The following is a 252,849-nucleotide window of genomic DNA, read 5'->3' on the forward strand; positions in this document are numbered from 1 at the left end:
TTAGTGCTTTCACATCTCTGGCCCCAACTCTGGATATACAGTTATTGCGTCTGTTATTTCAGTAGGCAATTAGAATAATTTGTTTTAAAGAAGAAGGATGGCCCAATCTCGCAAGAAAGCTCCTCCGTCATGAAGGTATTTACCGTCCAGGGAGAGGTCACGTTAGTCGACGAGCTTCTTGAAGTATGTTAAGCACCTTTACAAGTCTTCTAATCTATATGTTCTTGGCTGTGTCCATAGTCTCAGCTGACTGCTAATAAGTTATATATTTCCCCCATGGAACAAATATGTTATCTAACAGCCGCAGGATTTCGATCCGTTTGCATTGGACACCGTGACATATCTTTAAATGACAGTATGATACATGTACCGCATTAGCCGAATATCTCTTTCAAGACATTATTACTTCCGGGTATTGACAAATGGGTCAATTAGGACCTTGTGTTCTAAAACTAGCGATAGGTCATTGGGAGATTTAATGTAAGTTTACTCAGAAATGGAGTCAAATCAAAAGTATGGGGAAAGCGGAGGGAGTCTTCAGCAGCAGCGAATAAGAGAAATTGGGCTCGTTGGTAAATATCCTCCTTGGTAAATGAATCGATATCGAGGTATGGGAATTACGAGTTGTTTTGGTATTCGGCATAATTAGGGGACGTGGGGTAGCCTAGTGGATTAACGCGTAACAGGTCGAGGTCCGGGTTCGATTCCTCACAAAGAACTCCGGGTTCGGTGCCTCTTTAGTTTGATGTGGCCTCCTAGACATATCATTCAGAGGTGTGTGTGTTGTTTTTTAACCAATGCTGCAACATACACGGTACCAAAAGCTTACATCTACACATACAAGTATATTGGTGTGTTTTTTAATCTCAAGAGCTCATGCCAGCTGTCGCCGCGAATGGCTTGAAACTGATGAAGCGTAGCGCAATATTCACGCTTTCTAATCAGCCCGGCCCCTTGGTGCTTAAAGGCAAAAGATCAGTATCGTGTTTTTGCGTTTCATCAAGATCACATAAGATAAGGCGACTTGAAAGTTTCGCATGTTTTTATTCTGGAAAAGGTAGGTAGTTCGAAATTTAATTTTATTGTTAATTGTATTGTTTCCAACCATACTTTCGTAAAACGTTCCTCCAAGACTTTCCTGGTGTTGCCAACTCACTAAACGGAGTTGTTGTACTGGTTGCATGAAAACGTGCAACTAAGAATTGAACGCTACTTAACAACACTTCAGAATGAAAAACGAATAATATGAACTTCAGTGCTGGGTGAATTTTGAGTGGATGATGGGAAACCGAATGATTTTTTTATGTGACCCAGTCGTGCATGTCAGACACACAATACATCTTAGCAAGAATTCGCGATATTTCCCACGCAACTTATTTAATTTTAAGGTTAGATAAAAAGTAATTCCTGATATGTTTTTAGTTAAAATTGACCATGTTGATATATACTGATTGTACTGACGAAAGTAGTTTATCCATATTCCACAATGATGGTCGTGCTCGGGTTATCGATGCACCAGGCGGCATTCAGATCAGTAGGTGTCCCCATCCACCGCGTAACCGTCAACAGCTGGAAGCCCAGTAAGCAACGGATTCCAAATTACATAAGTGCTCGTGGTGGTCATATTCGCTATTGAGAATATCTGATATCTCTGAACCAATTCAAACTGATCATGACAATATGCTTGGATGAATTTTTAGGGTCAGTGGGTGATGATTGTTATGTTACCCAATCACCAATCGTCTGTGTTAGACACATTCTACATCGTTAAAAGAATTCACGACATTCAACGCAATTTAGTTCATTTCAATTTAAGATTATTAAAATCTATTTCTTAATATTTTTGCATTGGCCCTGTTCGACATGGATGTGGTTACAACACTAAACTTCGTGCACAAGTTCCATTGTTTTGTTGATAAAAGAAGTCGACAATGAAACGAATTCGACACCGACTGCGTCAAGTAACGCTGTTTTTCATCCTCAAATGATAGGCTATGTTTGCTTGCATCGAACTCAAATATGTTGCTATTTTTATCGGGAAGAGGTTGCGCTGATACAGCTGAGGGATAAGCAATACCCATCTTCCACTCAGATATATAATAATTATATGCATACTTTCCAGGTTTGTCGGTCAATTGGCTTAGATCCTGTCTCTTGGGTTCCACGAAGTAGGCAATTGTTCCTACAGGTGTATTGATCGACACGTCTTGTAAATGATGGGATAAAGTATTTATGCTCTACCCAAGGCGATTAATATACACTGTAATTTGATGAAGATTTTATGATGGCCATTGAACATGCTGGACATATGCTATTTGACACGTCTAACGACCCTCAAACTGACGCTTATTTAGCCTGTGACCATGGTGATGCCAGCTGCATGAACGGATTGCATCTTGTACACGAGCGTGTACGTGCAAGCGGATTGTCTTGACTTGAAGCATGGCTTTGGACAGCGCGTTACTTCTTAAGTATGTTGAAATCCTTCTATTTTACGGTATGGGAATCTGAAATTATCAAATTTATAAAACCGTATGTCCTCTGTATTATTAAACACCCATCTCTATGTAGATACACCAGAAGTGAAATGCCATCTCCACATTTCAACCCATACTCCTATTTTAGTGTGTATTTCAGTGAAAAGAACAATGCATTGATAGGGTCAAACGATCCCGAATGAATTTGACTTTTAACCACTTCATTAAATCCAATCCCTACCTTCTATTGGTCTGTTGTGCAAAAACGAAAATTGACTTGAAAATAAAGTCGTTTCTTAACAGTGTTTAATTTCGTTAATATAAAACACAAGGGCTATTTCAGGAATGTTGTAACCATGAGAAAAAGACATTTATGTTAACAAGCCAAAAGCTCTGCTTTTTTCTGGATGACGTGTATCGCATCGATGCTGCAACGTCCAGTTACTGATTTGTCTCCTGTATCTTCAGGCTGAATTACAAACGCCGACTCGCAGAGCACTCTTTTTGAATTGGTCATGTTTTTTTTCCTACTGAGGGAGTCCGGGTCAGACTAGCTTCAAAATACCCCGTGCTTTTCGTCAGAGCTGACAAAAATAAAGACTGTGTGTCATGGTACCCTGACGACCTATCGTGTTGCCAACTACTGGACTAGGCTTGATTATTGACAAGCCCCGAGAAATAGGCAAGAATATTGCTGACTGCGGAATTAAACAAGAATCCCCAATTGAGATTGGCAATGCGAAAAACTCAATCGAACTCATTTGACCGCTTTCGTTTCACGTTTCTGAAAACACATATATTGGATGTCACCACAAGAAGTTTAAAATTCTTAACGTATTCCTCTATGCTTCATCACATATAAACGTTTTAGCCACTTAACACCATCAATGCTCGAGCCTTTTTCGAAATGTGTGAGTGGCAGGTTCTTGCGGTAGGGCAGAACATGCTTACTCTTTTCGGAAACATCTTGGTGGCTTTCAGTGATCCATTCATATTATCGTCAGCGCTGTTTTACCTTGTACGTCTAATGGAATCTGTTTCGGTTGATACCCGAGATTGGTTATTGTCTGGCGTTGACGGTATATATTTGGTAATTCCCAGGGAGTTGAGAATGATAACTGGAATGCAAACGGATCCATTGGTCGAGGAACGAATAAAACCGCATTTGAGCAGACCTGTAAAATAATAATTATAATAATAATAATAATAATGGTAACTATATCTCCAGCTTTGTGTGAGTGCAAGTATACCTTGACTTGGCAATGCAGGAAATCAATTTGTTATCATTTCATGTGATTGCCCATCTAGGCGATAAAATAAAACAAAAACATTTTTTTCTTTTCCACATTCCTTATATTAAGGTTCAACGGATACCTAAACCATCTTAAGAAACTTAAACGCCTCAAGAAAATGTGGCCATTTATCCCCATATAAAATCTCATTGATCAAGTGAACCACGATCTCGGCTGTCTTTTTGGGTTCAGAAAACTTTCATTTCACGTTGCTGAAAACGGCACTATCTGATGATGTCAGCGTAAGAAGTTTGACATGGATTACACTTTGCGTGACAAACTGTTTTCGCCGGTTTCCTCCTAAACATCGTGTTGCTTGCGAGAAATGTGCAAAGTTGGCATTTTTTGCGGCGTAGCTTTCAGAGCTTCGCTAACTTGGCATGTGTGTTAATTTCTTGGATAATTTATTCCCAACTGAATGAATATGTTACACGCAACCTAATGAGAACTTGTTATATCACCCATAAAGGCAGATTTATCGTGTGCAAATATCTGTAGGATTGACATTTTATGCGTTATTTTCTTCATTTTCTGTCTTAAAATGTCAATGAGTAATATGAAGAGTAACCTATTCAAAATTTGGAATTAACACCAGTTATTCACTTACAATGAAGATCAGGTGGTTACAATGAGGATCGGGTGGTTACAATGAGGATTCGGTGGTTACAATGAGGATTCGGTGGTTACAATGAGGATTCGGTGGTTACATTGAGGATCCGGTGTTTACAATGGGGATCCGGTGGTTACAATGAGGATCAGGTGATAACATTGAGGATCAGGTGGTTACAATGAGGATCAGGTGGTTACAATGAGGATCAGGTGGTTACAATGGGGATCAGGTGTTTACAATGAGGATCAGGTGATTACATTGACGATCAGGTGGTTACAATGAGGATAAGGTGGTTACAATGACGATCAGGAGGTTACAATGACGATCAGGTGGTTACAATGACGATCAGGTGGTTACAATGACGATCAGGTGTTTACAATGAGGATCCGGTGTTTACATTGAGGACCAGGTGGTTACAATGAGGATCCGGTGTTTACAATGAGGATCATGTGTTTACAATGAGGATCCAGTGTTTACAATGAGGATCAGGTGGTTACATTGAGGATCCGGTGTTTACAATGAGGATCAGGTGGTTACATTGAGGATCAGGTGGTTACAATGAGGATCAGGTGGTTACAATGAGGATCAGGTGGTTACAATGGGGATCAGGTGTTTACAATGAGGATCAGGTGATTACATTGACGATCAGGTGGTTACAATGAGGATTCGGTGGTTACAATGAGGATCAGGTGGTTACAATGAGGATCCGGTGTTTATATTGAGGATCAGGTGTTTACAATGGGGATCCGGTGTTTACAATGAGGATCAGGTGTTTACAATGAGGATCCGGTGTTTACAATGAGGATCAGGTGTTTACAATGAGGATCCGGTGTTTACAATGAGGATCCGGTGTTTACAATGGGGATCAGGTGTTTACATTGAGGATCAGGTGGTAACAATGACGATCAGGTGTTTACAATGAGGATCAGATGATTACATTGAGGATCAGGTGTTTACAATGAGGATCAGGTGTTTACAATGAGGATCAGGTGTTAACAATGAGGAACCGGTGTTTACAATGGGGATCAGGTGTTTACATTGAGGACCCGGTGTTTACAATGAGGATCAGGTGTTTACATTGAGGATCCGGTGTTTACAATGAGGATCAGGTGGTTACAATGAGGATCCGGTGTTTACAATGACGATCAGGTGTTTACAATGAAGATCAGGTGTTTACAATGAGGATCAGGTGTTTACAATCAGGATCAGGTGTTTACAATGAGGATCAGGTGTTTACAATGGGGATCAGGTGTTTACATTGAGGATTCGGTGTTTACAATGAGGATCAGGTGTTTACAATGAGGATCAGGTGTTTACATTGGTTATCAGGTGTTTACATTGAGGATCAGGTGTTTACAATGAGGATCAGGTGTTTACAATGGGGATCCGGTGTTTACAATGAGGATCAGGTGTTTACAATGAGGATCCGGTGTTTACAATGAGGATCAGGTGTTTACAATGGGGATCAGGTGTTTACATTGAGGATCCGGTGTTTACAATGAGGATCAGGTGTTTACAATGAGGATCACGTGTTTACAATGGGGATCAGGTGTTTACATTGAGGACCAGGTGGTTACAATGACGATCAGGTGTTTACAATGAGGATCAGGTGTTTACAATGAGGATCACGTGTTTACAATGGGGATCAGGTGTTTACATTGAGGACCAGGTGGTTACAATGACGATCAGGTGTTGACAATGAGGATCAGGTGGTTACAATGACGATCAGGTGTTGACAATGAGGATCAGGTGTTTACAATGAGGATCAGGTGGTTACATTGAGGATCCGGTGTTTACAATGACGATCAGGTGTTTACAATCAGGATCCGGTGTTTACATTGAGGATCCGGTGTTTACAATGAGGATCAGGTGTTTACAATGGGGATCAAGTGTTTACAATGGGGATCAGGTGTTTACAATGGGGATCAAGTGTTTACAATGGGGATCAGGTGTTTACAATGGGGATCAGGTGTTTACAATGGGGATCAGGTGTTTACATTGAGGATCCGGTGTTTACAATGAGGATCAGGTGGTTACATTGAGGATCCGGTGTTTACAATGACGATCAGGTGTTTACAATCAGGATCCGGTGTTTACATTGAGGATCCGGTGTTTACAATGAGGATCAGGTGTTTACAATGAGGATCATGTGTTTACAATGGGGATCAAGTGTTTACAATGGGGATCGGGTGTTTACAATGGGGATCAAGTGTTTACAATGGGGATCAGGTGTTTACAATGGGGATCAGGTGTTTACAATGGGGATCATGTGCTTACAATGAGGATCAGGTGTTTACAATGGGGATCATGTGTTTACAATGAGGATCATGTGTTTACAATGGGGATCAAGTGTTTACAATGGGGATCAGGTGTTTACAATGAGGATCAGGTGTTTACAATGAGGAATCAGGTGTTTACAATGGGGATCAGGTGTTTACAATGAGGATCAGGTGTTTACAATGAGGAATCAGGTGTTTACAATGGGGATCAGGTGTTTACATTGAGGATCCGGTGTTTACAATGAGGATCAGGTGTTTACATTGAGGATCAGGTGTTTACAATGGGGACCGGGTGGTTACAATTGGGGATCCTCAGGTTACAATGGGGATCGGATGGTTACAATGGGGATCAGGTGGTTACAATGGGGATCAGGTGGTTACAATGGGGATCGGATGGTTACAATGGGGACCGGGTGGTTACAATGGGGATCAGGTGGTTACAATGGGGATCCGGTGGTTACAATGGGGACCGGGTGGTTAGAATGGGTATCAGGTGGTTACAATGGGGATCGGGTGGTTACAATGGGTATCAGGTGGTTACAATGGGGATCATGTGATTACAATGGGTATCAGGTGGTTACAATGGGGACCGGGTGGTTACAATGGGGATCGGGTGGTTACAATGGGGATCGGGTGGTTACAAAGGGGATCAGGTGGTTACAATGGGGATCGGGTGGTTACAATGGGAATAAGGTGGTTACAATGGGGAGCGGGAGGTTACAATGGGGATCAGGGTGTTACAATGGGGATCGGGTGGTTACAAAGGGGATAAGGTGGTTACAATGGGGATCGGGTGGTTACAATGGGAATAAGGTGGTTACAATGGGGATAAGATGGTTACAACGGGGACCGGGTGGTTACAATGGGGATCAGGTGGTTACAATGGGAATAAGGTGGTTACAATGGGGATAAGGTGGTTACAATGGGGACCGGGTGGTTACAATGGGGATCAGGTGGTTACAATGGGGATAAGATGGTTACAACGGGGACCGGGTGGTTACAATGGGGATCAGGTGGTTACAATGGGAATAAGATGGTTACAACGGGGATCAGGTGGTTACAATGGTGATCGGGTGGTTACAATGGGAGTCCGGTGTTTACAATGGGGACCGGGAGGTTACAATGGGGATCAGGTGGTTACAATGGGTATCAGGTGGTTACAATGGGGACCGGGTGGTTACAATGGGGATCGGGTGGTTACAATGGGGATCAGGTGTTTACAAAGGGGATCGGGAGGTTACAATGGGGATCAGGTGGTTACAATGGGGATCGGGTGGTTACAATGGGAATAAGGTGGTTACAATGGGGATAAGATGGTTACAATGGGGACCGGGTGGTTACAATGGGGATCAGGTGGTTACAATGGGAATCGGGTGGTTACAATGGGGATAAGATGGTTACAATGGGGATCGGGTGGTTACAATGGGAATAAGGTGGTTACAAAGGGGATAAGGTGGTTACAATGGGAGTCCGGTGTTTACAATGGGGACCGGGTGGTTACAATGGGGATAAGGTGGTTACAATTGGGATCGGTTGGTACAATGGGGATCGGTTGGTTACAACGAGGATCAGGTGTTTTCAATGGGGATCGGGTTATTACAATGGGGATAAGGTGGTTACAATGGGGATAAGGTGGTTACAATGGGGATCGGGTGGTTACAATTGGGATCGGTTGGTTACAACGAGGATCGGGTGGTTACAATGGGGATCAGGTGGTTACAATGGGGATCAGGTGGTTACAATGGGGACCGGGTGGTTACAATGGGGATCAGGTTGTTACAATGGGGATCGGGTGGTTACAATGGGAATAAGGTGGCTACAATGGGGATCAGGTGGTTACAATGGGTATCAGGTGGTTACAATGGGGACCGGGTGGTTACAATGGGGATCAGGTGGTTACAATGGGGATCGGGTGGTTACAATGGGGATCGGGTGGTTACAATGGGGATAGGGTGGTTACAATGGGGATAAGGTGGTTACAATGGGGACCGGGTGGTTACAATGGGGATCAGGTGGTTACAATGGGGATCCGGTGGTTACAATGGGGACCGGGTGGTTAGAATGGGTATCAGGTGGTTACAATGGGGATCGGGTGGTTACAATGGGGATCGGGTGGTTACAAAGGGGATCAGGTGGTTACAATGGGGATCGGGTGGTTACAATGGGAATAAGGTGGTTACAATGGGGACCGGGTGGTTACAATGGGGATCATGTGATTACAATGGGTATCAGGTGGTTACAATGGGGATCATGTGATTACAATGGGTATCAGGTGGTTACAATGGGGACCGGGTGGTTACAATGGGGATCGGGTGGTTACAATGGGGATCGGGTGGTTACAAAGGGGATCAGGTGGTTACAATGGGGATCGGGTGGTTACAATGGGAATAAGGTGGTTACAATGGGGAGCGGGAGGTTACAAAGGGGATCAGGGTGTTACAATGGGGATCGGGTGGTTACAATGGGGATCAGGTGGTTACAATGGGAATAAGATGGTTACAACGGGGATCAGGTGGTTACAATGGTGATCGGGTGGTTACAATGGGAGTCCGGTGTTTACAATGGGGACCGGGAGGTTACAATGGGGATCAGGTGGTTACAATGGGGATCATGTGGTTACAATGGGTATCAGGTGGTTACAATGGGGACCGGGTGGTTACAATGGGGACCGGGTGGTTACAATGGGGATCAGGTGTTTACAAAGGGGATCGGGAGGTTACAATGGGGATCAGGTGGTTACAATGGGGATCGGGTGGTTACAATGGGAATAAGGTGGTTACAATGGGGATAAGATGGTTACAATGGGGACCGGGTGGTTACAATGGGGATCAGGTGGTTACAATGGGAATCGGGTGGTTACAATGGGGATAAGATGGTTACAATGGGGATCGGGTGGTTACAATGGGAATAAGGTGGTTACAAAGGGGATAAGGTGGTTACAATGGGAGTCCGGTGTTTACAATGGGGACCGGGTGGTTACAATGGGGATAAGGTGGTTACAATTGGGATCGGTTGGTACAATGGGGATCGGTTGGTTACAACGAGGATCAGGTGTTTTCAATGGGGATCGGGTTATTACAATGGGGATAAGGTGGTTACAATGGGGATAAGGTGGTTACAATGGGGATCGGGTGGTTACAATTGGGATCGGTTGGTTACAACGAGGATCGGGTGGTTACAATGGGGATCAGGTGGTTACAATGGGGATCAGGTGGTTACAATGGGGACCGGGTGGTTACAATGGGGATCAGGTTGTTACAATGGGGACCGGGTGGTTACAATGGGAATAAGGTGGCTACAATGGGGATAAGGTGGTTACAATGGGTATCAGGTGGTTACAATGGGGACCGGGTGGTTACAATGGGGATCAGGTGGTTACAATGGGGATCGGGTGGTTACAATGGGGATCGGGTGGTTACAATGGGGATAGGGTGGTTACAATGGGGATACGGTGGTTACAATGTGGATCGGGTGGTTACAATGTGGATCGGTTGGTTACAACGAGGATCAGGTGTTTACAGTGGGTATTAGGTGGTTACAAGGATAATCGAGTGGTTCATTAGAGATCGGGTGATTTCAACGAAGGGCCGGATCGGGTGGTTACACCTTCTCAGCCATTTGCAATTTAAAACAATAAAAAAACATTCATCCATACATTACCGAAGACATTAATCATCTTTCATGACAAAGGTCATGGCATCTTTTGGCTCCTGAAAAAAAAGAAAATTTACAAACCACAATTCGTTTGATGATATAAAAGGTGTCCGCGGTACCTGTTCCAAAAACATATTTGTTCAATTTTTGTTAATTTGATTATTCTACACAAGCTCAAAAACAATCAGGGGTAATCAAAGAACCGTAAATAAAACCCCGTAATTGTGAGGCATGCCTTTGATCTGAGCGATCGTTACGGGTGAAATGCGTGCGTGTACATTACAGGTAATAAAGCACTTTTCCGCTGTGTCCTCCCATACCGGCCTTGTCGATTGCACCAATTGCACCGATCGCCGTAATGAGGCAGGAACCCCAACAACGTGCTTCACCGAATACAAGTACTTAATTCCTTGCTCGGTATAAAAGTGAAGCGTGTTTATCAGTTTATACTCTAATCTCAAGGCGTATGTCATTTCCGATAGATAAAGCGCATTTCCAAACGTACGGAATGCGAACTTATTCGTCCCGTTGACGGAAATTTGCGGGAGGGTGAAATGATTTGGAATAAATCTTGGTGTCCTGTTTCACGTGCAAACGGATGCCAATTTGTAAATGTATACGACAAGTTGCACTCAATGTCCAGTTAGCCCGTCGACCGCTTCGTTTAAAGCGCCGTATGGCAATAAATAGTTATGGGAATTGTATTTGTGCATTGGGCAGTAATTTAGGCTTACTCGTAGGAATGCCCAAATGACCGTTTGATTGGAGTAGATCCGGGCAAATATTGATCATATTATCTTTGAGTAGATATCTCTGGCCCTGTGGCATTTCCTACACAATAGGAAGGTGATACTCACTTCAACAAGCGATTGAACTGGGTAGGAGTTGCGTGCACTGATACATAACATCAAACATCAATGTTACCAGTTCGCGCATTTTATTTCTTCTATTTTCATATCAATTCTATGGTACCGATAAAATCGAGGGGAGTCTCTCATAAATTCGGCTGTAGTTTGAACCACAAACTTTCAAATCTGACACCTCAGACGAATCTAAACAAATAAAAGGGTGGGAGTCTCTTGAAACAGTTGGATACATATTCCAATATTTGAAACACAAGCGCTGTTTGCAGACATTCTATTGTCATCCAGGCACTGGGCGTGAGAAATTCATTTGCTATTATTCTTTATATTGCAAACACAGCTTTGTAATATCCAGGCTATGCTTGTTCAAATCGATTTCACTCAATCTGATACTCATAATAATATCTGTCTACAAAACTAACCAAAGCGCAAGAACATCAAAGTTTTTGGGTTTGCAAAAGTGGCTGTGTTTGCGATCGGAATAGTTCCATGGAAATTCGGAGTAATGACGAATTCCGGCATCGTGTCCTGTAATCTCGTTTATCTAAAACGACACGAGACTAGACGCGAGAAAAAAGTACAAGGCGAGAAAACAGGGGAAATGACGAGAAACGACGTATCTAATTGAAGGCTGAAAGTCTTATTGTGGTAATATTACATCCAGTGCTTCCTCGATGGCGCGTTTATGTCATCAACGATGTCTGGTTCTCTATTAGTGACAAGTTGGTATTTGATTGCGACCGGAACTCTGAAGTAGGAGGATGGTAGCTACTTTATCTGACGACTATAGTAACTTTACGTACAAATATGCATAGAGAGTGTTCCTGGTGTACATCTGCTTCATGTCATAGACACTACAATGGGTGTACGCGCCGCACTAACGCGATTTAATTATATGTCCCAGACTTCTGCAATTTGTTTTAAACATGTCGATACTTTCGTGAGTGAGAATGTGTGTTACTCTGCTGAAAGTCCGACTTATCACGGCGGTAGAGCTCAAGAATTGTTTGGGATGTTGTTAGAGACAATCATTTCTCGGTCACTTTTTCAAGACGTTTCTCTGAAAGGGAGAGACGTGTTAACTATGTTCACAACACATTCAGGGAACGATGACCTTTTTAAATAAAAATAACATTCCTCACTTGAAACCGTCAGTGTGTGATTTTGCATCCAAATGTAAATATGAAATGCAGATCATGCAATGAATTTAATGAGACTTTCCAACACATGGTCAGTGGATGCACAAACACAGTATCTTAAGTGACATGGTGGAGAGGCTTGATCCTCATAACCGTCTTTGCCATGTTTGTGGTTTTGAAACAAAGGTCCATCACTGGTACGACCCAGAATATGTACAGGGCCAAACGGCCAAACTGCCAAGCTGCAGTGTTGGGGAATCTTCACATTCTCTGAAAAAATATTATTACCTTTTCAGGAATTTGATGTACATGTTTTTGGTGAAACCTGAGCAATAACTGAGCAATAATTAAACTTCCCTAATTCTTTAGAGGCATAAACATATTTTTACAAATACCACAGCTAATTGTGGCGCCTAAGACCGCTCAACCAGTTGTGCCCCGTTGAAGCACTAAGATAGTTTTGTCGAGTTCCCGGACATCGATTTTCCTGTTTGGAATAGTGCATATCGAATTTCTAAATTCAAGAGAGCAGATCCATCGAAAATGCCTGTATTATAGGTATGAACTTCTTCTAACACAGACAGTAAAGTATTAATAGAGAAGTCTCAGTATATGGCTCTAGACGTTTACGATTAAATGGCATCTCTATGTCGGATGGAGTGATCGAAGACTTAAACGAAGACTCTGACCTGGCATTAACAACGACAACTTAAGCGTTGGTAACCTTGATTGAACTTCTAGACTCCGTCGCCACGGTCCATCACTTTTCAGTTCAAGGTGCAATAAAAGATTTAAAAATGTACGTTTATGTGAGTTCTCTGTGGGAATAGATATCCCAAACTGACATTTGTTACCTTTGCGAATACATTTGGCATGTAAAAAATGAAATCCCAACAGGGAATAAATTGTCATCAAAATCAGCCTCTACAGTTGATAAAAGTGCTGCAGCGCGGCCGAACTCTATATTCTAGCAATATTCTAGCTATGGAACCTCGGCATGTAGATAATTGAATATGGTCCAAACAAACCAGTGATTGATATTTTGAGCAACGTCAAACGCCGTCGGGTGCGATGTCACGCAGTCAACCTAATCTGACCTGATCATCTCACCCATTGAACCCCCTCTAATGCAGGACCGCCTCCATGGTCTAGTGGTAGAGCGTCCACCCGGAGAGCGGAAGGTCCGGGGTTCGATCCCCGGCCGCGTCATACAAAAAGACGTTAAAAGATGGTATTTGTTGTTACCCTGTCTGGCATTCGGCATTAAGGGGCTAAAACAAGGACTGGTCGGCTCGGAGTCAGTATACAGTGTCTGAATGGGGTATTCATGTTAAACTGCGGTATGGTATCTCAGTGAGCTAGCACTATAAATCGGCATCAATCCGGACTAGTACAAGCAGCCACACAAACCAAACACATGCACGTCGCTATATAAGTGCAATAATCTTGGACGCGACGTTAAACCCCATTTCACCTCACCTCACCCTCACCTTTTTCTAATCAGGGTTCCAACGGGGGGTATCCAGACTAGTCGTATACAGGCTAGAAGAAAGAGACGACCACAATGAATGTGTGCATGAGTGAGTTGGATTTAGTATTTAACTTATATCCTTGTGTAATGTCATCTTCCAGAGGCAAGGGACTATAAAATTCCAGTTTCCACCCTTGCCGAACTAGGCTAAAATTACGAAGATACATTTTGGCTGAACTAACGAGTCTGAATACATGACACTTTTTTTATGGATAGCAACGTCTTTTTATTCTTTGTACGACGAGGGGCAGTCGGGTAGCCTAGTGGGTAAAGCGTTCGCTCTTCACGCCGAAGACGGTTCGATTCCCGACATGGGTACAACGTGTGAAGCCCATTTCAGGTGTCCCCCGCCGTGATAATGCTGGAATATTGCTAAAGGTGGCGTAAAACCATACTCACTCATTCACTTTGTACGACGTTTCAGAGCTCCTTCTTGCTCCTTCTGCCGTGCCAAATTCGTTCGATCGCAGCATTTGCAGAGCATTTGTACCGTCAACCGGGCGTCGACACATATTTTCCAAATATTTTAATGTTTTTGGCGAGGTAAGAACCGTTTTATTACAATATGGATATCAATTATCTATCAGATCGTCTTGACTGGGCACCGCCATTTGTTTGAAGCAAATGATGGGGACCTATTCTAATCCGGGTTCCGACGGTGCGCATCCATATTATTATGCTTAAACGCGAACCCGAAACCAGATGACCTACGATGGTCTTTCGAACTATCAAGATAAAACTCTGCAAGAACGCTTCGATGACTCTAGGAGACCAATGGGCTACTCGACACACAATAACAGGATGCTGAACAGAGACATTAATTTATCAACACAATGATAGATGGTTAAAATATAACTGTTTGATTTAACAGATTTAAACTTTACAGCCAAAGTTACTCAAGCTATAAAACAGACCGTCTCTATTTTTATGTGCCTGTGAAACCAGACTAAAAGTCGACTGTTTATATGTTCCAATTTGGAAGGGTTTACGGCCTACACGCAGATTGAGAGTAATGCATATCACTTATTCACAAATGTCAATGTTGGACTGAACAAAGCAGGGACAGAAATGCTTCGAAAACAGTCGATATTTAAGGTCTTATAAATTAAGGTACAATTACACTCTAAATTTAACGCTTGCAAGTCAAATTCAAACGAACGCGCGTTGCTTAAGCAAAGAAATTGTACACGACACTATCGTTACCAATGGTGCCAACGTAATTGCCAAAAGCTATGGGTGCAAAAGACGATGGCTCGATGTTAGAAACAGAACGGTCAGCCCAGTACAAGACGTATAAATGACTCGAAAAACAATCTCAGGTCTTTGTGTAGTTAAACTTATAAAATGATTTAACCGCCTACGTGTTCGCCTCGGGGGTACATGGGTTCATTAACTAAGGCCTCTGAAAGTTTTCCTTTTTCGTTTTTCTTTCGAGAAAAATCGATGTAACGATGTAACTTTTTAAATAGGTGGTGCACTGAGTGCGTATTTAGTATCACCCGTGGCAGGAAAATCTGTAACCTTGGCATCGCTGGCTGCTGTGGTCAAATCAAGCAACGTGGTGGTAAGGGAGTGGTCAGTTATTACAGAGAGGGGAGACGGGGTGACAAATAATGAAAGTTCGAATAAAGATTTATATTTGAACATAATTTTACTTGTTCAAATGCTACACGTATTGGAGGGTCAGCAAAATATGATACAGTCTAAAGACCAATCACTCCACCCTCCCTCACTCATCCCCCATCGAACAATGAATGTCCCAACACTAACGACACTATATTTTATCGCCCGACTATCATACCGTTTTCGCAACAACTACTCCTCTTCCTAAAGATAGAAATAAATATCTTAATTACTGAGAAAAATGTTTATCCATGCTATAAACTGCAGAATATGAAACAAACACGAAAACGTTAGTATGGCTTTAACGTCTCTGCTTAATTTTAAAAGTTCTGAGACACTCTAATTTTTTTAGTTGCCAGATAAAGACACGAAGTCTACGTTCTCAGCCATTGAAAAAAAAACTGTTTGGACCTTAAAGTATCATTTATGGGAACGTAGCATTATGACCTGTGCACTCTTGTCATGGTCTAAAAGAAGCTCCTGGCAGCAATATTTCGTTTTTATTTGCCCTCGGGGGAGTTTGGGAAAGGGGCGGGAGACAGAAGTTACTTCCTGTGCGTACGGTAACAGGTGTTCCCATTTCCTGGACATGTATAAAAGTCTGCTTGTCACAACATTCCACACTTGCACAAAGATAACACAGCTTGTACGAAAAAAGAATTGATTGAAACTCGAGTTGACATCTTCAACACTTGGAGCTAGGTATTTAAACACATGGTAAATGGGGTTGTGTGCGTTGATGTAGATAGGATGATAACGTTGTAGTGATTGAGTGAGTGAGATGGGTTAAACGCCCCTTTCAACAGTATTCCAGTTATGTTACAGCGTGTCAGCTTGATGGTGGATGAAGGCCCTAAGTGATGAAGATCTTTGGCATTTACCACTGATGAATTCCACATGCATGGTTATGGTACTGACAAATCGATGAACATCGTCATTGCGAATCAGGGATTCGAACCCACGATCGGTACAGGATTCTGGCACGCCTGGGGGTCGCAACTCTGCACAAAATGTTGCGGACAGTCCTGCCGTCTTTGAATGTCATATGCAATATGAGCGTAGGCGGTTACAGTGTATTCCGTATGAGTGAGTGAGTGAGTGAGTGAGTGAGTGAGTGAGTGAGTGAGGTGAAACAGACACAATAACCGCTTTTGATTACCTCGTTCAGTGATTCCCTCAGTTATTAGAGAGTTAAAGTGAATTTGTAGCACAGAAATCTTGACGACAACTAAACAAGCCTTAACCTATACGCCTGGTTCAATTGCAAAGAGCCAATGTGGTACCATCGATTGGTACGTTTATTTTGATAGTTCATACTTTTTACAAACATTAAGGAAACTGATAGGGTAGCTAAATCTTACCAGGCATTTACCTCTATTAAAGAAACACCAATGCGTACGTAGACCTGCTGTCTTATTTCAAGGAAATTCCAGACATTCTGATTCTTATACATTTATGCAGAAGCCTTAATTTAATCAATTCCCATGATATTAAATATTTCTGGAATTTACGTGGCATCTGTGGAATGTAAAAAATGATATTGAGTCGACTGTTCCTGTTGTATAATGTAGGAATTTAGTACATGAATGTCTTTAAAAGGTGAAATCTACTTCACTTAGGAAAGGACATTTTGCAGCCTTTTTGGAAAATTTCATGTTTACCGAATCAGGGACATCAGGTCCGTCTGTCATTCTAGTTTAATAAACAAAAAGTATATTTAATAGACTCAGATGATACATATTCGATTTCAAATTAGTTTATGTAAATGATTTTAGAACTGATTCGAACGGGTGTTTTATGCAGCATTTATGACTTAATATAAGTCAACGGTAGGAATATGCTTTTATTACAATATGACTATATAGTTGTGTGGATGATGTATTAGATCATTTTCCAAAATACATTTAAATTTCGTTTCGGGTTCAACTTGCTCATAAGTTTCGACCACACACACGTTAAAATTGTCAAATATTATGTCTAGTTCGTCAAAGCCTTGAGACTGTGTGTTATACCTTGGTTTCACGCTGTAGGGCATTTGACATTTGTTTGGATGTCTTCAACAGGTATTCACTAACAAGGGACCTTTCTTTTTCTTTTCCGTGCCGCCGGCCCACCTCTGAAAACACACAAATAAGTGAGGACGCCCTCGTGCCTAGTTTGGCGCATACAAGTGCAACATGTCTTTAGATGTCGATTATCTTAATGTCCAAGCAACCCCCATTCGACCCCTCCTCACTCCCCGCAAACCTGAGTGTTAGGGCAAGCCGCCGTCAGTAAAGGGGGGTAACCAAAGCTGTTTTCCACGACACTCGTGGTCGACCTGTAAGTGAATATTTGGATACTGACCGTGGCGGAATTGTAAGTCAGTTAACATCGGTACACCTACAAACAGCAGCAGCAGCAGCACATACTCGTCATATATTTCTGTCCAGCAGGGGGACACTTTGACGTGTAACTGTCAACGTCACATTAGTTTTAGAATAAACTAGCCGATTAGGAAATAAACATACTGTATTTTCTACCATGAATTTGAAAATACTCGATTCTGATTGGTCAATCAGACGTTGTCAAATCATAATAAACCACCTCTGATTGAAACAGTCGATTTGACGGCCGCATCACCGCAGAAGCTAATATACATAGAATAGTACTTTTTTAATCATTGTCGTTAGGCATATTTGAATAATTATATCTACAATTACAGGTTACAAACTGCAAAGTTGCGGTTACTAAAATATTCAAAGGATGCATGGCAATACATTTCGTGCAGAACACGATGGAAATCTTCAAAGAGAATGTATTTTAAGTTGAAATTTAACATTTGATACCTCGAGCTGCCCGTTCGGTTCTAAATTAAATTTAGCGCTGCTAAATCTACACGTAACCTAGCCCAAGATTGAAAACACGGTATGTTTATATCGTAGATAACGCTTCCCACGAGGAACTAAACGTATTACTGTGTCATAATGTCTCTTCGGTGTTTTCTGTTTAAACAGACACGTGAAAAATATGCTAGCTTCTGCCATGTGAAAAACGCCTGTCAAATCTGTGTCAAGGTAACGCAAAGAGAATACGGCAGGCTGTGTGATGGGAGCCCCAAGGGAGGTAACTCTGGACCATTTTGATGGTTGCGAGGGGAAAAGGCTGACGCATGTGTGTCAGAAATGTCACACGGTTAAATTCTTAAAATGGTGAATGCTGTCTCTGATTATAACAATTTAACAGATAATACCCCCAACCTGCCTCTTCGTAGTCCTCCAAGTACAGTATCTACATTCTGAAAAGAAATTCATAAGTCTAGGCTTCATTCAAAATGGTAAAAAGTAGACGCATATGCCTATCTGCATATCTTGGTATTACTTCAAGGGTATGTTTAATATCACTACGTAGGTGTATTTCTTGATGTGTACATGCTATTTTAAACGGTTTGGTTGTCTTCTCAAACTGCAAATGTCAGGTTAAAGGTGCCATGAAGATCTAAGAAGTATGTGTTTGAGAGAATGCAGCTTAACGCCTCAGTCAGCAATATCTACGCTATTTCACGGCTGGTTGTGTGTACGAGTCTGGGCCAGACAAACAAGCTCTATTAATAATCTGGAAGAACTGAGTATAATTGGTTGTGAAAAACATTAAATTGATTGGCTCGTTTCGCAGAAATAAAACATCGAATGTTTTGAAGTACTGATCGATAAAATATCCTGATCCATGACATTGATTAACGATGACACACAATCAGCTAGGTCATGAATCCATATCTTAGGTTCTCGTTGACATGTTTGATAAAAATAATAATTCTGTGTTGTGACAATGGGAGTTATTGTTTTCGGTGACCATGTTCCCAAATTGTGAAAGTGTTACTGGTACGTCGATCTGCTCCATCTGACTCCAGATAAATAAAACCCAATCAACATGTCCGTAAAGAAAACAAGAACTTGAAGCAGGTTTTTTTTTATTGTTTGTTGTCAGACGCCGCATCAACAATACTCAGGCATTTGATGTCGGACCAGACAAAACAATGATTCAACAACGATCCGCGACGTTCGGGTGCGTTGACACGCTATCAACCAAGGTGCCGTACCTGAAAACCCAAACAATTTAATCGCCTCGAATGACAAGTATATTTGCTAGGGACCAATTCTAAAAACGGGGTGGAATAGGTCTTCAGCAACCCATGCTTGCCGTAAAAGTCGACTCTGCTTGTCGTAGGAGGCGACTATCGGGATCGGGTGGTCAGGCTCGCTGACTTGGTTGATGCATGTCATCGATCCCAATTGCGTGGATCGATGCTCATGATATTAATCACTGGATTGTCTGGTCCAGACTCGATTATTTACAGACCGCCGTCATATAGCTGGAATATTTCTGAGTGCGGCGTAAAACAACCAACCAACCAACCAGCCAAAAACGGGAATCCACGGTAGTGTTTTGTGTGCAACGTCTATAATACTGTGGGGGAGGGGAGGCAACTCGTGCATGTAGCATATTTTATGAATGCTTGAAATACTTCTGTCGTACCTGATCAGTTGGTTTACTCCCAGTAGTCAAATGTCCCATCAGTCAAGCCCCCGTTACACTATCAAAAACTTTGATCAATAACATGATCAAAGTCCATTTTGACCAAGTTTTTGAAAGCGTAACATGCCGTCAAAAACTTTGACAAAGTTTTTAACGGGACTTTGATGGAATAGAAACCGATTCTATTTCTCGTCAAACTTTGATCAAAGTTTGATGACGTTGATTAAATTTAGCCAATCAGACTGCAAGGAATATTTACCCCTTTTCAATCGGAAGTGGATAGTGTCAAGTCAAAATGAGTTAACTAATTTCGACAGACGAGACGAGATGTTTGAAGAATTAATCGATTTGTTTCAACAACGAGCAGCCATTCTCGGGTAAATATGCCTTTGGGGTAGACTGCAGTATTTGGGTCCCCACTTCGGAAGGAACGTTTTTACGTGTTAACGGAAGTTGTCGAATGAAAAACGTTCCACGCATGCGCAGTTCGTTATTTACGGTCGAAGCGAGAGGATTTGTTGGCCGCCATTTTTCTACCGAACGCTGTCTGCAGTTCAGTATTTTCTTACACAGGCAACACACGGGGGGTACAAAGGGGGTATTGTCCCCCCTTGTCGAAATATTAACGTAAAAGGGGGTTACACCCCTCTTTTTTTCAAATAAATCGCACGACGGTAAGTTCATTCTGTTACTTGAACAATATATTTTGTTGGGCGGACAACACAGCGGGGTTCAAGGCAGGTACAACCCCACCTTTATGACATTTTTAAAGAAAAGTACGGGGGGTAAAGAGGATCCCCCTTTTTCAAATAAATCGCAATACGCAAAATTCTCATTCAAACAAATCATTTGAAACGTTGAATTCGTTTTGACTGTCATATAGATTCTAGGACCTAAGTCTGTGGATCCATCTAGACCTAGTTCAATTTCTTTTTCTGCTTCTTTTTCATCTTTTTCTTAAACGATCATTTTGTTTCTAAGTTTAATAAATGTTAACACGGCCGGTGAACTTAGAAACTGATCAATTGAACAACTCAAATATTTCTTTTCTGATAATGTTTTGAACAAAATAATTGTCATACATTCCCGCATTCGCCCCATACCTATGCAAAGATGTCTTCACTGTACGCCAAGTCGACTCTGTTTTATTTGTACAAGCCACACTTTATGAATTTACAAGTTATGAGCGAAGTTGCTTTCGTAGTAACGAGTCCATAAAAGGAAAGTCACATGATCAGACACGTGACGTCTTACGTCATTTATGTCCCGCCCACAAACAACAAGAAGTTGACAGTACAATAATTCGGCTTCACTTTCTATCGTAAAACTCTCGACCCCCACTTTTCACGTCCAGCTCATTTTTGGGGTCCTTTTTGCTAAAAAATGCCTCCTAACGGATTTCGGGCGCGCTTATTTATAAGGGAAGCTGCCTTTGCCTACCCGGACGCCGCCTTCTCAACATGGCAATGAACAAAATACATTTGACAACAGCCAACAATTCTTCGTCAGTAGCACAAGATAAGTACCATCAAAACTTTGACGGCCTGTCAAAAGCTTTGATGGGTGTAAAAAGTCCAACTTTGACCAAGAAAAACAAGTTTTTGATCAAAGTTTTTGATAGTGTAACGGGGGCTTCAGACAATCGAGTAGCACATTAGTGTGTGCAGAATGTGTAAAAGGCTAGTTTGTAAGACTTAAAGGAGCACTGATCTAACGCAATGCCCCGGACTGGTTGTTGCCTTTGTTATTGTTTTTTCCCGTGAGTACCCGGATGATACGCAACGCAACTGAGCGTGACCAGAGACTGGGCTACCGTCTTCAAGGACAGCTAAATAAACATGTAAACTAAATAAACGCTTTAACCACTAGGCTACCCGACCGCCCCCATGAAACTTATGAAGGGGCCTTATGAAACTTATGAAAGTGCCTATAGAACGTACATTTATTAATGTAATTATTATAACCTATGGAATGTATGTTTTGTTTAATGCATTAATGACATATATTATACACCCTAAAAAAAGAAAACGCACCTGTAGGCAGATTTTAAGTAAATTTATTGTACCTAATAAAGTCGATATATTTGATTTAATATCTCAGATACAAATATGATATTTTGGAGCTCTATAGTAACATGTTGTCGTTGTACAAAGGCATTGAAAACTGTTCATTGTCATGTCACATAAGGCCACAAGGTAGCGCTGAACTCAGTATCTTGTGTGACCGCCCCTGGCAGCAATCACGGATCTGCATCTCCTTGGCACTGACTGGATACGTGTACGAATTCTGTCCTCCGGAATTCTGCGCCATTCTGCTTTTAACGCGTTGGCCAGTTGTCGGAGTGTCTGCTGCATGTTCTGATGTTGACATCCACGTCGATCAAGTTAATCCCAGATGTGTTCGATTGGGTTGAGATCTGGAGATCTCGACGGCCAGGGCAAGTCCTTGATGTTGGCATTATGAAGGTAGTCTACCGTGACACGAGCTGTGTGCGGTGAAGCGTTGTCTTGTTGATCTCGTGGTGTAGGATATGACAGTCTGGCCCAATATCCTCCTAAAACCAGGGATGCGACCTGCAGTCTCCATAGTCGAATGTAGCGATCCTGTGCAGGGGTGGTAACTCTAGTTCGGCCTGAATTGAACTGTGTCTATCGGTCTCAAAGGCGGCAAATGGTGCTGTGGTGGACGTTGAAGTGGCGTGCAACAGAAGACTGCGATTCCCCTCTTTGGATACGTCCTATGACGATGTTCCGATCGGCAGCGCCGAGTCACGGCAATTTCGAACTTGAAAAATGTTGACAATTGAATGACAAATTATTGGCTTATGCTTGCCTTTTTATAGCCACTACCACGAGTTACGAATGCCATTACTTACACGTGAAGTTTGCTTTACTGTTTTCCTCCATGACATTTTTTAACAAATGTGGACAAAATGCTGTTTAAGACATTACAAATGGACAATGGCTGCGTTTTGACGCACCGTTTGTCGAATATCAGCACACCAACATTTTCCAATAACATATATCCAATTTATATACCGGGTTTTTTGTGTAGTCATGTTCAATGAACGACATACTACCTTTACATTTCTTTTTTTTAAGAAAATGTGCATTTTCTGGAATATATTTGTCATATTATATGTACATTTTCTTAATATTTATTATATTAAATGTGCTTATATGATCCAATGATCCAAGGGAAATAACTCTGACTACAGTTGTGCTTTATCATCAGTTTATTGATGAGAACACGGTCACAAGTATGATGTAGTACGTTATAGATCTTATACAATATCAAGTTGTGATAGAGACATCAACATCACACAAACACTGACATCAAACATGTTATAAACGTATATGCATGTACTGTGGAAAATACTAGGTTTTCATGATACTTAAAAAGTCAATACTGAACTGAAATGAGTTTCATGCCGACTGAGTTGTGCACATTGAGAAGTGAGTGAGTGATAATACTATAGTGAGAAGTGAGTGAGTGATAGTACTATAGTGAGAAGTGAGTGAGTGATAGTACTATAGTGAAAAGTGAGTGAGTGATAGTACTATAGTGAGAAGTGAGTGAGTGATAGTTCTATAGCGAGAAGTGAGTGAGTGATAGTACTATAGTGAGAAGTGAGTGAGTGATAGTACTAGGGTGAGAAGTGAATGAGTGATAGTACTATAGGGAGAAGAGAGTGAGTGGTAGTACTAGAGTGAGAAGTGAGTGAGTGATAGTACTAGAGTGAGAAGTGAGTGAGTGAGTGATAGTTCTAGAGTGAGAAGTGAGTGAGTGGTAATACTGGAGTGAGAAGTGAGTGAGTGAGTGGTAGTACTATAGTGAGAAGTGAGTGAGTGGTAGTACTGGAGTGAGAAGTGAGTGAGTGAGTGATAGTACTATAGTGAGAAGTGAGTGAGTTGTAGTACTAGAGTGAGAAGTGAGTGAGTGGTAGTACTAGAGTGAGAAGTGAGTGAGTGATAGTACTAGAGTTAGAAGTGAGTGAGTGATAGTACTATAGTGAGAAGTGGGTGAGTGATAGTACTAGAATGAGAAGTGAGTGAGTGATAGTACTAGAGTGAGAAGTGAGTGAGTGGTAGTACTAGAATGAGAAGTGAGTGAGTGATAGTACTAGAGTTAGAAGTGAGTGAGTGGTAGTACTAGAGTGAGAAGTGAGTGAGTGGTAGTACTATAGTGAGAAGTGAGTGAATGATAGTACTAGAGTTAGAAGTGAGTGAGTGGTAGTACTAGAGTGAGAAGTGAGTGAGTGATAGTACTAGAGTGAGAAGTGAGTGAGTGATACTACTCAAATATAGAGTGAGTGAGTGATAGTACTATAGAGAGAAGTGAGTGAGTGAATGTTTAACACAAGTCAGCAATATTTCAGCTACATATCACAGCTATGATTGAAAATGTAGAATGTGTCTTGTGGAAACCTCCAAACAATACTGATATTGCACTGTGTTGATGTTGCACAGGTTAACTGGACTTCCAGGACCATTCAATGACAACACATGCCTAAATAAAGTGATTAAACCATATATCCTGAAACCCATAGTACCTGGAGTACATGACATGGAACAAACAAAGAGTAGGTAGGAACTGCCACTATATTTCTGTTATGAATATCAAGGCGTGTCAACAATGGGTCTTGGGTTTTACAACTCTGCAGAAACTCCAGAGCACTGGGACGATGCTGACAAACCAAGAAACATCAGGCCAACCTAGGACTCAAATCCACTGACATAGATTTCGGATTCAACAGTTATTTGACAGCATAATTTACACAGTTTCATATCAGAAAACCACTGATTGTTAGCGTGATGAGTAGATCTCTCTGGTCAGCAAACGAAGCACCAGCATCCAGTCTCCATTGTGATCATCCAATCCACATTATACACCTCACAATACAGACAAGAGGAAGGATTCCATCATGAAATTACAACTGTTTTAATAGATTTCCACATAGCTACAATGGTATGATATTCACAACAATTACAACAATCTGTGTAGGAGACCCCATGACATCCCGAGGAGACTTCCCGAGGCAAGGGAGGTAACTGACCCTTAAGTCAAAGTCCAGTTTCCACCCTTGTCAAACTGGGCTGGAATTTCTGGGCTCGCCCATTCCTTCTTATATGTTTGAATAAAAATAAAACTTCAGTCAACTTCAGTGTATACACCAGATGGTTTCATACATGTATCTAAACACATTTTACCAGAGCTACCGTCAAACTATTCCAAATCGGACAGTTTTCACCTACCTCTTGAGACCTACAGTGGGTACCCGGGTAATGTCGGGTAATAGGGGGGTGGTACTCAGGTAGTAAATTTAGACTCGTCCCAGCCCTAACTCCAGCAAATATATAACTCCACAATTCCAGTTGACGATACACAGTCTGCAAATCCTGCAATCGAACAAATTCGGCATGACAGTGAACCGGATGTCGATATGATTACAGTATTGTGTTTGGACTATGCACAGCAAATATATAACTCCACAATTCCAGCCTAGTTCAGCAAGATTTGAAACTGAACTCTTAAAGTCAGTTAATTCCCTTGCCTCAGGAAGATGCCTCTTGACTGATTAATCTGGGACAATTAGTTCCAGTTCTTCATACAAATCACGACAATCTCCAAATAAATATACAACCTTTCTGTATCAGCATCTAGTGATGGAGCACTATTTGCAATGACTAGACGCACACTTTCAGTGTCTATATACACAAAACCTTTTTGGAACATTAAATTAACATGTGCATTACAACATGTATGTATTCATGGGTTAGGACATGGTCATGATAAATATGTCGTACTGTGTACCACTGATCCTGTATTACAGAAACAGGTTTGGTAGACAAGCTGATTTGCAATCTCATTAAAATCAGGTTTTAGTTCTCGCTACTGCTGAAAAAAGATCTGAGGACATCCCATTAGGGGTCACGCCAGAACGACCTTTCATCCGACCAATCAGAGCGTCGCTTACCAGATCATGAAAGTGACAGTCGGAATGTGATTTCTAATCATGCAGCCTCGAAAACTTTAAAACGGGGAATTCCAAACGATAGTTACGGGCTTAACGACAGAATCTATACAATCTAGACCATATATTAGCCATTTGTGAATGTTCTTTTTTCAGGTTTTAAATTTTTAAGTGAGAATTTGTCAAAATATGTTTTGAAGCGTAGTCGCCAATTTGAAATTAGTGCCGTAAAGCACGAGAAAGCTGCCTTCTGATTGGCTAATGTCGATTTCTTGTCAGTAATTCCATTGGTCGGTCAGAATTCGCGAAAGGTCGGTCTGAGGTGACCCATAATGGGATGTCCTCAGATCTTTGTTGAGCGGCAGCGAGAACTAAGATCTGATTTGAATGAGATTGGCTCATTTGAAGACAAAACTTGGAATGATTTCCCGACGTGAGAATTACCTCCCTTAGATCTATTTCATCATATCAAGTGAAAAACATTCCTATTTTGTGCAACCATTACTAAGATCCCCACAACTGTTAATAACTTAAATTTTGAATAAACATAACCTTCCTTTCACACATTCACGTGCTAATTTCAAAATCACTGATATTATGATCAACCTGTCTAGTAAAAATAGAACTACTAAAACAGACAAGAATGTTATTTTCTACTCATGGTAAAAATACAACCATGTGAAAAAATTCTAAATAATGTATATTAAAATGTAATCACATACTGTATTATTTCTATGAAATATTTTCATTATTTTATCACAATACACTCAAGCTGATATATTTCATGAACATTAACTTCCATATAATTAACGTCAAACACATGTGAGAGAATCGAGGCATTTTCTATGTGAGTACCTATACTTAACAAATTTATTAAAGATTTATCATGTCTCCTGAAATCAATCAAGGTCTTTTCTATAATATCAACAGGCAAACTGTCGAGTGAAATTTTGTAGAGTTGTCTCCCTTTGATCATTTCATGAATTACAACACCCAAGCTGCAAGCTGTAAAATGTGACATAGATGCTGTGATTTAGGATGCAGAAGTGATCGACAACATCAATCTAATATTCCAATGAGGTGTCACTCATTTCTTAACAACTCCGGCCCACTCAACAAGCCAAATCAATCCAGGTATTGGTGTTGTCAGATATGCTTGGCGACTTACAAGCCGTGCACAGTGCCGAGTTTGTATGGATGAATTGTGGTACGAATGAAAAGGATGATGGCTTATTTCCCATGTCATGTAGATTGGTCTTCAGATTGTGTGCTAAATGATGGTTTCACTTACAACCACAAACATTCAGGTATTGAGATTCCACAGTTGTGTTCATCATCACTGGATGTCAATATCACGTCCATTGCATGAAATGTACAACACTGAAGTGTGACAGGTGACACATCAACACTGTCACTTCACAGGGTGGTGGTGCCAGGTGCTTGAATCCTGGTAACAGCTGATTGTCATGCTGATGTGTTGAAATGGATTACAGTCAATGACAGTGACAGACGTCCGTCACGCCCGGCAGTCGTCTATTACACATGGTATGTGACAGTGTGAGTGTCTTTCTTGCGGTGAGCGTGACACGCCATCATACAGCAGATGACCGTCAAGCCAGCGCCACAGCCCGTGAGGTAGAACGCCCACGATAACGTACAGCTACCTGGAACACAAGAAAGAACATGAGAACATCTCTTCACAAACATTTCAATACCGTTTCAATCCTATTCAAACAAACACTACATCAATCCTTTTCTTGTTTTCTAATGCTTATGACAAAATGTTTCAAAAATGATATCAATAAATTATAAACTTTTGTGCTTGATGTTAAAAGAAGCTGAACATTAATTGTTTGTGTTTAAAATGATTTTCAAGAGTTTTTGTAAGGAAATTAATTTGTATATGTATTGGAGGTGCATAATTTTGAATTTTGAATTCAGAAGCAATCTGAAACATCAATGCATGAATTGAAGTTAATAAATGGAACAAAACAAGATGCTGGTACAACATAATGTTTACTCATTCAATAAATACACAGCCATCTTGGGGCAGCGCTCCGGGGAAGCGAAGGTATTTGGCTAGTACAAAACATGACATTCATGATATACCAATATACCGATAATACTGCTCACCCTTAAAATCAATATTACAGAGACTCACCTAGATTATAGTGACCAGACATGCCATTACACGCCTGGTGAACTTCAATATTACAGAGACTCACCTAGATTATAGTGACCAGACATCCCATTACACGCCTGGTGAACTTCAATATTACAGAGACACACCTAGATTATAGTGACCAGACATGCCATTACACGCCTGGTGAACTTCAATATTACAGAGACTCACCTAGATAATAGTGACCAGACATCCCATTACACGCCTGGTGAACTTCAATATTACAGAGACTCACCTAGATTATAGTGACCAGACATCCTATTACACGCCTGGTGAACTTCAATATTACAGAGACTCACCTAGATTATAGTGACCAGACATCCTATTACACGCCAGGTGAACTTCAATATTACAGAGACTCACCTAGATTATAGTGACCAGACATCCCATTACACGCCTGGTGAACTTCAATATTACAGAGACTCACCTAGATAATAGTGACCAGACATCCCATTACACGCCAGGTGAACTTCAATATTACAGAGACTCACCTAGATTATAGTGACCAGACATCTTATTACACGCCTGGTGAACTTCAATATTACAGAGACTCACCTAGATTATAGTGACCAGACATCCTATTACACGCCAGGTGAACTTCAATATTACAGAGACTCACCTAGATTATAGTGACCAGACATCCCATTACACGCCAGGTGAACTTCAATATTACAGAGACTCACCTAGATAATAGTGACCAGACATCCCATTACACGCCAGGTGAACTTCAATATTACAGAAACTCACCTAGATTATAGTGACCAGACATGCCATTACATGCCAGGTGAACTTCAATATTACAGAGACTCACCTAGATAATAGTGACCAGACATCCCATTACACGCCTCGTGAACTTCAATATTACAGAGACTCACCTAGATTATAGTGACCAGACATGCCATTACACGCCTGGTGAACTTCAATATTATAGAGACTCACCTAGATTATAGTGACCAGACATCCCATTACACGCCAGGTGAACTTCAATATTACAGAGACTCACCTAGATTATAGTGACCAGACATCCCATTACACGCCTGGTGAACTTCAATATTACAGAGACTCACCTAGATTATAGTGACCCGACATCCCATTACACGCCAGGTGAACTTCAATATTACAGAGACTCACCTAGATTATAGTGACCAGACATCCCACTACACGCCAGGTGAACTTCAATATTACATCGACTCACCTAGATAATAGTGACCAGACATCCCATTACACGCCTGGTGAACTTCAATATTACAGAGACTCACCTAGATTATAGTGACCAGACATCCCACTACACGCCTGGTGAACTTCAATATTACAGAGACTCACCTAGATTATAGTGACCAGACATCCCATTACACGCCAGGTGAACTTCAATATTACAGAGACTCACCTAGATAATAGTGACCAGACATCCCATTACACGCCAGGTGAACTTCAATATTACAGAGACTCACCTAGATAATAGTGACCAGACATCCCATTACACGCCAGGTGAACTTCAATATCACAGAGACTCACCTAGATTATAGTGACCAGACATCCCACTACACGCCTGGTGAACTTCAATATTACAGAGATTCACCTAGATTATAGTGACCAGACATCCCATTACACGCCAGGTGAACTTCAATATTACAGAGACTCACCTAGATTATAGTGACCAGACATCCCATTACACGCCAGGTGAACTTCAATATTATAGAGACTCACCTAGATAATAGTGACCAGACATCCCATTACACGCCAGGTGAACTTCAATATTACAGAGACTCACCTAGATTATAGTGACCAGACATCCCAATACACGCCAGGTGAACTTCAATATTACAGAGACTCACCTAGATAATAGTGACCAGACATCCCATTACACGCCAGGTGAACTTCAATATTACAGAGACTCACCTAGATAATAGTGACCAGACATCCCACTACACGCCTGGTGAACTTCAATATTACAGAGACTCACCTAGATAATAGTGACCAGACATCCCACTACACGCCAGGTGAACTTCAATATTACAGAGACTCACCTAGATTACAGTGACCAGACATCCCATTACACGCCAGGTGAACTTCAATATTATAGAGACTCACCTAGATAATAGTGACCAGACATGCCATTACACGCCAGGTGAACTTCAATATTACAGAGACTCACCTAGATTATAGTGACCAGACATCCCAATACACGCCAGGTGAACTTCAATATTACAGAGACTCACCTAGATAATAGTGACCAAACATCCCATTACACGCCTGGTGAACTTCAATATTACAGAGACTCACCTAGATAATAGTGACCAGACATCCCATTACACGCCTGGTGAACTTCAATATTACAGAGACTCACCTAGATTATAGTGACCAGACATCCCATTACACGCCTGGTGAACTTCAATATTACAGAGACTCACCTAGATAATAGTGACCAGACATCCCATTACACGCCTGGTGAACTTCAATATTACAGAGACTCACCTAGATTATAGTGACCAGACATCCCATTACACGCCTGGTGAAGTTCAATATTACAGAGACTCACCTAGATTATAGTGACCAGACATGCCATTTCACGCCTGGTGAACTTCAATATTACAGAGACTCACCTAGATAATAGTGACCAGACATGCCATTACACGCCTGGTGAACTTCAATATTACAGAGACTCACCTAGATAATAGTGACCAGACATGCCATTTCACGCCTGGTGAACTTCAATATTACAGAGACTCACCTAGATTATAGTGACCAGACATGCCATTACACGCCAGGTGAACTTCAATATTACAGAGACTCACCTAGATTATAGTGACCAGACATGCCATTACACGCCTGGTGAACTTCAATATTACAGAGAATCACCTAGATTATAGTGACCAGACATGCCATTACACGCCAGGTGAACTTCAATATTACAGAGACTCACCTAGATAATAGTGACCAGACATCCCATTACACGCCTCGTGAACTTCAATATTACAGAGACTCACCTAGATTATAGTGACCAGACATCCCATTACACGCCTGGTGAACTTCAATATTACAGAGACTCACCTAGATTATAGTGACCAGACATGCCATTACACGCCTGGTGAACTTCAATATTACAGAGACTCACCTAGATTATAGTGACCAGACATCCCATTACACGCCAGGTGAACTTCAATATTACAGAGACTCACCTAGATAATAGTGACCAGACATCCAATTACACGCCTGGTGAACTTCAATATTACAGAGACTCACCTAGATAATAGTGACCAGACATGCCATTACACGCCTGGTGAACTTCAATATTACAGAGACTCACCTAGATTATAGTGACCAGACATCCCATTACACGCCTGGTGAACTTCTATATTACAGAGACTCACCTAGATAATAGTGACCAGACATCCCATTACACGCCTGGTGAACTTCAATATTACAGAGACTCACCTAGATAATAGTGACCAGACATCCCATTACACGCCTGGTGAACTTCAACATTGTTCCAGCCGTAGGGGTAGATAGCCAGCCCTCCACCAATCAACAGGCCTGTAACAGGAAGCATGATGTTACCATGGTGTTAACACATGAACTATATGTATTCTTTACTGAATTATTAATGTGAAATATGATATGCTGCGACCAACACTGCACAGGTACTGCTGTACAAGAGGAGAACATTGACATTTTCTCAAGAGATGGTTTCATTGTTCTCGGTGGAATATTGACACCTGCAACGAAATGACTGAAAAAACCCACAGCAATGACCAAAACATTTTCAGCTGAACATCACCTGGGTACTCATTCTTGCCCAGGAGTAATTTTCTAATTACATCCATCCAACCATCCATCCATCCATCCAACCATTCATCCATCCATCCAATCATACATAAATACTTAAGATAAGGTCCAGCACCAGGCTTCAGTGATGATGATGATGATGATGATGATGATGATGATGATGATGATGATGATGATGAATACCACTAATAGATATATGTAAGTTCAGCTGAGTTTACACGATGTGCAAGAGGGGATGAGTTTTTGAAAAGATGTTGTATCATCTTTCTTGTCAAAGCGCCAGGCTGTTAGATAATACAGCCTTAAATGAAGCGCAGTTGATGGTCTTATCACAGCAGATAGCCACTTAATGCCCAAACATCAGGGAAATATTCCACCTAACACTGATTTATGAGAAGTAATATAAATATAAGCAAGAACTGATATACACCTTCCTTTCACAGACTACCTCAAATCATAAACCTTTCAATAATCTATTCTCTAACACTTCTGACAAAACATTTTTTATTCTGAGAGATTTGTTGATAAATACTTTTGGGGAGTCGTCCATTTTAGTGCATCTGAATAGATTCCTGATTTAAAGTCAGAATTAATTTATTGCTGCAGCTGTTTGGGCGGAAATAACGGCTGCAATATGTAATTTATAATATGTATTTAGTAATTGTGTAATTCTGTTGAAAATAATCACTGAATAAGTTTGTCCGTCTTGTAAGTTACCGGTACAAAGTTTGCAGTTGGAGGAATGCTTTTTTTCCTTAAAAAAGTTTTCCACTTTTTAGTGTTTGGGATACTGATCTGTAAACAAATTTTCTTGAATGTATCTGAATGTATCTTGACGTTTATGTTGTCTACTATAGTCAGAGGATGGTATAGATCATTGTGCATTGTCTGTGTCGAGCTCACTTGGTTATTGCCATAGCATTAAATTTCTTAGACAGGATTTCATCATTAAGTCTAGACAGATATAAATAACACTAAGAGTACTTTTCCTATATTCACCTGTAGCTAGGTGATTGTTTATGCAGTGTATTCAACCTCATCACCAGACACACAGACACAGGTAGGCTTGTGGACAGTGTTCTATATTCACCTGTAGCTAGGTGATCCATTTATCCCCTTTATTCAATCTCATCACCAGACACACAGACACAGGTAGGCTTGTGGACAGTGTTCTATATTCACCTGTAGCTAGGTGATCCATTTATCCCCTTTATTCAACCTCATCACCAGACACACAGACACAGGATGGTACTGGTGTGTATCTTAAAACAGAACTGAAGTTTATCTGAACTGAAGTAACTACACTGACTATATCTGATGGAGGCACGGGTGGCCCAGTCATCTAAGGCGCTGTGATTCACTGTGTAGTGTGCGCCAGAAACCTATGATTGTGAGTTCGAATCCCAGTTCGCCCCGATTATGTTTCTAGGTTTGTCAGCACTATAACCATGGGTTTCACCGAAGTGGTAAACGTCTGAGACCTGCATCACTTCGGGCTTTCCTCCCACATTAAGCTGACATGCCATGATAAAACTGTAATACTGTTGGCGTTAAACCCAACTCACTCACTCACTCATTTATGGATGTGCCTGCCAAAAGTCATAATAAGACAAAAACACATTTATGAAATCAACTTCAAAATTTGATTGAAATCTTTATTTATAAAAGTGTTTCTTTAACGGACATTATTTAAAAAAAAAATTCAAAGTCAATGAAAGTCATGTGACACAGCACAAGTTAATCTGAGCTCAATCAAAACAGATGTTTTCTATCAATTTTGAATTTCTTTTACTTCTTTTGCAATGTCATATTATAACATGTCGGTAAGATAAATTTGTTATAGCAGTATCACAAGGTCTCAAAATGTTTGGCAATACATCAGTGGGCTTTGTTTGTTTTGCTTTTTAATGCCACAATTGACAAGCCACTCCATCGGGTCAAGTCGGCACACACACTGCTAGGGCTGACCCATCTTCCCTAGGCAAGGGAGTTAACTGACTGTAAAAGTCCAGTTTCCACCCTTGCCGAACTAGGCTGGGATTATGGAGTTATATATTGGCTGGACTACGAAATCGACATCCGGTTCGTAAGCAACATGTATTTCAACGTGCATATTTCGGTCGACTGCAGGATTTGCAAAGGATGTGTACCATCAACTGGGCATCGACAGATATTTTCCAAATCTTTTCATGTGTTTAATCAAGGTGCTGACATGATTTGATGCACTTCGCGAGGTAAGATGCGTTTTATTACAATATAGATCTTGATCATCGAATAGATCGTCTTGACTGGGCCCCGCCATTTTGTTTGAAAAAAATGCAAGTAATATGATAGGTGGAATCTGGTTGGTCAATAGGGGGGGGGGGGGGGGGGCATAGCAGGGACAGAACTCGTGATGGCGCTACGATCACGATCTACCCCAGAAATTCCAGCCTAGTTCTGCAAGGGTGGAAACTGGACTTTTACAGTCAGTTAACTCCCTTGTCTCGGGAAGATGGGGCTGACCATAACCTCCTCGCTTAAAAATACCCATACCCTTAGGACTGTCTTTTGGTGCTAAGAACATGTTTGTTTGTTGTTTAACGCAACATTTTGCAATATTCCAGCTATATGACAGCACTCTGTAAATAGGTCTGGACCAGACAAACCAGTGATTGACATCACGAGCATCTATCTATGCAATTGGGATACAATGACATGCATCAACCAATCCAGTGAGCCTGACCACCTAGTCCTGTTAGTCGCCTCTAACAACAAGCATAGTCGCCTCTTTTAAGACAAGCTTGGGTTGCTGAAGGCTAATTTAAACCTGGGTACTCACTCTTCAAACACTGTGTGGACAGGACACTTATCCTCATACAGATGAAAGAATGCATGTATTATATTGTGGTACATATCACAATACATGAATAATTATTGCAGAGCTCCAGATAAGCTTTTGGTGTTGTGGGTATTTTACCCATGCATTTTAAAATCATTGGGTATCAGTAATTCTATCTGCATATTCAAATTTCTGTTACCCACTAGTTTTTACACATGTGGGTATTTAAGTGAAATATTTAAAAACACTATTCATCCAGTCCCTGCAAACTGGTGTCGTGTGGGTTCGAGAGCTTTATAGGACTCAAAAATACCACGATACTTCCACACGAAAGTGTGATGGCAAATGATCATGATGTGACTGTCATCGTGGAGTTTGGCAAGGTTGACGGAATGCCCGTTTATAATTTCAAAATAAGTTGCTGATTTGCTAATCGAATACGCAGGGTTACTTCACAATATTTTTATGATACGCACAAATATTATTTTTGTAGCGTATCTGTAATGTTCGTTGCGTATTTGATACGCTTGGATTATATTTTACTGCGTATTTCTGCATTTCTGACGTGTTTCACGCAGATACGCAGCTTATCTGGAGCTCTGTTATTGCAATAAATAATACCAAATTCCGGCCCAAACCCATCACTAATTTAAAATGTAATGAGTTTCTTATGTCTCATAAAACTAAGACATTAACCGTCAGGTAAAATATGATTTTATACGGGAGAAGTGAGGAGAATCTGTTTATCATTGTTTATCACCAGCTGGTAACAGTAAACATAATCAATGTATCACCTTTCTGTCATACATCAAACAGTCATAAATCACCTCGTGTATGACCATGTGATGCATGACACTGCCACAATTGACATGGGAGGAATACCACAGTAGATAGAACTAACCAGACCACATGTGCCGGTAAGCTATCAACATTCTCCCTCCCAGAACCATCCACACAGATACTGACCATGTCTATCACATGCACATAGCTGTCACTCAATGTCAACATCAAAGGCTGTCTCTGATTAACATGACAGCCACAAGTGACAGGACACATACATCACACACAAGTAACTGTGACTGGCTTTAATAATTGAATTTGTGGTGTCTGTGTCTTGTCTCAGATTAAAGATACAGTTTCTCCTGCCGGTGAGTCTGGACAGTTTGTTGTATTTTCAGAGCATTTCATATTTCTACTTGTCATACGAAGTGTTTGAAATGAGCATGTGTAGCCTGTATGACTCTGTGTTGTGACAGCTGGGATATTGCTTGGTGTTCACTTGCTACAAGTATCTCAGGTCTATTTTAAAGCATTATAAGGACCTGCCTTAGGCTTAAAGTGTCTATTTTAAAGGATAGGTGCTACAACAGTCTTAGTGCTAAAAGTGTTGTCAGTTCATCTTAAAGCATAGGTACTACCTCAGTCTTAGTCTAAGTTTATCTTAAAGGGAGCCTTCGGGCAGCCTAGTGGTTAAAGTGTTTGCTCGTCTCGCTGAAGACCCAGCTTTAATTCACGGTACAATGTGTGAAGACCATTTCTGGTGTCCCTGCCGTGATATTGCTGGAATATTGCTAAAGGCAGCGTAAAACCATACTCACTCACTCATCTTAAAGCATAGGTACTACAGCAGTCTTAGCCTAAGTTCACCCTAAAGCATAGGTACTACAGCAGTCTTAGCCTAAGTTCACCTTAACGCATAGGTGCTACAGCAGTCTTAGCCTAAGTTCACCCTAAAGCATAGGTGCTACAGCAGTCTTAGCCTAAGTTCACCCTAAAGCATAGGTGCTACAGCAGTCTTAGCCTAAGTTCATCTTAACGCATAGGTGCTACAGCAGTCTTAGCCTAAGTTCATCTTAAAGCATAGGTGCTACAGCAGTCTTAGCCTAAGTTCATCTTAAAGCATAGGTGCTACAGCAGTCTTACCCTTAGTTCATCTTAAAGCATAGGTGCTACAGCAATCTTAGCCTAAGTTCATCTTAAAGCATAGGTGCTACAGCAGTCTTAGCCTAAGTTCATCTTAAAGCACAGGTGCTACAGCAGTCTTAGCCTAAGTTCATCTTAAAGCACAGGTGCTACAGCAGTCTTAGCCTAAGTTCATCTTAAAGCACAGGTGCTACAGCAGTCTTAGCTTAAGTTCATCTTAAAGCACAGGTGCTACAGCAGTCTTAGCCTAAGTTCATCTTAAAGCACAGGTGCTACAGCAGTCTTAGCTTAAGTTCATCTTAAAGCACAGGTGCTACAGCAGTCTTAGCTTAAGTTCATCTTAAAGCACAGGTGCTACAGCAGTCTTAGCCTAAGTTCATCTTAAAGCACAGGTGCTACAGCAGTCTTAGCTTAAGTTCATCTTAAAGCAAAGGTGCTACAGCAGTCTAAGCCTAAGTTCATCTTAAAGCACAGGTGCTACAGCAGTCTAAGCCTAAGTTCACCCTATAGCATACATGCTACAGCAGTCTAAGTGTAAGTGTAAGTGTCCTAAGGTCTAAGCCATGCATTGGTTTTTTAAAAGAGCTGTAAGTCTATCTTAAAGCATAGAAGCTATAACAGTCTTTTTGCTGCAAGTGTTTTAAGTTCATGTACAGGTGGTACAACAGTTGCAGCACTTAAATAAGTCTATTTTCAAGCATAAGACTTACAACCGCCTAAGTGGTACTTTGCTAAATAAGAGGAACATTAATCGTAGCTAATATTGCTTTGTATGACACAGTTCATGTCCTTGTATAAAAGCCACCCAACATACCATGTACAATCGGTTGTGAACAGTTAATCAATGTCATGAAAAAAATCATATTTTTTTCTGTCCCTGTTACAATGTGTTTTTTCCATCCTTGAGATCAGCATCAGCTTTTTATGGGTGTGTGTGGAATGTGTGGCTTCATCTACATTGCCTGAAGAGACAGCTGACTGAAATGACCGTGTTGTTTATGTCAGCCAGGCTTGATTGACACAAACAAGACATTGATATATTTCAGTAGCAGTGTTACTGAGCTTTGCTTTGTCTGTGGGGCAAATGCTATCTACAAGTTTCTATTTCTTTTCATTGCAACAAAGACCAATATTGACAGGAACCCTTGAAATCTTTGGTTTATCTATTACTTGTTCCTCTGTGACCTGGAAATGACCTCTGCAAGTATACAACAAGATACCTTATCCTGTTTTTCTGAAATATTTCATGAAACTGTTTGTACACCAGAAACATTTGACCTAAACCTGTCCACCCATTTTCAAAATGTAGTTCTAGTGGGCAAGTGACTTAGATAAAAATATTGTGTTTTCTTATTTGCTACTGTTAGTCAGTGTTTCATGTCAGGAAATATCATTTGGTTTTGTTTGTTTGTTTGTTTAATGCCACACAATGTTCAAGCTATATGATGGAGGTTTGTAAATAACTGAGTGTGGCAGAGCTACGGATAAGCTGCATAATTGCGTAAAATACCCCCCAAAATATTCAAAACCCAATTACTTTCAATAAATTTGCGTACATAAACGCATATATTAAATGAAAAACTCAAATGTATCAAAACAGCAAGCGTAAATACCCATTGAAGCTTTATCAACATCCGAACAATGGACCTAATTTTCGAACACAATCACGAGCTAATTTATTTTCCGTGTCAAGCCTATAGTTAGAACCCTTATATACATCTGAAACATTATTTTATATTTTTTTAAATTTAAAATGTTAGCTCATTTTGGGGAAAAAAACATAAAGTGATGAATAGATGAGTGAAAAAATATTGGTTACCCAATGAAAAATGTAATAACCCAATTAAAATACAAACCTTTGAGTAAAAACTCAATTGCTCAAAAAGTTATCTCGAGCACTGAGTCTGGCCCCTGACAATCCAGTGATTGACATCATGAGCATCGATTGATCTTTTACATCTAGCACGGGTTGCTGAAGACCTATTTTAACCCGGATCTTCACGGGTTGGAAATTTCATTTGGAACTAAGAGTGTTAGCCAGAAGTTAAAATTACAGCACAGCACATACTTATTAATACTTGCACATCTGAAACAAAACAAATATTTATTGACACTGTAAAATACAAACTTCCACTCTCACTCTTATGAGCTCTCTCTAATCTGAGACAAGAAATGACATCACAATGGAAACAATGATGTCATGATACAGTTCATGATGTTTTCTGCTTCCATGACAACTGAATCCTGAACCAGATGGCAGAATGCAGAGAAAAAAGAAATTTTGATTGATCATTCTTAATACATAATTAATGTGACATCTATTTCACCATGCTCAAAGGCCCAAAGAACAAATTTTGCAAATTTAGCATTGAGAAAAAATCATACTTATCAAGAAAAGTATTCATTTATATGCAGTGACAAGTCCAGAAGATTCTAGGATCCAATCATGTTGCAGCACTTACAATGTTTCTATAGCAATCATGTCAACTGTGGGCATCTACCCCAGGAAAGGGAGTTAACTGACTGCAAAAGTCCAGTTTTCACCCTTGCTGAAACAGGCTGGAATTTCTGGGCTTGATTGTAGCATCCCTTCTATATCTCTCCTACTGACCAATCAGATTCCACATCTCATATCACTTGCATTTGCTTAAAAAAAAACCGGGGGAGCCCAGTCAAGATGATTTGATCAATAATCGAAATCTATATTTTGATGAAACTCTTCCTTCACAAAGTTCATCAAATCATGTGAGCATCTTGCTTAAAAACATAATGAAAAGACTTGGAAAATATCTGTTGACGCTGAACTGACAGTACACATGCTTTGCAAATCCTACAATCGACTGATATCTGCATGGAAGTTTATGAACCGGATGTCGATTTCATTATGCGATTTTGATTGGGCTATGCATAGACTCATTAGTCCAGCCAAAATATAACTCCATAATTCCAGCCTAGTTCGGCAAGGGTGAAACTGGACTTTTATAGTCAGTTACCTCCCTTGCCTCAGGAAGATGGCTGCGGGAAGTTAGTCCTAAATAATGTAGGTATCCGCAGAGATACCCATGAGAAGGTATCGACAATGAAACCCATGAGCAGATATCGACAGTGAAACCTTGATCAACGATTATAACCTGAGACAATCAGAGATTTGAACCCGTGACAACTTGATATGACTGGGCCACACATACCCAATGGACCCGTGAAGATTCCGGGGTAGAATATGTCATCAGCAACCCATACTTGCCATAAAAGGCGACTAACGGAATCAAGTGGTCAGGCTCGCTGACTTTGTTGATGCATGTCATCAATCCCAATTGCGTTGATCGATGCTCATGATATTAATCACTGGATTGTCTGGTTCAGACTTGATTATTGACAGACCACCGTCATACAGCTGGAATATTGCGCATTAAACAACAAACCAACCAACCAACCAACATCCCCAATGTAAATATTAATGCTATTATTACATTAACACTGATGACTTGACAACAAACATAACCTGAACAGCGACACAGGTGTTGACAAGTACACCTGCGTCACAGGTTCCCCTACAACTGTCACTCACTCAACTTTCACCATATTAATGGCGATGATATCCTTCACATGATAATTCACATCTGTCAATCAAACGTTTATGAATTGTGTCAATTTCTATGTTATAGTATGTTAACATTTTTGTCTGTAATTTAACCTACTGTATCTATCCCGCTGACCTTTCATACAAAGTCTATCTGACACTCACTTACTGTGCCAAACCAAATCAAAGGGAAACTCGGCAAAGGTCAAAGGGTAAATGCCAGTCAAAGACCACAACAATGCCAGAACAAATAATATCAAATATCATGTTCCATTTACATTAACCATGGCCAATTTTCAATTTGGTCAGTGATATTCATGTCACCAGTTTCAAATAGATCAAGAAGAAAATTGATGGATGTCAACGTCTTTGTTATGGTACACAACGTTTCCGTGTATATAGTTTCTCCTTAATTACGAGAATAATGCTATGAAGCAGAGAATATATATTAGTGCTGATCAGTGATAGCAATGGACAATTATGGAAGGCAGGAAGGCAGGACTCCAGCTATCCCAATCGGACATTTGCATTTAGGCCATGCCCCCTTCAAATAGCGTATTTTAGTATGACTTTTCACACACATTACAAGTTGTAATTCCTTTTGGGTATCACTTCTAAATGCCATTCAAGGACTTCAAATAGATCATTCATATAGATGTTTTTATTTTATTTACATTCATCGGTTTTATTTCAAGTTGTACATCATCATTTCGTGTGCTCATAACACAAGTATCTTTGTCATGTACTTAAAAATGAAATATGTGTTGAAACTGACACTATTCATACACTGTTAAAACTATTATCTTTAGAATGATGAATAGTGTCAATTTCAACATATCTTTCATTTTTATGTACATAACATAAATACTCTTTGTGTCCTTTGATCATATTTTACAAAAAAACAACAACAACATATTAATGAGCATCAAAGAGTAGGGAATGACCATTTTCACACAGCGAAGCTGCACAACGCACGCGAGTTATGTTGACAATCTAGCATCAAACCCTGCGTACATTTCCCACATACTGCTGCACATTGCCAGGATTATGTTGTACATTTCATGTGATGTACATAGCAGGCAGGACCTCCGACCCCTAGGTGAAATGAACAATGGCAACACAACTGGAAACACATGGTCTACGGAGGCTGGCCTAGGGATTGTTTGTGCGATTACGATCAGGGCATGAAATATACATGCTATCAGTGAAATCATGCAGTGCCTTGGGAGGAAGCAGGAAAAAACGTGTAAAATAAGTGTTGGTCTTTAACCAGATCACTACACAAATACCATTTTTTTAGCAAAGGTCAGGACGATAGAATCTGCGATTTATGGGCGAGGTGAATATTTACAATTTACTGATTAGGCTAATTTGTAATACAAGACATGTTGCTAGGAAACAGTTTTTATGTTGAAGTGGGAATGTTTTGAAAGAGCCGTCATCGAAACAACCTTATGATTATTAGAGGTTTTATTAACAGAAATACATCTTCACAATTAACTTTATCTTGAAATTACAATTTATGACTGTTTTACAAGCTTGATGTAGATCAGTCTCCCTAACATGGTCGTCATATTTGTTCCCACCATTGTTAATAATGTTTGCCGTCATGATAACTATTAAGTTACGTGTATACGATGTAGAATGCTACCATGCATCTTAAATGCATAAGATAAACTCTTGGATGAATTATTTACATAATTTACACAGCAGGTCTTGGAAAGTATTCTGCAACCACACTAGAACTCCAGCATGAGCCAGGGATATATCAGTTGTGAGGAAAACACTCCTCTACCACTGTACCCAATGTAGCTGTAAGATCCAAGCACTCCTCTAACACTGTACCCAATGTAGCTGTGAGATCCAAGCACTCCTCTAACACTGTACCCAATGTAGCTGTGAGATCCAAGCACTCCTCTAACACTGTACCAAATGTAGCTGTGAGATTCCAAGCACTCCTCTAACACTGTACCAAATGTAGCTGTGAGATTCCAAGCACTCCTCTACCACTGTACCCAATGTAGCTGTGAGATTCCAAGCACTCCTCTACCACTGTACCAAATGTAGCTGTGGGATTCCAAGCACTCCTCTACCACTGTACCCAATGTAGCTGTGAGATTCCAAGCACTCCTCTAACACTGTACCCAATGTAGCTGTGGGATTCCAAGCACTCCTCTACCACTGTACCCAATGTAGCTGTGAGATTCCAAGCACTCCTCTACCACTGTACTCAATGTAGCTGTGAGATTCCAAGCACTCCTCTACCACTGTACCCAATGTAGCTGTAGCTGTGAGATTCCAAGCACTCCTCTAACACTGTACCCAATGTAGCTGTGAGATTCCAAGCACTCCTCTACCACTGTACCCAATGTAGCTGTAGCTGTAAGATTCCAAGCACTCCTCTAACACTGTACCCAATGTAGCTGTAGCTGTAAGATTCCAAGCACTCCTCTACCACTGTACCCAATGTAGCTGTAGCTGTGAGATTCCAAGCACTCCTCTAACACTGTACCCAATGTAGCTGTAGCTGTAAGATTCCAAGCACTCCTCTACCACTGTACCCAATGTAGCTGTAGCTGTGAGATTCCAAGCACTCCTCTACCACTGTACCCAATGTAGCTGTGGGATTCCAAGCACTCCTCTACCACTGTACCCAATGTAGCTGTAGCTGTAAGATTCCAAGCACTCCTCTACCACTGTACCCAATGTAGCTGTAGCTGTGAGATTCCAAGCACTCCTCTACCACTGTACCCAATGTAGCTGTAGCTGTAAGATTCCAAGCACTCCTCTACCACTGTACCCAATGTAGCTGTAGCTGTAAGATTCCAAGCACTCCTCTACCACTGTACCCAATGTAGCTGTAGCTGTAAGATTCCAAGCACTCCTCTACCACTGTACCCAATGTAGCTGTGGGATTCCAAGCACTCCTCTACTACTGTACCCAATGTAGCTGTGGGATTCCAAGCACTCCTCTACCACTGTACCCAATGTAGCTGTAAGATTCCAAGCACTCCTCTACCACTGTACCCAATGTAGCTGTAGCTGTGAGATTCCAAGCACTCCTCTAACACTGTACCCAATGTAGCTGTAGCTGTGAGATTCCAAGCACTCCTCTACCACTGTACCCAATGTAGCTGTAGCTGTGAGATTCCAAGCACTCCTCTACCACTGTACCCAATGTAGCTGTAGGATTCCAAGCACTCCTCTAACACTGTACCCAATGTAGCTGTAAGATCCAAGCACTCCTCTACCACTGTACCCAATGTAGCTGTGGGATTCCAAGCACTCCTCTACCACTGTACCCAATGTAGCTGTGGGATTCCAAGCACTCCTCTACCACTGTACCCAATGTAGCTGTGAGATTCCAAGCACTCCTCTAACACTGTACCCAATGTAGCTGTGGGATTCCAAGCACTCCTCTACCACTGTACCCAATGTAGCTGTAAGATTCCAAGCACTCCTCTACCACTGTACCCAATGTAGCTGTATGATTCCAAGCACTCCTCTACCACTGTACCCAATGTAGCTGTAAGATTCCAAGCACTCCTCTACCACTGTACCCAATGTAGCTGTATGATTCCAAGCACTCCTCTAACACTGTACCCAATGTAGCTGTAAGATTCCAAGCACTCCTCTACCACTGTACCCAATGTAGCTGTAGCTGTAAGATTCCAAGCTACAGAGCTGTCTTGGACTTACTTTGTTTCCGTGGCCAATGACTGATTTTTTTAATATTCGGATAGGGAAACAGTTCATCTATCATGTATAATTGTCCATATGGTTTGCTCGTAGGCGAGTTATAGGTGGACTGACCGACTACATACTGAAGCGTAATCTGTCATAATCAATTCAAAAGGATTTTTCATTACTTGGTTCATGATTTCTCATAAAAAAATTAAATATAGAACAAAATAAAGCAAAAATATGTTTCTCTTACAACCAAATATCCAGTGAACAAAAATTTCCAACTTTGATCAGAAAGGGAAGGGAGGTTACTCTGTGACTCCAATTCAAGGAAACATTTTAAGGAAATAAATTTATTCAGTTTCATCACAGTAAACCACTGTTGTGTCACAGCTGAAGGGACCTGCCAAAATAATTCGAGCTATCTGAGGTTCAACACAACCATATGCAGGTAAAAGGTTTTACTTTGAGACAACACATCAAAGTTCAACACAATGGTGTTGGCTATATTTCATTTTGCAGATCAAGCTTCTAATTCATTTGACCACCTCCGTGGTCTTGTGGTATATCGTCAATTCGGAGAGCGTAAGGCTTGACCCCATGGCTTCGGCATTCCAAAAAAGACGTTAAAAAATGCTACTTGTTGTTACCCTGCCTAGCGCTCGGTATTAAGGGGCGAAAAGAAGGACAGGTCGGCTCGGAGTCAGTATACTGTGTCTGAGTGGCGCATTTATGTTAAACGGTGGCATGGTATATCAGTGAGCTAGCACTATAAAATCGGCATGAGTCCGGACTAATACAAGCAGCCACACACACGCACACATGTGCATGCTTGTCGATTTAAGAGCAATAATCTTGAACGCAACATTTAACCCCATTTCACATCGCCTCTAATCCATTTACATTATTAATTCATCATTGACCAAGTATATCAAAACAACTCATGAACAATTGATACCGGTAACATGTTCAAATCAAGCATGTAAACCACTAATGGCAGGGACGCATCCACCTCTCTTTCCTGTCTATATCTTCCCTCCTTCAGATATAAACATTCTCCTACTTGAACCAAACCTCTCTGACCCCTTGCGACCACCAGCATGGCTGTGTATTTATACACACTTGAAAAGGCCACACAAGTTGGGTGAAGGTATCACAGATTAACTTATCGATTCACCTATTAAAAGTATTCAAGGACATATTGAACGTTTGGTTAACCCTTTCTCAGGTAAATATATAACAATTTACAGGAACTTACGACAAATATTTTCTCTTTGATCAGAAAGGGGCTTATTTTCATGAATAATGCCAAATTAATGTTCACAGAGAATATTCAGTTTCTTGACGGGTGTGTCATGGGTGGCCCATTCGTCTGAGGCACTGCAATTTGCCCTGCAGAGTTGCATCCCTTGGGCATGCCAGAAATCTGAATTACTGTCCAAGCAGCGCTAAACCCAAATCACACACTGACTTACTTGATACTGACTTCATATTGTTATATTTTAATCAGATATTGATTAGTTATTTTTCAATTATTTATGTTTGATGTTTTTACATCACATCAGTATTTCAGCCGTATTGGTCTTAAATCAAGTCTGTGCAAGGCACACCTTTTTTGTTCCAATTGTGACAAAGATCTGTAGATCTAGGTACAATAGCTCTGACACTATGCCAGGTTACAAATTGTAACTAACCAGTCTTTGCTGGTCAGATATTAAGAAAAATTCTTATTAAAAATATATATCTAAAATATGAAAAAAAATATAAACAGCGCCCAGAACAATGCTTAATTTCAGCTGAGGCAATGTAGACTTGCCAGATTATTATAGGCTTGAGTCCTTTAATAAATTATTCTCTAAGGCAATTGGGATCGATGATATGCATCAACCAAGCGTTACCTTAGTCACCTTTTAAGACAAGCATAGTCACCTTTTACGGCAAGCATGGGTTGCTGAAGACCAATTCTTCCCCGGATCTTCACGGGTCTGTTCATTATATACGTAAGTTATATATGATCTTATGTAGGAGATAAATCGGGGATTTTTTAACAGTTTGTTGTATCCGTTTGTTTGCCCTATCCGAGTTCGTTATATCCATGTTCATTATATCCGTGTTTGTAATATCCGTGTCCGTTATATCCGTGTTCATTATATCCGTGTTTGTTATATCCATGTTCATTATATCCGTGTTCGTTATATCCGTGTTCATTATATCGTGTTCGTTATATCCGTGTTCGTTATATCCGAGTTCGTTTTATCCGTGTTCGTTATATCCGTGTTTGTTATATCTGTGTTTGTTATATCTGTGTTCATTATATCCGTGTTTGTTATATCTGTGTTTGTTATATCCGTGTTTGTTATATCCGTGTTCGTTATATCTGTTTGTTTTATCCGTGTTCTTTATATCCGTGTTCGTTATATCCGTGTTCTACTGTTATAACATCTTCCAGCAAGTCCCCAACTGATCACTGGAACTAGACTTTTCAAAACATTTATTTTTTTATCTTTGAAAAAACTGAAACTGATCATGATTTGAATACATGCTTTTTCTAAGTTTCAAAACTGAAATAAAAATCCTCAATAATTCCCATTAATTTGTTCTAAAAGATGTACTTGATTATTTTTGAACTATGTGTGTTTTTCTGTTTTTTTAACTGTTAGATTTTCTAGTCAGCTCTAATCAAGTTGAAGGGACTTGAGAGTGTCCGCTAATCTTATTTCAAGAGAGTCTGATTCAATGATGTTCTGCTTCACTGACAGGGCTTCTGGCAACAGATCCACTTCTCCAGGCCAAATGAATTAAACTGATACTGCTAATTTGTTTATTCACTTAACCTCCCAGTGCAAAGCTGCATCTGCAAAATGCAGACGTTTAATCAGCTAGCTTACTTTTTCTCATCAATCTTGAATGTAGCTTGATCTATTAGGTTTTTTTTAAGAATTTTAATCAAATATACTTTTTTTCTTCTAAATAATACCAATGAAATTATCTAGCATTTTGTCCTCCTTGAGATAAAGTTGTCTCCCTTTGGATTGCTTCTGTGACAGAGCTCAGTGCCAACTATCAGTTTTAGTCAAGGCTGAGATGTCATAATAAGGACACACATTTTTTTATGTTTTGTTTCGTGGCCAAGGACGCCCCTACTGAAAAGTAGCTGGAAAAGAAATAAATTAAAGATAAAAATATATTTTTTTATATTTTTTTTTGTGTATTAATTTTTTTATTCAGGGTTCAGGATACATTGCATACGATATAATGCATATTAATTCATTAACTGTTTGCACATCATTTGTAGTGTGAGATTGATATTACTAGTGATAATAAATGATTTAATACATAATATATATATGCATTACATGACGGAATCTCCTTTTTTAATCATAAAAACAACAGCCATTCACACTTCTCATACAAACACTATTTACACGCTTTCACACAGGGACGCCACAAAAAAATATTTATTTTTATTATGGCTAGTAATATGGAGCCTCTTTTCAATATAAAATGTTATATAAAAATATATACTATTTTGACGTGACGTGAGATAAACACATATTGATGATTTGAGATTTGCCGAGCGCGCTCCCCCGCCTCGGCCTCGGTTAAACGGCTCATCGTCTATAACGCCCACCAATTATTTGGAACCCATTGGTAGCGTTGTAGCGAGGGACCACTGTATATGAATCCCATGTCTATATCACTATCAGTGATTCTAGAAGCCAGTTGCAGTTTTATTTCCACTGTAGAATGACAGTCAGATAAATAAATAAATGACTGACATAGCTATTTATTTTTATTTTTATTTCGACCGACCTTCTGTGGAAAAGCTGGAACAAATCTGCGAAACATTAAATTAAAAATGTTTTGCCTTAGTCCCATGTGGAACTGTCTCTATGTAATTCAGAACATCATAAACTGTTAGACTGATATACATCATTGTTGTTGTTATTATTATTATTATTATCCAGTCCCTACCCATTTAAGAATTGTTTTTACTAAATTCAGATGTTCAAATTTTAAAATAGCTTTAGAAACTGGCAGATATAGTAAAACAGACCGTTCACTCAGATTCTGTAACTATTGTAGTAGTAAGGGAGTTAATGTCATTGAGGATGAATTCCATGTACTCTTTAATTGTAATTTATATTCTGCCCTAAGACAAAAATACCTTGTTAATCTCCCTATGCCTACTCATTACAGTAATTCTCATGTAATAAATATTCTTAGTAATTGTAATGAGCAAACATCATTTCTAGTTTGTAAATTCTTATATTATGCTCAAAAAATAATTAATGATAAATTCTGTGCCCTGTAAATGTCATGCTCACATGTCTGTATTTTGGGCCATTGGCCTTTTACTGAATAAACATGTCTGTCTGTCTGTCTGTCTGTCTGTCTGTCTGTCTGTTATTATTATTATTTGTCAACAACAAGCCAGATGGCAGCCAACACCTTGATTCCAACATGCTTAGACTGTCAGTTTGCCTTTATAATGGTCCTTCTGTCAGCATTCAGCCATCTTTGCTACACTGTTGCTGTCATAATATCTCAACACAATATCCTAGTAAGGCTATATACAGCTGTGTACAATAGTCTTGATCAGGATCGATAGACAAGGCTTGTTACATGATACTAACAGGTCTCAATTGACCAAGCACCTGTGCTATGCCCAAACATTAGAACTGACAGCAGATACCGTTCACATTACAAACATCAATTTAATATGCATGTATATCCCTAAGGCAGGAGCAGAATTACTTTATTATTTTGTGTTGAAGGACTAGTAGCATTTCATGTCTCAAAACAAAACAAGATTGTTTTTCTTGAATGATGTTCAATGTTGATCTGTTTCTTGTCCTGTTATATCTGTCACAGTATAAGAACCTTAGTTTATTGACATATGTTACCTTCTATTGTTTCTTGAGAATATGTACAAAATATGAAAAATATTATCTATTCATTTATGTGATAAGTGTAGGAGAAACCATGTCTCCGAGGGATTACTAGAGATTGTGAACCCTCACATGAGGGATGTTCCCGAAAGTGAGGGTTTACAATCTCTACTTAACTCGAGAAGACATCGTTTGTCCAACTTATAAACCGACTCATCTACTAGACAACGTTTTTAATTAAACACTGTAATAAAATCTCTCGAATGTATAACCTGTATCGGAGATGAAATATCGCCTGCAGTCGTGAACGCGGTTCAATGAAACCGGTGACCTCAGCACGTGGGTTTCACAACGGTGCGAAATCTGCACGTGCGTCTCGCAATGGCACGAAATCTGCACGTGCGTCGCGTAGGCTGTTTGTAGTTTTTATTCTATCAAGGGTTTACAATGATTGTAATACCTCCTGCGAGGTGTTACCACAATTTCAAAAACTCCATATCGAGTTACACAAACAGCCAGTAGGTTTATAAGTTCTCATATCATCTACAGTTACTATTCTAAAATAGAGTACCTACTCTCTAAATCTATCACCTCAATATATTCAGTTTAATAGCTAGGGTGGGGTAGCCTTGTGGTAAAAGTGTTTGCTCATGACACTAAGGGCCCTGGTTCGTTTCCGTGAGCGTCCGCCCAGCGAGCGGAAAGTCCGGGGTTCGATCCCCGGCCACATCATACCAAAAGACGTTAAAAGATGGTACTTGTTGTTACCCTGTGTGGTGCTCGGCATTAAGGGGCTAAAACAAGGACTGGTTGGCTCGGAGTCAGTATACTGTGTCTGAGTGGGGTATTCGTGTTAAACTGCGGCATGGTATCTCAGTGGGCTAGCACTATAAATCGGCATTAGTCCGGACTAGTACAAGCACCCACACACACACACACATATATGCACGTCGCTATACAAGTGCAATAATCTTGGATGCGACGTTAAACCCTATTTCACCTCACATCACCTGACATAGGACTACAGTGTGAGGCGCCCTTTACCTTGATTCCTTGTCACTCACTCACTCACTCACTCACTCATTCACCCACAGAGTGGCAAATTACAGAAATACACCCCTGGAGAGCCTTCTTCTTCAAATAGTGATGGGAACACCCCATCTACCTGAAATCCTACAAGCCGAGGAAGGATCTCTCTAACAATAGACGACTGACACAGGTTACCAGGCAAATGCCAACTTCCACCCCAATAATTACAATCTGAGCTAGCAGGACAAGGGTCAAGTTACCACTAACCATACCTCAAGTGGACATGGGCCTGGCTCTGGACCGTTCTACCTGTTAGTTCAGGGTGGTCATCTGTATCCACCTCTCAACACAGGATCATCTGAGGTAAACTGGTTGGGTGGTCAGCCTGTGCTGACCTCACTGTTGACCTCACTGTCAACCAGACAGCTATCACCGTCCAGGGTGGTCAATTGGTTGACAGTGTAGAAGGTTACACATCTAACTGTAGGCTAACATATAGTCTATGAACTCGTTTGTAACACAATACATTTCTCGTCTAAATAAATCCTAAATGTGGATTAGGATAGGGCTGGACATGCTTTTATATAATCTAGCTTGGTTTTGTTTTCATAAAAAACACATTCCACAGTCATGGTACAGGATAATCTCTCTCGGCCAGGCCAATTTGAAAACCCAGCAAGACTGAATCAGATTATAAACAACAACTTGATCTATTTGCTAACTCAAGTATTGTGATCAATGAACTGTTACATCAATACTCTCAGCAAAAAAGTGCATGAATACTATGACTAAATTATAAACCACAAGCCAGGTAGCCAGGTACCTTCAACCTTATATTAAAAGCTTATTCATTTCTTTCTTTGCTGTCTTGCTTTTAATAATTGAAGAAACTAACACAGTAGTGTTTGGGTCATTCTGCAAATACTGGTGGCCCAGTCGTGTAGCCACCTTAAGTCATTGTGGAGAGTTGTCTCCCTTAGGTGAACCAGAATCCTATGATCATAGGTTTGAGTTCTCATTAGCCCTGTTGATGTATTTCACCAAAGTCGTAAGCGTCTAAGGCCTGCTTCACTGCAGGTTTCCTCCCACATAAAGCGGACACAATGTGATCAAACTGAAGTCCTGTATGAAGAGGGATTTAATTAAACTCACTCACTCATACTGCAAACAGCTTGGACTAAATGGAAATATGTCTGAAATATTAATGGATGTTTGCTGTATTTCTTGCTAAGCTTGTAAATTAAAACTATTATTTCAGTAACTGCTTGAAATATTTCCCATATAGTTATTCATTCTCTGCAGACCCAACCTAAATACATGTTGGAAATACTTAACAATTAACGACCATCTAGATTCAGATGCAGATTAGATGCAGATGCTCAGTGATTCATACAGTGGTGTATGTTGCCATTCAGAGTAGACAAATGAGGATGTCATAGTGCCCAGTATGCTCATGCTATCAACCACTAGTTTGCCTGACTGTATTTACAGACTGGCATGATCAGCAGGTAAATACTATTAATATAATATTATTGCTGCCACACGGAACACTAATCCCTCTTTCATATCACATCTCTTCAGGGAGTAATCGGTGATCAATGCTGAAGATCCAAATACATCACGATACATTAATTATTAGATCTGCAGGGGCGGTCGGGTAGCCTAGTGGTTAAAGCGTTTGCTCGTCACGCCGAAGACCCGGGTTCGATTCCCGACATGGGTACAATGTGCGAAGCCCATTTCTGGTGTCCCCCGCCGTGATATTGCTGGAATATTGCTAAAAGCGGCGTAAAACCGTACTCACTCACTCACTCACTCACTCACTATTAGATCTGCATCCAAATTTTTCATTCTATTTTAATAAGATAAAATATTTTAGGCTTCTTATTTTACTAAATCCTAGGCAAGTCTAGATCATATTAAACCAAGTAAACAGCAGAAGAGGAAAGGTTCTTCTGGATTTTTTCCTTTTATAATACTTATTTTAAAGAAATGTTTTCCTAGGCTAAGTGTTGCCTGCTTGCCTGTAAGTACATGGTGTGGTGTGTGGTGTTGGTGGTGAGGCAAGTGCAGATGAAAATCTAATAATTAAATTGTTTTGGACGACCTTAAACCAGCAGACCCTGAACGTAAGGTGATGAGGTAAAGTGGGGGCTTAACAGTGCAAGATATTATACAAATATATATCAAATACAGCCCATGCAAGTCTATAATGTTTGGCAAGTCGAGATTAAAGCAGTATCAGAAATTGAAGAGAGTCACTGGGCTCCCTTTTATTATATTTTAATAAAGGTAACTGAACAACTGTCTTTTTCTGTACATATGTTCATTTCAGAGACTAGATGTTTATATAAGCCTAGGTCTTATCCAGAATTATGCCAGTTTTAAAGTGCCAGTGCACTCAGATACCATGCTACAGTTTAATATGAATACCCCACTCAGACACAGGATACTGGCTGCGAGCCGTGACCAGTCCTTGTCTTAGCTCGTAACATGTTTTGCCATCTTTTACCATGTTTTGGAATGACGCACCCAGGGATCGAACCACCATGCTTCAGCTCTCTGCCGACACCCTGTCCACTGGACCACAGAGGCAGTCCCCCTGAATGTTAGTTTGCCTGTGTTTGAGTCTATGTAGTCAGTTTATTGTGGCCTTACACATGGAATGAGAACAACAATCACCTACAAATGCCATCAGCATGACAGTTTCACCTTGACCCAGTGAGTGATTTAGCAGTGACAAGTCCCGGTCATGGCTGCCCCTGGTGAAGCAGGCCTGAGCATCAACAAGCCCCAGTGGACCACATCAACAACACTGCCGCGGAATGTGATCTCACACTGGTTGTTACAATGGCCTCTGAACAACCATCAATATCTGCCTGTGTCTTATCTGGTGCGGCATCCTTAAAGAATGCTCTGCTCTCCAGTAATTGATTTTACACTAAGATTCCATTTCATTAAGTGATTTCATTGTGACCCAATGAAATCTTTTCTCTAATCCAGAATGTTACCATCACTGTCAGAATATTACCACCTTTATCAGAATGTTACCACCCTATCAGAATGTTACAATCCCTATCAGAATGTTATGATCTCTATGAGAATGTTACCACCTCTGACATGTTACCATCACTGACAGAATGTTACCACCCCTGACAGGATGTTACCACCCCTATCAGAATGTAACCACCACTAATGACATATCAGTATGTTTACCATCCCTATCAGAATCTAGAATGTTTCCATCCCTATCAGAATGCTACTGCCCCTATCAGAACGTAACCACCACTCATATCAGAATGTTACCATCCCTATCAGAATCTAGAATGTTACCACCCCTATCAGAATGTTACTGCCCTGTCAGAATGTTACCACCCCTATCAGAACGTAACCACCACTCATATCAGAATGTTACCACCCCTATCAGAATGTTACCACCCCTATCAGAATGTAACCACCACTCATATCAGAATGTTACCATCCCTATCAGAATCTAGAATGTTACCATCCCTATCAGAATGTTACTGCCCTGTCAGAATGTTACCATCCCTATCAGAATGTTACTGCCCTGTCAGAATGTTACCATCCCTATCAGAATGTTACTGCCCTGTCAGAATGTTACCACCCCTATCAGAATGTAACCACCACTCATATCAGAATGTTACCATCCCTATCAGAATCTAGAATGTTACCATCCCTATCAGAATGTTACTGCCCTGTCAGAATGTTACCATCCCTATCAGAATGTAACCACCACTCATATCAGAATGTTTACCATCCCTATCAGAATGTTTACCATCCCTATCAGAATCTAGAATGTTACCACCCCTATCAGAATGCTTAAAAAACACTAACAGAATGTTACCACCTCTTTCATAATGTTACCATCCCTCTACGAATAAGAATGAAGAGACATAAAAATACAGTAAACTAAGGTTATAACAAACTCAAATGAACCACTAATTTTACTTCGTAATAACCGTAGTTTGTTATAAGCATAACCACCACTCATATCAGAATGTTTACCATCCCTATCAGAATCTAGAATGTTACCATCCCTATCAGAATTTTACCACCCCTATCAGAATGTAACCACCACTAATGACATATCAGAATGTTTACCATCCCTATCAGAATCTAGAATGTTACCACCCCTATCAGAATGTAACCACCACTAATGACATATCAGAATGTTTACCATCCCTATCAGAATCTAGAGTGTTACCACCCCTATCAGAATGTAACCACCACTAATGACATATCAGAATGTTTACCATCCCTATCAGAATCAAGAATGTTACCACCCCTATCAGAATGTAACCACCACTAATGACATATCAGAATGTTTACCATCCCTATCAGAATCTAGAATGTTACCACCCCTATTAGAATGTAACCACCACTAATGACATATCAGCATGTTTACCATCCCTATCAGAATCTAGAATGTTACCATCCCTATCAGAATGTTACTGCCCTGTCAGAATGTTACCACCCCTATCAGAACATAACCACCACTCATATCAGAATGTTACCACCCCTATCAGAATGTTACCACCACTAATGACATATCAGAATGTTTACCATCCCTATCAGAATCTAGAATGTTACCACCCCTATCAGAATGTAACCACCACTAATGACATATCAGAATGTTTACCATCCCTATCAGAATCTAGAATGTTACCATCCCTATCAGAATCTAGAATGTTACCATCCCTATCAGAATGTTACTGCCCTGTCAGAATGTTACCATCCCTATCAGAATCTTACCACCCCTATCAGAACAAACTCAAATGCACCACTAATTTTACTTCGTAATAACCTTAGTTCGTTATAAGCATATATACAGCATGTATGCAACAAAATGATGATGTCCTGGACTAAAAAATAGGTTCGTGTTATCTTTCGGTTTCGTTATAAGCGTGTTCGTTATAAACATGACTATTAGAAGTGCAACATCAGAAATGTGTCAGCTGTTAAGCAAACACGAAGGCACTAATGACTATACTATGTTCTGGCTTTACGTCGTAATTTCTAAATCTGAGGTAGCAAAGCCATTGTACTCATTGGCTATTTTGCATTAACAGTTAATACATGTGCAGAATTATGTTGTTGTTTTACGGTGCTCTGATTCCATAAACCATATGGTTAATGATGCAATATTAATATAACTGCAGTACGTTCTTATCTTCCACATGTTTTAACTGTGATGCATAACAAAAAGCTGGTTGAACTCATACTGTTCCTGTGTTTAATAATAGACTAGTCTATTAGAATACTGCACTCATCTAATGTTTGAAGCAGTTCTTAATCAGTGAGTGAGTGAGTGAGTTTGGTTTTATGCCGCTTTTAGCAATATTCCAGCAATATCACGGCGGGGGACACCAGAAATGGGCTTCACACATTGTACCCATGTTGGGATTCGAACCCCGGTCTTCGGCGTGACGAGCGAACGCTTTAACCACTTGGCTACCCGACCGCCCCTCTTAATCAGTGATTATGAATAATTTCATGATATCCATGAAGTGCCGTGTGAATGAATTTAAGGAGCACATATCCAGGGTCCTTATTTCTTTATTCTATATTATTTAATATGGGTAAAAAACCATGACACTGTCCTCACCCTTCGTTTATTCGTTCGTAATTGAACCCAGGTCTTTGGTGTGACAAGCCAACACTGTAACTACAAGGCTTTTCAAACCTTTGTAAAAATCTGGGTGCAGGGGTAACATTAGACTAACATCCAGTCTCTGAAATGAACATATTTTAAAGAAAAAACAGTTGTTAAATTATAGTTATAAAATATCATAAACAGGAGCCCAGAGACTTTCTTCATTTTCAGATACTGATACTACAGTAATCTGGACTTGCCAAACATCATAGACTTGCATGGGCTGTATTGGATATATTTGTTTCAAGGTCTGAGTGCATGACAGGCTAGGCTAACATCTAAGAGTAATCCCAGTAATATCAGTGACTAGCTTCAAGCCAGGTTGCTCTCATCAGCTGAAATCAGACCCTCCCTCCCTCCCCCCTCTCTTTTAATGTATCCCAAGCACCATCCCCTTTTTACATATCCCAAACACCATCCCCTTTTTACATATCCCAAACACCATACCCTTTATACATATCCCAAACACCATCCCCTTTTACGTATCCCAAACACCATCCCCTTTTACGTATCCCAAACACTATCCCTTTTACGTATCCCAAACAGCATCCCCTTTATACATATCCAAACACCATCCCCATTTTATGTATCCAAAATACCATCCCCTTTTACGTATCCCAAACACCATCCCCTTTATACATATCCCAACACCATCCCCTTTTTACGTATCCCAAACACCATCCCCTTTATACATATCCCAAACACCCCCATCCATTTACATATCCCAAACACCATCCCCTTTATACATATCCCAAACACCATCCCCTTTTACGTATCCCAAACACCATCCCCTTTATACATATCCCAACACCATCCCCTTTTTATGTATCCCAAACACCATCCCCTTTTACGTATCCCAAACACCATCCCCTTTTACATATCCCAAACACCATCCCCTTTATACATATCCAAACACCATCCCCTTTTTACGTATCCCAAACACCATCCCCTTTTACGTATCCCAAACACCCCCATCCATTTACGTATCCCAAACACCATCCCCTTTTACGTATCCCAAACATCCCCATCCATTTACGTATCCCAAACACCATCCCCTTTATACATATCCCAACACCATCCCCTTTTTACGTATCCCAAACACCATCCCCTTTATACATATCCCAACACCATCCCCTTTTTACGTATCCCAAACACCATCCCCTTTATACATATCCCAACACCATCCCCTTTTTACGTATCCCAAACACCATCCCCTTTATACATATCCCAACACCATCCCCTTTTTACGTATCCCAAACACCATCCCCTTTATACATATCCAAACACTATCCCCTTTTTACATATCCCAAACACCATCCCCTTTATACATATCCAAACACCATCCCCTTTTTACGTATCCCAAACACCATCCCCTTTATATATATTCCAACACCATCCCCTTTTTATGTATCCCAAACACCATCCCCTTTTACGTATCCAAAACACTATCCCCTTTTACATATCCCAAACACCATCCCCTTTATACATATCCAAACACCATCCCCTTTTACGTATCCCAAACACCATCCCCTTTTACGTATCCCAAACACCCCCATCCATTTACGTATCCCAAACACCATCCCCTTTTACGTATCCCAAACACCCCCATCCATTTACGTATCCCAAACCTATGTGAAGACGCTCTTAAAAATAGGACACTGCAGGCTTAACATCATAAAGATGATACAATGTTCAAACACCTATGAATCAGCTGCAATCAGCAATATTATTGATATACTTTCCTTGTAATCAAGCTTGGTCCAGGAAAACCAGTCGTTGATGGCATGAGCAATGACTTGCACCATCCAAGTATAACAAAATAGTGCAACCCTCCATACCCTTATGACAAGTGAAGAGTATTGGTGACCATTCTCCCCTGGACCTCTACAGGGAAACAGATATATCCATGACCAACCATACTACCATCATGGCCATGAAACAGGGATACGCATGCACTTCTGGGGACACGCTACACTGGAATTCATGCAGACAAAGAAATACATTGGGTTGCTAGGACCAATTAGATTGACATTTAGACCTAGAAATAAAGTTATCTTATTTACAAGTATATGTCTAGAAAAAAAATCCAAAGGGAAAACAATCCTTAATTTCAAGATTAACTGAACGAAAACTAAGCCAGGATGCCGCCTGTGAGCCCTGCAGATTTGGAGGGGCCGCGGCTAGAGCTGAGGCAATCTAGACTTGCCACACTATTCCAGACATGAATTGGACTCCTTTTTTAATATATTCTCTAGGTTCCAGAAGGACAGTCATACACCGGAATTTACAGAGAACAAAAAGCATTGAGTTCCAAGGACCTTCTACACTGGAATTCACAGAGAAAGAAAAGCATTGAGTTCCAAGGACCTTCTACACTGGAATTCACAGAGAAAGAAAAGCATCAGGTACCTATAGAACCTAAATTAGAACAAAGATAAAAACATAGACTTTCTGCAGACCATTTTCCCAAGGGTCCCTGGGGACTAAAGCATCAGTTGATCAGTGACAAAAAACATGTGATCAAAGACACTGTTTAATACATCTAACTCTCATGTTTAAAAAAAGACAAAACATAAAAACATCTGAAAGGCCACGATAACAATCAGGAGGAAGGTGCCCTGTATTTATAGCCTCAGGATAATGTTTAATGATCTCACAATCTGCAGCTAGAGTTTAGTTACTGTTAGCTAACAACAATGCCCCACAATGAACTGTGTCATCAGAGTTAGAAACTGTCTGCCCATTCAGGGGTAGTCCTCATCATAATCTTAAGATCTCCATGCTAATGATTTACACAAGGCACAGAGGGGTAATCGAGACAAAGTCTTATACATTTATTTTCTAAATGTTTATCACAAACCATGGAACAGTGGAACTTGTTATCAGTTCCAATGATAGATCACAGATACAATTTCAGAGTCCCATGATGGGATTCGAACCACGGACCTTCTTATCAGAGGTTGGACGCCTTGTCCACATGACCAAAGAGGTTAGCTGACAAGGTAAGGATGTCATCTGTGAGATGACTCCACGCCCTGCTACAAGTGCAGTACATGACTACCATATTAACACTGATAAGGTAATGAGTGCTATACATAGACTACCCTTTTGCTGGTACATAAATACTTAATGCAATGTAGAAGGCTGCAAGGCATGTGTGAAGATTCCTACATGGAGAAGGATGCCCTCTGTATCATAGCATAAGCAGGATTATAGCAGTAACCCCAGTATAGGGTCCAATATCTTAGTTCTCGTTACTGCTAAACAAAGATCTGAGGTCATCCCATTACAGGTCACGCCAGACCGACCTTTTGCGAACTTTGACTGACCAATAGTATGACTGACAAGAAGTCGACATTAGCCAATCAGAAGGCAGCTTTCTTGTGCTGTACAGCACTAGTTTCAAACTGGCGGCTACACTTGTATGTACTCTTTACCTATTGTGGGACACCATCATTTTCACAGACAGGATGGCCAAATACATTCGGTACAGCATATAAAAGCCTGACCAGTTTGATGGAATCCTTCATACAGCATAGGATACTGCCACATAGCCAATCAAATCGTTTGGCTTAGCTGAAGCCAAGCTCCTTCCCAGCGCGTGACACCTTCGTTACACCCTTGGTAACATCGCTGCCACAGTGTGGGCGCGGCCATTACAAGAATCTTGAAATTTGCCCTCTAACCCCAAATGTAGTAACGTTGATACTTTTGTTTATGTCTTTGGGAATGCCATCATATTTCATTTTGAAAAGGTTTATACTGACCATGTTTTCCAGATGAATTTACTTTGTTGTTTTGAAAATCAGATTGGTTTCGAGATTGCAGACTAAGGAAAATTAACCAACTTCTCCCTTTCATTCTTACTATATCAATAACACGATAGTTTTAATGAAACAGAAATTCAAATTGACAAACAAAGAAAGTAATTTAGCAGCGATAAGTGTATTCGGCGTCACGACAGTCGTCACTTGTTTGTAAACATAACGGTCTTTCGGTTGCGAGTTCAACTCCAAGCATGGTTGCGGCCACCTATTCACAGTGGGGAGTTTGGACTGGTGGCAGCGATAGTATAGAGAGCTCCGCGAACGGGCTATCGCTGTGAAGAGCTCCAGCTGAAGCACTAGAAGGGAGGTAACTCATTATCAACTGTGTCGATAATATTTGAGTATGCAGTTGTGTGGGCAAGTGTCAATTATGGCACATTAAGGACGAAAATAGTTACCCCTTATTAGTGTTTCTTTGGTGTAACAGATATTAAACGAAAAAAATTGAGCTAGAATCATAATTTTGTAATTAGTGCATGACTGTCATCAATATTTTTATCAGGAAGTAAATAATTATGATCCACCAATGCACCAGTGTGCAGTGTAGGGTCAAAATATTCACATCCATGTTACAGAGCTAAAATTAGACCATTTATTCTTCCTAAAAGCTACAAGTACCATCACAGAATGGCCATTTATCCCGTGTTTCCGCCTGTTGGTTTGTTAGTATACACCTGCCAACTAGGATTGGATGAAGATGCTTCAGTCTTAATTACCTCCCCCCCCCATCATCATGCTGTACTTTACACCTGCTGAACCAGGTACATGGAGCTAGAACTGACTCAGCAGACAATGAGGATGAGGATTTCCTTGTACCTGCTAACCCTGCAGCCAGGATGAGATTATTCATTAGCAGAATGAAGCAGTAATTTGTCAATAGGACACATGGTGGTGGTCTGGATTACTCCATGTTGTCATGTAAATACTGAAATTGAGGATCTTATTAGATATGCATGAACTCTTCTGTTGCTGATAGTATCATGCTTTTAAACATAAGTAATGAGTAAGATTATAGTACAGATTCTTGTTTGTTTGTTTGTTAAGAATGTTCAGGCCATATTACAGTGGCCTGTAACAATCACATCTGGAACCAACAAACCAGTGATTGATATTGTGAGCAGCTGTCCCACTTTGTCTGTGGGGGTACAATGTTGGGGCAATCAATCAAGTCACTGAACCTGACCACCCAATCCAGTTATCTTTTATGACAAACAGCTCCTACTGAGTACCAGAATCCACATCGGTTGATGTTGTCAATAGTTACACTATTGTCAGGAAAAGTCCACCTCTTGCATGTTGGCCTCAAATAGTCATGCACAAAATCGACCAGTTCACACACTGGAACACAGGTCCTAACTTCAGCTCTTACAAGCACAGGGTACTGAGGAGCTATTCTGCCCAGAAATCAACCAGTTCACACTGGAACCACCGGTCCTAACTGCAGCTCTTACAACAAGCACAGGGTACTGAGGATCTATTCTGCCCAGAAATCAACCAGTTCACACACTGGAACCACCGGTTCTAACTTCAGCTCTTACAACAAGCACAGGGTACTGAGGAGCTATTCTGCCCAGAAATCAACCAGTTCACACACTGGAACCACCGGTTCTAACTTCAGCTCTTACAACAAGCACAGGGTACTGAGGATCTATTCTGCCCAGAAATCGTCCAGTTCACACACTAGAACCACCGGTCCTAACTGCAGCTCTTACAACAAGCACAGGGTACTGAGGATCTATTCTGCCCAGAAATCGTCCAGTTCACACACTGAAACACCGGTCCTAACTGCAGCTCTTACAACAAGCACAGGGTACTGAGGATCTATTCTGCCCAGAAATCAACCATTTCAGACTGGAACCACCGGTCCTAACTTCAACTCTTACAAGCACAGGGTACTGAGGATCTATTCTGCCCAGAAATCAACCATTTCAGACTGGAACCACCGGTCCTAACTTCACGTCTTACAACAAGCACAGGGTACTGAGGATCTATTCTGCCCAGAAATCAACCATTTCAGACTGGAACCACCGGTCCTAACTTCAACTCTTACAAGCACAGGGTACTGAGGATCTATTCTGCCCAGAAATCAACCATTTCAGACTGGAACCACCGGTCCTAACTTCAACTCGTACAAGAACAGGGTACTGAGGATCTATTCTGCCCAGAAATCGGCCAGTTCACACACTGGAACCACCGGTCCTAACTTCAACTCGTACAACAAGCACAGGGTACTGAGGATCTATTCTGCCCAGAAATCAACCATTTCAGACTGGAACCACCGGTCCTAACTTCACGTCTTACAACAAGCACAGGGTACTGAGGATCTATTCTGCCCAGAAATCGACCAGTTCACACACTGGAACCACCGGTTCTAACTTCAGCTCTTACAACAAGCACAGGGTACTGAGGATCTATTCTGCCCAGAAATCAACCAGAAATCCAACATTTTCCAACCAAACAATTCCGCTTCATTGGAATCAAATCTGTTCACAATCAATGTACACAGATGCCTTGATCATTTTTTTGGTTTATATTTTTGCTATAAATAAAAACTGAATAATATTTGTGGCCTACGTTGTACATTAGTAGGTAAATATCATTTTCATGTCTTCAGTTGTTATCATTAAATTGTCCACCCTGTGAAGAACACTAAGGTTGGATTGTGAAACACAAACATTGTTTCTCAAATCCCAATCTCATTAAAATCAGATCTTAGTTCTCGCTATCGCGAAACAAAGATCCGAGGACATCCCATTACGGGTCATGTCAGAACGACCTTTCATCTGAACAATCAAAGCATCGCTTACCAGATCATGAAAGTGACAGTCGGAATGTGTTTTCTAATCACGCAACCTCGAAAACATTAAAACGGGGTATTCTGACTGACACTTACGGCTGTACGACTGATTTTGACAAAATTATTGTCTACCTTTTGCTTCCGTGGGATAAACATTTAAAAGGAGGGGGCGTTGCACAGTACGTGGGAAGCACTGCCATACAATCCCAACCATATATTAAGCACTCCAGGACGTTCGTTTGTTCAGTTTTCAAAATTTGAATCGATAACCGTGTCAACATATTTTTCAAGCGTAGTCTGAAATGGAAGTCGCCAGGTTGAAACGAGTGCCGTAATGCTCGAGAAAGCTGCTTTGTAATTGGCTGATGTTGACTTCTTGTTAGTCGTTTCAGTGGTCAGGCAAAGCTTGCGAAAGGTTGTTCTGACGTGACCCTTGATGGGACGTCCTCAGATCTTTGTTTAGCTGCAGCGAGAACTTAGATCTGATTTTAATGAGATTGCTGCAATCCTAACCATGACACCACCAGAAACAGTATGCCATACAGAAATACAAAACTGCCACGTTGAAGCTCCCAAGAATTCCCCTGCCTTCCTATCCAAACGTGCATGCTGTCATGGCCACAGTTGACACCACCCTGGAGCAGTCACGGAACATCAGAACGCTTTCAGGACACTTGACCCGATCTGTTCTGCCATGCAATCAGATACACGGAACTGTAATCCGTCCACCGTGGACTCGGAAGAACTAACTGACTCACGACAACTTCATCAATGTCCAGCTGATGGCTGATTCTGAGGATGAGGAGGAGGATTAATCTTGTGTAGCCCACAGCCACCGGTCTACATATTCACTCACATATACCATACTTCCTTGTAAACCATGCAAATTAAATATCATACTATTCAACTTTTGATTTGGATACAGAGATATTTCATTCTGTTATAAAGCTTAAAACAGCAGTAAAAGGGAATGTTATATAAATTATATATTATTTGTAATCATACAGTAAATGAGTCAGTTCCAAGGCAGTATTGAATGCTATTTGTATGACAACTTCTACCATCCATTCAGTCCCTGTCCTGACAGTCCCTTATCAAACGTTGAGTAGTTAGTCCTGCTCCATGACTGTGGAATTTATACTTTTGTAATTATTTCTAACTAAAGGTCTAGGCAAGTCTAGATCAAACAAAAGAGTGTTTTAATTCAATAAAAGAAGCTGGACGAAATGTTCAAAATATATACAATTATTTCAAAGAATTGTTTAGAAGTGTTTATTAAGTCAACTGAGTCGTATACATGGAATCTTTTCTAGAATTGAAACCATCCACACACCAAATTAACTCCAAGTCTTGACACAGAAAAATACCAATTGGACAGTGTTAACATAATCTACACAGACTAATCGACCTGGCCATCACTCCAGGAGATAATGTAGCTCTGGACACACCTTGGTGTTTACTTAGTCTCAAGGGCCACATGGCCAACACTTCTGCTCCAGCTGACCACTTGACCACGCATATGTCCAGCAATGCCTTTGAAGAAGCCTTAAATGAGGCCCATGACTCGATTGACCAGTGGTCAATTATCCTCTCAGGATTTCAATCAAACAATGACCTTCACTAATATTTACTCTTGGCATGGGGTCAATTGACAATGGGAAGAATAACTATTTTTCCAGTGACTGCACTCCAGCCTTGGCTTCTGTGGCCCTGGATGCATTAAATCAATAAACAGAAGAGTGGTTCTGTTCCAAACATGGAAATATCACAATGTTCGGTGCCTGATAATGGATTTATCGGATGACTTTTGTTCCTCGTTACAAACAGACAAAAATAAAACTCTTGAGAGAAATTACTTTACTTGTAAAAGAAATGACAGAGAAAATATTCCTGCAAATAGATTATCATGCATGTTTGTTTGACGAAATTTTTTATTTATATTGTCATAAAATTTTAATCTCTAAATAAATGAGGTTCTGTTTGCTAAGATTTAACATTAATAAAGTTAATACTTTTTGTCGAAAGCTTGATAGTTAATTTTCTTTAAAGAGAAAAATGCATTTTTTTTTATACTGAAATGAAAAAATAATACTTGGTGAAATAGCTCTCCTTATGAAATGTATTAGTGAGTGAGTGAGTTGGGTTTAACGCCACTTTTAACAGTATTACAGTTATATCATGGCGTGTCAGCTTAATGTGGGAGAAAAGCCCCAAGTGATGCAGGTCTCAGACGTTTACCACTTTGGTGAAACCCACAGGCACAGGTATGGTGCTGACAAACCTAGAAACATAATCGGGGCGAACCGGGATTCAAACCAACAACCATAGGTTTCTGGCGTGCCCAAGGGATGCAACTCTGCACAGCAAATCGCGGCGCCTTAGACGACTGGACCACCTGTGCCCCCTGAAAAGTATTAAGAGTTGCCTGTCCTTGATAAGAATATAAATATAGAAAGTGTGGAACTGAATGCTACACGGAAATGAGCAACACCCTTTTTCAACAGTAAATAGTTAAAGATAAAACCTCTTTTTTTAGACATGGGAATATGGCCTGAACATATTTGTATGTGACCTTGAGATGGAATAAGAAATATCTGAAATTTCTGCAATTCTAACCACAAACTGCTGCTGTCAAGCAGTTGAAAAGAGTTGAGAATTAATAATCTCCTAATGGTGTCTTAGACAGTGCAACCTCACACAGCAACTTTACAGCAAAATCAATAATCAAAGTTGAGTGCAAGGAGATCGATAGTGAGGCCGTCTATTTGGCTATTTACAGTGGGAACAGAGCTAACTTACTGTTATTACATAAGGTTGTGTGGCCACAGATCTGTCAGAGTGGAGGAGAGGTATTATGGAAGAGTATTGTCTGTATCTGATAACTGGGTTCTCATTGCGGGAGTTGCTACCATACAACATGTAATATCTGTCCCTGTCGAACAGCAGTCTGTCATACACACCCTCAAACAAATGTATACTTCATACACCCATGGGCAGATACAGCTTTTTGGAAAAGGGGGGATGCACAATTAAGATCTATTTATTTTCTTTGGTGGTGATTTATACAGAAATAAAGATTTTTTTTTAAATAAAAAGGGGGGGGGGGGGGGGGGGGGGGGTGTGCGCCCATGTACACCCCATGCAAGTCTATATAACAGTTGGCAATTCTAGATGACTGCAGTTTCAGTTTCTGAAAATGAAGAGAGTCTCTTGGCTCCCTTTTATTATAGTTTGAAAGATATTTTAACTGTTTTTTCTGTAAAAAATGTTCATTTTGGAGACTAGATGTTAGTCTAGATGAACACATACTGGGGTGTGTTGATGCTTCAGGTATTAAAAGAGTGATGGTGTGGGAAGGTGCTCATATTATTAATCACTGGTCTGATACAAATTTGTATATTTTCATGCTGTTGTGATATAGCTGGAAATCCAGGTGGGTGTGGAACAAATGAACAAACTAACTAAGTAATGGACTGTTGGGATGGGGGGGGGGGGGGGGGGCATCTGGCATGCCTCTTTTGATTTCCAAGGATTTGACTGACGTCAAAACACATGCTCAGAAGCCTCAGGCCAATTGAAGATGAAGTTTCGATCTCACATATACAGAAAGCCGACCACTGACACACCAGGTGTTTGTCCTACCAGAGTAGAAATGCTAGTCACATGGAACATGCAATCTACAATGTTGATAAATTAAGGATTCGAATAGCATAGTTTTTTGCATCCTACATGACTCTATCTGCATCCTACATGACCCTATCTGCATCCTACATGACTCTATCTGCATCCTACATGACACTATCTGCATCCTACATGACCCTTTCCGCATTCTACATGACCCTATCTGCATCCTACATGACCCTATCTGCATCCTTCATGACCCTATCTGCATCCTACATGACCCTATCTGCATCCTACATGACTCTATCTGCATCCTACAGGACCCTATCTGCATCCTACATGACTCTATCTGCATCCTACAGGACCCTATCTGCATCCTACAGGACTCTATCTGCATCCTACATGACCCTATCTGCATCCTACATGACTCTATCCGCATTCTACATGACCCAATCTGCATCCTACATGACCCTATCTGCATCCTACATGCCCTATCTGCATCCTAAATGCCCCTATCTGCATCCTACATGACCCTATCTGCATCCTAAATGCCCCTATCTGCATCCTACATGACTCTATCTGCACCCTAAATGCCCCTATCTGCATCCTACATGACCCTATCTGCATCCTAAATGCCCCTATCTGCATCCTACATGACCCTATCTGCATCCTAAATGCCCCTATCTGCATCCTAAATGCCCCTATCTGCATCCTACATGATCCTATCTGCATCCTACATGATCCTATCTGCATCCTACATGACTCCATCTGCATCCTACATTACCCTATCTGCATCCTACATGCCCCTATCTGCATCCTACATGACCCTATCTGCATCCTAAATGCCCCTATCTGCATCCTACATGACTCCATCTGCATCCTACATGACCCTATCTGCATCCTACATGACCCTATCTGCATCCTACATGACCCTATCTGCATCCTATAAATAGTGTTTACATAGAGGACTCATTATTTTGTGTCCTTTTATTGCAATTTATGCATATTCATATTTTAAGAAAGATAATAAATTTAATATGTTGATGAACTTGGATATAATGCATTAATTGTGAGAGTCCCACAGAGAAAATAGGGTTATATGGTTATAGAGTTGACTGCATTTGTTTCATGCTATCAAAATATTTCAAACAAATGTTCTGAATATTTATTTCAGCGACTACGGCAGCTTCACCTCAGCCAAGCCAGGAACCCGTTACTCTGTGTTACACAGGGGATAGAGCTATTGATTTTTCTATGACTAATAGTGTTTGCTTCAATTTGCTTTGGCCGAACTGCAAGACAGGCCAACAGGCATGACATAACCAGCATTATGTATCATGTGCTCTCGAAAAATAGGCAAGAGTAAGACATAAAGACGTCCATCTATCCAACTTGAATAATTAACTTAAGACCATTTTGTCAAAGCTAATTGGTTTCAGTTCCCGATACTTGAGATAAATTTGTCTCCTGTTTCACAACTGCTTGCATGAAATATTGAATAACGTGAACAGCTGATTAAATATTGATGGTTATTAAATCGGTTGAAGGATGCTTATGAAAAACAGCCTTCTGCAACATGTCTGATGTTATGGAGAAAGTGCGGAAATTAATAGGAAAAAATATTAATTTGTTTTATGAAATATGGTTGTCATTCATTACCTTATGATAAATTTGTCTGTTAAAAATTTCTCACAATGTATCTGACATGGATATCGATTGTTATGAACGTATCTAGAAATCTTATTTCTCTACAATAATATATATAAATAAGTCTGACAGTCATTCATGAAATGTACATGCAATAAATCACGTATATTTCAGATGTGGCAACCATAACGATCAAAGTATTTCATGATAATTTTCAACATTTTGCAATAAAGGAAGATAAATGTTTACTTGACAAACAATAGGAATAAAATATAATTATAATGAAATATAATGAAAATAAATTAAGCTCATATCAATGTCTTAAAGTAAGCTAATACAAGGAAATTATCCAACTCCCTGTCCTTCCAAAAAGCATCTATTTAAAAAACAACATTTGCACATCCTGAAGGAGAGAGATGCATATGTCAGTTGTGACATGTGTGAAATTTACACAATTACTGGCCTGCAAACCACCTGAGCCTCCAGCCAAGTGATAATGGATGAAGCACCTCTACAGATGTACATGTGAAATTAACAAGTAGCAATTGCAGGAAGCAAGCTGAGTTGTGTTGGGAGGGAGTATGTGAGCAATGCTTCTCTTCTCTCTGGGGCAGCTTTGTAAGCCTCCAAGCATTTGCTCAACTCACTGTTGAGAGAGCCTGGAGTTTGTACTTGATAACTTATAAATTATTCGTGAGGGACAGATAAATTCTGCACTTACTGTTTGCTAATCTACATACTAGGTATTGTTCGTGAAGCAGGGATCAACATCCAACTAGGCTGCTGTCATGACCCTGCGTTTTTGGTAACAAAACCAAATGTGGGGAGATCATGAGATTAAACAGAAAGTCCTTTGTTATTTTTAGTTGTTTAGAGTGTTTGTTTTTTGTATGATGCTGCACTCAGCAATATTCCAGGTATACAATGGTGATCTGTAAAAAAACGAGCAATCCAGTGATTGACATCATGAGCATCGATCTACACAATTGTGGTATACAGTCAGAGTAGTGTCGAAGTTGAAGGGACCTGCGTAAATACTTTGAGTTATCCGAGGTTCGACACATCCCAAAATGATGAATAAAGACGGAATACACAGGGAGAAAGCTTTAACTTCTAGACAACCAGAAGTTGGACACATCAAAGTTCGTCACAGTGGGACCACCTCCGTGGTTTAGTGGTAGAGCGTCCGCCTGGAGAGCGGAAGGTCCGGGGTTCTATCCCCGACCTTGTCATACCAAAAAATGTTAAAAGATAGTACTTGTTACCCTGTCTGGTGCTCGGCATTAAGGGGCTAAAACAAGGACTGGTTTGGCTCGGAGTCAGTATACTATGTCTGAGTGGGGTATTCATGTTAAACTGCGGCACGGTATCTCACTGAGCTAGCACTATAGAATCGGCATCAGTCCGGACTAGTACAAGCAGCCACACAAACACACACACGTACGTCGCTGTATAAGTGCAATAATCTTGGACGCAACGTTAAACCCCATTTATCCTCACCTCACCTCGTCACAGTGGTGTCTGTACGATGACATGCATCAACCAAGCCTATTAGCCAGACCACCCATTCATTTGAGTCGCTTCTTACGACAAGTAAGGGTTGTTTAGCACCATCTGTAACAGGGAATCTTCATGGAGGCTGGGCTAGTAGTTACGTCCATCGCTGGTACAAAAATAGAGTAAGATGTTGATTTGTCAACGTATTGAGACAATAGGCAACCTATTGTTGATGCAGCAGATACAATTGTTTCCAGCATGGATGGCAGCTATCTCATTAAAATCAGATCTTAGTTCTCGCTACCGCTAAACAAAGATCTGAAGACATCCCATAAGGGGTCACGTCAGACCGACCTTTCATCTGACCAATCAGAGCGTCGCTTACCAGATCATGAAAGTGACAGTCAGAATGTGATTTCTAATCATGCAACCTTGAAAACTTTAAAACGGGGTATTCTGAACGATAGTTACGGGGTTAACCACTGAAGCTATACAATCTAGACCATATATTTGCCATTCGAGAATGTTCTTTTGGTCAGGTTTCAGATTTTTAATCGAGAATTTGTCAAAATATGTTTCGAAGCGTGGTTGCCAATTTGAAATTAGTGCCGTAAAGCACGAGAAAGCTGCCTTCTGATGGGCTAATGTTTACTTCTTGTCAGTAATTCCATTGGTCGGCCAAAGTTCACGGAAGGTCGGTCTGACGTGACCCATAATGGGATGTCCTCAGATCTTTGTTTAGCTGCAGCGAGAACTAAGATCTGATTTTAATGAGATTGGGATGGCAGTATTTTCAGTCAGCAACAATTCACATAAATGATGAGTGGTGGAGCTTGTGGTTAAAGTGTTGACTCGTCATGAGGAAGGTTGAGTTTGTCTCCCCACATTATGACCCTTGGCATAATGTTCCCTATTTCTGAAACCCAACTCACTCCTTACTACTGTGATGCCATACTCTGAGACTGCCTCGGTGGTCTAGCAGTACAGTGTGTGCCCAGGGAGCAGAAGGTCTGACTCCTTACTACTGTGATGCCATACTCTGAGACTGCCTCGGTGGTCTAGCAGTACAGTGTGTGCCCAGGGAGCAGAAGGTCTGACTCCTTACTACTGTGATGCCATACTCTGAGACTGCCTCGGTGGTCTAGCAGTACAGTGTGTGCCCAGGGAGCAGAAGGTCTGACTCCTTACTACTGTGATGCCATACTCTGAGACTGCCTCGGTGGTCTAGCAGTACAGTGTCCGCCCAGGGAGCAGAAGGGCCGACTCCTTACTACTGTGATGCCATACTCTGAGACTGCCTCGGTGGTCTAGCAGTACAGTGTCCGCCCAGGGAGCAGAAGGTCTGACTCCTTACTACTGTGATGCCATACTCTGAGACTGCCTCGGTGGTCTAGCAGTACAGTGTGTGCCCAGGGAGCAGAAGGTCTGACTCCTTACTACTGTGATGCCATACTCTGAGACTGCCTCGGTGGTCTAGCAGTACAGTGTGTGCCCAGGGAGCAGAAGGTCTGACTCCTTACTACTGTGATGCCATACTCTGAGACTGCCTCGGTGGTCTAGCAGTACAGTGTGTGCCCAGGGAGCAGAAGGTCTGACTCCTTACTACTGTGATGCCATACTCTGAGACTGCCTCGGTGGTCTAGCAGTACAGTGTCCGCCCAGGGAGCAGAAGGTCTGACTCCTTACTACTGTGATGCCATACTCTGAGACTGCCTCGGTGGTCTAGCCGTACAGTGTCTGCCCAGGGAGCAGAAGGGCCGACTCCTTACTACTGTGATGCCATACTCTGAGACTGCCTCGGTGGTCTAGCAGTACAGTGTCCGCCCAGGGAGCAGAAGGTCTGACTCCTTACTACTGTGATGCCATACTCTGAGACTGCCTCGGTGGTCTAGCAGTACAGTGTGTGCCCAGGGAGCAGAAGGTCTGACTCCTTACTACTGTGATGCCATACTCTGAGACTGCCTCGGTGGTCTAGCAGTACAGTGTGTGCCCAGGGAGCAGAAGGTCTGACTCCTTACTACTGTGATGCCATACTCTGAGACTGCCTCGGTGGTCTAGCAGTACAGTGTGTGCCCAGGGAGCAGAAGGTCTGACTCCTTACTACTGTGATGCCATACTCTGAGACTGCCTCGGTGGTCTAGCAGTACAGTGTGTGCCCAGGGAGCAGAAGGTCTGACTCCTTACTACTGTGATGCCATACTCTGAGACTGCCTCGGTGGTCTAGCAGTACAGTGTGTGCCCAGGGAGCAGAAGGTCTGACTCCTTACTACTGTGATGCCATACTCTGAGACTGCCTCGGTGGTCTAGCAGTACAGTGTCCGCCCAGGGAGCAGAAGGGCCGACTCCTTACTACTGTGATGCCATACTCTGAGACTGCCTCGGTGGTCTAGCAGTACAGTGTCCGCCCAGGGAGCAGAAGGTCTGACTCCTTACTACTGTGATGCCATACTCTGAGACTGCCTCGGTGGTCTAGCAGTACAGTGTGTGCCCAGGGAGCAGAAGGTCTGACTCCTTACTACTGTGATGCCATACTCTGAGACTGCCTTGGTGGTCTAGCAGTACAGTGTGTGCCCAGGGAGCAGAAGGTCTGACTCCTTACTACTGTGATGCCATACTCTGAGACTGCCTCGGTGGTCTAGCAGTACAGTGTGTGCCCAGGGAGCAGAAGGTCTGACTCCTTACTACTGTGATGCCATACTCTGAGACTGCCTCGGTGGTCTAGCAGTACAGTGTGTGCCCAGGGAGCAGAAGGTCTGAGTCCTTACTACTGTGATGCCATACTCTGAGACTGCCTCGGTGGTCTAGCAGTACAGTGTCCGCCCAGGGAGCAGAAGGTCTGACTCCTTACTACTGTGATGCCATACTCTGAGACTGCCTCGGTGGTCTAGCCGTACAGTGTCCGCCCAGGGAGCAGAAGGGCCGACTCCTTACTACTGTGATGCCATACTCTGAGACTGCCTCGGTGGTCTAGCAGTACAGTGTCCGCCCAGGGAGCAGAAGGTCTGACTCCTTACTACTGTGATGCCATACTCTGAGACTGCCTCGGTGGTCTAGCCGTACAGTGTCCGCCCAGGGAGCAGAAGGGCCGACTCCTTACTACTGTGATGCCATACTCTGAGACTGCCTCGGTGGTCTAGCCGTACAGTGTCCGCCAAGGGAGCAGAAGGGCCGACTCCTTACTACTGTGATGCCATACTCTGAGACTGCCTCGGTGGTCTAGCGGTACAGTGTCTGCCCAGGCAGCAGAAGGTCCCAGGTTCAATGCCTGGCCGCTTCATACCAAAAGATGGTAAAAGATGGTACTTGTTGTTACCCTGCCTTGTGCTGGGCATTAAAGGGCTAAAATAAAAACTGGTCGGCTTGGTGTCAGTATTCTGTGTCTGAATGGGGTATTCATGTTAAATGGTGGAGTGGTACCTAGGTGGGCTAGCACTATAAAAATCAGCGTTAGTCGGGACTAGTACAAGCAGTCACTAAGTGCAATAATCACGATGAAAAACACGATGAAAAACACGATGAAAAGCCCCACTTCACCTCACGTCATGTTCTGAGGGGATGCTTAACAAACACGTACAACAATTGAACAAAAGAATTGAATCAGCCTACCAATATGTAGCAAAGAGTATATATGACACAACTAGCATTATTCCAAAATTTTGCGAGTTGGAGTCTCATGGATTCTGACAAAACTGGTTGCTCATCTCAGCATGTTACCTACGGCTGACATCATCTTCTCAAGGGCTTGTCGTACTGAATTTTAAAGGTGCCCTAATTATTCCAGTTTTGGAATGTGTTTTTCTCATCATTTAAGTCCCCTGGAAATCTTACAAAACAATATCTCCAAAAGTTACCCACTGATCCAGAAGGCTGGGTTTGATGAGACCTGGCGTCGGACAGACTGCACCCATTCCTACATCCTCCTTCCGCATCATGGCGGGAGTAACAAAGACATCTTCACATTAATGCTGGATGACAGATATGAATAAACCGGTGATGCTGATAATTGCACAAATCTCATCAAATGAATTTCAACTTTTAAAAAAAATCAATGAAACCCTCAAGGCTTTGCAAAAAGACATCCATACGTTCACCCCCTCATCACCTCAATTGTCCAGTTTCTTCACGAATGATCCTCAAAGAAATTGCACATCAAAAGTGCCAAAAAGCATTTTTCAACTTATAGAATCCCGAAACTTGATTCTGCCAATTCGAAGAACAAACCCATGGCCTGGAGTTGCCATCTCCTTTGTGGGCGGCTAATACCATTAATTACTTCATCTGTTGCTAGAAGCGATTTCACCCTTCAAAGACACAATTCACGTCATGTTCATTTCAAAATGATGGCAAGTAGACCTAAAATCGATAACTTCTAAATAGAACATATTTTTTCCGCAGTGGAGTTAGACATCTGGGAATACGCCTGGCCTTGCCAGCTCTGCTCTCTACGTTACACCAGTAAAATCAATGTATGTCTAATTCGAAATCTTTTTTCTTATCCTTCAAAATTATGGATCTTGCTAAAAAGAAAAGTTCTGGCCATTTATCAAAGCTCTTTTGGATTCTAATCCAAACTGTTGTTTTTATCAAAGCATTTGATTTGATAAAATTCGACTGTTTTCCATGCCAAAATGTTTTCCGACGTATTTTGAATATTTATCTTCCAAACTGTAACAAGTTCAAGCAATAAATAATAGTTAATACATTCAAAGGATTAATTGATCGTAGGTTTGTCATCTAAATAAAGGGTTTGACACTGTGCAGTGATCTTTTGCCTCATCCAAACCACAAGCCAACAATTTTAATTTACAATTTGACGACCTGATGGAAATACTTCTATTCAAGTGCACTTGTACCCTTTGGGGATTCTGTGTTAGAACAGTGCCCGGGAACCTGATGTTCCTAAGACCCATCTAAATTGGAAGGTTCCAAAGTGTCTGATTATGCATCATGCTGGAATAGCTGCTAAAACTATACTGTCAGCCATTTGACTGGTTGGCCCAAGATTAACAACAACTCTCTGAAATGAACATTTTTTTACAGAAAGAAACAGTTATATATGATATTCCACTATTTAATTTTGATCCATGTTGTGCCAGGAAACGCGACATGTTGTTATTACCTAAAGGAAAGCCTTTTAAAAACGTGTATTATGGTGTCTTTTACCTGAAACCATGCAACTAATATATATGAACTGAAGATTTTCTGTTGCCTTGATACAGAACATTACCCTGCCTTGCGCCCAACATTTTGAAGGGGCTAAAACCAGAGCTCCAGATAAGCTTTTGGTGTTGTGGGTATTTTACCCATGCAATTTAAAATCATTGGGTATCAGTAATTCTATCTGAGTATTCAAATTTCTGTTACCCACTAGTTTTTACACCTGTGGGTATTTAAGTTAAATATTTAAAAACACTATTCATCTAGTTCCTGCAAACTGGTGTCATGTGGGTTCGAGAGCTTTATAGGACTCAAAAATACCACAATACTTCCATAAGAAACTGTGATGGCAAACGATCACGATGTAACTGTCATCGTGGAGTTTGGCAAGGTTGACGGAATGCCTGTTTAAAATTTCAAAATAAGTTGCTGATTTGCTAATCAAATACGCAGCGTTACTTCACAATATTTTGATGATACACACAAGTTATATTTTTGTAGCGTATCTGTAATGTTCGTTGCGTATTTGATACGCTTGGATTTGATTTTACTGCATATTTCTGCATTTCTGATGCGTATTTTACCCAGATACGCAGCTTATCTGGAGCTCTGTAAAACAAGGACTGATCAGCTCCCAGTCAGTATACTGCGTCTGAATGGGGTGTTCAGGTTAAACTGACAGCATCGTATCTCAGTGGGATAGCATTATCAAACACAAAAAAACATAAACTGAAAACAAAAACAGACTGTGAAACCTATTCAATCCTTTAAAACCTGAGCCTCATGAATATTCATGTAATTCTTCAATACAATTTGACATACTAACAGTTTTTGGTGTTTTTCGTCACATTATTTTTATTCCATTTCACAGTACACAAAATGAGCAAGACTGTCCTCAACATATGAATTTTTAAATATATATTTAGTATCTAAACCGTTTAATTCTAACAAAAATCCACTTTAGATGTGTCACAAACAATCTTTGAGCAATATCTTTTTTCATCTCAAAAATAGTGTTTGTGAGTAGTCTTATAAAAGTTTGGACTGAGAATGAATTACCCTTAACGTTAGATGTGAATAAGTATTCTAGTTGTTTCCTGGAGATAAATCCATTGCATTCCTTCCTTTTATTTAACATACTTGTTTTGTTTGTTTGTTTGTTTGTTGTTCAACGCCGCACTATGCAGTATTCAAGATATATGGCAGCGGTCTGTAAATAATCGAGTCTGGACCAGACAATCCAGGAATTGACATCATGAGCATCGATCCACGCTATTGGGATACGATGACATGCATCAACCAAGTCAGCGAGTGACCACCCGATCCTGTTAGTCACCTCTTATGACAAGCATTTACCTCTAACAGTAAGCATGGGTAGCTGAAGACGTATTCTCACCGTATTCTCTACCAGACTTCATGGGTCTGGGAAAGAAGGTGTATTTCCATTGAGCAGAGGACTGTGGTGGAGTGTGACACAGTCATAACCATCATCATCACACAGATACAAACATAGTAATAACATATCAGTGGACATGCATGCTGTGTCCCATGACTCACAGTGCCAGATCGTGAATCTGCTTGTTGGGATAAATCCCAGCTTTGCTATGATTACATAGCAAAAACAAAGATCTGAGGACATCCCATTAGGGGTCACATCAGAATGACCTTTCAACTGACCAATCAGAGCATCGCTTACCAGATCATGAAAGTGACAGTCAGAATGTGATTTCTAATCATGCAACCTCGAAAACTTTAAAACGGGGTATTCTGAACGATAGTTACGGGGTTAACGACTGAATCGATACAATGTAGACCATATATTAGCCATTCAAGAATGTTCTTTTGGTGAGGTTTCGAACTTTTAATCGAGAATTTGTCAAAATATGTTTCGAAGCGTAGTCGCTAATTTGAAATTAATGCCATGAAGCATATGAAAGCTGCCTTCTGATGGGCTAATGTTTACTTCTTGTCAGTAATTCCATTGGTCAGTCAGAGTTCGCGAAAGGTCGGTCTGACGCGACCCATTATGGGATATCCTCAGGTCTTTGTTTAGCAATAGCGAGAACTAAGATCTGATTTTAATGAGATTGCTATGATTATAATCCTTGGTCTGTGGAAACCATCGTAGATGCTCATGGGCACCTGGTAATGTTAGCAGCTGCGTCACCTTCCTCTCACACTGAGCTGACAGCGTGATCCGAAGTAATCACTGATCAAAGCACTGCTCCAGAAGCTCATCTATCCAAGCATCTTTGCAGCCATTGTTATAGCTTAGGATGATAATATTTTCATTTTTATCTTGCATGAGAAGTGTTTTTGTTTATTTTCAGTTTGCTATCTCCCTTCCTCCCTCTCTCAGCACTCTGATACCTTAAAATAATCTTGCCCTTGAATCCTAGCCTTGCTCCAAGTCTTCTGTGCTGAAGTCGGTGGGTGTATTGTAATTCTATCGTAAAAAAGGCAAGTCTAGATAAGCAGACAGTACAAGGACGCCAATCACTTATAGGGACAACTTGTTCTTATTATTTATATTATCTAGAAATAATGATTTAAACTAATAATTTTTGCCTTAGCGACTTGTGCAAGTCTATTTGATTCCGAACATCCGAACATCTTCTCATACTGATGTCTGTACTTGTTGCAACTTCTAGCGTATACATAGGGCTTGTGTTAAAACAATAGGGACACAGAACAATCAGTTTACACAAAACTTACAAATCATAAAGATTGTCAGTATGAAGACATAGGATCAATATCCTATCTCATTCACAGGTGGCCCAGTCGTCTAAGGCGCCGCAATTCACTGTGCAGAGTTGCGTACCTTGGGCACGCCAGAAACCTAAGATTTTGGGTTCGAATCCAAGTTCGCCCCAATTATGTCAGCACCATACCCGTGCTCGTGGGTTTCACCGAAATGGTAAACGTCTGAGACTTGCATCACTTCGGGCTTTCCTCCCACATTAAGCTGACACACTGTGATATAACTGGAATACTGTTTGGCGTTAAACCCAACTCACTCTTTCGTTCATTTATGGATGTGCCTGCCAAATTCATAAAAAGACTTAATTACATTAAGAAAAAATAACATTTATGAAATCGGCTTCAAAATTTGATTGAAATCTTTATTTTCAAAAAGGTTTCATTTAGTAAATTAACTGACATGATTTTTTTAATTTTTGCATCCTTGAACTTGGCATTATTCCAAGAAATTATATAAAACAAACAGCAGTTGGACTGGTTTGGATGTGATTTTGAAGTTACAAAATGCTGTGTAATGATATCAATTTGTTCAAAATTGTAGCACTAGAATTACCACATGGCAGGTCCATCCGAGGAAAAAGTGACATTTGGTTAATGGCAAATGATTTCCACTTTCCTTATCAAGCAATATGTGAGATTACAGGGACATATGGAGGTCCTGTTCTGCATCTCTGTGGGTGCTGGTCCCTACTGGTCGTGGAACACATCCCCCTTCTGAAGCAGGGGGACATTATCTCACATGCTAGGTCTGCATCAGGAGAAAGGCCACGGGTGTTACAAAGATGAACAGCAGAAAAAGGCGACCTGAAGGAGATTAACTATACTCACAAACTTAAGAAATGCACTACTTTTTATCAGAGAAGATGATGCAGTGTGTCTGTACTGCCATCTGGTCGCAGATGAAGAGAGAGAGCTTGGTTGGAAAAATGTGCCTGATTATCTTCAGCTATTCACTCTTCCTTCTTTCACTCTCTATTCATCCCTTCCTCAATCCATCACTAACCCATCATTAATTCCCTCCTTATACCTCCCTTACTCCCTCATTCTCCACTCATCATCCATTTTACTCTTCATGCCTCACTCACAAACCCTGCCTTCTTCACTCAATCCTAACTCGTCCCTCACTGAATCATTCTTTATTCCTTCCTCTCTCACTCTTTGTCAACATAGGTGCCACAATTCACAATTCAGTGCTATGGTCATGGGTGTGAGACCTTGATTTGCCCTGTTTATGTTTCTAGGTTTGTCAACACTATACCTGTCCTGGCTGGTGTCGCATGGGTGAGGCAGCTTATTGGTCAAAGCATTTACTTGTCTCAGTAATGACCCAGGTTCAATTTACCACACGGGTACAAAGAGTGAAGTCCATTTCTGGTGTCCCCAGCCATGATATTGCAGGCATATTGCTAAAAAATTGTTCACTCACTCACTAACAAATATATCCAAAGCAGCCCATGCAAGTCTGTGATAGTTGGCAAGTCTAGATTACTGACGATTAGATTACTGTAGTTTCAAAAGAAGAGTGTTACCTGCTCCTTTTTATTATATTTTATCAATATAATTTAACCACTGCTTTTTCTGTAAAATCTGTTCACTTCTGAGATGTTATTCAATATCCCTCACTAACTCTGTACTTCTCACTCATTCATTCACTCAGTCACTCCTTCCAGTGGGGATGATTAGAATTGGCCTCTAGCAACCAATGCTAGTTCAGGGCTCGATTCAAGGAACTTGATTTGATTTGCACCAGGTGCATGTTGACATGAAAACCAAGTTGCACCAAACAAAACCAGGTTCCAAAAATTAATCAAAGATGAAACATAGGCTGGTCTGCTGCAAGCTTCACATAAATTAATAATGACTTGCTTAAAACATAATAGCAACATGTGCACATAATCGTGAAGTACCCACAGTTTGATGACATCAATCCCAAGAAAGTATGAAAAATTACACATAACACAGGGATTATATAAAAAAAAACATTTTAGAGTTGCTGAATGTGTTCAAAGATTGTGTTTGTGGATAAGTATGGGTTAGAATTTTTTGTATTAGGTTGCATTTTTTTATAAAGGGCTGCACTGGTGCATTTTTTTAATGCTAAATCGAGCCTAGTAGTTGTAAGAGATGACTAAATAGATTGGATCTCCATCACTTGCATAAATGTGGGATGTTGGTCATAATATCAGTCACTGGTTTGGCTGGTCCAGACATGATATTTTAGGCTGATGTCAAATAGCTGGAATATTGCAGTGTAGTGTTAAACAACAAACAAACAAACAAACAAACATTTCTATACCCTGAGTCCCCCATTCCTTCCTCATTCAATCCCTCATACTGCCTTAGCCAATTCTTGACCCAATTAGGCGATCCGATCAGCAATGGTCTCATTTATTCAAATTGAATTTGACAAATCAATGAAAGTGTTTATGTTTATCAGACAGACAAATACCTAATGGATATTATGTTAAATTAGATTATTTAAATCAAAATAAGACCAAGATTGGAGACATTCTTTATGTAGAATGAGTCTTTGGGACAGAACGGCAGATGGATGGATTGTACATGGTCTGTTAATGATATGATAGCTACTTTCTGCTAGGATGAAAGCTTAATGAAAGCGTCAGATTCCAGCTGCTGATGCGGACTAGTGTACTCTCGGGGCTCCCAGCTATCACACGACTTCCCCATGGGGATTCTGAGGCAGAACAGGTCACCCCCCAGTACCCTGTTGTTATAACAGTGAACTCAACAGAAGACAGAGTCATCACAATGACTGACTGTATATAATTATAGTCTAATGACATGAATTGTTGCTCATGCTATCAACCACTGGATTGACTGGTCTAGACTGGATTAATCAGCAGCCTCATACATCAGCTCACAATGACATAAAAAGCTAAATATATAGAAAAAAACATGTCACGTTTTAATTACTAGATGGATTTACATTAAAAAAAAAACATTAACAGCTGAAACAATGCCAGATTTCACAATCTCTATCTGTAAAATCACTCTGCTGGCAGAACCATAGACTAACATTTAGTCTCTGAAATCTTATATTACACAATATCCTTCTTGACTCTAAAAGTTAAAAAACAATCCCTGTGTTGAGTAGGGCTGGCTAGACTTGCTTTTGTATGCATTTCTAGATTATTTTTTTCTCATAAAATAAATATATTCCACGGTCATGGCGCAGGACTAACACACGTACATGCACGTCGCTATATAAGTGCAATAATCTTGGACACGACGTTAAACCCGATTTCACCTCACCTCATCTTATATGTTTTGTATTATTTTGAACACTAATTGTTTGCATAACTACAATATTATTTATTCCTTTCTACACACTTAGGTCCCACAAACTGCCTCCTGAGGCCTGGGATATTAAACACCCTATTTATTGAATGCAACATATGTACCTGAATATATATGTAATGCTATAAACATCAATAGACAGTTACGAAGGACATTGTGATCAAACGACTAATGCTTTCACACAAGTACCATTAGAGGCCATTATAACACGACTATGTCTCCATATGCAACAGACTTCTTCTACTGAATGGCATGATTCACTCAACTTGACAGTAACAGTGAGTCACTGGTGTAACGACTGAATCTTTTGTTAAAATTTCATTCAAAGCCTTGGCTAAATCTCTTGATTTTTTTACCTACAAAAATACTGACACATTTGTCACTTGAAATCAGTGGGAACGGAGCAACATCATTGTTGAAGTCATTCAGAAGGAAATGACAGGTCCGGATCAGCTGAACGAGAGCCCATTCATTTCACTAGGGCCCTGAATGTGGATAAGTAATCTCTATATCAATGTTGACAGTTCGGTGCCCTTTGAACTCTATACCAGCTTCCTGAACGGGCCAATTAAAGCTGTGATACTTGTTTGTGCATAGCTTAGTTACAAGTAGATTGAACTTGATCATTTCATTTTGCCAAGTGTCAAAATACATCTCATGTGATACTTGTATAGCCATCGGTGTACTTTCATAGTACTTGGAAGTGGAATTTTATTATAAATCTCCAATATGGCTCTGTGAGCTGTATTCTTATTGGGACAGAGGTGTGTGTATTTCTCAGCACTTAAAAGTGGAACTTGATAATATCAATACTAGTCTCCAATATATTAGTCATGTGCCATGACTGGGGAATATACATACATATATATATAAATATATAACATATATATACTTGTTTTTAGTTAAAGCCTAGGCAAGTCTAGATCGAACTAAAAGTCTAGTTTCCTTGCTTCCATATATGAAAACAGCAGACAAGGAAAGGTTCTCTTGAAAAAAAACAAAAAAACAATTATTTCAAAGAAATGTTTTCATGGACTAAGTGTTTAATAGTCTACCAATAGATCTCTGTGACCTGTGAGGTTTGTTTGGGTGTACTTGTGGAACATTAGCTTAGCTATATATATAGTCTGTCAAACAGACCAAGAAACAAATATCTCCAATACAGCCCATGCAAGTCTATAATATTTAGCAAGTCTAGATTACTGCAGTGTCTAAAAATTAAGGGGTCACTGGGCTCCTTTTTATTGTTTCATAACTGTAATTTAATAACTGTTTATATATGTAAAATATGTTCATTTCAGAGACTAGATGTTAGTCTAGAGGACATGTTCATTTCAGTCAGCAGCTGTTAACATCACTGTTTGCTATGTACATGTGTACATTTCTGTCACATCAAATTGAAATTGAAACTGACACCAAGATCATGCTTTACATCCAAACAAACACACATGGAGATTGGGAATTTACACAGGAAGGTAATATCAAATCTTTCATTGTTGTTTCAGCTGATGTGTGAATTCACAATGTAAACACACTAATGATATGCATCACAGGATAAAACAGACAGCAGAACGCTGATGATGAAACAGTTCACAACCATGTCCCACACGCCAGAGCATGTCATATCTTATGATCATAACCTGCAGATGTATTTAAAGGATGTTTACACAGGCCAAAGGTGTGCAGGTTTTTTCATCATCATTTTGGTTATTTTTTTTCCATTTGGCTCCTACAAGAAAATATAACAGGAGCCAAAATGGTTTTCCTAGGAACCAACACAAACTGACATTTTAAAATTGAGTGAGTGAGTAAGGTTTTACGCCGCTTTTAGCAATATTCCAGCAATATCATGGCTGGGGACACCAGAAATGGGCTTCACACATTGTACCCATGTCGGGAATCGAACCCGGGTCTTCGGCGTGACGAGCCAATGCTTTAACCACTAGGCTACCCGACCGCCCCTTTTAAAATTGAACATTTCAGGCTCAGTGGTAATAAATACTAATAATTGCTAATAGTTTAGGATTGGAATTTATTCTCAGATTTGAACGTTTCATATCTGGTCCAATTTACTAGCTTAGAGTCAGTATTCCTGGCAAACAATGGACTTTTTATTAAACGGAATCTTTCAAATGGTTTTAGCCACAACTCACGAAAGACACGACAGGGTGTTTGTCGGGTTTTTTGTGTACTAAATTTAGAACTTTGGGCACATGATGACTATCATCCCTCACGTCACCCCGGATGATGATGTCAAACAGCGAAGTCAATACTCCAAACGCCACCTCTGTGTAAAGACTATGCAAATAGCGCATTCTATGCAGTAGGTACGGAGCTTGCTACAAAAACGCTTTTCATTGGATGCATATATTACAAAACTGGATTACATGAAAATGCACTTGTGATATTTCGACCTGTATTTGAAGGGAATTAAGACTGAGCATAGTTTGTGATTGTGTTTACATGCCAGACATGTGCTATGGAATACAGACATTATTTTCTCAAGTAGGATTTGCGAATAGCCTCCAGATATGCATCAGTATCTATAGTAAAGACAACAATAATTAACGAGCCAATTCGGCAACATATATTATAATAAGGGTGCCAATGTTAAAATTCAGTCACATATGTGACCAATCAGTCGCTAATAAGATGGCTGTTTGTTTTGCAACAAGTCCAGACAAAATAACAGTTTCATTGTCATGCATCTTCCCTTCACATGTGTGTGCATTGATATCAACAACATTGTGTAATCGACAAGATCACAAAACTGTAACAAAGTTGACCTCACATAACTCATTCCTGATAAAACTAATAAATAGCTTTCCTGGCCTGGTTCAAGTGTCCAACACACAACCTGCCCTCTGTTCTTCCTCTACAAAAAACTCACTTTCCCACACGCACATCATGAAATATCTTTCCCTGCAGCTATGCCTTCTGGAAAAGAACACCCGGACAATCACTCACATGTTGATAAGTAAACACAATTGGAACCTCCCTGATTAAACTATCTGTGAAAGGTCTGTAGTTTGAAACCTACAGGTTAAAGATTACGCTGTGAAATATACGAGCAAGAAATGGTGTACATATCACTGCAGGCTGCCAGGATCCATATCCAATTAGAAGGGATGAAATTGACATGGGACGTCTTTATCACTCAGCACTGAAATGGAGTACACTACCTGCCTCTTCATCAGTACAGTGCGGGTTATTTAACTACCCTCAGAGCAACGGAAGCCTAACAAACATGATAAGAGACCACCCATGGGTCTAGCTGTCTATTATAGTTCTAGAACTGTCGAGTTTGGTGATATATAGACTTGCACAAGTCTCTAAGGCAATAATTATTAGCTGAAATCATAAGTCCTAGATATTGTAAAAAATCAGCACAAGCTGTCCCTATAAGAGTGAGTGAGTGAGTTGGGTTTAATGCAGCTTTTAACAGTATTCCAGTTTTATCGCAGCGTGTCAGCTAAATGTGCTCAGGAAAGCCCGAAGTGATGCAGGTCTCAGACAGGATTCGAACCTACAATCATAGGTTTCTGGGGGCCCAAGGGACACAACTCTGCACAGCGAATCGTGGCGCCTTAGACGACTGGGCCACCTGTGCCCCTCCCCTTTAACAGACTGGAGTACTGTCCACATATCCAGACATGCCTATTATAAGGATATAATTTTTACATATCCATGGATTTTTCTTTCAGTACAGTCTTGTAGCAAGGCTAGGTGGAATAGTGCCTCTAAATTTTAATGCAGTTGCAAATTTGATATTTACATAAATGTCGAGCTGGGATCGAAATCAGCTGATGTGACTCATGTATGATAACACTACATTTATAATGCATCCGATATTGAAGTATATATATATATATATATATATATATATATATATACATTTGTCACAAAAATACAGTCAAATCTCTATTTTGGTGAGATTGTTGGTTTTAATGTTTAAGATATCTCCAGCTTCATGACAATATGTGCGATGAGGCTCAAATTTTAGTTACAAAGGCTGCATTCTTGCATATAAGTCAAAGAAGTCAAGTAGTAAAAGCTTCGGCTCGAAAACATTGACATTCTGGGTTCGTTGCCCCACATTTGTACAGTTTGAATCCCATTGATGTGGGGGAGTGTTGCTCAAAGTAGTGATAACATCATAATCACACACATAATGTCTGAGGTCAGGCGGACAGTCCTCAATTATCTAACAGATCTACAAAATATGATGAAAAGTCCACATGTAGTTACTTTTTTTGTAATATTTTCAGTTAAAATTCTAATATGTGCTTTTCACCCTTTTTTGTGTCCGAAGTGGCCGAATATTGTTGATTTTATCAATTATTTTTTACCCTGTGCAAAATGTCAAAAGGACATCTTTGATTATTATAATGATATGATTTCAGCTTCATCATCATGATCATCACAATGAGACAGCATGTCTGCTTACTGTGACAGAAGATACGCTTTTTATACTGTCTACTTCTCATGATAACAGCTACAGGTGACTGTACCAGACACACTAGCCCCTTCCGGACCAGCAAACTGCTGATGCAGATCCCTGTCTTGTGGATGTCGAACACATCACCACTGATCTCTTTGATGTCTTGTATCAGACTGTAATGAACATAACCCCAGATGGCTGTGTGTTGACAGTGACGTGTGATGTACATTGCATGTCCATATCAACCATTGCAGAGGGATCTCAAGGAGGGCCAGTGGTAGCTGGTGCATAATTGCTTTACGAGGTACTTAGCATGTCCATATCGACCATTGAAAGATGAGATGAACCATAGAGATGGACTGGGAAATTGATGGGTGGTGCACTTAGCATGTCTATTGCAATAAGAGACATGTTTGACAACTCTACATCCATGACTCAGGGTTAGATGCAAGTGAGTTTGTAATGAGGTGTACTTAGCATGTCACTTTCAATAACTTGTATACAGGCATCACCAGTGTACCCAGACTGGCTGTAACAGGAACATGTAGTTAGCATGTTAATTTCAATCAGTCAAAAAGAGATGCATCTGAGACAGCTCTGACTGAGGTAGACCAGTGATGTATGTAGCATGTACACGGGTTTTCCTTGCCAGGGATGTGTGTTATCTCGGAGATGACCAAGGGCTACTGAGTCAGACAGTGGTTGTGTGGTAATCAGGTTGCCTGGGATGCTTGTTCATAGCTGTCACTCAAGATGAGACTCCAGCAAAGACCCTATCTCTTACTGATAGAACTGTCACAGCTGAGATGTCTATTTCAGAATCATGGGGCTCAGAGATTGCGTCTTGGTGGGGCTTTGAGTACATCTCAAAATGACATCGTTAGTCGTGATTCATCAGTGGTATATATATATATATATATATAATGTATGAGAGGTTTTGATACACATCTATACCAGTACATGTGTAAAAGATTTTAGAGTGAGTGAGTAAGGCTAGTCTGTCATACACACCAGGAAACAAATATATCCAATACAGCCCATGCAAGTCTATACTATTAGGCAAGTCTAGATTACTGCAGTATCTGAAAATGAAGAATGCTTGGCTCCTTTTTAAAATATTTTATAACTTGAATTTAACAACTTTTTTTTCTGTAAAATATATTCATTTCAGAGACTAGATATCAATCGAGAGTAAGGCCACACTGATCTGTATTGGATGCAGAGATGCCCACCCGAACTGAATCTTTGGAGTGACCTGTGGTAGGGCTGGGACGGGTAACTTGGGTACCCGGGTCGGGTGGGTACTGAGCAGGACCCGGGTACCCACAGGACTACCCAGACCCGTGGTTAGTCACGTGATTATATTGTTTTATGGCAAAAATTATCTTGAACTCTATGGTTACACTATAAGTGATAAATGTTCTCATTTCTTTCTGACTTTGCACACATTCCTTCTGTTGTTGTTGTTGTTGGTTTGTTGTTTAACGCCGCACTCAGCAATACTCCAGCTATATGACATCAGTCAACGTCAGTGTTTGCATGACCAGATCGGTTTATTCGTATACCTAAATTTATTTCGACAGGAGTATGGTGAAACTATTACCAATTGGAAATGTTTTAACTATCTCTTGAGTCCTACAGTGGGTACCCGGGTAGGGTCGGGTAATAGGGGGGTGGGTACCTGGGTAGTAAATTTTGACTTGTCCCAGACCTAACCTGTGGGGTAAAACTGCTTAATTTCATGAGAAAAAGAGTAATGTTAACAGTACCATGATGCAGGTCTTCACTTTAACATTTTTTGTTAGGCCTAGACGTTCACTTGTAAAAGGGGGTGCCATTTAAGGCATGGGGCAATCAAAAAGTCAAATTCAAAACAGTAGCCTCTTATACGTTCCAAATGGCAGGTGCATCCCATGTCGGGCCTGTAGTTTCAAATATAAGGGGTCCTTATGCCCTGCAGAAAATTATTTTTTTTATTCATTTATCACAGTAAGCTGCAGTTTTTTAGCTTAGGGCCTGAAAAGTTCACTCATGGTATGCAGTTTCTTAAGTCTGTGGGTACTGATGTCGCCAGACATTTTTTTATTTTGAAACGATGCCCTTATATGGAAAAAGAAACAAAAATATCCAAAAATACATAAGGAAGTCCACAAGTCTAGATTCCTTTCTATTTTCTATTAAAAGAAAATTGTACCAAAACAAATATATATACTTTTCAACACACGTTCAATTCAGAAACTAAATGTTATTCTAATAGAACAACTATACTGTACCACAGTACAAGTCCCGTACACACACAGAATCTTCTGTCTGTAGACCCAAGAGCAAATATTTAATAAAACAATAAAACAATCCCCCCTCTCCATCCTCATCCCTTTAGGCTTCAGGCAGGTATCTGGCAATCGGAGAGACTTGAGGGTTCCTCTAATGCTTGTGCTTCCCTTACAGAATTATTCTTACATAACTTCTATAGAACTTTATTTCAGGACTACATCAAGTCTGCTTCCACATAACCCAATCAGTAAGAAACCTGGAAACCATCACTGTCTGAACTCTTGTACAATAACAGAGCTAATCCTCCCACCCCTTGACCTTAGGCTTCCTCCCAAGTCCCCCATCTTGTTTCCTGCTAACCTTTTGTCCAGGGACTGACCAGTGGTCAAGAGGTCGTGTGTTTCACCAGCAGCGATTAGTCTGTTTACCACATGTCTGTGGCACCGTGATTCTCTACACTGAAGCCACTGCATGCTGCCAGGACATATAGAGGTTAAGTGGAATTACATGACTGAAATACAATCAATGTGTGTGCTTTTTCGTGAAATCAGTTTAATGGCTTAAAACCTCTTGTAATCATGGTTCAACCCTGGAGTCAGTGTTCATTGATCTGCCCAAGTTGATTACTAATCAATGAGGGTTAGACACTGCGAGACAAAACATGGGTCTGTCAGGGTAAACTTTACATGATGTAAGGTAGCTCGTTTACTCCAACATAGACATACAATAGCGATTTCATCATCTTCCCAAGGCAAGAGAGTTAACTGACTTTAAAAGTCCAGTTTCCACCCTTGCCGAACTTTGCGGGAATTCCTGGGCTCGATCGTAGCGCCACCAGCATGACCAGTGGCTATAATGAGTTATGTCCCTTCTATGCCTCTCCCATGGACCAATCAGATTCCACCTCTCGTTGCACTTGCATTTGCTTCCAACAAAACGGTGGTGCCCAGTCAAGACAATCTGATCGATAATCAAGATCTATAAATTGTGATAAAATGAGTCTTACATCGCAAAGTGCATCAAATCACGTGAGCACCTTGATTAAAACCATGAAAAGATTTAGAATATATCTATTGACAACGAGTTAGCAGTGCACATGCTTTGCAAATCCTACAATCGACCGAAATCTGCATGACAGTTTACGAACAGGATTTCGATTTCGGAGCGTGATTTTGATTGGACTATGCATAGACTCGTAAGTCCAGCCAAAATGTAACTCCACATTACCAGGCTGGTTCAGCAAGGGTGGAATCTGGACTTTTATAGTCAGTTAACTCCCTTGCCTCGGGAAGATGCCATTTCATATGCATCACTGAAGTAGTTAATGTACCCGGTATATGGTGGCATGTCCTATGTCCACCACACACAGCCACAAATCCACATGTACACATCTTCCCGAGGCAAGGGAGTTAACTGACTATAAAAGTCCAGTTTCCACCCTTGCCGAACTAGGCTGGTATTCCGGAGTTACATTTTGGCTGGACTAATGAGTCTATGTATGCATAGTCTAATCAAAATCGTGTAACGAACATGAGATCCGGTTCCTAAACAACATGGATTTTGGTCAATTGCAGGATTTGCAAAACATGTGTACCGTCAACTGAGCATCCAAAGATTTTGCAAATCTTTTCATGCTTTTAATCAAGTGCTCAAATGATTTCATGCACTTCACGGGGTAAGACAATATAGATCTTGATTATCAATCAGATCGTCATGACTGGGCGTCCCCATTTTGTTTGAAGCAAATACAAGTGATATGAGAAGTGGAATCTGATTGGTCAATAGGAGGGACAAAGAAGGAACATCACCCGTAATAGCAACTGGTGGCGCTACGATCAAGCCTGGAAATTCAAGCCTAGTTCGACAAGGGTGGAAACTGGACTCTTATAGCCAGTTAACGCCCTTGCCTCAGGAAGATGATGTGTACAGTGCAAATAGAAATATAAACATTTGTCCACACTGTGTGCCAAAAACAAAATAACTCGGCAAACAAAATTAAAGTTTAGTTTTCATGAATTTTGTATTTTTTGCATTTTTATGACTTGTATAACCCGTATGTGTCTAGAGTTATCTGCCCTTGTATCATATGAACATAAAGGGGAAAAAAATACCTCATTTGTAGAATAGGAAATGAAGCAGACGAAATGAGACAAAAATACTCATTTTTTTGTTCTCCCTTATCAAAACCACTGCATTATTTACAGCCTAGGGAAATAGCAAATCAGCCTAATCACGCTAATCATGAACACATGAACATTGGGTTTATCCTCCACATAGCCGGGGGCGAGTATTTAGAGGTATCATGGCATGTAGCCCATATTCAGTGAAAAAAAGTCAATGCATGAAATCCTGGTATCCACAGCAGCGATCCCGACATCGATCTAATCAATCCTTGTTGATATCAGTGCATCAATGTAATCACTAATGACTGCTCATCAAAATAAATATTAACGATATCTTGTTATCTAGCTGATATATCATTAATGATATGTTTGGCCTACAAGCCATGTCCAGACTTGAATGTTCCTCATCAGCTCACTTGTACACACACTGGATACTATGTGCACAGGACAGTTTTGATGTGCATTGCATGTCAATTTCAATACAGAAATGGACGACATTAAAGTTTCATGGGCACATCCCATCTCAGATTGCTGGCCACAGCTAGCTATCAATAAAATGAATAGGATGCATTAAGTTATTGACAAATGTTTTGTTTTCTGCATCACTAATGATGGTTTTCCTGCTGTGTTTGTGTATTTTGTTGCGTCGATATCATGTCAATCAACAGCCAGCCAGCCAGGAAACCATACCGAGGCACACAAGGGAGTTGAACACATGACAAGCAATTTCATTTCTCACATGAAACAGGCAATATTTATATCAATTTCAAAATGGAAGGATATAGTTTCTGTAATTGAATTGATTGTCTTTAAGAAGCATTTCTATCCGTTTTATTTGATTTTATGCCAGGAAAATCAATAATGCCCTGATAAAAATAATGGAATAAAACCTAATGTAATAACCAGATGCTGTGAAAAGGTTTTACAGTAAGTATAGCATACTGCGGACTGATCCTGACAAGATCTACGCGAGAGAGTGAGAAAGTACTTAAGCTTAATCCTGCTTGCAGCAATATTCCAGCAAAGCTTGGCATGTTTTACCAGAAATAGGCTTTACACATTGTCTTAGTATTTGACCTCATTGGGATTCTAGTCTGTCTTACAGACCCTGAAACTAATATATATATCCAATACAGCCCATGCAAATCTATAATATTTGGAAAGTCTAGATTACTGCAGTATCGGAAAATGAAGACAGTCTCTATATTCAATCTCATTAAAATCAGATTTAAGTTGAACGGATGAAAGGTCGTTCTGACGTGACCCCTAATGGGATGTCCTCAGATCTTTGTTTAGCGGTAGCGAGAACTAAGATCTGATTTTAATGAGATTGCCTGTATATTATATTTAAAAACTATAATTTAACAAATGTTTCTTTCTGTCAAATATTCAGAGTCTAGATGTTAGTCTTGGGTTCCAGGTTAGAATAGGTCCCAAGGAACATTTGCTGGTAACATGTAAGAGTCTTGGTGACTTGGTTGATTGTGTGTCTTCATACCCAGTGTGGACGTTAATAATCATATGAAGCACTGGATTATCTGGTCCAAACACCACTCTCTACAGGCCGCTGTCATAAAGCAAGAATACTGCTGAGTGTGGCGTTAAACAAAAAACAACCTGTATTTGGGGGTTGAACCCAAGTTGTGTTTTTTGTTGAAGGTTTTATGCCCCCTTGTCACATCAAGAATTCCGTCAGTTATCAATGCTCTGGTGTACAATAGGGTTTATCTCAATGCAATATCTGAGTGAGTGAGTGAGTGAGTGAGTGCGTGCGTGCGTGCGTGCGTGCGTGCGTGAGTGCAGTTTCACACCAGAAATGGGCTTCACACATTGTACCCATGTGGTGAACTGATCCCAAGCCAGGCCTTCGTCATGATGAGAGAACGCTTTAACCACTATGCTACCCCACCGCCCCAGAGCTATCACACATGCATGGATTCCTAACTGATCTGCCACGAAAGCTTGACATGTGATGATGTTGAATAAAACATTACTTTCTGTCTGGAGGAATGTATTCTCAGTAAGTACTATTATCATAAATGGATAATAGGATCCATTATTTTACACACATACATTCATTACCATAATGACTCCTGCAAGATAGCACATCAATGGCACTGATAGACGTGCTTATCAACCTAATTACAACCTGCTATTGAGATGGTCCCGATTCAAGAAAAACAAGGGCAATAACTCTAGAAGATAGAATCTGATCATTCTAATTTTCAAGTGAGTGAGTTGGGTTTAACACCCATTTTAACAGTATTCCAGTTATATCAGGGCGTGTCTGGAGGAAAGCCTGAAGTGATGCAGGTCTCAGATGTTTACCACTTCACTGAAAACCACGAGCATGGGTATTGTGCTGACAAACCTAGAAACAGAATCGGGGTGAACCGGGATTCAAACCCACAATTATAGGTTTCTGGCGGGCTCAAGGGCTGCAACTCTGCATAGCAAATCGCGGCACCTTAGATAACTGGGCCACCCAGGCCCCCTCTAATTTTCGAAATTCAAAACAACACCAATGATAGTTTTCCTATATTATTCTAACAGTGTTTGACAAACAGATTGAAGTACAAAAAAAAAAGGAAGGATGAGTGCCCTCCATTCCTATATCTCCTACACTTTTTTCATATTTTGAAAAATATAATCATTTATTTATTAAAAATTTATTAATAATAAATTACCAATGTTTACTAAGATCTTTAGCATGCTACAATGTGGTGTACATGGTATATCTGAGTACAAAACATTTAGATGCAATTTCTGCAGCAACTTGTTTTGATCAGACACTATTTTCCCTGTGCTGCTGTGTAGCTTTGAATAATGAACTCCAGGGCCCACATGCACAAAACGATCTTAGCGCTAAGACTATTGTAAAACTATGTTAAAGTATGGGAGTTAAGATCATCTATCTTAGCGCTAAGACTATTGTAAGCCTATGTTAAAGTGTGGGAGTTAAGATCATCTATCTTAGCGCTAAGACTATTTTAAGCCTATGTTAAAGTATGGGAGTTAAGATCATCTTAGCGCTAAGATCGCTTTGTGCAAGTGGGCCCAGTACTCAATATATAAACAAACATAGTAGCATGTGTACAAGGACTTATCTGGACCTGCTCACAGGCCGATGTTTGGCCAATGTTTGGCCCCAACTAAACTGTTACAAATGATACTAAACATTTCCAAAGGGAAGCTAAAATATTCCCAACTGATGTCAATACACTCATAACTAATGTGATGGCTTAATCAACGTGACTGAAATCAGGAAATCCAAGAAGAGCCTTGAATGCTTACATTACATTGTTGCATTGAAAGCATGGTCACAATATAACGTCAAAATCCCTCTGACATTAAAAACATACATACTATGAAAAGAAAATCCCAATTTTGATCAAAATAAGAATATTTTCCGAATTATCCAGCCAAAAGCACTTTGTTTGGAATCCCAGGGAAATACCTGCAGTACCAAATAAAAAATATCTACACAAGTTAGGGACAAAACATCATTTTAATTTTAATAAACTTCATTATTATATGCAAAAATATATGTTCAGTCATAGCAAAAGTTCCCTTAGGGCATGGCTACAAAATATCCACATCTGGTGATTGTTATAAATGTTCCTATTTAACCGACTGTACCTACCAACCTCATACCTACATAGGTCAAACCTATCTACATACTCAATCTCAGCTCACGTATAGCTTCCATTCAATACTTTATAGCATTATGAATGATGTTCAGATGTATATAGTAAGCCATTAACCAGGTGACAACAGTGACAGGTGGTCAGCTGTGACAAGCTACTGACATAAACAACACATCACACCTGACGGAATACCTGTAACCCTCCTTCACTACGACTCACCATGCTTAAGTTTATACAGCAGTAGGAGGCATGTACGTAAACGATCACAATACAATGACGTGGATCCTGATGTACTGCCCTCACCTAATACACCACCAAACCTACACATTGTAATCGGATAAATGTATTCGACTAAAGAAATAAGCGATAGCAGAGATATACAGTTGTACCTTGGTAATACGGACGTACCAGTAAAATTGGCCGGTGTAATAAATGTCTGGATTAACAAATAATGACAGGGAGTTTCTAGATTCCAAACTAAGTTAGCAGGCAAATTAGGAAAAATTTCATTATTTTGCGACATTACAAATTTTGTAAAGCCCTATCTTCTTAAATTCATATGTATTACAACACTGTTTGACCCATGAAGATCCGGGGTAGAATAGATCTTCAGCAACCCATCCTTGCCGTAAAAGGTGACTATGCTTGTCCCAAGGTGACTAACAGGATTGGGTGGTCAGGCTCGCTGACTTGTTTGATGCAATTGCGTGGATCAATGCTCACAAAGTCAATCACTGGATTGTCTGGTCCAGACTTGATTTTTTACAGACCACTGTCATATAGCTGGAATATTGCTAATTGCGTGTTAAACAAAAAACAAACATGTATCTAATACAATAATGCCTCTTCCTCTTTATTGGTCCTGTACGGGACCAGCCATTAGATATTTTGATATATTTTTTTGTGTGTGTGTGGGGGGGAAGGATCTTGTGCCGAGAGGCGACATTTTTTCAGTTACAGCTCACAAAACCAGATATTTTTCTTTTACCTTAAACTTATTATGATGAGCCTGTATTTCTATTAAAGAAAAACACCTTGCGACAAAGTAATTTTTGTTGCAGGCAATATCTTTGCTTTTGCAACACTCTGAAGCATACTTATTTTTTGAAAGAATTTTGGGGGACATTTTATTTTTTTGATAACATCCTTTTGTCAGTCCATAACAATGAAATACAAGTCACATCTACACAGCTATAACATCAGTTATAACTATATTAACATAGTTACATCCAGACTTGGGGCCTGAGTATCAGCCTCCGAGGTGGTCTGTATAAATCCCTGAATTGAGTACATGGTAATTATGCGGTGGATATATACATGTATGTATATGTTGCAACCCAATCATCCAGTCAATAATTTCACCTTTTGTTTACTCCTTTTCCGTAAAATCAACATATACCTATGCCATGTATGCTTTAACAGATTTTGTTCAGGTCCATGATGTTATTTAACAGTGTGAATAACTAGAAATGAATAGCCAGTGAAGTGTTTCTCCATCTTTTATCTCCGCTGCTAAATGTTGCGGGCTGGACAAAGACACAGCTAGAATGATACAACAACAAGCAATGCGAGGTATTAAGTAGCACTGGGTGTGCCCGATTTGGAGAATTGATATGAAAGGCATTGTAAGAAAAGAGATCATGACAGTGATGGGAAGCCAGATGTAGCAGAAATATCCGATATTAAAGGATGTTATTGTATGTGAGTTCACTAGTCCATGGTCGCCATACATGTATTGATACATTCTCTCATCTTCAGTAACCGTGCTTATGTTAAACACTTCACTGGTTCACTATGAATGATTCATCTCATTTACTTAAACTTCAACGATTCACTTGAAACTTTCAAGATTCGACTTAAACTTTAATGTTTGGCCTTAACTTCAATGATTCATCTTAAACTTCAATGATTCACATTGAACTTAATGATTCACCTTAAACTTCAATGATTCACCTTGAAACTTCAAAGATTCAACTTAAACTTCAATGATTCAAGGTTAAACTTCAAAGATTCACCTTAAACTTCAAAGATTCAACTTAAACTTCAAAGATTCAACTTAACTTCAATGATTCACCACAAATTTACAGTTGAAGCCTTAAATACTTTTATCTGTATGTGGCATATATCTATTTTCACTCCTGCCTCTTGCCCTACTGACAAGAAAAAGCAAATTAATTAACAAATACAAAACATTAAATTGGTCTGGCCAAAAAACATAGTCATTAAAGAAATCGCAGCCTAAACATCTCTTTGAAAAACATTTGATGAAGGAATGATTCATTTGTTGTCTTCACCCTTAGTCTTAAATAACAGATGTAAGGGCATATGAAATAGGAGTCGAAACAGAGGCATATCATTTAATCATTAGGCTTTAAGTGGGTCTCCCCTCACAATGACCTCAAAGACTTCCAGGTCACTTTGCAGTACAACGTCACCCATCTATTGAAGGCCTGCTAATCCTTCCCTACATAAGGAGTTATTGGCCTAGTTCAGCTTGAATGTCAGACTGATGGTCACTGAGACAGGTCTGGCCACCCAGGACTTTCCTAATTGACTTCCTTTAGCAATATGTACTTTTCTTGAAGAGAACTCATGAACCATGTAAACACTCAGAATGAAATATGTTAAACTTCTTTTGGACATGTTAGATGTATAAAGTTACCATTAAGCCGTGAAGAATAGGTCTTCAACAACCCATGCTTGCTGTAAAAGGCGATTTTGCTTGTCGTAAGAGGCGACTAACGGGATGGGGTGGTCAGAGTCGCTGACTTGGTTTGATGCATGTCATCACATCCCAATTGCTTGGGTCTATGCCTATGATATCAATCACTAGATTGTCTGGTCCAGACCAGATTATTTACAGACCGTCGTCATATAGCTGGAATACTGCAGAGTGTGCCGTGTAACAACAAACAAACAGACTTGCCAAATATTATAGACTTGCATGGGCTGTACTGGATATATTTGTTTCAGGGTCTGTATCACAGACTACATTTTCCCTTCCGCCCAGCCCTTACCGTAATGCAATATCACTACATTTAGCAAGTCTAGATTTTCCACACGTTCTGAATCTCACATCTCAGTCACAGGGGCTCCTTTTCAATTTAAAAGTACTTGCTTTTCCGGTCAAAATCCTATATTTTCAGAGACTAAGCACTAGTCTGATGGGTTAGATCTGGACCTATAGTCTGACTGGAGATCCCACAAGGCCAGTCAGGAAGACAGTGAATTCATTGTACCCAGATTCCTTGCCAAATCCTGTTACATTGCTAATACTGTCAACTTTAAGAGTAAAAACAAAAACCTAAAACCATTGACATGCATACTTTTTCCCCATAAAACATTTGGGCTAAAACCTTTATTTAACCCTTATAGTTTTTCAGCAAACTTCACTCACGCCCGTGTCACAAATGGCAGGATGGACTTGGTTTTGCATTTCATGCAAAAACACACCAAATAAATGGCCTGACATTTCTCTCTGTTGACAGTTGAGAAGTTTAATTCCTCGTAAGTGAAGAAGTTTCGTGCTTTAGCAGAAGATCAAAGCAACAGTCTGACTGCCTTAATACAAATGAAGACGAACACTGACTGAAGAATAAAGAATAATGTTCCAATGTAAAATGTCCTCAATTTAATTCCACAGAAGCACAAAGGTGGTAAAATGTTTTCAAACAGTTCCTTGGTATTGAGTGGAGTTTTTGACAGTTGTTAAAGCACACTAATGTAATATAGATTTGAGTTATTACCAGAGAAAGCTGCATGGAGTGGTTTGAAATACACCTTTAGAATCTGTGCCAGGCCATAAGAAGATGTTTTATTTCACTTTGTTTCAAGAAACCAAGGAAAACAACAGAATAAAGTTTGTACCGTATTTTCTTGAGTATAGTGCGCACCCATGTATAATGCGCACCCCCCTCTAGCGGGTTCAATATTTTGAAAGAAAAGAAATTTGAATATTATGAGCAGAAAAAAATTACACCGTACCCCTTCAGCGAAGTCCGGCAAACGGGTGTTGAGAAACTTCGTCAGTACAATTTCGAAATTTGAGATAAAATCACCAGACATGTTGATTTACCGTTTGAATTGTATTTTTTTTTCAGCTAGGCATTGTTTTATATCCAGGGATTAAGATTACCTTGTGTATTTTCTCGTAAACTAAGCCGGACACAGCAATCAGCTGTACACACGTTTTCTTGGAATCTACCGGTGATTTGGTCAAGACACACCCAATGATATAACTTTACAGTATTTTAATGCAAGGATCGGCAAAAGTTGTATCTGAAACTATTTTTTCATCAGGAATAATATATTCCAATATCTTCTTAATTTAGATGCAGCTTTTACTAAACATATTTAAAATAATAATAACCCTAAGCGAAGCAGCTGATCGCTATTGCCGGGTATTATTTTTTACATGGAACCAGTCTGACCAGTCACCGTCAAGGCTCCCGTGCGCGTGATCGCGAGAATTATTAGTTGACACAGAATCGTCAAACATAAACAGATATGACTTTTAACGAATCAAAGTATGGCATTTATGATACATGTATCCATTCTCTGTCAACTAAAGTTCGTTTCAAGGCGTCAGTAGCGGTAATCTGACCGTGGTTGCTGTTAATAACGGTCAGTTGTGCAATCACACATGATTTCACCGAAATTAATTAAAACAATATTAAAAGGAATTTTGAATAAAATTAATGAAATAAGTCACAAACATAAGTCCAGATATACAAAGAACACTTTTTATAGCCAGACAGTGTAATTACATGAATAATTTGCGAACTTCAGTATGGATTTGTTGACATGGTATTTTCGGTGTTACGTGCTCACAGGAATGTCTTTCCAGGGGGGAAAAAACATCAAAACTCATTAATACGTGTATAATCCGCACCCCCTTCTACACAGCTGTGTTTTTTTGAAAAAAAGTGTGCACTATACTCAAGAAAATACGGTATTTCAAAAATTCAAGGGTTACAGCAAAACATGTATCATGTGAATACAGGGGCTAGGGACCTCTTCACATTTCAAGGACAGTTACAGAGGATTGTACATGTATCATGTGAATACAGGGGCTAGGGACCTCTTCACGTTTCAAGGACAGTTGCAAAGGATTGTACATGTATCATGTGAATACAAGGGCCAGGGACCTCTTCACGTTTCAAGGACAGTTACAGGGGATTGTACATGTATCATGTGAATACAGGGGTAATGGACCTCTTCACGTTTCAAGGACAGTTACAAAGGGCTGTTCATGTATCATGTGAATACAAGAGCTAGGGACCTCTTCACATTTCAAGGACAGTTACAGAGAATTGTACATGTATCATGTGAATACAAGGGCTAGGGACCTCTTCATGTTTCAAGGACAGTTACAGAGGATTGTACATGTATCATGTGAATACAAGGGCCAGTGACCTCTTCACGTTTCAAGGACAGTTACAGGGGATTGTACATGTATCATGTGAATACAGGGGTAATGGACCTCTTCATGTTTCAAGGACAGTTACAAGGGACTGTTCATGTATCATGTGAATACAAGGGCTAGGGACCTCCTCATGTTTCAAGGACAGTTACAAAGGACTGTTCATGTATCATGTGAATACAGGGGCCAGGGACCTCTTCACATTTCAAGGACAGTTACAAAGGATTGTGCATGTATCATGTGAATACAAGAGCTAGGGACCTCTTCACGTTTCAAGGACAGTTACAGAGGATTGTACATGTATCATGTGAATACAAGAGCTAGGGACCTCTTCACTTTTCAAGGACAGTTACAGAGAATAGTACATGTATCATGTGATGACAAGGGCCAGGGACCTCTTCACGTTTCAAGGACAGTTACAGGGGATTGTACATGTATCATGTGAATACAGGGGTAATGGACCTCTTCACGTTTCAAGGACAGTTACAAAGGGCTGTTCATGTATCATGTGAATACAAGAGCTAGGGACCTCTTCACGTTTCAAGGACAGTTACAGAGAATTGTACATGTATCATGTGAATACAAGGGCTAGGGACCTCTTCACGTTTCAAGGACAGTTACAGGGGATTGTACATGTATCATGTGAATACAGGGGCTATGGACCTCTTCATGTTTCAAGGACAGTTACAAGGGACTGTACATGTATCATGTGAATACAAGGGCTAGGGACCTCCTCATGTTTCAAGGACAGTTACAAAGGACTGTTCATGTATCATGTGAATACAGGGGCCAGGGACCTCTTCACATTTCAAGGACAGTTACAAAGGACTGTGCATGTATCATGTGAATACAAGGGCTACTGGCTAGGGACAGTTACCATGGTTACAAAGGACTGTACATGTATCATGTGAATACAGGGGCTAGGGACCTCCTCATGTTTCAAGGACACTTACAAAGGACTGTACATGTATCATGTGAATACAAGGGCTAGGGACCTCTTCATGTTTCAAGGACAGTTACAAAGGACTGTTCATGTATCATGTGAATACAAGAGCTAGGGACCTCTTCACATTTCAAAGACAGTTACCATGGTTACAAAGGACTGTACATATATCATGTGAATATAAGGACTAAACAAATTACCACAACGTCACGTTCTGTCAGTGATACTTAAGGTTGGGTTGTGATGCGTTTCACTGAAGGAAGTAACTGTAGTGTCAACAACTATTACAATACAAATCACAAACATTTCAAATTATCTACAGTCTGCACCAAAAAATAAGAGTCTATCAGACCAAACCTGTCATTTTACATCACTTTGGACATCTGTGTGTAACTGTTGACAGTGTCTAGTAAGAAAATGTATCCCCTAGAAAAAGTGAGACGTCCTTTTTAGAAAAACATCAAATCAATTTCCGATATTGCAACAAAAGAGCTACTGGTGATGGCACTGTGATATGTACTTTGTGTGTCTAGTTTTGGTGTCTGTTTCAGTGGCTGGCAGGTGGTGACACTCAGACACACTATACACATCCTACACATCGTAAACATCACATCAACTAGAAAATTGACAACCAAGCAGTTAGACGTGTCATGGTGATGCTTTTCCTTAAATCAGCTGGTGTGATCTTTTCCACTTCAGTCAATCGTCTTTGACAGACAGCCCTGCTAACTGGCCCTGAACTGCCCTTAAGCCCGACTAGGTCATCTATTTCAACATGTCAGGGAATGTCAGAATTCTGTCTCGTGGGGATTTCAATTGGATGGTTCAAATTCTATCAGAAACTTGTTGTAAATATGCTGTATTTCAGCAGCAAAGATCTCACACTAATCCCTTGAGGAAGGAAGATTCATTATTAGAGGCTTATCCCAATTCTCTGTTGCCTTCTGTCTCGTGTGTGGTGTAAATATCACGTCAATATCACGTCAATTTCATGTCAATAACATGACATTTTGACAGGTATGAGCCACACCCACTTATCTTCAAGACTATGTTGCCATTGCAAAGCCAATATCGACACCAGCAATCAATAGACACTGGGATATTATAATTAATGACATGATAATTTATGCTAATCTTGGGAAATATTGAGCTCTGTGTCGTAAATTTCAAATCAATTTCGACTTTATTTCAGTGTCACTGAATGAAGAGGTTCATTGACGACACCCATCCACCCCGACATTGACAAGATAGACCGGTGATAAGAGCAATGCATTGTCAATAGCTGGTAATGTTAGATCTAGCCCATCTCTCCTGTTGTACAGATCATGGAGATAGCATGGCCCAGTCAGGTCAGTGACAGACGAAGGAGATAGAGACGTGATATATACACTATTTCCTCTAAAAGATGCACCCATGTGTGTAGCTGTCCGGATATAATTGGAGACACAACATTTTTTTTTTTGAATATTTCTTTACCAGAGTTTAGGGACTCTAGATTCTAAACCTGATTATATACAGGAGACCTATGTCCATTTAAGACCCTTATTCTTTTGTTTAAAAATTCCACTTTTGTTTTAAGCAGACGATTATAACTTTATTAGAGACTTAGTGTCTGTTAGGCCAAAATATATACATGTGATGTATACATGGTATATGCTGGTGATCGTTCATCAAATGCTTCACTAGGGCTGCATCTGTTATATACACCCTGTAATTGACCAGGTGTATATTCAATTTGGTTGTGACCTGGCATGAATAAGAGACAAAAGCAGGGAATCATTTATATAGTGTTGTACTGCACTCAGTCTAACAGACACACAGTCTCTATTTAAGATGTGGCCTCTATTCTTCCATTTCTTTTGCATCTATTGAATCCCAGCAATTCTTTAACCTCAACATCTATTGGATCCGGCATGATCAATTGAATCTTAGGATTTCTTAAATCCCAGCATCTACTGAATCCCAGCATCTATTGAATCCCAGAATCTCTTGAATCCTAGGATCTACTAAATCCCAGCATCTATTGAAACCCAGAATCTCTTGAATCTTGGGATTTCTTGAATCCTAGCATCTATTGAATCCTAGAATCTCTTGAATCTTAGGATTTCTTAAATCTGAGCATCTACTGAATCCCAGCATCTCTGGAATCCCATCATCTGCTGAATCCCAGCATCTCTGGAATCCCATCATCTGCTGAATCCCAGGATCTATTGAATCCCAGCATCTATTGAATCCCAGAATCTCTGGAATCCCAGCATCTACTGAATCCCAGCCTTTTTTAGGGGCAGCCTGGGGCACATGTGTCCAGTCAGGCAATGCTGTTCATCAAACACTTATTATGACTGTCTGTATAGACAGAGAGATGACTGTATATGATAGATATATAAATACCAGTAGACTACACAGTAAATGCATCAAGTATGTTGTTGTGCATGTCAAACAAAAGACAGAACAAAGTATGTGTGTGCTTCAAGATACATCCTGAGCAGCACCTGATGGTATTAACTTTACCATTGTTAACTTGCACTTTTTTAAAACTAACTTTTTCAAAAGTGGTATTTAATGAACATTGATAGGATACAGGGCTATGCATGAATTAGGTGTTGCGTTGACCACAATAATGATGTTTGTTGTTTAATAAACCAATATATGTGAATTTAGGAAAGTAAGAACTTACACAAATGCCAATTCTAAACCAAATGATTGTTTGCCAATGTCCTTAACAACTAAGAGTCCTTAGTTCCGTATCCTAGATAAATCCCAGTTGTACATGACTTTATTATTAAACACCATTGACTTCACCGTACCATGTGTAGCAACATACAGATAAAATATAGCAACAAACTGATATAATTCCTATATTATGTAAATTATGTAGTTATTCCATTCATAATGATTTTCAAATAGCATAACATAATAATCATTCAAGTTCCATTTAGTCATGTAAACATGGTACATAACTAGATGTTTTTAGCACATCCTATATTATGTACATTTCACCTTACACCGCGTACATTTCATGACAGGTCAAAGTCATCAGGTTGTGACAGCACTGTAACAACAGGTGCCGGTCATTGACATCTGTTACATAACAAGCACCTGTTCACCAGCAGTAGGTGAATGAATGTATTAAGGTATCCACCATGTCATGTTATGTACATAATCAGCTGATTGAAATATCACTGTGACAGCTGTCAAAATCAAGGATGGCTTACAGGATAATAGTTTGCCTAACAGCTGATCATAAAAATGTTTGCTTTGTTTAAGTCCAATCTATATTTGCAATAGATATATAACTTTTCTGTCATGACGTTTGGGTTTATTTTAAAATCTGTGAAATTCTGTGAGTCAGAATAATGACAAACGAAGCAATGTCCAGAACAAAATGTGAAAACTGTGAAGAACAAACTTATTGGACCTTTCATTTGTCAACAGCAAAAAAACCTTTGAATCAAGTAAACTGTTAAAGGAACCAAGACTCAAAGTTGAAAGTATCGAAATATAGCTCCCGTTTCTTCGCGGAATAAAAAAATCTTATTGTGGACTATACATGCTATAATTTCAACCGGTTTGACACATGTTCGGCGCTATTCTCGCTGCGCTGCGTGAAGCAACTCCTTTCAGAGAATTGAAGAATGAGAAGTCGTATATCATAACAAGAGTCTGAATAAAGAGTTGCAGACATGTTTTTGTTGTTGATAAATGCCTTCACGACTTTCAAGGGAAAAGGAGTATGCACAGCAAAAAACTATATAGATCTAGTATTCCTTTAGAGAATTCTGGTAAATGGATCACAAACCTGGTCAATAAAAATGTGAAATTTGACATAAATTATCACTAAACATGATGATTTACCTTTGAAATTGTATTTCTGTGACTTGAATGCAGAAAGTTTACCTGTGTATTTTGGATTGTCATTTACAAGTTGGAAGAACATCAATACACAGTACTTTGTTTCTGGATAACAAAGACTAAAGAAGTTGTTATCCATAAAAAGACACATGCATACATATTCCCTGTTAATAATCAAATCAAAACTTCTTAAAACATTTTGTTTCCCTTTGATTTGTGTTTGAAAACAAGAACTGAGCGAATGTATCATTTCCAGTACCCATGATCACATGGTCGAAAGTAGACTAACATTTAGTCTCTGAAATCTTATATTACACAATATCCTTCTTGACTCTTTGAGCTGGCTAGACTTGCTTTTGTATGCATTTCTAGATTATTATTTTTTCATAAAATAAATATATTCCACGGTCATGGTGCAGGACTAAGTCGAATGAGCTGTGCTCATGTTGAATTCACATGTCAATTCACTGTCATGTACATGACACATTCTAAACATTTCAACTTCCGGATTTCTCACAGCAGGCTGAACCAGGTTTCAGAATTTTATTCAAAATTACCAAATTCCAAGTTTTCAAGGAACTGACTCTTCATCATTTCACTCGCACTTCAATGTCTTTCAAAATTCAATGCATGTCGTCTTTATGAAAATAGAGCTTGGAGAAATTGAAATTCAAGACCAGTCAAAAAAAACAAAGCCTTCACTCCATGGATAATTCATTTTGTTGCTAGGTTACAAAATCAATAAGTAATTTGTTTTGTGGTCAATTCTAATAATGTCAATTTCAATCAAAGTAACATGAGTCACAGCGCATCAACTACTTGATTTAACAAAACGCATCTTAATTGCAAAATTTCGGACAAGCAGTCTGTGACTTGAATTAATTCACAAAAGTTTATAGAAATTTAGCACATTATTCACACTTAACATTTATTTATTTAAAAGGGAATTTGTACCCTCCTAAATTAAGAACTATCCCTCAACACAGAATACTGTATTGTGAGAATCATAAAAAAATTATTTTTTTTAAATTTTAGAAAAAAATATATACATAAATACTCAAACACTAATTATTCATAATTCACATGCCTTATGTAACAATATCAAAATAGGTTCATAACAAATCAATTTCGCTGATGTTAATTTCACAACTGAGTGAAGCTTGCAATTGGCAATGTCACTTCAACACATGTACAGGTTCTTGGGCTCCCATTTCGAGACAAGGCCTTATGTCCGCTGTAGTCTTGGTGAGTCACAGCTTCATGCAAATTGACATTGTCTTAGCATTGTTTACTATCATCACTCTGACGAGACAAGGCAGCCTAATGAAGAGACAAACGGCCCTGTAACCATAACTGTTTTGTAGAACTGTATGGTATCTGGGATGTATTACGTAATGTAGTTTCCACAATGAGAGGCTTTGGGCTGACAGACTGCTTAATTACCTCTCAGCTTAATCAAACTGTTTGATGTGTCTATTGTGTTGGTTTAGCCCCCACACACTACAAAGGCTGGGATAATCGGGATAGGTAAGGTTGTGTTGTGAAATCTGCTGAATGATCTGTTGAGAGAAAGGTTTGGGGCTGCATGGCTATCAGTGTGAAGGATTAACTATTTAACATTTTATTCTTAATTGCAATTATCTGTTATTCTGTTAAGCCGGTGATTGTGTTGAGTTCTGATATACTTAATATCCCACTGGAAGGGTGAATAATTATATACATTGTTGTTTAGGACCATTGTACCAAGAGACAATATCTACACATTTATTGAAACATTGTTGAACAAATAATTAAATTGTGACTTTAATATAAGCTTCTGGGCCCTTGTTTAAAATAACTGTTGTTTGTTGTTTAATGCCGCACTCAGAAATATTCCAGCTATATGACGGCAGTCTGTTAAATAATCGAGTCTGGACCAGACAATCCAGTGATTGACATCATGAGCATCAATCCAAGCAATTGGGATCGATGACACGTATCAACCAAGTCAGCGAACTTGACCACCCGATCCCATTGACCTGTATGTCACACAATGTGTTGTACAAAAGTATTGTAAAAATAAATATTGTTATAATACTGAAAACAATAAGCATAAATATGATAATACTTATCATGATTTTTCATTAAATGATAACGGTAATAAAACGGATCAGATTCGGTAATGAATGAAAATGCGATGATGTTGAATACATATATATTATCATTATTATTACTATGATGATGATGGTGAATGTTTTCCGTCGGAGATAGTGACACTAATATCCAACCCGAGTCACAGAAGCGATTTTTTAGATCTACCATTATCATTCAATGAATAAGATATGAGTAATCATGTTAAGAGGCCACAACTCTCACCTGCACACAGCTGCATCGCCGAAGCCACCTTGCCGACCACGGGGGTGATGACGTCCCTGACACACACCGACATCACCCCCGTCATGGAGACAAGCAGCCCCAGACCGCACCCCACGCCCACCGCGACGGTCGCAATCTGCCAAAACACGCTCGGTATATCCCAGAAAGTTGTATATCTACCGCACTCGCGCACGATCACCAAGTGACCATCGTCGTCTAATTTAGGATAGTTGCATCTTCGAAATACTCCAAAATATATGGGTGTGGAATCACTGAAGGCTCCATGTAGCCAGTAAGGCATATAGAATCCAACACTTGCTGCCACTGTTGCAAGAAGAGACAGAACTGCCCAGAATATACCCACACACGACAAACCGGATAATTTTGACATGGCTAATTCGTAAAATTCGTTTGGCGATATCTTAGATGTTTTGCTCCGTTGTCTGACTGCCAAGCCCCGCTTTCAGTAAGCAGATAGGAATTCTAAGCACTCAGGGATGTGACTTTTCCCACATTACGAACAGAGTGCGAATATTTGAAAATCGGTCAGAAAAACGGGAACATTTCACACTCAGTTGTACTGCCTGTCGCAACGTCTTGAAGAAATTCCTTGGCAATTTTCCGGAATGACAAAAAGGTGTATGGAGGCGATTTTCCAGCCAAAAAAAAAACTTGTTCTTCCAATTGAAAGAATTCCAACCACAAGAAAGATGCCTTTATGACGCTCACACGCGTCCGTCCTCTGCGACAACGGAATAGCCAAACACTATATATTACCGTTATGCTCTCTGTCCGATGACTCGCTGGCTGCTGTTGTCAAAACGTGCGGGGTCCTCTTTGCGCATGCACATCGTAATTCCAATGCAAAATGTAAATATCGAGAAGATAAATCTATCCAAAATCAGCTTGTCCTTCAGAATAACTGTCAACTGACACAGCAGGGAGAAAAGCGTGACCGTGCGATAGGTCGTTGTGTCGCTCTGCATACAAACAGCACAACCACCGGTGTTTCGCTGCCGCTACTCATTCACTTTGCTGGCCCCAATCGAGCATAAAACAACCGCATCGAGGAAGGAGGTTAAGCTATTGACCAATCACAACGCTTTATCTATTAATAAATCAGTTTGTAAACAAACACACGTGGAGCAAGCATCTCGCCCGGCTTGTCCAAAATGTACTTTGTGCAGTTAGTTTGTGATGGTATGAATTATTAACTTTTCTTGCAAATCAGATATCTCCATTACGACTTTTTTAAAGACACATGTTTTATATCAACGATATATGTGATATTTTGAAGACAATGTTTTCTAATACAAAAGCACCAATAATCAACGCCCTATTGAACCATGCACAAACTTCACACCTATTCCGCGTATAACAAGAACGTATGAATAACAACTCCTTTTCAAAATTGTAGGGATTATACAGAAGTTGGTGATGGAGGTGGGTCTGTCACTGGATGGTGTTTTTTTTATAAGTTGTTGCAGTTCATGCTCGAGAAAGATAATAATATAGCCTCAGGTTTTTGCACACAAAAATGACAATGCATTGCGGGTCCAAAGCAATTGTTTACAGAAAGAAATGTATGTCAGGAAGCAATGACAGGAAATTTACAAGCTTAGAACACACACTCATAACCCCCCCCCCCCCCCCCCCCCCCCCCCCACAGACACACACAAACACCACAACCCCCACCCGCACCCCCCACCCCCACCCCACCCACCCCAATGGTGACGACAAACCTGTCGGGTGAGGTGGGTCGGGTTGCAGATAGCACCAGGCTGGGGGTGTCATAAAACGGTCGCATTTACATGTGTAATTGCCCATAACTATGTCATTAGTGAAGCGGGGGTACTTCATTAATTATACATTCTGTCTGTACTGCGGACATTGATAGCTTCTTGCATGGCATTATTGCTGTGCTTGCATATTTAAAATGTGGTATTACTTTGGAAGCATTGAGCAAGTCTTTCCTCCCTGAATTGGATGTTGGAACAGTATTTCGTACGGATATTTGTAGTTTGGAATGCTACCATTATGTATATAGTGAGTGAAATGGGTTTAACGCCACCCTGAACCGTATTTCAGTTATATCACCATGTGTTAGCTTTATGGAGGGAATCCCGACGTTTTGCAGGTCTCAGACGTTTACCACTTACGTTACGCACTCCAATGATCAGCGATCCAATCGATCAATATGTACGATTTACTTCAACGCTCAAAGAAACAGAACCTCGAGGACTTCAAATTTAACCTGTATTAGTCTTGTTGTAAGATGCGACTAAGAGGGCCAGGCGATCAGCTAATCGGTTGATTGTGTGTCATCGTATCCATCTTGACTAAGCTCATGTTTGTTTGTTTAACGGCGCTCTTAGCCATATTCAAGCAATATGACGGGGATCTGTAAATAATCGAGTCTGGACCAGACAATCCTGTGATTGACATTGTGATCATCGATCTACGCAAGCCTGACCATCCGATCCCATTAGTCGCCTCTTACGACAAGCATGGGTTGCTGAAGAAAATTCTAATCCAGATCTTCACGGGTCTCGATGCTAACGATTATTATTCGATGATTTACAGCTTTTATATCCACCATTATCATTCAATGAATAGACCTGTGAAGATCCAGGGTACAATAGGTCTTCAGCAACCCATGCGTGACCTAAAAGGCGACTATGCTTGTACACATGGAACACATGTAACCGACACCCTGTACCACCCATCCGTATACAGCCCACACCCCGTACCACCCACCGGTATACAGTCCACACCCTGTACCACCCACCTGTATACAGCCCACACCCTGTACCACCCATCAGTATACAACCCACACCCTGTACCACCCATCCGTATACAACCCACACCCTGTACCACCCACCCGTACCACCCACCCGTATACAGCCCACACCCTGTACCACCCACCCGTATACAACCCACACCCTGTACCACCCATCCGTATACAACCCACACCCTGTACCACCCACCCGTATACAGCCCACTCCCTGTACCACCAACCCGTATACAGTCCACACCCTGTACCACCCACCTGTATACAACCCACACCCTGTACCACCCAGCCGTATACAGCCCACACCCTGTTACATCCGGGGCGGTCGGGTAGCCTAGTGGTTAAAGCGTTCGCTCGTCACGCCGAAGACCCGGATTCGATTCCCGACATAGGTACAATGTGTGAAGCATATTTCTGGTGTCCCCCGCCGTGATATTGCTGGAATATTGCTAAAAGCGGCGTAAAATCAAACTCACTCACTCACTCACTGTACCACCTACCTGTATACAACCCACTCCCTGTACTAAGAAGCCACCCATCCGTATACAGCCCCCACAGTGTACCACCAACCCGTATACAACCCACACCCTGTACCACCCACCCGTATACAGCCCACACCCTGCACCAACCACCCGTATACAGCCCACTCCCTGTACTAAGAAGCCACCCAGCCGTATACAGCCCCCACAGTGTACCACACACCCGTATACAGCCCACACCCTGTACCACCCAGCCGTATACAGCCCACACCCTGTACCACCCAGCCGTATACAGCCCCCACAGTGTACCACACACCCGTATACAGCCCCCACAGTGTACCACCCAGCCGTATACAGCCCACACCCTGTACCACCCAGCCGTATACAGCCCACACCCTGTACCACCCACCCGTATACAGCCCACTCCCTGTACTAAGAAGCCACCCAGCCGTATACAGCCCCCACAGTGTACCACCCACCCGTATACAGCCCCCACCCTGTACCACCCACCCGTATACAGCCCACACCCTGTACTAAGAAGCCACCCAGCCGTATACAGCCCCCACCCCGTACCACCCACCCGTATATAGCCCCCACCCTGTACCACCCACCCGTATACAGCCCACACCCTGTACCACCCAGCCGTATACAGCCCACACCCTGCACCAACCACCCGTATACAGCCCACTCCCTGTACTAAGAAGCCACCCAGCCGTATACAGCCCCCACAGTGTACCACACACCCGTATACAGCCCCCACCCTGTACCACCCACCCGTATACAGCCCACTCCCTGTACTAAGAAGCCACCCAGCCGTATACAGCCCCCACCCCGTACCACCCACCCGAATATAGCCCCCACCCTGTACCACCCACCCGTATACAGCCCACACCCTGTTATCCACCCGCATCCAGCCCACACCCTACACCACCCACCCGTATACAGCCCACCCCCTCTACTACGAAGCCACCCACCCGCATGCAATAGCCACAAATCCTGTGCACACTGACTCAACTGAGCGGCGATGTCATTCGGAGACTCTTTATATGTAGATAACACTGCTTGATATGTGTTTTTTATTTAGAAAATAAAGTTTCTTAAGATGACATATGTGTTTGGTTGTTATTCAATACAGTTTATTCACTTAATAATAGAGTTTACTTTAATAAAAACAAGACATGTAAAACAATACCAATTTCAATTGCGTGCTTTGGGCAGAACAATTACGTGCCCACTGCGAGAAATGAGCAAGCTGGTCAATTTGTGAAATATTTGGAGAATTATTTCTCATTCACAACTATTGCCCACTGCATGCAATGAGCAGATGATTGTGTGCACATTGGGTGCATTGGACAAGCTGTATTGCCCATTGCACGCGAATGGGCAGTTGCACAAATTGGGTGTAGCACATATATCATGTTGATTTCTTCAGAAATTACGCAGAGCACGTGCATATATTATGTTGTGTATTTCAGTAATTACTCTTGGTATGTGTACATAGACTCTTGGTATGTGTACATAGACTCTTGGTATGTGTACATAGACTCTTGGTATGTGCACATATCATGTTGATAACTTAATAAATTCGGCACGTCGCCATTAGCATGTTCGACGAAGCCCTTCATCCCTGTGATGGAGATTCCACTGAACAAGGAAGGGAAAGAGCCTTGCACGTCCCTCTATCGCTGAGGAATGCAGAAATTGCCGCATTATCTCCCCTGCACCACTGCTGGCGTTTCAGTCATCGGGCTGCCACTGAATGGGGTCTGTCCCACATTCCTGTGAGGGGGTCAGTCTGTCACAGCGGAGATATACAAACACATTTGCACCTTGTTGTTGATATCAAATACATTAAAACCCCATCCATCACAGATTCTCCTGCCAGGTGTGGTGTTGTGTGTGGTGTGGTGTGGTGTGGTGTGGTGTTGTGTGGTGTGGTGTGGTGTTGTGTGGTGTGGGGAAGTGAAGTGAAGCGGTGTGGTGTGGTGTGTTGTGATGTAATGTGAGGTGATGTGGTGTGATGTATGGTGTAGTGTATTGTTATCTGGTATGGTGTTGAGTGGTGTGGTGTTGTGTGATGTGATGTGTGGTGTTGTGTATTGTGATGTGTGGTGTGATGTTTGGTGTAGTGTATTGTGATGTGGTATGGTGTTGTGTATGGTGTAACGTATATGTGTGGTGTGGGGAAGTGAAGTGAAGTGGTGTGGTGTGTGTGTGTGTGTGTGTGTGTGTGTGTGTGTGGTGTGGTGTGGTGTGGTGTGGTGTGGTGTGGTGTGGTGTGGTGTGAAGTGGTGTTGTGTAAGGTGTAATGTATATGTGTGGTGTAGGGAAGTGAAGTGAAGTGGTGTGTGTGTGTGTGTGTGTGTGTGTGTGGTGTGGTGTGGTGTGGTGTGGTGTGTGTGTGTGTGTGTGGTGTGGTGTGGTGTGGTGTGGTGAGGTGAGGTGTGGTGTGGTGTGGTGTGGTGTGGTGTGGTGTGTGTGGTGTGGTGAGGTGAGGTGTGGTGTGGTGTGTGTGTGTGGTGTGGTGTGGTGTGGTGTGGTGTGGTGTGATGTGGTGTGGTGTGGTGTGGTGTGGTGTGTGTGTGTGGTGTGGTGTGGTGTGGTGTGGTGTGTGGTGTGGTGTGGGGTGTGTGGTGTGGTGTGGTGTGGTGTGATGTGGTGTGGTGTGGTGTGGTGTGATAATCCGACATGCATAAACATACATTACATTTACGTGATGCCTTTCGTTTAGCAACCATCACAGTGAACATGCCACACACACACACACACACACACACACACACACACACACACACCGAGGAATTGTTAAAACGAACAGGAGGCCAGGTTTTCGTATTCAAATGACGTCAAACGTTTCCATTAACTTTGCACATTGTTGTGACGGGAGTCTAGAGGTTCTCTTTCTGGGACTCCACGATCCAAACACATCGTTCCTTGCAGGACGAGATCAGACAATTCAGTGAGTAACATCATGAGCATCGATCTACGCAATTGGGACACAATGACATCCAACCAAGTCAGCGAGCCTGACCCGTGACCTACCCGTCCCGTTAGTCGCTCCCACGACAAGCACAGTCGCTTTTTACACGGCGAGTATGGGTTGTTGAAGACCTATTCCACCCCGGATCTTCACAGGTGTCCTTGCAGGAACGTATCCTGACAGCATAAGGTGATTCTGACATGACCTGGCATAACGGGTCGGAAATAGATGCATGCTGGGATATGACCCGGATGTGGAGTTATTGTGTCTGCCCACGACCAAATGCAGTGTGTATTGAATCGCTGTGTTTGTCTCGTATGCTGTGCTGGGTGTTAAACAAAAAGCACAACGTAAATCTAAGAGCTGAAGTGAGGAAAGGTGTGCTGTGCTGTGCTGTGTTGTGTTGTGTTAACAGAGTCTATGGCATACATGCTAAAAGGTATGTTCATATACGTCAATTATCTATCTGAATATATATTTACAACTGGCTCGCTTAACTTCCGGGTTTATTTTCATATTAGATGATAAAAGTATTAAACAAGCTTAATATTTGCCTTTACTAACATATTAACATCCACTAAAGTTGTCACTTTGCCGGTTAAAGCGAGTGTATAAAATACACATTCAAATCAAATCAAATACACGACAAATATGTCGCAATATCAGTGCACAGCGCAATGTAATACACACCATTGTTTAGTCAATCTTATCAAATTCGTATCTTTGACTCTAGGAGGAGGTAACAAATCGGAACAAAAGCTGATTATAATGTGATGGTTCAATGAAGACGGGGGGTAAGAAATGAATTGTCAAACAAATGACAACTACCATGTTTGAAATGTTGTATATTTGTGACGAAACAAAAAAATATTGATATTGTTTTCAAAGACAACAAGTCAATCATCAACAGTTGTGCATTATGCGGTTTGATTTTAATTTTTACAAGTTTCAAATCAAATTATATTTTAAATATTAAACCATATAGTAGTATTCTTCGAGTGCTGACTAAGGCCAGTACAGTTCCATTTTTATATGATATCGCTCACTTATAATTTCAATTGAAAATGAAACATATGATAAAATCTACTAAGGAATAGTTTCTTTTGCTTCTCAGTCGTTTGGAGAGCGGAAGGTTGGGGGTTCGGTCGCGTCATACCAAAAGACGTTTTAAGATGGTATATGTTGTTACAAGGACTGGTCGGCACGGAGTCAGTACGCCGTGTCTGAGTGGGGTATTCGTGTTAAACTGCGGCATGGTATCTCAGTGGGCTAGCACTTTTATATCGTCATAATTCCGGACTCTGCTTGTCAACTTGAAAGAGGAAAACCCGAAGTAAGGCAGCTTTAAGACAAAGGAGAATGAAGAATGATCAACTCTTATTTCCGTATGGTGATATAAGATGTAAGCCTGATAAAATAGTTTTGAAAGCGGTCAAATAGGCAAACATGCAATTGATTAATATCTGTGTGCAAACCAGCACGGTGTACATGACACACAATTTAAATACACTCATACAGTTATATTCGCCGAGAATAGCTGCAACCTTATTGATGCGGCGGAAAACAATATACACTCACTCATACAGTTAGGAGATGCACCTCCCTACCCAAACACCGGCCTGACAGTACATGACACAACCAGCTGTTCTGTAACAAATCTACATAACACTTTTAACACCTAACCGCCAAAGTTTGTTTCCGTTAAGAAAGTAGGTAATGGATTGCATACTTATTTAAACATTTGAGGAGAGCAATACTATTCATTACTAGATGTTTCCTTTGTTTGAAACTGGGGATTGACTATCTGAATTCACTTACTGAATTGTTAGTTCAGAAAAAACAGATGCCAATCATCGTACATATGTATTATTTACAGTCAAACACCGTTATATCGAACTATGATGTGTCGAACTTACTCAGTGGGCTAGCACTATAAAATTGGCACCAGTCCGGACTAGCATTTTTCAACATTTTAGATTATTTACACCCATATAAGTAAACATTGGTTTTTCTAATACTTACAGTTGAATGGTATAACAGTCATGTATAGATGCTGCTGATTTATTATGCACGCGTTCAAATATCTCCTCACACATACTGTACATTACATAAATTTAGTGAGGTGAGGTGAAATTGGGTTTAACGTCGCGTCCAAGATTATTGCACTTATATAGCGATGTGCATGCACGTGTGTGTGGCTTCTTGTACTAGTCCGGACTGATGCCGATTTATAGTGCTAGCACACTGAGATACCATGCCGCAGTTTAACATGAATACTCAACTCAGACACAGTATACTGACTCCGAGCCGACCAGTCCTTGTTTTAGCCCCTTTATGCCGAGCGCCAGACAGACAACAAGAACCATCTTTTAACGTCTTTTGGTATGACGCGGCCTGGGATCGAACCCCGGACCTTCCGCTCTCCGGGCGGACGCTATACCACTAGACCACGGAGGCGGTTATAAATTTAGTGACAAACATGTTTACTAATAGTTAGGTTAGGTTATTTTGAAACATGAATCATGACAGTAAAAAAGTATACGTTGGCAGACAGGGCGCAACCTGAAATTCACACCTGACTGCATGTCTACTGACATGGGAAGTCAATGGCGCGACATGCAATGTACAAGCAAGGTGATATTGACATGACACGTTCTGCCCACACACGTAATGCGAGTCAGCTGTACTATAGCAAACTGTTGAATTTACTGATAGTTTTGCTGCCGCTCAGGATATTATAATTCAGCACATCTAACACCGATTCAGTTGCAGCTAGACACAGTTGATGTCCATTCTGCTACTGCTTTCGCGACGGCTACCACTGCATTCACACCGGCCAGCCATCAATGAGTAATATTAGTATTCCTGACAGTATATCCATTCAGTTACAGCAGTGATGTCTACACGCACGCGTTCCTTATAAACTATTTTATTTCCTGCAATCTTATCATCCTGAAATACCATGAAATAATGCATGCTCCATGAAAACATAATTTTTGCTTAACAGCTTTACTTATTGAGGGTGCAAATGACTTTTATGAACAGACCCGTGAAGATCCGGGGTAGAAAAGGTCTTCAGCAACCAACACTTACCGTAAAAGGCGATTATGCTTGTCCAGGCGACTAACGGGATCGGGTGGTCAGGTTCGCTGACGTGGTAGATACATGTCATCGTATCCCAATTGCGTGGATCGATGCTACTGATGTCGATCACTGGATTATCTGGTCCAGACTCGATTATTTAAAGACCGCCGTCATACAGCTGGAAAATTGCTGAGTGAGGCGTTAAACAAGAAACAAACAAACAAACAAACTTTTATGAACAAAATCGAAACATGCAAAACATGTCCCATACACTGACTCTCATCGTCCGTGGGCTCCCAACGCCGAAGAACCCCCATACCCAACCTTGTTGCAAGAGCCCATTATTGAGGATCGGGTGGTTACAATGGCAGATTGTGTGTCATCTTACCCGATCGTTGCTGCTGTTATCGCCCTCTGGATTGCCTTGTCCAGCCCGATTATTTATAGGCCCCCGTGATGCAAGTTGGCTAGCATCAGCGTAAAACAACACTCACTCACATGATAAGAATTTGTGGAAGTCGAGTACAGATGAGGATGGGGATGAGTTATGGTGTCAGTGTCAAGCAGATGGTCTCGACTGTGTCCAGGATTTCAGTTATATCACTGCTTGTCGGATGTAAGCCTGGGATACAAGGGATCCTGATAATTTTGAAGATTAAGAAACTTTTTTGGAAGGGGTCATATTGACATATATGCATTAAATCAATGTCGTGTTTTTGTCCAACTAACACAGTGTACATGAAACACAAAACAGTTAAATGCACTCTATATACAAATAGCTGCAACATTGATGATGCGGCGGAAAGCAATATTCACTCACTCTCACAGTTAGGAGGCGCCTACCTACCCTAACACTGTCGTAACAGTGCATTGCTCAAACCGGCTGTTCTGTAACACAAATAACAAACATGTTTAAAATTTAACTGATTTGTGCAGCAAAGTAGACGACTTCGGCTACAGGAACAGTATCTGTGGAATTAAGATACTGACAAAGATATTTACTGGCATCAATAAATACTTCTTTTACAAAACAGCTACATGTGGTGAATGATAAATATGCTCAAGTTGGCCCTAAAATATTTATACTTGATCAAACAGCTTTACACACATTTATTGAAAATATATGGTCGTTTAAACATTTTAGGCTCTCGGTGTTCATTGCAGTGGAGCTACACCAGTCGATGACTAACTAACCATTACAGCCAGTAGACACCGAGGCCTATACAAATAATGTATACATAGAGTCATGTCCCCACCACAACCACGTCAATGATCACAATGAAAACCCGATTAAAAAACCTATACAACTGCAAAGCAAAATCGAAAGTAGACGAATTTCCCACCATTGCTTTCAACATGACGTCAGACATATTCTGAGTAATATCGCCAGTTCTCGGAAACTGCAATCGTTATTGTGAAGGGAGAGTGGTCGGCTTGGCAGGTTCATTCTCTGCGATAAGACTAAACATTGCAGGTAGGTACTTTCACGTGTCCACATAATACATGTACACTCCTTGTCTGAACGGTTCATTTCACCTTCATTTGTTTGATAGGCATTACTTAGAAGTCGACGGATGACAAGGTAGACACAACTTTATGGATAACAACTTCTTTAATACTGTAAAAAGATTCGTTTCGTATAGATCCTTATACCGTTGTCAAGCAAAGCAAACTTGTGTCTACCTTGTCATTTCACATTAGCTTTGTTAGAATAGTATTGAGTATTACCTACTGTAAACTGAGTTAGTGGTGGTGCTACAATTTTCGCGAATACCTGGTGCAATCTCTGATTTTCAGCGGGGGCACGGGTCGCCCAGTCGTCTAAGGCGCCGCGATTCGCTGTGCAGAGTTGCGTCCCCTGGGCACGCCAGATACCTATGATTGTGGGTTCGAATCCCGGTTCGCCCCTATTATGTTTCTAGTTTTGTCAGCACCATACCCGTGCTCGTGGGTTTCACCGAAGTGGTAAACGTCTGAGACCTGCGTCACTTCTGGCTTTACTCCCACATTAAGCTGACACGCCGTGATATGACTGGAATACTGTTAAAAGCGGCGTTAAACCCAACTCACCCACTCACTCTGATTTTCAGCAATCCATTTATATATTCACCGCTAATTTGCTTTTCACGTCTAATGGAATTTGGCTATTCCTTCAATCAGGGTCTCCTCAGTCAGTTTTCGTTCTGTTCATGGTGCCTATTAATTAGCACCATACAGTAAGGTGATCCGTGCGCTGGTGGTATCGACCTAGCACTGTGCTGTGTTGTATGCATGTTACACTAACGCCCAGACTCTGTAAATATATAATATTGATAGCAAAAAATAACTCCATTTAATTTGAAAAGGCGTCCAATTTTGTTGGAAAGTCTAGACTGGCTTCACTTAGGGCTTCTGCATAACAGAAAGGGATGGGCTGAAGGGGGAAAAATGTGCTCCAGGGACTGTGAGACAGTCTATATGCATGCCAGCAGTTATGGCATATACACTGCGTGTGTAGATAATAGACATGAATACATGGCGTTTCGATTCAGTGCTCGTTCTGTTCACTCACAATGCATTCTGTCCTTGTCTAGCAGATTGTCAAGGAGGCTGTTTACAAACACTGTAAGTTATTTATACTGAATGCTTACATTGAACATAATGAAACTAGAGCTGAGGCAACGTGATACTGATGTGTGTTATTTCTGAACAAGGCCGATTATATAATAAACTGGTTGTTGTTATGAGCTTTATGCACACCCAATACTGTTCCAATAAGTAGTTAGAATATTTTATTCTTTGCTGACATATGATTGTTTACCCTGTTGGGTTTCGTGAACTTCATTTGGATGTATTTAAAAAAATGTAGTTGCTTTTATTATTTTAGAATGACTGGATAATCCAAAGCTATGTACAGGCGTTCCTCATCACCGGATACTCTGTTTCCCTCAGAGTAAGTTGGTTTGTTTGTTTGTTGGTTGGTTGGTTTCTTGTTCAACGCCTCACTCAGCAGTATTCCAGCTTTATGACGGCGGTCTGTAAATAATCGAGTCTGGACAAGACAATCCAGTGATTAATATCACCACGCAATTGGGATACGATGACATGCATCAACCAAGTCAGCGAGCCTGACCATCGGATCCCGTTAGTCGCCTTTTACGACAAGCATAGTCGCCTTTTACGGTAAGCATGGGTTGCTGAAGACCTATTCTACCCCGGAATCTTCACGGGGAGTTCAGAGTAAGAGTCAATTCATCATTTTGTAAGCACTACAAGAGACTTAATAAAATCCTTTATTGTCGTTTATTGTCGTATTATAAACTTGACATAAAATGCTATTTCAAAAGGACCCTATCAACATGTAATATATTGTCATTTTAAGTGCTGAATGTTTATATGTAACGAAACTGATTGTAAAATGTATCAATTCAATTTAGATATATAGTGCCAAAATTGACTAATATATGATCTTTCAAACTCTCTGCTAGAAGTTACGAGCATAGAGACAGCGTAGAACACAAACATCGGCACAGTCGGAGTGGAGGGTTAGCTCTAGGACGAGATGACGGCGGTGGATTCCAGGGAAGATCTCAGGAAGAAAGGGGAAGAGGGGGATTCAGAGCATGGGCGACAGACAGACCAATCAGTGGTGAACAAAGAGCATGGCGAGGAGGAAGAGGTAGAGGTGGATACTATGACGGCAGAGGTAGAGGACACAACAGAGGGGGTTTTAGAGGAAGAGGAACATATGTAGATAGAGGGCATCACAGAGAGGGTCATAGAGGACGAGGCAGAGGACGAGGAGGCGGTGGACGTGGCCTGAACTTGACCCAACTTGAAGAACTCAAGGAAAAGGACCCATCAATTATTGTAATGACACTTGGATTGGATCAAGGAATTGGCATTTTCTTGAAACGGCAATCCCTTAATCAACGTGAAGTGTATACTATTGCGAGTCTCATAGCAAAGGCATGTCGTTGCACAACTGCCCCGGGAAGTTTCAACAGGATTCTACTGACTATTCAAGAGTCTAAGTTTTATGAACATGTTTCAAGTGTTTTGGAAAGCTTTGACCTGTTTTCGTTATGTGAAGCTGAAGGAAGAAACTTAATCAGAGACCTGACAATATTCATGAAAGAACTCTATGTTCGTCTACCTCATTCTGCCATGGAAATGAAGGTACTTGGTTTGGAAAGTCTCTTGACAACTGCCATTCACAAATTGCAAAGAACATCTGACATCATTGATCAGGACATTTTGTCAAACATCAAGGAACTCCAGGAACTGAAGATTACTGTGCTTGATCATGAAAGGACTAGGCGGACAGAGAGGGATGAACACAAAGAGGGAGTCCCGCCTGATGATTTCAGACATGTATCTATTTTCCCAAGTGCTGATGATATCCATCCCAATGAGAAACCATTCCTCAGAAAGAACAAATCTGTGGGTGGCTACAGGGATCTGGACCATTATCTGGATGTCCAATTCCGACTTCTGAGGGAGGATTTCATTTGTCCTCTGAGAGAAGGCATAGAAGCTTACCTTGTAGCAGAAGGTCCTGGCAAGCGTGGGCAGCGATTGAAGGATATCAGAGTATATCAAGATGTGCACATTGTCAGGACATTATGCTCAAACAATGGCCTACTTCACAGATTATCTTTTGATGTCAGCAATCTTCAACGTGTGAGGTGGGAAAATACGAAGAGACTCATTTATGGATCCTTAGTATGTCTTTCAACGGATAATTTTGATACACTGCTGTTTGCCACCATTACAGAGCGAGATCCTATATTACTGAAAAAGGGGTATGTTGATGTCCTTTTTGAAGAGTCTGAAGACCTTGACGAGAGACAGTTTGACACAAATTTTGTCATGGTGGAAACGACGGCATTCTTTGAAGCTTATCGCCATGTGCTACGGGGATTACAGAAAATTCAGAAGGGAGAACTGCCTTTTGAAAGGTACATCGTTGCATGTAAAAATGATGTCAAGCCTCCAAGGTATCTCCAAGAAACATTAGAAATTGATGGAAGATCACCTAAGTTTGATTTGCGCCCACTGATAGATGACGTCATTGAGTTGAGAGAAGATAAAAATCTTCTGACTCAACGACGTGAAGTTAGCTATTTCTTCAGTCTTGGTTCACAATGTGCAAAAAGGGTTCATGTCTTGGACAACATTGATTGGCCTTCTCCAGAGATACTCCATGTTGATAATTCACAGTTCCAAGCCCTGAAAACAGCTTTGACAAAGGAGTTTTCCATCATTCAAGGCCCACCTGGAACTGGAAAGACTTACGTTGGGTTGAAAATTGTCAAGGCTCTGCTTCATAATGACCAGATGTGGAAAAAGCAGCATCGTGCACCGATGTTGATCGTGTGTTACACAAATCATGCCTTGGACCAGTTCCTAGAGGGAATTATTGGTTTCTACAAGGGCAGTGTCATCAGAGTTGGCAGCAGAATTTCAAATGAGCAGCTTGAAAGATGCTCATTGAGAGCCCATAGACAAAGTGCCAGGAAGGACAGGGACAAAGATCGAGATATGAGAAATGTTGGTAAAAGGCGATGGGAGACAAAACACAGAATGCTTGACCTTCAGTATCAAATTGAAGACACTGGAATGAAATTGGAAGATGCTGAAAAAACAGTTATGCATGAAGATGTATTGAAGCCATATATGCATAAAGGACATTATGACACTCTATTAGCAATAATGAAGAGATTGCATAGACAGCAACAACTTGAATGCCAAATGGATTTACCATTTCCCAGATCATTCATTGTAGAATGGCTTGGGGTGGGAAGCATGGAAGAGACAATTGAAACGTTTGGAGATGAGGGCCAAGGTGCATTTCAACAGGAAGAAGATGACAAAGAAGATATGGAGATCGATATTCAAGAAGAGGCAGAGGTGGTACAAGCACAGCGTAAAATTTACGACTTGGATACAGATGACATCTCCAATGAATTTGAAATGAAACAACAGCAGATCAAAGGCCTTCAGAATCAAAGGTATAAATATGTGGCTTTTGATGTTGCGACATTTGACACAAACCCAATGCTTGCATTGAACACTACAGGGTTTCAATTCACAAAAAAGGCAAGAAAAAACATTAAGCGAAGAATGCTGAAGCAGCTGAAATCCACACAGAGAATGCGTGACATGGCAGCATTACGTGTGAGAGACCCATGGAGGCTAAAAATGGAGGACAGATGGAAGCTTTACCGAAACTGGGTGTACAAATTTTGTAAAAAGTTGCAAAAGGATATACGCACAACAGAACAGAGCTACAGAGAAGCTGTTGCCGAATACAAAGAGCTGCAAGTGAATGAAGACATGCAGATATTACGAGAAGCTACAGTCATTGGCATGACAACTACAGCAGCAGCAAGGTATCAGCAGGCTCTTGCAGAGATTGGTCCACGTATCATCGTGGTAGAAGAAGCAGCTGAGGTTCTTGAAGGACACATCATCACCACGTTAAGCAAGAAGTGTGAACACCTGATACTCATTGGAGACCACAAACAACTGAAGCCAAACCCAACAGTCTATAAACTGGCAAAACAGTTTAATCTAGATTTGTCATTGTTTGAAAGAATGATTGATAATGGAATTCACTGTGACACTCTCGCCCTTCAGCACAGAATGAGGCCAGAAATATCCACAGTGATGCGTCACATATATCCAAAACTGCAGGATCACCCATCTGTATTTGACTATGAGAAAGTGAAGGGGATTTCTGCCAACATGTTCTTCATAGAACACAGCAGCCAAGAGGAACATGATATGGATATGATGAGTCATTCTAATACATATGAGGCAACATACATAGTCGCTCTCTGCAGTTATCTCCTGAAACAAGGGTATGAAAAATCACAAATCACTGTCCTTACAACCTATTCAGGTCAACTGCTTAAATTGAAGAAAATGATGAAACCGGATTTCCAAGGAGTTAGGTTGACCGTCGTTGACAATTACCAAGGAGAAGAGAATGACATAATCCTATTATCTCTTGTGAGAAGCAATGCTGAAGGAAGTGTTGGATTTCTGAAAATAGAGAACCGTATTTGTGTAGCTCTGTCACGAGCAAAGATTGGACTCTTTGTCATTGGCAACTTTGAGCTTCTTTCCCAGCAGAGTTTATTATGGATGGATATCTTGACAGACCTCAAGAAGAACAGTAAAGTGGGCCCAACCTTGAACCTTTATTGCCAGAACCACCCAACAGAAACAGGAATCAGTGTTCAAAGCCCAGATGATTTCAAGAAAGCCCCTGAAGGAGGTTGTCTGAAACCATGTGTATTCAGACTTGAATGTGGCCACGTGTGTGCTCTGCTTTGCCATCCTTATGACCCCCAACACAAGGACTATATTTGTAAGAAGCAATGTTCAAAACAATGCAGCAAAGGTCATCCGTGCTCTCGGTATTGCCATGAAGAATGTGGAAAATGCTATATACGTGTTGAAACAGTCATTCCAAAATGTCAACACAAACAGATGGTTCCTTGCTTCAAGGAACCCAGCGAATTTTCTTGCGAGGCCGAATGTATGAAACTTCTTGATTGTGGACACAGATGTGGAAACCCCTGTGGCATGAGTCATGGGTGCACAGCAAAGGTTAAGAAGACATTCAGATGTGGTCACATAGGAGATGTCCTTTGTGCAAGGAAGTTATCAGCACAGTGTGAAGCCAAATGTAGTGAACCTCTGAAATGTGGGCATAAATGTGAAGGTGATTGTACAAGATGTCACGAGGGAAGGCTGCATGTACCATGTCGCAAGATGTGTAAAGAGACTCTTATATGTGGACATCCATGTGGATCTCGATGTTCCGATTGTCCTCAGTGCAGAACAGCATGTGCAAACCGCTGTCAGCACACCAAGTGCCGCAAATATTGCAATGAGACGTGTGATCCATGCAGTCAACCTTGTGGATGGCAATGTGAGCATCACAGATGTACACTGCCGTGCAGTGAGCCCTGTGACAGACCACCCTGCAATGAGCCATGTAAGAAGAAACTACCTTGTAAACACCCATGCATTGGCCTTTGTGGTGAACCATGCCCCAAGCAATGCGGAATTTGCAACGAAGTTGAAGTCAATCAAATAAATCCAAAACCGGGTGCAAGATTTGTTTTCCTTGAGGACTGTGGCCACATTGAAGAAGTGTCAAAACTTGACCACTACATGAAATCAAAGTCAGAGGAGATCAAACTGAAGTCCTGTCCACATTGTGATACAGTGATCAGGCACAATGTGAGGTATGGGACTATGGTCAAGAAGACTTTGAAGAATATTGAATCTGTTAAAAAGCTCTGTAATGAGAAGAAAGACACGGTTCCAGACATGAAAAACAGTCTTACGATGGCAGTGATGGATGAGGAAGAAAACGAAGAAGATGGTGTGAAAACAATGATGCTCCGTCAAGCATACACGAACTCAGTGGCGGGACTCTCTGCGTTGGAAAACCAGTTTTGCTTTGTGGATGCACTGAAAAAGATTATTGACAAATATCGAATGATACCAGTTATGACTGATCAGGAATCAAGCTCAAAAGAGGCAAATATGTTCTACAAATGGCTGAAAACACCAAGACAAGTCTTCAGCAAACAAGAACAATATGATGCTGAGAATGAACTCCTCAGGCACAAAGCAATTTTGTTATATCTTGACTGCTTTCAGGAAAGACAGGCGACACTGATGCAAGTCTATGTGCCGAAACTAAAAGACATTCTGTTGTCAGGAAAGCCATACACAAAAGAGAAGCAGGACCACGTTAAACTGATATTTCAAAGACTGAGAGAAATCATCCCAAGTAGTAAAGTAGAAGAGATTGAACATGCAACGTTGAAGCTTGTATGCAATGTAGGAGCTGCGTCTGGGAAGTGGTTTTCCTGCTTGAGAGGTGTGTATTTGACCATCTTTATCGATTTACACCCAATCACTGAGACATGATTTGTCAACAAATTGCACTTTTTATCCTTAGTATATAAATTATCAAGGGTACAGTTTCACATTATTTATTCTAAGAATTTCATATGTATCCAATTTTATAAAGGCAACCCGATTCATATCACTGCATTATATTCACATAGGCATTATCATGATTATTTGTTATTTTTGTTATATATTTTTTCAGGTCATGTGTATTCAACTGGAGATGTACAACCGTTTACAACATGTCCAAAATGCAAGGCCAGGGATGCCAAGATACAACGACGAAGGCTTCTGTTGTCTAAACTGAGAAGACAATAAACATCAAGACTCTTCTCTATGTACATGCCTTTCGCCGATGGTGCATCTCAATACACGTATTGGGTAATGACAAGTCTGACAAGTCTGACAATTGGAGAGTGCCATGAGAAAGACTGGAGAAGACTCTTTGCCCTGGTCCATTATTATATATGAACAATGCCTTAACGTGTATGTATGCATGAATGTGTGTGTGTGTGTGTGTGTGTGTGTGTGTGTGTGTGTGTGTGTGTGTGTGTGTGTGTGTGTGTGTGTGTGTGTGCGTGCGTGCGTATTTATGTATTGAACCCATCTAAAATATTATATGTTTCCGTTGCTGGTTTATCTTGGGCCCCTCTGGACTCTCTGTAAGGTGTTACTAGTAAGCAGATATTTGCCAATATCTATGTATAAAATAGGTCGTTGAAAATTTGGAATCACTCATTTGAAAGAACAGTCAAGTAGGCAGTTACTATCATTAACCGCCGTGATATTGCTGGAATATTGCTAAAAGCGGCGTAAAACCATATTCACTCACTCACTCACTACTATCATTAAAATGTTACTTCTATACTTACAGACATATATTTCATTTGCTACAATAACAAGCCTTCAGCAATGAGAATGTTATTGCCTAACTGCTAAATTGTAGATTTGATTTTTCTAATTTACTGATATCTACAATGAGTAAGTTGCATGGAAATCATTGTCATGTAGAAACAAGTATTCAGTGTCGATGAATTTGAACTTTTTTCAAAATGTGTGCAGCATCTTTTCTTTAAATTATGACTTTTAGGATTGCTCGTGATCAAACACTGTATATTTTTTATTGTTAATATGTTTATGCTTTTTTTAATGTGATATGTACACTTAACATTATGTTCAAGCATAAAAATTTGTTTGAAATTAGAACTATTAACATCTTTTTTTATGAATATTGTTCAACTTTATATTATTTAATTTTTCCTGTTCATATTTAATACATATTTATGATATCTAACACGAAATTCATCCTTAATCCCCCCTAATCAGCAGTTTCTACAAAAACTCACCCTAACTTCTCTTTTTTCATATCTACGTCTGAGATTTGTATTGAAATCTCCTAATAACACTGTACATGGAGCTCTGATAAGCGATTTATCATTTAACATACTTTACAGGTTTCAGCAGACTTGATACCATTGTAATGGCTAAGCAAATATCTAGAAAGTTTGATTAAATGAGTCTACGAACTATGTTTTTTCCCTACGTCATGTGGGCCCGTGGAGATCCGAGGTAGAATAGGTCTTCAGCAACCCATGCTTGCCGTGAAAGGCGACTACGCGAAAGGCGATCGGGTGGTCAGGCTATCTGACTTGGTTAATGCATGTCATCGGTCCCAACTGCGTGAATCGATGCTCATGTTGTCAGTCACTGGATTGTCTGGTCAAGACTCGATTATTGACAGACCGCCGTCATATAGCTGGAATATTGCTGAGTGCGGCGTTAAACAACAACCCCCCCCCCCCCCACCCCCCCCACCCCCCACCCCCACCCCTCACCCCCCCCCCCCCCCAAAAAAAAAACAAAAAAACCCCTACGTCTTGTAAACTCGACACAAATGAATAGCCCCGTAAAATATCCACATATGAATAGCCCCATTGTGTCGCAGAGCATTGAGTATAGACAGCGATCAGAATTACAGCTCTACACACACCACAACAAAGATAATGAGCTTATAATGAACTATGGGATATTTGTCTTAAGACATATTGATTTGACGGGTTTCACAAAGTGATAAGATATCTTATCTCTTACCGTTCCGATTTATTTATCCATATTTACAGAGGTACTTGCACAGCTTCTTTCATAGGTTTATCATGTCGTCAATAGTTATATATATATATTCACTATTACTGAAACTGAAGTTATCCGGTTGGTTGTCAATAAATCCAAAAGGCTTTTTCACCTTGGCCACTTATTTTTAATGAAGAGGCATGCCGTTACTTTTTGGACTGCCCTTATTCAATTGTAGGTTGATGCCAAATTTGATTTCCTTCACAAACATGACATGTACGTAAGGTTCTGAAACGGATTGTTGTATTGACTATATAAGGTAGTTAACACTATCGTTTTCACAGACACTCCATTGATGATGAAGTGCAAACAATATAAATTAGAACTTAAATACTTTGTATTATGAAGCTAAAGATCACAATCATGAGACTAGCATGATTTTACGATATCTAGGATCATTCATTTAGATCTTTCTTGCAACAGGGAAGCGATGTCCTGTGTGATAGTACATCCTCAGGAAGAAACAAACCTTCTCAGTTTGGAGCATATGGAAACATAATAATAACCTTGCAACTTTGCAACTTGCATATATTAAGAAATTGTTGCTGAACAATGTTCGTTGTATATTTAGACAGAAGAAACTCAATCTGAAACATTACACATGTTCATTGTTTTAAAGTTAAGCTTTACCATAAAATCCACTTTAGTTGAACCTGCACCTATATAATCAAATAGGACAGTATGTTATGTACATGTAGTGCTACAGAAACTGACACATATTAGATGCCATGTCTATATATTACAAGATTATAAATAATTGCGTTAACCAAAACCTTAATCAATATGTATATCTTGCAAACAAAGTTCTGGTTTTGATACTGTGTTGTTTATGCCCAAAATAAAATTAAGACACACGCATTCATTGAAAAGTTGAGTTGTTTCTTAAAACGGATCTACTAGCAGACCATAGCTCGGTGATGCATGGCATCGTATCCAAATTGGGTAGATCGATGTCATGATATCAATCACTGGATTGTCAGGTCCAAACTAGATTTTTTACAGACCGCCGTCATATAGCTGGAATATTGCTTAGTGTGGCGTTCAACAACAAACAAACAGACCAGAACATCCGGAGTGGCACATAAATCTGGTAATGGTTACCTTTGGCAAGTGTAAGTGCTACATGTATTCAGTCAATACTGTTGCAATGGCTAACAGGCCATAACTGCTGTAGCATGTTTATAGCACAGTGAATATGAACTAATTGAATTTTACTCGTAGCCTTGAGTGAGGGAGACTGAAGATGTATCGCCCGACCAATATCTTGCAACTTTGTGTTATTGTGAAATGTGACAATGCCTATGTTGCAATGTTTAGAATACCTTATCCAGTCAAGTTTCTTTCATTTGATTTCTAATGTCTTGAAAGGTTAAGGCAGAACTTACGGACCCACCAATAATAACCCGAAGGGGTAAGGGGTGGGGGTTGGTGGTGACGATTTTCTTGAAATGGCATATTTTTTCAGTCATTGCTTGACCAACGAACAATTAACGCTTTTATGTAGAATCCGGGGGAAAACTATTTTGTCGAGGTTTTTGTCTGGAACAAGATATCCTAGCTAACGTATTAAAATCGGTTCTCAACCAAATATGGTTTGAAGTAGTTGGGAAGTGTGATCATAACAATCACTGGGTATGACCATGGAGACAGGATCTCATTAGGGTTTGTGAGCATGATCGAATGAGCAATGATGTTCATTTTCTACAGTGTTTAAATCAAGAAACTTACAAATTCTGTGATCTCTTGTTATCCCCATATATCTACATCTGAATCTTGCAAGTGCTATCCGAAATGTTTTAGTGTTTCATCAAATATATATTGCGTTCTACAGAAACTGTTTTTAAATAGGGAATAACTTGACACCTTTGAAATGATCTGCTATATCCATGTCCTGTTCTCTCAATACACAATGATTACCACAACCGCATTAATAAAGCTGAACTGAGGATATCCAGGTAGTCTGTCCCTGTTGATCATAGAGTTATAACATGTTATAATATTTACGTACATGAACAATATATATTTGAAGATCTTCTTTAGTTGACTACAAAATATAGTTTCATATTTGCACCTACCCTCAGTGAAACGGGAATCAGCAGAAGATCGAATCTACAAACAGTACCCGGTGATGGGTAAACAAGACATAAGTGTGTTCATTGTACACGTGTATATGTCATGTAGATACAGTGTTCAATGATAATATCCACTGATTTTTAGCGTTAAAAAAAACCAAATCAAAGAATACATTTTCTTACGAAATACAATTAATATGTATTTGATATGGGTGAACACAATATAGATGCATCTTATTAGCGTTAAAAATCCAAATCAAAGAATACATTTTCTTAAGAAATACAATTAATATGTATTTGATATGGGTGAACACAATATAAATGCATCTTATTCTTTTCATGCGTGGAAGTTTGACATTAACCTGATATGTTTATTACTATTAGAAAAAAAGGAGGACACCAGTGACTTTCACGTAACTATTTGAGAGATCTGACACTTTTTATGCTAACATTAAACATCATTTCATATTTGTAACGATGGATTGATGTCACGTGTAACTTCAAAAGTAATATATACATTTCATCCACAAATCCGACTTTCTACAAATAGTAATGCATGTCGACAATCACCTTCTACCTTTCCAGGTAAGAAGGTCACATGAGCATCAATGCTAACAGAGAACAGTAGACGTAGAATACTGTAAACATGTCTGGGACTGCTTTGAGGTGAAATTGGGTTTAACGTCGCGTCCAAGATTATTGCACTTATATAGCGACGTGCATGTACGTGTGTGTGTTTGTGTGGCTGCTTGTACTAGTCCGGACTGATGCCGATTTATAGTGCTAGCCCACTGAGATACCATGCCGCAGTTTAACATGAATACCCCACTCAGACACAGTATACTGACTCCGAGCCGACCAGTCCTTGTTTTAGCCCCTTAATGCTGAGCGCCAGACAGGGTAACAACAAGTACCATCTTTTAACGTCTTTTGGTATGACGCGGCCGGGGATCGAACCCCGGACCTTCCGCTCTCCGGGCGGACGCTCTACCACTAGACCACGGAGGCGGTCGGGACTGCTTTGAGTTCAAAAGGGAGTAATCTGAGCCTGGAGTGTGTTTTGGGCCTTGCAGATGGGAATGACCTCAGCCTAGGCTGAAAACACTCAAGTGAATTGTTAGGGGGTTGATGTGAGCTGCTACACCAGGTACCACTTCGGACGTTCCTCCCACATATAAGTGATACGCCTTTATGTGACTGAAATACGATTTAACGAGGCTCATTCACTATAATGTCCATTTTAAAAAAAATAACAACAGAAAGTCTGGCCTGGTATTGTTATATATTCGATACGATCACACTTCAAGTTATGTCCGAGATTTATCTTAGTGGGAAGGCCATGCATGTGCTTCAAAGGAGTGAGTGAGTGAGTGAGTATGTTTTACGCCGCTTTTAGCAATATTCCAGCGATATCACGGCGGGGGACACTGCTTCAAAGGAAAACAGTCTGTTCTGTTCATTGCCTTTGTAGTACACAACAGGTAACTGTCGGTGTATGCTGCATCAAGTCTGACATCAGATTTCATGACAACCATCAGTTTGTAACGCTGACTCATTGCCTCAATTGGAAGAATGATTTTGGATGATAAATATGATCTTACCCTCGTGTATCTACCCTCGTGTATCTACCCTCGTGTTTCTACCTTTATGTCAAAAGACACAAAAGACTCTCTGTATGCTACCGAAACAGCCAACAGTTTTTGTTTCTGTTTCTGGGAATACCCCAACTGCATTATGGAATCATATCTGACATGGACACGTAGGCGGTAACATGGAGTGAAACAGAAAATAGGAGTAATCCCAACTGAGGTATGACGTCAGATGAATTCCTAGAAATGTCGCTTAGCCCCTATAACAACACACTCACTTAACGTTTCGTGTGACGAGATACGAGTCGATATGAGCAACAGACACAGCTGTTTCACGTTGCAGGTATGTAGACTAGTAACATGTTGAACTAAATATATCACCTGTATTTATCCTCATCCCAGAAGGCTAGAGTTACATCCTGGTACAGTTAGAGTTGTCAATAAGCTTTTATGTTTTTGAATCTATGAACCAGATTGCATGCAAATGTTACAATCTACAGCGCCATTGCGCGCCTTACTGTGCCTCGAGAGTTCCTCCGTCGCTTTGCCTTGGTATGCCCTTTGATAACTATAACGCCGCAATTGTGAGAGCATAAATTATGGTGTATGGGTTACCATAAGCGGTGCATTGTAATGATTAAGGATCAGGGTTTGTATGAAACAAAGCTATTTCGTGAATTATATTTTTTTGTGTGTTAATGGCATATGCAGTAAAAAGAGAATCTCACCCGAGTGACTTTTGAAAACACGTCAACACGATTCGATACAAGCTTGTCGAGAAATATTAAACATTTATCGACGAGTGTAGATATACTCTTCAAAAAATGAAACGCAATGCGGATCTTGTTGGCCATAAAAGCAAAATTAGGAAACCAAGAGGTGCAAAATGAAAAGGTTGAATGTGTTATCGTCTTAGTGACAAATTTCCCGGATCAAAATGATCACAACAAGGACATGCAAACCATTAGTTGGGAAACACGTACGATTCGGAGAAACGCTCCCAGTGCATTAACAAAAGGGCCATTGAGCTGCACGTGCACTATGCACAGTATTATTGCCTGGCATCTGCGTCAATCGAACAGTGAGAGTTAAACAACATGCCAAGATTAACAGAAGTGCAACGAAACAACGTCATAGGCCGCTTGCAGGCAGGGGAATCCCGATCAGCTATTAACATTTTTTTTATGAAAAATGTTCAACTTCATATTATTTACTTTTCCCTGTTCATATTTAATACATATTCATGATATCTAACACGAAATTCATCCTTAATCCCCCCTAATTAGCAGTTTCTACAAATATTCACCCTAACTTCTCTTTTTTCATATCTACGTCTGAGATTTGTATTGAAATCTCCTAATAACACTCTGAATGTACATGGAGCTCTGATAAGCGATTTATCATTTAACATACTTATACTTTACAGGTTTCAGCATACTTAATACCATTGTAATGGCTAAGGAAATATGAAGAAAGTTTGATTAAATGAGTCTACGAACTATGTTTTATCCCTACGTCATGTGGGCCCGTGGAGATCCGAGGTAGAATAGGTCTTCAGCAACCCATGCTTGCCGTAAAAGGCGACTACGCTTGTCGTAAAAGGATCGGGTGGTCAGGCTATCTGACTTGGTTGATGCATGTCATCGGTCCCAACTGCATGAATCGATGCTCATGTTGTCAATCACTGGATTGTCTGGTCAAGACTCCATTATTGACAGACCGCCGTCATATAGCTGGAATATTGTTGAGTGCGGCGTTAAACAACAAACCAAAACCAAAAAAAACCTACGTCTTGTAAACTCGACACAAATGAATAGCCCCATACAATATCCACATATGAATAGCCCCATTGTGTCGCAGATCACTGAGTATAGACAGCGATCAGAATTCCGGCTCTACACACACCACAACAAAGATAATGAGCCTATGTTGAACTATGGGATATTTGTCTTAAGACATATTGATTTAACGGGTTTCACAAAGTGATAAGATATCTTATCTCTTACCGTTCCGATTTATTTATCCATATTTACAGAGGTACTTGCACAGTTACTTTCTTAGGTTTATCATGTCGTCAATAGTTATATATATATATATATATATATTCATTCACTATTACTGAAACTGAAGTTATCTGATTGGTTGTCAATAAATCCAAAAGGCTTTTTCACCATAGTCACTTATTTTTAATGAAGAGGCATGCCGTTACTTTTTGGACTGCCCTTATTCAATTGTAGATTGATGCCAAATTTGATTTCCTTCACAAACATGACATGTACGTAAGGTTCGAAATGCGTAATCGAAATCTGAAACGTGAAATTGTGTTTCAAAGTACGGATTGTTGTATTGACTATGTAAGGTAGTTAACACCATCGTTCTCACAGACATTCCATTGATGATGAAGTGCAAACAATATCAATTTAGAACTTAAATACTTTGTATTATGAAGCTAAAGATTACAATCATGAGACTAGCATGATTTTACAATATCTAGGATCATTCATTTAGATCTTTCTTGCAACAGGGAAGCGATGTCCTGTGTGATAGTACATCCTCAGGAAGAAACAAACCTTCTCTGTTTGGAGCATATGGAAACATAATAATAACCTTGCAACTTTGCAACTTGCATATATTAAGAAATTGTTGCTGAACAATGTTCGTTGTATATTGAGACAGAGGAAACTCAATCAGAAACATTACACATGTTCATTCTTTTAAAGTTAAGCTTTACCATAAAATCCACTTTAGTTGAACCTGCACCTATATATTCAAATAGGACAGTATGTTATGTACATGTAGTGCTACAGAAACTGACACATCATATTAGATGCCATGTCTATATATTACAAGATTATAAATGATTGCGTTAAACATAACCTTAATCAATATGTATTACTTGCAACCAAAGTTCTGGTTTTGATACTGTGTTGTTTATGCCCAAAATAAAATTAAGACACACGCATTCATTGAAAAGTTGAGTTGTTTCTTAAAACGGATCTACTAGCAGACCATAGCTCGGTGATGCATGGCATCGTATCCAAATTGGGTAGATCGATGTCATGATATCAATCACTGGATTGTCAGGTCCAAACTAGATTTTTTACAGACCGCCGTCATATAGCTGGAATATTGCTTAGTGTGGCGTTCAACAACAAACAAACAGACCAGAACATCCGGAGTGGCACATAAATCTGATGGTAATGGTTACCTTTGGCAAGTGTAAGTGCTACATGTATTCAGTCAATACTGTTGCAATGGCTAACAGGCCATAACTGCTGTAGCATGTTTATAGCACAGTGAATATGAACTAATTGAATTTTACTCGTAGCCTTGAGTGAGGGAGACTGAAGATGTATCGCCCGACCAATATCTTGCGACTTTGTGGTATTGTGAAATGTGACAATGCCTATGTTGCAATGTTTAGAATACCTTATCCAGTCAAGTTTCTTTCATTTGATTTCTAATGTCTTGAAAGGTTAAGGCAGAACTTACGGACCCACCAATAATAACCCGAAGGGGTGAGGGGTAAGGAGTGGGGGTTGGTGGTGACGATTTTCTGAAATGGCATATTTAACGATTCTATGTAGAATCTGGGGGAAAACTATTTTGTCGAGGTTTTTGTCTGGAACAAGATATTCTAGCTAACGTATTAAAATGAATCGGTTCTCAACCAAATATGGTTTGAAGTAGTTGGGAAGTGTGATCACAACAATCACTGGGTATGACCATGGAGACAGGATCTCATTAGGGTTTGTGAGCATGATCGAATGAGCAATGATGTTCATTTTCTACAGTGTTTAAATCAAGAAACTTACAAATTCTGTGATCTCTTGTTATCCCCATATATCTACATCTGAATCTTGCAAGTGCTATCCGAAATGTTTTAGTGTTACATCAAATATATATTGCGTTCTATAGAAACTGTTTTTAAATAGGGAATAACTTGACACCTTTGAAATGATCTGCTATATGCATGTCCTGTTCTCTCAATACACAATGATTACCACAACCGCATTAATAAAGCTGAACTGAGGATATCCAGGTAGTCTGTCCCTGTTGATCATAGAGTTATAACATGTTATAATATTTACGTACAATATATAGTTGAAGATCTACCCTCAGTGAAACGGGAATCGGCAGAAGATCGAAACTACAAACAGTACACGGTGATGGGTAAACACGACATAAGTGTGTCCATTGAACACTTGTATATGTCATGTAGATACAGTGTTCAATGATAATATCCACTGATTTTTAGCGTTAAATATCCAAATCAAAGAATACACTTTCTTACGAAATACAATTAATATGTATTTGATATGGGTGAACACCATATAGATGCATCTTATTCTTTTCATGTGTGAAAGTTTGACATTAATCTGATATGTTTATTACTATTAGAAAAAAAAGGAGGACACCAGTGACTTTTACGTAACTATTTGAGAGATCTGACACTTTTTATGCTAACATTAAACATCATTTCATATTTGTAACGATGGATTGATGTAACGTGTAACTTCAAAAGTAATATATACATTTCATCCACAAATTCGACTTTCTACAAATAGTAATGCATGTCGACAATCACCTACTACCTTTCCAGGTAAGAAGGTCACATGAGCATTAATGCTAAAAGAGAACAGTAGACGTAGAATACTGTAAACATGTCTGGGACTGCTTTGAGGTGAGGTGAGGTGAAATTGGGTTTAACGTCGCGTCCAAGATTATTGCACTTATATAGCGACGTGCATGTACGTGTGTGTGTTTGTGTGGCTGCTTGTACTAGTCCGGACTAATGCCGATTTATAGTGCTAGCCCACTGAGATACCATGCCGCAGTTTAACATGAATACCCCACTCAGACACAGTATACTGACTCCGAGCCGACCAGTCCTTGTTTTAGCCCCTTAATGCCGAGCGCCAGACAGGGTAACAACAAGTACCATCTTTTAACGTCTTTAGGTATGACGCGGCCGGGGATCGAACCCCGGACCTTCCGCTCTCCGGGCGGACGCTCTACCACTAGACCACGGAGGCGGTCGGGACTGCTTTGAGGTCAAAAGGGAGTAATCTGAGCCTGGAGTGTGTTTTGGGCCTTGCAGATGGGAATGACCTCAGCCTAGGCTGAAAACACTCAAGTGAATTGTTAGGGGGTTGATGTGAGCTGCTACACCAGGTACCACTTCGGACGTTCCTCCCACATATAAGTGATACGCCTTTATGTGACTGAAATACGATTTAACGAGGCTCATTCACTATAATGTCCATTTTAAAAAAAATAACAACAGAAAGTCTGGCCTGGTATTGTTTTATATTCGATACGATCACACTTCAAGTTATGTCCCAGATTTATTTTAGTGGGAAGGCCATGCATGTGCTTCAAAGGAGTGAGTGAGTGAGTGAGTATGTTTTTCGCCGCTTTTAGCAATATTCCAGCGATATCACGGCGGGGGACACTGCTTCAAAGGAAAACAGTCTGTTCTGTTCATTGCCTTTGTAGTACACAACAGGTAACTGTCGGTGTATGCTGCATCAAGTCTGACATCAGATTTCATGACAACCATCAATTTGTAACGCTGACTCATTGCCTCAATTGGAAGAATGATTTTGGATGATAAATATGATCTTACCCTCGTGTATCTACCCCCGTGTATCTACCCTCGTGTTTCTTTTTTTATGTCAAAAGACACAAAAGACTCTCTATATGCTACCGAAACAGCCAACAGTTTTTGTTTCTGTTTCTGGGAATACCCCAACTGCATTATGGAATCATATCTGACATGGACACGTAGGCGGTAACATGGAGTGAAACAGAAAATAGGAGTAATCCCAACTGAGGTATGACGTCAGATGAATTCCTAGAAATGTCGCTTACACCCGATAACAACACACTCACTAAACGTTTCGTACGACGAGATACGAGTCGATATGAGCAACAGCCACAGCTGTTTCACGTTGCAGGTATGTAGACTAGTAACATGTTGAACTAAATATATCACCTGTATTTACCCTCATCCCAAAAGGCTAGAGTTACACCCTGGTACAGTTAGAGTTGTCAATAAGCTTTTATGTTTTTGAATCTATGAACCAGATCGCATGCAAATGTCACAATCTACAGCGCCATTGCGCGCCTTACTGTGCCTCGAGAGTTCCTCCGTCGCTTTGCCTTGGTATGCCCTTTGATAACTATAACGCCGCAATTGTGAGAGCATAAATTATGGTGTATGGGTTGCCATAAGCGGTGCATTGTAATGATTAAGGATCAGGGTTTGTATGAAACAAAGCTATTTCGTGAATTATAGTTTTTTTTGTGTTAATGGCATATGCAGTAAAAAGAGAATCTCACCCGAGTGACTTTTGAAAACACGTCAACACGATTCGATACAAGCTTGTCGAGAAATATTAAACATTTATCGACGAGTGTAGATATACTCTTCAAAAAATGAAACGCAATGCGGATCTTGTTGGCCATAAAAGCAAAATTAGCAAACCAAGAGGTGCAAAATGAAAAGGTTGAATGTGTTATCGTCTTAGTGACAAATTTCCCGGATCAAAATGATCACAACAAGGACATGCAAACCATTAGTTGGGAAACACGTACGATTCGGAGAAACGCTCCCAGTGCATTAACAAAAGGGCCATTGAGCTGCACGTGCACTATGCACAGTATTATTGCCTGGCATCTGCGTCAATCGAACAGTGAGAGTTAAACAACATGCCAAGATTAACAGAAGTGCAACGAAACAACGTCATAGGCCGCTTGCAGGCAGGGGAATCCCGATCAGCTGTGGCCGGAGTTTTCAAAGTAGCGCCCAGCACCATCACAGACTATGGGGACGGTTTTAACAGCATAGGTCAACACGTGATCGGCCAAGGTCGGGACGAACAAGAGTAACCACCCCCGCCCAAGATCGCTACATCCGACTGCGCCACCAACGTGAAAGGACGACCACAGCCACCTCAACCGCATCCCAAAATCCCGGGCTGCGCAGAATCTCCAACCAGGCCGCACGAAACTGTTTAAGAGCAGCAGGTCTACGAGCAAGACGTCCTGTTCGACACGTCATATTGAGTCGACAATATCGTCAACAACAACTGCATTGGTGTCGTCAACTCAGGATAAGGCCTCATTTGCGATGGAGAGATGTCTGGTTCAACGACGAATCAAGAATATCTCCTCCGTCGAGGGGATGGAATTGGACAGGTTTCTTGGGGGTAGCGTTATGACGCTTTGTAGCCAACGGCAACGGTGTATTCCAGCAGGACAACGCTCGACGGCATACAGCACGGATCACATGAGCCTGTCTTCACAACAACAACGTTGATGTTCTCCCCTGACCCTCCAGATTCCCGGATTTGAACCCGATAGAGCATCCGTGGGATGAATTGGACAGACGTTGCAGCAGTTGGCTTTTGTGTTGCAGGCCGACTAGGCTACCATTCCCCAGGATGTGATTCGCATAGTCGTCTCTTCCATGGGCAGGAGATCATTGATTGAGCGACGAGTGAGCGACGAACACATAATGTTAGCAGGAAGACTAAATGCATTTCAAACCTTTGCTAACTTCGAAGTGGTTTACTTCATTTGATATTCAGAAAATCTACATAGGTCTATGTACTACTGATAACGAAGCTATATTTATTCGTTGCGTCAGGTTTTATGGTAATACTATGTAGTCACATGATTGTTTAATATAAGATAACATTGTCCCATAATGAACTTGCTTTCATGACGTCCTAGGAGAAGACGTGTACAATGACGGTTTCGTTATATAGTTACCAGTCTTCCTGGTCTCTATTTGTCTGTTAATAATATGACATATATGTTTCAGACCGATTATTATTATGTGATGCAACATTTTAGTTTACAATATAATCCTTTTGTACAGTAGGATGACGGAATAAGGAAAGGTGATGGAGAAGAAAAGGACATCATCTCGTGACATTACTTCTGATGAAAGGTAAGCTATCAAAAAGTATTGTCTGTAAAACAATTCTGAATTATTTAATGACAGACACAATTCGCAAACACAAAACTGTTGTCATGTCATGTTTACGTACGAATGCGCATATTAAGCGAATGATGCGTTTGAATTCGTTCATTGTTCATAACCACCTGTGAAGCTCCGGGGTAGAATAGGGCTTCAGCAACCCATGCTTGCCGTAAAAGGCGACTATGCTTGTTGTAAGAGGCGACTAACCGGATCAGGTGGTCGGGCTCGCTGACTTGGTTGATGCATGTTATCGATCCCAATTGCATGGATCGTTGTCAATCACTGGATTGTGTGGTCCAGACTCGATTATTTACAGACCGCCGTCATATAGCTGGAATATTGCTGTGCATCATTGATCATGATTTCAGTCCGCCCTGGTATTGCTGGAATATTGCCGATGACAACATAAAACAACTTTCTACCACTAATTAGCTTAAGTCTCCCTATGCTCTTTTTTTAACAATCAGATGTGTCGAACCACAACCAGATGAAGGAGATGGTAAAACAGAACATAATAATGACTCTGATCAAGGTGTCAGAAGCGTAGAAGATTTTAATGGAAGAATCAGTGATGTTGAAAGAACAGGCAGTTGGAGAGTTCGGCGTTCTAGTGAAGCAGCTATCCCACGTCATGTTGGTTTCAAAGACCTGAAACTGCATAGAGATGGGAAAACAGGACGGGAGAGAACAGATTCTGCAAGATTAGGCAATTGGAGAGACAGAGGTACCGTTGATGTCGATATGAAACAGCATGTAGGTTTCAAAGAACGGGAAGTGCACAGAGAAGGGAAAACAGAACAAGACAGAGTTGATTCTACTGGAACAGGCAATTGGAGAGGTCGAGGTTCACAGGGAGCAGATATCAAACAGCATGTAGGTTTCAAAGAACGGGAAGTGCACAGAGATGAAAATACAGAACAAGACGGAGTTGATTCTACTGGAACAGGCAGTTGGAGAGGTCGAGGTTCACAGGGAGCAGATATCAAACAGCATGTAGGTTTCAAAGAACGGGAAGTGCACAGAGAAGGGAAAACAGAACAAGACAGAGTTGATTCTAGTGGAACAGGCAGTTGGAGAGGTCGAGGTTCACAGGGAGCAGATATCAAACAGCATGTAGGTTTCAAAGAACGGGAAGTGCACAGAGATGAAAATACAGAACAAGACAGAGTTGATTCTACTGGAACAGGCAGTTGGAGAGGTCGAGGTTCACAGGGAGCAGATATCAAACAGCATGTAGGTTTCAAAGAACGGGAAGTGCACAGAGATGAAAATACAGGACAAGACGGAGTTGATTCTACAGGAACAGGCAGTTGGAGAGGTCGGGGTTCACAGGGAGCAGATATCAAACAGCATGTAGGTTTCAAAGAACGGGAAGTGCACAGAGATGAAAATACAGGACAAGACGGAGTTGATTCTACAGGAACAGGCAGTTGGAGAGATCGGGGTTCACAGGGAGCAGATATCAAACAGCATGTAGGTTTCAAAGAACGGGAAGTGCACAGAGATGAAAATACAGGACAAGACGCAGTTGATTCTACTAGAACAGGCAGTTGGAGAGATCGGGGTTCACAGGGAGAAGATATCAAACAGCATGTAGGTTTCAAAGAACGGGAAGTGCACAGAGATGAAAATACAGGACAAGACGGAGTTGATTCTACTAGAACAGGCAGTTGGAGAGATCGGGGTTCACAGGGAGCAGATACCAAACAGCATGTAGGTTTCAAAGAACGGGAAGTGCACAGAGATGAAAATACAGGACAAGACGGAGTTGATTCTACTAGAACAGGCAGTTGGAGAGATCGGGGTTCACAGGGAGCAGATATCAAACAGCATGTAGGTTTCAAAGAACGGGAAGTGCACAGAGAAGGAGAAACAGGACAAGGCAACATTGATTCTACTGGAACAGGCAGTTGGAGAGATCGGGGTTCACAGGGAGCAGATATCAAACAGCATGTAGGTTTCAAAGAACGGGAAGTTCACAGAGATGAAAATACAGGACAAGACGCAGTTGATTCTACTAGAACAGGCAGTTGGAGAGATCGGGGTTCACAGGGAGAAGATATCAAACAGCATGTAGGTTTCAAAGAACGGGAAGTGCACAGAGATGAAAATACAGGACAAGACGGAGTTGATTCTACTAGAACAGGCAGTTGGAGAGATCGGGGTTCACAGGGAGCAGATACCAAACAGCATGTAGGTTTCAAAGAACGGGAAGTGCACACAGATGGACACACAGAACAACATGAAGGACTTTTAACAGGAATAGGTCGGCAAAGATATGAGAACTCGCCTGGCCTGAATCTGTCCCTGCTCAAAGAACTCAAACATAAGGATCCTTCTACAATTTTGTTGACCCTGGAATCAAGAATACATTGTTTGATGAAGCCAAACACTCTTCCACCGCATGTTGTATATACAGTTGTAAGTCTCATAGCAAAGGGAATCCAGAACAGAAAAACTGCTTCCAACAATGTCATTAACATTCTACTGGCTATCCAAGAGTCGAAATTCTATGAGCATGTTTCACATTTGTTGGAGCAACTTGATGCAAAACTAGTAGAAAAAGACAAGAGTCAAAGTTTCCTTAAGGATCTGACAATCTTTCTTACCGAATTGTACACTCGACTGCCGCATGCATTTATGAAAGTAAAGGTACTTGGTTTGGAGAAACAACTGACATTAGTAACTCAAAACCTACAAAGAAAATACAATATAGTTGATGATGAAATTGTATATAACTTGAGTCAACTCCAGGAACTGAAATATTCAGTTCTTCAGACATCAAAGAACAGTATGACCAGGAAACAAGAGGATAGAGAAGGTGAACCTCCTGATGATTTTAGAGCTTTATCCATATTACCAAATGCCGCTGATATATATCCAAATGAGAAGCTATTCCTGAGAAAGAATAAATCCGTCGGTGGTTACAGGAATCTAGATCATTATCTGGATGTCCAGTTTCGACTCCTCAGGGAAGATTTTGTTGGTCCATTGAGGGATGGCATTGGAGCTCTTTTCGCTGAAAAAAAGCCATTGAAACAAGGTCAAAGGATAAATGATGTCAGGGTGTATTATGATGTACATATTGGTAGGAAAGTCTTATCACACAACGGAATATTACACAGATTACACTTTGATGTAAGTGGTCTAAAGCAGATAGTGTGGGAAGATTCGAAGAGTCTTATCTATGGTACGTTGGTGTGTCTGCTACTAGATAACTCTGAGACATTTATTCTGGCAACGATCGCTGACAGGAGTCCCAATCTTCTCGGATTAGGCATTGTCGATGCAATGATTGAAGATTCGGGAGAATTCGAGATACGACGTGACATGAAGTTTACCATGGTTGAAACAACTGCATTCTTTGAAGCTTACCGCCATGTGCTTGGAGCTTTACAGGAGGTTAACGAGGGGGATCTTCCTTTTGAAAAGTATATTGTTCACTGTGAAACCAGTCGCGACCCTCCAAGATACTTACGAAGATGTTCAAGATCGTCACATTATGACTTGCAACCACTGACAGAAACACAAAGCATCTTGACTGATAGACATGGTATGAGACGTCTTACTTCTCAACCTGCTCTCAAAGTCAATATTTTTGACAATGGAGATTGGCCTACTGCAGATGCTCTTCATTTGAATACGCCGCAGTACCAAGCTTTGAAGACTGCTTTGACGAAAGAGTTTGCAATCATACAGGGTCCACCTGGAACAGGGAAAACGTTTATTGGTCTGAAGATTGTCAAAGCTCTGCTCCATAATAAGGCTAAATGGAAGAAGCCTATGCTAATTGTGTGTTACACTAATCATGCTTTGGATCAGTTTCTTGAGGGAATAATTAGCTTTCACAAGGACAATGTCATCAGAGTTGGCAGTAGGATATCAAAGACATGTCTTGAAGTCTACTCACTAAAAGCTCTAAGACTGAAACATAGGAGCAAAGGCATGAAGCACCATAGATGGGAACTTAGACAAGACATGGAACTGTTTGAAACATGCATGGAGGAAGCATATATGAAATTGGAGGATGCAAAGGGGTCAATATTACATGAAGCAACCCTTTTGGAATATATGCACATCCATTATGATAGAATGTTGGAAATGATGGAGATTATGCATGCAGAACTTGAGGTTCAACTTGGCCAAAAGCTGAAATTTCCTCGATGTGTTATGCGAGAATGGCTTGGAATGGGAAACATTGTCACTGGACATTTGCTTCAAAACGAATTTGCAGATGAATATAACGAGAATGAAGAAGAAAAAAGTGAAAGAGAAGATGAAGAAGAAGGAAAAGGGGTAGAAGAAGGAGTAGAAGAAGAAGAAGAAGAAGCAGGAAAAGGAGTAGAAGAAGGAGTAGAAGAAGAAGAAGAAGAAGGAAAAGGAGTAGATGGAAAAGGAGGAGTAGAAGAAGGTGAAGAAGGAAGAGGAGTAGATGGAAAAGTAGTAGAAGAAGGAGAAGAAAGAGAAGAAGAAGAAGAAGAAGAAGATGGGAATACAGTGGATGGTGCAGAGATGGCAGAGTCATATAAAACAAATGATTGCTTTGCTGATGAGGGATTTGCTACTGAAGAAAAATCAAATGATGAAATTCAAGGTGAAAACAATGTTACGTTTGTTATGTCAACAGTTCAAAATACCTCTGCAGCGAATGATTATATGCATGGCTTCCAGTTTCCCAAAAGCAAAAGAAAAAATATGAAACAATATGTCCTGAGGCAACTAAGGTCATCAGAACGAATGACAGATGATGAATTTGAACACATTGGTGAACCATGGAATCTGTCCATGCATGACAGGTGGAGGCTTTACAGATACTGGGTTTTCAAATTATGTGAAAAGCTGAAAAGACAAATATTGCTCGACGAGGAATGCTACAAAAATGCTTTGACAGAGTTAAAGGAATTGCAAGAGGATGAAGACAAACTATTGTTTCACAATGCTACAGTGCTTGGCATGACAACGACAGCAGCAGCTCGGAACAGACAAGTGCTTGCCGATATTGGGCCTAGTATCATTGTGGTGGAGGAAGCTGCTCAGGTTCTTGAGGGACACATCATCAGCACTTTAAGCAAGAAGTGTGAACACCTGATACTCATTGGAGACCACAAACAACTGAAGCCAAACCCAACAGTTTACAAGTTGGCAAAACAGTTTAACATGGATTTGTCATTGTTTGAGAGGATGGTATCAAATGGAATTCACTGTGACACTTTATCTCTTCAGCATAGAATGAGGCCAGAGATATCTGCTTTGTTACGCCATATATATCCGAACCTCGAGGATGACCCATCTGTGTTTAAATATGAAAATGTGAAGGGGGTTTCTGCCAACATGTTCTTCATAGATCACAGAAATCAAGAGGAGCCTGATAGACATATGGTTAGTCATTCCAATGAATACGAAGCAATGTACGTTGTTGCTCTGTGCAGTTACCTGCTAAAGCAAGGATATAACAATTCACAAATCACTGTACTCACAACCTATTCAGGACAACAACAAAAAATAAAGAAATTAATGCGCATGGGTAACTTCCCAGACGTGAAACTGACAGTTGTTGACAACTTCCAAGGCGAAGAAAATGACATAGTGCTGTTGTCTCTTGTCAGAAGCAATCCTGAAAATAGTGTTGGATTTCTGAAAATTGAAAACCGCATATGTGTTGCTCTTTCACGCGCAAAAATTGGGCTCTTTGTTATTGGCAACTTTGAGCTTCTTGCCAAGCAGAGCTTAATGTGGAGAGATATTTTGGTAGATTTGAGAAAAAACAACCAGGTTGGACCCATCTTGAACCTGTATTGCCAAAACCATCAAGGAGAAACGGGAATCAGTATTGAAAGACCACATGATTTCAAAAAGGCCCCTGATGGAGGCTGTCTGAAACCATGTTTATTCAGACTCAAATGTGGACATGTTTGCACACGATTTTGCCATCCCTATGACCCTGAACACACAGAATTCCTTTGCATGAAGTCTTGTAACGAGATACTTTGCGGTGATGGTCATCCATGTCCAAGACCATGTCACAAGCAGTGTGGAAAATGTACCGTACCTATTCAAAAGACCATACCATCATGTGGCCATAGACAGATGGTTCCATGTTTCAAGGATCCGAACACATTCTCCTGTATGGAAGATTGTGAGATACTTTGCACCAATGGTCATCAATGTCCAAGACCATGTCACGAGCAGTGTGGACAATGCACAGTACCTATTCAAAAGACCATACCATCGTGTGACCATAGACAGATGGTTCCATGTTTCCAAGATCCAAACGAATTCTCCTGTGAGGATTATTGCGAGACGGATCTTGATTGTGGGCATAGATGTGGAGAAGTTTGTGGAAAGGCACATCAATGCACAGCAACAATTAAGAAGACATTTAGATGCGGACATGTTAAAGAGGTCTTGTGCATTAATAAAGAAACAGCAGAGTGTTGTGTCAGATGTATTGTAAAGCTTGACTGTGGACATAGTTGTGACGGTAACTGCAACAGGTGCTATGAAGGAAGGCTACATGTACCATGCCGGAAGATGTGCCAGGAAACCCTGCTCTGTGGCCATGAGTGTGGCGCTAAATGTTCACATTGTCCCCCGTGTAAGATGGCGTGTGAGAACCGCTGTCTCCACAAAAGTTGCACCAAATTTTGTGGTGAAATTTGTGACCCATGCAAAGCACCTTGTGAATGGAAATGTGAACATTTCAAATGTACTTTGACCTGCTATGAGCCCTGTGACAGACCACCCTGCAATGAACCATGCAAGAAGAAACTACCCTGTGAACACCTGTGCATTGGTCTTTGTGGAGAGCCATGTCCAACACAATGCCGATTTTGCAACACAGATGTAGTAAGTCGTGTGAGTGGAAAGCCTGGCGCTAGATACGTTTTCCTTGAAGATTGTGGACATATTGCAGAAGTTACAAGCCTCGATAGGCATATGGAATCCAAATCGGAAGAGATAAAACTGAAGGAGTGCCCACACTGTAAGACAATAATAAGACACAATGTGAGGTATGGAAATGTGATAAATTCCACACTCAGGAAGCTGGAAGTTGTGAAGGAGCAGTGCAATGAACTGGAAGACAAAGTTCTAGAAACTGAAGAAAGAATGATGATTCAAGTGCTGAATGATGAAGAAAGCGAGGAAAATACGAAAGAACTGATGCTGCGTCAAGGCTTCACCAATACTGTGGCAGGTGTCACTGCACTACGAAATCAGTTTAGCCTTCTGGATGAACTTGCCAAGATTGCTGATGAATATGAACGATTTGTCGGTCTAGAAGACATAATTCGCCTTATTGATTTGAACAGTGAGGAGATAAAAATGTTCCGCACGTGGCTGATGATACGAAGACAAGCTTTCGGCAGGCAAGACGAATCAGATGCTCAGAATGAACTGCTTAGACACAAAATGATTATTCAGTTGGTTGATTTAGAATTCCTTCTGGGAGCCAAATCTAAAGAAATTGCGATATGTGGTTACCTGTTGATACTGAAAGACATCCTTATGTCAGGTAAGCCATACACAGCTGAAAAACAGATCAGGGTTGAAGGATTATTTGCCCAACTGAGACGGATTCTCAACAACACTATAGAGGAGATAGACAATACAAAGGTGATGATCGTGCCCACAACTGGAATTGCATCTGGTCGCTGGTTCTTCTGTCGGCATGGTAAATATGTTACATGAAACATTGTAAAATGAGATCATGAAATTAATCAAATACTGATGATAATATGTAAATTGAATCACGGTCTTTTGTGTGAGCATATATTACGATATTGTAAGTGTACCTGAACACATAATTTACTTTGCATTTAACTTCTCTTATTAAAATACACCAGTGATTGCATTCTTAGCCTTAACAACGTATCCGATATTAATACCTGCAATATGTTTAGATTCGGGGTGAGAAAGTGAATGATATTATCAGGTGTGATGGCACATAATTAATCAGGGCGTACTTGCAAAAAGCGATCTTAGCGCTGAAACCGATGTGTTTCTGTTATGGAAGTTATGATCGTCGTAGTGCGGAGATCAGTTTGTGCAAGTGGGCCAGATCACCAATAGTGTCCACCAAACCCCAAATTTCAATAAGGTCGTGTATGTTTGTTGAGTGACACCACACCCAGTAGTATTCCAGCTACAGATGTATATGTCATCGGCCTGTGATTGATATTAAGATGTGGTTGGGGAAACATCAAGAGAGTCACAGAACCTCTTTTGACAAGTATAGGTTTCAGTGGACATATTCTAATCGAGAATGCCCATGCATGAGGTGGTATGGTACTACTCTGTCCGGCTATCCCTAGGGGAGATTTTTGTGAGAGTAGCATGAGATGACTCAAAATTGATTGTTGAGCTACTATTCTTGCACATTCAGGACATACCTATTCAATGGGAGGCCGTGGGTATGGTTCCAAGCATGACTGCCCCAGCTGTGGTATCGGAATTGGTCAGAAGCACGACAGAAGATTTTAAAGACAAGATTGCTTGTGTTGTGAGACTGAAAATGAAGAGGCTACTTGAAAGTTAATATCAACGAGAGGTGGTGTGACGGGGACTCTTCCGACTTGAAGATAAATGACACATCAAATGATATGTTATGTTGTGGCTATTGCGAGGTGAAGAGAGACAGAAAGGGACAAAGATGTAGATTCAAAGCTAAGCCTAATGATTGTGTGGTCGCCAGTTTTAGTGTAGTTTGCATTGACCGCCCCGATTGTGATGCACGTGATAAGATTTTGTAATGTACCTATTTCCATTGTAATGGAAAATTGTTGTTCTGCCTAGAATGTGTCTGTCAGGATATTAGTTTGGCGAAGATGTTCTTGTACAGTACAGTTATGTCAATGCTTTCGACGAATACTACTCAGTTACAATCAATGGGCAAAAGAATAACCTCTTCGTGACCCTAGCAGCAGATCATGGGGATAATATGTTATCTTTTAGTTTGAATATTTGTACTCATGTATTTTATATATTCTATAGTTTGAATATGTGACACATCTCCTATTAACTGACTTACAATGTGATCCTTGAAACACATATATGACAAATGAATGTATATAAGCAGCAAAATTCATTGTTTGTCCTTATGACGCATCACAAATTATTATATTCTGGTAAATCCATGCTTTTACGTTTATGTAAAGGGGTACCGGTGGACAAGTCATCTAAGGCACCGCATTATTTACGCTGTGTAGGGTTGTGTTCCTCAGGCGTGCCCGAATAGTATCATCGTTGGATTATGAACTTTGGTTGATCAGCACAATACCCATGGTTAAAGTCTGCGACCTCGGACAACTTTCATTCCAAATTACGAAGTCACATATCAGGTTAAAATAAGAGACGCTGGCGGCGGTGAGTAGTTGAGTTGCTGAACATACTTGTCAAGCTGGACTCCAAAGACTTTTAGGGCTTCTGTCCTTCCCACACAGAAGCACACGTGATAAAGCATTAGGGTCTGCTTAGCCAAATTGGTATTGGAAATGTGTCACCGTTCACCCAGCAAGGATTGTGTACCTGCAAGGATTGTGAGGCTTTTATATACATGTTCTAGAGCTAGCCACACCTTTTGACTGCTTGAGCTGTATAATCCTATAGATTTGAGAATGTGAGCCATTGACTTAGGCAATACTTGTGTAGCGTCATGAACATGCTTTAGGAAATTGATACATCATTATATACATATGCATTTGTTGCTTCAGTGTTATCAAATGTTGCAGTATTTCAGTTTATGCCATATACTTGAATTTACATATTTTCGGTTATAGAACTCTGTAATTTCAAATTCACACCGTTATATCAATATGTTTGTAACAAATCAATCCTCGAGTTCCAGAGAGCTGATGTACAGACAAATGTCATAATGTAAATAAGGCACAAATAATGCTTACTGTATTTTAGGCACATGTAGAGAAAAATGTTTATGGTCACGTAGCATGAATTACATTGCTTGAGTTTACGATATTCAGCGGAATATGTAAAGAATTACAACTTCAAAATGTTACGTTTTACACTTAAGCTATGAAGAACAGAGATTGTTAAAACCATCATATTATCATTACTAAATTGCCCATTGGTAGGTGAATACGAGAAGAGCGTTTCTCAGGTTTTTATTTCAAACATAAAGTGATATAATACCTAGATTTATGTTTAATATTCAAACAAATCTGGACCAAAGATTGTATTTGTTGTGTATATATATCTGTGAGAAGATTGCGATATGTAACCATTGACAATGTTTTGTAAGATGCAAGATATGAAGTTTCACTTGGAAATAGTCACCATTTAAGTGGTAATGTATCAAGACAAAAGTACATGTAACATTGAACGTGTATGTGAGTGAGTGAGTGAGTGAGTTGGGTTTAACGCCGCTTTTAACATTATTCCAGCTATGTCGCGGTGTGTCAGCTTTATGTGGGAGGAAAGCCCGAAGTGATGCAGGTCTAAGACGTTTACCACTTCGGTGAAACCCATGAGCACGGGTACGGTGCTGACAAGCCTAGAAACATAATTGGGGCGAACCGGGATTCGAAACCACAATCATAGGTTTCTGGCGTGCCCAAGGGACGCAACTCTGCACAGCGAATCGCGGCGCCATAGACGACTGGGCCACCCGTGCCCCCTGAACGTGTATGTTTTTATTGTTAACACACATTCATGATGTGGACGCTTACATGGGATATAAGGCCTTATATTCTTTATAGTTTAGTTGTGTGTGTACAGCTAAAAGAATGGGGCAAGAATGGACAGTTAACTGGAATAAGGTTTGATGCATATCAGCGTAAAAACAAAGCTATTTCTCAAATTTGCTTTCCCTTTTAAACTGTTGTAAATGATAATAAGGGATGCAACCATTCATTGTACAATAACTTAATAACGAACATACACATTCTATGCAGAATTTATATTTAAATTTATTTTATCTTACTTTGTTCCCTTTTATGTTATATTCCATTCAGTTGGTGATGTTACATAATATCCCACAAAGGAACATGTAATATTTATCTTCACAAGGGAAGGCTGCATACATGAACATCAGACAAATAATTGTATTGGAAGCAGGTTTGCATATATGTGTACATCTCAAATCAACAGGTAATGAAAGAAGCAGTCTATATTTGCCTTACTTATTGAGATATTCCTTCGTCAAATATCAAGCTGTATAATTACAACACACTATTGGGAACCGATCATGTTAAAAAAAATGTATATCAAAGAAAATATGATTGTGTGTGCATTTGATTTCTCTTTCCAATATCAATCAGTTAAAGTCTTCATAAAGCTGTCTACTTACCACTTGTTTTATATATACTTGATACATGTTTATGCATGCACATAGAATGTGATTTAATCTAAAACCTTTGATTTATAACCAAGTAGAATAGAGCATTTGGTAAATGTATATTCTTGTGTGAATTTGGTATTCAGGAAACATTCTAGTTTTGCACATTTACCATGCTTACAATCCCAATCTACACGAAGTACTGATTCGGAGAATGAGCATAGGCCATTGTCAAGAACTTTCATTTTCACAGTTCTTTCTCTGTATAGATCATGTGATGGATATAGTTGCACTGGAAAATAAGTAATCTGACATCCACTGCACATTTTTCATAACTGATGGTTGGTTGGTTTGTTTGTTGTTTAACGCCGCACTCAGCAATATTCCAGCTATATGACGGCTGTCTGTAAATAATCGAGTCTAGAACAGACAATCCAGTGATTGATATCATGAGCATCGATCCACGCAATTGGGATCGATGACTTGCATCAACCAAGTCAGCGAGCCTGACCACCCGATCCCGTTAGTCGCCTTTTACGACAAGTATAGTCGCCTTTTACGGCAATCATGGGTTGCTGAAGACCTATTCTACCCCGGATCTTCACGGGTCCCATAACTGATGAAGCATAGTTGATATAATATGTTAATAGTCCATTCTTTTGCCTTTAAAATTAGTGTTTCTCTTTTGATATAATTCTTTTTCGATCCTAAAGAGTAAACAGGAGCTTTCAGGGAACAGCTTTTTTTCTTTCAATAGTACCTTTGCGTAAATATACATGTACGACTCGTTTCTGTTCTGTCAATGTGACTTTAACAAAAATGTTTTCTGATCAAGCATTGACTGTATTTTATCTATTCATATCATTTCAGTTACATATCGTTTTTTGGTGTATATAATGTTGAAATCTGATTACGTTTTCTTGTCAATTCCCAGTCATAGTTTTTCCTTGACTGAAATATCCTGGTTTGGGTATTGGTTTATATTTAACCTTAATAAACTGAATAGTAGAAACATGAATTTCTGTGTTTTTAATTATAAATGTTCCACTTATACATTTCCAAACTGGCTATTTTATGATAACCTCATTGTAGTAAGATGTTACACGAAATAATTGCCAGTATCCCTTTGTTTATAATAGGTACATTTGGCAGTATCGTTCAAACCGTTATTCAAAACAAGCAAGTGCATTGCATATCAGAGTGATGATGTTTTGTTTTGTTTGTCTGTTGTTTAACGCCGCACTCAGCAATGATGCAGCTATGTGACGGCGGTCTGTAAATAATCGTATCTGGACCGGACAATTCAGTAATTAACTTCTTTGAGAGGCATTTAAAAGTTGGAGTACCAAGTAAGGGTAAGAAGTATCGATGAGCAACGTCTTTATAATAATTAGGGCGACGTTTCGGAGTAGGTTCCAACACCGTTATCAATCACTTGCTTGATCACGGTGTTATAGCCTTCTCCGAAACGTCGCTCCTAATTATAATCAAGAAGTTGTTCATCCATAAATCTTATCCTTACTTTATCCAGCGATTGACATCATGAGCATCGATCCACGCAATTGGGATACAATGTCTTGCCTCAACCGAGTGAGCGAGCCTGACCACCCGATCCCGTTAGTCGCCTCTTACAACAAATATAGTCGTCTTCTACTACAAGCATGGGTAGCTGAAGAACAAATCTTTCCCGGATCTTCCCGGGTCACCTCATAGTCGACATTATATTCTGTACGCCAACATCATTCCTAACCGACCGCCTCCGTGGTCTAGTGGTAGAGCGTCCGCCCGCAGAGCGGAAGGGCCGGGGTTCGATCCCCGGTCGCGTCATACCAAAAGACGTTAAAAGATGGTACTTGTTGTTACCCTGTCTGGCGCTCGGCATTAAGGGGCTAAAACAAGGACTGGTCGGCTCGGAGTCAGTATACTGTGTCTGAGTGGGGTATTCATGTTAAACTGCGGCATGGTATCTCAGTGGGCTAGCACTATAAATCGGCATCAGTCCGGATTAGTACAAGCAGCCACACATACACACACACGTGCATGCACGTCGCTATATAAGTGCAATAATCTTGGACGCGACGTTAAACCCCATTTCACCTCACCACCTCATTCCTAACCAGTTTTGAATAATATTTCTATGGATATATTCTCCCATTGTAACATGATGTAGAGGCTAAAATCAGATTCACACATCACCAATATGTATTCGTTTCTTCATTGAAGAATTTAAATATCTATTTAGATTTTATTTGTTTTAAACAGATGTGTCTTTTTATCTGGCAACTGGATATGTGAAGCCCTTATAGTCAGACACATCTGGTTCTACTACTGGGATGCAAGATCATTCTCAAACCGAATATTGACATCATTTGGGGAACACACAGATGGGCGTGGAGTGGAGAGGGATGGAGCAGGCTTAGTCCCTCTTTCTGAAGCATATCAAATATGTATATTGATGTATACAAAAACATATTAAATAGTTTGGTGACACGTTTTTTTCAAGAAAACTGACAGTTAATTGACTAAGTTTTGCTAATAAACGGATATTGTTTTTCGAATTATTTGCAATGATTGTTTTTTGGTATTTTAAGGGCACCCACTTCCTAAAAAAAACCTGGCACCAATCCTGTATCCGCAATTGTCCAGCTACGCCGGTGTCCGTGCGGTGAAAATGTTACTCAATAATATGACCCCAGCGATCGAAAACAAGGATTACGGAGTAACCTCCCTTATATATAACTTGTGTCGAGTTACCGAAAGACTAGCTCCCTGCGGCCCCCCCCCCCCCCCCCCCCCCCCCCCCCCCCACACACACACACACACACAGACCCCACCACACCCACCAACGCATACTCCCCACACCCTCCCCCTCCTCACACACACACACACACCTTTCGTGTAATCTAGCAAACGCCTCATCCTGCGTTATTCACTTCATGGCGCAGGTAGCATACTGTTCTCGGGGTAGCATGCACGGGCAATTATAAAGCTAAGGTCTAGATATAACATTCGATAAAAACGAATCCACATAATGCGAGTACCATGGTCAGCATTTTTACAAGGTCGTCTTTTATCTCTGGTTTCTACGAAAGTGGGGATAAAACCCAACACCTATGTCTACTCGAGTCATGGCTATTTATAGGCCATCACGTGACCTTTGGGAAATACCAATAGGGGCGATACAGTCCGAGTATTTCAAACGGCTCATACATACATGCCCACAAGGTTATTCGCGACATGATGAGACGTTCCTGTGTCCTTATACAACACTATGCATGTGATTAAGTTCGGCGAAAGATTGCATTGCTCTTATCTGAAACAGAAACGAAAGCGAAAATAGAATGAGTTGGCGAGTATTTTGATTACGTCACAGCTCTTGAATTCAGTTCCTGGAAAGCCCAAGTTGTAGCGACTTGTATATAACAGTGGATATGGAATGGTCTCGGTAGTTCTCGGAAAAGTCGCGTGTGTTTTAGGAGAACTGGCGGGTCCCATTCAAGTCCTATGGTAAGTACAGGACAGGCTTAACGTAGGCCTTATTTCCCTCTTGTCAGATAGCTCATAAAGTCGTGTTGCTTAGCTATTTCACTAAATGGGTTACACAAATGAATGTACATATATTTAATTATTGACGAATTATGGCCGTCGTCCGTTTGATATGAATATTCTTATCGACGTGTACCGCCCATTTTAAGAATTGTTGTTAATGTCGTAAGCGGAAGATGTCATCGTTTATGGCGTCCCACACGGTGTTCAGCGGTAGAGCACCCATACGCTATGTACAGTATGCATGTACAACTGTGTGGTATACAGTATGCATGTATCTCGTTATGTGGTATATATATATACACAGTATGCATGTATCTCGTTATGTGGTACATATACAGTATGCATGTATCTCGTTATGTGGTATATATACAGTATGCATGTATCTCGTTATGTGGTATATATACAGTATGCATGTATCTCGTTATGTGGTATATATATATATATATATACACAGTATGAATGTATCTCGTTATGTGGTATATATACAGTTTGCATGTATCTTGTTATGTGGTATATATACAGTATGCATGTAACTCGTTATGTGGTATATATACAGTATGCATGTATCTCGTTATGTGGTATATATACAGTTTGCATGTAACTCGTTATGTGGTATATATACAGTTTGCATGTATCTTGTTATGTGGTATATATACAGTATGCATGTAACTCGTTATGTGGTATATATACAGTATGCATGTAACTCGTTATGTGGTATATATACAGTTTGCATGTATCTCGTTATGTGGTATATATACAGTATGCATGTATCTCGTTATGTGGTATATATACAGTATGCATGTATCTCGTTATGTGGTATATATACAGTTTGCATGTATCTCGTTATGTGGTATATATATATATATATACACAGTATGAATGTATCTCGTTATGTGGTATATATACAGTTTGCATGTAACTCGTTATGTGGTATATATACAGTTTGCATGTATCTTGTTATGTGGTATATATACAGTATGCATGTAACTCGTTATGTGGTATATATACAGTATGCATGTAACTCGTTATGTGGTATATATACAGTTTGCATGTATCTTGTTATGTGGTATATATACAGTATGCATGTATCTCGTTATGTGGTATATATACAGTATGCATGTATCTCGTTATGTGGTATATATACAGTTTGCATGTATCTTGTTATGTGGTATATATACAGTATGCATGTAACTCGTTATGTGGTATATATACAGTATGCATGTAACTCGTTATGTGGTATATATACAGTTTGCATGTATCTTGTTATGTGGTATATACACAGTATGAATGTATCTCGTTATGTGGTATATATACAGTATGAATGTATCTCGTTATGTGGTATATATACAGTTTGCATGTATCTTGTTATGTGGTATATATATATACACAGTTTGAATGTATCTTGTTATGTGGTATATATACAGTATGCATGTATCTCGTTATGTGGTATATATATATATATATATATATACACAGTATGAATGTATCTCGTTATGTGGTATATATACAGTTTGCATGTATCTCGTTATGTGGTATATATACAGTTTGCATGTATCTCGTTATGTGGTATATATATATACACAGTATGAATGTATCTCGTTATGTGGTATATATACAGTTTGCATGTATCTTGTTATGTGGTATATATACAGTATGAATGTATCTTGTTATGTGGTATATACACAGTATGAATGTATCTTGTTATATGGTATATATACAGTATGCATGTAACTCGTTATGTGGTATATATACAGTATGCATGTATCTCGTTATGTGGTATATATACAGTTTGCATGTATCTCGTTATGTGGTATATATATATACACAGTATGAATGTATCTCGTTATGTGGTATATATATATATATATATATATATATACAGTTTGCATGTATCTTGTTGTGTGGTATATATACAGTATGCATGTAACTCGTTATGTGGTATATATACAGTATGCATGTATCTCGTTATGTGGTATATATACAGTTTGCATGTATCTTGTTATGTGGTATATATATATACACAGTATGAATGTATCTCGTTATGTGGTATATATACAGTTTGCATGTATCTTGTTATGTGGTATATATATATACACAGTATGAATGTATCTCGTTATGTGGTATATATACAGATTGAATGTATCTTGTTATGTGGTATATATACAGTATGCATGTAACTCGTTATGTGGTATATATACAGTATGCATGTATCTCGTTATGTGGTATATATACAGTTTGCATGTATCTTGTTATGTGGTATATATATATACACAGTATGAATGTATCTCGTTATGTGGTATATATACAGTTTGCATGTATCTTGTTATGTGGTATATATACAGTATGCATGTATCTCGTTATGTGGTATATACACAGTTTGCATGTATCTTGTTATGTGGTATATATACAGTATGCATGTATCTCGTTATGTGGTATATATACAGTTTGCATGTATCTTGTTATGTGGTATATACACAGTATGAATGTATCTCGTTATGTGGTATATATACAGTTTGAATGTATCTTGTTATGTGGTATATATACAGTATGCATGTAACTCGTTATGTGGTATATATACAGTATGCATGTATCTCGTTATGTGGTATATATATATATATATACACAGTATGAATGTATCTCGTTATGTGGTATATATACAGTTTGCATGTATCTTGTTATGTGGTATATATATATACACAGTATGAATGTATCTCGTTATGTGGTATATATACAGTTTGCATGTATCTTGTTATGTGGTATATATACAGTATGCATGTAACTCGTTATGTTGTATATATACAGTATGCATGTATCTCGTTATGTGGTATATATATATACACAGTATGAATGTATCTCGTTATGTGGTATATATACAGTATGCATGTATCTTGTTATGTGGTATATATACAGTATGCATGTATCTCGTTATGTGGTATATATACAGTATGCATGTATCTCGTTATGTGGTATATCGTTATGTGGTATATGTACAGTATGCATGTATCTCGTTATGTGGTATATATACAGTATGCATGTATCTCGTTATGTGGTATATATACAGTGTGCATGTATCTCGTTATGTGGTATATATACAGTATGCATGTATCTCGTTATGTGGTATATATACAGTATGCATGTATCTCGTTATGTGGTATATATATATACACAGTATGAATGTATCTCGTTATGTGGTATATATACAGTTTGCATGTATCTTGTTATGTGGTATATATACAGTATGCATGTATCTCGTTATGTGGTATATATACAGTATGCATGTATCTCGTTATGTGGTATATATATATACACAGTATGCATGTATCTCGCTATGTGGTATATATACGGTATGCATGTATCTTGTTATGTGGTATGTATATATATATATATATATATACAGTATGCATGTATCTCGTTATGTGGTATATATACAGTATGCATGTATCTCGTTATGTGGTATATATACAGTTTGCATGTACCTTGTTATGTGGTATATATACAGTATGCATGCATCTTGTTATGTGGTATATATACCGTATGCATGTATCTCGTTATGTGGTATATATACAGTATGCATGTATCTCGTTATCTTGTACATGCGTAATACAAACAGAATGTGTGCCTGCGTCTATATAATTATAGTCAAAACTCATAGATTAAGCAATATTACAGCGCAATTTCATTTATTGTTGAACGAATTTGAAATGATATGACAGGTGCAGCTTCTATAGATATCTTTACAGCTATTTCAAAATCTTTAGCTAGCTAACAATACTAGGGCTATTTATAACGATTACTTATCCACGGGCTCTTGACGACCACTATACACTTATCTGCTGCGACAGCACAGTCAGTAGAAGCGGTTTATAACAGGAGTGACGAACTTTGAGCAGAGGTTGAATAGTTGCAAGATATTTTCTATTATGATATTAATGTGATATATATATGGTATCAAAACATTGGCATTTGTTTTTGCGGGACATACACAATTTGTGACAATATAGATGATGAAAAAAGTCTTTTAAGTATGTGTGATGGAAACTAGAATATAGCATGTAGCCGAATGTCAAGTAAAAAAGTAATTTAAAAATTAGTTTCGATGACACTGCACATCGTGTATGTGGTTTCTTACTCTGAAACCCGATAAAACCGAAACGTATTTCACTAGCAGCAACATTACCCTCAGCGGACCAGGGAACATCTAGGTTATCTACATAGGTCGGTGTGTGAATACACTGCTCGATCCCGATGTCACCAGTCAAACATCAGGTTTCGAGGAAGCATACTTTCCATCGCTTGAAAGAACCTTTCAGTGTATAACTGTTTATGAAGTAATGTTATTTTGTCATAGTTCCTTTTCATTAGTTTAAATTTTAGATGACGTTGAAGGTTATATTTGAAATTACAGATGTTCTATTTGTATGTTCACATTTTGTTACTTTCAGACCATACAACGCATCTGGATTGTTTACAATGGACAACGATGATGATGACTTTCAAAGGTGGGCTGCTTTTGAGAGTTGTTCTTTTGATGTCTTATCTAGGTTATAATGTCTTTTCCAAATATATTCCAAATTTGACAGTTATTCAAAATATTCATGTTGCCAAACTAAACTATTTTGTAATTCTTGTTTATTGTTTTTTTAAGATGCTTTAACATAGTTCATAAGTGTTTCTACTTGCTTGTAAGCGACATAATCTCTGCACTGGTACGCAGCAGAAGTAATTCAAAGTTGATATATCATTCGTAGTGTCAATATCAATTAGCGCGCTATCGTGTCACTGGATTGTCTCTCCCTGACGCGTTGTTACTCGATAAGCCGCCAAAACTCGATTGTGTCTTCCGCCGTTTGGCAGGAGTATTCCTTGGTGCGGCGCCGGGCAACAAATATTCACTTATTATATAGCGTTCCGTCTGTCCGTCCTTCCGTCCGTCCTTCCGAGCTTTTGTACGACCCATAACTTTTTAACCATGCACGCTAGCTTCACCAAACCTGCTACACACATTTACCACAATAAGTACTTGTGCCTTTTGCTAGTTTGAAGATTCTGAACTTTTTTATTTTCGCCGTTTCCATGGAAACATTAAGAAACTTAAACATTTAGGGTTGGTGTTTTGTACGGCCTATAACTTTTTAACTATGCACCCTAGCTTCACCAAACGTGCTACACACATTAACCACAATGAGTACTTGTGCCTTTTGCTAGTTTGAAGATTCTGAACTTTTAATTTTCGCCGTTTCCATGGAAACATTAAGAAACTTAAACATTTAGGGTTGGTGTTTTGTACGGCCTATATCTTTTTAACTATGCACCCTAGCTTCACCAAACTTGCTACACACATTAACCACAATGAGTACTTGTGCCTTTTGCTAGTTTGAAGATTCTGAATTTTTAAATCTTTGCCGTGTCCATGGACACATTAAGAAACATCAAGAATGTATGTTGTGCTAAGCATTGATTATCTCACACTAGATTGAAATATATTTGCAAAAACATGTGTTCATTTCAAACATAATGCATCCTCATGGGGTTACAAAGGAAAGGGCAGTTCCTCTGACTTATAGCAACAGGTATATTTTATTAATTAACAAATTATTTTCTATTTGTTGTTGACCAGCGGGGATAACGGGGGTATGTGAGTTTTGCTTTCTTCTTTCTTGTTTTTTTTGCAAATTTTGTGAGTGGCTGGTACCACCAATAGAGTCAGCATATGGTCACCATTTTCGCAAACACCTGGTGTCATCAGGGATTTTATGTGATCCATTCGTATATGTTTGATCACTATTTTGCCTTTTACGCCAAATGGAATCTGTTTCAGCAGATAATAGAAACTGATTATTCTTTGGCGTTGAATTTTGATATTAAATAAAGTTGTATTTGATCCATAATTCTCAATGGCTATGTCATGCCAACACAACTTTGCAATTACAGACCTGGTTACAGACAGGATGACCGTGATGGGAGAGGGCGTGGTCAAATGATAGGTCACGGCCGTAGGGGACAAGGACGAGGCGTCAGAGGTAATGGAGGCGGCAGAGTTGGAGGACGAAATGACGATGAACATGATGGGGATCATGGAAGGTTTGGAGGAAGAGGCCGTGGGGAGCACAGAGGTAGAGGTAGGGGCGATGGATACAGAGGCAGAGGTGCTCATCATGGAGATGACGAAAGGAGAGGACAGAATGACAGAGATGGTGCCAGGGGAGGCAGAGGACAAGGATTCAGGGGAAGAGGTGGGAGAGGCGGAGGCCGTTACCTTGATTACAGGCAGTTGCAAGAACTACGGTCAAAGGATCCATCTACAATTGTTATGGCCCTTGGACAAGAATCTGGTCTCGGCTCACTGCTAAAACGACACAATCTTTCATCTCATATGATGTATGCAATTGTTGGCGCCCTTGCTCAAGCATGTTTATGTGCATCTGCTCCAACCAGCCTTATTGAACTTTTGCTCACTGTTCAGCGGTCAAGCTTTTATGATCATGTTCCTGATGTTTTGACCGAAATCAGGCACAGACCAAATGAAAATGCCAGAGAAAAGAGGCAGTTCATCAAAGATTTGATGTCAGTTATGAAGGAACTGTCTATCAGACTGCCACATTCATACATTCATGTTCTTGGTGTAAAGAGTTTCCTGGAAATGATCATGCCTGATCTCGAGCTAAAGTCCGATATTGTAGATGAAGAAATACGTCTTCTGCTGAAACATTTGCAGGATGTAAAATCACCAACTGTTGACAGGATGACAAAAGAAGAAGGCCGGGGTGAAAGAGAGCAGTATACTGATGGAGAACCACCCAATGATTTCAGAGATATGTCCATATTTCCAAATGTTGAGGACATACATCCTGAGGAGAAACCTTTCCTTCGCAAGAACATAGATGTTGGTGGATACAGGGACCTTCATCATTATTTGGATGTCCAGTTCCGTTTGCTGAGGGAGGATTTCATCTGTCCTTTGAGGGATGGCATTGCAGAATATCTCACTGCCAATGTGCCAGGAGAGAAAGGTCAGAGACTGAAGGACATCCGGGTCTATCATGATGTCCAGATCTTGCGGACAGTGTGTTCAGATGGCGGACTTCTCCACAGAATCATGTTTGATGTGAGAAAACTGCGGAAAATCAGATGGGAAAATTCTAAGCGACTGATATTTGGATCTTTGGTCTGCTTATCTCATGACAATTTTGAAACACTTCTTTTTGCAACTGTTTCTGATAGAGATCCCAAGAAACTTCAGGATGGTATACTTGATGTTTTACTTGAAAATGACGCAGCACTGGAAGACATCCTTTCATCAGATACACGTTTTGTAATGGTTGAGACATCAGCTTACTTTGAGGCCTACAGACATGTCTTGAGAGGGCTGCAGATGCTCCATGATGGCGATCTTCCATTTGAAAAGTACATAGTGGAATGTGAGAGTGAGGTGAGGTCACCACGATACCTCCAGGGTTTAAGAACTACTAAGTATGACCTGCGCCCTCTTGTGGATGAGAAGACTGTCCTAAGGGAAGACACTGCTTTGAGACTTCAGAGAAGGGAGGTCAGCTACGACTTCAGCCGAGAATCCCAGATCGCCAACAACATTGAAATACTGAATCATTTAGATTGGCCGTCTGCCCAGCAACTGCATCTGGATCTGTCACAGTACAAAGCCTTAAAGACAGCCCTCACCAAAGAGTTCGTCATTATGCAAGGACCACCCGGTACAGGAAAAACGTATGTTGGTTTAAAAATTGTCAAGGCCCTGTTACACAATGCAAAGGCATGGAATGCAAACAACAATGCACCAATGCTGATTGTTTGTTATACAAACCATGCACTGGACCAGTTTCTTGAAGGAATAATATCCTTCTACAGAGGAAGTATCATCAGAGTTGGAGGAAGGATAAAAAGTGAACTACTGGAAGATTACTCACTTAAAGCGCAGAGACAAAAGGCACGGAAATTACACAGTTCCAGAGATATGAGAAATACGGGACGGATGAGATGGGAAATTCGTAATAGCATGATGAACCTGAAACTGGAGATTGAGAGGATTGGTCAGCAAATAGAAGCTGCAGAAAGAGAGATATTGCATGAAGACGTGTTGCGACCATTCATGGGTGAATACTATGATGAGATGGTGATGGCGATGGAGATGATGCTAATGCAGATGCAGGATGCAAATGGCTTTATGCCACCATCAACACCTGTCATGGTCGAGTGGCTAGGCATTGGCACCTTTGGTGACATGGTGAACACAATTGAGCAACCGCTACATGAGGAAGACATTGAAAATGAAGAAGAGGATGGTGGAGTGATAGATGTGCAGGAAGAAGCGGATCTCTTGCAAGAGCAGAGGCAGATGCATGACATGGACGATGGTGACATGGAGGAGAATGAACTTGACAAACTTCAGAGAATGATTGAGCGTCTACAATATGAACGAGGTGGATATGTTGCTTTTGATGTGACAAATTTGGATAGAAGCCCAAAGGAGCAAGAAGATGCAATGCAGTTCCAGTTACCTAGAGAAGCCAGAAGACGTCTTAAAAGACGACTTTTACAGAGATTAAGGTCCACTCAAAGGATGACACCAGCAGAGGCTAATCGTATCGGGGATCCTTGGGGACTCCAAATGAATGAAAGGTGGAAATTGTACAGATTCTGGGTACACTGTCTCTGCGAAAGACTGCGACGGGATATATCAACAAAGGAGGCGAGATACAAAGCAGTGGTAACTCAGTACAAAGAGTCACAGATGATTGAAGACAAACAGATCATGGAGACAGCAACAGTGATAGGGATGACAACAACAGGAGCAGCTCGCTATCAACAGGTTCTCTCTGAAATTGGACCCAAGGTAATAGTTGTTGAAGAAGCTGCCGAGGTTCTTGAGGGACACATCATCACAACTCTGAGCAAGAAATGTGAACATTTGGTACTGATTGGAGATCATAAACAGCTGAAGCCCAACCCAACTGTTTACAAACTTGCAAAGCAATTCAAGTTAGATCTCTCATTATTTGAGAGAATGATCAACAATGGCATGCAGTGTGACACACTGGCTCTTCAGCATAGAATGCGGCCCGAAATTGCAAGGTTAATGAAGCCAATCTACCCCAAGCTTGAAAATCATTCCTCTGTCATAAATTATGACACGATCAAGGGGATATCTGACAACATGTTCTTTATCAACCATGGATATGAAGAAGAGCATGACATTGAACGAGTCAGCCACTCCAACGAGTTTGAAGCCAGATATGTTGTAGCATTGTGTGAATATTTAATGAAACAGGGATATGAAAGATCACAAATCACAATTCTCACAACCTACTCAGGGCAGCTACTGAAGTTGAAGAAGATGATGCCAAAGCAAATTTTCCAGGGAGTCAGACTGACAGTGGTGGACAACTACCAAGGAGAAGAAAATGATATAATCCTTCTGTCACTCGTGCGAAGCAATCGTGCAGGGAGTGTTGGCTTCCTAAAAATTGAAAACCGTGTCTGTGTTGCGCTTTCACGTGCAAAGAAAGGTTTATTTGTGATTGGAAACTTTGATCTTCTTGCCCAAGAGAGTCAGTTGTGGCGGGAAATAAAGAAAGATTTGCAGCGGAACAACCAGATAGGAACAGCGTTGAACTTATATTGTCAGAATCATCCCAGAGACACAGGCATTGCTGCAAGGAAACCAGATGACTTCAATAAAGCTCCAGAAGGTGGTTGTATGAAGCAGTGCACCTTCAGACTGGAGTGTGGACATGTGTGTTCTCGACTTTGTCATCCATATGACCCAAATCATGAAGAATACAAATGCAATAAACCATGTCCAAAAACGATTTGCAAGAACAACCACCCATGTCCACGATTGTGCTATCAACAGTGTGAGAAATGTGAGGTACCAGTGGAAAAGTCAATTCCACGTTGTGGACACAAACAACTTGTCCCCTGCGGCATGGATCCATTGAAATACGTTTGTCAACATAAATGTGATAAAACCATGAAGTGTGGTCATACATGTGGTAACCCCTGTGGAATTGAGCATCAGTGTAAACAGACAGTGAAGAAGACCTGGAGATGTGGACACACAAATGATGTGGAATGCATGAGGAAAGACTCGGCTGTCTGTAAGGCAAAGTGTTCCACAATGCTGGAATGTGGACATGCATGTGCCGGGAACTGTCACGATTGTCATGAAGGAAGGTTACACCTATCATGCCGTAAGAACTGCAAGAGGAGCCTTGTCTGTGGTCATGAATGTAAGGACAGATGTAACAACTGTCCCCCATGCAGAAATGTTTGTGAGAACCGATGTCCACACAGCAAATGTTACAAAATGTGCGGCGAGATTTGTGTGCCGTGCAACGAGCCCTGTGACTGGAGATGTCTACACCATGCATGTACCAAGAAGTGTAGTGAGCCATGTGACAGACCTCCATGTGATGAACCTTGCCTGAAGCTTCTTCCCTGTCGTCATCCATGCATCGGTCTATGTGGCGAGCCATGTCCACGTCTGTGTCGAGAGTGCAATCATGATGAAGTCACATCAATCATGTTTGGCACAGAAGACGAACCGGATGCCAAATTTGTTGAACTTGAGGACTGTGGCCATATTGTTGAAGTATCTGCCATGGACCAGTACATGAAAATGGTTCCTGAAAATGATGTCATCCAATTAAAAGCATGTCCTCATTGCAAGACACAGATTCGCCGGAACATCAGATATGGATCTGACATCAAAAGAATGCTGAAGGATATAGACACGGTCAAAAAGAAGTATATTGGAAAGGATGAAAGAATAAAGGTTCTGAAAGCTCAACTTGAAGCTGAAGCCAGCAGGGAGGTTGGTCGTGAAGAACGAAAAGAAAAAATGGAAATGCTGAATAAGGGTTATGGTAATTCTGAAGTTGGTCTCAATGCTATTCAGAACCAATTTCGTTTCATGAAACGTGTGTCAAAACTATTTGATGCTTTCGAAAAGCTTGCAGATGACTGCAAAGAAGCAGTTCTTCGTCCGGTTCTAAGAGATGCTATTTCCAGCATGAAGGAGCTGGAGAAATTCCGACTATGGCTCATGGAGACACGATCATCTCTCAGTGATCAAGAAATCTCAGATGCCCAGGATGAAGTTGATAGGAACAAGGCTATCCTTAGGCTCTTAAAGATTGAGAAAATCATAGCAAATAGAAACCTTGATCTACCAGAGGCATTGCAAAAAGAACTTCAAGCTCTACAGGGGACTTTGAAATATGGCAAGAAGTTCAGCAAACAACGGCAAGATGGAGTGAAGGTTGTCTTTGAAAACCTCAAAAAACATGTTCCAGAATCTGGTCTTGGTATTTCTGAAGAAGAAAGGGTGATAATTGTGAAAGCAATGGAACTCACAAGCGGACATTGGTTTAGATGCCCCAATGGTAATAATATTTCGTAATTCTCTCATTTTCCCATCATTGAAGGGAGTTTTTAGACCCTAGGTTAATCCCTCATCTCAGACCCTATTGTCATATGTTCTCATTTAAAATTCGCCTTTAGTATCCGTGGCTGTGGAGCAATACAAAAAATGTGATTAACTAAAGTGGTTAATGGCTATGATTCGCTTTTTGAGTATTTTCTCAAAAATCATTTCAATGAAATAACTTAAGGAAAGAATATGTAGTTGTAGCCAGATACTACATGTAGTATTGACCACGATATTCAGATTATATTAGGATAATTTAGATGAAACTCTATACTGGAGGTATTATTGTTGGTATGAGAAAGTACAAAATACAATTTGGGGCTATGCTTCCCAAAGTGTGTGAGTTGGGTTTTACACTGCAGCTATCAATATTCCAGCAATATCATGGCACAGGACACCAGAAATTGGCACCACAAATTGCACCCATGTGGGCAATTAAATCCAGGTCCTGACGAGCAAATGCTTTAACCATTATCCCACCGTCCTGATTCCCTTAGTAACTTAGTCAATTTCTTTTTTTTCAGGGCATATCTACGCTATCGGAGACTGTGGTGGAGCAACCATAGAGTCGAAGTGCCCAGAATGTAACGCTGGAATCGGTGGCAGTGGTCACAGACTGAGAAGTGACAATGCCCTTGCACCAGAAATGGATGGAGCTCGCTTTGCAGCGTGGTCAGAACAGGCCAATCTTGAGAACTATAACTTGGATATGCTGTGAACCATTTGTGCTGATCTTTTGCAACCATTTTTCATGTGAGGTCTAATATATGTATCCATCCATCCATCCATCCATTCATCCATCCATCCATCGGGAGAGAGTAACGTGCTGATGATAAAGTAAGATATCACTGCTCCTATTATGTACTAACAAACACAATATTGTCCTTATTGGCATATACAGACACCTGCATTAACCAAACTGGATCTTATTGTATGGAGTGATTTTGTAAGGTAGCAGTAGCAAAACTTTTCCAACAATGTAAATAATTTCACCGTTTTCATTTAAATATGCATCCATAGTATTTTTATGTTTAAAAATTAATCCAAATGTCTAACTGTAGTCGTCGTTCAGTCGATTTAAGCAAAATATGCCTTGGGATGTTTTACAAACTTTGATTGTTGAAAGTTATAAATATTTAATGTCTATTGAATGCATATTATCTATCTAACACAGAATCGCCTTTTACAAACAATTAACATTGTTTGGAGTAAATTGTGATTACCTGGACTTCAAAGGTTTCAATTGGTGTGGATATTACTTATAACCGCGGGTCACGTTTTGATTCAGAGGCAAATTTAGATCACTGATATGGTTCACATTTTCTGCAGTACTACACTACTAAACATTCTGTTGTTATTATACCTGGTATGAATATATAGATAACCAGTGGTCTTCACATATGGTTAGATCTAGACTCAACACTGCTTGAAAATAATGTCATATATACGCTTTAGACGAAAATAAACATGTTTATCCATGAGTTTTAAAGGATTAACTACTTTGTGGATGTTGTGAAAGATTGGTGGAAGTGGCTTCGTTTTAGAGTGAGTGAGTGAGTGAGTATGGTTTTATGCCTCTTTTAGCAATGTGCCAGCAATATCTCGGCGGTGGACACCAGAAATTGGCTTCACACAATGTACCCATGTTGGGAATCGAACCCGGGTCTTCGAACCACTAGGCTACCCGACTGACCCGCTTTGTTTTAGAGGTTGAGACTGAATATGAAATAATGTCTACAAGTTTTGTCACTATTGGAAAGCTATTATCACCTGGTTACCTCTTTCATATTATTATTCTGAAATTGATGATCAGAAAAACAATGTTTGTCAGTGTTTTGAAAATAAATATTTACAATTCATTTGCTGTGTTTAATTGTTTCCTGTTGATGAGGATTGCTGAGCACACTTTGCGATAAAGTCAATGCCATTATCAAAGCATCAGATCATTTGGACAGAAAAAGTCACTTCTCGCGTTGAGTGAATTGGTGGGTGGAATTTTATGTCTTTGGGGAACACCTAGCTGGTACTATGAATCTCATTTCATGAATGAGAAGGTTAAATAGTTAATCTATGGCTGTGACAGTGCGATGATACATAGTATGATGAGGCAGCATGTGAATAACCTATGAAGCATATATTTTTGTTTTGAGTAGAGGTTGGTGTAACTGTTTAGCACATTACGACAGTAGGCATCTTTGAAGGAGGACCTTCAATGTGACGAGCAAATGGTTAGTGCCTTCCGGTACATGTGCCCCACCACCTCTTAGACATTTGTGCCTCGATTGTCAAGTTTGTCAAAATGTTAAGTTTCTTTCCCCCCCCAAATGTTTACCTGCATGTGGATTTAAATATAAATATACGTTATAAGCGCTTCAAATGACTGAAATATTACTTTGCTCGTTTACTTCTTTACTGCATAAATGTCAGAACCGTCATGTCAGAATGAAATGGACGTCACCAGCACCAATTACACTTGCATCAATTGCTTGTGAAGAGAGTAACAATGTTCTACCCTACCGGTAATACTCTTCATGTTTGGTTGTCTGAACTGGGAAATCTGTAACAGCTTCCTCGTTTGTCTCGTGTACCTGATCATCACCGACTACATGACCTCAGAATAGGATTTCATTGCATGCTTTCCTGCTTCTATATAATGAGGTTAATGTTTGCTGTCGACATGTCAGCAATTGATACACCTACCTCAAGTTTTGAACACAATTAGTGTTGCTTAGCGTGTTGGCACACGAAAGGGTTATGGGGAGTGTTCTCCACTATTTGAGTGAGTGAGTGAGTGAGTTTGTTAGTTTAACGCCGCTTTTAACAGTATTCCAGTTATATCGCGGCGTGTCAGCTTAATGTGGGAGGAAAGCTCGAAGTGATGCAGGTCTAAGACGTTTACCACTTCGGTGAAACCCACGAGCACGGGTATGGTGCTGACAAACCTAGAAACATAATCGGGGCAAACCGGGATTCGAACCCACAATCAAAGGTTTCTGGCGTGCTTAAGGGACGCAACTCTGCACAGCGAATCGCGGCGCCTTAGACGACTGGGCCACCCGTGCCCCCCTCCACTATTTGAACAAGTGATATATGAAGTCTCATTATTCCTAAGGACATATAAGGTCTATAGTAAGGAAATAAAATTCACTGTATTTGAATTACCATAATCATGTGATCCTGTCTTAGTATTTCATAGGTTCAGTCCAACAAACGAACATGTGTTAATCTGGACATTTTCACTTGAACTGTACTGTCCACATTAATAACGTTTTATGCAATATATTGGAAATATAGAAAGAAATACTGGCGTGAAAAGAGGTTTGTCTTTCTAAGGAAAAATTCCAACAAACTTCCATTTGTATCCCCCACTTTCTGCAACTGTTCTGTCCAATAGAATAAGAGACATGTATCACGCAATCATATACACACGTGTCGGATTGCACTAGCTACAATTTCGGTCGTTTCCACTTCATGCAAGTAAGCAAAGTGAGTGAGTAAGTGAGTGAGTTTGGTTTTACGCCACTTTTAACGGTATTCCAGTTATATTACGGCGTGTCAGCTTAATGTGGGAGGAAATCCCAAAGTGAGGCAGGTCTCAGGCAATTACCACTTCAGTGAAACCCACGCGCGAGGGTATTGTGCTGACAAACCTAGAAACATAATTGGGGCGAACCGGGATTCGAACCCACAATCCTAGGTTTCTGGCGTGCCCAAGGGACGCAACTCTGCACAGCGAATCGCGGCGCCTTAGACGACTGGGCCACCCGTGCCCCCCTCAATTATTTGAACAAGTGATATATGAAGTCTCATTATTCCTAAGGACATATAAGGTCTATAGTAAGGAAAGAAAACTCACTGTATTTGAATTACCATAATCATGTGATCCTTTCTTAGTATTTCATAGGTTCAGTCCAATAAACGAACATGCGTTAATCTGGACATTTTCACTGGAACTGTACTGTCCACATTAATAACGTTTTATGCAATATATTGGAAATATAAAAAAAAATACTGACGTGAAAAGAGGATTATCTTTCTAAGGTAAATTCCAGCAAACTTCCATTTGTATGCCCCGTTTTCTGCAACTGTTCTGTCCAATAGAATAAGAGACATGTATCACGCAATCATATACACACGTGTCGGATTGCACTAGCTACAATTTCGGTCGTTTCCACTTCATGCAAGTAAGCAAAGTGAGTGAGTGAGTGAATTTGGTTTTACGCCACTTTTAATAGTTTACCAGTTATATCACAGCGTGTCAGCTTAATGTGGGAGGAAAGCCCGAAGTGATGCAGGTCTCAGACGTTTACCACTTCAGTGAAACCCACGAGCACGGATATGGTGCTGACAAACCTAGAAACATAATCGTGGCGAACCGGGATTCGAACCCACACTCATAGGTTTCTGGCGTGCCCAAGGGACGCAACTGCACAGCGAATCGCGGCGCCTTAGACGACTGGGCAACCCGTGCCCACGTAAGCAAAGTGAAAACACAAGCACTACACATTTTATGGTATCAAAAGGTGGTGAGGTGAAATCGGGTTAAACGTCGCGTTCAATATTATTGTACTTAGATAATGTGCGCGCGCGCGCGCGCGCGCGTGTGTGTGTGTGTGTGTGTGTGTGTGTGTGTGAGTCTACTAGTTCGGAGTCATGCCGAATTTATAGTGCTTGCCCACTGAGATACCACGCCGCAGTTTAACATGAATACCCCACTCAGACACAGTATACTGACTCCGACCCAACTTGTCCCTTATTTAGCCCTATAATGTCGAGCGTCAGACAAGTACCATCTTTCAACGTCTTTTGGTATGACTCGGGCGGGAATCGAACCCCCGACGTTCCACTCTCCAGGTAGACACTCTACCTCCAGACCACGGAGGCGGTCCTTGTATCAAAAGTGAAAGTAGGACTTTTGTAGTACTACTTAGAAATGAAAATGAAACTAGATCAGTCACATTGATAATATTTAACGTGCAGATCGGTTTGAAGAATGTGAGGTGAGTGTTGAGTATGTTATCAGAATCATGACGAAGTCATGTATATATTTACATCTCTTATCAACATGACGATCCATGATAATTTCATAATGTATGTGTTACAAATTTGCTATCGTAGTGCACTATGAGCTGACAAATATATGACATGCCACAACAACAATTATGGTCATGTGGTGTTCATGCAAAAGGTGGATTGCTGTATATTCTCTGCAGGCTGACATTCCTAGCTTGAAGTATCTGGTGAATAAATTTAGCTTAAATAACAATGTTGCACTCATGTAAAGCTGATGATTTCAAATGTAGAATAAAATAATGATGATGTAAGTATTTCCTAACAATATTTCTGTAGGTCATTAGATTAGAAAAGTGTTCAATAACCAAATCGATACACTTATTTGTGCCTTATTTTAAATACTTTTATGGCTTCCCTTTAAGTCATAATGTGCCATGTTCTTAAATACAGGTATTGTTGTATATAAGAAGCATTAGTATTTATCTCGAACCTTGTAAATATAAAGCCCTAACCAGTGTCAACGGGGCTACATACTAACTTTGGGCACGTGTTCACGCTCATGGCCATTGTCACTATCCTATAACTATCCACCATCCACTTACTAGGAAGGTCTTAATCAATTGAAAACAAGTAAGGATAAGAATTTATGGATGAACAACTTCTTTATTACAATTAAGAGCGACGTTTCGGTGTTGGTTCTAACACAGTTATCAAGCAAGTAATAACGGTGTTAGATCCTACACAGACACGTCGCTCTAAATTGTAATAAAGAAGTTGTTCATCCATAAATTCTTATCCTTACTTAGTACTCCAACTTCTAAATGCCTATCAAAGAAGTGAAAACAAGTATATGAAACAAAATGTCACGATGAGCTGATATTTGCAAGAATGCCTTCATATGTTATGTTATGTTTGTTTGTACATGTATATGTGATGTTTGAATGTTGTGTGTGATATTTGTCTGAATGGTGGAATTGATATATCCATTGATTAATGTAGGTAAGTGTTTGTGTGTATATTTGTTGTGAGTGCGTGTGGATACATGGCTTCATAGCACATGTGCTAGATGATGTGTCATCACATCATGTGTGTTGAAGAAATGTTTTCATTGAGTATAATTACGTTTATGTGATGCATATGTATATTAGTAAATACATCAGACATGAGAGGGCAGGAAACACAGTCATAAATATTATGAACATTCAAGATACACAAACATTAAATGATCTCTGTTTATACCTACTCATTTAAAAAAATAAGAAATATGTTCAATACAACTTAATATACCTAATTTCCAAGAATACTACATATGATATGAGTGTCTTTGCTACATGTCTGTATATGTCGGTGCATGTTTTTGCCTACACTCATACAAAACAGCCTGCTAATTGCAACCCTAAGTACTTTTTCCTCTGGTCTTGTCTTTTGTGTACGTTTTTGTGGCTATGCACAGAAGTCATCATTACATGCATATACCATAATTAGTCATGGGACGTGTGCGTGTATGGGATTGTCCTTAACGTTACATAGAAGTGAATAGACGGACCCCAAGTCCTCATCACTGCTTTCATTATATAGTGGTGACAACTAACTGATTCACAGAACTTACTCAATATCTGAATGATCGAGCTAAACTGTCGAAGGACATATATCAAACTGCCCACTGAGACAAGTTGGCTGATCCAAGCAGACCAAGCACACGTTTCCGTCCTATTCGGCTTGTTTCAAATATATATGAGTAGTGTAAAATTTCACGGAGCACTCAGTTGTATGTATTTATAGTTAACCGATACAGAAAGAATGTTAAGCATTAGTTTGCCTTCAATGAGCGTATCAAATAACCCCACAGAAAAAGTGGAAGCCATTCACACTCTGCTGCATATCTAAATGTATATAAGCTGTCAAATTCTTTAAGTGCTGATAAAACTGTGTGTTTTTCATTCGTTGTAGTAAGCAGGAAAGATGCAAATTATTTTCAAATAAATCAAATCATATCATTTTGACTGCAATAGTTTTCTCACATCAGACAAATTACCACTGCCAATTTACTCGTTGCAAAGAACCAGCACACATATGACAAATTGTTACATAGCCACCTTTAATCACAAGTCATCTTGAGGAATGAGAGATTTGTTAAACATGGTTATCATCTTATTTTGAATTTGTTCGTATTTCTAAAAGATCAAAACTTAACTTCAAAAGCTCTTTGGCCGTGACATTTGTATTGAATTGTGAGCAATTCATATTTGCATTAAATAGCTATTACGTCTAGTCGTTTTGTGACACCACTTCATTGCATGCACAATGCAAACAGCTCCGGGTGTGGTATATCAACACACATAGCTTAGTGTTCATATTGCGCAACTGTATCTGTGTTGGGAGCTTGCCAATACTATAAATAGACCCAACGTTATCAGCCGATTGATTGTTGGCAAAGTCGCCCTCCGCTGACGTTTATCAGTCACAACAGGGAAACAAAAGTCTTGCACAGCGCTCGGTGAATAGAGGTAGGGATTTATGTGAAATTGGCTGTGGGACTCAGTATGGGGCAGTCAGGGTGTGACGGTGTACACATAAATATACCGCGCGGTGCATGGGAGGTAAGGGAAGAGCAAATGTATCGTATTCAGCTGTACATTGTTTCGTTCAAAGATCCATTTCATAGATCAATAATATGTGTATCATCTGTTGAAGCATTTATACTCTCGTATTAAGGTTTTCACAATACAGATATGGAATCATGTGAATATTTTACTTGACATTATTCGCCAGTGGTCATATTCGTAAACAGAAGGGGTACTTATAAGCTTGCTTGACTGTGAACGAGGAAGCGAAAACGACATGACCTCTAATAACCACTGACAGCTGTATGAAATTCAAGCATATCTACACAGTATTATTGACGTTTAAATGTTTGTAATATGTAACTATTACTCTAATAATGTCTCATTGCTGTTTCGTTCAGTGCACATATTTTTTTTATTTCAGATAACTTAGTGTCATGGCAGTGTTCCTGGTGAGGGCTTCTAATGTAAATCTTTAGACTCGAGAAAACATTCAACATGGAGGACTTCCCACCACTGAGGCCTGCATCCAAGGCAGGAAAGAAGACCAGAGAAAAAGAGAAAGGCGAGAAAGAACAACGTACACATTCACTTGGTAAACTTAGTTTGAAAGAGCTGGCAAACTGTTTGGAACAGAGAGACAGCGATGAAAAGCTTTCCGATGATGAATGTGAAGACACTACCACACAGAGCCAAAGCTCTATCAATTTGCCATCCTTATCAACATACCCAGATGATAATGATGGAACTGGAATCAAGGATACAACTTCAAAAAGACTGATGAAAGGAAAACCGAAAAAGAGAAAGTTTGTTCCTATAAACATTTACTCTGAATCCTCTAATTCAGAAACAAATCATGGATTGGATAGACATGCTACCCATGGAGAAACAACTGTCAGAGATTCTTTGGAGTCTTCAACAAATGTGGAGCCAGATTATGAGGTTCCAGCTGACTCTACAATCCCCAAAACACAACACCATACAGACTTCAAGAATCGGAAGAAAGGCTGGGAACACACATTTGAAGAGCAAATTTATATATCAAAGCAGTGTGATAATCATACCCACACAGTCAACATGATTGGAAAATCTCCTATCAGTGATGGTATCAAAGACAATGTGACGAAGAGCCCGGCATATAACTGTGGCCTTCTTCAAGGAGCGCCTTATGTAGGTGAAAGGTATAATACCCATACATTCCAAAGGTATCCCATACCAACTGTCGGGGTAACAGGTGTTAATGACACAGAAGAGCAGGAAATATTTGAAGATAAAAGAGAAAACAAACATTCAAAGAAAGGGAAGAAACGTAGGACACACATGGTGCCAGCTCCTGTTGAAATGTTGGGATTTAAAACCAAGAATCCGAGCCGTAACACGAAAACTGGCAACGGTACTGTAATTGCTAACGGTTTAGATTTGAAGCCTTCAAACTCGAAACGCCAAGCACAACGAAAGACCCAAATGCGAGCTATTCCTATTATACATCAAGATGACACAGATAGTTCAGACGAATTGGTGGATAGAGACTATAGATGGATTCATGAAAATCTCACTGACAGAACAATTTCTTTGTCCCTATTGAGATCTTTACAATGTCAGGCATCGTCTGTAATAGCACTCACTCTTGCTAGGAATGTTGACCTGGAGCACCTCTTGAATAATGAAGACTTTGACATAGAACACATTCTTCTACTTCTGTCTCTGATTTCCAAAGGATGTGAGTGTCAAGTTGTACCAAAGACTGGATTGCAAATCCTAACAAAGATGACAGGGTTTCTTTCAAAACATTTACACTCCCTAACAAAACGACTTGCAGAAAAAGTACATACAATTGAGTCATTGACAATTCAAAATTTTTTCAGAGACATGGTAACAATTTTGAAAGAGATGGTACGGAGAGTGAAGGACACTGGTACTGATCCAACAGCAATACCCAGGCTGATACTGACAGTTACAGCTAAACAGTTTAAAACATTTCTTGAAGAGTCACATCATCAGATCCTTCTTGATTTAGCATCATTGAAAGAAGCAAGAGTCAAAGCATGTGAAGATACTTTCTTGCATAAGGATGACAATTTCCGTCACATCAAACTCATGCCCACAAATGATGACATAAACCCATCCATGAAACCAAGTCTAACGAAAAACAAGGCAGTCGGCAGATACACAGACGTCGATGAATATTTAGATGTTCAGTATAGACTACTCAGGGAAGATTTCATTCAGCCTTTACGAGAAGGTGTTTCAGAGTACCAAGACCTGTTGGCTATGAAGGACAGAAAAACAATTCGTCTGTATCAGAATGTACTAGTAAGGCGATTCTTCTGCTCAGAAGATGGAATTGTATACAGATTACAATTTGATGTAAGCAAACTTTCACAAGTGGATTGGGGTAATACAAAGAGACTCATGTATGGGTCTATGGTATGCATCTCCTCTGATAACTTCAAGACAGTGAGGTTTGCAATAATAAGTGACAGAAAGCCAGAGAAACTCCAACAAGGAAGGATTGACATAAAGTTTGATAATAAAGTCAAACTTGATCCAGGAACACAATTTGCAATGGTAGAAACTCCAGCACTGTTTGTTGCATATCGACATGTGCTAATCGGAATTCAGCAGATAGAGAGCAACAAGCTACCAATGTCTGAATACTTTGTAGAATGTCGTGCAACATTGGCAACTCCAGAATATTTGAGACATGATGACGCTATCAGCTATGATATGAGTGGTCTTGCAATGACGTCAAAAGATAGTGGGACCTCAATCAATTCTGTAAGTGTATGTCAAGAAGTGGAATGGCCCATTGCTAGTGATCTTGATATGGACGAATCCCAGTTCCATGCATTCCACACAGCTCTTACGAAGGAACTTGCCATCATTCAAGGGCCTCCTGGAACAGGCAAGACCTATGTTGGACTGAAGATTGTCAAAGCTTTGATGCAAAACAGACATGCATGGAACCCTGATAATTCGAGGCCACTTCTGGTTGTTTGCTACACAAATCATGCTCTCGATCAGTTCTTGGAAGGAATTTTGACATTCTTTAAAGGGAAGGTTCTTCGTGTGGGTGGGCGTTCAAAAAGTGACATATTGATTAACCATAACCTCAATCGCAAACGATCTGAGCTGTTCAGGCACAAAACCTTCCTGGATGAAGACATCAGCAACATTTTGGAAATACGACAGGAATTGAGGGAGGACTTCACAGTATGCCAAAAAGAGCTAGAAGAATATGGACAACAAATTGATGCAACTACAGAAGGTGTCCTTCATGAAGATTATTTGAAACCCTTTATGAAGCAACAATATAGGAAGATTACAAATACATTCGGTAAGAAGGACTGTTTTTCTGCCCTCCTGGAATGGCTTGATATCCAAGGTATAGGCAAGGAGAAGCTCTCAATGCATCCAACAGTTTCAGCAGAACCGAAGGGAAGCATTCAAAATGATGACATTGAACAGGTAGATGAAAATGAAGAAGTGGATGAAACAGAAAAGGAAAGGAAGCTTGATGACATTGATGAATACCTGCAATTACAAACACGAAATTTATCCATGTATAGGAATCGGTGTCTTGCTGTTAGTCTTCTTGACTGTGATTTGACAGATGAGCAGTGGAAAACTAAACATAAGACTTCTATGAAAAGGGATAGCAGACAGACACTGAAAACTCGTTTGAGAAGGGAACTTTTGTCCCGCACCAAAATGGAAGAGCATGAAGCATCTAGTGTAGATGCAAATGCTCTGTCAATAGCTGACCGATGGAGATTGTACAGGTACTGGGTTGAACTATTTTGTCAGAGGATGCATCACCTGATGGAACCCCTTAAGTCAGTATGTCAGAATGCTGCTGATAGGTACAAAGAAGCAAATGCACTGGTCGACAAATACGTCTTTGAACATTCCTCTGTGATTGGCTTAACTACAACGGGAGCAGCAAGATACCAGACCCTTCTGACAGATATACAACCTCCTATTGTAATTGTTGAAGAGGCAGCTGAAGTATTGGAAGGACATATCATTACATCACTTAGCCCAGGGTGTCAGCACCTCATCCTGATTGGCGACCACAAACAACTTAGACCAAATCCAAACGTGTATGAACTGGCCAGGAGATATAACCTGGATCTATCTTTATTTGAACGGATGATTAACAATGGTTTACATTGCGATTGTCTTGAGCTACAGCATAGAATGAGGCCCTCCATCTCCAAGGTGTTGAGGCACATCTATGACAAGTTGAAAGATCATGAATCCGTGTTTTCTTATGGGGATGTTCGTGGAATTTCAGAGAACATTTACTTCATTAACCACTCTGTTCAGGAGTCAGAAAACAAGGAACTCTTGAGTCATCTGAACGACTTTGAAGCAAAGTACATCACGAAACTGTGCCAATATCTACTAAAACAGGGTTACAGTCACAGTCAAATTACAGTGTTGTCAACATATTCAGCTCAGGTGTCACATTTGCGGTCAATGATGACACAAGAGAGACAAGAAGGTCTGCTGATAACAGCTGTTGACAATTACCAGGGAGAAGAAAATGACATCGTTCTCCTGTCCTTAGTACGCAGCAACCAAGAAGAAAAGATTGGGTTTTTGAAGACTGACAACAGAATATGCGTCGCCCTATCCAGGGCAAAAATAGGACTATACGTTATTGGCAATTTTGATTTACTGGCACGGCACAGTGAAACTTGGAAAAACATCATTCAGGACCTGAACGATTCAAATCAAATTGGACCAGGTTTGGAACTCTACTGCCAGACGCATCCTAGAACAGACCGCATTGTTGTCACAGATCTTAAAATGTTCCAACAAGTCCCTGAGGGTGGTTGCATGAAGCAATGTCACTTTATATTGAACTGTGGACACACGTGTACATTGAAATGTCATGCATATGACCCAATGCATGTGCTGTTTTCTTGTAAGAAGGAATGCCAGAGGACGATTTGCAACCTTGGTCATCCATGTCCTGCCATTTGCTCGGATAAATGTCCGCCATGTGAGTTTCCGGTTAGCAGAACTATTCCCAAATGTCAACATACACAGGAGATACCTTGCAGCGTGGATCCAGGGATGCACGTGTGTCTCAGCGAGTGTGAGGAAATTTTGGAATGTGGGCATAAATGTGGAAATCTGTGTGGGTATGACCACATCTGCTATGAGACAGTTCCCAAAACCTGGCCATGTGGTCACACAGGGGAGGTACTGTGTACAGAAAAGGATCAAGGTCGGTGTCTGGTCCGATGTGATGCAAAACTCCTGTGCGGACATACATGTGAGGGATTCTGTTATGAATGCAATGAAGGACGGCTTCATGTGCCATGCAAGAAGAAGTGTACAAAGATTCTTATTTGCGGACACCCATGCAAAGCTTCTTGTTCTAGATGTCCGCCTTGTACTTTAGATTGTGAGACGGCTTGCCCTCACAGCAAATGTCAGAATCCCTGTGGACAGAAATGTCAACAATGTGACAAACCATGCCTGTGGGCGTGTGCACATTTCAAATGCAAACAACTGTGTGGAGACGTTTGCGATAGAAATCGCTGTGATAAACGTTGTCGCAAAAAGCTGGAATGTAAACACACCTGTATTGGACTATGTGGAGAAACCTGTCCAGGCTACTGTAGAATATGTCACAAAGATGATGTGTCAGCCTTCCTTCCAGAGTCAGAAGACATTTCAACAGCCAGGTTTATTTTCTTAGAAAAATGTGGACATATAGTTGAAGTACATGCTCTTGACAGAATAATGGAAAATGTTCAAGCCAGCAAGCAGATACAGCTTCCATGCTGCCCATGGTGTAGCACACCAATCAGACGTAATACCAGATATGGAGCTATACTAAATCAGATACACAAACAAATGGAAATGGAAAAGGCTGCCCTGGCTGAGATGACAACAGAACGGCTCACAACCCTACAGAATGTGATACATACTGACATAGACAGCTTTGACTGTGAAGGTGATGTGTCAGAATTGATAGCAAATGCAGGTGAAGATGAATCTCGCCTGGTGGCAGTTAAAAACCAAAAGACATTCCTGATTGGAATGGAGAAGTTGAAATCAAGGATAACTGAACCACAGGAGGAGGATCATGATGGAATTTGGCATGACATCAACAAATTTGAGCAATGGCTGAAAATCCAACGAGATGTCTTTACTGAGCAAGAAGTCTCAGACGCTCACCACGAATTCCAAAGAAATACCATTGCTGTGTTTCTGCATGAATTATTATCAAGGGAATCTAAAGACAATTTGTTACCCTCAACCTTGGCACTTCTGCAGAAAGTTAGGGCAGTTATCAAGACAAAGGAAAAAATAACTGAAGACGAATATAAGCTCGTTACAGAGCTAAAGCATGACGTTTCCCACGTCATTGCTGACATTGAGTTTTATGATAAACTCTCAAAGGACAAAATGCCCGCCTGGAGACACTTGAAAGCAGCACAAGGACATTGGTTCAGATGCCCAGTCTGTGAGTATAGGACAGTTAATGATAATACGTTGAAGTATGTAGGGATGCATCACCAGTTAATCAAGTGTAAGAATATGTGCAATATATTTATTTGACATATAATAGATAATTAATCATAAGGTTATTTATGTTTACACAAATGTTCTTATTATTATATTACTCTTGAGAACTTTCATTTCATTTCATTTTTTCAACTAACTGTTTGCTTTGAAAATAAACAGTGCAGATACTGGGGATGCTATATTATACCAGAGGTAAAACCGCTGTTACTGAAATGTTCCGAATGTATGAAGAAAAGTAACAAGGTTGTAGTAGTAAAGGTAAATAACACAATGATACATGCTCCGAACCGAGAAGGTAAACAGTGATGAAATTGTCATATTGTGTGCCACAGAAAGTTCAGATTAATGACTAGTTCATTTTGCCATTTGTCCCTCTCTTGGTTTATACGTATGTTCGTACAGCTGATGACCACATCTACTATGCTGAGGATGACTTGATGCAAGATGAGTGCTATATGTGTATTCGGGACCAGGCTTCACTGGAAGGTGACATATGTCAAGGTAGATTTCCCTTTGTGTATGTGTATCCATAGCAGCGCTGTCGTCACGAATACTATGTCAAATTTATCTTGCTACGATGAGAAAGAACAAAGAACTTGCCTTTATGACTTAAATTCCTTTTCTTGTCACAGAGGTTCTGAAATGGACACTTAGGCACGATCGATATACACTAAGCTATTGCCTCAGATATCCTGATGTTTGACTTGTTACATATATGTTTGTATATTCCAGACTCAAAGGATACAGACAAAGATTGCTGAACTCATCCAAAATGCACAGCCTGGACTGTTGATTGTACTGCGTTATCATTGATATGTATTTACATATGGTTTCACATGAACCTTAGAAGGTGCTCTCCCACATGTATTTGAGAAACCGATAGAGCAGGACATGCTTCCCATTTTGTGATCACCTACTGTAATCACTTATTGTCAGTAGTCCATTCACATAACTTTCGCAGCAATGTTGCCATTAATACGAAATTGTAATCTGTTTCGGCAGATAATCTAGACTGGTTTTTCTCTTGCACTGACAATTTATATTGTATCCATATGAAATTATTGTTATTGTAATATATGTGTGAAGTGTATAACACAATATTGTACCCAACTGATAATGGTTACCATAATGGAAACAATATTACATGGTGCTTACTGTTTTCTGTATATATTTGCTATATTTATTTTATAGTTGATATCTAATATTGCTACATGTGAGATGAATTCTATGGCAAGGGGTTATGTGTATGTGTATGTCGAAAGAACTTACTACATGATGTGAAGGTGTTCTTATGATTTTCATCCTTCGTGTTCACAACCCATTCACATATCAGAAGTTCTATATTTACACCATTATGATGACGTCACAGTAGTGTTATTGCAGTTGATTCTGAGCCAGGAATTCACTTGCCATTCAGAACGTGTGTTTTAAACAAGTAAAACTGACGCAACTATACGTCATTATGTACAATCATGGAAATCTTTTGTTCCAAACAATACATGGTTTAAGTCCGCGAGAATCTGAAGTCAACCAGAATTTGTTGATTCAAGAAGTAGAATGAACTCGCCTCGTCAGGGTTCGCTTGTTCTACCCACGAAATCAATAGGTTCTCGTGATTTATTGGTTTAGTCGGGGTGACAGCTTGGAACTGTGTGAATAAAACTAATGTATAGTTAGACCACGCAACCAAGTCCAGTGACTGAGACACCGTGACCGAGCAAAAGGTTTTTCTTTACTTACGGCTGTGTGATGGTAGATTGCATACCCTTATAGAAGAAGCATGAAATACTGACATGTCCGGTTGTGTGCAAAACATTAGCTCCTGTGAACAATGCCTTTTTGCAAGCACTAACAAAGTTATTACTGTTGTCGTTTTTGCCATCTGCAGTTTATGATAGAATACGTAACTGTATTTGTAATGAGCTGTGTTATTACTTAAACAATAATTAGTAAGGGAGTTCTTACTTTACTTAGAGATCATTGAGAGCAGGGGTCACCATTAGGTGTACTGAGAATACAGCACCAATCATCTGATGATCTGAGTAGAAGACTGGAGTCTGGAATGCAACCACACTGGCGTGATCAGTTAACAACAAGTCCAGCGTAACTCCAAGACAGTATGTTGGAGAGTGAATGAGTTGAGTCATAATCCGCACATGAAAGAAATCTTCAAGTTTCAGTTTTTCACTCAGATCACAGTTGAAATCTCCAGTAACTAGGACATATTCACATTAATGCTGCTTGGGCGCCCCTGTTCATGTTACCGGTACCCACTGGGAGGAAGTAGGCTGGTTCGGGCGCCCCTGTTCATGTTACCGGTACCCACTGGGAGGAAGTAGGCTGGTTCGGGTGCCACCTTTTTATGTTACCACCATGCACTGCGGTGAAGTAGGCTGGTTCGGGTGCCACTTGTTAATTGTGTTTTCACAATAATTCACCATATACCTTGTCCAAGTTCCTTTGTCAAGTTGTACACATCTCAATTAGGTTATTATGGTAACGGTTCTCAGACAACCCTGCGTAGATGTTTTTGGTAGAATGTGTAAACGGTTTCCGAGTTATGCACTTGCTAAGGTAACATTCGTAAAAACTCCCAAACTATCAAAAGTCACCAGTTGGGGCAAAATCTAATACTTTTTTTTAATCACAAACTGTCAAAAGGCACCAGTTTTCCACTAGACCTATGGGCCAAGTTTGGTGAAGAAATATTATATGGTTTTCAAGATCTGCTCCGGAAACGAGCACTGCCGCCATTTTCGTTACAAGTCGTTACAAGGGAAATTGGAAAAATATATTTTTAAAATAAACCAAACTGTCAAAAAGCACCAGTTTACCACTAAACCTATCTAGGTGCCAAGGTTTTGGTTAAGATATCTCTCATGTTTTTTCAGTTCTGCTCCGGAAACAAAACGTGACAGGCGGACGGACGGAAGGACAGAAGGACGGACGGACGGTACCCATTCATATATCCCCCTTCCACTTCGTGGCGGGGGATCATAATGGTCATATATGAACGCACCTGGGATCTTTGTGAACTATATGTGTATAACAATAAACTGACAAAATCTAAACAAAAAAAGCGTTGAGTTCGAAAGAAACTGAAGCAGATATGTAGAGGCTAATTGTAGTTTCCTATCTAGTGACCTGATTATGTTGATATTTTAATGAGAGGCGCAAACTGCTCATAGTTATCTTCATGGTATTGTACACTGAAAACCAAGGGAAACTGATTAAAGGAAGTTCCTTCATCGAGTGAATATCAATTGTGTGTTTCGAGATAAAGAAAAGAATATTTTTATATACTATGTGAATTGATTTACTTGCCATATATGTCCGAGATAAAAATTTGATCAGCATGACTTTGGGGAATTTGGAAATATATATTTCAATGGACATAAATATTTCTGTATGTTATTAGATTGATTTATCTGCTTACAAACATTTTGACAGTCTTATTCTGCTTGCTTATTTAAATCTTTGTAGTGGCAGTACGTCCTGTAATTATATTCATATGTATATTGTATACATAGACTAAATGCCCATGGTTTCATGGTTTAGGTGCATATGTTATCAAATCATCATTATTACTTTTTTTCTTTTTTCTATAGCTTGATTTCTTTCAAATAAATGTATTGATATTAAGGATATGACTGTCTGTTGTTTATACAGTGTGAGGTTAGAATCATGTATTCATATGTTCATTTATATTGAGGAATTGTCAGCAGAAAATTATGGGAATGCATTGAACAGCTTATGGATTAATTGACTGACTGGGGTGGTGATCAAGGAAATTCAATGCATCGATCCAATGAAAATAGATATTTCCTTAATCGGAAAGGAAAAGTGGCACAACCTTGGTGAAACACACGTAAGGGACCGATAGAAAGATGATTTAGCCACGACCACGAGGGTCTACGTGATAAAACAATGCTGCAAAACTACACATCCTCGAATCTTGACAATAATCAGTGTCATTAGTTGTTTCAGTATGCGGCCGACACTACGACGTGTTCTCATGACTTTACATGGTAAACTGCTTAACAGTATGGCTCTAAACAAATATATATATATGGCTATGGCTCTCAACACACACACACGCTATGGCTCTCAACACACACACACACACACACACACACACACACACACACACACACACACACACACATATGTTGAGAGCCATAGCCATACATATATATATCGAGACGAGTGCTATTATGTCACGCTGTGACATCCATATTCAAAATCCTACGGTTCAAGGCTTTAACGATAAGAGATGTATGACGTGTGTACAGTCTATCTTTACACCTGACGATATGCTCTGATCAATCGGCACTTCTCCACATAAACACAAACATGCATTATGTGATGATTTTTTTATATCGCACAACTACACCCACATGTGGTTGAGCTTTTTCTTATGCAATTAACATATATGTATGTATATGTACGAGTATACACCGATAGCAGTTCTTGCAGGTAGCCAGTGTACACGTATTGATTCACAACAGCCATTGTACAGTGTTTGTATGCAAGGCCCTGAGCTGGCGAGATTGCATGACTGAGTCACGCGATAGCAACAGATAGCCAATCATTTCATGTCAACTTTCGTTTCTCCATTTCCCGGTATTTCCAACAATGGCCGACTAACAAATTTTCTTTCACTTGTCAAATCAACACTAGCCATGGACACTCATGTTATCTGGAAAATTTGCTATATAGGCTTGATCGGATCGTAATGTCCACCAAGGCACATGTAAGTCATTCTTTCTCTTTGTTGACAGCGATGTAGTCCTGCACCATGACCGTGGAATATATTTATTTTATGAAAAATAACTAAATCTAGAAATGCATACAAAAGCAAATCTAGCGAGCTCAAGCTAGCTCTATTCCACAGCATAAGGATTTGTTTTAATTTTTAGAGTCAAGAAGGATATTGTGTAATATAAGATTTCTGAGACTAAATGTTAGTCTAACAGCAATGATGTAATAGCACATAAAAACTTGTATCATTAAAATATTATCATTGTTTACATTTATTAACGCTATCGCTGTTAGGGCTCACGAATGCAATACGAGTGCTAAACTGACTATGCTACAACATATTTGGAACATACGTTGTTGAAATTGGGTGCAGTGGTCATTGGTGTTGTTCTTTTATATTGCTATGGTTGATGACTTGTTAAGGGAAGATATAATATAATGCATATATAGGCAAATACGTAGTGGCTTCATGTGGGAAAACACTTGCAAACTATCTCTATGAGGTTTGGTAACTGTGGAGAATTTCAAAATATATATGCCTTTTGAGCAACACGAATGAACCACCGGCGTAAGGGAGGTAACTCTTCCGTCCCCGACATGCTATGCATGTACCCTGGAACACCCGTCAAAATATGTATTACATATACCCCGATTTGATCAGGAGACTCTAAGTTATAGTAATATGACGTAGCTTATAGTTGTAATATGAACCCGCATAGAGATTTTCAATGTACACGATCATAATCAGACATGTACTGATTCCATATTTCACATGTTGTTAATGTTTGTGTTGTTTTTGTACGGGCATGTGCGTTAGAGAGCTGGTGTCTTTAAAGAATTGTATGGTACAATTGTCGTCGGATATGTTTTATGTCCACACTTTCTTTCCCGATCCATTCATTATTCAAAATAACTATAATATATATATTTTTTTATTTGCAGGAAAAATGTATAATGAATGAACAGTGATATAACCCAGATATAACATCTACGGAAATGTCCAAGTTTGATGTGGATGAGTCGGTTTGTGAAGTCAGTGGTGCTTCTCTGATCATGGTTGGTACAATGAACACAATCAATTACAGCCCTAGGTCTGTTGACGTGGATTGTATTGATGAATCACCAGACACTAGTACTGAATCTGAAGAGAATTCGTTTCTGGATGAAAACATATCTTCCAAAGTAGATGACACGAAAGATAAATTTCAGGAAGACACGAAAATAGATGATGTATGCCCTCAGCGTGACACACAGAAGGGCCACTCTCCCACAGAGAGCTTTGAAGATGGGGAGTCTTCCACAGGGCTTGAGGATGAGAATGAGAATGAGGATGAGGAGACATCTGGTGAGCTAGAAACAACCACCTCAGTGGTCATGTTTGGAAACTCAAATACCCTTAACATCAACATGGCTGACGACATTCGAAGCATCGACTTAGGAAAGGATACAAAGGTCACCATTAAATACAGAAAAACGATTAATCCCTGCAATAAAGATCCTCCCACAGAATGTGAGTATACTTTGCGTCTAATTTATGCAATAGTTTTCGGAAACAAATGTAAAATTTTACATGCAGCTATAGCTATTCAAATTGCGGCATGAAATTATCAGAATTGAAGCTCAACATAAACAACTTAAGAATATCTAACAAAGCACAATTAACAAAATAAACTGTCTTCATATCCCGACAGCATCATTCGTGAGTTATGCAAATGTGACCGCTCAAAATCGCGAATAACCAACTACCAAATGGGATCTCAAGTGTAAAATCCTAGTGGATGCTGTTGAAGCGTATCCCCCCGCTAGCCAAAAACATAACTATTACACGTCCCAGTGACCAAACATATAATCATTTCACAACCCACTGACAAATGATATAGCTATTACACGTCCCATTGACCAAAGATATAATCATTAATTTTCACAACCTACTGACAAATGAAATAGCTATTACATGTCCACTGACCAATAATATAACTATTACATGTCCCACTGAGCAATAATATAACTCTTACATGTCTCGTTGACCAATATGATCATTATTACACACCCGACTGACCAATATTACAATCATTACATACCCTACTGACCAATAATATAACTATTACATCTCCAACCGACCAATAATATAATTAATACACACCCCACTTACAAATTATGTCATAATTACTCAACCCACTGACCAATAATACAATCATTGCATGTACCATTGAATTATAATTATTACGTGCCCAAATGGCAAATACGATAATCATTATGCACCCAAATAACCAATATTATAATCATTACATACCCGGTGACCAATAATATGACTATTACATGTCCAACCGACCAATAATATAATCATTACACACCCCTCTTACAAATAATGACATAATTACTCAACCCACTTACCAATAATATAACTATTACATGTCCCACTGAGCAATAATATAACTATTACATGCCCCCCTGACCAATATGAAAATTATTACACACCCAACTGACCAAAAACACAACTATTACATGTCCCACTGACAATTATATGATCATTATACACCCCTATTACTGTATATTATAAGGAATATACAACCCACTGACCAATAATACAATAATTACACAACGCACTGACCAATAATATGATAATTACATACCCCAATGATCAATAATACAATCATTGCACGTCCCACTTACAAATAATGTCATAATTACTCAACCCACTCACCAATAATATAACTGTTACATACCCCACTGACCAATATTATAATCATAACACACCCAACTGACCAATATTATAATCATTACATACGCCACTGAACAATAATTTAATAATTCCAAGGCCTTCTGACCAATAATATAACTATTACATGCCCTATTCGCCAATAAAATAATCATTACACACCCAACTGACCAATAATATAATGATTCCAAAGCCCACAGACAACCAATCATATAACTATTGCATGTCCCACTGATCAATAATATAATCATTTCACGCCCCAATGACCAATAATATAACTACTACATGTCCCACTGACCAATGAGTTGAATGATTACACAACCCACTGACCAATTATGTATTAATTGCTCAACCCACTGACCAATGATACAATCATTGCATGTCCAACTGACCAATACTATAATCATTACACACACGACTGACCAATAATATAACTATTGCATGTCCCACTGATCAATGTGATAATCATTATAGCCCCTACTGACAAATAATATAATAATTACACACCACACGGACCAATGAAATAACTATTACATATCCCGCTGACCAATAATACAGTCATTGCACACTCTACTGACCAATAATATGATAGTTACACAACTCAATGACCAATTATACAATCATCCCTTGTCACACTGACCAATAAAATAATAATGACACCTTCACTGAGCAATAATATAACCAAAACATGCCCCACTGACCAGTACTGTAATCATTACACAGCCAACTGACAAATAATATAATTATAACACACCCCACTGACCAATAATATAACTATTACACATCCCACTGACAAGTAATATCATGTTTACATGTCCTACTGACCAAAAACTGTTACTTGTATTAATGCTTAACCATAATCCTTAATACAGCTTGTTCTTTCTTCAGAGCTGTAAAAGAACGTTATAAGACTATCACTCAAAAGTTCTTTGATCAGGGTTACGACATTAGATAACACTTTAAACCCTTGATAACACTTTTGTGGTACACATGTCTTTCAGGTGAACAATTGTCTTTTCTTTGCATGTTGTATGTTGATTCATAATATAGTGACACTGATATAGTCAGAATCTTGCAACGGGCGTTGCCTTTGGCAGAGAATTTCTATGGTTATGGCAATGGTTTTCTCGCTGTTAATCGCTGACTAATAATGCATTACACCATAGAAATGCAGTACTAAATACATCTACAGTAAAATAGGTTTATAATGAAAACGCTTATAACGAACTGACGGATATTACGAACTGAACTTTTGGTCCCGTCCATATGTTGTATATATGATTATAACGAACTACGGTTATAACGAACCAAAATTAGTGGTCCATTTGAGTTCGTTATAACCATTGTTAACTGTGCATCTATGTATCGTGATTGAAACAAGAACAACTGCAATCACATCAGTATCATCAACATGCACTCTGGTAAAAATCTCCCTTTCAATTTTCAGCTAACAATGAAAAACGTCAGCTCAGGATAACAATAGATGTAGAAGACATTCCATATGCAATGGATGCAGCCTTTGCCAATTATCACCGCCCTAGGGCAAATCTGAAAGAGAAGTTAGGCAAACTTTTCGATCAATTAAACTACATAATTGATTTAGTAACACCAGGGTCCATTGTAATAGAGTTACGACCAACAACAGGGAACTCTATTGAAGCACTGCTAGCATCAATAGAGAATGGGCAGTTTGATAACATAGTCAAGGAACTATTAAGTGACGAATCAGTATTCAAGCTGATTGCTGGTAAAGAAGTGACTGTTACTGTTGACTTGAGCATCCCAGAGGAGCTTATCCAGAAAGCTGGGACATCTGTCAAGTATCCCTCTCCTGTTCTGGAGACCAGCGTGTTGTCAGATGTGACTGTGACAGTGCGAGAGGAGGGCCAGGACGATGATAACAGCAGTCAGTCGTCATCCGTTGATCCCCCTGATCTACAATGTGTGGAAGAAGATCTATCCACTAGTGTTGACCCAACGCCATCAGCAGGTAGTATAAATTATTTATGATCTTGTCAGTATATCATGATAAATTTAGAATGATCAGATGTGGTCAGTGAAATTATGATAAGGTTTATTATTTATTTTCGCCGTTTTTAATTTTATGAAAGGTGAAAGGTGTGGCTCAATCATGTTTTTCTTATTTGGAAAATTGCTTTGATTTTTCACTCAAGGTTATCTATCAATTTAGATGACCAAGGCGGTGCGGCCATCAGCGTATCATCTTCAAGGTAAATATAACAGAAATGGGGAAAAAATATTCAACCTAGTCAAGGGCTGCACATAGCTGGACAATATAAAAACAATAAAAGTGTCACGATGAACCAAAATCAAATGCTTATTTCAAAGTTAAAATTAGTATAATGTTACTTTCGAACGAGTTTCTCTCATATTTCAGCATTAGTTCTATTCATGGTTATGTTCTCTTTAACCTGACTTATACATATATCTTAAATGTTTTATACATGTCGAAGTTTGTGTTTCAGACAAAAATATGGTAGACCAGGAAAGCTGACTCTTTCGTCACTGAAGTTGTTGCAGGATTCTGACCCATCAAATATAATCATATTCCTCAATGAAGACATCAGAGGTTTTAAAACAATGTTGACTGGACGCGACGTGACACCAAGAGACATCAAACTGATGGTCTCTGTCCTGAGTAAAGCAGTTCATTGTGAATCAATGCCAAAAGGGATCAACATCATACTCAGTACTGTTGTCATGACCCCTTTCTTTCGGACACCATACACACGTTTTCTGTCATGTCTTGACACTAAAGACACATGCCAAGTGACGTTGGAGAGTCTTCCAATCTTCAGAGAGATTTTGACAAGGATGCCGTCTGAGGGATGGCATATTGTGAACACTATTGCTCTACTATCGCATGGTTTGTTGCAAAGGAATAACGTGAAAGATGCTGCTGTCATTAAATGCATAGATGAATTAAATGAACTTCTGCGGATATCTAAACCAGAAACACCCGAAATGGATGTTTCAGCAGGCATGCAGGGAATGGAGGATGACGATGAGCTTGAAACACCGCCAGAAAGCTTTCGTGATCTTCCAATTATCCCCAGGAAGGAGGAACTGGATGGATCTGTGGAGATTTTCCTTTTGCGGAATAAAGTAGGAACAAGATTTAAAGATCTGGAGCATTATCTCGAATGTCAGTTCCGCCTCTTCAGAGCTGATGTCATCATGCCTCTCAAGAGAAACATTCAAGCCTTCAAAAAGGCCGATGAAGACGCGTTAAAAGATTACAGGACATATGCAGGTGTGCACATTTTGCGCCCTGTCTGTTCATCAAATGGTCTTTGCTACAGACTTGCTTTTGATCACAGGCCTTTACAAAGAGTCAAGTGGGAATCAAGTCAAAGATTGATCTATGGCTCACTGCTGTGTTTGTCATCAGATAAATTCATTGACAATGTCCTCTTTGCAACTGTTGACAGTCGTGATCCTGCACACCTAAAGCATGGATTAGTTGATGTGAGGTTTCTGTCTGATTTAACAGATACTGCTTACAGATCACGAGCTGCTCGCTTCGATATGGTAGAATCACCTGCTTATTTTGAAGCTTATAAGGACGTTTTGATTTGTATGAAAGAGATGACTGGACACAACCTACCTTTCCAGGAGTATATTGTACAATGTGAAAACACTGTGAAGGAACCTCTCTATCTACAAAAACAAAGAAATATTATGTATGATCTCAGACCTCTTGTAGATGACAAGTTCAAAATTCTTGATAGAAGCGTGAGCACGCCTTCTGAAGCATCCTTGACTGAATCCAAGTCAACTCGAACAGTATGCATTCAAGATACAAGTTCTTGGCCTCTGATTAATTGCTTAGATGAGTCACAATCAAAAGCCCTACATAATGCTCTGACAAGAGAGTTTGCCTTAATACAAGGGCCGCCTGGAACTGGAAAAACTTACCTTGGAATAAACATTTTAAAGACTCTTCTTCATAACTCGGACGTGTGGCTTCATGGACAACCACATAGACCTATTCTTGTGGTATGCTACACCAATCATGCATTGGACCAGTTTCTTGGAGGAATGTTAGACGTCTTTGATGGGAGACTAATTCGTGTTGGAGGCCGTTTCACTACAGAACTGATGAAGAAACACTCTCTTAAACACGCCAGGGATGGGATGAAGAAACAGAGAGCAGTACCATCTCAAATCCATGAGGCAAAAATGGCCATTCTAAGAAAGATGAAATCTTTGACAAGGGCAATTCACATCAATGCAGCTAAACTTGAAGTGGCCAAACGAGAGATTATTCATGAGAACTGCCTGAGAAGCTTCATGGATGGTAGGTTGAAAAGACAATTTCCACAAGAGGGCAAGTCACCGAGAGGGTCCATCATAATTAAGTGGCTTGGTGTTGAAACTGATCTTACCCAAACAGACAGGTCCATTGACCAGAGTGACAGAATTGAAGATGTCAGTGATGAAGGTGATAGTGCAGATGAGGGGGGCAGTTTAACTGACTATGACTTGCCAGAGAACAGACGCCGTGGAGAAATAGTTGAAGACCTACTGGAAGTGTTCGATCTTGACTTCGACTTTGACACTGAAGACACACGGGATGTGTATCAACCACCTGAGACAGAAGAACAAGTTACGCACAATTATGTGGCCCTTAATGTGACACAGCTAGGAGAAGGCAGAGTGTCCCGTTTTAACTTTAGAGAGAGAGAAAAACAGAGGGAAACACTTCAAAAGAAGCGGTGCCTAAAACACAGTCTGATGAAGAAAATCACATCTTTTGACACAATGACACAAGAAGACGAAACAAGTATCACCGACATATGGAAACTGCAAAGCAAAGCCAGATGGCGCCTGTATCGATATTGGGTTGATCTACTTTGTGCACAGGCATGGGAAGAAATTAAACTGAATCAAGAGGAATACGAAAAAATAGCTCTTCGTTTTCAGGAAATATTGTTGCAAGAGGACAAACTCATCCTAACAGAGGCAGCAATAATTGGAATGACCACAACCGGCGCTGCAAGATACCAAAAGGTATTGAATGAGATTGGGCCTAAGATAATCATTGTTGAAGAAGCTGCTGAAGTCCTTGAAGCCCATGTAATCGGCACTTTGAGTAAAAGATGTGAACATCTTATACTGATTGGAGATCACAAGCAACTCAGACCGAACCCTACTGTGCATGAACTCGCAAAAAAGTACAAGCTTGAGATTTCATTGTTTGAAAGGATGATTAAGTCTGGTCTACATTGTGATGTATTAGAATGGCAGCATAGAATGCGCCCCGAGATAGCTGACATCATAAGGCCCATATATCCACATCTCAAGGATCATGACATTGTGAAAACATATGAAAATGTAAAGGGTGTTAGGAAAAATGTCTTCTTCATTGAACATCAACATCAGCACAACTTTGATGAGGAGACTAAAAGCTTCGAGAACACGCATGAAGCAGAATATCTTGCTTGCCTTTGCAAATATCTCCTTAAGCAAGGCTACCAACGGGAGCAAATCACCATTCTGTCCACTTACTCAGCACAGATTCGTCGCCTCCGAATCACATTGAAGAAGCAACAAATAAGTGGGGTAAATGTTGTTGCAGTGGACAGCTATCAAGGAGAGGAAAATGACATTGTGCTGTTGTCACTGGTGAGAAGTGGAAACAAAGGATCGATAGGATTTCTAAAGGAAGAGAATCGTGTCTGTGTTGCATTGTCAAGAGCAAAGATCGGTCTTTATGTCATCGGCAACTTTACTCATATTGCAGAACATAGTGAGCTGTGGAAGAAGATATGTATAAAGGCAAATATTGATGATAACCTTGGTCCTGCCTTGGTATTAAGCTGTCACAGACACCCAGATGAGGGTTCCATCCAAGCTCTAGATCCGGAAGATTTTGAAAGTGCTCCTGAAGGTGGATGTACGAGACAATGTGATTACCGACTACCATGTGGCCATGTTTGCACAAAGGTGTGTCATTCAAATGATCCGCAGCACAAGGAATTTCCTTGTTCAAAACCATGTAAGAAACCCTGCAAGAATGGACATACAGGCTGCAAGGAGGTTTGCTACAAGCCGTGCCCTCCATGTGAGGTTCCTGTGCTGATAAAACTAGAAGCATGTGGACACACACAGAATGTTCCTTGTCATATTGATGCCCGGAGATACCAGTGCCAGGAGCCTGTTTCTGTTACCAGACCCTGTGGCCACTCTTCCTCTGTTGCTTGTGGGCAGAAGGATACTGAACCATGCAACGACCCCTGCAAGGCCCAACTGGCATGTGGTCATCTATGCCAAGGCACATGTGGAACCTGTCACAATGGAAGGTTACACCAGCCATGTACTGCGAAATGCATGCAGATCCTGATATGTGGTCATGAATGTCAGTCAACATGCAACGATTGTCCTCCATGTGAGAAACCATGTGAAAACAGATGCAGTCACAGTAAATGTGAGAGAAAATGTGGGGATCCATGTGTGCCCTGTAAAGAGCCATGCAGGGTTGCGTGTAGACATGGCAAATGCACATCATCATGTGGAGACATGTGCAACAAGAAAGAGTGCAAAGACATATGTAGGACCATACTTGGATGTCGTCACCCCTGCGTTGGACTTTGTGGTGCCCCTTGCCCACGTGTATGCAGAGTATGCGATTCAGAAGAAATATCAAGCGCTCTTGAAGTCTTTGGAACTGAAAATTCCGAGAAAACCAGATTCGTTCAACTTGAAGACTGCTCTCACATATTTGAGGTGAAAAGCTTGGATAAATATATGAAAGAGAACTCGGGAGATGATGATAAGACAGTTGTCCAACTTAAAAAATGTCCAAGTTGCCAGACCCCAATTCGAAGAAATCAGCGATATGCGAACTTTATCAAAGCGACCCTGTCAGACATTGAAAAGGCCAAACTGAAGGTCAGAGGAAATGTAAGAAGAATGCAGGAGTTGAAACAATCGATTGTGTCCATGCGAAACAGATTTAAAGGTTCTGACAGGGTGATGGTGGATCAACTGACTACGACAAGCCGTGTACCATCGGAGGCTCGTTTGTCAGCACAGATCAGTCAGTTGCGAATCCTGGAGAAAGTAATTGGCCTGGAGAAAATTGCAAAAACAGATGCAATCAAATATAGTTCCTCTCTGTATGACCTAACTCTAAGAGCCATATTGGACTTCAAGGAGTGGCTTGTTATTCCAAGATCTTGTTTTGGGCAGCAGGAGAGGCAGGACAGCCAAAGAGAGTTAGAACGTCTAACTCTCAGTCGGTTTCTTACTACCGCATCTCAGTTGACTGACTCTGAAGGGAAGGAAATTAGTACTGACATAAAGATGAGGCTGGATGATATCATTCGACGCCTAGCGTCGTCAGAGAAGCACGAGTCAGTTCTGCCAGATGCCCGTATGCTGAAAGAAGAAGTCAAGGGCCATGTATCTGAGTCTACGATTGGCGTGAGTGATGAAGAGAGGGTCATGATTGTAGAAGCGGTTGGTCTGAATCGGGGACACTGGTACAAGTGCAAGGAAGGTGGGTACAATTTATGTTTAGTGTATTCTTACAGCGTGTAATTATTCAGCATATGTTCATACTTGTTCCACTTGTGTTTGTTTCTATTTAAGTATGTTTCTTATGATAATATATATGAATTTTCAAACTGGTTGACGTAGTTTGTGATAGCACAATATTGAAATTAAATAGTGCTCGAACGTATCAATTTGACTGTTTTAAATCGGGATAATCGTCATTATATATATATGTATCCTTTTCCCCAGGTCATGTCTATGCTATTGGTGAATGTGGAAGAGCGTACGAGGAGGCCACGTGTCCTGAATGTGGCGGGGCTGTGGGAGGTGATGCCCATAGACTGACAGAGGACAATGCCTGGGCTCCCGAGATGGACGATGCAGAGGAACTGCCCTGGTCTGAGGAGAGCGACTATGAACTAGCATGGAAACTACACCAAGAACTTAATGGATAAATGAGTAAGGTTTTATTCATCAACATAAAACTACATTATGCATTTGTTTATCAATCTCTTTCATCCACTCATCTACTTCCTCATCAATTCCGTAAGCCACAGATATACCAAACCCAAACTACTTAGCATCCACCAACCATCCACTCTCTCATTCACCAACCCATGCAGTCATTTACGCGCTCGTTCACACACCCTTCAGCTCATCCCTTAACTCATATTTATACCCTACAACCTATCCCCTCACTCACATACATACCCAACAACCTATCCCCTCACTCATAATCAAACCCTTCAACCCATCCACTCACTCACACACATCCCCTACAACCCATTCACTTATTCACGCACATCCCACAGACCCTATCACCTATACACTCTCTCACGGACCCTATCACCTATACATTCTCTCATGGACCCTATCACCTATACACTCTCTCACAGACCCTATCACCTATACACTCTCTCACAGACCCTATCACCTGTACACTCTCTCACAGACCCTATCACATATACATTCTCTCACGGACCCTATCACCTATACACTCTCTCACTGACCCCATCACCTATACACTCTCTCACAGACCCTATCACCTATACATTCTCTCACTGAGCTTATCACCTATACACTCTCTCACAGACCCTATCACCTATACACTTTCTCACTGAGCTTATCACCTAAACACTCTTTCACAGACCCTATCACCTATACACTCTCTCACAGACCCTATCACCTAAACAATCTCTCACAGACCCTATCACTTATATACTCTCTCACAGACCCTATCACCTATACACTCTCTCACAGACCCTATCACCTATACACTCTCTCACAGACCCTATCACTATACACTCACAGACCCTTCACTATACATTCACAGACCCTATCACCTATACATTCTCTCAAAGACCCTATCACCTATACAATTTCTCACAGACCCTATCACCTATACATTCTCTCACAGAGCCTATCATCTATACACTCTCTCACAGACCCTATCACCTATACACTTACAGACCCTGCACTATACACTCAAATATCCTATCACCTATAAACCCACAGACACTATCACCCACACACGCACAGACCCTATCATTATACACTAACAGACCCTATCACTATACACTCACAGACCCTATCACTATACACTCACAGACCCTGTCACCTATACACTCACATACCCTATCACTATACACTCACAGACCCTATCACCCACCCACACACACAGACCCTATCACGATACACTCACAGACACTATTACCGACACACACACACACATACCCTATCATTATACATTCACAGACTCTATCAAAATACACTCACAGACCCTATTACTATACACTCACAGATCCTATCACTATACACTCACAGACTTTGTCACCTATACACTCATAGACCCTATCATTATACACTCACAGACCCTATCAATATACACTCACAGACCCTATCACTATACACTCACATACAATATCACTATACACTCACAGACCCTATCACTATACATTCACATACTCTATCACTATACACTGACAGACCCTATCACCTGTACACTTAAATACCCTATCACCTATACACTCACAGACACTATCACATATACACTCACAGACCCTATCACTACACTCACAGACCCTATCACTATACACTTACATACCCTATCACCTATACACCCACAGACCCTATCACTATTACACTCATAGACACTATCACCTATACACTCACACACCCTATCACTTTACACTTACAGTCCCTATCACCTATACACTCACATACTTTATCACTATACACTCACAGACCTTATCACTATACACTTACATACCCTATCACCTATACACTCACAGACACTATCACCTATACACTCACAGACACTGTTACCTATAAACTCACATACCCTATCACTATACACTTACATACCCTATCACCTATACACTCACATACTTTATCACTATACACTCACAGACCATATCACTATACACTCACGGACCCTGTCACCTATACAATCACAGACCCTATCACTATACACTCACAGACCCTATCACCCTCACACACACACAGACCCTATCACTATACACTCACAGACCTTATTACCGACACACACACACACAGACCCTATCACTATACACTCACATATCCTATCACTATACACTCGAAAACCTTATCACCCACACACACAGACCATATCACTATACACTCACAGACCCTATCACTCACACACACACAAACCCTATCACCTAAACACCCAAATACCCCATGAGTATACACTCGCAAACCCTATCATTATACACTCAGAGACTCTATCACTACACACTCACAGACCCTGTCACCTATACACTAAGAGACCCTGTCACCTATAAACTTACATACCCTATCACTATACACTCACAGACCCTTTCACATATACACTCACATACCCTATCACCTATACACTCACAGGCCCTATCACCTATACAGTCAGAGACCCTATTACTATACACTCACAGACCCTATCACCTATACACTCACAGACCCTTTGAGTATACACTCACAGACTCTATCACTATACACTCACATACTCTGTCACCTATACACTCAGAGACCCTCTCACCTATACACTCAGATACCCTATCACCTATACACTCAAATACCCTATCACTATACACTCACAAGCCCTATCACCTATACACTCATAGACCCTATTACTATACACTCACAGACCCTGTCACCTATACACTCACAGACCCTATGAGTATACACTCACAGACTCTATCACTATACACTCACAGACCCTGTCACCTATACACTCAGAGACCCTCTCACCTATACACTCAGATACCCTATCACCTATACACCCAAATACCCTATCACTATACACTCACAAACCCTATCATTATAGACTCACAGACTCTATCACTACACACTCACAGACCCTGTCACCTATACCCTCACAGACCCTGTCAACTATACACTAAGAGACCCTGTCACCTATAAACTTACATACCCTATCACTATACACTCACAGACCCTATCACATATACACTCACATACCCTATCACCTATACACTCACAGGCCCTATCACCTATTCACTCATAGACCCTATCACTATATACTCACAGACCCTATCACCTATATACTCACAGACCCTGTCACTATACACTCACAGACCCTATCACTATACACTCACAGATCCTATGACCTATAAACTCAGAGACCGTATGACCTATACACTCACAGACCATGTCATTATACACTCACAGACCCTGTCACCTATACACCCACAGACCCTGTCACTATACACTTACATACCCTATCACTATACACTCACAGACCCTATCACATATACACTCACATACCCTATCACCCACACACACACAGGCCCTATCACCTATACACTCATAGACCCTATTACTATACACTCACAGACCCTATCAGCCACACACACACAGACCCTATCATTATACACTCACAGACCCTATCACTATACACTCACAGACCCTGTCACCTTTACACTCACAGACCCAGTCACTTGTACACTTAGATACCCTATCACTATACACTCACAGACCCTGTCACCTATACACTCACAGACCCTATCACTATACACTCACAGACCCTGGCACTATACACACACAGACTCTGTTACCTATACACTCACATATCTTATCACCTATACATTCATAGGCCCTATCACCTATACACTCCCAGACCCTATCACATATACACTCAAAGGGTCTATAATCTATACACTCACATACCCTATCAACCATACACTCACAGACACTGTCACCTATACACTCACAGACGCTATCACCTATACACTCACATACCCTTTCACCTATACACTCACATACCCTATCACCTATACACTCACATACACTATCCCCTATACACTCACAGACCCTGTCACTATACACTAACAGACCGTATCACTATACACTCTCAGACCCTATCACCTATACGCTCACATACCCTATCACTATACAATCACAGACCCTGTCACCTATACACTCACAGACCCTATCACTATACACTCACAGACCCTGGCACTATACACCCACAGACCCTGTTACCTATACACTCACATATCTTATCACCTATACACTCATAGGCCCTATCACCTATGCACTCCTAGACCCTATCACATATACACTCAAAGGCTCTATAACATATACACTCACATACCCTATCACCTATACACTCACATACCCTTTCACCTATACACTCACAGACCCTATCACCTATACACTCACATACACTATCCCCTATACACTCACAGACCCTGTCACTATACACTCACAGACCCTATCACTATACACTAACAGACCCTATCACCTATACACTCACGAACCCTATGACCTATACACTCATAGACCCTGGCACTATACACTCACATACCCTATCACCTATACACTCACGGACCCTATCACCCCCACACACACAGACCCTATCATTATACACTCACAGACCCTATCACCATACACTCACAGACCCTATCACCTATACACTCACAGACCCTGTCACCTATACATTCACAGTCCCTGTCACCTATACACTTACATACCCTATCACTATACACTCACAGACCCTGTCACCTATACACTCACAGACCCTATCACCTATACACTCACAGACCCTATCACCCCCACACACACAGACCCTATCATTATACACTCACAGACCCTATCACTATACACTCACAGACCCTGTCACCTATACACTCATAGACCCTATCACTATACACTCATAGACCCTGGCACTATACACCCACAGACTCTATTACCTATACACTCACATATCTTATCACCTATACATTCATAGGCCCTATCACCTATACACTCCCAGACCCTATCACATATACACTCAAAGGCTCTATAACCTATACACTAACATACCCTATCAACCATACACTCACAGACGCTATCACCTATACACTCACATACCCTTTCACCTATACGCTCACAGACCCTATAACCTATACACTCACATACACTATCCCCTATACACTCACAGACCCTGTCACTATACACTAACAGACCGTATCACTATACACTCTCAGACCCTATCACCTATACGCTCACATACCCTATGACCTATACACTCACAGACCCTATCACTATACACTCAGAGACCCTGTCGCCTATACACTCACAGACCCTTTCACCTATACACTCACAGACCCTGTCACCTATACACTTACATACCCTATCACTATACAATCACAGACCCTGTCACCTATACACTCACAGACCCTATCACTATACACTCACAGACCCTGGCACTATACACCCACAGACCCTGTTACCTATACACTCACATATCTTATCACCCATACACTCATAGGCCCTATCACCTATGCACTCCTAGACCCTATCACATATACACTCAAAGGCTCTATAACATATACACTCACATACCCTATGAACTATACACTCACAGACACTGTCACCTATACACTCACAGACCCTATCACCTGTACACTCACATACACTACCCCCTATACACTCACAGACCCTGTCACATACACTAACAGACCGTATCACTATACACTCACAGACCCTATCACCTATACGCTCACATACCCTATCCTCTATACACTTACAGACCCTATCACCTATACACTCACAGACCCTATCACCTATACACCAGAGACCCTATCCCCTATACACTCACAGACCCTGGCACTCCCTCACTCGATCGCAGAGCAAACACGCATTATTCTCTCACGCACTCCAAACTCATTCATGAATCAAACTACGAGGGGTGTTCATTAAAGATTTCCCCTGACCCACTTCCGATGGACCTAGTGGAATGAAACTTGGCATAGGTATTAATCTTTCTCCACGTAGGAACCACCAAGAGTTACACACTTCTCCCATCGTTTTATGCAACTATGGAGGCCTCGCTTGTAAAAGCCCTCATTTTGCGTCTCAAACCAGGACTTGACTTCAGAAATCAGTGTTTCATCATCTGTGAAACGTTTTCCCTTCAAAAATGACTTCATGGTTGGAAAGAGGTGGAAGTCAGATGGTGCAAGGTCAGGAGAGTAAGGAGGATGTGGAAGGATTTCATAGCCGCAGGACCGCGCTTCTGTCTGGGCAACATGAGAGTTGTGTACTGGAGCATAGTCTTGCAGGAGACGGACACCCTTGGTCAGCATGCTACGCCTCTTAAGTTTGATAGCGTCCCGCAATTTCCGCAGCAGTGAAGCATAATAAGCTCCTGTAATTGTGGTACCCTTTGCCAAGAAATCCATCATCATTACTCCGTGCTGGTCCCAAAACACCGTGAGCATGACCTTGTCTGCAGAGGGTTGGACACGTGCCTTCTTTTGGGGTGGTGACTCCACATGCTTCCATTGCATCGACTGAACTTTAGTCTCAGGATCATAGTGATGGACCCATGTTTCATCCTGTGTGATAAGTCTGTCTGAAAAAGTTTGCCTGTTTTTTTTGGCACATGTCCTAAAGAACCATTGAGCAATTGACTCGTTCCTGCTTTTGGAAAGGTGTGAGCAACCTGGGAATCCATCGTGCAGACACCTTATGCATGTTCAAATTGTCATGGATGATTTTCCACAGACCCTACACTGATCTTGACATCTTGTGCTTACTGGCAAAGAGTTATACGTCGGTCTGCCAAAATGGCGGTCGCCACTTGATGGATAGTGTCTTCATCAATGGCTGAATGGGGGCGACCAGGAATGGCAGCTGTTTCCACAGATGTCCGACCACACTTGAACTGGCGATGCCAGTGTTTAACAACGTCATATGATGGGGCATCTTCCCCATAAGTTGCTTTCATTTCATCGAAAGTTACTTTTGGTGTGCGACCTTTCAAATATAAAAACTTATCACTGCTCGGTATTCTACCGGCTCCATTGTCACACCCTACTCGATCATAACACCTGTAAAAGTGGTAAGATTAATAGTTCGGTGCTGTAAATTCAGACATAACCCATAGATACATGTATCATTACACATGTGAAGTTTCAACCAAATATGATAACCCTGAGTGGTTTAGGGGAAATCTTTATTGAACACCCCTCGTACCTATGCACTCACTCAGAAACCCTACCACTCACTCGCTCACTCTCTCACAGATTCCATCAAGCACCAAGTCATTCTCTCTCAACCACTCACTCCCCACTCACGCATCAAACCCTCGACTTATTACCTCACTCACTCATTCACTCACACATTACTCTTATTCACACATATGCTATTCTAGTTTTAACCCATTCGCTGATTCGTGAATATGCACCTGTTGTGTCATTGCTACCATTCAGCGGTGGCATTGCCTTATCATAAATATCATTTGTTTATTATTTTCAATTCTCATTGCAGCCCTGATGTTGAAAAATCCCTGTCACGAAAACAGACTACCCCAGACAAAAGCAGATACGGTTACACGCAAGGCCTACTGTTGAGTGCAGTCCTTACAGACAAAGCGTCGACCTGCCAACGGGACAACAGGTGTCTCTCAACTCTGTCAACTTTCGTTTTTACGAAGGCGAACGCACAGGTCACAATGACCTCCTAATGTGTATATACGGTGGGCTAACAGTGACATCATAATGTGTACAGATGTTAGGCTAGAATCTACTGTGATAAAAGTCGCTGTAACATGGCCATGTTACACACTGGTGTTCTTTTCATGTGTAATCCGATAGTATATCCTTGTGAATTGCAAATGTGAACCGAGGGCATTATGTGTATTATGTCATACATTAACACAAACACAATTGCGTTCATGTTGTTATTATTAATGTGATTTGATAGGAGCACGGACCACATGCATTTTTAACGCGTAAAATTGCTTCTTTGTTATTTAATATAATTATATTATTTACCTCATTATTATGTGGATTTATATACCGCAGGTATCAATGGCCTGGTATCTGCTCAAATGCGGTTTTATTTGTTCCCCGACCAGTGGATCAGTATGCGTTCCAGTTATCATTCTCAACTCCATGGGGAGAGTATAACCCAAGCTGCATACGGGCGCTAAAGGGTTTTTACATCAAACTCACATCGCGGTACCCATTCCCTGCTGGGTGAACAGAGGCACATTTGAACTAAGTCGCTTGCCCAGACTGACACCACACTTTCCACCATCTGGTCGTCTAACATCGGCCGAGTGGGTTCTTTTGCTTGCACAGGGTGTATGTACTGTACTCTAGGCGTAGTGACAAAACTCTAAAGATCTGTAAGCATTGTTGTTCTCAAAGCTGAATAAAAACCCGGTCAATAGGGGGACACGATTTCAGCACCTGGCGATTGCAACGCTTTTGACCGCTTGCCTACTCCGCCCACGAAGGAAACACTAAAATGTGGACCCCAATCACTACGCTATTTAATTTGATAAGATTTGAATTTAAACGTTTTCAGAAGTTTTAACGTAAAATCCACCTTGTGTGCGTATATATGTGTGTGTGTGTGCGTGTGGTGGTGTGTGTGTGTGTGTGTGTGTGTGTGTGTGTGTGTGTGTGTGTGTGTGTGTGTGTGTGTGTGTGTGTGTGTGTGTGTGCGTGCGTGTGTGTGTGTGTGCGTGTGTGTGCGTGTGCGTGCGTGTGTGTGATATTGCCGATATCTTGGATACCAGATTCAGTTCTGTGAAACCAGAAAAAACAGTTCAAATGAACACCCCTGCTTAAATCGATCATGGAAGACTCATTCATATACAATGAAGACCCTTTCCATAGTACATGTTGTACACACCCACTATTACATTCCTTTGTAAAAATTGACATTGATTAATTGCATGGTTAAAGTATATATTGAAATGATTGAATCATAGACTGTTCAGCGCTTTTATCTTGGATAAAATCATAAATACCTCAATGGGAAGACATCACAGCAGCGATAGTCCGTGATTTGTACAAAGCAACTTGACAATGCGGGTAACATGTTGTACGTACAAAAGAAACTCAGGGATACTCTGAATTGCGGATTGTTCCTCTTGGTGAAAGACAATTTGCAGTCTCTCGCCAGTCTCTTAAACAACATTTTATTGATAGGATATTTCATTCGTTATCCCACAGCTACTTTCTGAATAACCTCTAGAGTGTGTGTGTGTGGGGTGGGGGTGGGGGTGGGGGTGTGGGGTGGTGGGAGGGGTGGGGGGCACGGGTGGCCAATTCGTCTAAGCCACCGCGATTCGCTGTGCAGAGTTGCTTCCCTTGGGCACGCCAGAAACCTATGATTGTGGGTTCGAATCCCGGTTCGCCCCAATTCTGTTTCTAGGTTTGTCAGCACCATACCCGTGCTCGTGGGTTTCACCGAAGTGGTAAACGTCTTAGACCTGCATCACTTCGGGCTTTCCTCCCACATTAAGCTGACACGCCGCGATATAACTGGACTAATGTTAAAAGCGGCGTAAAACCTAACTCACTTACTTACTTTCTCTAGAGAGTGGCTGACTGTATTTTTGTATATCACAGGCTGTGTAAATAAGGAAACATGTATAGGTGCAGGTGAAGATTTCAAGTTTAATATTCTGAACAACGCCTTTCATGTACCAGGAGAGAACCTAAAATAAATTTATGGCTTCTGGTCTAAGTTTTGTTTGTTTATTTGTTGTTAACGCCGCATTCAGCAATATTCCAGCTATATGACGGCGGTCTGTAAATAATCGAGTCTGGGCCAGACAGTCCAGTTATTGGCATCATGAGCAGTGATGTACGCAAGTGGGATACGATGACATGACATACATCTGACCACCGATCCCGTTAGTCGCCCCTTATGACAATGATAGTCGTCTCTTACGTCAAGCATGGTTTGCTGAAGACCTCTTCTCCACCCGGATATTCACGGTTCTCTGGTGGAAGTAACTATGTGGATCTCGTATATGCATAACATCTATGGACACAACTAAAGTGTTTGTTTTCTGAACTGGTGGATATAGGAACACACATGAGTATGTTATGTCAGTTGTAAGACACTTGGAACAGTGTTCCGTGATATCGCGGTGTGTCAGATGGGGACAGTCAAACCGGACACATGTCGTACTCGTTAACAAATACCACTTTGGTTAAACACTTTGGTTATGATCAGTGTGAGTCTCTGATTCGAGTTCACGATCCTGGTACTACCAAGGGACGCAACTCGGCGAATGCCGGCGCGTACATGACCATTTTCGGACAGTATACTAGTGATTGATCTCTGACATGCAATCTGACGCCGTATGACAGAGTGTTTTGTTCCTTAATTAAAATGAAAATATCAATATCGTAAATGTAAATCGGGGATGTCTTGTCCACGTGTATTTCAATAATACGAAGGTTTTTATAGGTTAATCTCAAAGGAGTGGGGGTGGATGAGTATTTCGAACCTATGTTAGAAAAAGACGTCAAAATGTAAATAGAACATATATTAGTATTCAATAGTGGCTTGTGTTTTCTGTATGCACACTGCTGGGGATTAGACTAGGCGACTAAATGGATCGGGTGGTTAGGTTCGAAGACTATACCTTATACCCTTATACCCTAATAGGGTGGGACCAAATACTTTTATTTGTCTGTTCCAGCTTCGATACTTCACAGTCCACCGAGGTATATCTGAAACAGAGCCCAGCGTGGCGTTACATAACGAACATACATGCATACAAACACACGAAGCATACAGATGGTAAGAAAACCCGCTGTCCTGTCAATAACTCAACCTTGAAGTCACAAGACGCACGAATATAGACCCACATCAGAAACAAGTAATGCTACAAAAGGTAGTAGGGTAGTGGTCAGTGATTGGGAACGAGGTATGTTGCTGTTAACCCCACAAACATTCAGAGTAAATCATGGATTCGAACACTCGATCATAGGATTCTGCCACGCCAAAGGGAGGTAGCTCTGAACAGCCTTAGTCGAATGGGCCTGATAAGTTCATGAATGGATGTGTATTAGTAATGTACATAGCAGAGATTTGGACTGGGATTAAATCTACATACATAAAAGGATTCAAGCGATAACAAAAAATAAAAGATCCATTACCAAGAAGTTACATAGATCACTACAACAATAGAAACATACACGCATCCTTGCACGCCTATTGAGAAACAAAAAACCCCATTGTTATGGAAGCACTCAAAAAGGATCAGATCAAATGTAATTATAAGTTCGTTTTTTACTTGCACATATCAATGAAATGTTCTTTCAGCTGGTGATCTTGACTCAGTTTTTGCGTGAATCAGTCTTACATTCTGCTTTGAATAATAGTTCAGCTACCAGCTTTACATGCATGGACGGGACCCGTGAAGATCCGGGGTTGAATAGGTCTTCAGCAACCCATGCTTAATATGGACGGGACCCGTGAAGATCCGGGGTAGATAGGTCTTCAGCAAGCCATGCCTGCCGTAAAAGGCGACTATGCTTGTCGTAAGAGGCGACTTACGGGATTGGGTGGTCAGGCCCAGTGCCTTGGTTGATCATCGTATCCAACTTGCGTAGATGGATGCTCATGATGCCAATCACTGGAATGTCGGGTCAAGAGTATTTACAGACGGCCGTCATACAGCTGGAATATTTCTGAGTGCGGCGTTTAACAACAAACAAAACAGTCATACCTTGTTAAACATTTAAGCATCGAATGAACTTAATAATAACCTGTTACATATATTTGCCTCTTTAGGTCACCAGGACCGCCTCCGTGGTCTAGTGGTAGAGCGTCCGCCCGGAGAGCAGAAGGTCCAGGGTTCGATCCCGGGCCGCGTCATACAAAAAGACGTTAAAAGATGGTACTTGTTGTTACCCTGTCTGGCGCTCGGCATTAAAGGGCTAAAACAAGGACTGGTCGGCTCGGAGTCAGTATACTGTGTCTGAGTGGGGTATTCATGTTAAACTGCGGCATGGTATCTCAGTGTGCTAGCACTATAAATCGGCATCAGTCTAGTACAAGCAGCCAAACACACACGTACATGCACGTCGCTATATTAGTGCAATAATCTTGGACGCGACGTTAAACCCCATTTCACATCACCTCTTTAAGTCACCTATTTTGTGATATGCAGAGGAAACGCATATATTAGCGACCCATGAAGATCCGGTTAGAGAATAGGTCTTCAGCAACCAATGCTTGTCGCAAGAGGCAACTATGATTGTCATAAGGGGCGACTAACAGGATTGGGTGGTCAGATGCATGTCATCGTATCCCACTTGCGTAGATCGATGCTCATGATGTCAATCACTGATTGTCTGGCCTAGACTCGATTATTTCAAACCGCCGTCATATAGCTGGAATATTGCTGAGTGCGGCGTTAAAAAAACAACAACAAAAAACATATATTAGCGCCAACACATAGAACGATACAAAATGACATCACTTCAATTCAATTCAATTCGGTTTATTTTCGTAAGTGTAGGCCATCGGCCCATAGTTACATTTGTATTAAAATGGACGTGATGTACACAGCTGTTATTGTTGTTACAATAATGTACTACGAAGTGACATCGCTTGATAGATATAGATAGCTAGACGTTCAATTAATTTACAATCAGTTGTAGACATAATGATATTAAATTTTTGTATGGTCGGATATTCATAAAATGTCTGTGGTAAGTGATCCATGCGTATCTTGTTATAACCGGAGCAAACTAACAAAAAATGAAACTCGTCCTCCACATACCCAGCATTACAAACACAACATAGTCTTCTGTTACGTGGGATATCAGCATATCTCCCAGTTTCAACACACAGCTGATGCGAAAAACATCTAAACCGAGCTAGCGCCACTCTCAATTTACTGACGGTCATACAGCTAAGATACAACTCTGTACCAAACGATACCTTGAATAGAGAATACGAGAAAGATTTACTACCCTTTACCAGAAGACTATGCCAATCCTGTTCATAACTACATTTCAGACGCGACATAAATTCTGTCAAAAACGAATGAGGATGACACTGGTTTTCCCATACAGAGCCAAAACCCAAACGGAACAATAAAAATTTACATTTTGATACCCAATTAATTTTACTATTACTTTCTGCCTGAAGCATCATATAATAACATTTCTTTGGAAAGCGACAATCGGACATACTCAATAACCTTATCCAATAACCAATAACTCTTTTGTATGCATAAATATATAATGGATACCGCCCACATTCACCTCGAACCATGTTGTTGGGTGTTGACGATTTGACACCTAGAAAGCGCTTGCATGCCAATGTATGTATAGTTTCCATTTCATCATTCTGGTGTAGACCCCAGACTTCGGAACCATAGAGCAAAATTGGGACTATTTTCATATAAAATATTTTAAAATATAAGTCATATCGAAGAGGATGTATTTTTGTCAATGACTTTAAAATTCCAAACATTGCTTTTTTCCCCTGTAGACCAGCATTAGAAACATGACTTGACCAGGACAGGCTTCTCGTAAAAGTAACGCCCAAATATTTATAGGAGGACACACACTCCAACTTTAGACCTTTATAGTACCAAATCTCTTTTCTTGACAACACTCCGCCTTTCTTAAAAACAACCCCCTTGGTTTTATCCAAATTGACATCTAGATCATAATCATTACAATATTTTTCTAGAACATCAATACGCTTCTGAAGTCCACCTATAGTATCTGCGATTAAAATAATATCGTCTGCAAATAATAACAGGAATATCTCTATAATATCAGGATGAAGTTGTATTCCTGGTCCAGAATTCTGTTCAACTTCAGCAGCTAGTTCGTTAATAAACATCGAGAATAAAAGGGGGCTTAACACACAACCCTGACGTACTCCTCTTGGGCACTGAAACATTTCAGAAAATGTATGTTTAAATTTAACACTGGCCTTAACAGCTGTATAAATAGACCGTATAGCTTTTATCATTTTGCCAGCGACACCTTTATTGGCTAGTATTGACCATAATTTCATCCGGTTTACACTGTCGAAGGCTTTTGCAAAATCGACAAACAAACCATATACCCTACCCTTACGCTTACTAATATATCTCTGGATAATACACTGTAATATAAAGATATTATCTATGGTGGAGTAATCATGACGAAAACCAGCCTGGGACTCTGCAATTTTACCATAGACCTCACACCAAGACGTGACCCTTCTGTTCAAAATAGAAACATACAACTTACTCAGTGCACTAAGGACTGATAAACCCCTATAGTTGGATGGGGAATGGATGTCTCCTCGCTTATGTATCGGAACAATAATTCCCAAAGACCAAGATTCAGGAAAGTATGCATTATCAAACAAATTAATAAACAACACTGTAAGATACGGGACAAAAATATCATTCGCATATTTAAAAAATTCTGAAATGAGGTGGTCATTTCCTCCGGATTTATCAATTTTCAAAGAGTTGATAGCACAAAGCAGCTCCTCTTGTGAAATGGGGGAGTCCAGAATATAGCAACTCATATCATCATGACTATCATTAATAGTCGTGTCGGTGTTAACTATATCTTCAGCTCTCGGATTGTCAAACACATCTTTAAAATGATCGACCCATTGTTCTAGTGATATGTTAGGTACACGAGTTGCCACACTCTGAGATAATCCTCTTATGGTAGACCAGAAACATTTACTATTTGGAAGACTAGATAAAACCTTATTACGCATATATTCATTATAACTTTTCTTTTTATCACGTAATAAACTTGTATAAGTATTTCTTGATTTTAAATAACTAACTAAGGTGCTATCACTTTTAAGATGTCTATATATTCTGAGACACCTCTCTCTCTCCCACCTGTAGTACCGACACACGCTATCAAACCAGGGTTGTGTGTGACTGTCGCGAGACTTACAAGTCCTTTTCATGCACTGAGCAGCTGTACAAATGGCGTCCGTGAATGAGTTAATAGCACCATCTATATTATCTGGTAGTAACAGAGTACATTGTTCAAAACAATCAACCACATGTGGCAGTACAAGATTATCCCTGAACTGTTGTAGTTTCGCCATGTCCCACACATAGTGGTAGTTTTCACGAGGTGCACGTGCGGCCCCTGCTGTCACAACGGGAATCTCCAGGTCACGTGCTTGAAATGAACAAGATAGTGGAAGGTGTGAGGATTCTGCCCTGGACACAATATCAAATGTATAACAGTGGAAGAATAGACTGTTGGATACAATAATGTAGTCTATTACACTGGAGTCTGAGTGACCGATGTAAGTATAATCACCTATACCTAAATCCGTCCCACAGCGACCATTTAGAATAGACATATCGAGAGCGGCACACATATTGACAAGATGTTTTCCGGCATTGTTTATAATGTTATCACATGACGCTCTATCTATGTTGATACTATCGGACATAACTGACATATTCTCGTCACCTAAAACCTCGGCGATATCATCATCAATATGATCAGACAGTGTCCCAGTCCGGGCGTTGAAATCCCCGCCTATGAGGATGTGTATATCTCTGTTTAGTGACCCAATAACTTCTATAAGTGAGTTGAAGAATAAAGTCAAACCACACTTAGTTTGTCTGTTATTAAACCAACTTGATCCTGGAGGATTGACATATACACAGCAAATAAGAATGTCTTTCTCAAGATTAAATGCACTTTTATCGAAAAGTAAAAATATAGCATTATCTGCAATTCTGGACTATTTCACATAGACACTGATGGATTTTTTCACAATGACGGTTAAACCTCCCGAGAATCGTCCTCTGTCTGCTGTTTTAATTGCATTTAGGCTGTAGGCTGTAAAGTTGTGGAATATCTGGTCATAAGGAAAGTCAATTGTCCATGTCTCTATTAATCCAACAAGATCTGCATTAGATAAAAAGTTTTAAAAGTTTACGTCGGAAACTTTATTTACCAAACCAGATATATTCCAGAAGAGAAGCTTAGTAGATAATACTTGTTTTGGACATCGACGAGAATTTGCTTGGACTGGACCACACCCCTATTTGCCAGCACTGGCCGTGTTATGACCACCTTGCTCAGCATCATTAGATCTCTATCACATCACTTAAAAACTATCGCTAGTCACCAAAAAACCCAATGAAATTCCTAGTTTCGGTTTCGCTACGGGGAATTCCCTGCAGTTCCGAGAAGCGACAGCCCCACGTAAGGGTGACAGACAGAAATGGCGACTGCAGATCACGCAAGGTAAGCCAGAGTTTTGTGTCGCTGACTGTTCATCCTGGGTTGTATGTCCAAGTGATTCACAGGGAGGCTGTTCATTGTAAACACTTCCGTGATTAGCACGTAATGTAATATACACTTAATACAGATGTGTTCACCGTACTCGATAGAATGTATTTGAGATGTGCCTAGTCTAGTTGTCATTATGTATCCGCAGAGATAGATATTTATTTTTGTTGATTGTGGTGTTAAACTTTCTTTTGATTGGGGTCCAAATGTACTGAAATCACGTATGCATTTCGTCAAGGCATAATGAGGAAGGACTTCCTGTTGTTCCCCCCTACCTGTTTTTCTGTAATAACCTGTTACATGCGTAGGTAATATTATCAAAAAATCAGGTATGGAAAGCAAAAGCAACTCCAACTTAAGATTGCTCTTGAGTTTATTGTTACCTATGATTGTCTTCCAAATATTGACAATTATCGACCGGACCCATGAACCATTTCATATGTTGATGTCTGTAGCAACTGTTGTGAAAATAGCGTTGACAATTCAAGGGATGTAACTCGTGCGACACTATTATCTGTGAATCTAATATATCAATGACTTGAACGCAGTCATGTTAGTGAGAAGTTCGAACCTAGCAACTAAAAATTATTTCCTATTTTGCTACTTGATAAAAAATAAACACATCCGATCCAAACAGATGACTAGAATATAATTAACAATCGAAGCTGTTATTTTCAGATATTATTTTATGATGCGTCGTATGATCAATATGCCTTATAGTGACATCTTGTAATGACGTCGTGCGGTCGGGTAGCCTAGTGGTTAAAGCGTTCGTTCGTCAAGCCGATGACCGTGGTTCGATTCCCGATATAGGTACAATATGTGAAGCCCATTTCTGGTGTCACCAGTCGTGATATTACTTGAATATTGCTAAAAGCGGCGTAAAACCATACTCACTCACTCACTTGTAATGAAGTAGTTTTCAGTCAACCATGAGTGTGTTTGTGCGTGCGTTCGTGCGTCCTTGCGTGCGTGTGTGTACACGTTTATTTGATGTCCAACGCCGCCACTGGGAATGTGTCCGCAACATGAGTGTGGCGTGACCAGACAAGCTAGTGGTTGATATTATGAACAACGATACCCGACGTCTGGCTATGATGTGACCAAGCCTGACCAGCCATGGTCACTATGCTGCCTCTAACAACCACAACATGTTGCTGGGGACCATTTCTATCCCGGATCCCCATGGGAATTTAAAACATAGGGTTAGTGTGCAAACAAATATTGCAAAGATAAAAATAAATTAAAAAAATAGTTCGTGAAACACTTCAAACACACACACACACACACACACACACACACACACACACACACACACACATATATTTCAATAATGAAATGAAATGTAAAATAGCGAATTGTAATGACAAATTTATATAAATGTGAAAACATTTGTCACTTGTTATTGTGCCTTAAAAAAATATACATGTAACAGCTCATAACTGGATTTGGGGAATGTTTGTATACATCGTATCATATAGGCAACTCTATTACTGTTATCCGATCCCTGACAACTTAACACATGTTTAATTGTCCGGAGACACTCTATATACAGACACGCGTGTCGTTTCCCCGGCAAGGATCGTGGCTGCTATTGATCAGCTGAACCTATACACGGTGGCGGCGCGGCCGTGGTGATGGTGGTTGTGGTGGTGTCTGTGACATGAGTGTGTTTTTGTTAAAGGTTAAGCTATTGAGAAGCAGTTTGCGTTCTCAGCTGAGTCTTCACAATACAGTCTCACTGTGTGACCTGGTTGTGTATGCTGAGACACATAAGGTTACATTTATTATTCATCTATTTATAGCACTGGATTTCCCTGGCCTCCGTGGTCTTGTGGTAGAGCGTCCGCCCGGAGAGCGGAAGATCCAGGGTTCGATCCCGGGCCGCGTCATACAAAAAGACGTTAAAAGATTGTACTTGTTGTTACCCTGTCTGGCGCTCGGCATTAAGGGGCTAAAACAAGGACTGGTCGGCTCGGAGTCAGTATACTGTGTCTGAGTGGGGTATTCATGTAAAACTGCGGCATGGTATCTCAGTGAGCTAGCACTATAAATCGGCATCAGTCCGGACTAGTACAAGCAGCCACACACACACATACACGTGCATGCACGTCGCTATATAAGTGCAATAATCTTGGACGCGACGTTAAACCCAATTTCACCTCACCTCACCTGAGTGGAGTATTCATGTTAAACTGCGGCATGATATCTCAGTGTGCTAGCATCAGTCCGGACTTGTACAAGCAGCCACACACACACACACACGTGCATGCACGTCGCTATGTAAGTGCAATAATCTAAGACGCGACGTTAAACCCAATTTCACCTCACCTCACCTCACCAGGTATCGCACCACACTTTGAAAGAAGACGCCAATGAATGCTATTAATATATGCACCCCATAGCTGACGCTATTCTCGTTACCAATCAGAACAGAGGCTCCATTCAGAGGTGTCGTAGACCTGTCTTTTTCCTTTTATCACATATACTGGAATAATCGTCTGGGATAACGTTCTTATACTTGCACATGTACAATTCAGCGATTCTCAATGCTGATTGGTCAATTGAAGCCAAATGACGTTATGTAGTGTACGGTGCTTCATTGTTGAGAAAAATACGATAAGAAGTAACGTCATCTCAACAATAGAGCGCCTTCATTTAAGATGTTTTGGAAGGTTGACATTTAATACGAATTTTCTTCATTTTAGTTCTTAAAATGTCAATGAGTAAGTAATATGTAGAACGTCATACTCGCTCTCGGCTCGGGGTAATAATTCCTCATAGCTCGGGGGCACGGGTTGCCCAGTCGTCTAAGGCGCCGCGATTCGCTGTGCAGAGTTGCTTTCCTTAGGCACGCAAGAAACCTATGATTGTGGGTTCGAATCCCGGTGCTCGTGGGTTTCACCGAAGTGGTAAACGTCTGAGACCTGCATCACTTCGGGCTTTCCTCCCACATTAAGCTGACACGCCGCGATATAACTGGAATACTGTTAAAAGCGTCGTTAAACCCAACTCACTCACTCACTCCTCATAGCTCGTTGGTTGTTCTGTAATTAATTCAGTCCGAGAGTATTGTGTGGTCCGACACTCGATTATTTACAGAGCGCCGTCATATACCTGGAATATTGTTGAGTGCGGCGTTAAACAACAAACAAATCTAATTAATTCGATCTTTTAAAACTTTAACCACATTGCTCTGCCTCTGTGCCCCTGATCTTTAAACGGTACCAGTGAACTATTGTTTGGTATGAAAGGTTGGACGCGAAAAAGAGTTCAGGTTAAATAGTTATCATGACTCCTTAAAAACTCCAGCTATCTGATTGGCCTACGGGGTTTTCATGACGTCATAATGTTTGTGACGAAGACCGCCTCCGTGGTGTAGTGGAAGAGCGTCGGTCTGGAGAGCGGAGGTTTGCGGGTTCGTTCCCCGGCCTCGTCATACCAATAGACGTTCAAAGACGGCACTTGTTGTTTCCCTGCTCTGAGATAGGCATTAAGGGACTAAAACAAGGACTGACCTGTCAGTATACTGTGTGGGGTATTCATGTTCAACTGCGGCATTGTATCTCTGTGGGCTAGCACTATAAAATCGGTATTAGTCCGCCCTAGAACTAGCAACTATACAAACACAAACACGTGCATACACCTCGCAATATAAGTGCAATAATCTAGGAACCGACGCTTTTAAATTTCATTTCGCCTCACCCCGACGTGTTTGTGATGATACGGTTCAAGCCCAGTCAAGTCGTAAAATGACGTCACCGCACTGGTGATACATATGACCCATAATACCTGGATACCTTGAATGCATAACGATAGTCGGCCGCATATGTCAATTCTGTTCCAGGTTATCAAGGCCGGGTGCATACTGATACGCTAAGTGATGGACGAGGAGAGAGCAGAGGAGCAGCCACTGCCACAGCGACGGTAACTATGGAAACTCAGACACACACACACACACACACACACACACACACACACACACACACACACACACACACACACACACACACATATATATATATATACCGTACTGAACCGTCTAGTTCAACACTTAGTCTAGTCTCTGAGAAAATAGCATCACAAGTCATTGTACAACATAAGGTCGATTTGTTTCATCTATTAAGCATTTTCAGAGAAGATACGGATAATATGACATAAACTATCTGTTTATTTAATACAATGCTACTCACTAAAAAAATTATGTTTGGTGAAACACCAAGAGGAATTGTTATCTAGCACAGATTGTTTTATGCAATGATTTACAGGCGTGGCGCTTGTGGACAAAGAGGCAAGGGAAGACGAGGAGTACAGAATAAACAAATGGGCCCCTCAAAGATTAAAGCTACTGAACTTCGAGACATGTCATCAATGGATCCCGCAGAAGCCCTTACGCGGCTGAGCAGACCTAACAATGGACTTATGGAGTCTCTGAAACAACCGGATCTTAGCGTAGATGCAACCAAATCAGTCCTAGCCGCACTTAGTAAGGCATGTCAGTGTGAATCGATGCCCGAGGGATTGAATACAATGATCATGAACGTCCTTTCAACGCCATTCTTAGATTCTACTCTTCTTCGTCTCCTCACTCAGCTAGGCATGAACGAGCATGGGGACAATGGTGTGGTAAGAGATTGTTTGCCGCTGATGAAAGAGATGCTGAGTAGAATGCCCACTGATGGATGGATCAAAGTCCAGACAATCGCTATCATGGTTCAGTCCCTGTGGCAGAAAGGTGGCATGAAAGACGAAGACCTCAATAAGAGCATGCTCGAAATTTCGGATCTCCTTTTGAAGTCTCGACCTCCTCCTCCCTCCCTGGGCGTTGGGGCAAGAGGTGGTGCAGCTGCCATAGCACAGACTCAAGACCAACCTCCACCTGAGAACTTTCGCGAACTACCAATTATTCCTCGGAAGGATGAATTAGATGGGACAACAGCAGTCTTTTTGCTCCCAAATAAAGTCAAAGATCGTTTTAGGGATCTTGAACATTATCTTGAATGCCAGTTTCGTCTTTTCCGAGCAGATGTAATCATGCCACTGAAAAAGAATATTGCTGACTTTCAAAATGTTGCTAAGAACACTTCAGTGGGATACATGATTTACACAGATGTCCAGATCATCAGACCGGTTTGCTCACACAATGGTCTTGGATACAGGCTTGCCTTTGACACCACACTTCTACGACATGTAAATTGGGGTGCCACACGGAGGCTGATATTTGGGTCACTACTCTGCTTGTCCTCGGATTATTTCAAAGATAACATTTTCTTTGCTACAGTTGATCAGAGGGAGAAGGATCATTTGAAGAATGGACTTGTTGATGTGCAGTTTATCTCCCAACATGATGAGGTGGCAAATATAACTCGAGATGTAAGGTTTTCAATGGTTGAATCCCCAGCCTACTTTGAATCCTACAAGTATATCCTTGAGGGAATGCAAGAACTCACAGAGAGAAACTTTCCATTCCAGCAATACATTGTTGAGTGTCAGAATGATGTACAAAAACCGTTGTACTTTCGGGAACAGCAAAATGTTCTGTACGACTTGCGACCACTGCTTGATGAAGATTACAAAATAAAAGATTTGGGGGACAATGCCAGTAGTGCTGAAGGGTTTCCAGCAGGATCAAATATAGCAAATGATGTAAACATTGAAGACATTTCCAAATGGCCAATGCCAAATCTTCTGCACCTCAACGTCTCCCAACGTACCGCTCTGAGAAATGCATTGATGAGAGAATTTGTTCTCATACAAGGACCTCCAGGTACGGGTAAGACATACCTTGGAATCAAAATCCTGAAAGTTTTGCTCCATAACTCTCAAGTATGGCTTCAAGGACAAGAGAAACTGCCAATCCTTATAGTATGCTATACCAATCATGCATTGGATCAGTTCTTAGAAGGAATTTTGAAGTTTTTCAAGGGTAGACTCATACGAGTTGGTGCTCGAAGCAAGAGTGAAATCATGCAAGAGTATTCATTGAAGAATGCCAGACAGAGAGCAAGAGATCTTAAATCCCTGCCATTGACTGTTCATGAAGGGAAATTGGAGACTCTGAGAGCAATGGATTCACTGAAGGCAGAAATTCATACCACAGCTGCTAAACTTGAAGTAGCAGAGAGAGAAATTGTACATGAACGTTGCTTAAAAGAGTATATGACAAAAGCCATTGTGAGGAGCTTCTCTGTTGGGAATGAGTATGAGACCTGTCAGATAGTTACCTGGTTAGGTATCAAGAAGAGCTTGTTTGATATTGAAGAGGAAGGTGAATATCTTCAACACCAACTAGAGGAGCGAAAATTGGCTGATGAGGATGAAGAAGACGAGTATGAAGAAGAAGAAGAGATGATTGATATCTCAGTAAATCATCGCAACCAAAGACAACTTGAGGAAGACCTGATTGACTCAGATGATGAATATGACTATGATGATATTCGTAGTAAGGCACAAGGTTTAGATGCTGATATTCAGCACGTCCGCAGGGAATGTATGGGGTTAGACATAACCAATCTTGATGCTTCAACAGTTACGATGTTTATGCCACCACAACAGAAGACAATCTATGAGGAGAAACAGAGACAGAAGAGATCACTGAAAGTCAGACTCATTAAGAAATTGCGCTCAACTGAGAGAATGAAATCATCCGAAGCTGCAAGTGTGCGTTACATATGGAAGCTGCAGCTGAAAGACAGATGGAGGATGTACAGATACTGGGTGCATGTGCTGTGTCAAAATGCCAAAGAAACAATTAGAGACAAAGAAAGTGATTACAGACGCCTCACTAAACAATACAAAGAGGTCTTAATGCAAGAAGACAGGACCATTCTTCAGAATTGCTCCATCATAGGAATGACTACAACAGCTGCAGCAAGGTATCAGAAGGTTCTGAACGAAATTGGTCCCAAGATTATTGTTGTGGAAGAAGCAGCCGAAGTGCTTGAGGCCCACATTGTAGGAACTCTCAGTAGAAGATGTCAACATCTTATCCTCATTGGAGATCACTTACAGCTGAGGCCAAACCCAACTGTTCACGATCTTGCAAAGAAATACAATCTGGAAATATCTCTGTTTGAGAGGATGGTGAACTCTGGTCTTCCACATGATACACTACTGTGGCAACACAGAATGCGCCCTGAAATAGCAGACATCATTCGGCCACTCTATAAAGATTTGAAAGATGACAAGAGTGTGCAGAAATATGACAATGTAAAGGGTATTGCAAGGAATGTGTACTTCATTGACCATCAGCACCCACATGAATATGACAAAGAGTCAAAAAGTTTTAAGAATGAACATGAAGCTCAATATTTAGTAGGTCTGTGCAAATACCTTCTGAAGCAGGGCTATGGTACTGAGCAAATTACAATATTGACAACGTATTCCGCCCAAATGCATTGTCTGAAGAATAGGATGCCAAAATCGCAGTTTGAAGGGGTGAGAGTTGTTGCTGTTGACAGCTATCAAGGAGAAGAGAATGATATTGTGCTGTTGTCGCTTGTCCGAAGTGGAGAGGAAACAAAAATTGGGTTCTTGAACGAGAACAACAGGATATGTGTTGCACTCTCTAGGGCCAAAAAAGGACTGTATGTTATTGGAAACTTCAGTCACATTACTACTTATAGCCCACTGCTAAAGGACATTGCTACAAAAGCATCTATGAAAGGATTTTATGGGCCTGCTCTGCCTCTGTCATGTCAAAATCACCCTGATGACATGGGAGTTGGAGTTATTGATCCAAGGGATTTTGAAAGAGTCCCTGAAGGAGGCTGTACCAAACCTTGTCTCTTCCGCCTAGCATGTGGTCACGTGTGCCCTCGAATGTGTCATGTGATTGATGCAGAGCACAAATCCATCACATGTTCAAAACCATGTAAACGGCAGTGTCGGAAATGTAAAAGCTACCACTGTGATCTCCCTTGCTACCAGCCATGCAAACCCTGCCCTGTACTCATAGAGAAAACCCTTCCAAGATGTGGACATGTCCAAATGATTCCTTGTGAAGAAGATGAGTTGACGTATCAGTGCCAGGAACGATGTAATGATAGTTTACCATGTGGCCATGGATGCCAGGGTGCATGTGGACAGCCTCATCTTCCATGCAGGGAGCCTGTGGAAGTCACCAGGCCATGTGGTCATACCATCGCAGTAGAATGCAGAGAAAGAGATACAGCTGTTTGCAATCATGAATGTGGTGAAATGCTCATTTGTGGAGATCAATGCAAGGGTAAATGTGGTACATGCCATCAAGGGCGTCTGCATCAGCCTTGCTCTAGAGAATGTAAACGAATCCTCATATGCGGACATGAGTGCGAGTCGTCTTGTAGCAACTGTCTACCTTGTACCAGGAGGTGTGAGAACAGATGCAACCACAGCAAATGTTCCCAGAGGTGTGGAGATCCTTGCACTTTGTGTAAGGAGCAATGCCAGTGGAAATGTTACCACTTCAAATGCAACATGCCATGTGGGGAAAACTGTGATAGACCACGATGCGATGAAAGCTGCAGGAATAAGCTAGAGTGTGGTCATGACTGCATTGGCATGTGTGGTGAACCATGTCCAAAGCTGTGTCGAGATTGTGACAAGGACAAAATGCCAGATGTGTTCCTTGGAAGTGAAGAAAAACCAAATGCTCGATTTATTGAACTAGAAGACTGCAAACACATTTTTGAAGTCAAAGATTTGGATCGTTTCATGGATGAATCATCTGAAGACAAGGACAAGACATTAGTTCAACTGAAGACATGTCCTAGATGCAACACACCAATCAGAAGGAATCTCAGATATGGCAACATCATTAAGCAGGCATTGTTGTTCATAGAGGAAGTAAAAAGGAAGGATATCGGAGATGTAAAAAATGCCAAGGAGCTCAGAGACTCTATGGACAAGATGAGGAATCTGCTCGACCCTGATGACCTGGTTTCTATGGATATCCTCTTGAGGTCTTATCCGGTTGAATCTGTGAACATTCTAACAACCCAAGCTAGACAGATGTGTATCCTTGGACAAATATCCAGCATCCAAAGGACAGTGAAGGAAAGCCTTAGGCTATTCAAATTAACTGACAGTGAAACTTATGAAACTCTATCAATTTGCCTAACAGACTTCAAGGCTTGGGCTCTTCTTTCAAGGTCATGTTTTGGCGAACAGGAGGTTCGGGATGCACAGAAAGAACGGGATCGCTTGAGTCTACTGAAGCACCTTATAGACGCAAGGGAATGGATTGGTTTTAGTCAGAAGGAGGTTCCAGAACGAATCATGAGGAACTTAGAAGCGATGATCAAGCAGCTGGAATGTCCAGCAAAACTGAGAGATGACGTTATGGAGGATGCAAAGGAAATGAAGGAAGATGTGATGGAGTTTGTCCCAGAGTCAAGCATCGGAGTGATGAAGGATGTTGACGAATGGTTAATGAAGGATGTTGACGAATGGTTAATGAAGGATGTTAAGGAGCTTGTCTCTGAGTCAGTTCCCCAAACCTGGTCATGTGGTCACACAATGGAGGTATTGTGTACAGAACAGGGTCAAGCTCGGTGTCTGGTGCGATGTGATGCAAAACTCGTGTGCGGACATACATGTGAAGGATCCTGTTTTGAATGCAATGAAGGACGGCTTCATATTCCATGCACGGAGAAGTGTACAAAGATTCTTATTTGCGGACACCCATGCAAAGCTTCTTGTTTTAGATGTCCCCCTTGTGATCTGGATTGTGAGACGGCTTGCCCTCACAGCAAATGTCAGAATCCCTGTGGACAGAAATGTCAACAATGTGACAAACCATGCGAATGGGCTTGTGCACATTTCAAATGCAAACAACTGTGTGGAGACGTTTGCGATAGAAATCGCTGTGATAAACGTTGTCGCAAAAAGCTCAAATGTAAACATCCCTGCATAGGACTTTGTGGAGAGCCATGTCCAGGCTACTGTAGAATATGTCACAAAGATGATGTGTCAGCCTTCCTTACAGAGTCAGAAGACATTACAACAGCTAGGTTTATTCTCTTAGAAAAATGTGGACATATTGTTGAGGTACATGTTCTGGACAGAATAATGGAAAATGTTCAAGCCAGCAAGGAGATACAGCTCCCATGCTGCCCATTGTGTAGCACACCAATCAGACGAAATACCAGATATGGAGCTATACTAAATCTGATACACAAACAAATGGAAAAGGGAAAGGCTGTCCTGGCTGAGATGACAATAGAAAGGCTCACAGCCCTACAGAATGTGATACACACTGGCATGGACAGCCTTCAGTGTGTAGATGAAGTGTCAGAATTGATAGCAAATGCTGGTGAAGATGAAGCTCGCCTGGTTGCAGTTAAAAACCAAAAGACGTTCCTTACTGGAATTAAAACGTTGAAGGCAAGGGTAAATGAACCACCGGATGGTGATGATGATGACGTTGTTGATGATGGAGTTTGGTATGAAATCAACCAGTTTGAGCAATGGCTGAAAATCCAACGAGGTGTCTTTACTGAGCAAGAAGCCTCAGACGCTCACCACGAATTCCAAAGGATTTCCATCTCTGTGTTCCTGCATGAATTATTATCAAGGGAGACTAAAGATGATTTGTTGCCCTCAACATTGGCTTTGTTGCAGAGGGTCAGGGCAGTTATCAAGGCAAAGAAACAATTGACTGAAGACGAATATCAGCTCATTACAGAACTAAAGCATGACGTTTCACACGTTTTTCCTGACATTGAGTTTTATGATAAACTCTCAAAGGACAAAATGCCCGTCTGGAGACACTTGGCAGCATCACAAGGACGCTGGTTCAGATGTCCAGTGTGTGAGTATAGTCAATACAGTTGCATAGTTTAAATACGTTAAAGTATGTGAACATATATTACTAGTTAAATCAGCTGATATACAAATTGACGTAGGTACATGTACATAAGAAAAATATGCAAGATATATATATATATATTATTTATTTAGTCTTGATAGAACTTTATGCTCTCGATTATTATTAACCTGACTGTTAGCTAAAACTATACAGTACTGTTCAACTGTTTTGTAAATCTGGAAGGACCTATACATTATGACCGAACTGAGGTGAGGTGAAATTGAGTTTAACCTCGCGTTCAAGATGTGTGTGTGTGTGTGTGTGTGTGTGTGTGTGTGTGCGTGTGCGTGCGTGTTTGTGTGTGTGTGTGTGTGTGTGTGCGTGGTTGCTTATACTAGTCCGAACTAAAGCCGAATCTATAGTGCTTGCCCACTGAGATACCACGCCGCAGTTTAACATGAATACCCCACTCAGACACACCAGACTGACTCCGAGCCGACTAGTCCCTTATTTAGCCCCTTAATACTAAATGTCGGGCAGGGAGTACCATCTTTTAATACCTGATGGTATGAGGCAGCCGGGGATCGTACCCCGGACCTTCCGCTTTCCAGACGGACGATCTACAACTAGGCAAGGCGGCGGGCTCAAGTAAACAAAGGAAAGGTTATAGCAATAATAAATAGTATAATAATATTTGATTCGAACTAACAAGGTAAACTTTGAAGAAATTAAAGAAATGTAACACTAATTGCAGAATTCAGAGTGTATTTTACCATTTCTTTTGTTATAGCTGATGACCACATCTACTGTGCTGAAGATGACTTGACGCAAGATGAGTGTCATTGGTGTCAGGACCACTCTTCAAGAGAAGGCAACGGATGTGAAGGTAGATACTTGTCTGTGTTTGTGAATCCACAGCATTGTTGTCGTCATGAGTACCTCTCGTTTATACAATTATTCTTACTATTGTCAGAATGAGAGTTGAATAAATTGGAAACTGCATGACCTTTTTCATTTAAATTCCTTTACTTTTTACAGAGGTGGTTCATATGGACAATATGGCAATATCTATAACCCCTGATATACTCATGTGTAACTTGTTGCATACATGTTTCCATATTCCAGACTCAAGGGACACAAACGAAGATGGCTGAATTCGTCCCAAATGCACAGATTGCCCAACGTGGATGGTGCTGTTGGTTTGAACTACATCATCAGCAATATGTATAACCACATGGTTACACATGAACTTTTTCCACATGTATTTTAAAGACAGAAGTTGTGGCTTGATATAAATAAAGGCATGTTTTTAAGACGATTGTATTATATAATTCAGTGTGAAAGATATTTTCATTGCAGTGAACAAAACACTTTGACGGAACTATTGTCATACAATAGTTACCTCCCCTTAAATTGTCTCCCTTTATCGTAAGTGTCAAGCCCGTACACAAACTGTTGAAATCCCTTTTACGTTAGTTCCACTTTGACAAGGCAAAATAATGACAGATGGTCATTTATGGAGTTATTATCACTCCGTTCGTTATTCTCTCGAAAATGTTTCCTTATAAACTATTAATTTCTCAATTACACACCAATCGAGACTGTTCCTTTCACAAAGCGCCAATTTTGTTAAAGTTGATTTTGTATATAAATTGATATGTAAGCATATCGAAATGTATGACAACAAATTTCCGTGACCCTAAATACTTTTTGTTACTTTTGTTTACATTTTTTTAAGATTTTGCAAACACGAAACTTCTTTTTTAGTCGCAAATACAAGGGTTGGTGAACCGTTCCTGTGTGTTATGTAGGAAGAATTTAGGTTTCAAGGTTTTACATTCAAGTATATAATAAATAGGTGTCTCTCGACACTCGTGAAAATATCTCATTTTCACCCCGTCGCTTGATGAGAGCAAGATGATATTTCACTCGACACATGAAATATCCTCTATATATTATGCTTATGATATGTTCATTTATTATACACGCCCACCACATTGAGTATCCTTATTGTGACAGAAAAGTCACGAACATGATGTGATGGTATTCATGAGGTCTTGATCCTTCGTCTTCTCAACCCATCCATATACATATATATACAAGTTTATGGATCATCCTATGCATGAAGAGTGGGTATGTGAGCTGTGAGTAGTGTGAATAAACTATTTCAAGAAAATGTATATTTAGACGAGGCATCTCAGTCCAATGACTGAGAACAATGCCCCATTGAAAGGTGGTTCTATATGTTAGTTTTGGGTTGGTATTTTGGGAACGTTATAAACCCTTAAATAATTATGGTCATATATGAACGCAACTGATATCGTTTGTTAAATGTATGTGTGTGAAAACAATTAACAAAATCAACTTGCCAACAAAACCAGAAAACAAATTAATCTGTAGCAAATTCATAAAGAATATTTTGGTCTCATATCGCTGAGTTCCAATTAAACTGAAGTAAATTCATAAAGGATATTTTGTTCTCATGTCATATTTCCCTCTTGTTATCTTATGACCTGATAACGTTCATATTTGTTGAGTGGCACAGATAACTCTTACTTATCCTACACTGAAAACCAAAGTGAAGCTGCCTGAAAGAAAGCTGAAGTTCAAGCATAAAGTGTTATTTATTTTCACACATATGTTGTATCTCATCATCAAATACACGATGAAGATGCATACTTCTAAGTGAAGGGAAGTTAAAGACTTATTTGTATATGCTAGTGGAATTGGTAAACTGGATCTGCACGAGTCTGGATCAGTTCCATAGAAATATATACCTTATGAGAATCATTTACAGCATATCTTCATGTATTTGTTTACAAACCCTGTCGAATCTTATTTTGATACCATATTTCATTCTGTACTTTGATAGATAGTCTCTTTATATGTATTGTATGCACAGACGAAATCCCCACACGTTGCACTGTATAGATGCACCGGGGTTCAATTCTTCAGTATTACTGCTTTCTGAATGTAGATTTCTGTCAGTTAAATAAATTAATATTGATGATATGACTCCCTGTCATTACTCATACTGTCTCTACAATGTGATGTAAGAATCATGTATATGTGTGTTTATCCGTATGAAGGAACAATCAGTGGAGAAGTAAGTGAATAAAATGAACAGTGTAGCTTGATTGATTGAATGATTAACTGGCTGAGTGATCAAAATTAATGGTAACTTATTAATATGTGTATTGATCTAATAAAAAATACATTGCTTGATCGATGGATTAAATGAGTAAGTTGGGTTGAACGTCACCATAAACAGTGTGTCAGCTTAATGTTGGATGACGTGAATAGTTACAACCTAAGTGAAGCCATATGATGTTAAATTGCGACGTGGTATCTCAGTGGGGTAGCACTATTAAATCGGCATTAGTCCGAACCAGTACAAGCAGCCACACACACACACACACACGCACACGCACACACACACACACACACACACACACAAACACACACGCGTACATGCACGTCGCTTTATGAGTACAAGAATCTTCTACGCGACGTTGAACTCCATTTCACCTCACCTTATAATGGACACAATTATGTCTTGAACTTAGTTCAGCACAGTACAATTATATCATGACAGCTCATGGAGATGCCCCCGCATAAAAAAAATCAAAACTTTTAGGTTTTTTTTAATGTGTTTTTGTTGTTTTTATTCGGTCCAGGGGTACATGGTCGTCGTATCACAAGAGGCATCAAATTACATCGTAAATATCATGAGACAGATGTACAAGATGTGATATGACAGTAAGTCCATCTTTGATACATTGTAATAATTGTAAGAGATATAGATTAAAAGCCACTCCGTCTGCGTTATGGTTTTCCCCATTAAACTCCATTATTTAGTGAGCGAAATTATTGTTCTGTTTCTTTTTCCAGGGAACAACTCGACCTGGTACATGTACATGTCTTTCAGTATATTTATATATGATTTAAAACATATGTGTACCGTAAATGTTTTTTTTGTTGCCAATATCAATAAGTGATTTAATAAGATGTTGTTTGTAATAATAACATGACCGAAAATAACATTTATGAAAGCATTAAACTCGTCCCAGGATTCTTTAACATAAGAAAAACCTAAATATACATGAGCAATGTATTCATTGTCTGAATTGCAACCAACATAGACCGTTGTCATCCAAGTTCATCGTTAACAATTCCTGTTTAGTCTATATCATTTTGTGTAGGAATTTGAATTTGTATTCTAATAGTTTTGTATCAATTGTAGATTTTCTCTATTGTAAAAATACATATTTCAAATTAATTTGATTGTTAAATTCATGTTCCCACTTCTCAAAAAAATCTGGAAAGTTAGATGATGAAATAAAGTTATCATAAAATATCCTTGACCTTTGCTTGTCTTTAGTAAATCATGCCATGGAGGAGAAATGTTCAATTGCATTGTGTTTAGATTTTCTGCTTCATGCACAATATCTTTCCATGGCACAGCGATGTTTAAGATCAAACGGTTATAATCTAATAAAGTACCTTTTATGCAATACATTACTCTCAGCTCAGTAAAATGGAATAAAGCCTTTCGAGTCACATAAATCCTTAACATGGCAAATACTCCTTGTATACCAATTTCTAAAGATAAATAATCCTGAAATTTAAATTTATGATTGTACCATAATGGTTGTATTACAATTTTATTAACATCGTTTTCTTTTATTTCGTGCGTTTATATGTATTTGTTTTTACGGTTATTTTCCCTATTAATTTCAAGTTGCGTTTCCGTCAGTTTGAAAGAATCCTTTTTTATTGTTTCCAGTATTTTTCTAGTGTTGATAACCCAAAGGTTTTTCAAATCAGCGTTTAGTTTAATCCAAATACATCGAAATATGCGTTATGTCAGTCCAATGCTTTTTATACTAGCACTGAGATGTGTTGAGCACGTGTATTGCAATAATACGAAGGTATTTGTTTAAGATTTAATGTCAAAGTGGGTGGAGGTGAGGAGAGGTGAGGTGAAATCGGGTTTAACGTCGCGTCCAAGATTATTGCACTTTTATATATATGTGCATGTACGCGCGCGCGCGCGTGTGTGTGTGTGTGGCTGCTTGAACTAGTCCGGACTGATGCCGATTTATAGTGCTAGCCCACTGAGATACCATGCCGCCGTCTTAACATGAATACCCTACTCAGAAACAGTGTACTGACTCCGAGCCAACCAGTCCTTGTTTTAGCCCCTTAAGGCCGAGCGCGAGACAGGGTAACAACAAGTACCATGTTAGAACGTCTGGCGTGACCCGTCCGGGGATCGAACCCTGGACTTTCCGCTCTACCTCCAGACCACGGAGGCGGTCCAAAGCGGGTGGATGTGGGAGAGGTTTGTGATTGTTTCAACAAGGCGTTGAATGTAGAATTTATTTGGTGTTTAATAATAGCTTGTATTTTCTCTATGCATACACCACCGTGTATTAGAATAGGTGACTAACTGGTTCGGTGACTTGGCTGCCTGAGCGTCCTTGTAACCGGATAGCATGGCACGTCGCTTATAATACCAACTACTGTTTTTTCTTGGGTCGGGTGGGGGCAGTGGGTATATTGCTGTCAAACCCAGAAACATATTCAGTGAGAATCACTGGGCCATAGGTTTCTGACAAGTCCATGGGACACAACTCTTCCCAGCTTTATAGGAAGCTACAGCACAAAAGTATTAACACGCAAATAAAAACAAAAAAGATAACCCAGTAGATCATTACAATTACATAGATATATAGACTCATGCATCTCTTCACGCCAAACTCCAATGAAGATCCGGGTTTAAGTTGATCTTCAGCAACCCACTGTAATAGGCGGCTAACTGGATCGGGTTGTCAGGCTCGCTGACCTGGTTGTCATATCCCAATTGCATGGATCGATGCTCATGATATCAATCACTGGATTGTCTGAACCTGACCGATAATTTACAGACCGCCGTCATATAGCTGGAATGTTGCTTAGTGCGGCGTTAAACAACAAACAAATAAACCCAAACTGAAAAGAAAGAGAAACATTGAAATGAAGGAACAAGAAAAAAAAGATCACAAAAGATACAATTATATATTTATATTACCATATGTTTTCTTACATAAATGAAAACAATAAAATGCTCTGTCAGCTTTTAGGACGACTCAGAGTTTGCGTGAATCAGTCCTACCTTCTGTAAGTTTACATCCTGATTGAACTTGATGTTAACCTGTTACATATATATGCCTCATGACGTCACCAAATTGTGATATGCAGGTCACTTGACTCTCATAACTTAAATGACATCACTTAAAGCTATCGCTAGATCTAACAACCAATGAAATTCCTAGTTTCGGTTTCGTTTCGGGGATTTCCCTTCTGTTCCGAGAAGAGATTAACAACGCCATGAAAGGGTGGCAGAGAGAAATGGCGACTGTAGAGCACACAAGGTAAGTAGCAGTATTACAGTCGGTGATTGTTCAACCCGTGTGGCGAGGGTCGTATGTCCCAATGATCATGAAAAAAACGTAGGTTGTTCATGGTACTCACTTCCGTGATCATGGCTGCATGTAATATATTACACAGACGTGTTTCAGCATACTGGTTAGATGGCATTTGAGATTTACTTGGTGTAGTGACCAGAATGTGTGCAATGAGATAGATATATATTTTTGTTGAGTGTGGTTTGAAAGTATCTGTTGAATAGGGTCGAAATGTAGAAATCACTCATATCGTCAAAATGCAGTGAGAACATGTTCACACACAAGGAGGATTTGCGCGTGGCATGTATGTATTACAATTATGGATAGCTGCAGCCGTAGGAAGATTAGTTATGCATTTATCCAAATGTAAAATTATTTTCCAAATATTGAAAGTTTTCGACTGGTAGTCATGTGAAAACCGTGTTATTTTTTATCCCTGGCAAGTGTTTTGAAAAGTGCGTCGATATTTTCAAGGGAGGTAACTCGTGTGGCGCTATTCTCTGAAGCCAATATATAACGATGGCAAGAACGCAATCATATCGGTAGGTAGTTCGAACGTAGCAACTGATATTTATCTACGATTTGTCTATTTTACAAAAAACACAACCCGTCAAAATAGATGAATAGAATGAAATTAACAACCAAAAGCGTTCCCTCCAGGTATTATGCAATGAGGCATCGAATGAGCTTTGTGTTGTGTCTTTTGTTGCTTGTGTTTGTGTGTGTTTGTGTGTGCATATTTGTTTTTCACGCTGCACTCGGGTATATTCAAGTTACGTGAGTGTGACCTGTGTTTAATCGAGCCTGGACCAGACAGTCCAGTGATTGATATTTTGAGCAGCGACCCACGCCGTCAGAGGACTATGACCCACAATTAAATAAAGTCACCGAGCCTGACCCCCAGATCCATTAGGCCGCCTCTCACGAACGGATTAGTTGTTTGTGACCAACTACGTGTGTATATATGCATACATATAAAAATAAAAATAATGCATTAAAATAACAAATGTATTTCACTGCACACAAATTGTTTAATTTGTTATTGTGCCTACTACAGATAACAGTTTGCAAACAGCACCAGGATGTTGGAGTTATTTGTGTATATCTTTGGATCCGGCCGACACCTGTGCTGACATGCAATACCTGGTAATTAAATACATGTATCGGGTGTCTCCAGACACAGCATAAAGATAAACGTATCGTTTGACCAGCAATGAAAGTGTTGAAAAACAAATAGTTGCAAGTGATCAGCTGAGCATACAAACTGTGACAGTCTACAGTTAACACCGATTGCAATTGTGGTATAATAATATCTACTCAAAACGCTCAAAAGAAACGCGAATACCATACCTTTGGGTTAATATATGAAGAATTACTTAAATTCAAAATAATAGATTGGTTCGATGCACAAACGTACCTACTGTAATGTCGTGTGAACCGACGCTCACATGTGGATACATAGATCCATAATCAGTATATAGTCATAAGAATAAAGACACTCCCTCTGTGGTGACAGATTGTTAATTTTGCCATAAAGTGGTACACAGTGGAAACATCTCATCCTAACGTACTTATGTTCTAGGGTTCGCGTTTCTTATGGCGGTGAGTATATATAAATAAATAAATAAATGAATAAATAAATAAATAATTCGTTTAGTTATATCACCTCATTAGTATGACTCTATTCACCAAATGACAACATTGACATATTTTTGGAATAACAGAAAGATGACGTTAATGAATCTAGCTATCTGATTGCTTGGAGTCGGTTGGCCGGTCTGTGCGAATTTCATGACGTCCTAATGTTTGTGGCAACAAGGTACAAGTCTCTTCATCTCACACAATGACCTACACTCCATAAGTGACACGTATAACTCATACTGCAGGCTGATTATGTGAAAATCTGTTCCAGGTGATCAAGGCCAAGTGAGTACTGATCCCTAAACAATGGACGATGAAAGCGCGGAGGAGCAGTCTTTGCCACAGCGACGGTAACTATGGCAACTCAGACATATGTAACATGCAAATATATATGCACTTAGAATCGGTACTTCTGAGGCTGTAATTCTTATTATATTACACGAGGAACGATTGCTTCGATATATATATATGGCTGCTATGGCACTGGTGATAACACATGTTTTTGCTGTTTATTTGAGTGAGTGAGTGAGTTGGGTTTAACGCCGCTTTTAACAGTATTCCAGTTATATCACGGCGTGTCAGCTTAATGTGGGAGGAAAGCCCGAAGTGATGCAGGTCTCAGACTGTTTATTTGAGATTGAGGATCTATGGTGAAAATAATTTTGATAATCCTGTGCCGGCTACACAACCTTGTCCTCATATAGGTCAAGTGAGATTATGTCGTAGCACGTTGTCCGTTTGTCGTAAATTTTACAATAAATTGCTGCATTAAAAACAAACAACTAACCTTATATAACTGAATACGGCTTCGAAACGTATCCACTCAGCTATTACACATTTTTAAAAAGGTACAGGAAATGTAACATTTTTTATATAATTATTGTTATACAGCGTCACCTATACAGTATCCAATTCTCACACCACATGTTTGGGGGGCAGTCGGGTAGCCTGGTGGTTAATGCGTTCGCTCGTTACGCTGAATACCCGGGTTCGATTCCCGACATGGGTACAATGTGTGAAGCCCATTTCTGGTGTCCCCTACCGTGATATTGCTGGAAAATTGCTAAAAGCGGCGTAAAACTTTACTCACTCACTCACTCACTCACTCACTCACTACATGTTTGAGGAGACACACCAAGAGCTATTGTTAATACCCTTAACATGTCTTATGCATTGATAAGGGGTGGCGCTGGTGCACATGGAGGCAAGGGGAGAGGAAGAGGACATGAAAGACCAAGGGGCACCTCAAGGATTACAACTTCTATAATAAGAGACATGTTATCTAAGGACCCTGCAGAAGTTCTTACTCGGCTGAGCAGACCTAACAATGGACTTATGGATTTTCTAAAACAAACGGATCTTAGCGTAGATGCAACCAAATCAGTCCTAGCCGCACTTAGTAAGGCATGTCAGTGTGAATCGATGCCCGAGGGATTGAATACAATGATCATGAACGTCCTTTTAACGCAATTCTTAGATTCTACTCTAATTCGTCTCCTCACTCAGCTAAGCATGAACGAGCATGGGGACAATGGTGTGGTAAGAGATTGTTTGCCGCTGATGAAAGAGATGCTGAGTAGAATGCCCACTGATGGATGGATCAAAGTCCAGACAATCACTATCATGGTCCAGTCCCTGTGGCAGAAAGGTGGCATGAAAGACGAAGACCTCAATAAGAGCATGCTCGAAATTTCGGATCTCCTTTTGAAGTCTCGACCTCCTCCTCCCTCCCCGGCCGTTGGGGCAACAGGTGGTACAGCTGCCATAGCACAGAATCAAGACCAACCTCCACCTGAGAACTTTCGCGAACTACCAATTATTCCTCGGAAGGATGAATTGGATGGGACAACAGAAGTCTTTCTACTCCCAAATAAAGTCAAAGATCGTTTTAGGGATCTTGAACATTATCTTGAATGCCAGTTTCGTCTTTTCCGAGCAGATGTAATCATACCACTGAAAAAAAATATTGTTGACTTTCAAACTGTTGCTGAAAACACTTCAGTAGGATACAGGATCTACACAGATGTCCAGATCATTAGACCGGTTTGCACACACAATGGTCTGGGATACAGGCTTGCATTTGATTCCAAACCACTACGACATGTTAAGTGGGATGCTACGCGAAGGTTGATATTTGGGTCACTACTCTGCTTGTCCTCAGATAATTTCAAAGATAACATTTTCTTTGCTACAGTTGATCAGAGGGAGAAGGAACATTTGAAGAATGGACTTGTTGATGTGCAGTTCATCTCCCAACATGACGAGGTGGCAAGAATCAATCGGGATGAAAGGTTTGCAATGGTTGAATCTCCAGCCTACTTTGAATCTTACAAATATATCCTTGAGGGAATGAAAGAACTCACAGAGAGAAACTTTCCATTCCAGCAATACATTGTTGAGTGTCAGAATGATGTACAAACACCGTTGTACTTGAGGCATCAGCAAAATGTTTTGTACGACTTGCGACCACTGCTTGATGAAGATTACAAAATGACAGATTTGGCGGACAATGCCAGTAGTGCTGAAGGGTTTCCAGCAGGATCGAATATAGCAAAGGATGTAAACATTAAAGACATTTCAACTTGGCCAATGCCAAATTTTCTACACCTTAACATCTCCCAACATACCGCTTTGAGAAATGCATTGATGAGAGAATTTGTTCTCATACAAGGACCCCCAGGTACGGGTAAGACATACCTTGGAATCAAAATCCTGAAGACTTTGCTCCATAACTCTCACGTATGGCTTCAAGGACAAGAGAAACTGCCAATCCTTGTAGTATGCTATACCAACCATGCATTGGATCAGTTCTTAGAAGGAATTTTGAAGTTTTTCAAGGGTAGACTCATACGAGTTGGTGCTCGAAGCAAGAGTGAAATCATGCAAGAGTATTCCTTGAAAAATGCTAGACAGAGAGTAAGAGATCTTAGATCCCTGCCAATGACTGTTCATGCAGGGAAATTGGAGACTCTGAGAGCAATGGATTCACTGAAGGCAGAAATTCATACCACAGCTGCTAAACTTGAAGTAGCAGAGAGAGAAATTGTACATGAACGTTGCTTAAAAGAGTTCATGACAAAAGCCACAGCAGGTAACTTCTCTGTTGGGAATGAGTATGAGACCTGTCAGATAGTTACCTGGTTAGGGATCAAGAAGAGATTATTTGATATTGAAGAGGAAGGTGAATATCTTCAACACCAACTAGAGGAGCGAAAGTTGGCTGATGAGGAGGAAGAAGAGTATGAAGAAGAAGAAGAGATGATTGATATCCCAGTAAATCACCGCAACCAAAGACATCTTGAGGAAGACCTGATTGACTTGGATGATGAATATGACTATGATGATGTTCGTAGTAAAGCACAAGGTTTAGATGCTGATATTCAGCACGTCCGCAGGGAATGTATGGGGTTAGACATAACCAATCTTGATGCTTCAACAGTTACAATGTTTATGCCACCACAACAGAAGAAAATCCACGAGGAGAAACAGAGACAGAAGAGATCACTGAAAGTCAGTCTCATTAAGAAATTACGCTCAACTGAGAGAATGACATCACCCGAAGCTGCAAATGTGCGTAACATCTGGAGGCTGAGCATTAAAGACAGATGGAGGATGTACAGATACTGGGTGGATGTACTCTGTCGACAGACCAAAGGAGAAATTAGAGACAAAGAAGGTGATTATAGACGTCTGACTAAACAATACAAAGAAGTCTTAATGCAAGAAGACAGGACCATTCTTCAGAATTGCTCGATCATAGGGATGACGACAACAGGTGCAGCAAGGTATCAGAAGGTTCTGAACGAAATTGGTCCCAAGATTATTGTTGTGGAAGAAGCAGCCGAAGTGCTTGAGGCCCACGTTATAGGAACCCTCAGTCGGAGATGTCAACATCTTATCCTCATTGGAGATCACTTACAGCTGAGGCCAAACCCAACTGTTTACGATCTTGCAAAGAAATACAATCTGGAAATATCTCTTTTTGAGAGGATGGTGAATTCTGGTCTTCCACACGATACACTACTGTGGCAACACAGAATGCGACCTGAAATAGCAGACGTCATTCGACCACTCTATAAAGATTTGAAAGATGACAAGAGTGTGCAGAAATATGACAATGTAAAGGGTATTGCAAGGAATGTGTACTTCATTGAACATCAGTACCCACATGAATATGATGAAGAGTCAAAAAGTTTTAAGAATGAACATGAAGCTCAATATTTAGTAGGTCTGTGCAAATACCTTCTGAAGCAGGGCTATGGTACTGAGCAAATTACAATATTGACAACGTATTCCGCCCAAATGCATTGTCTGAAGAATAGGATGCCAAAATCGCAGTTTGAAGGGGTGAGAGTTGTTGCTGTTGACAGTTACCAAGGAGAAGAGAATGACATTGTGCTGTTGTCGCTTGTCCGAAGTGGAGATGAAACAAAAATTGGGTTCTTGAACGAGAACAACAGGATATGTGTTGCACTCTCTAGGGCCAAAATAGGACTGTATGTTATTGGAAACTTCAGTCACATCACTATCTATAGCCCACTGCTAAAGGACATTGCTACAAAAGCATCTATGAAAGGATTTTATGGGCCTGCTCTGCCTCTGTCATGTCAAAATCACCCGGATGACATGGGAGTTGGAGCAATGGATCCAAGGGATTTTGAAAGAGTCCCTGAAGGAGGCTGTACCAAACCTTGTCTCTTCCGCCTAGCGTGTGGTCACGTGTGCCCTCGAATGTGTCATGTGATTGATGCAGAGCACAAATCCATCACATGTTCAAAACCATGCAAGCGGCAGTGTCGGAAATGTAAAAGTTACCACTGTGATCTCCCTTGCTACCAGCCATGCAAACCCTGCCCTGTACTCATAGAGAAAACCCTTCCAAGATGTGGACATGTCCAAATGATTCCTTGTGAAGAAGATGAGTTGACGTATCAGTGCCAGGAACGATGTAATGATAGTTTACCATGTGGCCATGGATGCCAGGGTGCATGTGGACAGCCTCATCCTCCATGCAGGGAGCCTGTGGAAGTCACCAGGCCATGTGGTCATACCATAGCAGTGGAATGCAGAGATAGAGATACAGCTGTTTGCAATCATGAATGTGGTGAAATGCTCAGTTGTGGAGATCTATGCAAGGGTAAATGTGGTACATGCCATCAAGGGCGTCTGCATCAGCCTTGTCCTTCAGAATGTAAACGAATCCTCATATGCGGACACGAATGCCAGTCGTCTTGTAGCAACTGTCCACCTTGTACCAGGAGGTGTGAGAACAGATGCAACCACAGCAAATGTCCGCAGAAGTGTGGAGATCCCTGTGCTTCATGTAAGGAGCAATGCCAGTGGAAATGTCGCCACTTCAAATGTAGCATGCCATGCGGGGATGAGTGTGACAGACCACGATGCAAAGATATTTGTAGGAAGAAACTTGAGTGTGGTCATGAGTGTATTGGCATGTGTGGTGAACCATGTCCAAAGTTGTGTCGACATTGCGACAAGGACAAAATGCCAGATGTGTTGCTTGGAAATGAAGATGAACCAAATGCTCGATTTATTGAACTAGAAGACTGCAAACACATTTTTGAAGTCACAGATTTGGATCGTTTCATGGATGAATCATCTGAAGACAAGGACAAGACATTAGTTCAACTGAAGACATGTCCTCGATGCCTCACGCCAATCAGAAGGAATCTCAGATACGGCAACATCATTAAGCAGGCACTGTCAAGCATAGAAAAAGCCAAAAGGAAGGTTATTGGAGATAACAAAAATGTCAAAGAACTCAGAGACTCTATGGACAAGATGAGGAATCGTCTTCATCCAGATGACTTGGGTCCTGTGAATGTACTCTTAAGGTCTTTTTCGGTTCATTCAGTGACCATTCTGTCAACCCAAGATCGACAAATTCGTATCATTAGACAAATATCCAGCATCAAAAGGACCGTGAAGGAAAGCCTCGGAAAATTCAAACAAGCTAGCAATGAAACTTATGGAACTCTTTTAAGTTGTCTGAAAGACTTCAAAGATTGGGCCCTTCTTCCAAGGTCTTGTTTTGGCAAGCAAGAGGTCCAGGATGCACATAGAGAACTGGAACGCTTGAGTCTGCTGAAGTACCTTATAGACTCAAGGGAATGGATAGACGTTGATAAGAAGGAGGTTCCAGCACGGATCATGAGGAACTTAGTCGCGATGATCAGGCAGCTGGAACGTCCCGCAAAAATGGGAGATGACGTTATGGAAGAAGCCAAAAAAATGAAGGAAGATGTGAAGGAGTTTGTCCCAGGGTCAGGCATTGGAGTGACGGATGACGAACGGTTGATGATTGTGGAAGCTATGGGACTTAACAGTGGACACTGGTACAAGTGTAGGAGAGGTAGGTTGGTGCATTGATAGGCTTTGTTGGGTTTTTATTTGAGGGTTACAGGCATATTTGCTTGCTATTACAGAAGTCCTAAGTTATCATTATTAAGTACGACTCTCTTGTCTAGGGTTGCAGATTAACTGGATGCGCTTTACACTGAACTGTGAGGTTTCGTTGGATGATTCCACATGCACCAATATTGTGTGTCAATATCCATTGTTACACTCTTGTCTAGACATCACACAGTGGTCTGAGGCACAACAACTCCCTACAGGGTTGCATCATTCAGCTGCAAAGATATGCTGTTTTAGGGTTCGATTCCATTATGTTCATTGGTTTGTCAGTACTATTATAACCCATGTTCATGGGTTTTATCAAATGGGAAATGTCTATGAACAGCGCTACTCCCTTAAAGATTAAGATAAAATGAAATGATACAACCTCAGTGATATTTATTTACAGCTAGTATAAAAAGGGTTATATGTAAAATTATCTGTTAAATCAGTGCACATCCTAATATAGACTAACAGCATAATAGTCCCACATGCATGGTGATAATGGATAATTATGTTTTGTCTGTATGATTGACCTATCTAATTGTTGTACTTTTTGTCTTTACCCAGGTCATGTCTATGCTATTGGTGAATGTGGCAGAGCATACGAGGAGGCCACATGTCCTGAATGTGGCGGGACTATAGGAGGTGATGCCCATAGACTCACAGGGGACAATGCCTGGGCTCCCGAGATGGACAATGCAGAGGAACCGCCTTGGTCGGAGGAGAGAGACTACATGCTTGCTCTGCAAATGCAGTTTGGTGGCCGCTGATGGATATGTGCGCAACACACATGTGCACCTGTCTACATTGATGCTATTGTCTAGTTGGTAACAACGCTTTTCTGTTCTACATTGACGTCAATATGGACATGAGACTCTCCAGTGTGTCTTTATTGTGAGAAATACACACTCTGTTCAAACATTACTGTTTTAGCACTTTATGATGCATAGCAAATGTGGACTTACAATTATTTGATTTCATTAGCCGGATACAAATGTAGTACAATGATGAAACTCATTTGATTATTGTTGATCATCTCAACGTCTAAACCAATGTATTATCTCATATATTTGCCATAGTTCAACTATGCCTTTCATGGATTATCTTGTACCTTGATATGATACGTTCCAATAATTATAAGCCACACGAAGCCTTCTGTTAAATCATAGCAGGCTGTTATGGCAAGATAGTCTTTTCATGCTTGCTTACTTTGTCCTCCTTGTGACACAAACTGTACAGCAATACAATATATTGCCATGTAAGTTCCCCAGACGCTACAATTAATCCTTGCTTATATCTGCTTGTTTTATTTTGAATCTGTTTATTTTTTTTATATCATAAACAATGTGTTAGTGATGTTTGACGACTGGGATTTATATGTACACCCACATAATGTATTGTGTTCCTGATCTCCCCTCAAATGGTGTTAAGAGGCTTCAAATCTATTTCATCTTCGTGTATGATATCTTAATCGTGAGTATTGTTACTCAGACAGTGACATTGTTCGATAGTACATGATACTTTATTCTTCTTGATTATGATACTTTATTCTTCTTGATTATAACATCAGATATGTAGATAGAAGTATCACTTCCACGTGCACTTGTTATATTGGTGACACACACTTGCCCTTTCTAGAGTAGAAGTTTTTTTTCTGCAAGAGGAGCCCAAAGGCACTTGTATGGGTAGCGTAATGTCAGTCTAATAAGTGTGTTTCTTTCTTTCACTGTTTTTGCTGGTGCGTACGAAAGATTCTAATCTAGCCTCTTTACCACTTTACATACATGCATTCACGTAATTGTTGGTGAATTTTATCTCACCTGACAGAAACTCAAGTGAGTCGTCAGTCCGTGTGTCCATCATCAAGTATTCAATTTTTGACATATCTGGTAAAACAACATGGCCAGTGACGCTGAAACATTGCTTATACGATCCTATGGATCATAAGTGTCTCTTAAATTCGCTCACTTTACTATTCTTTGTTGCTCTTGTATAACGTTTCTTATATGCTACTCAACGACAAAAAGTGCTAGGGCACTGTAGCTCACCTGGATATGTCTAAGAGTCTAAAAGGTTCTTTTCAGCATTGCTCATACCTTTTTCTGCAACAACTATTTAGGATAAATGGAGCCTTATATTCCGTCTAAGGGGAGTAATTTTTCTAATGCTTTAATTTTGTTCTAATTATTTTAAACAGCCATACCACTAAAATCCTAATGATGTCATCATAATGATATACATTCAGGCCGAAGTTCAGGTTCCTCAGTCTGGTAATTCCATAATGAATTCGAACCTCTTGAACACATTTAGGTGTCAGGATAACACGTATTTGAAATTTCGGCTGTATTGGTCTTGTGGGTTCTGAGGTGATTATGCTTTCAGTGCGAGAAAATGTATATTGAGAGAATGTAGGAGCATTGTCAAAGTTCAAAGGTCAAATTAAGGTCAAAATTAAAATAAATGTCGCAAAAAACGGAAGCTATTTGTGGAGCCCCACTACTACCTACACCTGTACCTATTTACATTTTGAACAATAATGATTCGGTGATGACCTTAAATAGATTTTCAAAATCGTTGTCATGGTGGCCATATTGAAAACAGGATGCGAATCTCTTTAGCAAATTCTTCATTCGTGGTTTCTCAGGAGAAAGTGTTTATTGACGACGACTGACGAGATTACATTATATCAGATGACCTAAAAATGAAGAGAGGCAAAAGCCTTGTAACTATATTTTTCGAATCATTCTAGCTTGTATCTCATGACAAAAATATTTACGAATTGTTTGATAGGCATTACTTAGAAGTTAACGGATGACAAAGTAGACACAATTTATGGATAACAACTTCTTCACAGTTGAATGACATGGAATAAAGAAGATCTATAAATGGTGTCAACTTTGTCAAGAGTATTCACTCTAACAGATTTATGTCTATTATTGATGCTTGACACACATTTGTACGGTGATCTTACAAGCATAGAATATGCGAAAGTGGATTTTACAGCAGAACCGTTCAAGGATTAAATATTGTTACAGTAAAAGATATGTTTCAAATTAAGTGAAACTCTGTTAACTCGATGCAAATGTACGAAAGGCGTTATCGATGATGAGGTCTAGAGTTGACACTACTCTTGTCTCGAACTACGGATAACTCGAAACATGTTCGATGGTCCTCAGGACTTCCACTTCTATAGATAAGAACAAGTTCCTATTTACCAACTTGTTTTTCGTAAAGAGTGTTCTTTTGTTGTGATTGTAATCTGATTGTATGTTTGTACAATATATGGCTATTAATGTTTTGCTGTTCTACTTCAAGAATGAATAATAAAGGCTTTCAATTTGTGAGTCTCGCTTGTGTTCAGATTCATAACAGTCAGTGGTTACGACGTTCGCTAGTCACACCGAAAGCCCATGTCTAGTGTCTACCGCCACGATATTGTTGAAATATTGATAAAAGCGGCGTAAAACCATACTCATTCACTTCGAGTCTAAGCACCTCAATTAAGTCATACGAACCTTCGCGTCACACCAGATCTGGTGATCAGGTTCTATGACTTGGCTGATTGGATGTCTTAGTATCCCAGAAAGTGTGGCCGTTTGGTTTACCTTCCAACGGTCTACATGGTACCGACCAGCTTTTCCACAGGAAGCCTTGATATGGCTGGAATATTGCTGTGAAAACAAGCACATTCAGTGGAACCATGAGTAAATAACAAGGAAACTGAAGACATGGTATGATAGCTTTATCATGTTTGCATGTATCACATTGTGACATCTGGCATTGTGGCTGTTTGATCCCCAATAGCAATCCTAGATCAAATTTAAAACATTAAAAAAACATCTACCACATTCACAAAACTTTAACGTCTAAATTGTGTTTAGAAGCAGTTACCCATATGTACCATACGATCGAAGGCATAATCACATGTAATGTGTTACAAATTAAAAACAAACCTTCTGAAAACAAGTACATGTACGCATGCAAATAAATTCACATGTGAGTAGTAGAGCTTCAGATAATCTGCGTATTTGCGTAAAATACCCCCCAAAATATTCAAAACTTTCAATTAACTTGCGCACAGAAACGCATGCATTAAATGAAAAACTAAAATGTATTAAAACAGCACGCGTAAATACCAAGTGAAACTTTTGCACCAAGGTTAAAAGGAGCTAATTTCCGAAACACAATTGCAAGCTCATTTACTTTCCGAGTCAAGTCCGCATATTAAGAACAGTTATATACATCTAAAACATTATTTCATTGTTTTAAAGTCTTAAAAAATTCACTAATTTTGGGCAAAACCAAATAAAGTGATGAATAGATGAATTGCTCAAAAAGTGATCTGGACCTCTGGAGTAGTAAGTGCGCATTATTCAGGTTGCTGTATATGCAACAGTGTTTTATTTAATGCAGCAGGAAACCCCTCAGAAAGTTGCACGTCCCTAACTAATGTGATGTGGTTTTCGGTGCGTTGTTCTCCACTGCTTCCTGTCTGCTAAGTTATTCGATATTTCTCTTCGCTATCGGAAGCAGCAGCAGAAACATAGCTGACATCAGTTGACATGCCCCCAGGAAGTGGAACGAGGCAGCGTAACTCCCAGAGAAATCTCTGAGGGCACCTACAAAACAAGTAACGGTAACTTTATATACGATGAAACGAGGGTCATTCCAAACATGCCGTAAATATGATTGTGTTTACAGTCGACCAATAAATGGTTATGAGTTTAAAATGAGTTCAGTTTATATCGTGACTGTCTGGAAGTTAACCAAGGCATTATCTTTCCTTATCTGAAGTACGACACCATGGGTGCTTACTAATCAGTTGGGAATTAATTTTCTACCTACTGAGAAATACGAAGTGAGATGCTGGCGTGGTCATTTTTATCCCCCCGACATATAATGACGGGAGGATATAGCCATCAGTATGTCCGTCCGTCTGTCTGTCTGTCTGTCTGTCTGTCTGTCTGTCTGTCTGTCTGTCTGTCTGTCTGTCTGTCTGTCTGTCTGTCTGTCTGTCTGTCTGTCTGTCTGTCTGTCTGTCCGTCCGTCCGTCCGTCCGTCCGTCCGTCCGTCCGTCCGTCCGTCCGTCCGTCCGTCCGTCCGTCCGTCCGTCCGTCCGTCCGTCATTGTTTGTCCAAAGCACATTTCCTAAACCGTACAACCTAGCTTCACAAAACTTGGTACACTTAACAATCAGGCTCAGTAGAAGTGCCTTTTGCTATTTAGAGATTTTTAGAATTTTATATTTTTGTCGTTTCCATTGAAATATGATGAACTTCGGAAATTTGAGGGTACTGCTCTTGTCCGGACCATATCTCTTGAACCATACAACTTAGCTTCTCAAAAGTATTTACACCTATCAAGCAGGTTATGTAGTTGTGCCTTTGCTATTAACAGATTTTCTTTTTCTTTTTCTTTTTTCAATTTAAATTGAAAATTGATGAACTTAAGGTAATGTCCTCGTCTGGAGCATATCTTCTAAACCATGCGACAGAGATTCACCAAACTTTATGCACATATCAATCATGTTCACAAGTAATGCAGTTTATTATTTATAGATTTTAATCTTTTTAATTTGTAGCCCCTGACATATAATTCTAAGGTGTACTATTTACCCATATCATATACTATATATGATGTGAGCTACATAACCTAGTACATTCTCTTTATGCCTTTGTGTCATGAGGCTACTACAGAGCTATTCATATGCGAATCTGCGAAGTTATTGTTATTACAATTTCTTGAGATCATCAGAAAGTGAGCTACATGAACCAATATTTAATAACCTTCATTATATTTCTGGTTTTGGCATCAAGGAAAAAGATTTCCTTGCCAATCTAAATACATTTGAAGGTACAAACAGTTTACCGACATGTCACGTCGGGGGGATATGTCATCTTCGGATGACTCTTGTTAGAATGAGCCTTTGGTGATAATTTTATTTACCATGACCTCACTTAAAAATTCTCCAAATTGTAACAGTAGAATTTTAAGTAGATTAATAACACACAGTATAGCATGTTAGCAGTACATCTATATTGTCCATGACGTGCCACACTAACACGAAGCGCATTTGATCTTTGTTGATAATGACAAGGACCTAACAGAACATATATCAATATGATGTGAGTACATTGCAGCTGTTTGTAGATATAAATCATACTTACCCATTATTGGATAGCAAACAGCCATCATGGCACCATGAAATACCTGAACATAGCCGAATATTCTTGCAAAATATTCCATTCCAACAAAGTCTATGATCACTGCTGGATGGAGTGCTGGGTATATTCCATTGAGAATTCCAAATACTGCGATATACGACAGTATTAGTCCAAAACCATTGAAATATCTGGTCAGTTGGTTTAATATGCCTAGTACAATCATACTGAAAGCAATAAGATGGTGTCTTTTTACGCAAGGTAACTCTGAAACAACGCCAGACAGAAGCCGGCTCACTAGTTCCAAGCCATTGAAAAGCGTCAAAAGCATGGCTGCTTGCATTTCGCTCAGGCCTTTTTCCTTCGCCAGCGGTGGCACAAACGTCTGTAATAACCCTACACCTAGAAACCCAAACGCTGTAAATCCAAATATAAGAAGGTACAGAGGCCTTTTAAAAAACGATAAGTTAAGAGCGTTGAAGCAGCTTGATACAACGCTATACGCTGTCCTGCCCTTCTGTAACGGTTCTGTTTTCGTTGCAAGAAATATGTCATGCTCAGAAACGTCCGGATCAGATGTTTTTTGGGACATATGTCCCTCCGAATCATCATTGCCATTGAATTCGTGTATTTCACATTGTGTTTCCTCAGCAAGTGTCACTGCATTGGTAGAAACTGGACCCTGGAAATTTTTCTCACATGATTCGTCAGTTTTAGTGTAAGAAAACTCCTCTTCTATGTGCTTTGGTTCGACAGAGATGGACGTCCTCTGTGGTCGATAGAGGCACACAAAGGTTAGAATCTGCAGCATCATACCGGCCAAGATGAGGAAGGCTCCTCTCAGTCCGTATTCCTGGATGAGGTACTGGACGAGGGGTGGGAGCAGCATCCCACCAGTGCTGACACCACAACTACATATTGCAGTAGCTAGAGCATGCTTCTTCACGAAGTATTTACCAACCATAACCAAGCCTGGACCGTACAGCATTGCTGCTCCAATTCCTGAAAAATATAATATGTACAATGCCTTATACAATATATACATGCTATTTTCATTATAGTAGGGTCGTTCTTGAGAAATAACACATAGTTAACAGATTGATTTGCCATACATTAGGAGCTGATGGTGATTTTTGTAAAACAAAATCGTCATAATATATAACAGAAAAGGCAAAATTAAACAACAGACTTTTTTCGGAACCTTCACACAATTATATTTTATCCCGAAAGTAAAGAAAATACGAAGATAGATATTTCCAGTAGGTAGTTATGGTAGAAGCACGTTTTTTAACTAAACTAAAGCCCAGGACAGTCGATCTCCTGAGGAACAAATTATCAACATCATTTTGAAGATTTGCGCCCCTTAGATGGTAAAATAATGAGGTTCTTTCCCTGAGCCGTGCTGTGAATCCAACTTTAGTGTTACAGTAATTTCACTTCATTTCCTGACCCCATTTATCCAGACGATTACTGCATGAAGCGCTTACATATTAAAAGGGACATTTTATGACAATGATTAGATTCTGTTCGTATTAATGGGGCTTCATCATACATGCCACCCGTGAAGATCCGGGTATAAAATAGTTCTTCAGCAACCAATGCTTTCCGTAAAGGGCAACTAACGGGATCGGTTGGTCAGCCTCGCTGACTTAGTGGATGTATGTCTTCGTATCCCAACTGCGTGGATCGATGCTCATGATGTCAATCTGGTCCTGACTCGATTATTTACAGACCGCCGTCATATACATGTAGCTGAGCGCGGCGTTAAACAACAAACAACCAAGTAAACAAACAAACAAATCATCACACATACCGACTCCTGTAATCTTTTGTTTGTGTGTTGTAGCTAAACGGCCTATAAATCATAGAGTCTGGATCAGAAAAACCAGTGCTAGATATGTGACACGTCTGTCGCCGCCGTCGGGTACGATCACGCTCAATCAGCATTGTCACAGAGCCTCAAAACCCTGTTCCTTTTGTCGCCTCTTACCAAAGCATAGGTTGTGGGGGTCCTTTACAACTCTGAATATCCAGCAGTGTCCTCTAAGTAATTTATCGTTACAGGGGTCTGTATAATAATTAAAGATGAACCTGCTATTCCGCCTTGGGAGAAGATCAGCACGTAGACGCTGCTTGCGTAGGAGTTGATAAAGACGCCTGTGGCAAGTATCAACACACCCACTATCGTTGTTGTCCTGATGGTGATTTTCTCCAGAACGACGTTGAGGACAAATAATGCTGAAACAGAACTCAATGAGGGAGTGAGTGAGGTTTAAGCTCGAAGTAATGCAAGTCGGTGAGGTTATAACACCATTGAGGAAACCACCGGAATCAATTGTGGTGATAGATAATGGTTCTCATCAGGTAAAATCAGTGAATCACATTTTCGACCACCATGACTAAGGGTAAGAACTTCGCTAAGATATCTTTGAACACTCATTGAACTGTAACGACGTGATATAACCAATATGCCGATATGAAGCAGCAGCATCAGGCCCAAATCATTATTTTGATGGAAAGTCAACGTGAGATATTTGGTTCGTGTGGCGATGAGGAAATAGCCCGTCCTAATGAATCGATGGCACCACAATCTACTTTGTGAAAGTGGAAGTCGTAATCCAGACACGGGGATGAAAGGCATGAAATAATAAGTAAGTCTGTGAAAAAACGACCTGTTTACCGGTGATGCTGTAAGCCGCAGCGTTGACACCCATGAGCAGCGATGCCACAGACGCTGTTGCATTGAACATTTTCTCAACTTCCACAAACAGTATTCCAAAACATTTGATGTATCCAGCGTTGAGAACGTTCATGAAGAAACACGCTGAAAACAATTATTATATAAGATACATAGTCATGAATCGTGGTGACTTAACATCCTTGTCTATTTTACTTCTTGATTTTAAACATGACAACATATACCACTTGCAAGTAACATATATCGAATTCTCTTACAGTGAAGCCATCGTGAGATATAGTATATGGAATTTGAATAAAGCGAATTATAGGCATTCTAGAACAAATAACAAAGGTCTTGTAAGTGTCCACCGTGCGTGTTTTCACAACTTATAGATTGTGTCCACAATCCAGAGAGCAAATGTCGGTGTTACCTATCAGTTAAGGGCGTTAACGTCTGGAGTAACAGAACGCACACGTGACTGATACAGAACATTGCATAAGGCAACCGAGCATGAGCGGTCAAAGGGTCGTAAGGATTTCCTACACTTGTGATAATACAGTGACGTGAGGACAGGTGCCAGGGTGACTCTATCGCCGTACCCGGGCTAGTAGCAAACGTCCGAGACCTGCATCACTTCGAGCTTTCCTTCCACATTAAACTGACACGACGTAACGGAATATTGTTAAACGTAGCTCACTCACTCACTCACTCATTCAACACAAAATGTGTATCATCTAACAAAGTTAGTTCAGTGTCAACAAAATACGTAGCACTCAATTATTTCAGAATTCTACATGCCAATTTGACCATCTTGGCATTGTGTGTACAAAAAGTACGACCTTCGAAAATAATTATTGTTTGCTGTAACTCGAATCTGTGACTGGGGAAGGGCGAAGGGCGGTTATCGTCAACCCAGTATGTTGATTCAGCAACTCTCGTTAAGCCATAGATTCATACTCGACCACTGGCTTATGAGGACTAACAGCTTCATTGATCAACAATTCTCAATAGGCTTGTATACGTGCTCATACACCAATCTAGGACCGTACCAACAAGAGGAGCTGACCATTCAGCTTGCTGGACGGACGGTCACAACACGGTCCATTATTCCTTGCGAAACCAGTTCATTCGACGTCAAACGTGCCCTATTTGGCCGAGTCAACTTCCCGATTGTCAATACATATAGAAATAATGTTTCTTCCCAAAAATGATTCAGGGAGATACTTATAAAATATAAATACTTCAGCTGTATGATAAGCATTTTCATCACGTGCATACGCGGTGGTTGTCAGTATACAATGTCACCTCTAAATGTGGGTCATTGTAACATGCAATATTGACATATCTTTGAAAGGGATTTAGAAGTGATACCAAGGCAGAGAATATATGGATGTCACCGTCTGTATTATGAGGAACACAACCTTTCCTTCATCAGGTGTCCCTCATAGTAAAGAAGTTGACATCCATATATTCTCCTCCTTATGTGTGTCACTTCTAAATGGTCGCTATATAAGTGCAATAATCTTGGACGCGACGTTAAACCCATTTCACCTCACCTCACATCACTTCTAAATGCCTTTCAAAGAACATGATCAGTCCAGGGATACGGGCATGACATCTCTTACCTGTTAACACTACCCACGACCATCCTTCGTCTGATGTCATTCTTAGACAAAATTACCAGTTCTCAGTGATGCAAGTGGTACACACGCTGGTACACCTCCTCTATATAGACTGTCAAGCTGTGTCATGTATTAAGCGGTATGATTGTGGATAAACTGTTCCCCTATCCGTGCAACACGCGAGGTCAAATGCTTCGCGTTCCCGTGCTGTGTACTAACTTTGTGTTGACCAACTCAACTGGCTAATATTTCATTATAACATACCCATTAATAGTTCACTGCATTGTGTTTGTGTTGCGGAATCCGTGCATATTAACTATCGCTTTAGCATAACAACGCCATTTTAATAGGAAAGCAAAAAGAGTGTTGTTTTAATATTACACTTGCAATAACGCATTAAATTTATGCATGTAGTTGGTTTCTTCAGTGTCAAGCTGCAGGTATTATCAGACGTACATGTACGTCTATGGGTATGTCTAAATTGGCACGTCGTTTGTGTAGAATTTGGAAACATTTTCGCAAAGTTAACGAAAACGTGATCACAATAATTGTACGTTAGAAACGCGTCAGATCACTCGTTGTGCCACAAAGTTAGTGTTTCCGAAGAAATGAAGAATGATTTAACTCAATACAATACATATAATTGGGTACATACTGGCCTCGTACAATAACGTCACTGGTACATGGGTGCTGTTTGTGCAGTTAATAGTAGGTGAGTGTGTTGGGTTTAACGCCGCTTTTAACACTATTCCAGTTATATCACGGCGTGTCAGCTTAATGTGGGAGGAAAGCCCGAAGTGATGCAGGTCTTACCACTTCCGTGAAACCCACGAGCACGGGTTTGGTGCTGACAAACCTAGAAACATAATCGGGGCGAACCGCGATTCGAACCCACAATCATAGGTTTCTGGCGTGCCCAAGGGACGCAACTCTGCACAGCGAATGGCGGCGCCTTAGCCATCTGGGCCACACGTGCCCCCTGTGCAGTTAATAACACTACTACGACAGCGATAAATATATGCGCAATAACTAACTAACGTGTTCTGAATACAGTGAACCTTATATTTTAAATATGACGAACTCAGGACTAATACTGTTACCTGTCCTGTTGTGAGGAGAATGGTTTGTTTAATGCTAAATAACGCTCACCCAAGAATACGGTATAACAGAAACGGAATGCTGAATATCGTAGAACAATTATACATATGGTCTTGTCTCTTCCGAGATAACCTCGTTATAAAGCCCACTGGTCACCATCTCATTCTGTCCAGCAGCGGAAATTACAATGTGTTGTCGTTACGGAAGAAGTAGTTTAAGTTTAAAGCTAATTAAAAGTATAATAGCGTCTATTTGAATCCAGGCTATTGGATATTTGGCAGGGATATTGGCGTCCCTTTCGTCTAAGAGGCCGCATATCGCAGTGATGACAGTTTTTTATCCAATGATTGGTGTGTATTCCACATATCCGCAAACAGAGAACAGAATCATTCTCACAGCATGTTTGAAATGGCCCTCGTGTCCTTGTACACAAGACCCGTGAAGATCCGGGGTAGAATCAACCCATCCTTGCCGTAAAAAGCGACTATGTATCGTAGGCAGTTTGGCAGGGTATAGGTTTTAACAGGGAGTTTATAAATGGCCAACAGCACGGAGTCATGTGCAGGTCAGTGGCTCCAAATTAGCGCAAGAGAATGGCCGGCTGGCCACTGAAGCTTGACATTGTGGATGAGGTGCGGGGATGGCCTGTCCTCATCTGGCCTACACCTCATATCGCCTCCACTACTATCAAAACAAATTTATGAATGAGTGCACAACACACTTGTACCCTTATCCCTTAAGTAAAATGAACTCTTCAAACAAGATAACAAAGAATGTAAATGACTTTTGATACTGTAATTTTATTTTGTATATGAGATCATCTTCACAACTCAAATGTTTTCACAACATCAAATATCATAAATACACATGTATTATCATAGCACTGTACATTTATATCCATCATCTTCATGTTTTATAACATTAGCACTACATCATTACTAGCAAAATTACTGTAATTGCATCCAACTGCATCCAGAAACTGGATCACTGATCTTCTGCCATTAGCAAGCTGCTGCTTCAGTCTCTCGAATCCTTGCATCTCGGTCTCTGTCACAACACGGGCACGAGGTCTCATGGCACCACCCAGTCCAATCTGCCTTCTTGACCGTCTATCTGCTGTCTCGATCTTCTTGAGTTCTTTGACAAACTGGAAGATGTTGGGATGAGCTCTCGGCAATCTCTTCTTCAGGCCGTTGTGGAAACCGTCAAGATGGTTGTTGGAGCGTGGACCGGTGTTTCTCGTGTTGATTCCACAGGGCTCGAGGGAACGTGGCATTGAAGTTCAGGGTTCTTGAAGGTCGACAGCGGCTCGGGATTCTGGGAGATGAGGGATGGACTTGGAGCGGTGTCGGTAGAAAGCAGCCTGGACACTGGCAAAGGACGGCATCGTGGCAGCAACATCTTCGACAGCTCGGTCGAGTTCGGCGTTGTAGATCTGCTGAACAGGGATGATGTCTGTCTTCACTTGCTCCTCCTTTCTGGCGATGACGAGGATGTGTTCTACATTCTCGGTAGGTGGATGACTGTGAGGCTTGATTGATGTAATGTGGTCGCCAATGGTGCTGCATCTGCCATTGCAGCCAATGGTGATACACTTCCAGTGAACAGCAGGTTGCCGCTTGACATTCAACCTGTACCGGTACCCAGCATGTAGTACTTGCTGACCGCACCTCTGTGAAGTAACGAACTCAGCTCTTTGAAGATGTGCCATTTCTATATGCACAAACTTATAAACTAACATATATACCTATTCCTAAATTGGAGATGCGGTGATCGTGTTAACATTGTGAAAGATATTTCGTTGATCAAAGTAAAGTGAAACAATAGTACTTACTAAGGTATATATATAAACACTTACAGAAAAATTGGAGATGAGTAGACCTGTAAAAATGCTCAGATTGGATTATATCAGGTAAGGTAATGTATACACACTTACAAAACTTTTGAGATGAGTAGACCTGTTAAAAGTGGATTATAACAGTAATCCTGTATAAACAGTAAAAACAAACTCAAGGATCAGATACCACTATGAAAACATCGTATTAGTTCAAAGGCCCATGTACTCAGGTCATTAATTCATATCAATGAATGAAATCATTAATGGGTTCATGGACAGTACCATTCTACACAACAGGGGTGTGGAAGTAAACATTTGTATTTAGTGTAGGCCAGATAAGGTGTAGGCGATATAAGGTGTAGGCCAGATGAGGGTAAGCCGCGGGGATACTGCAGGCTGACCAGACAGGTATCGTATTCGATATTAGTTGTAATTAGAATACTTTCTGTTAGTCGAGGTTTGACCCTCCATCCATCCAAAAAAATCGACAGAGTAATCACTAAACTCCAAACAGGACACACCAACCTAAATAACCACCTAAAATTTTAAAAAAAACACACTACAGGTAACTGCCCACACTGCAAACAACCAGAAACCCCAGAACACGCACTCATCCACTGCACACACTACCTAACACATCGAACCGCATTACAAACCACCCTCAATCTAAACAAGGCTCTAACTCTAGAAGCAATACTAAACCCACAAAATAAACTAGAAAACTTCAAGGCCTTAGGCGTATTCTTAATAAAAACGGAACTAATAAAACGCATCTAAAAACACAATAACCTACCAAATCAAAATCACATAAACAAACAAACATCCACCATACCCAGCTCCCTTAGTTCTCCTCCCCAATCCCATCGGCATCTATTCCAAATCTCAAAATTCCCAAATTCTATATAAGCAACCCCTAAAACCCCCCTCTTGGGTTGCACAGACCACCTTCGCCCCTTTCGGAAACACATTAAATGGCCTGGCCGGGCCCGTGTGCGAAATACGCATCAGTCGAAAAGCGCACGTTAAATCTCCAAAGTAAGTAAGTAAGTAAGTTAATGGGTTCATGGACAGTAGCTTTCTACACAACAGGGGTGTGGAAGTAAACATTTGTATTTAGTGTAGGCCAGATAAGGTGTAGGCGATATAAGGTGTAGGCCAGATGAGGGTAAGCCGCGGGGATACTGCAGGCTGACCAGACAGGTATCGTATTCGATATTAGTTGTAATTAGAATACTTTCTGTTGGTCGAGGTCTGACCCTCGGACAGCGGCTAGGCAGGTTGGCTCTCTGACGCCTCTGATATGCTGCCTGGCCATGTCTGTCCCATTACCACAATCGTGATATACAGATGCTGTAATTGTTATGTCACAAATAAATTGTTGTGGACCCACGGATGGACTCCTGTGTTTGAAGGACAGATATTCCAAACCTAACAGCCCGGGATATATGCTTTGTCGTTAAAGGGGACTAACGGGATGGGTGGTCAGGCTCGCTGACTTGGTTGATGCATTTGATCGATCCCAATTTCGTGGATCGATTCTCATGATATCAATCACTGGAATGTCTGGTCCAGACTCGATTATTTACAGACCGCCGTCATATAGCTGGAATACTGCTGAGTGCGGCGTTAAACAACAAACCAACCAACCAACCAACCTTGTACATAAAGTTACATTTATTTGTTTCCAGGTGCCCTCAGAGATGTGAGAGTTACGCTGCCTCGTTCCACTTCCTGGGAGCATGTCAACTGATGGCAGCTATGCTTCTGCTGCTGCTTCCGATAGCGCAGAGAAATATGGAATAACTAAGCAAAGAGAGAGCAGTGGAGGACACCGCCCTGAATACCACATCACATTAGTTTGGAACGTGGAGCGGTCTGAGGGTTTAGGTCCTGTCGAATATACAGCAACCTGAGCAATGAGCAGATACTACGCAGTCTTAAAATGCAGAACTGCAGACCTTATTCATTTATTTTCCTGTCTATTTATTTTCAAAAAATAATTAACAGAATATATATGATTCCAGCGTATGCCTTAAAATCGTCGGGTACTGATCATTAGTTTATTTCGGTAAGGGTCCGATCATTTGATAGTCTGAGTTGGTGCCAGGAATTTTGGATTTAGACAAGATTATTTTCAGTTACACTCGCAAAACCAGATATTTTTTAATTAAAACTATAAGCCCAAATGTATATTTTTCAACAACAACCAGCAACAATGTATTTTTGGGTTGCAGACAAATTTCCAACAATTTGAAGTTTAATTTTGTTTTTCAAGTTTATCCTGGTACAATTTATCTCACTCCGAAAGGTCGTCTTAACAGCTTGTTAAAATTTATTTAAGATATTGATTAATTTTCATGAATCATGAATGTAGTGGGGAATTAATTCTGATTATGTTTTATTACTTTAAAATAGTTCTTTATTGTTTAACACATTGCATTGATCAGTTTTGTTCCTTTGTCACTCAAATGTGTGACATGAATGATCACACATCATCGATCGTTACCGCTTGTATGATCTTTGCTAATTCTGTTCATGTACCATGTTGGTAGAATATTGGTCTGTGATATACAAATATTTCCTTCCGATATGGTCTGAATAATGTTGGAATTTCAAAGAAGTAGGTAAACCTATATTTTCATACAATAAGTTTTACAGAAAGGCTAAAAGATTGTGATTGGAGTGACCAAAATGGAATCGAACGTCCACAATGGCAGATGTAGCAATGTAGTACATGCAACTCGGATCAGGTTTTCTTTCAATGTCTTTAGTTTTCTGGTCATTTACATGTAGTCCTACTGGATTTGCTTGTTTGGTACTTTACACACACACAGAACTCAGCAAATCTATCTCAGCTTTATCTTTTTGTGAACAAGTGAGTCGGGGCTATGTCGTCCGATGGTTGGTAAATTAAACGCTATCGAAGATTCTGTGACATCCGATCAGCCATTGGTTACATAAACTGGCCACCCGATCCACACGTGAGGCGTTATGGATGAGGTGCTGGGGAACAATTGGAGTGAGTGAGTTTGGTTTTACACCGCTTTTAACAATGTTCCAGTAATACCACGAGGGCTCCCGATGTGACGAGCGACCGCTTTAACCACTGACTGTTATAAATCTAAAGACAAAAGAGATTCGCTGTTTCTTTGGCAGGATGCTTTTATTGACATAGACCCTTCAAGTAGAACATAGACGTATTAATAGTTATACATTGTACAAACACATTGCAATCACAACAAAAGAGCACTCTTTTCCAACAGCGGCAATTTTGTTACCTGAGGACACAGCAAGATCAGTGTCAACACTGGACAATATCATCGATGACGCTGCTGTCGTGACCATAACTTTACATCTCACACATTGCATCCAGTTAACAGTGTTCGAGACAAGAGCAGTGTCAACTCTAAACCTCATCATCGATAATTAAAAGCTTCTGTCGAGACCATAACTTTACCTCGCCTTTCACACTGAGTAAACAGAGTTCGAGACAAGAGCACTGTCAACACTGAAACCTTAATTCTGCTGTAAAAACCAATTATCAATTAATCTTCGTCCAATTTGTTTAGGGTCACCGTTCAAATGTGTTCCAAACCTTCATAATAGACATACACCGATTTTACCTTTGTACTTTGACAATGCTCCTCCATTCTCTTAAAATACATTCCGTCGCAATGAAATACGTCATCTCTTTCGACACAACAAGACCAATACAACTGAAGCTTCACATGCCGGTTCCCGCCAATCATGGTACCTTAATTTGTTCACGAGGTTCGAATCCAGTTCCATGCCAGCCATTATGACAAACATTATGGCCATTGCTCTGTCATTTCTGTTCAAAATGTAAAGTCACACTAATAAGTATTCTCGCACAAATGCATGTTGGCGCTGAGAACATCTTCTCCTATGGAACTGTCGAACTGAGGGCTGAACTATGGCATGTATGTTTATCCCCACCATATCATCATTAGGATTTTAGAGGTTTGGGTTTTTAAAACAGTTGTAAAAATTGTATTGAATTAGTAAAATACGTTGTTAAGATAGAATACAGGCTCAAATGTGGCTGAATATTTGTTCAAGGTAAGTTTAACTGTGGTACAACATGTACATGGAACTTTATTATACAACAGTATTCATTCTTGTAGAATGTGGCAATTACGTTACTTGTGCCATATTTGATAATACTTTTGTCCTCAATATTTTTGCGGAAAATATGTTACTTGCAATGCTGACTTAAATGACTTTGTTGACATTTAGACTCTTGACAACATATCAAGGTGAGCTACAGTGCTATGGTAATATTTGTTATGAAGTATCATATAAGAAGGATACAAGAGTTATGAAGAACAGCGAAGGACCAACAGAAAGTTTCTTCTGATATCCCGAAAGCACGTCGTGAATTCAATGACACATTTACACATGCAAAACTGGCCATGTACAGAGCCAGACAATTGGATTGCAATGACACACAGCCAGCCACAACAGTACATGGACGTCAAGTGTTGAAGCTGTCCAATGTCACAATACACAGCAGAGTATACGGTGTGTACTTGGGTACAGCACATACCTACTCTAGTCGAACACACATCGCTCTTAGGAACACATACACATAATTTCAGACTGAGAGAACATGTCGAAATGGCAATAAAACTTGAAACTTATGAAGACTTAAGTCGCAGCTGGGTAAACATTCAACACAATATGGTCAAAACACTATCATGATTGTTATTCACAGAGGCCATATATACTGAACTGGGACATACTTGACATCAGATCAAATAACAACATTATTATAATACTATGTAATCACACGTTTCAAAAACATATTTTAACACACATGTAACCATGTGAGAACCGATTCTATATCATGACTGCAGTCGGATTAATGATCGGTATGGTAATACACAATTTTGTAAAGAATCATTTATGACGTGAAAAGAAAAGTACGTC

The 252,849-nt window shown here is 40.4% G+C and overlaps 9 protein-coding genes across 19 annotated transcripts; 7 read left to right on the top strand and 2 right to left on the bottom strand.

The window, feature by feature from the left end:
- Positions 1–24,908: 24,908 nt before the first annotated feature.
- On the bottom strand, positions 24,909–106,246 carry LOC124148580 (LHFPL tetraspan subfamily member 6 protein-like). The gene is made up of 3 exons (XM_046519733.2): positions 105,210–106,246; positions 31,575–31,673; positions 24,909–27,621 (listed from the first exon to the last, which is right to left on the bottom strand). The coding sequence occupies exons 1-3, from the start codon at positions 105,598–105,600 to the stop codon at positions 27,494–27,496; spliced, it is 618 nt and encodes a 205-aa protein (XP_046375689.2). The 5' UTR covers positions 105,601–106,246; the 3' UTR covers positions 24,909–27,493.
- A 5,446-nt stretch (positions 106,247–111,692) lies between these two features.
- Positions 111,693–123,972, top strand: LOC124148581 (NFX1-type zinc finger-containing protein 1-like). Of its 3 annotated transcripts, none has more exons than XM_046519735.2 (4): positions 111,693–111,898; positions 117,410–117,475; positions 118,011–123,430; positions 123,665–123,972. In XM_046519735.2, exons 2-4 carry the CDS (start codon positions 117,432–117,434, stop codon positions 123,778–123,780), a joined length of 5,580 nt encoding a protein of 1,859 aa, XP_046375691.1. In that variant the 5' UTR covers positions 111,693–111,898; positions 117,410–117,431; the 3' UTR covers positions 123,781–123,972. The 3 variants fall into 3 exon arrangements, with proteins under 3 accessions (XP_046375691.1, XP_046375692.1, XP_046375690.1); XM_046519736.2 differs by lacking the exon at positions 111,693–111,898 and adding an exon at positions 114,779–116,017; XM_046519734.2 differs by lacking the exon at positions 111,693–111,898 and adding an exon at positions 116,517–117,147.
- Positions 123,973–128,658: 4,686 nt separating this feature from the next.
- On the top strand, positions 128,659–147,703 carry LOC124148550 (NFX1-type zinc finger-containing protein 1-like). 3 transcript variants are annotated; one of them, XM_048390861.1, is made up of 5 exons: positions 128,659–129,596; positions 137,142–137,213; positions 137,714–138,912; positions 139,153–144,918; positions 145,630–147,703. In XM_048390861.1, the coding sequence occupies exons 2-5, from the start codon at positions 137,167–137,169 to the stop codon at positions 145,725–145,727; spliced, it is 7,110 nt and encodes a 2,369-aa protein (XP_048246818.1). In that variant the 5' UTR covers positions 128,659–129,596; positions 137,142–137,166; the 3' UTR covers positions 145,728–147,703. The 3 variants fall into 3 exon arrangements, with proteins under 3 accessions (XP_048246818.1, XP_048246817.1, XP_046375644.2); XM_048390860.1 differs by having other exon boundaries at positions 137,714–144,918; XM_046519688.2 differs by lacking the exon at positions 128,659–129,596 and adding an exon at positions 135,149–135,213 and having other exon boundaries at positions 137,714–144,918.
- Positions 147,704–151,702: 3,999 nt separating this feature from the next.
- On the top strand, positions 151,703–165,387 carry LOC124148584 (NFX1-type zinc finger-containing protein 1-like). The gene is made up of 4 exons (XM_046519743.2): positions 151,703–152,043; positions 156,528–156,584; positions 158,017–163,484; positions 164,053–165,387. The coding sequence occupies exons 2-4, from the start codon at positions 156,556–156,558 to the stop codon at positions 164,244–164,246; spliced, it is 5,691 nt and encodes a 1,896-aa protein (XP_046375699.2). The 5' UTR covers positions 151,703–152,043; positions 156,528–156,555; the 3' UTR covers positions 164,247–165,387.
- LOC124148583 (NFX1-type zinc finger-containing protein 1-like) lies at positions 164,289–181,296 on the top strand. 4 transcript variants are annotated; one of them, XM_046519741.2, is made up of 4 exons: positions 164,289–164,365; positions 171,530–177,592; positions 178,057–178,155; positions 178,387–181,296. In XM_046519741.2, exons 2-4 carry the CDS (start codon positions 171,604–171,606, stop codon positions 178,413–178,415), a joined length of 6,117 nt encoding a protein of 2,038 aa, XP_046375697.2. In that variant the 5' UTR covers positions 164,289–164,365; positions 171,530–171,603; the 3' UTR covers positions 178,416–181,296. The 4 variants fall into 4 exon arrangements, with proteins under 4 accessions (XP_046375697.2, XP_046375698.2, XP_046375695.2 ...); XM_046519742.2 differs by lacking the exon at positions 164,289–164,365 and adding an exon at positions 168,481–168,528; XM_046519739.2 differs by lacking the exon at positions 164,289–164,365 and adding an exon at positions 170,879–171,141.
- Positions 181,297–182,128: 832 nt separating this feature from the next.
- On the top strand, positions 182,129–200,828 carry LOC124148587 (NFX1-type zinc finger-containing protein 1-like). Of its 2 annotated transcripts, none has more exons than XM_048390622.1 (7): positions 182,129–182,407; positions 183,358–183,925; positions 186,582–187,124; positions 187,326–187,365; positions 187,621–192,659; positions 192,905–193,114; positions 200,414–200,828. In XM_048390622.1, the coding sequence occupies exons 2-6, from the start codon at positions 183,412–183,414 to the stop codon at positions 193,108–193,110; spliced, it is 6,342 nt and encodes a 2,113-aa protein (XP_048246579.1). In that variant the 5' UTR covers positions 182,129–182,407; positions 183,358–183,411; the 3' UTR covers positions 193,111–193,114; positions 200,414–200,828. The 2 variants fall into 2 exon arrangements, with proteins under 2 accessions (XP_048246579.1, XP_046375706.2); XM_046519750.2 differs by having other exon boundaries at positions 182,130–182,407; positions 200,426–200,828.
- An 8,269-nt stretch (positions 200,829–209,097) lies between these two features.
- LOC124148585 (NFX1-type zinc finger-containing protein 1-like) lies at positions 209,098–223,007 on the top strand. Of its 2 annotated transcripts, none has more exons than XM_046519744.2 (5): positions 209,098–209,163; positions 213,056–213,135; positions 213,477–220,000; positions 220,788–220,883; positions 221,123–223,007. In XM_046519744.2, exons 2-5 carry the CDS (start codon positions 213,092–213,094, stop codon positions 221,149–221,151), a joined length of 6,693 nt encoding a protein of 2,230 aa, XP_046375700.2. In that variant the 5' UTR covers positions 209,098–209,163; positions 213,056–213,091; the 3' UTR covers positions 221,152–223,007. The 2 variants fall into 2 exon arrangements, with proteins under 2 accessions (XP_046375700.2, XP_046375701.2); XM_046519745.2 differs by having other exon boundaries at positions 209,115–209,225.
- Positions 223,008–226,260: 3,253 nt separating this feature from the next.
- Positions 226,261–237,845, top strand: LOC124148589 (NFX1-type zinc finger-containing protein 1-like). 2 transcript variants are annotated; one of them, XM_048390540.1, is made up of 4 exons: positions 226,261–227,592; positions 228,359–228,437; positions 229,269–234,457; positions 235,069–237,845. In XM_048390540.1, exons 2-4 carry the CDS (start codon positions 228,394–228,396, stop codon positions 235,269–235,271), a joined length of 5,436 nt encoding a protein of 1,811 aa, XP_048246497.1. In that variant the 5' UTR covers positions 226,261–227,592; positions 228,359–228,393; the 3' UTR covers positions 235,272–237,845. The 2 variants fall into 2 exon arrangements, with proteins under 2 accessions (XP_048246497.1, XP_046375708.2); XM_046519752.2 differs by having other exon boundaries at positions 226,261–226,413.
- A 381-nt stretch (positions 237,846–238,226) lies between these two features.
- LOC124148553 (monocarboxylate transporter 5-like) lies at positions 238,227–245,072 on the bottom strand. Its single transcript, XM_046519691.2, has 5 exons — positions 244,968–245,072; positions 243,343–243,486; positions 242,754–242,900; positions 240,669–241,664; positions 238,227–239,120 (listed from the first exon to the last, which is right to left on the bottom strand). The coding sequence occupies exons 1-5, from the start codon at positions 245,005–245,007 to the stop codon at positions 239,002–239,004; spliced, it is 1,446 nt and encodes a 481-aa protein (XP_046375647.1). The 5' UTR covers positions 245,008–245,072; the 3' UTR covers positions 238,227–239,001.
- Positions 245,073–252,849: the final 7,777 nt, after the last annotated feature.

Source organism: Haliotis rufescens, unplaced genomic scaffold (assembly GCF_023055435.1).
Source record: "Haliotis rufescens isolate VD_foot unplaced genomic scaffold, xgHalRufe1.0.p SCAF_9, whole genome shotgun sequence".
In the NCBI taxonomy this organism is placed as follows: domain Eukaryota; kingdom Metazoa; phylum Mollusca; class Gastropoda; order Lepetellida; family Haliotidae; genus Haliotis; species Haliotis rufescens.

What these genes read in the sequence shown, in the direction of transcription:
- LOC124148550 (XM_048390860.1), top strand. Translation starts at nt 137,167, where the DNA reads ATGGAGAAGAAAAGGACATCATCTCGTGACATTACTTCTGATGAAAG. An exon ending in GACATTACTTCTGATGAAAG is followed by an intron (nt 137,214 to 137,713) that starts GTAAGCTATCAA and finishes TTTAACAATCAG; the next exon opens with ATGTGTCGAACCACAACCAG. An exon ending in CTGGTTCTTCTGTCGGCATG is followed by an intron (nt 144,919 to 145,629) that starts GTAAATATGTTA and finishes TTGCACATTCAG; the next exon opens with GACATACCTATTCAATGGGA.
- LOC124148581 (XM_046519735.2), top strand. Translation starts at nt 117,432, where the DNA reads ATGTACAGGCGTTCCTCATCACCGGATACTCTGTTTCCCTCAGA. An exon ending in GATACTCTGTTTCCCTCAGA is followed by an intron (nt 117,476 to 118,010) that starts GTAAGTTGGTTT and finishes ACTCTCTGCTAG; the next exon opens with AAGTTACGAGCATAGAGACA. An exon ending in GTGGTTTTCCTGCTTGAGAG is followed by an intron (nt 123,431 to 123,664) that starts GTGTGTATTTGA and finishes ATATTTTTTCAG; the next exon opens with GTCATGTGTATTCAACTGGA.
- LOC124148589 (XM_048390540.1), top strand. Translation starts at nt 228,394, where the DNA reads ATGGACGATGAAAGCGCGGAGGAGCAGTCTTTGCCACAGCGACG. An exon ending in CAGTCTTTGCCACAGCGACG is followed by an intron (nt 228,438 to 229,268) that starts GTAACTATGGCA and finishes TGCATTGATAAG; the next exon opens with GGGTGGCGCTGGTGCACATG. An exon ending in CTGGTACAAGTGTAGGAGAG is followed by an intron (nt 234,458 to 235,068) that starts GTAGGTTGGTGC and finishes GTCTTTACCCAG; the next exon opens with GTCATGTCTATGCTATTGGT.
- LOC124148587 (XM_048390622.1), top strand. Translation starts at nt 183,412, where the DNA reads ATGTCCAAGTTTGATGTGGATGAGTCGGTTTGTGAAGTCAGTGGTGCT. An exon ending in TGACCCAACGCCATCAGCAG is followed by an intron (nt 187,125 to 187,325) that starts GTAGTATAAATT and finishes CTATCAATTTAG; the next exon opens with ATGACCAAGGCGGTGCGGCC. An exon ending in ATCAGCGTATCATCTTCAAG is followed by an intron (nt 187,366 to 187,620) that starts GTAAATATAACA and finishes TTTGTGTTTCAG; the next exon opens with ACAAAAATATGGTAGACCAG.
- LOC124148553 (XM_046519691.2), bottom strand. Translation starts at nt 245,007, where the DNA reads ATGACATCAGACGAAGGATGGTCGTGGGTAGTGTTAACAG. An exon ending in CTCCCAAGGCGGAATAGCAG is followed by an intron (nt 241,665 to 242,753) that starts GTTCATCTTTAA and finishes TATATTTTTCAG; the next exon opens with GAATTGGAGCAGCAATGCTG. An exon ending in TGTTTGCTATCCAATAATGG is followed by an intron (nt 239,121 to 240,668) that starts GTAAGTATGATT and finishes CTTGTTTTGTAG; the next exon opens with GTGCCCTCAGAGATTTCTCT.
- LOC124148580 (XM_046519733.2), bottom strand. Translation starts at nt 105,600, where the DNA reads ATGTCAAAATTATCCGGTTTGTCGTGTGTGGGTATATTCTGGGCAGTT. An exon ending in GGCGATGCAGCTGTGTGCAG is followed by an intron (nt 31,674 to 105,209) that starts GTGAGAGTTGTG and finishes TTCCTGTTACAG; the next exon opens with GCCTGTTGATTGGTGGAGGG. An exon ending in GTCTGGTCACTATTATCTAG is followed by an intron (nt 27,622 to 31,574) that starts GTGAGTCTCTGT and finishes CTTGTGTTCCAG; the next exon opens with GTAGCTGTACGTTATCGTGG.
- LOC124148584 (XM_046519743.2), top strand. Translation starts at nt 156,556, where the DNA reads ATGGACAACGATGATGATGACTTTCAAAG. An exon ending in GATGATGATGACTTTCAAAG is followed by an intron (nt 156,585 to 158,016) that starts GTGGGCTGCTTT and finishes TTGCAATTACAG; the next exon opens with ACCTGGTTACAGACAGGATG. An exon ending in TTGGTTTAGATGCCCCAATG is followed by an intron (nt 163,485 to 164,052) that starts GTAATAATATTT and finishes CTTTTTTTTCAG; the next exon opens with GGCATATCTACGCTATCGGA.
- LOC124148585 (XM_046519744.2), top strand. Translation starts at nt 213,092, where the DNA reads ATGGACGAGGAGAGAGCAGAGGAGCAGCCACTGCCACAGCGACG. An exon ending in CAGCCACTGCCACAGCGACG is followed by an intron (nt 213,136 to 213,476) that starts GTAACTATGGAA and finishes AATGATTTACAG; the next exon opens with GCGTGGCGCTTGTGGACAAA. An exon ending in AGAAGGCAACGGATGTGAAG is followed by an intron (nt 220,884 to 221,122) that starts GTAGATACTTGT and finishes TCCATATTCCAG; the next exon opens with ACTCAAGGGACACAAACGAA.
- LOC124148583 (XM_046519741.2), top strand. Translation starts at nt 171,604, where the DNA reads ATGGAGGACTTCCCACCACTGAGGCCTGCATCCAAGGCAGGAAAGAAG. An exon ending in TTGGTTCAGATGCCCAGTCT is followed by an intron (nt 177,593 to 178,056) that starts GTGAGTATAGGA and finishes ATGTTCGTACAG; the next exon opens with CTGATGACCACATCTACTAT. An exon ending in GGAAGGTGACATATGTCAAG is followed by an intron (nt 178,156 to 178,386) that starts GTAGATTTCCCT and finishes TGTATATTCCAG; the next exon opens with ACTCAAAGGATACAGACAAA.